The sequence below is a fragment of the Pan paniscus genome, chromosome 21 (genome assembly GCF_029289425.2).
Source record: "Pan paniscus chromosome 21, NHGRI_mPanPan1-v2.0_pri, whole genome shotgun sequence".
Classification (NCBI taxonomy): Eukaryota; Metazoa; Chordata; class Mammalia; order Primates; family Hominidae; genus Pan; species Pan paniscus.
Window position 1 is genome coordinate 5,789,937 of NC_073270.2, and position 252,787 is coordinate 6,042,723.

Here is a 252,787-nt window from a genome sequence, read left to right on the forward strand (position 1 = left end):
GTGAATATATTTTCAAATCACCACACCTTGAGACAAGAATTTGGGTGCACATGGTTCCCCCTGTAGGCAACTGCAGCTCAATCCTGTAGGTCCTCTGCGATACTGTGTGGAACATTCCTCTGAATCATCCTATTGGAGGGTAGAAGGCCGGGGCATTTTCCCACTAAGTCCCGCCTTGCATTGTTAAGATTAAGATCCTGCCTCCCTCACTTCCAGGATATACCTGCTGTCAGCTGAGGAAACTCCCATGATACCCAAACCTTAAGCAGAGGAAAAGCAAGATGTACAGATGCTTGAAGCAGGAAGCTGTCAGTGTTGGAAACTGTCCTCCTTTGCAGCTGCAGGGGAATGCAGGTGGGCCAGGGGTGTAGAGAACGGGGAGACAACATCATCTGCTGCGGCCTATAAGGCAGCCCATTAGCCAGCCCTTGCTAGAGGCTCCATTTTCATTACTTACTTCTCTCTGTTCACATTGTATGCACCAACAAGGCTGAAGTGCTTGTTGCTCCCTGCACCCGCTCTGCTGTTTTATGCTTCCTTGACTTTGCTCAGTCAGCTGTCAGACCCCAGCATGAACAAAAAATTAGAAGAGCTCCTAGAAAGAGTTGAGAATAGCACCAAAAAAAAATTTCTGGAACTAAAAAATTTAGTTTTATCATGAATATTTACATACACACAGTAAAACATATAATAGATCTCCATATGCCATCAGCCGGATTTAACAGCCATAAAGATTTTGCCACACATGTTTCATCAACTTCTTGTCTTCTCTCAGTACTTTTTCCCATTAACCTTTAAAACTGTGATAAAATGCACATAATTTTTCCATCTTAACCATTTTTAAGTTTATAGTTCAGTGGTATGAAATACATTCATAATATTGTCATCACTATCCATCTCTAGAACTCTTTCATATTGTAAAACTGAAACTCTGTCCCCATTAAACAATAACTCTTGGCGGGGCACGGTGGCTCACGCTTATAATCTCAGCACTTTGGGACGTTGAAGTGGGTGGATCACAAGGTCAGGAGTTCCAGACCAGCCTGGCCAACACAGTGAAACCCCGTCTCTACTAAAAATACAAAATTAGCTGGGCATGCTGGCGGGCACCCATAATCCCAGCTACTTGGGAGGCTGAGGCAGGAGAATCACTTGAACCTGGGAGGCAGAGGTTGCAGTGAGCCGAGATCGCACCACTGCACTCCAGCCTGGGAGACAGAGCTAGACTCTGTCTCGAAAAACAAAACAAAACAAAACAAAACAAACAAAAAACTCTCCATCTCCCCCCTGCTCCCATCCCCCAGCAACGGCCATTCTACTTTCTATGATTTTGACTACTCTAAGTACCTCATATAATTGGAATTATATAATATTTGTCTTTTTGCGACTGGCTTATTTCACTTAGCATAATGTCCTCAAGGTACAACACAGATAAATGTGTCAGAATTTCCTCTCTTTGTAAGGTTGAGTGGTGTTCCATTGTATATTTATACAACAATTTGCTTATCCATTCATCCATAGGTTGAATGGATTTGCTTATTCATTCAACCCATGAACACTTGGGTTGCTTCCATTTTTTTAACTTGTGAATAATGCTGTTGTAAACATCAGTGCGCAAATATCTTTGGGACCCTGCTTTCAGTTCTTTTGGGTATGTACCCAGAAATGGGATTGCTGAATCATATAGTAATTTTTTTTTGAGACAGCCTCGCTCTGTTGCCCAGGCTGGAGTGCAATGGCGTGATCTCAGCTCACTGCCACCTCCACCTCCCGGGTTCAAGCAATGCTCTTGCCTCAGCCTCCTGAGTAGTTGGGATTACAGGTGCATGCCACTCGCCCGGCTAATTTTTGTATTTTTAGTAGAGACAGGGTTTCACCATGTTGGCCAGGCTGGTCTCGAACTCCTGACCTTGTGATTCACCGGCCTCAGCCTCCCAAATCATATGGTAATTCTATTACTATTTTTTTTGAGGAACCACCATACTGTTTTTCATAGTGATATGCCATTTTACATTCTCACCAACCGAGCACAGGGATTCCAACGTCTCCGCATCCTCACCAACATTTATTATCAATATTTTCCATTTTTTTGATAGTAGCCATCCTAATGGGCATAAAATGATACCTCATTATTGTTTTGATTTGTAGTTCCCCAATGATTACTGAGGTTGGACATCTTTTCATTGCTTATTGGTCAATTGTATATTGTATTGTATTCTTTGAAGAAATGTCTATTCAAGTCCTTTGCTCATTTTTGAATTGCGTTGTTTGTTTTTGTTGTTGTTATTAGGGGTTTTCTAAATGTTCTGGATAGTAATCCCTTATCAGATATATGATTTGCAAATATTTTCTCCCATTCTGTGGGTTGGCTGTTTACTCTGATATTATCTTTTGATGCACAATTTAAAAAATGTGTATATAGTCCAATTTTGTCATGAAGATTTTGCCCTATGCTTTCTTTTACGAGTTTTATAGTTTCAGATCTTACATGTAGGTCTTTGGTCCCTAATGAGTTAATTTTTGTATATGGTGTTTGGTAAGGGTTCAACTTATTCTTTTGTATATGGATATCTAGTTTTTCGGCATCATTTGATGAAAAGACGGTCTTTTCTCCTAATAAATGGTCAAAATAAAAACCATTTAACTGGCCGGGCGTGGTGGTTCATGCCTGTAATCCCAGCACTTTGGGAGGCTGAGGCAGGTGGATCACCTTGAGGTCAGGAATTTGAGACCAATCTGGCCAACATGGTGAAACCCCATCTCTACTAAAAATACAAAAATTAGCTGGGCATGGTGGTGAGTGCCTGTAATCCCAGCTACTCGGGAGGCTGAGGCAGGAGAATAGCTTGAACCTGGGAGGCAGAAGTTGCAGTGAGCCAAGATCATGCCACTGCACTCCAGCCTGGTGACAGAGCAAAACTCCATCTCGGGGGGCGGGGGGGGGAAAAACAACCATTTGACCATATGTGTGAGGGTTTATTTCTGGGCTCTCTATTCTATAACACTGGTCTATCTATCTGTCTCTATGATAGCACCACACTGTTTTGATTACTGTAGCTTTGTTCAACTATGTATTTTAAAGCAAATTTCGGACACCATGTCATATCACCCCTACATATTTCAAAGCACATCTCTTAAAAATATGCATGTGCTCTCATCTAACCACAATTTGACACATGCTTTATCTCTCCACCTTTTTTTTTTACTTCGAGAAAGTATTTTAAATATAATTCTTTTTCTTTTTCTTTTTTTTTTTTTTTTGAGACGGAGTCAGCCTCTGTTCCCCAGGCTAGAGTGCAGCGGCACGATCTCGGCTCAAATGCAACCTCCGCCTCCCAGGTTCAAGCAATTATTCTGCTTCAGCCTCCCAAGTAGCTGGGATTACCATGCCTGGTTAATTTTTGTATTTTCAGTAGAGACGGGGTTTCGCCATGTTGACCAGGCTAGCCTTGAACTCCTGACCTCAAGTGATCTGCCTGCCTCGGCCTCTCAAAGTGCTAAGATTACAGGCATGAGCCACTGTGCCCAGCCTTTTAAAGAGAATTCTTTAAGCACAATTATCAAAATGTAATTTTTTATGGCACAGGATCCCTGCATACAAATGTAACTTTTAAATTAAAATATTTGGTTGATGAATTAAATGAAAGGATGGCCAACACAGGAAGCTAACAGACAGTGGAATAACAAGTACTGATTTTAAAAAATAAATAAATAATAAAACAGCAAACTAAGAATCTTTTCTACTAGACTAAGATATCACTGACATGTCAGAGTAAAAAAAGTTATGGACACGAGAAACATCAGAATGTACTGTACCTTAGAATGAAATCTCACAGAAAAGAACTCTGTCTAAAAACAAATGACTCAGGCTGGACACGGTGGCTCAGGCCTATAATCCCAGCACTTTGGGATGCAAAGGCGGGTGGATTGCCTAAGACCAGGACTTCAAGACCAGCCTGGGGAGCATGGCAAAACCTCATCTCTACACAACATATTAATACAAAAATTAGCTGGGTGTGGTAGTATATGCCTGTAGTCCCAGCCATTTGGGAGGCTAAGGTAGGAGGATCCCTTGAACCTAGGAGGTCAAGGCTGCAGTGAGCTGTGATCATGCCACTACACACCAGCCTGGGTGACAGAGCAAGGCCTGTCTCAAGAAAAGGAAGGAGGGAAGGAAGGAAGGAAGGAAGGAAGGAAGGAAGGAAGGAAGGAAGGAAGGAAGGAAGGAAGGAAGGAGAGGGGAGGGGAGGGGGGAGGGGAGGGGAGGGGAGGGGAGAGGGAAGGGAGGGGAGGGGGGAGGGGGAAAAACCAAATGACTCAAAACAGAGATATCAAGTTGAGACAGAGTAAAGAAAAGAGGAAACAGTGGTGAGCAATAGACCTTTCAAAACACATAGTGAAATCTAACAGGCTAATACACTGTATAAAATTGTGTAGTATAAGCACACAGTAAGAATTTATAGATAGAAGAAAGAATACAAGAGAAATTCAAATAATCAGCTGAAATGAAGAGTATTAACTTATCTCTGCAAAATTTAGGAGTTATGCCACACGTGATGGCTCGCGCCTGTAATCCTAGCACTTTGGGAGGTCGAGGCAGGCGGATTGCTTGAGCCCAGGAGTTTGAGACCAGCCTGGGCAATATGGTGAAACCCCATCTTTACAAAAGATACAAAAATTAGCCGGATGTGGTGGTGCATGCCTGCAGTCCCAGTAACAGGGAAGCTGAAGCGGGAGGATCACCCGAGCCTGGGAGGTTGAGGACTATTTGCCGAGATTCCAATATGGATTTGCCTTATTGTAACAGAGACAGATAGATCAGTGGAACAACCAATCATAAATATAAATTCCAGAAGCATAAAACACTTAAATGTAAAATATTAAATGATAAAAATCAAGAATGAACTATCGGACCACACATACAACCTAGGGATGGAGAAATTATCTAAACGAAAACAGGAAACCCACTTGCTCTGCAGATCCAGATAGTTAACTAAGCATTTATAAAAGCTTTTTATGTATTATGGATATTCAAATCTTTATCTGTATTGCAAATATTTTTTCCCAAATTTATTTGTGTGTTGACTTTTCTTTAATTATTTCTTGCCAAGAAATAGCAATAGGCAAATAAATTTGGGAAAGAAATATTTGCAATACAGATTAAGAGTTAAATACCCATAATACACAAAAAAATAACTCTCACAAAACAAAAGATAACCTAAAAGACAAATGGCAGATGATCTGTGCAGCAAACCACCATGGCACATGTTTACCTATGTAACAAATCTGCACATCATGCACATGTACCCCTGAACTTAAAATAAAAGTTGAAGAAAAAAAAGAAAAAGAAAAATGATAAAGAATATGAACAGAAAATCCATAGAAGGGCAAATCGAAAGGGCTGAGAAATAGAAAAGAACTACTTGAACACATTCGCGATCAAGGAAACACAACTTCAAGGAAATACCACTTAAGGTACCATGAAATGTATTTATTAGACTGACAAAATTTAAAACGTAACAGCATTATTGACAGAGATGAAGGAGTGCGGAATCGGGTAAGGTATTTTCATACTTTCCGGTGGAAATGTAAATTATTATAGTTTTTTGGAAGGCAATCTGGTAACGACATCCCTTAAAATTTAAAATACCCGGCCTGGCGTGGTGGCTCACCCCTATAATCCCAGCACTTTGGGAGGCCGAGGCGGGCAGATCACCTGAGGTCAGGAGTTCAAGACCAGCCTGGCCAACATGGTGAAACCCTGTCTCTATTAAATACACAAAAATTAGCTGGGCGCGGTGGTGTGTGCCTGTAATCCCAGCTACTCGGGAGGCTGAGGCGGGAGAATCGCTTGAGTCGGGGAGGCGGAGGTTGCAGTGAGCCAAGATTGCGCCATTGCACTCCAACCTGGGCGACAGAGCAAGATTCCGTCTCAAAAAAAAAAAAAAAGGAAAATGAAAAATACCCATACTATTTAGCCCAGCAATACTACTCCTGGGAATGTATTTTATCATTTGTTTAAACCTAGATAAAACAATGTTTGTTATAGCTGTATGTGATGGCTAAAAACTAGGAATATGAATATCTCTCAACTTTGAATAAGCTATGGTGAATCTATAGCAAGGAATACTGTGAAATCATCAGGAAAATTAATTAGAGTGGGACCAGCTAAATTGTAGGGATTTCCACAAGATATTGCTCAGTAAACAATGCAAGATGCAGAAAAGTGTGTATGAGAGCAATGACAAAACATGAAGGAATATATGTGTGGTGTATATGTGTGCGTACATGTAGAATAGCTAGCTAGCTAGATGTTGACATGGTTATGAGCACAGAGAAATGTGTGAATGATACCAAGCCCATTGCTCACATGGAGCAAGGCAGGAGGATGGGCAGAAGGAGAGGGGGATGGCAGAGGAGAAGCAAACAGAAGAGATGAAAAAAAACTGCACTAAAAAGGAGTCCATGTGCATAAAATCTTGGTTATGTTAAATTGTATCTCGATGCATAAAATATGAAATCTGTATCTTCCCATTGGCAGAAATGCCCCCACCATATTGTCAAGTGAAAAAAGCAAGTGGCAGTGTAGTATGCTTCTATTTATAAGTGATACGAATTGGAATTTTGAGGCTCACAGTGCCTCAAAGGGGTTGGAAGGTTGGAGCGGCAATGGAGGAAGAGACTTCTTGTCGTTCTGCTGGGGGATGTGTCTGGAGACAACACTGGTCCAGTTAAGGCAAGGGCTGCCTTGGTATGTGTGTAGGTTGGGGTAGGTGTGGGGGTGGTCATTGTAGACTTCGGGGTACAGCTCAAAGCAGATGCCTAAATCCCACTATCTGAGTCATTCCTTCAGTCTGAACCTGTGGTTCCAAGTCTGGTTTTATTTTTCCCAAGGATGGAAGGTTCTGGAAGACTTTGTCTACTAAATCATGTCATTTGTTAGGCAAAACCTCTCCCATCCTGGACAAAAGGTGGCAATACATATGAGGTGGCTTCAACACTCTCATATTTATACTGAGATATATTTGGCTGCAAATGTTATTTTAATGTCAAGCACAATCTGAGGAAGTACAAGTTTTCATATTAGTTTTAGAGAAGCACAGAGGGTTTCCTATTTCTTAACTTGTGATACAGATTGAGTATCCTTTATTTAAAATGCGTGGGACCAGAAGTGTTTTGGATTTTGGATTTTTTTTTCAGATTTTGGAATATTTGCATTGTACTTACTGGCTGAGCATCCCTAATCTGAAAATCTGAAATCCCAAATCTGATATGCTTGGTCTCAATGGTCTCTCGTGCTCATGCTTTGAGCATGTCATCAGTGCTCAAAATGTTTCAGACTTCGGAGCATTTCAGGTTTTGAATTTTTGGATTAGGGATACTCAACCTGTATCAGCAAATACAGGCATGTGTTGACTAACAACAGGGATACGTTTTGAGAAATGTGTTGTTAGACGATTTTGTTGAGTGAACATCATAGTGTTCTTACACAAACCTAGATAGTACAGCCTATTACACACCTAGGCTACAGACCTACACAGCATGTTACTGTAATGAATACTGCAGGCCAGGGGTCCCCAACCCCTGGGCCGCAGACTGGTACCAGCCCATGGCCTGTTAGGACTGGGCCACATAACAGGAGGTGAGTGGCAGGTGAGGGAGGGAGCATTACTGCCTGAGCTCCGCCCCCCTGTCAGATCAGCAGTACATTAGATTCTCATAGGAGCATGAACCCTATTGTGAACTGCGTGTGCGAGGGATCTAGGCTGTGGCTCCTTATGAAAATCTGACTAATGTCTGATGATCTGAGGTGGAGCAGTTTCACCCTGAAACCATCCATCCTCCCACCCCCCAAATCCATGGAAAAAATTGTCTTCCACGAAACCGGTCCCTGGTGCCAAAAAGGTTGGGTACCGCTGCTGTAGGCAATTGTAACACAACGGGAAGTATGTTTTTATTTATTTATTTTTTAGGACAGGGTCTTTCTTTGTCACCCAAGCTGGACTGTAGCGGCGGGATCTTGGCTCAATGCAGGCTCAACCTCCCAGACTCAGGTGATCCTCCCACCTCAGCCTCCCGAATAGCTGGGACCACAGGCATGCACCACCATGCCCAGCTAATTTTTCAATTTTCTGTAGAGATCAGTTGTTTTTTGCTTTTCCTGACTTATCACAGACTTTTGTAAAATATTTTTAAAAATAAACCATGGAATTAAAGATAATGTTGGGCATGGTTGCTCATGTCTGTAATCTCAGCACTTTGGGAGGCTGAAGTGGACAGATTGCTTGGGCTAAGGAGTTCAAGACCAGCCTGGGCAACATGGAGAAACCCTATCTCTACCCAAAAAAAAAAAAAAAAAAAAAGTAGCCAGGCATGGTGGCATGTGCCTGTAATCCCAGCTACCAGGGAGACTGAGGTGAGAGGATCACCAGAGCCCAGGTCAAGGCTGCAGTGAGCTGGGATTGCGCCACTGCACTCCAGCCTAGGCAATGGAATAAGAACCTATCTAGAAAAAAAAAAAAAAAGCCCAGGTATTTTAATATTACAGTCAGCACACATAAAATGACTGTCAAATTGCTTAGAAACTTTTATAAAGTTGCTAAGACTCAATTTCTGAACATATATTATGGCAGTCTTTAACAGTCCGAGACCACACTTTGGAACACCAGTGTTATCAAAAGGACATATCAGGATTTTGGTTTGACATTTAATCTGACAATCATTTAACGAATGAGTTTGGTTCATTTATTGTTATTGGTATATTTAGGCCTGTTTCTGGAACTCACATCTATATGTCCTCTTTCCAACACCACAGTGATACGGCCTCCAATTACATTGTAATATTATGGATATTTCTTTTTTCTTTCCTGTGGTCCTGGCTTATTTCCAGTGACCAGGCTTACCAAATATTTCTTGCTCACCTTCCCTTCAGTTATCTCCTACAGCACTTCCTAGGTTTGTTGAAGTATTTTACCCAAAAATATTAAAATGTGGGCATTCAAGTGGCTAGACATAAAATTCTAAGTTCAAAGTTCTTTTCCTTCAGTTCTTAAAAAATGCTGCTGAAAAATCCAAGGCTTATTGGATCAGAGCTCTTGAGGTTTTGATTCTGTTCATTCTCTCTGGAAGCTTTCAGAATGTTGTCTTTGTTCATCTTAAATTTTACTACCCAGTAATGAAAATGAAATGCACTACATTAAAGAGATGTATCAACATAAAAGTATCTCATAACACTGAATAAAGCATGACAACATATATCTCATTCCTTTTACATCATGTTCAAAACCATGCAAAACTTAATAGATTACTTCGGGGTGCTGTTATGTGGCAAAATTGTGAAGGCAAGGACAGGATAAATTCAAAATTTAGGGTAGCAGCTCTCTTGATGGGGATGAAGATGCAGTAGGAGAAGGGTCCAGAGGGGTGGGGTGTCTGAAGCACTGTTTGTTTGTTTGTTTGTTTGAGAAGGAGTCTCGCTCTGTCACCCAGGCTGGAGTGCAGTGGCGCGATCTCAGCTCACTGCAAGCTCCGCCTCCTGGGTTCACGCCATTCTCCTGCCTCAGCCTCCCGAGTAGCTGGGACTACAGGCGCCCACCACCACGCCCGGCTAATTTTTTGTATTTTTAGTAGAGACGGGGTTTCACCGTGTTAGCCAGGATGGTCCCGATCTCCTGACCTCGTGATCCACCCGCCTCGGCCTCCCAAAGTGCTAGGATTACAGGCATTGAGCCACCGCGCCTGGCCTGAAGCACTGTTAATATGCTGTGGTCGGAGCCGGGGGTGGAAACATGGGTACTCCTTATTTTTTAAATACCTTACAAAATCTTTTGCATGTACCTAACTTCAGGTAAAATAATCCCCCTTGTGATGAACTCGCCAGCAGCGGTTCATAGGTCAGGATATTGGGAATGGTGGCAGCTGGCTGCAGGTCTTGCAGGAGCGGCTGCAGTGGTCATAGCTCAATGGGCCAGAGAAGAACCACGGGTTGAGATGGGAATGGGGTAGTTCTAGGTTTGCCCTAAACCTGGGGTGTCCAATCTTTTGGCTTCCCTAGGCCACACTGGAATAACTGTCTTGGGCCTCACATGAAATACACTAACATCAGCTGATGAGCCAAAAAAAAAAAAAAAAAAAAAATCGGCCAGGCTTGTTAGCTTACGCCTGTAATCCCAGCACTTTGGGAGGCTGAGGCGGGTGAATCACCTGAGGTCAGGAGTTTGAGACCAGCCTGCCCAACACGGTGAAACTCCATCTCTACTAAATACAAAAAATTAGCCGGGCGTGGTGGCGCATGCCTGTAATCCCACCTACTTGGGAGGCTGAGGCAGGAGAATTGCTTGAACCTGGGAGGCGGAGATTGCAGTGAGACAAGATTGTGCAATTGCACTCCAGCCTGGGCAACAAGAGCAAAACTCCGTCTCAAGAAAAAAAAAAAATCACAAAAAATCTCAATGTTTTAAGAAAGTTTAAGAATTTGTGTTGGGCAGCTTTCAAAGCCATCCTGGGTCGCATGTGGCCTGTGGGCCGTGGGTTGGACAAGCTTGCTCTAAGTGAAAAAACACATCTAATCACCTCTGGACCCATCATTATACCCCACCAGGGAGCCACGCTGAGGACAGAATGGAGCTGCTCTCAGTCCCCCACAGCTCAGCATTTCCTGACCCAGTCTGAATACTCAGCCTGAAAGTGGGCATGGCTGGTGAGACCCTCTCTGGTCACCACTCCCGAAATGTCTTCCACCTCCAGATGTGTTACTATAATAACAGACTCAGAATTTCACCCCCTAAGTCCAACATGGGCACACTCTCTAACTTCTTGAGGCCTCTGAGACTTTACTTCCTCCTTCCACATCCTCGCAAGAGTCCTGCCCACATCTCTGGTTCTCTGGGAACGAGGACTGATTGTCCCTTTCCTGTAGCTTTCATTGATCAGTCTGCCAGGCACCTGACAATGATAACACTCATGAACTTGTTGAATTGAATTTCTTATCCGTTGATTTCCTCCCCTAGGTGACAACTTTTAATTAATTACCATCGGCTTTCTGTACCTGAGGCTTCTGTATCCTTGGATTCAACCGAGGATTGAAAATAAAAAACAATAAAAACAACACAATAAAAATGCAAATGTAGAAACAATACAGTATAACAAGTATTACATAGCCTTTATATTGTATTTGATATTATAAGTCCTCTAGAGATGATTTAAAGAATACAGGAAGATATGCATAGATTATATCCAAATCTATACACTACACCATATCCATGTACACATACACTACACCAAAATCCACTACGCCATGTTATGTTTTTGAGACAGTCTCACTCTGTCACCTCGCCTGGGGTCCAGTGGTGCGAACATGGCTCACTGCAGTCTTGAACTCCTGGGCTCAAGCAATCCTCCCACCTCAGCCTCCTAAGTAGCTGGGACCACAGGCGTTCACCACCATGTGTGCCTAATTTTTTTTAGTTAAGGGGCGGGGTGGTGGGGGAGGGGGGGTTTCACTATGTTGCCTAGGCTGGTCTCGAACTCCTGGCCTCAAGCGATTCTCCCGCCTTGGCCTCTCAAAGTGCTGAGATTACAGGGGTGAGCTGCTGTGCCTGACCCACTATGCCATTTTATATCAGGGACTTGAGTAGTCTCGGATTTTGGTATCCGAGGAGGTCTTGGAACCAATCCCCCACAGATTCTGAGGGACGACTCTTTTCTTAAAGAGTAGCCCAAGAAGGAGGCACGTGAAGAGCAAAACTGTGTCCAGGAGAGCTTTTATTTGTACGGAACAGTTTTAAAAATACAGAATAAAATAGCTTTATCTCTACTATTATTCACAACATCTGGTCCAAATATTACATATTTTTAAAATACTTAAACGTTTAATGAAGCCATGTTAGAAAAACAATATGAAAATTCTTTTTAAAAACTCCATAAAAGAATTACACATCTCAAAAAACAACCCCACCCCAAATACCCTCGGTAATCAAAATAAAAATAAAAAACAAACAAAACCCCAGAAAGGTATATATAGCCAAAGTCAGTCACAAAAACTCAAGGAAAATATAGGCATCCCCACTGTTTTAAGAACAGTCAGAAATGTATTAAGGTGTCAAATGAAGATTGTTACTAACGAACAAAAAAGGAGAGTCATTTGAACTGTCAGTAAGATGGCAACGTGGGGAAGGGTGTCCTAAGTGCCTGGAAACACGCACAGCAATGCTAAGGACATGGGAGGGTAGAGTGATGCTGAAACACAGTCAACACCAACCAGAAAGGACGGGAATGTCTGTGAGGCTGCTGAAAAGAGACCCCCAACGCTAATGTGCCTTATGGGTCCATGGGCAGACGCTGAACGCTGGCAAAACCGGGTGGCCCTTCTTGCACTACTCGGGTTCTGACTGCAGGAGGGGCAGAGGGTGGTCGATGTCCTAGTCCCTGTGTCTAAAAAGTCATGAGGGGACAGAGTACAACAGGCAGCACGTTAAGTCCCTGGGCTCTTTTCCAAAGCCAAGAGGAGGCTCCCTGGAGAAGCGAGCTTTGCGAATGCTCAGGCCCGGAGCCGCACACTAACGCGGCGTGCAGCAGGTGTGGCTGGGTGTGCACAGCTGGCGTCCAGCGACAGCCATGCCGGGCCTATGCCTATAGTGAGTGTACACCCCATGCACGGCCATCCCCCAGGATGCTGCTGCTTCTCTGGCCAGATGGGTTCTGGAATGAGACTTCTGCTACTGCTCCATATTCACCTTCAATCTGGCCTGGCCACTCCCATGGCATCCGTATTACTGAAGATGAGACTTGCCAACTTTAAGTTGCTAGTACCAATATTTCAGCAGGGATATGAATGAAAGAAATAACAACTTAGCTCATGGTCATAAAATATACGTATGGGTAAATAAAGTATACACACATACTAGAGATTCATCAATGGAGAAATTCTATCATCACATGACATTGTCATGAAAATTATATCATTCCCTCCCTGGAAAACTGTGACTATTATCCTGGGTAGAAATGTTATTTTGCTATATGGAAATACTGCAATATTCATGCATAAACCAAGTTGTCATCATGAAAGTCAGTATTCTACAGTATAAAGCAAAACCTGTGTGCGAATTTGTTACCATGAAAACGGGAAACCATCAGGACCCATGATGCTTCATTCTGGCTGGCATGGTTAAAGCCACTTCTCTTGCCTTGATCAATCCCAAGAAACTAAAAGTTAGCATTTGAAATCCTCAAGGATTCTGAAAGTAAATGTATCTGTGAATCTACATTTAACTTCCTAATGAGAATGAAAATTGCTTACAAAGACTAGAGTCACTTCCCATTATTCTGTGAAGCAGGGGTGGGGGGCCCCCACCCCCCACTGTGAATATGGCATCACCTCCTGTCCGTATTCACACTATCTACATTTCATGTTGGGATTGCCCACACAAATGCTTTCTTTCAGGGACCAGGCAGGTGACCTGGGAAGGTGGTGGGTAGGTGGTCTCTGTGGAAACTGGAGACTAACTGGCCTGCAAGGACATTCACATCCAAAATATTTTAGAACACTCTACAGGCAAAACAAAGTACGGGGTGGTGGTTCAAAGCCCCAGCAACGCAGGCCAATGATGTGAATGGGAAGTGTCATGACACAGACCGCGAGTGGCCACCGTGTCCCCCAATATCTCCCCTTCAGGTGTGTGCTTAAACCCAAGAAGCAGATGAATACATTCTTTTTCTTTCAATTACAAACTTTCATTCTGTAGCATATTTTCCAGTAGGAGAACCACTTCCTAAAAGGGTGTGTGTGTGTGTGTGTGTGTGTGTGTGTGTGTGTGTGTGTGTTACATGTTCAAGTTTATTAGTCATTAGGGGACTCCAATCACTCAAGGCTGTGCAGAAAGTACCAGATTCAGCAGGGGCATCTAGTCAGGCTGCCCTCTTTGCTCCCCACCTCCTATTCCCTCACCCCTCCTCGGACAGAATTATCGGGTTGGCCACAGTGGAACCAGAACAGGAAACTCTCATTCCAACAGCAGTTGAAAGGGTAGGGCTTCCTTCCCCGTGTGAAGGCCTACAGAGGGCACCCCACATGTTAGCGGAGTTGAATCCTCCTGATAAAACCCGGCCCAAGGAGGGGCTTCAGAAGGGAGTGGGTTTCTGGATGACTAGAGCAGACACCTTGAGTGTTATGCAGAGGAAGACGCCCAGTCAAGCTCAAGAGAAGGTGCCCCTGGATCACCAATGGCTTTCAGGCTTTTATTTGGATATTTGGTCTTTCTGCTCACCTGGAGAGCTAGAAGATTGCAAATCTCTGGGATGTTTAGCAGTTTTCCCCATTTTTCAGAGCAGAGAAACTGGAGATGTTGAGCAAAATCCAAACAGAAGGAACTGAGAGCAACTCATTGCAGGAGGGCTGCCAGCCTCAAGAGTGTCCCAAGGCAAGAGGGATGGAAACCGCGAGCCAGTGTGCTTGTAAAGTACGCATCAAAGACACATTCAAAAAAACATACAAAATTAGATGTAATTTAGCATCTAAGTTCTTTACTTAATCTGCAGTAACTTTTTGGCAAAACAATGCAGTGGCTCCGAGGTGTTCTTGCCAGAATAAACCTTGAAGCCCCAAACTTCCCAGAGTGAAGGGGGCTACGGTGACATGGCAATGCTGCAGAGACAGCGCCACAGCACTGGAGAGCTGGGCCAGCCTGGGGCCGAGGGGGACAGGAATGCACCGTGTGGACACTAGGCTGCCAAGAACCATGCCCGGCCGCTGGAGACAGGAGACAGGCACCCACGCAGCTGAGCAAAGCTCAACCAGGCCAACGGCCACCGAAGATGCGCCACCTCATGAAGCGAGGGCACTGCTTCCTATCTCAGGCCTTTCCCTTCACTGAAAAACTTCAAACCAAACCAAGAGGAGCCATTTCTCAGGAAGAATTTAGTGTTATTAATTAGAACTCTCTTAAGTGAGAGGGAGCCTGTTGGCTGCTTTTCTTATCACCTTTGGCAACCACCCTCACCTGTAAAATCAAGATCTAACGGACGTGCAACGTGGCAACCCACAGGAAGTCTCCTTAAGCCAAGACTGCCAGAAGCGACTTGCAACAGAAGCCCGGCAAGCGGGACCGGCCGGCGGACAGACCGTCCCACGTGGCGGCTCTGCGTGTTACCTGCCCCAGCTTCCCTTCTTCACAAGACAAATTCACGTGTAACTTGACCCACGGTTTCTGGGCTCTGGTCCAGTAGTCAGTTTTGATAAATAGATTAGGCATTACAGTATTTACACTTTCATGGTATCAAGCAATACAAAACACAACCACAACAATGGTTACTGGCCTTCAAAAGCCGTTACAACAAGCTTCCCTGATGGTGTCCACAGCTTTACAAATGCTGGTTCTTTTCTTGATAGGGGGAAGAGTGGGTGGGGGACAAGGAATAGGGATGCAAGGAAAGAGGGTCACATGGAAAACACTGATTTCCAAAATCTGCTATAGTCAATAACATTAAATAGGAATAAAACCTTGTAATTATAGACGCGCGCGACAATAACATCCACATGACGGCAGAGCCAAGACGCCCATCAGCTTGTGTGACTGGTGCCTTGGGTGGCACTCTATACTCATCACACCGGCCAACAGTGATAAATGCCAGAGAGGGTGTCTCGGCCACTAGTGAAATGAAAAGAGGCCAGTGTGCACGTGCTGGCCCGGTCAGGGCCAGGGTGGCCAAGAGAAGGCGCAGCCGAGAATCAGATATTGGCTTCAGGGTCCTTTCCTTTTTCCTCCAATGCCCCAAACAGATGTTCATTCGACATCTGTGCAGGCCTTACCCACGGCCAGATCTGGGCACAGGGGAGCCACGCCACTGTTTTCAGGTCAACAGGCTCCTCCTCCGGGAGATCAGCGACAACAGAATCATACTGGGCCAGTCAGTCATGATAGCACAAGGCATACTAGTGCCCCTTGGTCAGAGGAGGTCTCTGCGGGCACAGACGAGGGTCAAATGACAAGGAAACAGGTCCAGGGGCTTCGGAGAGAGAGAGAAAGCCCCTGGACCCTGGAGGTGGCTTATAGGAAAGCCAGCCCTGGGTGGTGGAAGGGAACTGAAGCAAGGAATCGCTGCAGATTTTAAATGTCCACTCCAAAGGGAGGACTGGAACTTCAAATTTAGTGACCATGGCCAGCAATGGACACTCTCAAAGGGCAAGGAGTTAAGGGCTTAAATAAGGAGATAGGCGGGACACCGCATCAGGCACCACCACCCTCACAGCAGAAAAGTGATTCGCAGTCTGTCTTAGCTCTGGGGCGCAGAATGTAAATGTAGATATACAAACATGTATTTTACTTCTTGTTACCCAGCAAGGAACTACAGATACATGCCTCACTGCGGCCAGGCCACAGGGCACAGCAAAGGCTATCCCGTGGCCTGGGAGTCTTCATCTGAACTCCGGCTGTTGTTGCTCTTCCTGAGGCCTTTCCATGTGTAGCCCACAAAGGTTGGGCTGATGGGTAAGTAGCTGAAGCATCTGTATTTTTTTATAATGTTCATGCCAAATGGCAAATTGTACGACTCCATGCCGTCGAGTGATTTGTTCCCTTTGCCCACACCCTTCTTCCATTTCCGGATTCCTCTTTCCTCTGGAGTACCTGTCACACATCCCAAGATAGAGCAAAGGAATGCTTCGTTTAGCAGCTCTACTGAAAATGAAACTGTCGTCAAACACACACACACACACACACACACACACACACACACGGTCCCACAGATCAAACCTGCCTAGATAACAGCAAAGAATACTTGAGGAGGTGAAGGTGCTCAGCTATCCAGTGCCCAAACCAGAAGTCTAAGAAGCACTAACCCCTCCATGTCCAGACCTCCCTATCCTTCTATGTGACCCATATTCTCAATTTTCACTGTTAGGGTCCAGCTCAGGCCATGTTATTGCTTTCCTGGTTCATTCTATCGGTCTCCCAACTGGTTACCTAGTCTTCTGGCTCATCACCTCCTGCCCCAAGTCTGCTCAAAAACTACCTCTCTAGGCCAGGTGTGGTGGCTCACACCTGTAATCCAAGCACTTTGGGAGGCCGAGGTGAGAGGATCACATGAAGTCAGGAGTTCGAGACCAGCCTAGCCAACATGGTGAAACCCCGTCCCTACTCAAAATACAAAAATTAGCTGGGCGTGGTGGTGCATGCCTGTAATCTTAACTACTCAGGAGGCTGAGACAGGAGAATTGCTTGAACCCGAGAGGCAGAGACTGCAGTGAGCTGAGATCATGCCATTGCACTCTAGCCTGGGCAACAGAGCAAGACTCTGTCTTAAAAACAAAACAAAACAAAACAAACAACAAAACACACAAAACAAACTGTAAAATGTAAATCTGAGTCAAAAAAAAAACCTCTTTAAAATGCAAATCTGAGTTTGCAGAACAGGGCTGAATCTTTACTGTATCACACAATGCCTTCATCAACCAGTCACTGCACATTCACCCCCCATCTAGACAGACCCACACTTCATGCTGCTTTGCTCCATTTTAGCGTGTCTGGTGCTATGGGGGACACACAGGTCATGTACCTGTTGTGCTTCTGCGGGGATGAACATCCACCGGTTGGACACTCCTGGCCACTCTGCACCCTGACAGATAGGTCAGGGAGAAAGCTCTGAGCACACAGGGCTCAGCAAGGAAGCTCATGACTTTTTTTTATATCTAAGCTCTGCTCTCTCGTCAGTATTTCAGAAATAAAGCTGACTTTAATTTCCATCAGCCTGACTGTTGCATCCCTCTCTCAATTCCCTCTGGCTTAGGAGAGAAAGAGAGTGGTCGTTATGGACTCTTAAATCCAGTGCCTTCCATCTATTCGTGTGTGTGATTCCTTCTGCCTTGGTTTCCCCAGCAATCTCTTGATTGAGGTTTTTTATTTTTTTTGGAGATGGGTTGTTTAAAGGGGAAAATCTAAACAAAACCTTCGAGCCTAAGAATAAGTATCACCCTTCCTTGAAGGCAGGGAAATCTGCCAGTATGTCCATGGCAGCACTTTACAGTGGTCCACAGCAGCCACCGCCAAGGCAGGACCCACATAACATCCTAGTCTGTCACCCCAAGCTCAGCACAGAATGTATCCATAAACAGGGATCATGGGTACTGGAGAGGCAGCTGCCTCCAGGCACCTCTTGTCAATGATCCTGGACCCCTGAGCTCAGCCTTTGCCCATGGTCTTCTACTGCCTTCTGGTCTTAGTTGGCTGGAGGCCCACCTTAGGAACAACTCATTTAAGGGACAGTCTCCCCAAGCAGAAGTGCCACGGGCTGTGCCCACCTCTCTCAGATCAGATGAAACCCACACTGCAGGGCCTTTGGCACAGGCTGTGCAGGGGGGCAGGAGCCTGGCCTGTGCCCATCCCACTGCCATCTCACCACATGCAGCGAACTCAGCTGCTGTCTCCCAGAAGTCCTTCAGCACGAGAAACAAAATTAATCAGTTTACGTAGCAAAAAACTGATTCATACATGGAGGCTGGGAGTGCCATCGCAACTGTTTTAGAAAACAGTTATAACCAGTGATGGCTTTGAACTCATTTACTCTTCCCGTTTTCCATTTCTATTTGGCAAAAAAGTAACACATATGTAAAAAAAAAAAAAAAAAAAAAAAAAAAGGTGTGTTTGATATATACCACGTACCTGGGATGGTGTTATCCAGGATAAAAGCCACACAGCCCCCTACAAACATAGCAGTTGTGAGAAGGACGTTCAACACTTGATCGATTCCTGTTATCCCTAGAAAGAGAACACAGCCATAAAGGATCAGTGTCACAGCAGCGGTGAGCCTGCCCTTGACTTGGGAAGGGGCAATGGTGTGGGCAGAACTCCGCCAATCAAAGCAGGAAAGGAAAGTGTACATTTCTTAGTTGTGCACATGTAGATGAATTTTTGCCAGTAATGTTTTAAACTACGATGAATACTTTCAACAATAATCCAAAGGTATCTCCATAAGGAGAATTCCCAACAGTGGTGCATAGAAGGTGAATGTAAGAGTGGTGTTCACCCTACAACGAACTGTGAAGCCGCAGGGGTGTAGTCGGTGGATAAAAAAAATTCTAAATAAAAAAAATGGTAGTCATAAGGCGGAGAAAAAATTACAAAGTGAATAATAAGATGACAAAAATAGTTCTGGCACCTGCAGTCATACAAGACTTTTCAGTATCCTGGGTTATCAATTAGTGCTTAGCTGCTTTTAATCAGGGGCAACTGGATTTATAAAGATGTCCTCCCATGAATATGACATATTAAATGTAAAAAACAGCAAGAATCTCATTTATCCACACACTTTCCATCCTGAAGATAGAACAATCCTCAACAGAAAATCATAGGCACTGGTGAGGATGTGGAGAAACAGAAACCCTCGTACATGGCTAATGGGATAGTAAAATGGTGCAGCCGCCATGAAAAAGTTTGGCAGTTCCTCAAAAGGTTAAAAATAGAATTACCACATGACCCAATTATTCCACTCTTAGGTATATACCCAGGCGAAATGAAAACAAGTACTCAAATATGGCCCACATTGATTATTCATGAATTACGTGTTTGTGAAATTGCCCATACACTAAAATGTATTTGTAAACCCAAAATGAATACCCTTGGTGCCTTCATGGGTATACAGAGCAGTGAAAAATCTGAGCCACGCCACATACATTCCTGACTGATGTCAAATAAGCTGACGCTCTGCCTTGTTCTGGCCTCATCCTGTAAACAAGAGTCCTTTTTGCGGACTATGTAGTGCCATGTCTGTCATACCGTGTGCTTTCCGTTGGTGATCTCACTGTTTAAAATGTCCAAGTGGTGTGAAGTGCTCCCTGACGTTCCTACACATAAGGCGGCTATGGTGTGTGTTAAAGAAGATCCATCCAGGCATGAGCTGTGGCAGTGCTGACTGTGTTTCCCCAGCAATGGTTCAGTATTTGCTAATACTGCTTGTGGCAACTCAACGAAACATAACTTCATGAATAATGAGAACTGATTGTACTTGCACATCAATATTCACAATAGCCAAAGGGCGGAAACAACACAAATGTCCATCAATGGATGAATCGATAAACAATTTATGGTATATACACACAATGGAACATTATCTAGTCATAAAAAAGGAATGAGGCCGGGCACAGTGGCTCACGCCTGTAATCCCAACACTTTGGGAGGCCAATGCAGGTGGATCACTTGAGGTCAGGAGTTCAAGACTAGCCTGGCCAACATGGTGAAACCCCGTCTCTACTAAAAATACAAAAATTGACCGGGTGTGGTGGTGGGTGCCTATTATCCCAGCTACTTGGGAGGCTGAGGCATGAGAATCGCTTGAACCCAGGAGGCGGAGGTTGCAGTGAGCTGAGATCATGCCCAGGCCTGCACTCCAGCCTGAGCGACAAAGCAAGACTCCATCTCAAAAAAAGGAATGAAGTACTGCTACATGCTACAACATGGATGAATCTGGAAAACATGCTAAGTGAAGGAAGCCAGATACGAAAAGCCACATATTATGACTCTATTTATACCTAGAATAGACCGTGAATCCATAGAAACAGAAAGCACACCGGTGGCTGCCAGCGGGTGGGAGCAGGCGGTGATAGGGTTCTACTGCTTAATGAGTTTGGGGTTTTATTTTGGGGTAATGAAATGTTTTGGAAACTGGACAGAGGTGATGGCTGCACAACTCTGTACTAGATGCCATTGAACTGCTTAAAGTAGTTAATTTTGTTATGTGAATTTCACCCACAAAAAATATATGTATAAACAAACACTCCTCAATTCTGCACTGGCTAAGATATTACCAGTAGCAATGGCTGTGTCTTGAGATGGTTCTTCCTTTCTACATTCCTCAGGACATTGCAGTGTTAAAACAAAAGGAGGAGTTAAAAAGGTTAATCTTGAATGCACAAGCCACGTGATTTTGCTCTGAGGAGTTAATAGGATAGACATCAAATAGTAGAATAACGTGTTCAAAGTCTATGAAGTTGAGTTTCAAAAAAAACATTATCTTAATGGAGCATTAGTCTATTAAGATAGACTAATGAAATCAAAAGGATTTAGAGAGAGGCATTCTCCCAAAAGAGAGGGTCCCAGTGAAAAAGAGACCTTAGCATCCATGACTGTTATGCGTACCCGCCAGCAGGAAGCCCACAGCGCTTCCAGGTAAGTACTGAAAAGTGAGATTCAAGAGAGATCCACAGACGCATCTGCACCACAGCTCCTGGAGGCCCAAAGTCCTCTCCAATGGGCAAAGAGCTGCATGTGGACTGGCGGCTGTGGTTCCAGCTCCCACTCCAAGATGTAAAGCCCATTTCCTCACCTGTGACCAGAGGGTTCTGTCTGAGGTAACTTGGAAGGACGAGCCCAAAGAAGATCGAAAATCCAAGCACAAAGAGGTTCCGGGAAGAATTTAAATCAATGAACTGCAGGTTAGAGAGGCCGACAGCTGTGATCATTCCTGGAGAAAAACAAACCAGACCACAAGCTCCAGCACCACTACAGCGGGGACAGCTCAAGGCAGGTGAGGGCAGGCTCCCTGGCACCCCTTCTCTGTCCAACAGAAACCAATGAGACCAGTGCAGGGACAGGAAGGGGTACGTGTGGGGTCAGACTGTAGCCACCCTGGGCTCTGAGCCAAATGACCCTCGGCCTACGCGCTATTTGGGCTCATACGGGAGCATAAACACCATGTGGCATTTTGTTTGTCAAATAGAAAACTAAGGACATTGGTTCTCTCTCTACACAAACATTTCGATTAAACAGGGAGACCTCCCTAAATATCTGGTGCACGTCTCTGGTTATTACAGCTAAATGGTGCAGAGATCAAACCCAGAGTCCCACTGTCAAAATGGTCAGTTTTAAGTAGCCCATTCAGAGGGATGGTATTTGAGTTAAATTGGTCAGAAATACTAAAGAGATTAAATTTAATCTAAATGTTCGTAGCACAATTACATCTTATTGTTGGTTCCATATTTAATATAAATTCAACTCAGAGAGTGATAAAAGTTTTCATTTTTTGAAAGCATATCCTTTGTATTTTAAAATAGAAATTTATCGTTACCTTCTTACTGAAGGGAGTCAGCAAAAACACCATGATCCCTATTAAAAATTTGGAAAAGTAAAGGAAAAAGCCAGAGAGGGGAGTCTTACCAAAGAGTGTGCAGAACAGGGCTCCCAGCACAGGATCCGGAAGGGACGCAAAGAGGGCGCTGAACTTCCCGATCATGCCCAGAGCAAGCATGAGGGCTGCTCCACACTGTATCACGCGGCGGCTGCCGACCTGCAGAACACACAGGAGACTGGGAAACAGGGACTCATCTCCATGCAAAATCACCATAAGTTACTAAAGAACACACAGCAGAGATACCCATGGCCTGGCTCGCTACCTTCACCTCCTCCTCAGCCCACTCTTCTCACCTCCACTGTGGGGACCCTGAGGGCCGCCCTCTGTATCTCCAAGCCTTGGTGACACTCCCTGCACTCAGGCCTCAGGGCTCTACTGCCCTGGCACAGTCATGGGTTGGGATGGCCGTCTGTGTCTCAAATGCAAAGGCCACACTTTGCCCCTGCCTATCCCCTGGGTTCCCGGCACCACATGTCACCAAGGCAATTTTCCCCAAAGTGCTTCAGCCTCAATGCCAACTTCCCCACACCGGAAATCAGACCAAACCCCCAGACATGTCTGGAACCTCCTATCCTCATGGCACCCTTCCCGTGAGAGGTGGAAAAGAGAAGGGGCTACGGATGAGGACATCTGGAGCCTGACTGTGGGCTCTTCTCCTGGCCCACATCCGACTGTGTGGTCGGGCCGACCCGTAGCCTCTAGAGTCTCAGGATCTTCATCTCAGTCATGCACAAGCCTCGTGGTTTTGTTTTGAGGATTAAATGGGACCTGCATAAAACTGCCTGAATGGTAGCTGGCACGCACTGAGCCATCTGAGAGCCGCCCATATGGGCCTGCTGCCACTGGCCTTTCCTGCACCCATTCCATGGGGCCACGGAGTCACCTTTCTAACACATGAAACTGGGGAGGCTGGTCCCCTGCTTGCATCCTCTGGTACTCATGAAATAAAGCCCACTTCTCAGGCTCTTTCCAAGCACACCAGGCAGGCCTGGGCCTGTCTACCTGGACATCCTTCCCTGTGGTTCCCTCCTAGCCAGATCCTAGATGCATCCTTTTAAACATCACCCAAATGCTCCTCTGAAAAGCATCCCGACTCCAAGACTATTCCCCCATTATAGGCTCTCATAGCACCATGTAGGGCATATCTGCTACTCCTGATCTCGGCCTCCCAGCAGCTTCTGTCTAGCCTGCTGTCACCAGTCACGGGTTGGGATGGCCCTCTGTGTCTCAACGCAAAGGCCACACTTTGCCCCTGCCTATCCCCTGGGTTCCCAGCACCACACGTGGGAGGTGGCGCTGGCATCAGGCTCAGGAATCCTGCACTGTGGGCCCCTACTCTGTGCTGCCTCTTGTGGGAAAACACCCTAAGGATGTAAACTGGGTAAAGGAGGTTCCAGAGTGTTTGGGGGAGTATCCACAAGGATTTATGTATGACCCCAGTGAGGAGAGGAGGGTTGCTTCAATTTTAATTAAGTAAAATGAGACAAAACTTTAAATGCAATTCCTCACATACACCGGCCACATCTCAAGTGCCCACCAGGCACACGTGGCTGGTGCAGCTGTGTGTGACATGTTGACCACTGCACAGAACCCTCAAAGGACCAGGGTCAGCCGGTTAAGCTTCAGAGCCTGATCTGAGGCTGTGCACATGAGAGATGGCTGCCCAGCTGGACTCAGTCACTGTCTCACTGTCCCTAGCCTGCCCCTCCCCACACCACAGACGGCAGGGAAGCAATGGAAAAGATCACTCAAACTGACAAATCAAGCAAAAGCGACTCATGCTTGGCTGTTACTATGGAATAAGGAAGGCTTTCATTTACTAATGGCCCTATCTTCAGCAAACATTTTCGAGGAACTATGTAATTATTTGATCAAGCTTGTGACTTGTTAGACTGGGACAGGTGAATGCAAAGATGAATAAGTCACAAGCTTGATCAAATAATCTCACTGCTATGCTGTTCTACTGCTGGGGGAGCCCAGCAGCAGGGAAGAGAAAATCTGAAGAGTTGGGGAGGGTTGTTGGAGATGGTCCTGAGGGGTGAGTAAGAGTTCGCTAGTGGAAGGGCATCCAGGCAGAGGAAACAGCCTATGCAAAGACTCCTGGCAGGGTCGGGCAGGCCTGTTAGGTATGAGGGGCCAAACTGGCCCCAGGGATACCTGAAACTAAATCTGGTAGCAAAGTGACATCCAGAAGACTGATCTGCCTTTGATGCTATCAACAATATATGCAGCAACTAAGCCATTCTTCTGTTCAGTGAATATTGACCAAGTACCTATTATGTTTTATTCTAACTACCAGAGATAGAGCCCTAAAATCCCAGCCCTCCCGGTGCTTCCCCAGGACCTTTGCTTCCCCTCTCACAGGGTCCATTCCCTGGAATCTCCTTGGCACCTCCCTCCTGAACTGTGGCTCTGCCTCTAGGACCTTGGTTAAAATAGACCCTGGGTTTCTGGATTTACAAAGTCTTCAACGGTGGTGCAGAATGCAGCAAGGAGAAATGACCTTCCTCTGGGCACCAACAAAGAGATTTGACGGCCAGCGAGATAGTACTTGCTCTGTTCCTAGAAATAAACTAAGGGGTAAATAGCAATAATGATAATAACGATAATGATGGACCTTGCTGGTCCAGGTAGGGAGGCACTCAGGTGCCATCATTCCTTCATGCAATATAGATATTTATGAAGCACCTGCTCTGCCAGGCTACTGTTCTAGGCACTTGGGATACATCAGCTCATTAAAAAGTGTTGGCAAGGTAACTTGTCAGAGTAAGCTAGCACCATTCAAATTTTAATAAAAGGAATGATTTCCCAAACTACCTTGGTGGTCACGTTATATGATGATGTGTTTTAAAGGGGTGCAGAAGATGTTAAACCATCTTCCCCTAAGATTCCCTTCATCTACAACAATTTTACTCCTACAGTGGTCCCTAGGGAACCCTGAATTAGTTCCAGGAACGCCACTCTCCCCGCCTCAGATACCAACAACCACAGATGCTCAACTCCCTGATATAAAATGGTATAGTATTTGCATGTAGGCTACACACATCCTCCAATATACTTTATTTTATTTATATATTATTTAAAAAAATTTTTTTTTGGAGTCAGAGTCTCGCTCTGTCACCCAGGCTGGAGTGCAGTGGCATGATCTCAGCTCACTGCAACCTCTGCCTCCTGGGTTCAAGTGACTCTCCTGCCTCAGCTTCCCAAGTGGCTGGGACTATGGGCACCAGCCACCAAGCCTGGCTAATTTTTGTGTTTTTAGTGGAGACAGGGGTTCAACATGTTGGCCAGGCTGGTCTTGAACTCCTGACCTCAGGTGATCTGCCCACCTCGGCCTCCCAAACTGCTGGGATTACAGGTGTGAGCCACCGTACCCAACCAATATCCTCCCATATACTTTAAATCATCTCGACATTACTTACAATCCTTAATACAACGTAATTGCTCTGTAAATCGTTGTCAGACTGCATTGTTCAGAGAATAATGACAACAAAAAGTTTGTACATGCTCACCCAGAACAGTACAGAAACAAACAATATTAGTTCAGAAACAATATTTTTGAATTGAAGTTGGTAGAACCCACAGATACAGAGGGCCGGCTATCTTATTTGGGATTTGGGATTAGTTATATGCCTGCAAGCTCATGGCAGCAAACTGGCTGAAGAGTGGCATGGCTTAGGCCCCATTCTGTGCCCACGAGATCCTTCCCTCATCTCCCTGTGCTCAGCACTGGCTTCTCACCATGGGTAGCAAAAGGACCCCCAGGATGGCACTGGAGGAAGTGCCCCTCAGACAACCTTCCTTCACATCCCCCATACACGGAGCAACAGGCAGATGGGGCCATTGGCACACCTCAGGCTGAGCTCTGGCAGGGCCCTGCCAACCTGGGGAAACCAACAAACAAACCAGGCATGTGTGTGCCTGCCTGGCAGCTCCCTCTCACCTGGATTTGCAATCAAGGTTAATCAAACTTAGTATCTGGTTTCTCTTTATCTGATTATAGAATCTTACATGGCAAGGGAGAGCTCTTGAAATCCACTCCTCCCTCCCAATTTGACAGAGGTCAACCAGTTCTAGAAGGTTCCTGGGCTCACCCCAAGTCCTCAGTGAGGGAGACCTGTGAGACGTAGGCCATCAAGGATGGTGAACCAATTTTCATGGTCTTAGTTTCACAACATACCATGGCCAATGGTGGGTCATCTCTTAATTTAAAACTAGTGACACCTCCCAGTTGGGATCCCATTTCTACCTTTTGCCCAGCCCCCCATGGTCTATTCTCATCACTGCAGTCAAAGCGATCCCTAAAAAAAAAAAAAAAAATCTGACCAAGCTGCTCCCTGCAGCACTCCCTTCCACTCAGGCAGTCTGTGGCTGCCTACCTACCTGCCTGCCTGTGTAACCTGGTCCCCAATTACCCGGCAGACCCCACCTGCTCTGACTCCCTGACCCGCACTGGCCTCCTTGCTGACCTTCCACTTCCAGGATAGGGCTCGGCCCTGGCCACACCCTGGCCTGGAACGCTCTCCCCCAGGTTATTTGCAGGCTCCCTCCCTCCACCCTTCAGGTCTGTGTTCAGCTCACCTGATCACACTCTCCCCAAGCTTCCTGTCCCATGTTTCCCCCAGTACTTGTCACTGGCTGACATAATGCATCATTTATAGACTTAGTATGCTGACTGTTGATGGCTAGAATGTAAACTCCACTTTTTAATTCACTGATGTATCCCAAGTGCCTTGAACAGTGGCCTGGCAGAGTCGGTGCTTTATAAATATCTATACTGCATGATGGAATGACAGCACTGAGTGCCTCCCTACCCGGACCAGCAAGAGAAGAGAGACTTCCAAACAGGCATTATAAACACTTGAAAAAAAAAAAAAAAAAGGAGAGAAGTAATTTTTTAGAATCAGAGGCCCGCCCATTTGGAACTCGCAGTGGCCAGACCGATCAATGAAATGGACCAATGCTTAGAAACCCAATCATTTAATTAGAAAAATCTGTGTACCTTTGTAATTCCCAAAACTCCAATGTTGGGACTGGATGAAGTAGAGCCATTCCCAGTACCAAATATGCCATCAAGAACACAGGAGAGGCCTTCCACGAAAATTCCCCTAAGATGTAAAGGAATGGAGGAAAGAAAATCATTCAATGGGATAATGCATTCACTCTGAAATAGCCTCTACACATCTACAGTCCAAAAATGTGGTCCAGAGCCTGCAGCTTCTACATCTCCTGAGAGGGCGATTAAAAATACAATCTCAGACCCCACCCCAGACCTGCTGAAGCAGAAAAGAATCTGCATTTTTTTTTTTTTAAGAGAGTGTCTCACTCCATCATCTAGGCTGGAATGCAGTGACGTGATCTTGGCTCACTGCAACCTCCGCCTCCTGCGTTCAAGAGATTCTCTTGCCTCCCGAGTAGCTGGGATTACAGGTTCGCACCACCATGCCTGGCTAGTTTTTGTATTTTTAGTAGAGACGGGGTTTCACCATGTGGCCAGGCTGGTGTGGAACTCCTGACCTCAGGGTGATCCGCCTGCCTCAGCCTCCCAAAATGTTGGGATTACAGGCGTGAGCCACTGTGCCTGGCCAGAATCTGCATTTTAACAGAACCCCCAAAGCTCATTCCATTTTGAGAAGCACATCTCTAAATCACACGTTAGATTTGAGTGTTTTTAAATCACCGCAAATGAAAGCAAAGGATTTTAGCCAGAAAATAAAGCCATTTGTTGGGGTATAAGACAAACATGGGCCGTCTGTGGAAATAAAACATTGATGTGATCCTTTACTCTTAAAATCCAGTTTCTTCAGGAAGGAAATGTTTTATAATTTCATAAGTACTGACACTTTTAAACATACTGATATACAGGTATTTAATCATATGCAGCAGCTCCATTAGAGAAAGATGGGGACATCAGGTACCAGAGCCAAGGCCCAGTCCATTAATCTCATCACACACAGTTCCTTCTGGGGTTACAGAGCTGGCTGGAGAACAGGAGGGGATCTGGGCTGTTTTCTTTTCTCTGCAGACTCCTCGGGCAATTATCTGACAACTTCTAAAAGCTAATCATAAACCCCATAGTTCATAAGCCCTAGATCCCACAGATTTCATTCATTTCTGCTATTCCTGTCCCTATTTATATAAACTGTAACTGTGCATAGATTACACAGTGCTTACCCTTGGGGACAATTGGAACGTATCTAATTGACAGACCTGGGGCATACTGCCTGCTGCTAAGGTTTCCACTACAGGGGAGAGAAAACGGTATCCTTGTGCTTTCTGTCTGTCCGACTGTGGCAGCCAAGATTGGGTGGGGAAACAGGGAAAAAAACAGGTAATTTTTGCAATGTAGAAATAGCACTGTATAGCCAAGTATGGTGGTGCACACCTGCAGTCTCAGCTACTCAAGGTGCTGAGGTGGGAGGATTGCTTGAGCCCAGGAGTTCAAGGGTGTGGTGCATTATGATTGTGCCTCTGAATAGCCACTGCACTGTAGCCTGGGCAACACGGTGAGACCCTGGGTCTTTTTTAATTTAAAAAAAACAACAAAAAAAAAAAACCTGTAAGCAGTGAAGAGCTTGTTTTGCTGGGAAGAAAAATTTCAGTTTGTGTAAAAAAAAAAAAAAAAAAAGAACAGTTGGAAAAGCAAGATAACAGAAAATCAAAGTAGCGCTCTCTCTCTCTCTCTATATATATATATATAGACAGAGCTACTTTGATTTTATCTATCTAATCTCCAAATGACACACACACACACACACACACACACACACCCCAAAAAAAGCAAAGAACAAGTGCAGTGCTTGGCATGTGGTTTTTGAATTTAAGGCTTACAGTGGTTTCGCAGAGAGTGTGTTATTTGATGTCACTGCAATTAAGGAAGGGTAGGAAGGGTAGGAATTCTGTTCCACGTCATGGACGAGGAAAATGGAAGTAAAAAAAGGCAGTGGCGTATCAGACAGTCGAAAGTAAACAAAGGCGGTGATGCATCAAACAGTCACTAGAGTCCTGCTGCTTGGCTGGGCTCCTGCTGAAACTCTTGGTTTTGTCTTCAAGGTAATGTAAACCTAAGAACAAAGTAACAAGGTGCTGGGACCAATCAGGAACTTGTCTTCTCAGGAACATACCTGTTTATTGCGTGGATGGGGGGTGGTGGGGCACAGGACAGCCGTGCACAAGCGTAGTAGTCACCAATAGACTCGATGATGCTGGCGACCACGGCGCTGAGCATGCCGATGACACCGGCCGCAGACACGGTGGGCAGTCCCCACTGAACTGTGGGAGGAAAACAACCATGAATGCTCCTAGAGAGGCAGGCGAAAGTGACCAGGACCAGTTACCCAAAGTCATTCTGAACGCTGCAAGACTCTACAAGATCCATTCGGATTCTGAAGCTCATGGAAACTGTTCATTTTAAAATCTTAAGCACCAGATGCCTGGGACAGTTGCTAAGTCAGATGAAGGCGGCCATAATGAGGACTGATGTGCACTGTGTCTTTAATTAAAAGAAAACATCGTAGCCGGGTGCGGGGGCTCACGCCTGTAATCCCAGCACTTTGGGAGGCCGAGGCAGGCAGATCACGAGGTCAGGAGTTCAAGACCAGCCTGGCCAACAAGGTGAAACCCCATCTCTACTAAAAATACAAAAATTAGCCAGGCGTGGGGGCATGTGCTTGTAATTCCAACTACTCGGGAGGCTGAGGCAGGAGAATCACTTGAACCTAGGAGGCGGAGGTTGCAGTGAGCCAAGACTGCGCCACTGCACTCCAGCCTGGGTGACAGAGCGAGACTCCATCTCAAAAAAAAAAAAAAGAAGAAAAAGAAGAAGAAGACATTGTTGGGGTGGAAGAGGCTGTAACTTCTCTTTCCTGCTTCCAAGCCACACTCAGTACCACTAAATAACAACTGAAAGTGGCCTGCCACGTTGGGAAATTTGTATGAGGGATTTATAGCCCTGCTGTACAGAGCAGGGTACAAAGCAGCAGTGGCCTTCCCCAGGGGAGGAAGTGAGAAAGGCACTGCCAGTGAAAAGGCAGTGAGAAATCACCAGCTAAACTTAAATCCCAACAGTAAAGCATCCATAAGGTATGGACAGTCCTTCTCTACTATAATACCAGAACCTTATTTTTATATCATAAACCATGTTATGGGAAATTAAATAGTTTCATTTCAGAAAGCAAAGTGAGGCCCCACTGAAACTTCATTTTAAGTCCCGCATTTACTTAATCCCTCATTAGATACTTTTTTCTTTACAAGTATATTTATTTGGACTTGAAAGCCATAGGTCTTATTTAATAAAAATAGCATGGGTCTCTTTCAGTGTGAGAATGAATAGACTCCTTTGATAAAGGAGTAGCCCTTCTTCCGTTGAAGCATTAGTTATAATACACTCACTGAGCAGAAAGCACAGTGGAAAAAGAATGATGGCTAAAACATGGTCTCTCATGCAGGAGCCAACAACGTAGCTGGGGGCACAGGACACTCCAAAAGATCCGGGGAGAGGGAAATGGCTCAACTTCAAATGGAGGCAAGCTGAGCTGGGTCACAAGAAGCACCAGTGAGGCGGTCAGGAAAAGGCGAAGTCAGGCCCTGGCCAGGGAAGGATCTGAGGAGGAGGCGGGAATGGAGGTGCCCCTCCAGGGATCGGGAGGGTCTGGAGGGTGGGGTTTGAGGGTGTTCTGGTGAACGCAGAGCTCTCATGCAGGGCACGGGGCAGGAGGCAAGTTCTGGAAGTGTTCCAAAAGCCATCTAAGCCACCTAGAGGGGTTTGGCCTGTGTTGTAGGTAGCCTAGAGCAACCACTGGATTGGGAAGAGAAAGGATACAAAGCCAGACGTGCAGAATAAGCTTGGAGTGCAGTTAAGGGCAGAATTGCTCCTGCCTCGGGCTTGTTCATTCTGTGGGAGCAGCCAGGGGATGCAGAGGCAGCCCTTGGTCAGGGGTGCAAGGTACGCAGGTTGATGGACGGGGCTCGACACACCCTATGCCACCAGCAAGAGGCCTGCTCAACGTATCAGCTCCAGGTTAATTTGGAATGGATTTTCCTCATTCAGAGGCCTTCCTCACCAAGGAACATTTTGCTTTTTCTAAATTATCTTTTATACTGTTATCTTGTTATTGTTGTAGCATTCTGGTTTCAAGAATTCTGGTTGTAGCATTCAAGTTTAGTGTCTCGATTTTGAAGGGGGATTCTTATTTTGATCCTTTTTCCTTCAGATATATATCTATATATCTATATCTATATTTTTTTTTTCTTAAAGACCTTGTTGGCTTCCAGCCTTCTCTCTTGACTCTGTTATTTCATATCTCCTTTTACCAAGAAACTTTCATTTAGTTTGTTACTTGACAGCAGGGTTTTTCAACCTCAGCACTGTTGACATTTTGCACCAGAAATCTGTATTATATTAACAATCAGTCCAGACCATGGCTAGTGTACTAAAGACTGAAAAGCACTGCTCAGGTATTCAAAAGCCCCTCTCTGGCTTGAGACAAAGCACTGGAGAGTACTACATATGTATACAGTAGTACGACTATATCCCTGGAGGTGGCTTTCTAGCTAGTGGAGCTCTGGTACCTCACCAGCCCTCGGCAGGCCAGGAGCCCTACGTGCTCGCTCACGGCCAGCACAACCTCAGGCGCTCTGCCTACTAAGTTTCGCCTTCTCGTGTGTGGCCCCATGGGTCCTAGTGAACTCCCTCTGGCCCCAGCACCTGTACAGCTGCCTCTCCTGGACAGCCCAGCTTGTGCCCCTACTGGCGCCCACCTTGGGAGTTGCCTGCACAAGCAGAAGACCACCCTGTATACGCTGTGGGGGCTTGTACCTACCTGCCACCCCCGCCTCGCCCTCACCCTGACTGCCTCACCAACTAATTGTAATTTCATTTTATCTCAGACTACAGGTATGTTTATGAACCATGCACATTCTTTCTTAGAAAAAGAATAGGTCTGTATAAATGCACACTTAGACCATACAATCTGATGAGAAAGTTATTTTAGAAAGATGAAACTTTTTTTTTTGAGACAGTCTTGCTCTGTCTCCCAGACTGAAGTGCAGTGGCGCAATCTCGACTCACTGCAACCTCCGCCTCCCAGATTCAAGCGATTCTCCTGCCTCAGCCTCCCGAGTAGCTGGAATTACAGGCACCCGCCATCATGCCTGGCTAATTTTTGTATTTTTGTAGAGATGGGGTTTCACCATGTTGGCCAGGCTGGTCTTGAACTCCTGACCTCGGGTGATCCTCCTGCCTCGGCCTCCCCAAAGTGCTGGGGTTACAGGCATGTCCCACCGCACCCGGCCTGAAAGACGAAACTTTTTAAAGCTTTCCTAAGTGTACTGAGAACAAAAAGAACAGCCAACACTCATCATTCAACATGCTCAGAGCAGTCATCTTTAACCCAATCTTAAAATTCTTGGCTTCTCTCTTTTTCTCCTTGTCATTATAAAAAATGAAAATAAGATGGTTACACAGGGAAAGAAGTGGGCTGAACCTGACTAAGCTCAGGCTCCAATTCTAATAAAAACCCAGACGCCGGGACTAGAGTCTTCACAATGGAACCAAGTGTGTAACAACCACTGGGATCGCCTAGACGGGGCTAGCTGTGAGTCCAGGTGACACCCCAGCTAGGGAATGTATTCACACCCCCAACAGTTACACAACACTCAAATTAAGATGCAGCTTTTGGCCATTAGTGACTATCAACTTACCTCTACAGCTGTGGCCAAATTTAAAAGATTATGGCTGCCCATTAAGAGATTATATAAATTCCATCATGCTTGAGCAGGTTGCTTGCTAATCCCCAGGCAAGTGTTCCCACTCACATCTTTCCACTTTGGCAGCTCTGGGACCAAGCAGCTCTATACTTGCCTATCTAAGCAGCTGCCCTCAAATCCTGGCCACCGGAGCTTAAACCTGGCAAGAGACCCCTTGTCCAGGATTTCATCCTAGCAGATCCAAAAGAGACAGTAGCTAATCTGAGAAGGGAGCCGGTCAGTCTCTGTGTGTTGGTTTCTGCCCTCTGGGGACAGGGCCTCCCTTACTTGCTGTCTAATCCTCTCCTGACCAGAATGGCAAGACCTTCAGGAGACAGTCTGGGACAAAGAAGGCTGTTCTGCCAAATTCCAACCCCTCTCAGTTGGGCCCTCTTGGGCTCTTGACCCCTCTAGCCATCAGAATACTTACATGGGTATGGAACCTTAAACCACGGGGCTACCAGAAGCACGCCTTGCCTGGCATCTGTGCGAGCATAGAAGCCATACTTTGTGCTGTCGGGAGGGAAGACGTCTGTCACCGTGAAGATGAAGCAGAGCAGCCAGGATACCAGGATGGCCAGGATGATCTGGAGTGGTCAAGGGGAAGCTCTGTCAGGCCAGCAGGGCTCACAGGTGTTGGCAAAAAACACGTCTTCCCGCGGTCTGAACATTACACCCCAGAGCCCAGCACAGTCAGTACTTTGCAGACGTATTCTTCCTTGAATGGAATCTCACTGAGAGAGCAGTTTCATTCAGGTGAATTTATCTTACCCATTCCAAAGTCTGGCTGGTAAAACAAGAATGGACATCGTGCCTGCAGAGGCCACGTGGAGTCAAATCTTACTCAGTCCCAAGGACAGTGTCCCCTTTCTTCGGCACTGCTAAAAGGATGTGCTCCCATTTCAGAATCAGAATGTTTAAGTCTATGATGATCTGAGTGGTCATTAGTACCCTGGTCTCACTGCACAGATATGATCCCCCAAGGGGGGCCTGCTTAAAACCCTCCCTTCACTTAATCATCTTACATATTAACCAAGGGCAAAAATGTCAGCAGGGGAAGAAGTCAGCTACTCACAGGGAACATTTTGAACAGCTGTAACTTGTACGCAGTCCATCCTTTCTTGGATTTATAAATCGGGAGAGGAAATTTAACATTTCTGGCATATTGAGAAAACAGTAATACTAGGAATATTGTCCTGAGGAGAGAAAGAAAACAAACTAGGTCAAAAGCTGTTATGTCTCTGTTATAAAATAACACTCGAAGCTTCTATGGCAAAATTGACATAGTGTTCATTTACCTAGAAAGCTGCTAGTCCTCTGAACTACCATTTGAGAAATAGTACATCTATTGGAATGTACATCTTTTGGAAATACTACTTTGGGGGAAGATGTTACAACTAATTTGCCTAGCATTTCTTGATACTGAAATGAAATTCTGATGTAAATGCCTTAGGACAGCTTTTCCTAAATAGAATAAGAAAACCCAAAGAATGTACACATTGATGGGAAATGCTTACACTATGTAAGGGGAAAGGATGCCAGATACAACATAAACTGTAAGATTATAACTATGAATTAACTACAAAGCAAACCAAGAAACTACTGCATGTACACACAAACAGGTAAGAAGGACATGATCCAAAATTCTCCCAGGGATTCGCTTTGAGTAGTTACATGATTTGCAACTGGTTTTTCTACTTTTCTGTATTTTCCAATTTACTTACAGCACGCATAAATTACTTTTAAAAGAGCAAAAAGTAAGCTTCACTGCTCAAGAAAAGTAGATACAGTAGAATTCAGTATTAATAACATTCCTGGGAGGCTTCTGTGTGCCGGACATTACACTCATGTCTTCCTGTGCAGCATCTCAACCTTACGGGGTGGCTTCTAAGATGGTCCCCTTTTCACAGAGACAAAGCCAGAGGTCCAAGATCACACGGCTAGGGTTGCAGCATTGGGGGCCAGGAATCTAGCTCTATGGCTTGAACTGAACTCTTTCCTTTTGCCACCCTGGTCACAGGGCAAGGAGGCTGGGCTGCGGAAGTCCCTCTCCTTGAGCCTCACGGTCCTGACTGAACTGCACTAAGTGCTATGGGAGGCAGCCACAGGTGCTGACCCCTCCACGGCAGGACCATGGCACTTCCTGACACACCAGTCCATGACATCGGTCTGGTGTCCCACGGGGCTGGCAGGTGTGGGGCCACTTCCCATCCCCCGGGTGGATTTACTCATCACCGAAACAAAACTCGTGCCCAACAATGCGTCTAAGCCTCCACGCGGTCTCGCTCTTTCACTTACAACCTGAGGTAGAGCTGGCAGGAAGAGTAGGTTCTCAGTCAAAGCTAAGCTTAATTGTTCCTGGGCACAGTTCCAATTGCTGAGATGGAATCATTAGCCCCATCGACAGCCGGTCAAGTGTGACTCCACTGTCACATTCCTAATGAGGTGTGGATGGCAGCCCGGCTGGAGAACATGCGTGTGTTGCTCCACGGGTCTCCCTGCCTACTCAGGCGCTTCGGTGAACTGGTGATCCATCAGGGGTCTCTGCCAGTACCAGTTCAAGGTCGAAAACACACACAGTGCCCACCTTATTTCAATTCCTCTGGGATAGTGAAGTTTAACAAAAAACAATATGGTAACAAGGGATACTAAAACTGGAATATTTTAAACTTAGACCTACATACAATTTTCATGTCTGGAAAAGATAAATGCTACTTATTTGTTTCAGAGTGAATATTAGGAGATCCAAAGACGCCCCAGGTCTGCTAGTTTTGTCATCATTATTTCAGGCAACACACCTGCACATTTAAGAGGGGACTGAGACCACACAGAATTTGAGGAGGGACACCCAGATCTTAGGCCCAAATCTGGCAACTCAAATTTAGAAAGCAGATTAGGTAGCAGATGAACATGACTGTTTCTTTCTGCTCTAAAACCTCTCTACTTCGAGTTTATATTTATTCTCAAATACACCTGGGGGCAGGCACCCTGTGACAGAGAGGCAGCGGCTTAGAGGTGCAGACCTGCCCATGTCCACACATCTTAACTGAGCAAAGGGATGAAGCGTTCTAGCCCCAGCTCTCAGGATGGGCTGCTGTCTACTCCACTGGGTGCTTCCCACCTCACGTTTACCTTTGCTAACTTTTACTTTAAAATGTTATGCAAGTAATACATACTAAATTGTACAAAAAATTTAAAAGACAGATAAGCAGAAAGAAAAAGATAAAACCCTGAAGATCATCCATAATCCCCCTTGAGTGATAAAACCATGTAATATCGTGGTCTATCTGTTCTGAACGGTTTTCACTCCCTGGATATTTGCTGGGTGCTGGAGGAAGACAGATTGTCATCTTCCTTGTCCCCAGACATGAACAGGTTATTATCTAAGCCAAACTGGAATCATGCTTTACGCAGCTTCCTGACCTGCCTCAGTATCTATTTGCTTTTCCGCCTCATCAGACAGAGATTTGCAGCAGCACCTTAGTGACTGCTTAGCATTCTGTTTTATGGACATACCAGGGGAGGGGGGAGGGATAGCATTAGGAGATATACCTAATGTAAATGACGAGTTAATGGGTGCAGCACACCAACATGGCACATGTATACATATGTAACAAACCTGCATGTTGTGCACATGTACCCTAGAACTTAAAGTATAATAAAATATAAATAAATAATAAATAAATAAAAATTCCCATACTGTATGACATCGGAAGCAACACAAACAGCTTTAATTGAAAAACTGTATCATCATTGCTTCTAATACTCAGTCTTTTCACATTGAGGTATATATTTCAGCATTTTTTTTGGTAGCAGCAAAAATTTAAGCTACATGCATGAGCATCAGCTGAGAAATGGCTGAATACATTATAGACTACATTACTAAACACTGTGCAGCTTTAGACAGAAAGAGATCATCTAAACATGCTATCTCAGAGAAGTAAACCCAACAAATTATTGGGGTAAAAATGAATAAAATTATGTATATATGCTAGTTTGTACTTATTTGCATAAAAATATAAAAATATGGAAGGATAAAAACAAAATTTTTTACTAGTTAACAATCATGATATTTTTTTGAGAGATGGAGTAGGAAGGGACTATTATTTTGCTTTAGATTTCTGAGCTTAATTACTGTTAAATTTCAAATACCTAGAATTTAACTGAATTGGAGGGAGCTGAAAAACAGTGGGATATAGATAAAAGTATACTGTTTTGGAGTGCCTGGTATTGACACATGGGGGTTCATTAAACTATTCTCTTCACTTCTGAATAGGTTTGAAATTTCCCATAAGAAAAGTCAATTAAAAAATAAGTTTTAAAATGTAGGTCCTACCAAGGACGTATGCACTGTGCCAGAAAGAGCAGTCACTGACCGGCCGCACTAACCTTCCCTGAGACTCTGTCTCTAAACTCCATCTCCATCAGAGTGACTTAGTTTGTACAACCTCATTCACTCTCAATTCCAACAGAATCATGTAGATAATACACATTTTAATAAATTGGGAGTATAAACCTTTTTCACACTTTAATGAGCTAGGTGTAGGTCCTTTTTTGCTAAATGGCTACTCCTATCACACCCTTCATCTATTACTCCACTGGGATTCTCTCACTTTTAAATTAACCAGTAGAACTCTTTATGAGTAGGGATGTTAGCCTTTCTTGTGACATTTTTATGAGTATTTTCCCAGCTTTTTTTTTGAGACAGAGTCTCATTCTGTCGCCCAGACTGGAGTGCAGTGGTACAATCTCAGCTCATTGCAACCTCCACCTCCTGGGTTCAAGTGATTCATGTGCCTCAGCTTCCTGAGTAGCTGAGATTACAGGTGCCCACCACTACACCCGGCTAATTTTGTATTTTTAATAGAGATGGAGTTTCACCATGTTGGTCAAGCTGGTTGAGAACTCCTGAGCTCAAGTGATCTGCCCACCTTGGCCTCCTAAAGTGCTGACATTACAGGTGTGAGCTGCCACGACAGATTTGTTTTTAATTCAGTGGTTTTTGACGTTTTAAATGTGTCAATAGTAAAATCTATGTTTCTCTTTCTCTTTTCAATATCTGCTTTAAGAAAGATCTCCCCTCCCTTAGGATTAAAAACTTATTTAGGTTTTCTTCTAGCACTTTTATGGTTATTTTGTACATTTAAGTCTTTAATTCAACTGAAATACAATTTGATATAAATTAGGAGTCTAACTTTTTCCCAAAAATAATTAGTTTTTCCTACATAATTTGTCCATTCCCCACTGGTTTCAAACATGACTGCCATCTATACTAAATATTTGTTTTCCTTTGATTCTGTTTCTGTTCTTCTTACTCTGCTCTGCCAATGTCTACCCCTGTCCCAGGACCACAATATTATTTATGAAGCTGTGGAATGTATTTAATTCCTCTACAGGCAAGTCACCATCCCTTCTCCTCTCTGATCTTTTTGGTATGGGTCCACATTATTTTACTTTCTTGTTTTGTAAATTGACTAGCACATCTAGAATAACTTTAAATGATACCCGTGATAATAAACAAGCTTATTTAAGTTCCTGACTTCAAAAGGCAGGACTGATTTGAGTCTTTCATCATTCAAGTAGGAGGCATTTTTATCTTACGCATAAAGATCCTTCTATACAGCCAGGCACAGTGGCTCACGCCTGTAATCCCAGCACTTTGGGAGGCTGAGGTGGGTGGATCACCTGAGGTCAGGAGTTTGAGACCAGTCTGGCCAACATGGTGAAACCCTGTTTCTACTAAAAATACAAAAAAATTAGTCGGGAGTGGTGGCGGATGCCTGTAATCCCAGCGACTTGGGAGGCTGAGGCAGGAGCATTGCTGGAACCCGGGAGGTGGAGGTTGCAGTAAGCGAGATTGCCCCACTGCACTCCAGCCTGGGCAACCAGAGTGAAACTCTGTCTCAAAAAAAAAAAAAAAAAAAAAAAAAAAAATCCTCCTATTCTCACATTGCTAAGTTTGCAACAAGGATGTAGGTTGAATTTTAAAAATAAAATTAAGGGGAGGGGACTATTACCATAGTTTTATCAATAAGACCTTATTAATAAAATCTACCCTGTAGTCCCAGGTACTCTTGGGAGGCTGACGAATGAGAATCGCCTGAACTCAGGAATCAGAGGCCACAGTGAGCTGAGATTGTGCCACTGCACTCCAGCCTGGGTGATGGAGCGGGATCCTGTCTCAAAATTTAACAAATAAAATAAAACCTACCATGGAGCCATGATCGATTTCAACACATTTTCTAATATTTGATCATCTGTGAATTCTTGAAATGACACATTATGCCTTGTTCTTTCATTGTGTTATCTGTAGCAGCATCTTCCCAAACAACGTTCTAAGGAATAGTCTGTCAAGATATGCTTATAGATGTGTGACATTTAAAAAACAAATTAAGGGTGGACAGGGCTGGATACTAAGGCCCTTTTCTGAAGGTGAATAGAGTCTTTTGCACATTTGCATTTTGAAAGATTGGAAGGAGTCTTACAGTAGAGAATGATGCTGAACTTTAGCATGCTACCTGAAGACATTTGAACTCAGGGCTCGTTGCTTAGAATGTGCCGCAATACATCCATCAGCTCAGGATTTGTTTGTTTTTTAACACAACCCCAGGAAAGAAAACAATGGTCCATGGTTCTCCTTTTGTATTAGTTCAGTCAGAATTTGCCACTAAGATTGGCTGGGGAGTTTCCCTCCTTTCACAGAGCTCTGGAACAGTTTAAACAGTGCATATAGTCTCTGTTCCTTGAAGACTGAATGCACTCATTGTCTAACCATCTGGGCCCAGGGCTTCTTTTAGGAATCAGAGTCCTTCAGCAACTATCTCGGCTGCTCTTGTGGTCATGGGTTTACCGGGCTTCCTGAGCCTTCCTTTATTAGTTCACAACCTGCTCACTGAGCACCAGCTCAGCCATGGGAGGGGCAGGTGCTGGGGGTGCTGAGGTGACCCACCCAGAGCGTAGGCCCTGCTCTCACAGAGCTGACAGCCCAAGGATACAGAAGAGCTCTTGGAAACTGAAAAAACACCAGAGCATAAATGACAATCTTGGCAGAAGGAATAAGAGATAAAGCAAAGGAGAATTCTCACGAATAGAGAAAAAAGACAAAGAGATAGAAAACAGGAGAGGAAAGAGGAAGAGTCCAGGAGGCTTCAGGAAGAGGTTCCAGAAAGAGACAAGTAAGGGTGGAGCAGAGGAAGGCATCTAGATAATTCAAGATCATGTCCCACCTCTGCATGCCTGGGTGCTCAGAGCAAAGAGGCTCCAGGTATCCAGGCCAAGAGACGCAAGCAGACCCACCGAGGGCAGCACGTGAGGCTCCAGACATTGGAACGGTAAGAAAACCCCAAAGCTTCCAGAATTCTAGCTTGTGTCTAACTGACGTTTCAAAAGGAGGGGAGAGACGAGGACCCCTGGGAGACATGAGGGAGAAGCTGGGGACAGTGAGGAATCAATGGCCAAAGGGCGAGCGAGGCTCGCAGAGGGTGGCGGCAGTGAAGGCCTGCAAAAGAGAACGGGTTCAGAATTTGTTCTGGAGGAGGAAGGGCAGGATGGGCTGTGTGGGGGATGAGGGGAAAGGAAGACTGAAGAACAGATAGACATTTCTGGCTGAAGCAACTAGGGGCACGGTTGTGCCATTTACCGAAAGGAGGAAAGCAGAAGAAACTGGTTTCAGGGGCAGGAAAGGAATCAAAAGTCTGGGGCTTTTTTCATTTACAGATGGAGATGTCTTGTGTAACAGTAAGTGGAGGGGCAAAATAGGGGCTGGATCTGTAAGTTTGGAGTTTACAGGTCTGAACTACAGGTTTCCATGGAACTATCCACCATCAAAGAAATGCGATTTCCTTGGGGGAAGTGCATGGAGAGAAGGGGGCCAGGATCAAGTGTGGAGGCACTCCCATACTTAGAGATAAGAGTGAGGAGGAGTCAATTTTGGTTACTTAAGTTTTCTGAAAACCACTATTTTCTTACTTTTTGTTTTAATTTGGGGGGAGGTAACAGTTTTGCTCCCTCTGACGGGATCTGTGGCAGATCTGTGTGCACAGGCTTCCTCTTATCCTGCTTAGCTTCGCCAGAAGTTTGTCTACATTGGGTTTTGTTTCCCCCTCAAGAGATCAGCTTTTAGATTTACCACTTCTATTTGTGTCACATTTTCTGTATCTTTATTAATTCGTTCCCCCTGCTTTTACTAGGTTCATTTTTTTGTCCTGTTTTCTTAGTTACTGAAATTCTTCATGTGCTCTATCTGCTTTAAAGGTTGTGAATTTTCTTGAGAACACCTCTGGCTACTAAGTGTGACTGGTGCTGTTCTTGCCATCATTTCCTAAACTATCAGTAATTAATTGCAAAGTTTCAATTTCCTCTCTGAGAGTGATTTTTAACACTTTTTTTTTTAAGCTTGTAAGTGCTTTGTGGGTTTTGTTCATCCTTTTGTTACTGGTTTCAAATTTTACTGTACTATACCTACAATTTATCCATTTTGGCATTAATTACATTTCGCTGAAAGCCTATTCTCACATGCCATCTTCCCATCTCTGCTGGTGTGACGAATGTTTTGACCAACCTTTGGTGAAATGAGAATAGTAAGAACAATTTTGGGCTGGGCACGGTGGCTCATGCCTGTAATCCCAGCATTTCGGGAGGCCAAGGTGGGCAGATCACCTGAAGTCAGGAGTTTGAGACCAGCCTGGCCAACATGGTGAAACCGTCTCTACTAAAAATACAAAAACTAGCCGGGTGTGGTGGTGGGTGCTTGTAATCCCAGCTACTTGGGAGGCTGAGGCAGGAGAATTGCTTAAACTCAGGAGGTGGAGGTTGCAGTGAGCCAAGATCGCACCACTGCACTCCAGCCTGGGCAACAGAGCGAGACTCCATCGCAAAAAAAGAACAATTTTGGGAAAGCATGATGATGGGTATTCATGCTCATGTGTGAGATGTGTCTCCTTCAAACCTTGTTTAAAGAAAAAAAAAACTTGATATTTTCACACACCTTAATTTAATTTGTAAAGTGTAGATAACAATTCTGCTATGGTTCCCTTTTATTTGTACGTCATGTTCTAATACACAGAACAGGATTGAGTATGATGGGTTCGGGCCCATGTCCACCACCTGGGTTTCGAAACCCACGGTGGCCACTTAATTCACTGTATGACTCTGGGCAAATCACATTACGTCGTGGTGCTCAGTGTCCCCTGCTGTTAAATGGGATAACACTAGCATGTACCTTATCTGATACTATATACAAGTGTTATATAAAGGACTGATGCATAGTAAAAGATCAATAAATACCACCTGTTATTAAATAACTGCAGACTATTTCACAAAACAAAGCAAATGAAAAATTCTCTTATGTGATGACTTATTTTGTTTTAGGAGTTGTACTGGCTGGTTAAATTCCAGAGTAATGGAACCATATACCTACACATAATCAACTCTTAAACATGCTCTGCAGACACATAGAGAATGTGGGCTCTGTGTTACAAAGAGTTCTGTGACTCTAATCATCAGTAGTATTATCAAACTCCCCTGTGACTTCATTAACACAAAATGTTAACTTTACTTAAAGGGCAAGGGACATCTTTAATGGATGTGACATTCTGTACAAAAGGACAGGCACTGACTAGCAGGACCCTGGCAGAAACCATGTCCCTCCCCCAACCACCCACCCGTCAGGAGTGCAGAGCTCAGTGTGGCCTGGGGAGAAGAGTCACATCATCAATGCCAACAGACCTTTCCCGCGACTTCTCTGGAAATACTCCAGATTCCTGCCACTCTGGAATATTTTTGAGTCTCATGATATAAAAATTTGGCTTCTCAGTATGTCAACTCATGAACATGAGACTTGGCAAGACCTCAAAAGTCAAAAACAAATGGCGCCACTACCTTACCCCATTACCAAAGCTTAAAAACTTACAATCCACCCTCTTCATATCGCTGCTAAGTCTGTCTTTGTAATACGTCAACTATATGTCACTTCCCAAACTCTGGGTCAAAAACCCTTCAACTATTCCCCAGCTCGAAGCAAATAAAGTTGAAACTGTCAGACCATTCTTATTATTGAAAAACATTATCTCCTGAAGTCTGTGTGAATGTTCCTAAAGGCTGCCCCGCAGTGGTGGGATGAGGGGAGATGTTTCCACTTACAGCATGGCAATGCCCCAGTGCTTCCCGGCTCTCTCCCCCGCTGCCTGGAAACCAGAGAGGCCAATTAGGGCCACCGTGGGTGTAATGGTCAAGGGCCCGATGTACTTCAGTAGAGCCCCAGGCAGGCCGAGGAGGCCGATGACTACTTCTATCAGTGAGGACATGATGATGGCCCCCTGGATCTGCAACAAGAGATGGCACAGACATGAGAGTGAGCTGCTTGTACATTGCACACTCAGAATGTCACCTACAACCACAACTGATAATTCTGCAAGGCAATAAGTTATTACATCATCTAACTTGGGAGAGATAGCTAGAAAATTCCCCAGGACCCGACAAGAAACTTCAGGGGGCACTAACTGGGGCCTGCATTCGTGATGCAGGTGTATTACAGAAATGGGTCCTGGACACACGGCCCACATGCCTTTTCCACTGCTAAACGATGCAGGCAACAATTTATAATTCCCTTTTAAGAAACACAACATTTAAAGACCAGCCTTAGAGGAACACTGCAGCATAAAGACTCTCAGCTTCAAAGAGTGAGCCCCCCAGGACATCGACAAGACAATGTTGTTGACAGAAATTCTAAAGGGATGTTTTTAGTGTGCAGAATGGCCACATCTGTGCTCATTCTGAACTGATGGTGAATTATCTCACAGGTTTTGGAAAATATTAATACACTGTCAGCCGTACTTCATGTCTGCTTCTGTTCAATTGCACTTTGGCAGACAAATATCTTTAGTTCTTTCAATGAACACAGGCAAACACTGAGGCCAGAGCGAACAATTCTGCTATCTGTCGATGATGAGCCTCTGTAGCTCCATCCAGTGAGCCATGAACCTCAGCTAGTTGTGCTGGCGGGTGTGAGTGGACAGGTCTGTGGGTGTGCAGGAGGGAGGAAACCATTCCTTAAGGTTGCCCAGAGCATTTCCATATGCTTTATTTTAGAGTATTGCTTAACTACATTTACTTAAACAAGAGAAATAAATGTATCAGTAATTGAAAAAGAAAAGAAGGGCTCAGTAAAAGTAACTGCTATTTCTTGGGTCAACCAACATTGAAGTGGAGAAGAAACATGAAGAAGCCAAAAGCAGACAACGCTTGTCTTTTACCTCTCGGATCCGGGGATACCAGATGTGTTCTGTGTGCAACAGCTCTGCTGTTCCATTGGCAACTGAAACATCTTGAAAACAAAAACAAAGTTTTTCTTGGAGTGACACTGATGTCTCACATGACATATTCATTTTACCTTTTAAGAAGAATTTTCTCCCTGTTTTTATGACATCTGTATCAATCCCCATATCCCTAAAATTCAACCTCCAACAGTATAGCTTATCTCACTGAAAGGTGGATCCTCAAATGCTAATTTAACCAAATGAATTCATCGACTGAGAGCTCCCCAAATGGTCAAAAGCTAACTGAAGTGGTGATACACGTTACTAGCACCAGCCTCACACAAAAAAACCAACCTTTGCACACAGCTCATTGAAATGCCCGACAGCAAGGTTGCTGGACTGAGGTTTGAAAAACTTAGATAAAACAGAGGGCCTCTTCCAGTTCCCAGATCAAATCAGTGGTCACAAAGTAACTCCTAGGAGCAAGGAAGGAAATGAAGGCTGGAAAACTTTGCTCCTAGAAGGTCAAAATGTAATTGTATTTTTGAGAGTACAGGTCTGACTCTAATTTTCTCAAATTCCCTATCTTTTCCTGACCTTATCGGGTTCCTTAAGGATCTTTGCAATCACTAAGGAAGGGGAATGAAAGTCATTTGCAGCAAACCACAGTAGCCAGATCCTTAAAAAGCAAAGATGTTTCAGAGAAGGGATGCTGACGCAGCAAAGAGAGTGATTACTGGTGGGTCATAAAATCCACTGAAAGAGAGAGGCAGAAAAATAGCACAAATATTTTTCTATTCCGTTCCCATATTTGTCAATTTCATTAACATAGAGAAATGAGGTCAATTCTGATCCTTTCTTGCTCTAGGGTTAGGGATGAACAAGTGGACAGAAAGAGAGAGACAGACACGATCCACAGATGGAGCATTCTAAGCTGTTTGTGGGTTTGTGTGCTTTGTCCCTAATTCTTGAAAGGATTTAGCGCTGCTGAGGGCAGCACGTCCAGGCCTCCCTTTACACTTGCATTAAAGGACCCCAATGACATATGTGGAAATAACTGCAATTACCTGTGGTGTTACATTTCCATTTATCTAAAGACAGGATGGCTCGAGCAGGGGCCAAAAATGCAAAAGCACTGGCCTGAAACAGGGGTAACCTAAAAGAAACGAGACCAAAACCATGATCACGGCATCAGGAACTACCGAGGTAGTTCACTATTTGACAGCTTAACAGTCTTTTCCATAGACATACAGCACATGAGTAAATGCAGGCACACCTAGAAGAAAAAGCCCCAGTTTGCAAAGGTTTCCTGTGCCATGCAGCCACAGCCAGTGGCTTCTTCATCCTCCCCATTGCCACTCTCCTCCCACCCAGGCAGCTCCAGGGTGGGCCCCGTGGTCAGTGCCAACACCCCAACACCGGCCCCTGCCATCACCACCTTTCCTCTTGCAGGCGGGAGACTGCGGGCATTTGAGGTTCCCTCTTTCCTGCTGAGCTTATAAACTCCTTTTTAAACATCAGTGTATTTCTGCTTTTTTACCTCCCTCCTCCTCCCTTTAAAATTCTTATTGGTTATCATAGGAATAAATTTCCCTCCGTTGTTTCATTTTGTAAATCAAAAACTGCCCTAATCACCGATTACAGATAAATCATAATAGTGATCTAGATCTACAGAGCTGTAAGTTACAACGTGACAGCAGATAAAATAAATATTCTGCTTAATCAGGTATTCTAATATATTTTAAAGGGCCCAGAAAACTTGCAGAATCTCCATTAAATTTGCTGCCCAGATCCTCAAACTAAATGCAGAGATCCTCAAATGACATGATTTGATTATATTTTGGATACTTCATATTGACTGCATGAACACTTTAGCTATTCAAAAAGACTACCATTTTTTAATGGAAATGTACAGCATTTCAGCTAAGTCACATTAAAGTGGCTTTATGGGTTAGCATGAGAACTTAATCACTATTTTTAATATAATTTTGAGGGTAAAATATTAAACTGACTCCTCCTGTTTGCAGGGCTGGGAACTCTCACACATCCAAATCCTGAAATGCCCCAGAGAGCCTAGTCAGTGGCCTGGCCAGCGAGACAGGGACCCAGCATCCTTCCCTTTGAGCTGTCTGGCAGCAAGTCCTACCCACAGTGAAACAGGAACTGGACTGAGAAATCAAACTGGCTCTAGCTAAAGGACAAGCAGTCTCGTTGCAAGTCCAGAGCCCAGCACACACCATTCTGAGCCAGCGAGGTCAAGACTTCCTTGTTACAGATGCTCTCCTGGCTGTTTAATCATGCAATGACATCAATCCAGAGTAGGAAGGGTGCTGGCTTTAAGGCACAGACGCAGGCTACACCATACAAACCAGATGCATTGCTGTTGGCCACTCCCACAGGCATGCCCTTCAACAAACATCCAGTTATAATTACCTGCCAGAGGGGCCCAGAGGATAGCGGAAGTGAAGGACACCTGAAGTGGGAATGTACGTCAAAGGGAAAACACTGTTTGACTTCTAGGTATTCCATAAGCACAAATTTTCAGGACTGTACTGAAAGGACAGCGTGTAATTAGGGACGGATGCTGTATGGAATGGTCCAAATGCCATCTGGTTTACCATGGTTTCAGACTTCAACCAGTGCATCCTAGGGCAGTGGAATACAAATGGTGAATTGCGTTTAGAGATTTTATCCTTAGGAATGTGGCCATCACACATCACACTGTGTTGGTGATCCACTGGAAATGGCAAAAGGAAAGACTGGATCTGGCTTCCACTCTTCAGTCAGACCTCAGCCTGAACCTGACCTTGGCATCCGACCTGGGCACCTTTCAGGGTGAGCATTTGGTGGCTTAACTAGGACTAAAGGTCCCGAGAGCGCTGCTGTAAAGATACTCGCTCATTTGCAAGCTGCTGGGACCCTGAGTTCTCCTGAAATAGATGACCATAGAAAAAGTCTCCCGAGATGATCTGGAAAGGGCTGCTCATGCCAGCATTACGTGTTCACATCTAGCCAGGCAACACCGCCTGACACAAGCTGTTAAGACACCAGCACTAAGTGTGGGCTCTGTCACTGGCTTGACTGAAACGTTCTTAGGGAAAGTTGCAACAAGAGCATACGAACACGTTAAACAAACGAGAGCTTCCCTAGATCACAATTAACAAAGCCAATTTTCCAAGAAAACGGCTGAAGGTGATGAGAGTGGCTTTTTTAGGTGCTTGCCCAGTGTGAAGACGGTCAATTCTCAGCTCTTCTCTCTGCACCCAAGGCACGGCCCCTGTCGTACTCATGTGACCAGGTAAACCTCAGGCACCCAGGTGGGTCTCCCTAGGCCGAGAAGACTGCCTGCTCTTTTATTTTGTACTAAAGACTGGAAAGGAAATACATTAAACTGTGCTTTTCTTTACACCAGGGGCGGCCAAACCAGCCAGTGGGCCAAACCTGGGGTGCTACCTGTTCTGTAAGTAAAGTTGTACTGGAACAAAGGACAGCCATTTATTCACTCACGGTCTAAGGCTGCTTTCACGCTATCACGGTGGAGCTCAGCAGCATTAACAGAGACACGCAAAGCCTAGGCTATTTACTGTTGGCCTTTTACAAAAGAAGCTTTTCTGACCTGTCTACAGGGAAAATATATCTTAAATATGTGAAGAGGCCGTGCGTTTCTGCAGCTAGAAATTCTCACAGTTAATAGCGGTCACTAGACATCAGTTTAAAAAACAAAATCCTGAGCAGACCAGCAACTTTGACATGACGAGATCCCATGTCGGGCTCCAGCCTCAGGACAGCAGGAGAACCTAAGCAAACTCCCACAGTCCTTACTTTATTCAAAACCCTGCCAGAGGCCCCCCATGTCCAGCTTGGTGCTCAGGTAACCCGAACCCCACTCCCAGCCTGGTATCTCTCACCAGCTCCTTCATACGAGTTCACCTTTCATTTGTCATTTAAGGCACAGAGAAAATATCACCTCCTCCAGCAAATATTCCAGGATCTCCTTTGAATCTGTAATGTGTTCCCCTACAACTTAGGACTTTTTGTCAAGATTTCTGCAAGTCACCTCCCAAGTTACCAGGAAGCTGCTTCAGGATTCTCTGGGAGTGCTGGTTAAACGTGGAGATTTCTGCATCTCGTCCTGGTTAGCCAGATTCAGGGGTGGGTGGCACCAAATCTGCATTTTCAACAATGCCTTCTAGAGGTGGCTGAGACTGACAACCCCTGTGCCAGGTTAAGGGATTTATCATTTTGTCACCTGATAAATGATTCTTGGATATCTGCTTGACACCAGCACAATTATAAGCAGATACAACGATGGAAAACACTTCCTGAGCCCTTCTGTTTCTGCTGCGTGAAGAAGACGCTAATCATGGTCACATATAAGGGGCCATGATGTGACAGTGTGAAATGCTGTGGGACTCTGCAGGTGCAGTCGCTTGAGCGAGTCTTAAAGAACGAGAAGTGCTTCGCCACGTGTGTGGGGGTTATGGGTATTCCGGGCAGAGAGAGGGGAGGTGCAAAACAAGAGCCACAGGACGGACCCAGGAACCCTCAGAGGACTGCAGATTCTCCACTTGGGCGAAAGCACAGGAAGCTCATATGATGAAGGTCAGTGGGGACCAGATGACAAATGCCCCGCGTTCTTCCCGCAGCAAGAGGGAAATGAGTGAAGGACCTGCTCTGAAAGGACCACCGTAGGAGGACTGGGAGAGGTGACCTTAACCCTGAAGCTATTCTCAGTCTTGAAGGAACCAAGCCACAGAGGACATCCCAATAGGCTGTGGCATGGCTCTGTGTGTCATCTTTGCTTTCTAATTCCCTTTGGCATCCGCTCACATGACGAGCCAGCCTGAATCAGATCTCCGCCTGTGTCCAGCCTCTGTCTGCTCCCTTCCTCGGGCTGCTGCTGTCTGTGCTGGTGCACTCCCCACAAGCTGTCCTCCCCATCTCAACCCTGAGGCGGGCATCCCCCGATACTAGGAAGTGGACTGGCTTCACCCACCATCTTGACCCACCATGTATCCTCAGCACCAATGAATACTTAATGAAACGAAGGAGCTATTTATATTCTCAGAAAGGACTTCTATTAAACTAAAAATAAGAGGTGAAGTCTTTCTGGCAAGTTGGTTTTGACGGCACATTTGGAAGAGAGTGGTGATTAGATTAAAAGCACTCAGAGTTGGGGGTGAAATGTGCATGCGTTTTCATGATTCAACCAGATAAGCCTCCAGATGCCGGGCGGCTTGCAGTCCTCCTCTGGTGCCATCAGAGAAACTTTAAAAGCCAATGGTTCCTATAGGAAACACCATGAAGATACAAAATGTATCTGCCCAGAACTAAACTGTTAATGAAAATGAATAAAACAAAAACAAAATTCATCAACACAGAGCATATATACTCTGTGCCTGGCTTCCTTAATCTACCAAGACAACAACCAAAGTTGGTACAAAACCCTGCATTGTCAAATGAACACTCAAGAGTCTAAACTGCAGGAAAAATTTTTGAAAAATAATCCTTAAGAGATGTAACAGGTTTGGCTTTGAGGAGCCATAGGTTCTTTATTGAATCTACCACTAGGAGTGTGTGTACCAAGTACTTTTAAAGAAAAGCAAGGCCAGGCGTGGTGGCTCATGCCTGTAATCCCAGTACTTCGGGAGGCCAAGGCAGGAGGATAACCTGAGGTCATGAGTTCGAGACCAGCCTGGCCAACATGGAGAAACCCCATCTCTACTAAAAACACAACAACTAGCCAGGCATGGTGGCAGGTACCTATATCCCAGCTACTTGGGAGGCTGAGGCAGAGGAATCTCTTGAACCCGAAAGGTGGAGGTTGCAGTGAGCCTAGATCACACCACTGCACTCCAGTCTGGGCAACAGAGCGAGACTCCATCTCAAAAAAAAAAAGAAAGACATAATGTGTCAAAGAAAACTTTTTCTTAATTGATGACATGTTCTATCATTTACTGTATCTATCCATCCATCCATCCATCCATCCATCGACCTGCTGAACTGTTGGAAAGCAGCCTGCACTGTTCTATCTATTCGTGGTGATGGTGATGTGATTGTACACATGGGTATAAGCTCATCTAACTATACAGCTTAAGGGTGAATTCTGCTGCATAGCTATTGCCCCTCAACAGAGCTGACATTTTAAAAACCTATGTCTATCGATCTAACAAGTGTTTTCAGGGAGTGGGGACTTAGGAGGGTGGGGGTAGCAGAGGCAGGGAGATGACAACACATTCCTTAAAACACCAGAGTCATGCCAAATATTGAAAAAACTCCCCAAACTTAAAACAGGAAAAGAGCTTCCATCCTTCTTTGGTGATAGGTACTGTTCACTCCTGTGTAGAGCTGCTTTTGCCAGGGCAGTCACCTGCCTAAAAAGGAAGAATGGGGGTTAGGGGAGGGGAGGTGGGGGAAGCAGAAGGCCATGAGGAGGAGGACGAGCAATTCAGAGCCCGGGGAAATGTTTGGGGCAAGAAGGACCTGACAGTTGAAGAAGAAAGGTTGTAGAAAACCAAATTCATTAAACTTTCATGTAACAAGAGGACTCAATCAGACTCCTAGGCCCTTGAAACATCACAAATACCAGCTAACAGAGGAAGGGTGGAGTAACTGAAGGGAGACCACCCAGAAAAGCTAGAGTTGCAGGAACAAAAGCGAGTAGACCTGCCTTAGAGAACAAGCTTGGCTGAGGCAAGAGGGTCTCCGGCCTCAGGAGGGGCTGGATCAAATGCCCTTACAGCTTTCTGATGGCCTCTGCCATAGATTCCAGGGTCAGTGGGGCCCACCCTGGCTGGGGACACTGGCAGTGTGGCCAACCCCAAGCCCTGCTGCACTCATCAGGTCCGCGTTGCTACACAAGGCTGTCCAGCCCTTGCTCGCTGTGCACCCGCTGCACTACCTGCCTCCTTCCCTCCCAGTGGGGAAAACTAAGATAAACAGAGTCAGCCACTGAGTGTGGACAGGTACCAGGCATCAGCTCACCTGATGCTCGCTAACCATCTTTCTTTTGAGACAGGGTATCGCTCTGTCACTCAGGCTGGAGTGGAGTGACGCAAATCACGGCTCACTGTAGCCTCGACCTCCTGGGCTTAAGCAATTCTCCCACCTCAGCCTCCCGAGTAGCTGGGACCACAGGTGTGCACCACCACACCTGGCTAATTTTTTTTAATGTTTTTGTAGAGACAAGGTCTCCTTATGTTGCCCAGGCTGGTCTTGAACTTCGGGGCTCAAGTGATCCTCCCACTTTGGCCTCCCAAAGTGCTGGGAATGCAGGCATGAGCCATGGTGTCCTGCTCACTAACAATCTTATGGTTAGTTTACCACTGAGGAAACAGGGGTTGGAGAGAGCTTGTCCAAAGTCACGTGACTATTGAATGATGGAAAGGGAGCCCAGCCGCCTCTGCATCCAAGGACTCAGTGCAGCTGGCAGTGGGGACAAGGCAGAGACCCTCAGCCAAGGTCATCACCTCCACGTTCTCACTGGTCTACCTTATCTCGGCTCACTGCAACCTCTGCCTCTCGGGTTCAAGGGATTGTCCTTGCCTCAGCCTCCCGAGTACCTGGGATATAGGCACCCACCACCATGCCCAGCTAATTTCTGTACTTTTAGTAGAGATGAGGTTTCACCATGTTGGCCAAGCTGATCTCCAACTCCTGACCTCAGGTGATCCGCCCGCCTCAGCCTCCCAAAGTGCTGGGATTACAGGCATGAGCCACCGTGCCCAGCCTGGTCTCCCATATTAATGTATGATTTTAAATTCCTTTTTAGTTAAGTGGATGGTAACACATTTTTTTATTTGGGCACAAAACCCTGTAATCTGCCATTATGTGCCTGCTTGACATGACAGAATACAAAGGATTTGACATCACCTACACAGTAATTTTGGCAACAATGTTTACCCTAAATCAACCATGCCTCCAGCCCCATCTTCTGGTTGACAACAAATCAGAGGGATTGTGGGACAAATCAAACAATATGACAGGGACACAATCAAGACAAAATCAGACACGAGACACCAGGTCTGGAATCTTTTTAAAAAGATGATGACGTGGGGAGGAAAAAGGTGGAGACAGCAAAGAGACACAACAAACAAATGCACCACACGAAGGAGACTGGTTTAGAGAGGGAATAATGGGGAAAGGCGAAGGAGAGTGGTTTAGAGAGGGAATAATGGGGAAAGGCGAAGGAGACTGGTTTAGAGAGGGAATAATGGGGAAAGGCGAAGGAGAGTGGTTTAGAGAGGGAATAATGGGGAAAGACGAAGGAGACTGGTTTAGAGAGGGAATAATGGGGAAAGGCGAAGGAGAGTGGTTTAGAGAGGGAATAATGGGGAAAGACGAAGGAGACTGGTTTAGAGAGGGAATAATGGGGAAAGACGAAGGAGACTGGTTTAGAGAGGGAGTAATGGGGAAAGACGAAGGAGACTGGTTTAGAGAGGGAATAATGGGGAAAGGTATTTTAGGAACAACTAGGAAGTTAAATACGAACTGCATAGGAGATGATGAAACAGAATGATTGTTAATGTTCTTAGGTGTGACAAATGGTCTCCTGTGACACACAAGAGACACCGTCATTGCTAGGAGAGTGTGTAGGGGTGAGCCATCATGCTATCTGCAACTTTACATTTTTTTTTTTTTAGACAGGATCTCGCTCTGTTTCCCAGGCTGGAATGCAGTGGCGTGATCATGGCTCAGTGAAGCCTCATCTCCTGGGCTCAAGCGACCCTCCCACCTCAGCCTCTCGAGTAGCTGGGACCACAGGTGCACGCCACCACACCCAGCTAATTATTTTTATTATTTGTAGAGACAAGGTCTCACTATGTTGTCCAGGCTGGTCTCAAACTCCTGGGCTTAAGCAATCCTCCCGCCTCAGCCTCCCAAAGTGCTGGGATTACAGCCCTGAACCGCCTTGCCCAGCCTGCAACTTCACTTTCAAGTGGCTCAAAAATCAAAAAAATTACACTTGTACCCCAACATACATATACAGAAAGAGAAGTGGGGTCTCTCCCTTGCCCCAATCTGATCACCGCATCCCTCCATGCTTCTAAGTTTTATAAACAATCATGAGTTCGAAGTCCCCAGATTGAAGACCTTCAAGTCTCCTGGAGCCACCCCTTGTACTCAGTGAGCACATATCATGGACAAGGTTCCATTACGGGCCCCAGGAACCTGACAGGATAGAAGACAGACGAACTCTCTCTCCTTAGGGCAGACATTCTGGTTAGAGGCCAGGTTCCTAAACCAGCTACAATGACTCTCTTGGCCAAACCCTACCTTTTCTTAGCACATGAACGTGCTGTGTGCCTACAGCAGGCCTGAGAACGGCCAGGAGGGGCTCCTCTCAGAGGGGGCATCCTACCTTTCATTTTGCTGCAGAGGTCAGAGTGATGCTTCTAAGAGGGGCCTGGAGTGAAAGGCTGAGGGTGGCCCCACAGACGCCGTAAGACTCTCCTCCCACCAGCCTGCGGGAAAGTCAGTGTGGTGGCGGCGGGGCAGGGTCTTGGAGGGCCCTAGAGACACCAAGGGTCAGGGGTGGGAACGCTGAGAAGCTCAGAGGTGCCACAAAAGAATGACGGCTGCAGGCTGGCTAGGGGACTCTCAAAACCCCGACCTGATTTCTCTGGATTTTAAAGGCTTTCTACTAATTCCTGGAACAAGGGTTAGCTGGAATTGACATCACAGACCAACCAGAATGAGAACTGTTGAAACCTCGCTCAGGGGAAAACTCGGTAATGAAGACCTCCTTGACACAAAGCTCGGGGGATCAAGGTCAAAGGAGAGGAGGGAGGAGGAAAAGGTAGGGAGGAAGAGGGAGAGGGAGAGGGAATGCCATGAGGAAGGGCCGTGAGGAAGCTGCCTTTCCCTAAGCAAAGGCTTGGAAAGCACCAAAGCCTCCTAAAGTCCTCGACAACTGGGGCTAAGGCCCACAACCTCCAATGCAAAAAGACAACGGCCCCTGGAAGAAAAGGAAAACTTTCATGCCAGGGGAGAGACGTGCAGTGAAGGAAGAAGGGTCTGCAGCCTGCACAACTCAGACATGCTTCACGTGGTCTCAGCCAGTCAGCCTTGGGAAATGTACCCCCATGCTGTGGCATCTACAATCGGCCTCCTGTTCTTACTCTGCTCAAACTGCTTCCCAAGCCAGCAGGGAGGGGAACCATGCTGCCTGCTGACCTGGGTAGTTCTATTTAGGTCTTGTGACACAACAGTGGGCAAGGTGATGCCCTCTGTGACCAAAAGTATTTACCCCAAGTTCCCCCAGGCCCTCCCTTTCGTCTGCAAAGACACACATCTGTTTCACTGTGTCTTCTGCAAAGACACACATCTGTTTCACTGTGTCTTCTGCAAAGACACACATCTGTTTCACTGTGTCTTCTGCAAAGACACACATCTGTTTCACCTTCATGGGTTTCCCATCAACTCTGATCATTTTTATAGAATGAAACAGGTTTCCAGGATAGCATTCCACTCAGATCAAGAGCCCATGTGAAATGAGGGGGACGACTTGACCACAGCACCTTGTTCCTTCCTGTAATCTAGACACTTCTGCACAATAGAGGGCCCACCCCTCAAGGGCACAGGCCATGGTTTGTCCTCAGGCTCCCTTCACCCACAACATCCAGCGTGACAGAAATACTGGGTACTCAGCAAGAGGCAGTCAAATGCACAATGCAGGATACAGAACCGAAACACAACAGGGGAACCACTTCGGAGCTGGAGAAGTCTGACACTGTGTCTTAGAAATCACGAAAGCTGGACACGAAAAACTTTTCCTTCTGCTGCCCTAAGCCTAAGGAAATGAGTGGTGAGCTTCTCCAAAACCAAAAACACAACCCAAAAAAGCCCACAGAGGCCATCTGCCATCCTTCCGGCAGTGCTGCTGGGAGTCAGGCCCACACGCCCGGCTGCATCTGCTTTTCCTCTCCACCTTGCTCCCTGCTCGCAGTCTCTCTACCCCAACTGCTCTAGCTATTTATTCCATCCTTTTTTGAGCAGAAAATAAACACAGAAGTCTAAAAGAAATGATAATTCACAGCCTATGATGGATCTAGCTAAGCAACTAGCAGAACTAAAAGTCTAAAATATGAGTTCACATTTTCATATGCAAAAACTCCCAAAAAGTATTTTAGGAAACATAATAATCTACAAAAACACAATAGATTCATTAAAATAAGGCAAAATATATCATTCCCAGGACACCTGAGGGAGAAGCCTTCTTTCATTTTCACAAAGGAAACGGGGCTGGAGGGGTCACTTGTCCAAGGTCATAATGCCACATGCTGTAAACATATCTCTATCCTCAGAAATGTAGGTTTGATACCCAAGGGGTTAGAATTCCATAAAAGTATCCCAAAATCTGACTTTCACTTGCAATGGCCATGCGTCCAGCTCTGGCAGTATTGATCTTGGTGAGCACCCCTAGAACAGATGCTGTCCTGAGTGAGATCTGGGTGTCCAAGTACCAGAGGGGGCCTCACCCTACCGAGGTCTGGCTGCCAACCTTGCTCTGCTGGATGGGAACAGCGCATATGCTCACGGAGGAGTTGGCCATTTAGGGATTTCTGCTCTTCCCTCACTAACCCCACAGGAAACCTGAGGCAAGGCTGTGAGAGGTGGTGCGGCTGACAAGGTAGCCTGGCCTCGTCTGGCCTAGCGCAAAGATGGGAACAGGAAGGGTGGAGGAGTCTGCATCCCAACAGGAAGGGATGGAGGGTGGAGAGACGTGGGGGGGATGAGAGAAGAGGAGACACACGAACATGGGGGGCAGCCAACGTGCCCCCCATGGTGACTGGCCAGTCGAGGGGGGAACCAGAGGCCTCTCTCATTGCCTCAGTGCCCCTTCGCTGCCTCAGACACGCAGCCCCCTGCACAGCAGGCCCCCAAGTGTGCTAAGGACCCACACGTAAGAAGGTCTGCAGACAGGGTCTGAGGCCGTGCGGAGCAGGAGCCCCCACCGGAGCCCCTGCTCACTGCCCACCTGCTGGTCGGAGAGGAAGCAAGGGGTGCAGGCAACACACAGCACTGCGGGCTCAGATTCACAGCAAGAGCCCCCCTCAGCCTGGGAGGCCCAGACTGCCCACAAGGTGCAGGCAGGGGCGCTCCCCTCCCCCATCCCAAAGGCTCTCTCTAAGCCGCTCCGCTGGAAAGATTCTTTAATCAGGACACATGAAGCACATTCCATTCCGTGCTGCTTCTCTTTCCAGCTAAGGATTCAAAGCAGGAAGGGACCCCCAGGACGAGAAAGAGTGAGACTGGGGAATGAGTTCAGTCCCAGCACAGTCACCTTCCTATCCCACACCCCTGAGGCTTGCCTAGGCCCCCATCACCTTTCTCATGGATGTCACTGATCCCCTGGGATGATCCTCACCCCCTATACTAAGTAACCAAGTAACGTCCTTCCAGGCGCAGCCCCAGGGGGCGCGTCCCCTGCTAACAAAGCCATTGAATGCTCCCTGTGCCTGTTGATAAGTCCCAAGCTCTGGCCTCTGTGTGCTTGGGCAGGGGGATCATGCCAGGCTGTGACTTCCTGCCTTTGCTCCTGCCCCTGCTGGGATGGAAGCTGCTCCCTCAGCCCTCCTGGGCAGAGCCCTTGGAGCCTGCAGGGCCTGTCTCAAACACCACCTCCTCCAGGGCTCCCACCAAGTCCCCTGGAGGATGCACTGTGTCTCCCTGATGGCGCTGCCCTTCGTGCTGCGAGCCATGTGCTTCGATGTCACCATTGCTCCCCACAATGGCCAGGCCCCGCACCTGCTACATAGACCAGTCACTGAATATCTGCAGGGCTGAGCCAGTACTCTTTCTCTTTGCCCAGGTTAAGAGAACGGGCACCACCCACACCCCGACAACCATAGAAAACCCCTATCACAAGCCCACCAAAGTCCCCAGCGCACCTGCACCTGCCCAGCAGCGCACAGTTGCTGACGTGATTAGAGTCAGCACCACCTGATTTATGACTAAGCAAATGGCCACACTGTGGGGAGGATGGAAGCAGGGGTGGGGCTGCCATTCCTTGCACAGCCGAAGGTCATGGGGGACTCACTCTGACTCCTCACAAACACAGCAAGAAAGGCTGCTTTCACCCAGCCTTGTGGGCATGGGGCGCACAGACACGCACCCTCCTCCAGGCCACAGCTCTGCATTTTGGGTCCCTGAGCCATCCCAGTAGGGTGTCAAATCCCTCTCCTGTTCTTACTCTGCTCAAACTGCTTCCCAGGCCAGCAGGGAGGTGAACCACGCTGACCCGGGTAGTTCTGTTTAGGTCTTGTGCCCCAACAGTGGGCAAGATGATGCCCTCTGTGACCAAAAGTATTTACCCCAAGTTCCCCCAGGCCCTCCCTTCTGTGTCCCATTAGCAACTATGCCCATCAGGCTCAGCTGCTGGCCAGGCCTGGCCTCCTTGGCATGAGCTGGGGCAGAGCTGCACACGGTACACACTTCACTGCAATAAACACAGCTTTCATTCCCTATTCAGGTCAACCAATAATGCTCAGCTAGAGACACTGACCAAATTCACAGAGGGATTATGCCTACAAATCCACGGATAAGTCAGCTGTTTAGAAAAAGAACGTCTCCCCAGAGAACCAGTGCTCCATGGGCAAGGTAAGGATCCCGAGTGAGCCAAAAAAAGCTCCGCCGTGCACTCTGGACTTGAAGCACAGAGCCCTGAACACTGTACCCAAAGAATGAAAGAGGGTGCTAGTCAGGTTGAGCCCTTCTTGGAAGGCCCAGACCACATCTCCTTCCCCTAGTCGGTCAGTGATGTCCCTGCCCTGCCCCCGGGGGGTTGAGGAGCCCCTCCTCCCTTCAGCCCAGCTTGGTGGTTGTGGGCAGACTAGCAAGGGCTGGGATCTGGGAACCAGAAGAGCTTGCCAGCCCCAAAGCCTTTAGTTCACATAGCTTCTTTCCATCAGCAGACCTGCGGCCTGCCCTCCCAGGGTGTGGCCTACCCTGGCAACCAGAACACCTGCACGTGGCCCACCGCCCTCCAAGGCTCCCCTGTCCCTGTGCCGCGTTAGGGCAACCCTGAGGTCCCGAAGGATTCTGACTCATCAGAATGCAGTCCCTGACTTCAGCTCACACCCACCTCCCACTGCAGGGAGGGCCAGGCCTTACTCAGCCTGTCTCTGACAGAGCAAGAGACAGCTGGCCGTGAACTTAGGACAGTCCTGCCAGGGCAGGCTCCACTTCCTGAGCAGTGCCCTGGGGTAAAGCAAGAGGCTGCACTGAGAAGAGGGGAGAAGAGCAGGAAAGGAGAGGAAAAGGCAAGCTTGCAGGAGGAGGTAGGAAGGTAGATAAGGATGTTTCTCTTCCTTCCTGTGCCAGCTCCACATCCATTTAAGCTGGTGGCTGGAAATGCAAAAGTGAACAAGCCAAAGCCCTGGCATCAAGGAGGAAGCACCGTGGGAAAAAGACATAGAAACAAAAAGGAGAAACTGGAATAAGGGCCACACTGGAAGGATGAAAACAAGGTGGGAATTCAGAGGACAATGAAGGGCTCCACAGAGTCGGGAGGGCAGGACAAGCTGGGCCTGGAGGATGAGCTGGTGTGTGCCAGGCGGGTTGGGGGAAGACACACAAGAAGGTAGACAGCGGGCCCTCGGGAGTGAGGCCAGGGAAGGCAGGAGACAGGGCTCAGAGGCATGGCTGGAAATGGAGGTGGGGCAGAGAGCAAGGGCAAGCCTAAATGCTGGGTGCAGCCTGGTGTGTAAAAAGGGAGGAGAGCTGCAGTGTGGCTCACCCTGAGGAGGGTGTGGAAGTAGAAAGATGGCACTGGGTGTGGGGCACAAAGTGAGTCCAAGAGCGGTGCCCTGGAGGCAGGGAAGCCAACGGGGAGCCTGGTGGGACACTCTGGTCTGAACGTAAGGAATAGGGGCACAGAGGGGTGCTGGGGAGCGAGCATGACTTGCCAAGAGGGCAGGGGAAGGAGAGTGAGGCTGAGTTTCCAGCTTGGACAACTGGGTAGGGGAAGGTGGCGGTGGTGCCATTCACCAAGAGAGGAAATGACTGGGAGGAACACTGAGGGGTGGGGACCAACGGCCACTAGGACATTCCCCTGCCTCCATTCTGTCCTTGCAAACAGCCCTAGGCAAACGGCGCAGCTCAACGCCTTCTGGGGGCTTTGGCATCCCCCATTAGTACCCCAATCTCACCTGCATCCAAACGTTGTCTGTAGCAAAGTAGTGATTCCCACACAGAAGAAAATGGTCCCAATGAGCTGGCTGGTGGCCCACTGGTCGTACCCCACACACATGGCATCGGCCAACAGGAAGGGCACTGCGATCGTGCCGCTGAAGCATGTCAGGTAGTGCTGTGGGCAGGAAAAGGGTCAGAGGAGAAACAGTAAACCCTTCCTCATTTATTCTTGATTTCATCCTAATTCTTCTCTCTTATTGTCGTTAAAAAATAGCCCACATAAAGAATCTCCTTGGTTTTTCGACCAAGCCATATTTTTTTCCTTCTTTTTCAGTATTTCTCCTTTGTTGTTAAGACAGTTTCACTCCCATTGCCCTGGACGGAGTGCAATGGTGCCATCTTGGCTCACTGTGACCTCCACCTCCCAGGCTCAAGCAATTCTCCTGCTTCAACCTCCCAAATAGCTGGGATTACAGGGGCGCACCACCACGCCCAGCTTATTTTTGTATTTTTTGTAGCGATGGGTTTTCACCGTGTTGGCCAAGCTGGTGTCAAACACCTGGGCTCAAGCGATCCGCCTGCCTCTCCCTCTCCAAAGTGCTGGGATTACAGGCGTGAGCCACCGCGCCCAGCTGCATTTCTCCTTTTCATTACATTTTATTGTCTTACTACTCACTGTCATTATTACTTATTACTTGGATGAATCCATGCCTCACAAAGGAAACAGTCAATATCAGCACTGGTGATATTTTACTTATGTAATTCTTATTAGAAATATTTGGGTTTCTTCCCCAAAATGCTTTTCTGGCATAAATTGCTAAAACCATAAGGCCTTTCTCCTCTAATCTGTTACCATGATTTGTGATGTGCTGAACTATTCTTGCATGCTTGAAACAAACCCTAGTTAGTCACACTGTATTTTTCTTCCGGGATTTGATTTGCTAATATTTTATGTAGAATTTTGCATCTACATTTCTAGGTTAATTAGTCTATTTCTTTAAAAAAGTTCTTTCATGTCTGGGGATTAAAGTTACATAAGCTTCATAAGTTACATACGCATGGAGTGTTTTCTGTCTTTTTCTGTGAGCTGGCATTGTTTTCGAAAACAAAGAATTCATCTGTTCCAGTCAGGGCAGGGTTAAGGGCATACGGTAGCCATGGGAATCTTCCAGAAAGAACCCCATCCCACTTTCCTTTGGGAGTCCCCCCAACCCCCCGCCACACCTGTAGCCCTGGTAGGATAGTCCCAGCACTCACGACTCACTTCCCTCCTTTCCCCTGTTGACCAGTTCTTATTTCTGTTCTGCAAACTTCCTACTTTTCTTCCAGCAGCTTCCCATTCCTGCCCACGTTAGCCAAACATGCCACATGCAGCCCATGAAGCCCGACTGTAAAGGAGTTTCCTGGGGTGAAATATTCCTGTTCAGGATGTCTCAGGGCTGCTCACAACTTTATGTACTCTGAATCGTCAGGAAGGGCATGATGCAGGCAGGGTTTCCCACTCCTATCTGACCAGGGAAGACTGCTAGGAACATTTATAAGATAAACATTCCAAAAAGTGTGCTTCCTGAATCTGGTTCAGAATGCTCAGCCCCAGGTAGACTAGTTGCCAAGGCCACTCAGCTCCTTTTGCTCTGACTCCTCCCCTACTCAACAGACACCTGCCAGTCGGGGTTACCATGGGCTTTGATACCTGAAACGGGGTGAGGGAAGGGCGGGGCAACTGGAAACTCAACCAAAGTACCCAGCTGTTGGCAGCCCCACCCCAGGGTGAATCAACCTCTCTGGACAATGAGATGGATTTTCTCGGCACCTGAGATACCTTAGGTTGAACTGACCACACGAACTTGAGAAGGGAAAAATGCTAAGTCCGACCTCAGAACAGAGTCCAAGTTAAAACCAAAGCATATTCAGTCCAGCGGTGTGCATCTAAGAAAAGACCCTCCCCACATTGTCCCCTTTCTCCAAAACGTCCCGCGTTCATCCTATGAAAGGGAAAAGGGTGCTGAAGACAGAGGAGGGAAGTATCAAAGACGCCGGAGGCCTCCATCAGCTATGTCACCACCCACCTTGTCCCTGAGCCCGGCTGCCCTCCCCTCCCACTGGAAGCTGCAGCAGACAAAGCTGCTGCTACCGTGGCAATTTTCCCTTCCTTTAAAAAATAAGACTGAAAACCTACCATTTAGGTCCTGGACAACATGGCACTTTTCAGGGTAGCTCCTGTTTCATGGCAGAGGTTACCATGATTTTGGGTGGGTTAACTAGGCCAGGCCAGGAATGGGAGATGAAAATTAATTTCTCTTTTCTCTATTCTTCAACTTTTCTCCTTTCTCTATTCTTCCTTCTTTCTATAACTCTATCTCCTTTCCCTTCCTTTATGTCACTGCTCTTGCTTGTCCCCTGAATATCTTCTTTCTTTTCCCTGGTAATCCATTCTACCTGTTCTTTTCTTCCTCCTGCTGTGATGTCAACAATTCCCATTCATCATTTTTTTTTTGAGACAGGGTCTCACTATGTCAACCAGGCTGAAGTGGAGTGGTGTGATCACAGCTCACTGCAACCTCAACCTCAAGCGATCCTCCTGCCTCAGCCTCTTGAGCAGCTGGGACTGTGGGCACACACCACCACACGTGGCTAATTTTTGTATTTTTTGTAGAGATGGACTTTTGCCATGTTACCCAGGCTGGTCTTGAGCTCCCAGGCTCAAGTGATCTGCCCACCTCAGCCTCCAAAACTGCTAGGATTACAGGCATCAGCCACCATGCTCAGCCCTTACTCATCACTCTTAAAAGAGGAATTTATAAAAGTCTTCAATAAACAAAAACCAAAGTTGAATTTTTAAACAATTCCAGATGGTAGACAATGCAAACACCTGCTGGTAGTTACACATCCTACAGGAACCATCTTACCTGTAGCCCCAGGAATATACACAGGTACCAGGGAGGAACATCTTCTATGGTATAAATCATGTCTGATCGCTGGGGGTCCAGACTGCCAGTGCTATCCAGGGTCTCAGCGAGAGAGCTCTGTGAGCCAGAAGGAGAAAAGAAGGTACTCATTAAACATGAAGACCAGTGTTAGCTCGGCCATGTACAGGCCACTATTACAGAAAAACAACTTTATCAAGTGGCTGCCATTTTCCTGCAGTTTTGAGCCTTGGCTATCTTTGAAGCCAAGTATACTCTTTGGCTCAAGTACAGTCGCCCACCGGGATGGTCAATCCTCAGAATTTGGGGGGTCAGCGTCCTTTGGCAACATCTCATCCCTGAGAACACCAAACTTGCTCAGAGCTTCTCCCCAGGCCTGGGGATCCTCCTGCGTGGACAGAGTGTTCCCAGGTTGAGACAACAAAATGATACCTTGGCACGAGCAGTCCTTGCGTGAGACCCCAGATGAAAAAAATCTTAGAAAATTTTAACCACTTTCAAAGAGACAGCACACTGATCTGCCCCTCCCAGCCCACTTCATCCCTGCAAGTAAAAAGGATCTTTGTACTTTAAAATTCTACACCCTCCTATCCAAACACTATTGCTCAGATAACGTTAGGTGAAAAGAGGAAAATTCTAAAGTATATAAACACGGTGATTTGAATTCTGTTTAAAAAACAAAACATTAAAAATGTATTGATAGTTTAGGTGACAGGTTTTTTCTTCTTTTTCCCCTAACACTAGTAAAAAAAATATTTTAAAACATTAAGTGTGGCATGGTTTTTAAGCAAAAATCATCATAAAGACCAGTCACTTTAGGTTAGAGTCCAGCCTCTTCCAATCACCCCCAGCATCAGTTCTGAACTCATGCAGTATCTGAGCCAAACAGAAAACTCAAGGTAGCCCCGAGTTCCCCAGGAGAACCTCAAAACTGCTCTGGTTTCAAACACCACACAAATAATCTTTTCTTGGAATCTCTACAATCATTTCTTGGAATCCAAGATATGTATCTCATTTTAAGAAATGTTTTATAACCTAGCAAACAAAGTGTTTAACAGGAAACAAAATGAAGAGATATCCACATGGAAAAATGCTGATTCCATGTGTTCCACATGGAGGCAACAGGGGTTTGGGGTTTGGGGCCCAATACCCTTAAACAAAAGAAGGGACACAGTTCACCCTCACCTTCCACAGCCGGAAGGTAAATGTCTGATGGAAGCTGACATCTCATCTAATCCAAATGTAACTGAATATGACCTTTTGGGTAAAACTTTCTCTTCCGTCCTAACAAGGGATACTGGCAAATTTACATTGTGTTGAATTTGTTACAATGGATTATGGATGTCTTTAAAAACTTGTTGGAAGAAATGGTAGAAAAAGTACGTATGTGTCTGAGGGGTGTAGCATGTAGTGATGTACAATAAAGATTAACTCAGCAGGTCTGGGTTGTCCAAACCCTGCACATTTCAAAGAAAGGGTTGACTCTTGCCTGGTACGTGGGGGATAACCTGGGCTCTTGGGGTTTCTGCCTCTTAAACATGTCTTTTTAGGCCCAGTGCAGTGGCTCACACCTGTGGTCCCAGCACCATGGGATGCTAAGGTGTGAGGATCACTTGAGGCCAGGGTTCAAGACCAGCCTGGGCAACATAGTGAGGCCTCTTCTCTAGTTTATACATTTTTTTTTTACCTGAAACTTGGCCACACAGTGTCAGCTTGACCTCTGGAGGGGCTGGTGAGTAATTAAAGTTAGCCACATAGGCAGTCAGCCATACCTATATGACAGATCCCCAGTTAAAAACCCTGGACACCAAGGCTTGGATGAGCTTCCCTGGTTGAATGGGTGTTATCACATATCACTGCTGGGAAAACTGAACACTGCCTGCATGACTCCACTGGGAGAGGATGGCTGCAAGCCTGTGCCTGGTGTCTCCTAGACCCTGCCTATGTGCCTTTTTCCATTGTTGATTTTAATCTGTGTCCTTTCTCTGAAAAAAAAAAAAAAAAACCCCTTAACTGTGAGTAAAACAGCTCTGCTGAATTCTCTGAGTCTTTCTCATAAATCACAGAACCTGATTTGGGAACTTCTGAACTGAGGTCACCATTTTGCTAACATGATGGAATTACAGACCTGGGGCTCACTACACAAAGGTCAGCTCAACAGCACCGCGTTAGCTACAGCCACACAGGTGGTGCGGCTGCTCACAAAGTAACATGACAAAGTATTTCATAACAAAGAGAAATGTCTGAAGACAGAATACATAACCCTATCATACACTAGTACAACCTGTTATACAATAATGTAAGCAACATTTTTCTAACAATTCCAAAACCACTAGTGTTAATTATAAGGCAGATGAAAAGACTTTTTGGCTAGGTGCAGTGGCTCACATCTGTAATTCCAGCACCTGCCAAGGCAGGTAGATCACCTGAGGTCAGGAGTTCAAGATTAGCCTAGCCAACATGGTGAAACCCTGTCTCTACTAAAAATACAAAAATTAGCTGGGCGTGGTGGCGTGCACCTGTAATCCCAGCTATTCCGGAGGCTGAGGCAGGAGAATTGCTTGAACCTAGGAGACAGAGGTTGCAGTGAGCCAAGATCACGCCACTGCACTCTGGCCTGGGCAACAGAGAGAGATTCTGTCAAAAAAAAAAAAAAAAAAAAGCAAGACTTTTCGCATCCAGGCAGAGGTTAAGATGTACACACAGGCACATGTATGCACATGCACACACACAAACTTTTCTTAGTAATGAGGGTAGCCCTACAACTCAGCAACAAAACTAGTGTAAAGGTCCACAACTGGTACTAAAATGATACAGGAGGGGGCTGTGTGGTCAAGCGGATTAGACAACACTGTGAGGCAGACGCTGTGTGGCCCCTCCTGATGACAGAAGGACCAGTCTGGCCATTGTGCACTCTATGCCCTGTGGCGCCACACCCAGTGATCACTGTAAACTATGAGCTATTTTAAATACCGCAAAAACAAAAACCTCTAACAAGGTTTCTGTAAAAGATGACTACATAAATAATTACGTCACTTTACAAAGACTTTCCATCTTATTCTGTGGTCCAAAATAATCTAAAGAACAAAAAAATTGCCTGTGCTCCGAAGACTAGAGTGAACTCAGAACGCTGTTCTCTGCCTGGAGCCTTCTTAACATTTTTAATAACCTTTGCTATCTCCTCTGCGGTTATTTATCTAGTCTAGCACCTTTGGGGTCGATTGTAGTCTCTTTCTCTAGGAAATCATTTCCTCTGCAGCAGAGTCAGCACATATTTTTTATAAAGGGCCATACAGTAAATATTTCAAGCTTTGGGAGCCGCATGGTTCTGTCACTGTAGCATGGATGCAGCCTTAGGCAATAGGTAAACGAAGAAATGTGGCTGTGTTCCAGCAAAACTCTACTGAGAAGAACAGATATTAAACCAAATTTGGCTTGCCAACCCCTGCTGTAGCGTTTTAAACTGATTATCATAAAGTAGCATGTATTATTCTCTTGTACATTTCTCCTTTTTACTACACTAATGTATATGTGTGCTTTCTATTTTTTTTCTCTTGATCAGGGCCACAAAAGATCAATTTTGGCCAGGCATGGTGGCTCATGTCTATAATTCCAGCACTTTGGGAGACTAAGGTCGGCAGACTGCCTGAGCTCAGGAGTTCGAGACCAGTCTGGGCAACAGACAGAGACCCTGTCTCCAAAAGCAAACAAACAAAAATTAGCTGGGTGTGGTGGCACATGCCAGTGATCACCCGCTCAGGAGTCTGAGGTAGGAACATCACCTGAGCCTGAGAGGTTGAGGCTGCAGTGAGCTGTGATCATGCCACTGCACTCCAGCCTAGGCAACAGAGATCTTGTCTCAAAAAAAACAAAACAGTCTCGTAGCTCACGTCTGTAATCCCAGCACTTTGGGAGGCCGAGGCAGGCCAATCACTTGAGGTCAGCCTGGCCAACATGGTGAAACCCTGAAACCCTGTCTCTACTGAAAATACAAAAATTGGCTGGGCGTGGTGGTGCACACCTGTAGTTCCAGCTACTTGGGAGGCTGAGGCAGGAGAATCGCTTCAACCCAGGAGGCGGAGGCTGCAGTGAGCCGAGATCGCGCCACTGCACTCCAGCCTGGGTGACAGAGTGACACTCTGTCTCAAAACCAAAAAACAAAAAACAAAACCAAAAAACAAAAAACCCAAAAAGATCAATTTCATTATTCTTTTCAACAAGCCAGCTTTTGAGTTCTAGTTAAGCATGGTAGATTGACCACATGTGTCTTTTCTTCTAAGTCCTAAAAACAGGAGGAATAAATATGATACTCATCTACAAGGACAAAGCAAAGAGGAGATCAAGAAAAAGAGATTAATTTTTTTTTAATATGGAAATTGTTTGGATGATTTGTGACCAATTTGGGAGAGGGAAGGAATGCACAAGCTGGGTGCTCATAGAAGGATGCTGTGAAGAGGTGGGCTGGCTGACCAGCAGGACCCCAGAAAGTGCTATGCTTGGAAGCACTAGACAGAGTAGCAATGGGGAGAGGACAGGTCTTAACTCCGCAAACTGGTCAGACAGTGTGTTAACTACTGCTATCCTCCTCCTTCAAGAAACAAATATGTATGGTTTGAAGAATATAAACTGGAAAGCCCTCAGGCTGAGGAATACCACACAGCGATCAAGGAAAACAGCAGCAGCAGGATACTCATCTGCTTCCAGAATGCCAGAAACCAGGTCACAGAAGCCAGACTTATACCCACAGGAGACCACACGATTCCTTTCTAGAGAAAGCTGATCAGCCCCAAAGACAAGATAGTGACATCTATAGATCCCACAGAGACAACATGGCTTTCCACCTGGTCACTCAAGGGCAGGCCCACGATTAGATAAACTTCATCACACACGAAGACCTCACAATCCTATCTTTTATTGCCTCCTATCCTGGAACAGTGAAGAAAGACTAAAAAAATGAAGGCAAAGAAACAGAAAATATAATCAATGTAGTATTTTTTAAAAAGCTTAAAAAAAAACTATCTTCAGAAAAATAAAGTTACTTCAATTGTGGGAGACAAAGAATGCTTTTTAAAGACTTTAACCAGTAAACAAAATCAAAAAACAATAAAAGAGGTCTCAGAAATTAAGCACAGGATAGTTTTTAAAAACTCAACAGAAGGGCTGGAAGTCAAAGGTAGCTCTCAAAAATAAGAAAAAGACAAATATAGGTAAGAGTAAGTGTTAAATGTCAGAACAAGGAAAAAAGAATATAGAAATTAACCAAAGAAATAAGAAAAATTTAAGAAATAAAGGACATGTTAACAAATTAGAAGGATACTACAGTATTCAATGGATTAATGAAAAAATGCATTTTGAAAACACAACAAAACAATCATTCTTACTAAGGAAGGCCTTAAAATTCAAACAGACATTTAAGGGAAACTGGAAATAAACATGAGTTTACATAATTTGGCCAGATGGAAAGGAAAAAAAATACAAAAAACTATGAAAGTGTGAGGAGCACAAGGAAGAACAGATAAGCTGCGAAACAGAGTAAGGGTCAGAGACTAGAATGAAAAAGCTCCGTGCTAAGAGGAAAAAAAAGATTAAAGAGAACTGATAGCTGGAGGAGGCAGGCAAAGAACAAACAAAACATGCATAATTGCAGCTCCCAAATCAGAAACCAAAAGAATAGACTGGAATTAATATTTAAAGACACAATTCCTGAGATAATAGCAGCCTCAAAGCTAAATATTGAAAATGCCAGGAAAAACTGGCCCAGAAAAGGAAATACATACGGCTCTTGAGCACGTGTAGAGATGCAGCCTCACTAATGAAAAATCAGGATAAAACTACAGTGACCAACCTAAGCTGAGAGAGATTCTACAAAGTAAACTGGCTTGTACCATGTTACATTAACAATGAAAAATTGTTCCGGATTAAAGGAGACTAAAGATATACCTAAAAAGTGAATGCCTCAACAGCCCCTGATTTGATTCCTGGACCAAAACTTTTAAAATTAATTAATTTATTTATTTATTTTACAATAATGAACATTATTTGGACAACTGAGGAAATGTGAATAAAGCTTGTAGATATTAACTATTTTAAAATTGGGATTAAGTAATAAAATCAATTAGGTATTGTATGACTAATCATTTAATTCATCAGTGTTAAGAATTGTACTGTAGGGACCGGGTGTGGTGGCTCATGCCTGTAATCCCAGCACTTTGGGAGGCCGAAGCAGGTAGATTCCTTGAAGCCAGAGTTCCAGGCCAGCCTGGTCTACATGGCAAAACCCCGTCTCTACTAAAAATAGAAAAATTAGCCAGGTGTGGTGGTGCACGCCTGTGATCCCAGCTACTTGGGAGGCTCAGGCTGAGGTATGAGAATTGCTTGAAACTGGGGGGGCGGAGGTTGCAGTGAGCTGAGATTGTGCCACTGCATTCCAGCCTGAATGACAGAGCAAGACTGTCTCAAAAAACATTGTACTGAAGTTATAAAACAAAGAGAATGTCTTTGTTTTAAGGAAATATACATGCAGTATTTTCCCTAAATAAAGAGGCATTATGTCTGTGAGATTCGAACAGCTCAAAAATAATAATATGCCTACAAGAATGATTAAGAAAGTACAGTAAAATGTTAACATCTGGGGCATCTGTTTGTGTGTACCTATGTGGAAAGTGGTATGGAATATACATACAGGTTGAAAATGCTTGGAACCCGAATGTTTTGGATTTCAGATTTTTTTGGGATTTTGAAATATTTACTGGTTGTGCATCACAATCCCAAAACTCATATCCAAAATGCTCCAATGAGCAAGCATTTCCTTTGAGCATCGTGTCGGTGTTCAAAAAATTTCAGATATTGGAACACTGCAGATTTCAGATCTCAGCTTTAGGACAGTTACTCTACATCAGGTTGCCAGCCGCTGGTTACATAGAATATATAAAGAATGTAGGGGGCACATTTTCAACTTTCTCCATTTTTTGGACGGTTTACTATTAGACAATCATGTTAAAATGAATGTCATTTTTTTTTGGAACGACTAGTCCTTTAACAAAAGATAGCTTAAAGAGAATCCACAGGGATCAAGTCAGAAAAGGTCTCTTTTGTTTTGAGACAGTCTCACTTTGTCACCCAGGTTGGAGTGCAGTAGTGCCATCTTGGCTCACTACAACCTCTGCCTCCAGGATTCAAGCAATTCTCTTGCCTCAGCCTCCCAAGTAGCTGGGATTACAGGCGAATGTCATGAAGCCCGGCTAATTTTTTTTGTATTTTTAGTAGAGACGGGGTTTCACCATGTTGCCCAGGCTAGTCTCAAACTCCTGAGCTCAGGCAATCCACCCACCTTGGCCTCCCAAAGTGCTGGCATTACAGGCATGAGCCACCCACCTGGCCCAAGTCAGAAAAGGTCTCTAACAAAAAAAAGTAGATCTCAAAGTTATAGAAGACAAGTTTATTTTATCTTGTATTTAATATGATAATTGCAACTAGGCATTTGAAACAACGGGCAGCAAAAGGCCCAGTGGCACACAGGGCAGCACATCCAGTGCAGGCTCTTTAATAACCAGCTTACATGCCACTCTGCTCACACTGGGACAATCCGGCTTCCTGAGAGCCTTCCACTACTTTTGGCCGGGTATGGTGGCTCACGCCTGTAATCTGAGCACTTTGGGAGGCCAAGGCGGATAAATCACCTGAGGTCAGGAGTTTGAGACCAGCCTGACCAACATGGTAAATCCCCAACTTTACTAAAAATACAAAAAAAATCAGCCTGGTATGATGGCGTGCGCCTCTGGTCCCAGCTACTCAGGAGGCCGAGGTAGGAGAATCGCTTGAACCAGGGAGGCAGAGATTGTAGCGAGCAGAGACTGGGCCACTCCACTTCAGCCTGGGTGACAGAGTGAGACTCTGTCTCAAGAAAAAAAAAAACAAAAAAAAAAACAGCCCGCTGAGGGTCTGGCTTAATGACTAGCATTTTATTTATTTACTTTTTTTGAGACAGAGTCTCACTCTGTCATACAGGCTGGAGGGCAGTGGTGCCATCTCAGCTCACTGCAACCTCTGCCTCCTGGGTTCAGGTGATTCTCCTGCCTCAGCCTCCCAAGTAGCTGCAACCCAACCACAGGCGTGTGACACCCCTCCTGGCTAATTTTTGTGTCTTTAGTAGAGATGGGGTTTCGCCATGTTGGCCAGGCTGGTCTTGAACTCCTGACCTCAAGTGATCCACCCATCTCGGCCTCCCAAAGTGCTGTGATTGCAGGCATGAGCCACCACGCCCAGCCCAACTAGCACTATTTAATATGTAGCAGCTCTTCTCACTGCCCTCCTCATTTCATAAAGTAAGAAAAATGGCCAGGAAAATATTAAGATACTCCATTTCATTGGTATTCAAGGAAATACAAATGTATCAATGTTTAGACAATGAAAAAATGTTCACCCAAACAGGAAAATAAACATCTAGCATAAATGTGCTAGAGACATTTTTCCTACAACTGGATCCCTCCCATCAGTAAAAGGTAAAGCTAAGCCCCAAAGTGTTAATGCTCATCACTATTTATTTCTAAAGACGATCTCCAGACAGAGAAGGAGGAAGTCTGAAAACATGACAGCCTGGAATCATGGCATAGAGGATTATATGTGGCCCCACCAAGTCTGTGAAGAAGCCCTTTGTTACAAGATGGACCGTGTGAAAGCTGCGGCCCGGCGGTGTGGGATGTGCCTCAGCTGCAGACCGCAGGCACCAATCCACATGCCAAACACCACTGCACTAACCTTTGGGGAGCAGCTTGGAACCCCGCACTTCTGGAATTTCAATATCTCTGCCTGAAACTACTTTAATTAACCTCCATAAAATTTATAATAGCTCCAAGCAGCAGGAAAATAATAACAATATTGGTTGAGAGGCAAAAATGAAATTTCCATATCCCAGACTGGAATTTTGTTTAAAAGGGCATAAAATTTGGTTATTTCAGAATTTCAATACAATTTATTTGTTCTTAATCACTTTAGTGATTACACTGTGAACTCACCATGCTAATACCCAACTCAGGTACTATATTTGTAGGTGTCAACTTCTGGGTGGTCTGTTATTAGAATACATAGTATACACTGTCTACAGTATAATACAGTGGTTCCAGAATAGAATTTCTCATTACATAAATTGTTTAGTTTCTTATTATGTCAGCTGAAAATTAGTAAATTTTCATAGTATAAATAAAACCTGTGTTTAAGATCTATCAAGTAAAACTCAAATGAAAGCCTCAGAGCTGCGATACAATTTGGAAATATCAGATTATCTAACTTCTCATATGTTAGACATCGTGGCAGATACAAAGAAAAAAAGAAATCGGGATATCTGGACCTACTTTATTTTATTTTTATTTATGAATTTATTTATTTATTTTTTTTAGAGACAGGGTCTTACTCTGTCTTCCCAGTTGGAGTACAGAGGCATGATCTTAGCTCACTGTAGCCTCAAACTCTTAGGCTCAAGCAATTCTCCTGCCCCTGAGTAGCTGCTACTATAGGCACACATCACCACACCTGGATAATTATTTCTTTTTTTTTTTTTTTTGTAGAGACAGGATCTTGCTACGTTGCCCAGGCTGGTCTCAAACTCCTGGCCTCAAGCAATCTTCCCGCCTCAGCCTCCCAAAGTATTGAGATTATAGGTGTGAGCCACTGCGCCCAGATTGGAGCCACTTTGGGCAACTTTATCCTGACCTCTATGGTCACAAAGTCTGACCATTCAAGGAGATGGAACGAGGCACAGAGCAAAACAAAAATAAACAAAAAAACCCACAAACACGATTCTCCCCACCTTAGTGTGCCATTTCCATTGGCACACTAAGGTGCCAAAGGTGCTACGGTCAAAACTCAAAGGCATTTTCATAGGCTGCATAAACCACTTGCTGATTTCCCTTATTCTCTTATTTACTGCACATGTATATGTAACAGGCACGATGCTAATAACTTCACATATCATTTCATTCAATCCACAAAACAACCAGATGTTGACATTTTTATTCCCATTTTAGAGACAGGGAACTGAGGCCCAGAGAACTTCTATAATTTCCTCAGTCTGACTCATATCTGCACCCAGACCTGATGCCAGACCTCAAGCTCTTAACCACTTCCCTCTGCCATCTTGGCTGAGGCCTTTTTAAATACCTAGATCCTCCTCTGTGGTTCTCACCTTAAATGCCATTAAAACAATTAAAAAAAAAAAAAAAAACTAGTAACTTCTATTCCCTATGGCTCCTCCTACTTCCCTTATGAAGAGAACACACCCCCTTGGGAGTCAGAGACCAAGCCCCAGACGAAGGACATGCAAGTGTCTGAAAGGGATCTGGATCCAGATCCGGGGCAGCACTTGTGGGAGGGGATGGCGGTGGGAGTGGGGACACGGGGTGACGGAAGGGGTACCTTTTCTGCAATGCCGTTTTCCGTAGTGTAGATCGCCATGAGCTCAGTGTCCTCATTGTCCTGCTCACCGCTGGAGGTGGCGCCTCCATTTATCACCACCTGCAGAGACAATCCACTTAGAGGCTGTTTCAGCGTGAACCACATTTTCCTCCCGCCGAAAGCCGTTTGTAATTCTCCTGGTGAGTGCATGACCAGGCATGGTTTTGATGGAGAAACATACTCCATGTACCGTATGGGGAGGCTGCCTTAGCAGAAGGCTCAGCCGGGGAGAAAAGAAATCAAATCCCAGGGCAACCTCAGCAGGGGCACCCCCACATCCTCCAGGGGAAGGGAAGTTTGGCTCAGAGGCCCATGCTGTTTGTGGACGAGGCCCAGGCTGAACAGGTGAGAGTACCCTGAGCTGCCTCGGTTAAGATCCCTGCCCACATAACCACCTGAGGCCGACTTCCTGCACCTAGAAGGGGAAATGTTCTAGCTGGAGGAACTCAAGCTTTGCTGTTCACCTAAGTAAACCAGCCCACTGGAGAACACTCCTCGGTAAGGGGCCACACCATCGTCCCGGGTTCTGCCAGCCAGTAGCAAGAGCCATAAAATATTTTTACTTTTTAGCCAAATGGTTCCATTTCTAGGAATCGATACTGGAGAACAATAATGAGAACAAAAGCTTTAACCCAAAGAAAGTAATCACTGTTTATAATAACAAATAACTAGTTTTTGTTTTTTTAGGTTTTTTTGTTGTTGTTGTTGTTGTTGTTTCGTTTTGTTTTTGAGACGATGTCACGCTCTGTCGCCCAGGCTGGAATGCAATGGCGTGATCTCGGCTCACTGCAACCTCCGCCTCCCAGGTTCAAGCGATTCTCCTGCCTCAGCCTCCCGAGTAGCTGGAATTACAGGTGCCCACCACAACACCTGGCTAATTTTTATATTATTAGTAGAGACGGGGTTTCACCATGTTGGTCAGGCTGGTCTCGAACTCCTAACCTCAGGTGATCCACTCACCTCAGCCTCCCAAAGTGCTGGGATTATAGGCATAAGCCACCACACATGGCTCAAATAACTAGTTATAGGCCACTGACACCCAGAATACTACAAGGGAAAAGATTTTTACACAGAGTAATATCAAGGAAAATGCACATGTAATAAATATTAAGGTAACTGTATATATGGTAAACAGTGCAACTACATTTAAAAACTACAGATTTAAAAAGTATATTAAAAGTTCAAATTCTGGCACTGTGAAATACACTAAAAGCAAGCAGAAGACAAGTGATGGCCTAGGAGAAAATACAGTGCAGCAGATATAAAAAGGGTCAGTATCAATATGCGTAAAGAACACCTCAAACCAATAATAAAACCAAACGATCCAATTCATCCCTGAGAGGCCTAAGGAAAAAGGATGGAAAGGAAATGGGCAAGGGCTAGGAATATATCATTCATAGAAGAAAAACATATATACAATAAAACACATGAAAAGCTGTTCCATATCATTTTAAATTATGGAAATAATTATTAAAATTTTATTTTAAAAAAAACAAATTTAGAGGGAAACATAAAAAACTGAACCAGGTATTGACCAAGGTATGGGGGAGAGTTACTCTCCTGTGTTCTTGGAGAGAACATGCTCTTGGTGGAATGGCCTTCGTGGAGGGAAATTTGGCAATGGGATTTAAAACAGGTATTTCTGTGGATCCAGCAATTATACTCATAGAAGCTTATCCTCTAGAAATATCCATGCAGGTAACATATATATTCAAGGTTGATCACTGCTGTAATTTATGAAATACTGAATACTTGGGGACAACATAAATGTTCATCAAAAAGACAGTTACATTATTATACACTCATTTAGAGGAGATAATCAGCCATTAAAAATAATAAAGCACTGGACACGGTGGCTCAGGCCTGTAATCCTGGCACTTTGGAAGGCTGAGGCAGGCAGATCACCTGAGGTCGGGAGTTCGAGAGCAGCTGGCCAACACAGTGAAACCCCGTCTCTACTAAAAATACAAAAATAAGCCAGGCATGGCGTTGCACATCTGTAGTCCCAGCTACTCAGGAGGCTGAGGCAGGAGAACTGCTGGAACATTGAAAGGTGGGGGTTGCACTCCAGCCTGGGTGACAGAGCAAGACATCGACTCTAAATAAATTAATAAATAAATAAATAAATAGCTGATGTACTAATTAAAAAAAAAAAGAACTCCAAGAAATACTGTTTTTAAAAAGTTATAAAACAATAAGCCTAGAATTATCCCAACTGAGCTAAAAAAGAAAATTGTAATGACCCTACCACTTGTCTAAAAAGGACAGAAAAGCATACAGGAAAATCACAACCAGTAGGAAGGGTGCTGCCTTAGGGACAAGAACGGCAATAGCAGACACCTTTCATCTTTTTACTCACAACCCTTTGTAAGTGTTTGGATCTTTTATGATCAGGATGTATTTGTGTTATTTGTATACTGCTTTTTTAAAAATGGATAATTAAAAAAAAAAAGACATACTCCAAAATGCTAACAGTGGTTGTCCTTAATTGGTAGGGCCATTTTTGCCAACTTTTTCCCCTTTTTATATTTTGGTCATTTCCTAAAATGAGTAAGTACCATTTATTTTGATAATAGGGAAGAAATTTAAGACTAAAATCCTAGCAGTACAGCTTGGATTGAGGAGGTCCAGAGAGATTCCCAATTCATGTGTTTTTGTAGTCAAGGAAATCAGGGCAGTGAAAAATTAGGTTTCTCATTCAAGGTCATACAGATTATAACCTAGGTCTGAAGTGGGTTTTTAAGTATGCCAGAGAGGCCAGGCGCAGTGGCTCATGCCTATAATCCCAGCACTTTGGGAGGCCGTGGCAGGCAGATCACCCGAGATCACGAGTTCGAGACCAGCCTGGCCAACATGGCAAAACCCCGTCTCTACTAAAAATACAAAAATCAGCTGGGCGTGGTGATGGGCGCCTCTAATCCCAGCTACTTGAGAGGATGAGGCAGGAGAATCGCTTGAATCCAGGAGATGGAGGTTGCAGTGAGCCGAGATTGTGCCACTGTACTCCACCCTGGTCAACAGAGCGAGACTCCATCTCAACAAATAAAAAATAAAATAAAATAAAAATAAAAACTATGCCAGAGATCTCAATTAATTAGTACATACTCCTACAGAGCAGAATTCTCTTACATTGCTTCAAATAAAGACCTGCTTTTAAAATTATTTCTCAAACATGTTATAGTTTTTTACACAAGCCAACTGAGTTTGTGGAGCTGGTTTACCTATAAAAACTGGCTGCTGGGAGGATACACATTCCTGGCCAAGTTCAGGTCCACGAGATGAAACTCTTAACTTACAGAGAGAACTGTGCTCCAAGTCATATCGCAGCAGTGCTCAACCCACTGAGAAGCCAAGAGCAACAAGCTCTCAGGATGAACTCTCCTAAAACACGGATCAGTTACTAAATCATCAGAAAAACCTAGATATGATTGAAAGTCTGACTCTAGCCAAACTAACCTTCACCTGCATTTATCTCGGGTTGCTGCAGGGAACAGCAACTTTACCAGTAAGGGGTTTCCTTTGCAGGAGATGAAAATGTTTTGGACCCAAATGGACGAGGCTGTATAACACTGTGAGTGTATTAAAATATCACTGAATTGTTCACTTTAATTTCATGTTATGCAAACTTCACCTCGATACATTAAAAAGAAATCATCTGTATACATGGCACTAAGAAGATAGATTTTGAAATGAGTTAGCAATTCCTACTGCTCCCCTGACACATTCCACTCACTACTTATACATACACAAATAAGTATAATGATCCCCAACTTAAATGGTTAAACTTAGGATTTTTTGACTTTACAGTGGTACAAAAGTGATATGTATTCCGTAGAAACTGTCAAGTACCCATACAACCCCTCTGCTCTTCACTTCAGTATTCAAGAAACTGCAAGAGATATTCAACACTTCACCATAAAATAGGCTTTGTGTTAGATGCTTTTGCCTAACTACAGGCTAATGTAAGGGTTCTGAGCACATGTGAGGTAGGCAGGGTTAAGCTACGAATTGCCAGTAGGTTAGGTGTATTAAATGCATTTTAGGGGTGTAACTCTGTCATAAGTCAAGGAACATCTGTATTATAAAATGCAGACACTCCTAAGCCTAGAAAAAAAGCTCACATATTCATTCATTCAACAAATTGTGGTTGTATCCCAGGCAATGAGAATGCAGTCCTGCCTCCCTGCAGGAGCTCAGTCCAGACTGAGTGCCCTGCCAAGGAATTCCACTGTTACACAGGAGGCAGTCAGTAGCCACAAAGAAATGCCAAGAACAGGAGTGCCACAATCAGATGCTAGCACTGGACAGCCATTCTGGGTGCAGCAGGAGAGTGGATGGGTGGGGTAAAGGAATGACCCTTTGGCACACGAGGAGACAGGAGCTGGGCCAAGGTGTTAACAGTGGTCTGGGAAAGACAGTCAGCTTCAGGAGAGAGCAATGATGTGGACTTAATGCCCCCTGAAGATTGTCTGGATGGGAGCTCTGTGGTGAGTACAGCGGGGAGATGCCATCACAGCACAGCAGGGGGCACGGGAGTAAAGTGTCCAGGCTGGGTTTCTCAGCTGGGAAGCTGGGTGGATGGAGGTGCCAGTCCCAAAGAGACTGGCAGGAGGTAGGGGTGGAATGTTTGTAAGCCAATTCAAAATGTGTTTCACCCACAGAAATCATCCAAAAAAGGAAGGTTTACTTTGCCAGGCTAGTCCAGGAAGTTTATTTAACTGTAAATACTACTGACCTAGAAAACCTATGATTTGCACAGGTCCAGCTGTCTGTCCCTGGGGACCTCAGAGCCCAGCTTCCCCCTGCTACCCTCCTGTTGCCCAGCTGAGATGTAGCTCTCCTCTCCATGCTACCCCCATCCTCTAAGGAAGCCTGTAGTAAGACGGGGACACCAGCTGGAAATGCTCTTGTCTGACTGGCTCGTCTCTGATCTATTTACGTGCAGGGGGCTGCCTAAATAGTTCTTGCCTAAATGGTTCTTACAGATGAAGAGTTCTACTGGAAGTACTAGTCTACCTTACCAACATTTTTTCCTTTGGCTTATTAAAATAGATACTCTAATGGTCTATTTTTAATGCAAAATGTAATTTTAAAAATCAAATGGTAAAAATCAGTTCTTGAGGACTGAATTTTTTATGGGAAAAGGATTAAAATGCTGATGATAGTATCAAAGCTTCATATTTTGGAACTTTTAAATATTATTTTAACTGGGAAATAAAACATGTCTTGGGAAGCTTTCTAAACTTAATAAAGTCTGGTTTTCTTTTGGGTAACTAATAGATAACAGAAGAATCTTGGCATCGTTCACCTCAGGAAATTGATCAAGTTTTTATAAAAATACCAGCAGATTAGTATACCCCTTTTGGGGACAAGATGTCCTTTCTTCTCCAAAACTATCTTAAACTAAACTCGTGGCCTTCAGTTTTGTCTCCTAAACTAACATTGTACAATCAATCAGCTATGAAAGGAGGTTTTCTCTGCCTAACCAGACGATTTCGTCTCCAATACGCAATTGCATTTGCATTGTATTTATTGAGCAACGGACACATTTCCACACTCAAAGTCAAGTCTTACACTTGTCTTTTTGCTTGTGTTTTATTTTTACTAAGCTAAGACAATGGTATTAAAGTATTTATTTCTAAACACCTCTCCTGAGATGGTCAGAGGTGTAGGAAGCAGGAGTGACAGAAGTCATTGCCTAGAGGTGTCAGTATCACAGCAGTGCCAGGCGAAACTGACAGCTGTGTGTGCCCACATTTCTCAAGCAGAAGTGACAGTGCATGTGCTGCTTAGTGACACCTGTCAAGCGGAGGGCACTGGCACCTGCGAAACCCGACACCTCCAATGAGAGTGTTCAGAACTCAATTTCCCACTTACTATAACGTGTCTGGCCGCTAAGAGAACCACTTTATACTAAACCAATCACTTTCAGAATAGTAATAAAGTTCCCCAAATTTCTGCTTTCTATTCTTTTAACAGAAAGGTAACACACACAGTTATTAATCCCCCTCCTCCATGTGTGCACACGCCGTTATTTCCTCTTGTATCCAAATCTACTCCACAATTAAAATGTGTTTTGAATACAGAAGATAATAGATTCGTGTTTCCCAGCCTTTACTCCAAGCTCCTTTACTATGAACATGAAAACTTTCCACCTACTTTCAATATTATTAGAAATTTCAAAATTAACCACTATGAAAAATAAATTCAAGTGAGTACAGTACAACATATTCTAAACACCCAAAGCTTGTCAATCTAGATTACATCATCTCAAAAAGATGCAGCAGCGGATAGATCTAACATGACACTAGCGACCTTGAATCTGGCTGATGCAGCAAAGCCTCTAATTTTGCTTTCACTGCCTCTTCCAACAGGACGGCTCCTGTAACTCCCCAGTGCAGGTGATGCTGCTGGATGGCTCAGCCTCCACCACTCGCCTGGCCCAGCCTGGTCTTCTTAGGGCTGCCTTCTCCAGAAGGCTAAGGCTGTGGCAGCCAGAAGCACCCCGGGGATTCCAGCTGCATCTCACCTGTCCCCCAGCAGGGCGACAAGAGGAGCCAGAAGGAGCCTTACCTCTCCCCGTGCCGGCCCACAGCAGAGCTCGGGCGGGTGATGTGTCTGCCAAGGCCCACACTGAAACACTCTGCAGTGTGTGCTCCTCCCACACCCCAGGCAGGTGGTGCTGGTGACTGCTACTGTCTGCCTGGCACATATTCATGCCTGGCACTAGGTTGGGCACTTCAAACATCTTCCCTGCTAGGTGAGGTTTCTAAGAGATGTCCCTGGGGATCCTGTCCCCAGATGGATTCAAGAACAGATCCTGAGGCCAGGCAGCACATTACAGCACTCCACCCGAAACGGACCGTCCTCTCCCATTCTTTCCAGGTGCTAACACATTACAGATAACAAACCCATGTCTCTAAAATGTAAATATGGAAGGGACACAAACCCAACAAGAAAAGGGCTAACATCCCAACAGGAAAATAACTAAGGAAATAAACATGCTTCCTGAACAGTAAAAAGATGCTCAACCTTACTCATAAGAAGATATACATTAAAACTATGATGAGAGGCCAGGTGTGGTGGCTCACGCCTGTAATCCCAGCACTCTGGGAGGCCAAGATGGGTGGATCACTTGAGGTCAGGAGTTCGAGACCAGCCTGGCCGACATGGTGAAACCCCATCTCCACTAAAAATACAAAAGTTAGCTGGGCATGGAGGCTCGCGCCTGTAATCCTAGCTACTTGGGAGACTGAGGCAGGAGAATTGCTTGAACCTGGGAGGCAGAGGTTGCAATGAGCTGAGAACATGACACTGCACTCCAGCCTGGGCAACAGAACGAGACTCCACCAAACTATGAGAAACCTCTTTCTACCTACTAATCGGGACAAGAGCCCAGTCTGACCATATATTCTGCTGCCAAGCATGCAAGAAAACAGGCATTTACACATTGCTGACGAAATTCCTCAACAGAGGGCAATTTGGTGAGTAGCCCCCTCAGCTTACCAAGGCACATCCCCTCTGACTCAAAAATCTCACTCTTGGAAATCTATCCTTCAATTACACCTGAGTGAAACAACTTATGTGCCAGGTTATTCAGAGTAGTGCTATTTGTAATAGCAAAACATTAGAAACAGTCTAGATGTCTATCTGCAGTAATTAAATACATTATGGTGTATCTATACCATGGATCACTTTGCAGTTATAAAAAACAATGAAGATAATCCTTATACACTGACACAGGTATACAGAACATCATCTGTATATCAGAAAGTGAAAAGAGCAAGAATGGAGCTACAGACACAGATCTGTAGATACAGACACTTCCTCCTACAACAAAAGCTGCTCCCCCTAAACAGAGACAGAGTAAACATCCCCCTATCCTAGGGCTATCAGTAATGACAGGCACAGATCTGGCTGGTGGTGCGGCTGGTTCTCCCTCTATTCCCTCAAAGTGCTATCAGATCCAGGGATCTTCTCTGTAATTGTTCTGTATGATGCAGTATCTTTGATCACCAGTATTACTCCGCAGGAATAAAGGGGCTAGGGAGAAGAATAGGCACAATGAAAGAATATAAATGGCCAAGGAATGCTGGCAGAAGTGTTTGGCTTCACTGAAACTCAAAATTAAAGCAATCAGATACAATAAGGTCAATATAAACTAGGCTGTTATTTATTATAGCAAAGCATTAGAAACAATCCAAAGTCCTAATGCAAGTGGAAAAGTTAGATCCATGATTTGCTATATGTCACAATTACAAGTTCTGTTTCTAATAACATTGAGATGCCACGATATGATACAAAGTTAAAGTCTTTATAAAGCAGATTGTGTGTTGATGAGAATTTTATAAAAGAACACTCAAATACTTGTTTTAAATCTCTGGAAAGAAATACATCAAGGCTGGGCACAGTGGCTCATGCCTGTAATCTCAGCACTTTGGGAGACCAATCACTTGAGCTCAGAAATTCGAGAGCAGCCTAGGCAACATGGCAAAACCCCATTCCTACTAAAAACAACAATAACAACTAGCTGGGCATGGTGGTGCATGCCTGTAGTCCCAGCTACCCAAGAGGCTGAAGTGGGAGGATCACTTGAGCCCAGGAGGTCAAGGCTGCAGGAAGCTATGATCATGTCACTGCACTCCAGCCTGGGTGACAGAGTGAGACCCTGTCTCAAACAACAATCACAACCAAAAAAAAAAAAAAAAGAAATACACCCAAAATATCAGTAAAATATTTTCTGTTACTACCAAAATAACAGAAAGTGGTGTTTTTCTGGCTAGTGAGATTTTAAATTATTTGTTTTCCTCATTTTACCATTCTGCATTTTCTGCAGTGAACTTATTTCTCTTGTAAATGAAGAAAGTTACACAAATAATGAAAAAGGGACAGAAAATACACATATGAGAACTACAAAAAAGAGGCAGAAGAACATATCAGCATTCTTGCTTCTTCCATTTCACCCCAACGATGTAGTTTGTACCGTAAAACCTAGGGAGAACTATGGATGCTTAAAAACATCCATTTTAAGGGCAATTTAAGAGGGTGGGGAATGTGACAACTGAGTGATTACTGCCTCGAAACCTCCAATATCATATCTTCCTCCTCAAGTACTTTATCAAATCCTAGCAGGAATGAACTTTTTCTCCAATAGAATTATGGGCTTAGATTATGTTAAAGAAATCAATCTGAAATATTTTATCTCTAATCATTAAAGCTAAGAAGCCTGCCTACCTAGCTTAGGCAAATAAAAGTTAGTGGGGGTGGGGATTAGGAATTTAGAAGTGGGGATTCACCTAGAAGAAAGGAAATCTGAAGTAGTCCTGGAAGTGCAAAAGGCACAGGCAGGAATAGCAATCAGGGGTCAGAAGAGACCAAGGCTGTGGGGCAGGGAGATCACACGGAGGTTGTCACGATGATCCCAGGAAGAACTGATGCTGACCCACAGAAAGCGGAGACAGCAGGATGAAGGCAGGGGGATCACATGGGGTAGGAAAGGAAGGAAGCTTGTCAACTACTTCTGATGCATTCCTGTCACAGCATTTAGCAAGAGCAGAACAAACAAGAGGTCCTCTAAGGCCTTTTCCATGACCAAGATTCCATAAACCTGACCTCACAGAAATTAAGAGGTGAGAGGCCGGGCACAGTGGCTCACGCCTTTATCCCAGCACTTTGGGAGGCCGAGGCAGGAGGATCACTTGAGGTCAGAAGTTTGAGACCATCCTGGCCAACATGGTAAAATCCAGTCTCTACCAAAAAATACGAAAATTAGCTGGGCATGGTCGTGCATGCCTGTAGTCCCAGCTAGCTACTTGGGAGGCTGAGGCACAAGAACTGCTTGAACCTGGGAGGCAGAGGCTGCAGTGAGCCAAGATCACGCCACTGCACTCCAGCCTGGGTGACAGCAAGACCGTGTCTTTAAAAAAAAAAAAAAAAAAAAAAGCACACACACACACACACACACACACACACACACACACACACACACACGTAAGAGATGGCCAGAATGCTGATCAACTTCGTAAGCCTGCTATAGTAAGAGACTGTAGCAAGAACCTCTTACTATTTTCATTCGTAACAAATTGTGTGTCTCCCAACTATTAGATGTGTACTTTGTATTACTAACATCTCTCATTTCATTTAAAACTACCAAAACTCTGTTCAAATTAAAAGTATATTGCAATATGATAAACTATCTGAAACCTCAAAACCAGAGGAAAAAAAATTAATTTTTAAGTTAAAAATCTAGGACTGGGTGTGGTGGCTTATGCCTGTAATCCCAGCACTTTGGGAGGCCAAGGTGGGAAGACTGCTTGAGCCCAGGAGTTCGAGACCAGCCTGGGCAATGTAGCGAGACCCCATCTTGAAGGGAGGGAGGCAGGGAGGGAGGGAGGGAGGGAGGGAGGATGGATAAGGAAAAGAACATCTTACCATGCACAAAAATCTTCACTTGCATCCCATCGTTTTGATGTTTTCATTTCAAAGCATATATTGGCATATTCCTTTTCTAACACTTTTTCCCCCCAACTTACAAATTTTAAAACAGAAAAGGGTGCTCATCTTGGTTGTTCCACTTCAAGCTGTTAAGGGCATCCCCTGCCTAAATCATGGCCATTATGCAGTATATTAAAACTCTCATCTTACAGAAATAGGAGAATTAAACCAATTCCCTGGGCCGACTCCAGAAAACAGTCTCTCTTCATCCTCAGGCCCTTCTTGGAATCATAGTCAATCCCAAAATCTATTATTCTTACAGAAAGAACATTTTCCCAGACAACTATTATTACCATCCAACTGAGACTTTTCGTTTTAAGATCTAAGTACTCTAAACTCTCTATTTAGGGATGTACAAAAAGGAACTTCACAGCACCTGGTACGAAAGTCACAAGAACAAGGACATGTTCTGGGCTTCTTTGCTTGGTTTTTAGAATGAAGGTAGTTGCACCGAAAAGCCTTTTTGCCTTCTTTTCACTGCTGAAAAGGGGCATGTTCAAATCTGTCATCATATAGTCAGGGGTTTAGAGGAACTGAAGCAGCCATTAAATGGTTTCTTCACTGTACCTCCCTACATCTTTCTGCCAAGGCCACTTGTCTTAAAGAAGGGATGGGAAGGAAGAAGAGGGGAGGGAAGGGAAACAGAAAAGGAAAGAAAGGAGCACAGGTCCCTGATGCTGGTGGCTGCCCTCCTCCCCTCCGCTCTGGGGCATCCTCACATCCCTGCATCCTTGCACAGCACAGCTCTGAGCCGCATCGCCACTCTGTCCTGCTCACCTCCTGCCTGCTAGGCACACCCATCAGGACACAGCCCCACAGGCCCCAGGTCTCCTCCTGAAGCTCCTTCCAGGAGTCTCTTCCAGGACAGCAACTTGCCCCTTCTTTTCAAAGCTCTCGGCCACACCTCCAGCCAACCCTTCCTCCACTGTGGCTCCTCCCCGTCCTCCCTCTGGAGTCAGAGTTTCTCCTGACATACTTTTCAACGCCTGGAATGGGTGTCTCTTTCTGAAGGGACTTGCCCCCACCCTCATCCAGTCCAAAAGCACAGAAACCAGGTCTGCTCCAGAGCCTGGTGGCTTCTCCCACCTCCACATGGCAAGCACCCAGGATGCAGCTGCTGTCAGCACACCTGTCCTAGGGCCACCAGCTCCTGCCTGGCCTCCTGCTTTTCCTTTCAGCCTACTCCCCACTAGGCAGAGCATGTCACATCTCTGCTCAAAGGCCTCCAAAGGTTTTTTTCAGGCCGACATCCTGGCGAGGCCCACAAGGCCTATGGAATCTCTGGTCAATGCCCGCCCTGGTGGAGCAACACCAGGCACCCCCCTGCTGTGGGGCCTTTGCCCTTGAGACCCACACGCAGGCTTCCCACGACTCCTCCGGGACTTTACTCAAAGGCCGCCTTCTTGGTGCAGCCTTTCCTGGCCGCCTGGATTTTCAGCATCCATACCTCTACCTTAGTTTTCTCCCTAGTGTTTGTCAATATCTAACATCTACACATTTGACTTATTTCTATTGTGGACTGCCTGTCTCCCACACCAGAATGAAAGCCCTGTGGCCAGGCGAAGTGGCTCCCACCTGTAATCCCAGCACTTTGGGAGGCTGAGGCAGAAGGATTGCTTGAGCTCAGGAGTTTGAGATCAGTGACATAGTTAAGACCTTGTCTCTACAAAAAAAAAAATTAAAAATCAGCTGAGCACAGTGGCATGTGCCATATTTCAGCTACTCAGGAGGCTGAGGTGGGAGGATGGCTTAAACCCAGGAGGTTGAGGCTGCAGTGAGTCGTGATGATGCCACTGCACTTCAGCCTGAATGATAGAGCAAGACTCTGTCAAAAAAAAAAAAAAAAAAAAAAGGATGGAAACTCATGGATTTTTGTCTGTCTGTTCATTGCTGTTCTCTAGAGCCCAGACCTGTGAGTGGCACACAGTTCCTATTTTTAAAAGGACAAATTAATGAATGGCTTGCAGGTCCTGTATGATCACTGTCTGACCTCACATTCTATTTCTCACTATTCCCCTCCCTGATTTATTTTTCTTCACAGAATTAGTGACCAGCTGCCACAAGATTGACGTATTTGCTCGTTTCTTTACTGTTTTTCTCCTCCCACCATCACTAGGAGGCCAATTCCAGGACAGAGCCTCACGCAAAGCAGGTGCCCAATAACCATCTGCTGAATGGAAGAATTCCTTTCCTCCGCACTTGCCAGGTCAGGTCACTATCGGCTCACACCTGGGCTGCGTAAGCACCCTAACTTGCCTTCCTATCTCCAGACCCTTCCTGCCCCGGCACCCACCGCAGGAATTTCCTACCCCAAAACGAGCAAATTTACTATGACCTCTCCTCAGCATCCCTGCTGCTCATCTCCACCTCCACTGTACTCTGCACTAAACTTGCACCCCAAGCAGGACACTGCCATGCACACCCTCAGCTGAGAGGCCTTCGGTCTCCCTCCTCTTGACCTACTATACCTAGACATGTTTTAGGAGTTCCATGTTATCTCCCCTGGGAACCTTCATCTGACCGGCAAGGCCTACCCTACAACACGACTGGGCAAGGGTCTCACGTGGACACTATCACAGCACCCGTGCGGAATTGAAACCCTAACACTGATGGTATGCTGGCTGTCTTGCCATATGTCCCCCACTGGGCTGTAAGCAGCTGGTTACCAGGTATGTGCACCAGACACATTTAATCAATGGAGGAACGTGAGGCTGTGGGCTCTTCCCATTACATGTTCTGAAGAACACACACCAAGGTAAGATGAGAAGTGGTCGGTTCTTATGAACACCCAGGAGTATTTCTCCCATTCTCTGGTAAGACTGAACCTCATAAAGTTACTCCTCGGTCCATGCCGCTAATATCTCCAGACAGAATAATCTACTCTTGATACCCAAATATTCTCACAAAGGCTGTTAAAAGAAATAAAAGCTTAAGGAAGCTTAAACGCTTTCCCTGACTCTGAATGATGACGCACTGAAACAACAGACTGTGTGTGTCACAGCCGTGCCTGTGCCAACAGGAAGTTTGGGCTGTTAACTGGGCTTCCAGGTTTAGGTGGTCCAAGAACTGCTGAGCAAACACACAGCCTTTTTCTGGCCGTGCTTCCTGTCTGTACTTTGGGATCAATGTCCCTAGGGTACGATCGTTCATCAGAATTTTTTTTTTTTTTTTTTTTTTCCTGATTCCTGTTTCTTGCCATGGGCATTCACCCCTATTTACGCATTTCCTAGCTGGCTTTAAAACATAAGAATTTGCCTAACTAGAGTCCTGTGGGATAAGAAGAAGATCTTTTGCTATGTTCCCCCTATTTGATATCAACTCTGACCACATGATCTAATTTCCATGAGTCCTGGGGCCTGGCACGTCTCTTGTTCTTACTTTGACCTAGTGGACATTCTACTTCTAAGTATGGATTTGTTCTTTTTCTTTGTAAAATGTTTGTGTGGGTGTTTTGTTTTATTTTGTTTAAAGATCTGGGAAGCACTCATCCAACACAGGATGCCTAAGAGAATCTCTAAAGATAAGATCCTTATCAGCCACACACCCCACCTCCCTTTCCAGGAGACACCCCACAAGCCTGGTTCTCAGGAACGGCCAGATTTGGTTACTGGTGCCCAACCACGCTGCACTCCAGCACACCTTTCTCTAGATGCCTTAACAGCTGACAGCCTAAAGCCCAGCTTTGGATTCTGAGGCAAATGAGAAAATAAGAGCCAACATTTCAGCCTCGCAAGGCCCTAACCAGCAAGCAGAGATGGGCTAGCCACTAGCCACGTGTGGCTATGGAGTACTTGACGAGTGCAACCAACGAAGTGAATTTCAGGTTTTATTGAATAGTATTTAATTTAAATGTAAACGTCACATGTGACTAGCAGCCATGATGCTGGACAGTACAGATCCAGACAAAAAGATAAAACCCAGAGCTGCCATGCTGGCTATTCTTCAATATTTACATTTGCAAAGGCCAGAATGAAACAAGGCACTAGCATGCAGCAATGTCCTGGCATGATCCTCCCAGTCACTCACGTGTGGGTATATCCAACGGTGAGACCCTCAACCCTATCTTCCTCTGCCAGCTCTGCCTCGCAGCAGCACCCTCTCACACGGGTCAGTCACCACCCACATGAGCCATCACAGTGAGTCTTTACGGCTCTCCTGATCTCTGTGTGTGTCAAGTCCCACACCCCCGCTGCCTGAAGGCTCTAGGAGCACCGCAGTTCAAATCTACAACTTCTCAAATAAAACCCATCATCTTCCATCTTCCCCACCCTCCAAACTTGTGGTTTTCCCTAGACTTCATATTTTCTCCAAAGCCAACATATACCCAATCAGGTTCTTCTGTATAAAATCTTGATGAGAATCCGAAACATCTCCTTCTTTGGCCCTCAAAACCTCCTATCATCTCTTCTATCAGCCTCACCTCTGTTCTTACTATTCCCATGCCTTTGGTATCTCCCAGACCCATCAATTCTTCCTGTGCTACCCCACTGCCCCTGCCTCCAACCAGCTGCCCCCACACTAATCCCATCCATCAGGCAATGGGAAGCGACCCACTGTAACTTAGTCCCCTCACTTTTTCCCTGTCAATGGGCAAATCATTCAAAATGGTCTTCTACTTTAAAAGCTGACTTAGGGTAGCAATTTCACTAGTGATTAAATACGGGCAGTACTGTGTTCCTGTTCTTATTTTATATATATTTTGGAAACAGGGTCTTGCTCTGTCACCAAGGATGGCATGCAATGACACAACTGCTAACTCACTGCAGCCTCGAACCTCTGGGCTCAAAGAATCCTCCCATCTCAGTCTCCCAAGTAGGTAGGACTACAGGCATGCACCACCACGTCCAGCTAATTTTTAAATTTTTGGTATGAATGAGGGTCTCGCTATGTTGCCATGGCTGGTCTTGAACTCCTGGCTGCAAGTGATCCTCCCACCTTGGCCTCCCAGAGTGCTGAGATTACAGGCCTGAGCATCCGCACCCAGCCTATAACATGTTTTCTAACAAAACTATCCACAACCCAAAACTCCATCCCACAAACTATTCCTTTGTAAACATTCTTTGATGAGGTTTTGTTTTCGTGTTTTCCTTCTTTTATGTAATCTACTTTATCTTGAGCTTTGGGAGTTCAGACTAAGGTTCATCTTGGCATCCCTGACACCAAATCATCCTGGGAGCTCATGTTTGGACTCTCTGCCATCTCTATCCTTGGCATTTCTCTCCTCCCAGCAGCTCCATCCCATGATTCCAGCTCTATTCCTACTCTTTGTAGTTCAATTTAGCATAATTTTAAAAACTATTTTCTTCCCCTTTTAAGGCTTCCTTTTATAGCCCTAGACTGGGATAAAAATTCCATAACATCCTTAATTAAATGGCTCTATTGTTAAATCAACTTTATAATTAACATCATATTTACACCCAACTATGGCTTACGTCCACATTCCCAGCTCCCATGCTCTCACAGGGACTCCTACTTAGGTTGGATCTGGAAATTAATGCTGTGAGCAGTATTCCTTCCCAACCCTGCCCTAAAAAATGTAACAGGGATAGAGGGAAAAACCTCAAAATAGGCAAGCTTAAAAAGACAAACATTTCCATACGCAAGAAACATGTATGGGCTGGGCACGGTGGCTCACGCCTGTAATCCCAACACTTTGGGAGGCTGAGACAGGTGGGTCACTTGATCTCAGGAGTTCCAGACTAGCCTGGCAACATGCAGAAATGCCATCTCTAAATTTAAAAAATATATATATACACAAAAATGTAGCCAGGCCCAGTAGCACGTACCTGCAGTCCTAACTACTCAGGAGGCTGAGGTGGGAGGATCACCTGAGCCAAGGAGGTCGAGACTGCAGTGAGCTGTGATTGCTCCACTGCACTCCAGCCTGGGCAACAGAATGAGACCCTGTGTAAAAAAAAAAAGAAAAGAAAAAGAAAAAAAAAAAACACTTATGGAAAAAAATGGGGCTGACACTGGGACCTGCTGGGCTGAGCCTGGAAGCCCTAAGCCAGGCAGCCTCGGCTCCAGCAGGGGAACAAGGTGGGGGCTGAACCAGGCCAGGCAGGCTTCCCCACTCTTCCATGCCATGGTTGGCAACCCTGGGGAAGACAACGAGGGCTCCACCCTAGGGTCTGCCTCTGGACTGGATCCATAATGAGAAGACACAAACCCCACAGAAGCACAGAGAAAGAGATGAAATTCCTGGAAGATTCCAGATGGAAAGAGAACTAGGGAGGGACTTCATATAGTATATCAGGGTTCCCAATGATTTAAATGAAGTCACATTTAAAAGAAACACATATATATAAGAAATTAAGGACCAAAAATAGGCAGAAGTTAACCAAATAAAAATTTTAGAAGAAGTATAATTATTGCAATAAAAATTCAACACAAATACATGACTGTATACAAAAAATAAGTAAACCGGAAAATACTGAAGGACTCATCCAGAAGGCAGTGCTGGAAGAGGATACCCAAATCATTAGAGAAAGCAGCTAAAGAGAAATGAGGACAGGCTGGAAGGCTGGGCCGTATCATTCACAGAAGTCTGTGTAATAGTGGAGGGCAAGCTACAATTATTTCCAGATGTACAAAGACTAAGATGGTGACCATCCACAGACCATCAGTGTATCTTAAATGAAAAGCAAACTAAGAGGGAAGAAGAAGAACGCAAGAAACAACAAGGAATGAGGAAGCTGACAACATACAATGATGAATTCAACTGCTAATGATAAAATACTACAAGTTTAACCTAGAATAAATAAATCTTAAATTCTGGACCATAATGACAAGGCAGGTGGTTGAGACATGTTCAAGTTCTTGTCCCGAAAGTGAAGGGAAGTGAGAGTGAATCATCTCCTGGGCTGTAAGATAAAATAAAGCCACCAAAGAGACGAGGCAACCCCCATGCATGAAACCTTCCCATTCACTCTTCAAGTTCATCTAATTCAATCTTGAACAACTGGACTGATGCCTCTTCCCCTAGAAAATCTGTGTCAACCTTAAGCTTTCAACAGTGAAGAAAATCCAGTTTCAAAATTTTTCATTATAGGAAAAAAGAAAATGGTAATGCCAGTTGTAAAATTAGTTAAACAGCAATCTGAGAATTAATACAATTTAAAAAAATAAACGAATAAAGTGTGAACGAAAGCAGTCAATCAATGTACTTAAAAAATGCCATGTTCAGCTGGGCACAGTGGCTCACACCTGTAATCCCAGCATTTTGGGAGGCCAAGGCAGGTGGATCACCTGAGGTCAGGAGTTCGAGACCAGCCTGGCCAATATGGCAAAACCCCATCTCTACTAAAAATACAAAAATTAGCTGGGCATGGTGGCACATGCCTGTAGTCCCAGCTACTTGGGAGGCTGAGGCGGGAGAATCGCTTGAACTTGGGAGGCAGAGGTTGCAGTGAGCCAAGATGGTGCCACTGCACTCCAGCATGGGTGACAGAGCAAGATGGTCTCAAAAAAAAGATGCCATGTTCAAGTCAGGGTTGGTGGCATGCATCCATAATACCAGCTACTCAAGAGTCTAAGTCAGTTGGCTTAAGCCCTGGAATTCAAAGCTCCATTATGATTGTACGACTGCCCTCCAGCATAGGCAAGAGTGAGACTCAGTCTCTTTTTTTTTTTTTTTTAAGAAAAGTTATTTTCTTAAAATAACTTTTATTTTTTTCTTAAAATATATTTTTCTTAAAATAACTGTTATTTTTTTAAGAAAAAAAAAAAAAAAAGAATCCTCCAAGGCCGGAGGATTGCTTGAGCTCAAGCTCTCAAGTTCAAAACCAGCCTGGGCAACACAGGGAGACCCTGTCTCTACAAAAGTAATAAAAAATATTAGCTGAGCATGGTGGCAGGCATCTGTGGTCCCAGCTACTTGGGAGGCTGTGGTGGGAGGACTGCCTGAGCCCAGGAGGTCAAGGCTACAGTGAGTCTTAATTGTGCCACTGCATTCCAACTCGGGTGACACAGTGAGACCCAGTCTTAAAAAATAATACTGACACCTCTGTAGATCCATCTACCCTCAAATGTCTTACTGTTGAGTCCCTTTATCATCAGGCCATGGGGCATGCCAATAGTTTCAGATGCAACATTGATAATAATAACTACTCTTGAAGCCAGGTGTGGTGGCTCATGCTTATAATCCCAGTGCTTTAGGAGGCTGAGGCGAGAGCATCACTTGAGCCCCGGAGTTCAAGACCAGACTACGCAACACAGTGAGACCCCATCTCTACAAAAAGTAGAAAAAATTAGCCAGCTGTGGTAGACTACAGGCTGCACACACCTATAGTCCTAGCTACTCGGGAGACTGAGATGGGAAGATAGTTCAAGCCTGGGAAGTCAAGGCTGCAGTGAGCTTTAAGGGTGCCACTGCACTCCAGCCTGGGCAACAGAGCGAGGCCTTGTCTCAAAAAAAAGAAAAAAGGAAAGAAAAAAATCCTGGAATACTATTCTTGCCATTAACCACATCTCCAGTATTAAGAGGAAAACATCTTGAGGCAAGACCTCTCTAAAGAGCCTTTTTCTGTTTTTAAACCAACACATTATAGGTAACTTTATACAAATCAAGTCATCGTCCTACATCTGGGAAAAAAATGTTCTTACTGAATATAAATGAATGTGTGTAATCAGCCTTATCTGACTGCTATCACTTATTTGGATAAAACTACCTCTACGCTGGACACTGCTGCCATAATACATATGGACAGTGGGGTTCCAAGCAGTAAGTCATTCATCCTCCCAGCTTGCAATATGAGTGTGATGTTGGGTTGCACATTATTTCCTAAGAGTACATTTTTGAAGATAAAATTAAGTCTTCAACATCCTCCAGGACACAGTAAGCACTGGGCTAGATTTAAAATGTTAACAGCAATGCATACTTCCTTCCTGGAGTTAATCCCAGCAGATGACTCCAGGCTGAGAGCACAGCTAAAACCCAAGAGTTAGCCCAAAGACTATCTCACATATAAAGTATTTGGTTTGCAAATGCCTTAACCTTCACTGAAAACATGAGCATTAAAGCCAATCCTATGTTGATTCCATACGGAAACTACTTTCAAGAGATTTAAGAAAGGAAGATGGGGAATATGATTACCGGAAGAGTGAAGAAAGCTGGGTGCTTTGCCTCGTCTTCGTATTTGCCTTCTGTTGAACTTCCAGCCTCCATCGATTTGGATGTGGTATTCTTACCAATACCCATCATTAAGAGAAACGAGTAGTTTACACAGCCGTTGGAGAGCAGCTGGAAGTGAAGGCTTATTCAAGCTAGGAGCCCAGGATCAGCCGGCTCTTCTAGTGCCTGGAGCCCCCGATTCTCAAGCAGAGATGAGGCCTGCAAACGGCATCTCTTAGCACCTAGAAAAGAAGAGCACAGCCAAATCACCCCAAAGCATGAAAACAACACAGGCCATGCAGTCACTGAGTTTCTTGCACAGTAAAAAAGTCACACTACACATTATACCCAAGCATCCAAAAAATACTTTACCTAATTACAGTTTTCAGGCACCCAACCCCTTCTTTATTTATAGTCACCTACTGATTCTGAATTGCCCACTAGAGAGGGGGACCACTAAACCAAACTATCAAAAATATCACAATACTAGGGAGAAAAAAAATAGCTAAGGTACTTCTTTGATATGCATATGGTTTATATCTCATAACCCAGCACTACCTAATAGAACTTTCTGCAATGAGGGAGATGTTATATATCTGTCCTATCCAACAGAGTCATGTGGCTACTGAGAACCTGAAATGTGCTTAGTGCAAATGAGTAACTGAATTTTAATTGTATCTAATTTAAATAGAAATTTAAGATACTTGTAGCTTGTGGCTACTATACTGGGCAATGCAGATACAGCCAATTAATCATGATTAGATGGGCATTAAAATAATTCTAAATTCCCTACATGTGCCCAATTAAAAGCAGGGGAAGATACTCAAAAGCAGTAAAAAGAGGAGGTTGCCAGGCGCAGTGGCTCATACCTATACTCCCAGCACTTTGGGAAGCTAAGATTTTGGGAGATAGGTGGATCACTTGAGGTCAGGAGTTTGAGACCAGCCTGGCCAACATAGTGAAACCCCGTCTCTACTAAAAAAAAATAATAATAATACAAAAATCAGCCAGGAGTGGTGATGCACGCCTGTAGTCCCAGCTACTCGGGAGGCTGAGGCAGGAGAATCACTTGAACCTGGAAGGCGGAGGTTGCAGTGAGCCAAGATCGCATCACTGCACTCTAGCCCGGATGATAGAGTAAGTGAAATTCAGTCTCAAAAGCAAAAAAAAATGAGAGGGCACAGAGGATCCCTCCAAGGAATGGCATACATACAATGAAATATGCCTAGCTATGCCTGAATTTTTATAAAGAAAAAGATAATGCAAACAGGTAAGGGTGGGAAGGGCAGAGCGCATCCCCTGGTACTCCAATTAGGGTGACATCAGATCTTACCACCAATTATCTTCCCACTAGGAATAAAGAATCCAACCAAGCTGCCCTGCAAATGTGAGGACAGGCCTGCAATAAGTTTGGAAATACAAGTACAGAACTTGCTGTTTGAGGAACTCTTCATGGGACACTTCATTCAATAAACACTTTGGATGAGCCAGGGGAAAAACAAAATGTAAAGAAATAAAAAAGAGAAAGAATTACACAAATTTTAGAGTTCAGAAATCAGAAGGCCAAAAACGAAAACAAAGAAACTGCTGCCAGAACATGAAGTTCCATGAGTGGAATATGGAGAGCTAGGTACACACATCAAATTCTTCCGGGGTGGTCGTTCTTGTTTGCATATTCATGCACATTTGCGTTTTCATTCACGTGCTATCCACGTTCGTTTAAAGCAGTGGTTCTCAATCCAGAGTAATTTTGCCCTGCAGGGGACATCTGGCAATGTCTGGAGATGTCTTTGGCCATCACAACTCGGGGAAAGCTATTAACATCTAGTACATAGAGGCCAGGTGTGCTGCTGAACATCCTTCAAAGCACAGGACAGATCCCACACCAAGATTTCAGGAGGGCTGAGATTGAGAAATCTTCATTTAAAGACACTTCCCTCCTCCCAAGGATGGCATCCCAGATGTGCCATGTTAATCCTAAGGACAAGATCAGGTCCTCCAAGGGATACACTCGGAACATGCATATAGCAGAGACAGCAAAGCCCACACAGAAGCACGTCTATGGGACTTACTCCAGCTTGGTCATTATAAAAAGAATTTTCTGGCCAGGTGTGGTAGCTCACGCCTGTAATCCCAGCAGTTTGAGAGGCTGAGGTGGGTGGATCACCTGAGGTCGGGAGTTCAAGACCAGCCTGGCCAGCACGGTGAAACCCCGTCTCTACTAAAAAATACAAAAATTAGCCAGGCGTGGTGGCAGGCGCCTGTAATCCCAGCTACTCGGGAAGCTGAGGCAGGAGGATCACTCGAACCTGGGAGCCGGACGTTGCAGTGAGCCAAGATTGCGCCATTGTACTCCAGCCTGGGCAAAAGAGTGAGACTCTGTCTAAAAAAAAAAAAAAATCTTGAAACTTCTTGTCAGAAAAAAACCAAGGCAGGGCGCGGTGGCTCATGCCTGTAATCCCAGCACTTTGGGAGGCGGAGGTGGGCAGATCACAAGGTCAGGAGATCGAGACCATCCTGGCTCACAGTGAAACCCTGTCTCTACTAAATATACAAAAAATTAGCTGGGCGTGGTGGCAGGCACCTGTAGTCCCAGCTATTTGGGAGGCTGAGGCAGGAGAATGGCGTGAACCCAGGAGGCGGAGTTTGCAGTGAGCCGAGATCGCGCCACTGCACTCCAGCCTGGGCGACAGAGCGAGACTCCTCCGTCTCAAAAAAAAAAAAAAAAAAGAAACCATACCAACACAAGCAGCTTACTGACAAAGGAAAGATAATATTAACATCAGACTTCTTATCATTAACAGTAAAAACTGGAGGAAAAAGTGATGTTTACAGCATCCAGAGAGAAATGAATGCAGAGCCTAAAATGCCACATCCAGACCACCTCAGGGGTCCCACCACCCTGCCACAGCCCCCGCCACTTACAGGTCCTAATTCATTCATCACAACTCTGCTGTTTAATAAGGATATGAAACTCTACCGCAGGGATCACTACAACACTGCAAAGTCTGATAGCCCTTAATATATAAAATCTGTGCAGGCCGGGCGCAGTGGCTCACGCCTGTAATCCCAGCATTTTGGGAGGCCAAGGCAGGCGGATCACGAGGTCAGGAGATCGAGACCATCCTGGCTAACATGGTGAAATCCCATCTCTACTAAAAATACAAAAAAATTAGCCGGGCATGGTGGCGGGCACCTGTAGTCCCAGCTACTGGGGAGGCTGAGGCAGAAGAATGGCGTGAACCTGGGAGGTGGAGCTTGCAGTGAGCCGAGATCATACCACTGCACTCCAGCCTAGGCGACAGAGCGAGACTCCATCTCAAAAAAAAATTAAAATTAAAGTTAAAAAAAAATATATATATATATGTATAAAAAATCTGTGCAAGTGGGTAATTTTTCAGATATGTTGCCATGCATTGATTCATGAGTTTTTCATGTCTGCTGGCAACCACAGAGCCTCTTTTGTGGTTTATCCCCTTATGTCCTTTGCCTATTTTCTATAATGTTTACAGAGCTTCATTTTAAGGATATTAATCCTTTAAATCTTTGTTGTATTTGATGCAAACATTTTATCCCCGCTTTTTGTTTATGAATTTGGGGGATGACCTTTTGAGCTGCCAGAGTTGTCATCATGTTTGTGTAGCCAAATCCATCAGCCTTCTACATTGTGAGTTAGCCACTGCCACCCATCATCTTCCCAAAATCTGCAAAAAACCCAGAGTGAAAATAAACATACCTAAAAATAAAATCTGCCTGAAGGAGCCACAGTGGACCTCTGCCTTGAGACCACCAGAAGTTTATTTTTTCAGAAAATAAAACGGGCAAAGAGGATAGTGAAATACCGGTAGATTTTTACATGGCCACATGCCATATAGTCACATTCCAAGGGACCAATAAGCTCTTTGTCCCACATCTAGCATGTCAGCAGAGCTTTCAAATCACCCTTATCTATATCAACTTTAGGGAAAATGATGGGACTTTTTTTCTTAAAGAGAGGGGGTCTCATTATGTTGCCCAGGCTGGTCTCAAAATCCTGGCCTCAAGCGATCATCCTGCCTCAGCCTCCCACGTAGCTGGGACTACAGGTGCAAGCCACCATGCCTGGCTAAGGAAACTGATGGGACTTTTTAAAGCAGAATAAATTTACTCTCCTAGGTTAAGTTCACCTTGGTGTTCCAGACATGAACATCCACTGCAGCAGCAAACCCCTCCCCACCGTCCCCAGCGCTAGGAACAGAGACAGTTCCATCCCAACAAGAATATCTTCCAGCAAGTAACTCTGTGCTCCATTTCTCCACCACGCATTGAATTGAACCTCATAAGCTACAGTGGGGGAACCACTAATGCACTTCACCCACCTCTTCCAGAGTAGTGCCTGGAGTATCCTGAAGCCTTAGACCTGAAAGAGCACAGGAGAGGACGAGACACATACAGCGCAGAGCAGTGATGCTCTGAGAAAGGCGTCAGGGAAGACGACTGCAGGGCTCAGGAAGAGGGGAGCACCTTTCGTCAGGGACAGTACATAGAGGAAGAACGAAGAAGGGGTGAGCAAAGAAATGTGTCCTTGGACACGCCATAAAAAGCCCAAAAGGACAGAGCATTCCACACCCCGGTGCACAAGGATGATGCAGACACTCTCAAGGTCAGAAAGTATGCGACAACCCGAGATCAGAGGGTTTATCCACACAGGATGAGCGTGGTGTGTATAAATGCCAAGGTCCAGCGGCAAAATGCAACAGATAAAAGGGGAGAGGTGAGGGAAGAGTGGAGTTTAACTTCTGTATTAAAACAAGAAGCAAAATCTCCCCGGGAATTTGACACCGGGGAAAGTGTGTGTGCCAACCCGTGGTCCCTCATTGCCCCTTTTCCTACCCTTTGCAAAAGAGAGAAAGAGAATGAGCAAATCCACTCGCTGTCTTGGCCTTAATACACGACAGTGGGGAAGGAGGAGCAGAGGGATGGAAGATCATGATGGCGACAATGGCAGTAATAACTGCAATTTTCCAGTTGCTAAGTGTCGGTGTGTGCCAGGCACTTCTCTGACCTCTTATTAAATAAATGACAGTTATTTCTGGCCAGTAAGCATAATATTACTTGGTTTGCACACAAACTCTACAAAAGTAGAAACTGAGCTTCAGAGAAGTAAAATAACTTGCCAAAGGATACACAGCTATAGGCAGTAGAACAGGATTCAAACTTGAATCAGTAATCTGAACCTGCCATTACACTGTTTATACAAGACATAAAACTGCCCTTTAAATGCTCAGCTTACAGCTGTTTTCCCTGGACAAACACAGCCCAGGCCAGCTGGCCTATACACACTGCCTCTGTGAGACTTGCTGGTGATTTTGCCCTCCTTGTGATTTTTGAGGGGGCACTGAGGGGCAGGAATCACCTTCAAGCTCCTTTTCCAGGGCTGATACCCACCCTCCTTGGACTAGGAACTCTCTAACATATGCACTTCTATTCACCTGCATGGCTGCGCCCTAGCACACATCACCATGGTCTCTCATCAACATCACAACAGCCACTTAACTTGTGTTCTCATTCCATCTTTTTTTTTTTTTTTTTGAGATAGGATCTCACTCTGTTGCCCAAGCTGGAGTGCAGTGGCGCGATCACAGTTCACTGCAGCCTTGACTTCCCAGGCTCAGGTGATCCTCCCACCTCAGCCTCCTGAGTAGCTAGGACTACAGGCATGTGCCACACCTGGCTAGTTTTTGTAGAGATGAGGTTTCACAATGTTGCCCAGGGTGGTCTTGAGCTCCTGAGCTCAAGCAATCTCCTGCCTCAGCCTCCCAAAGTGCAGGGATTACAGGCATGAGCCACTGCACCTGGCCCTCATTCCATCTTTTTTTTTTTTTTTTTTTTTTTTTGAGACAGAGTTTCACTCTTGTTCCCCAGGCTGGAGTGCAATGGTGCGATCTCGGCTCACCACAACCTCCACCTCCCAGGTTCAAGCAATTCTCCTGCCTCAGCGTCTCGAGTAGCTGGGATTACAGGCATGCGCCACCATGCCCAGCTAATTTTGTATTTTTAGTAGATGTTGGCCAGTCAGGCTGGTCTCGAACTCCCGACTTCAGGTGATCCGCCCACCTTGGCCTCCCAATGCTGGGATTACAGGCGTGAGCCACGGTGCCGGGCCCCTCATTCCATCTCGATGGCTCTAAACACTTGTCCAAATGGTAAGTAGCATGATGCTTCAACAGAAAATTACCATGCTCTTTGATGGCTTCCTAATTTAGAGTGACACCCAAATTCCTTCACAAGAGGTGACTATGGGGCCTATCCAGGCCCCCTTTCCCAGTCCCTCATGGCCCCTACTGTGGTTACTCACAGGCCTCTCCTATCTCTCAGGACCCTGCTCATGCCATCCCTCCAAAATAAGCCCCCTTCATCTCACCCCTTCTCACTGGGGTGACTCCCATCAATACTTCCTCTGATCACCACCTCATCATGATGTCAGAGGACCATGTGGAGGGCTGAGTGTGATGGCTCACATCTGTAATCCCAACACTTTGGGAGACCCAGGCAGAAGGACTGCTTGAGGCCAGGACTTTGAGAACAACCTGGGCAAGATAGCAAGACCCCATCTGTACAAAAAAAATTAAGGTAAAATTTTAAAAGATGACTGTAACAAAGCAAGATCATGTCTATCTGTCTGCCTAGCCAGAGAGCTGTGGGAAACAGAAAGAAACAGTATCACAGCCTCACCATCTTACCTCCACCCCTGGTGCTGAACTTGGCACATATATTAAAGGTTCTCCAACGTTTGTGGACTGATAAATGATTTTTTTTAAGGCATGTGGTATAATGTTAAGAGTGGTTTTGTTTAATAATCTTACTACATAAAACCTATCTGTGACACAACAGATGTCAGGAACAAGTTGGGGGTGTCAACGTCACCACCATCGATGGACACCGACCAAGAAAGATGAGGGAAGTATTAGAAAAGTCCAAATTATAACTACATCAAAAGATATGAAAAATCTCAGAGAACCTACAATTACATAGCGAGTTACAAAACACATGAGCAAGCCTCTTTCGATGTGATTGAATCAAACATTTCCCAAATGCCAGCGACAAGCATCTGTATCAGCAGCTAGCTAGCCACCATCTGGCCTGTTTCTGTTAAGGTCCCTGCTAAAAATGGTTTTTACATGTTTAAAGGATTGTGAACAACAGCAAAGAAGAACATGTGACTGAGATCACCTGGCCCCTAAAACCAAAGACATTTATAGAAAGGTTTGCCCATGCCTGACAATAATAGGATAAAGGAATCCTGCTCACCATGGCAAGAATAACGTTAAATACTTAAGAATAAATTAAATAAAAATATGTGTGACCTTTATGAAGAAAACGATAAAATATTACTGAGGGACATAAAAAGGATTTGAAAAACCAAAGAAACAGAGGATACTCTTCGATAGGAAAGGTACTGTAAGAATATTCATTTTCCAATTAACACAATCTACACAGATTTAATAAAAATCCATTAATACCCCCCCACAACAGGTCAGAGGAGCTTGCTAAAAAATCCTCTAGAAGAATAAGCAAGGGCCAGGCATGGTGGCTCATGCCTCTAATCCCAACAGTTTTGGGAGGTGGAAGCAGGGGATCACCTGAGCTCTGGAGTTTGAGACCAGCCTGGGTAACATGGCAAAACCCTATCTCTACCAAAAATACAAAAAATTAGCTGGGTGTGGGGGCATGCACCTGCGGTCTCAGCAACTCGGGAGGCTGAGGTGGATCACTTGAGCCTGGGAGGTAGAGTTTGCAGTGAGCCAAGATCATGCCGCTTCACTACAGCCTGGGTGGCAGAGTGAGACCCCATCTCAAAATAACAACAATAATAATAAGCAAGGATAGCCACAAATATTTGAAAAATAGGAGGAGTGTGGCCGGTGAGATAAGAACCCTAATGTAAAGTTGTAATAAACAGAAGTTCAACAAGTATGAAAACAAAGTAACTATTAGTCATTAAAAAAAAAACCCAAAAACTGATGAACATATGATATGGCAGCACTTCAAATCATAAAACCAACTATACATGTCAAGACAATTGGTTACCACCAAGTAATAAAATCCAGAAAAAGTAAGACCTAACGTCTACATTTTAACATTGTTAAGAAAGCACAGAAATATTTATTGACATGGAAAGATGTTTACCCTGTTATATATGTGTTATTTTTTAACTTGCCTTTTTACATAACACAGGGTGAACATCTTTCCATAAAGTGAAACAAGCCAGTCACAGAAGGACAAATACTGCATGATTCCACTTACGTGAGGCGTCTAAAATAGTCAAATGCAGAAGCAGAGTAGGATGGTGGATGCCAGGGACTTGGGGGGGCGGTCAATGGAGAACTGACTTCAACAGGTTAAAAGTTTTAGGTTGCCAGGTACGGTGGCTCACGCCTGTAATCCCAGCACTTCGGGAGGCCAAGGCAGGAGGACTGCCTGAGGTCGGGAGTTCAAGACCAGCCTGGCCAACATGGTGAAAACCCGTCTCTACCAAAAATACAAAAGTTAGCTCAGCGTGGTGGTGCACACCTATAAGCCCAACTACTTAGGAGGCTGAGGCACAAGAATCACTTGAACCCAGCAGGCGGAGGTTGCAGTAAGCCGAGATTGCACCACTACACTCCAGACTGGGTGACAGAGCAAGACTCTGTCTCAAAAAAAAAAAAGTTTCAGTTACACAACATGAGCAAATTCTAGAGATCTGCTGGACCACACTGTGCCTATAATTAACAATACTTCAGTCAGGCATGGTGGCTCATGCACGCCTATAATCTTAGTACTCTGGGAGGCTAAGAGTGGGACGATTGCTTGAGGCCAAGAGTTCAAGATCAGCCTGGGCAACATAGTAAGATTCCATCTCTACAAAAAATGAAATTTTTTAAAATTAGCCAGAAAACAAAACAATACCATATTGTACACTCAAAAAGTTGTCGGCTGGGCCTGTAATCCTAGCACTTTGGGAGGCCAAGGTGGGCAGATTACCTGAGGTCAGGAGTTCGAAACCAGCCTGGCCAACATGGTGAAACCCATCTCTACTAAAAATATAAAAAATAGCCAGGCGTGGTGGAGCATGCCTGTAATCCCAGCTACTTGGGAGGCTGAGATAGGAGACACACTTGAACCCAGGAGGCAGAGGTTGCAGTAAGCCAAGATCGCACCACGGCACTCCAGTCTGGGTGACAGGGTGAGACTCTGTCTCGAGGAAAAAAAAAAAAAGTTGTTAATAAGGTAGATCTCATGTTAAATGTTCTTATCATAATAAAAATAAAAAAATAAAAAGAATGGTAGAAGATACTAGTTTTGAGTGAAAAAAGTTATTTCATAAGTGAAAAGAATTAAAAGCAATATATATAATGAAAAAGATAGCATGTACAGCATTAACCCACTGTGTATGTGTAAAGTATGTGGCCATGTATACACACACCAAAATGTTAACCAAAATGTTGAGTGATAGAAACACAAATGACTTATTTTCCTGTTTTTACTCCTCCATATTTTCTAAACTAACTTAACTACAAAAGAAGGGCCCAATTTCACCCCTAAGAGCTTCATGGCGTCCACATTAGCACCAGTTCTTCCTTACTCCTCAGACTCAAGTCCAGGGGAAAGCTGGTTCCCCTTACAGCATCTACCCCCTTTACAATGTAATGCAAGCAAATCAATTCAGTCCTTTCTGCTGTGAGCTCAGGATACAGCAGTGCGGAATAATGTCCTCATGTTTAAAGTTCTAAAATAACTTTGGGTTTCAGAAGAGAGTGGAGAAAAGCCAAGGTGCTACAAATTATACTTGGTATCTAGATTTCTTAAAGCTCCCTGCAGCCAAAGTTAAAAATCACTACCTTAGAGGAAGCAGGAAATCGCTACAGTCTCAAAAAAAAAAAAAAAAAAAAAAAGTCACCTGGAAATAAATGTAAACCTGACAGAGAAAAAAAATCAGCCATCTGGAAAATTCTGTTATGAGGAAGTAGAAAAGTAAAATAAAATATTTAGACGTGTAACAAATCTTCCAGTTCCCTAAGGACTGAATCACTAGCTCTCCAGCCACCAACAATCACGCACAAATGCAGAAGCTTTTAATCAGTACTTGTTTCATCAGCTATTCAGCCTGTAATGATTTCTTTTGAACTTCATTTTATCTGACCATCTCTCCCTGTCCAGGAAACAGAGTCACCCCTCTCACTGTGGCTTAGCAGGGCCACCTGAAGGAGAAATGTGATGGCACTGTCCAGAAGTTTTCAGAGCTGAGCTATTCGTGGAGTTAAATACCAAAACCTTCTGTGTTTCTCGAAAGAACCGCCAAATCCTAAGAAAAACCTGTCCTTTCATGATCAGCACCTAGCAGAGTGAGCAGGTAACACAGAAACCCTCCAATGGCTAATGAATTAATCACTAATAGTCTGCCCAAAGAGTAGAATCCCCCTATGTAAAATTCATCTTTAAGGCTGGGCACAGTGACTCATGCCTATAATCCCAACGCTTTGGGAGGCCTAGTTGGGAAGATTGCTTGAGGCCAAGAGTTCGAGATCAGCCTGAGCAACATAGCGAGACTCTGACTCTACAAAAAATAAAACATAAAATTCAACTTTATATTCCCAGCTCCTAGTACACAATAGACAGATGCTGTTTACAAGGAAGTACACGGGGCGGGGGTGGGGGGGTGTGGAGAAGATAGATGTTCCATAAATGCTAATGAAATTTACATTTACTCCAAGTAGACGGCACTGAATAAATACTATATCAGAAATATAAATCCATGGCAAATCCATCATTTGCTCTAGACAAAAACCCACACTTCTCCCAAAGGATACGAGAGAGAGGAATAGCCAGAATAAGAATCAGTGGCTCATGTGCTTAAGACTCACGTGGGAAGCTTATTTAAAATATACACTTCTGGGCCAGGCACGGTGGATCACACCTGCAATCCTAGCACTTTGGGAGGCTGAGGCAGGCGGATCGCTTGAGCCCAGGAGTTCAAGACCAGCCTGGGCAACGTGACGAAACCCCATTTCTACCAAAAAAAAAAAAGAAAAATTAGCCAGGCATGGTGGTATCCGCCTGTAGTCCCAGCTATTTAGGAGACTGAGGTGGGAGGATGGCTTGAGTCCAGAAGGTAAAGGTTGCAGTGAGCTGAGACTGCACGACTACAATCCAGCCCAGGCAACAGAGTCAGACTCTGTCTCAAAAAAAAAAAAAAAAAGACAGATTTCTTTCACACAAATACATGTAAGACAAAAATTCGACACTGTTTTATTTATAACAGCCCCAAACTAGAAACATCCAAAGAGCCATCAAGAGGTGGACGGGTAAGCAAATCATGGTGGGTCCATCAAAAGGCATACTAGTTAGCAACAAACCAGAGAGCGTCTGCTGACGTGCCTGACAGCACAAGGGAGCTGCACGGACATTTCGTTAAAGCAGCCAGACACGAGACATGCAGTCTGATTCTCAAAAGACAAACCATTCTACGGGAAGCGGAGAGTGGTTACCTAGGGCAGGAATGGAGGAAAGGGCTCCCCAGGGAAAGGACGGAACCTTTGGAATGATAGAAATCTACTGTTTTGACTGTGATTCTGGTGGCTCCATTTGGATGTGTATCCACTTGCTCTATGTAAACACTATCGCAGTAAAATTGACTTTAGAAGACTAAAAGAATTCAAAAACCCTGTAATCCCACCAATTTTAAAAATGTCCCCTCCTCATATTCTAATCCTATAGACCTACCTTGGGGGCTTGGGAACCTGTATTTTTGTTTGTTTGTTTGTTGAGATGGAGTCTTGCTCGGTTGCCCAGGCTGGAGTGCAGTGGTGCAGTCTCAGCTCACTGCATCCTCCACCTCCCGGGTTCAAAGGACTCTCTGCCTCAGCCTCCCAAGCAGCTGGGATTACAGGTGTGCCCCACCACACCCGGCTAATTTTTGTATTTTTAGTAGAGACAGGGTTTCACCATCTTGGCCAGGCTGGTCTTGAACTCCTGACCTCATGATCCACCTGCCTTGGCCTCCCAAAGTGCTGGGATTACAGGCATGAGCCACCGCACCCGGCCAGGAACCTGTATTTTTAACAAATGCACAAATATTCTCATGCTAGAGGTCCTCAGATCACCCACACCTTGGGATAGGCAATCTTGGCTGGGAAAAAGCTATTGTCTGCACTTCTTTAAACCAATCCAGACAGGGGAAGAATATGACTAAGAAGGAGTGCCCTCTGGGATAAGGACACTCAAAACCTCAGCCTGCCAAGTGCTACTTTGGTTCTCACTAAGACACAAGAGCTTTCAGGGCCAGCTAGGTTCAATGATGAAGCACATTTCAAAAGCCAATCCATGGCTCTTTGCTTTAATCCCATAAGGGGATTATCATCAAACTGTGGCTGCTCCGTTAAGTTCTGTTAAATGCTAACATTTGACCTAAATGCTTTTCATTCAAGTCAAAAAAGATTGTTGGAACATATGCCCTCAACTTGTAGGTGTGGTGAGGGCTAGTTTTGAATGAAACGCTCTGAATTCTCAAAAAAAAAAAAAATCTTCAACTTGTATATGATCAACTTCCTTTGAATGAAATGACTTAACTGGTTACCTAATACAGAGTCCGACTTCAGGGAGTTTGCAATTCTGATGCTGATCCTAGCTATAATTATTCCATTTAAAGCTCCAAGCAGCAATGAATGAACTTGTAAGCAGTGGTGATTATTTGATCTTGTGATGACAAGTATGCTCACAGCATGTGACTGAATTTAAAAAAAAAAAAAAATCATCCTGCAGTCTTCTCCAAAACACTGCAGGAACTCTTGATCTTGTTTGTTTGTTTGTTTGTTTGTCTTTTTTGAGACACAGTCTGGCTCTGGCACCCAGGTTGGAGTGCAGTCAAGCAATCGCAGCTCACTGCAACCTCCCACCTCAGCCTCCTGAGTAGCTGTGACCACAGGCATGAGCCACTATGCCCAGCAAATGTTTGTATTTTTTGTAGAGACAGGGTCTACTTGTTGCCCAGGCTGGTCTCGAACTCCTGAGCTCAAGCAATCCTCCCGCCTCAGCCTCTCAAAGTGCTGGGATCACAGGCATGAGCCACCATGCCTAGCCAGCGCTCATTTTTCAAACCGCAAGTCAGTACCTACTAGTGGGTCATGAAATTAAATTAGTGGATCTTGACCAGAATTTTTAAAACAATGGCATTTGACAGAACAAAAAACTTCAGAGCATATCTCAAAAGACAGGGGTAACCGAGAGTGTCAAGGTAAAACGCTTCATGCTGTGGGTCAGGGGAAAAGAGTCTGCAAGTCACTGATGGAAAAGCTCTGCACACTGACATGAAAGGCATGTTCCAAGTGCCCGACTTAAGTCAGATTATTTACTGACCTTAAACTAACATGCCCATAGAAATACTGTGCCAAAGTGAGAAAGCGGTATAAGATGATGGCACTGATGACAAAATATCATCATATTCCCCTGCCACAATGATGGAGGGGGTACCCAGAATTGCAGCACCAGGGTGGCCTTATAATTCATTACAATAATCTACCAGAGCCCTAAACCAAACTACCTCCAATGACTGCAATGGAAGGAATCTCCTTTGCACCCTAATGTGCCATCTCAGCCTTCTGTCACTGTCTCAGTTTGTGGACTTAATTCTTTTAAGAGTTGGAAATGTTTTAAAGGAAGCCAGATAAAACCTGGATTTCTGAGAGGGAACATAGGTACCACTGCCGAGTTCCATCTCGGAAACCAGTTTCCATCTGTAGCGAGCCCCAGGAGTAATGATCCCTTAGAGGCCACTCCCAGGGCCCCAAGAGGGGTCCTGACAGTAGCAACCCTGCTCTGACGGTAGAAAAAAAGGGGTCCCTGGGCAAACACTGTACTAGTTAGAAATAATCTAAAAATGGGTTCTCAGGTCCTCACCAGTGGGCCAGAGAGGATGCAATGCCACTGGATAAACGTGGGAAATTTTCCTGAAACATCCATGGGGTGAGTTGGGTGGGGAGGATCATTCCTAACTGACAGCAAATAGTTTATGGCACATAAAGTAAAATGCACAACTGACAGAATGAAACAAGATGTTGAAGAACAGGCTCTGCCTACAGAAGATCCCTTCAGTCCAGCCCAAAGACTTAGTCCCAGAAGCTCTGGTACAGACAAGCTCTAGTCCCAAATGCAACACTAAATCCTAAAAAAGCTCCTGAGTCCAGCCTGAGACACGTCATTTTGCTGACATCGAATTATGCATGAGCCATGAAAGGTGATGGTCATGGTATCTAGGTGACAAGACGATAACTCATTTGCCTGCTTGTTCAGAAGAGCGATGGAGTCTGAGAAAGTAAAATGTCAGAGTGGTGTATGCTTTGTTTGTTTGGGGGTTTAAGATACAAAGTTATCCGCAATCTTTCTTTTTCTAACCTAATGCTATAGCAAACAGACGCTACAGCGCCTACTGTGCCTGGTATCTTTCAGCAGAAGTTTTCTTTCCAAAACTTTATTTAAATAAAATTATAACAAGACCATCTTAAGCCTCGTCATCCTGGCCATTTCTCCTCAGTGCCAGGTGCTGCCCACACTGCCCACGCTGACCTCCAGAGTTCCCAGGTCTGGGCTCAAGAGACCTCCTCCTCCAGGGAGCACTCCTGGGTCAGCTGTCCGTCTTCTGTGTTTCCATGGTTCCCAGCTTCCTGTCCGCTCCCTACCAGAATGAGATGGCAGCAGGGACACAGTGTCCAATGCATAAAAGGCATTCAAATACTTCGGGAATCCCTGACTCGTTCAGGGAAATCTTGTGGCTGGGACGTGAAAGGGGAAAGGGAGGGGCAGTATAGCAAAAAGTGCAGCCTGCATGACAAAATTAAAATCTGAATGTACATTTTAGCAAACTAAAGCAGAACAAAGATGAGTTTTATTGCATTTATTTCTACTATGTGATTTAACACATCACTTTTTGCACACATGGTGCTTTTTATTTAAACACTATTTAAAATGTATTAATCATCAGTCATCACAGGAGCCACTGAAAAGCTAATTTTATATGGAATTTTAACAACAAGATAAAAACATGTGCATAATGAACTATCAAGTCCCAGGCACAAACATGGTTTCACTTAGCCCTTACAAAAATTCTGGGAGGGGTTGTTATTCTCTCCATTTCACAGATGAGAAACTGGAGCACAGAGAGGTTGATTTATCTCTGCAAAAAAGCTCAGGGCCAATGCTGTGGGTCCAACAATCATTCTGGAAGACAAACATTGCTCGTGTTACCTTCCAAGCTAAGAGAACAAGACTCTGAAGAAAAGGCCAAAAGACCAGAATAGGCCTGAGAAGGTCATATCTAAAAGTCATTCTGAAGGAAGCTGAGGAAAATGTGTGAGTTACTTTCAGGGAATAGAAAGAATGCTTTCTTCTCTTCCAGGTCTCCAGATGCCTTTTGTCATTTGATGCTCCCCCTGGCTCACCCAATACAAAAATCTTGGGGGCCTGGATAACTTCCAGGAGATGGCTGTGCCCTGCTGATTCAGTCCCACTGTGTCTGGGATGCCTGCTCCATCCTCTTTCCAGCACAGTCCCTGAAGAGGAAGCCTCAGTAGGACACTTGGTCACCTCCAGCTACTGTTGCCAGAGCTGCCCCTGCTGGGAGAAGGCAGGCTCAGGTGCTGGGAGAAGCATCTCAAGTAACTCAACGGACTCACCAGCCCTCTCTGTGATCTGCTCTTCAGACCATGTCATTCTCCAAGGACCAAAGCCAAATTTCCTTCTTTCACCTGCAGAGAAAGATCCAGCTCCACTTTGCCTCTATTTCCTAACTACCCAATTACGCCTGCTTGGTTTTGCTGGACTTTGGCCCATTTATTCAGTCCTCTCAACACCAACCACTTTCCCGGTCTCATCTGGAAGACATTCCATTTGCAAATCTCTTTTGCAGTATTGTTTCTCCCCACCACACCATACCCCCTGCTCCCCACTAGTCCAGTATACCAAGCGTTCCTCTTCCCTGCAGACTCTCCCAAGATAAGGAAAAGGGAGCTCTGAGGGATTCACCTGCTCTAATAGATTACCTAAGGGCCGAAGAGTGGGTTTGCCTAAACTGCACTGCAATTATCTGGGGCTGGGACACTAATTCTTCCCCAGGTTAACACCACATACATGGTGATCAAAATTATTGCAAAGCTTTTCCCTGATCTTCAATAAATGGGAGGCTTTAAATATTCCATGCCTGTATGTTATACATTCTTTTTCCTGCAAAGGTGTTCTTCCTAAGCAATTCATTAAAAATTATATTCATTAAATACAGAGACTGCAATCACTTAGAATTGTATGCTACAGATGTCTTGCTTTTTTCTGGTATCTGAACCTGACATTTTTTAATAACCCAAAGACCTTAAAAGAATTAAAAATATGTCTGCACTCAGCTATAAGACACTCTAGCTCTCCATGAAGTTTGTTTCACTTATATTCCTTTTTGGTTGTTTACTTACTTTTCATCAAACTTCTGAAACTCTGCATAGAAGGAAAACATAGGCTGGGCACGGTGGCTCACACATGTAACCCCTGCACTTTGGGAGGCCAAGGCGGATGGATTACCTGAGGTCAGGAGTTTGAGACCAGCCTTCTCAACATGGTGAAACCCCATCTCTACTAAAAATAGAAAAAAATTAGCCAGGCGTGGTGGCAGGCACCTGTAATCCCAGCTGTTTGGGAGTCTGAGGCGGGAGAGTTGCTTGAACCTGGGAGGCGGAGATTGCAGTGAGCCAAGATCGCACCATTGCACTCCAGCCTGGGTGACAGAGCGAGACTCCATCTCAAAAAAAAAAAAAAAAAAAGGAAAACGTAAAAGAACACACAGCAGAGCTTTGGCAATCCTGGCACTAGATTGGACTCTGAAAATAAATAATTTACTTACATCGTTTTTACTTTATTTACTCTGGAAAGTAAATAAGCATCTGAAAAACACAGAAATTTTACTCGCTACAGATGAAGTTTTTATTGCTATTCTCTCTCACATACCTAAGTAAGGGCGGTGCCTTCTAAGAATTGCATAAATGTTAATGTTCAGTTTTTGATATTTAAATTATGTCTGACAGCACTAAGAAACCCTTTGGAGATTTTCTAGTAATGCAGCTGTGCAAAACTGAGAACTTCTCACCCACCTACACAGGCACAGTTAGTCACACACACACAGGCGCGCACACACATAGAAACAGACATATATGTAGAAAATCAGAAACATCACCAGAGATACAAACACTCAGATACTCACATGGAAACAGATACACGCAGACCCAAATGTACACAGACACAAACAGATAGTAATCAATCTGTATATCCTCACAAAAACTCATTCCCCAAAGCAGAACCGCCAAATGGCCTTACCTTCAAAGTGAAACTCCACCCTTCCACAGAAATGTCCTCTAATCAGTGCGTCACCCACCACTTCTGGGCCGGTGTCTGTGCAACCCTGCGATTGTCCTGGTACTCAGCATGAGACGCTCTCAGGTGCTGAAGGAATTTCAGCTTTTATAACCCACACAGGCTGGCCAAAATTGTATAACCGCACCACCTCATTAGAAATGCTATTTGTGTTACACAACAGCCACCACCCGGTTACAAACAGTTACTGCATGCCTCTATTATGGTTTCCTTAACATCAATCTGTAGCAGGTTTCTCCATGGCAGGCTGGATAGTCTATTGTAGAAACCAAGCAGCTGCTGAGAATACGTCTCAAACCTGCACTAAGAAGGAAAATTAAAACCTATCTTTGTAAACCCTTCAGTTCAGATGAATAAGTCCACCCATGCTGCTTCCAGCTCAGTGAAAAGGGAGATTAATTTTACTACCTGGTAAGTTTCCATTTCCCCAATCAGGGCCCAAAGACAATTGTTTTCAAAGCTCAAAAAATTTCAGATCTCAAGGTAGGAGTTCATCATTAAAAGGTAGGCAAAGCCAACAAATAACTGTCACATTGGAGAGCTGACTGCTGGGGTCCAGTTCAACATGGCATCCAGCAGGCAGGTCCCCACTGATTCCTACCGAACAGTGGAAGTACCCATGAAGACACAAAAGCGGTGCATGCACACTGACAGTCTGACATCAGGACTAGGAAAGAAGTCACACCTGTGGCCAGACTTTGCCCTTCCCAGTCCTGACTCCAAGCCAGGGCCTACCAGGAACCTGGGCAGTGGGCACCCTCTGCCCTGTGGAATATGCAAATACCTGCCTCCATCTCCCTAACACCAGACTGCCCTTCCTAAGTCCAGAAAGGGAACTCGAGGCTCAGATGACAAACAGCCAGGCAGAAGAGGCATCGACCATCAGCAAGGGACATCTTAGAAGATGGGAGTCCCTGAGATAAAGACAGAAAAAGAACCAGGACAATTCCTGGAGAAAAGCAGCTGTAAGTATTCCTCATTCACAGAAACTTTGAGGAGCTCAGCAGTGGGATAAGAGGATGACACCACCTGACCAGAAGTGACGCCTTAGTAGAAACTGGGGAGAAGGTTGGGAGCCAGGTGCTTCAACTGCTCAGGGCAGGAGACCCACCACCACAAGCGCCCAGAACACAGGTCCGCACATGACACATCCAACCCATCAGGTCAACACGCCTAGGGGAGCCAAGAACTGTATTCAGGACATGCTGTGAAGACTCTAACATCAGAGAAGATTTGTTGCAGGAGCCAAAAGAAAATTTAAAACAAAAACAAAAACCCACAGTTGGAATAAAGGAGGAAAAACATTCTTTAAGTTGGTATTTTTTTAAAAAAGGAAACAAGATTGACAATTATATGGAGAAAATGGATCAAAAACAAGAAGCTGAGGTGGGGAAGAACAGTAGGGAAATGAAGAGCCAGCACTAACTCAGAAGTAAGCGACAGAAATGGCATCACAAAAGACTGAAACGGAGGTGGGTGACAGACCTGAGAAACTCTGAGAGACAAGGAAAAGTACAGAAAGGCTAAGGCTATTCCGAGACAGAGCTGGGCAGGAAAAAGCAAAGAACAAGGCCAAGCTGTGACTCATCAGTGCCTCTCAAGCAGACTTAGAAACAAAAGGGGCAATGAAGTCAGCTATGCTGTACGATTCCATTTACACAAAACATCCAGAGTAGGCAAATCCAGAGACAGAAAGTTCATCAATGGTTGCCTGGGGCTGGGGTGGGAATGGGAGTGACTATTCATGGGTTTTAGGATTCTCTGCAGGATGAAAAAAAGTGCTAAAATTGTATTGTGGTGATGGCTGTACAGCTTTGTGAATAACAGTATACTAAAAACCACTGAATTGTATATTTTAAGATGATGACTATCATGGTGTGTAATACACCTCAATAAAACTTTTTTAAAAAGAACAAATGAGGTCGGGTGTGGTGGCTCACACCTGTAATCCTAACACTTTGGGAGGCTGAGGCGGACGATCACCTAAGGTCAGGAGTTTGAGACCAGCCTGGCCAACACAGTGAAATCCCATCTCTACTAAACATACAAAAATTAGCTGGGTGTGATGGCACGTGCCTGTAATCCCAGCTACTTGTGAGGCTGAGGGCAGGAGAATCGCTTGAACCTGGGAGGCAGAGGTTGCAGTGAGCAAAGATTGCACCACCACACTCCAGCCTGGGCGACACAGCAAGACTCTGATTCAAAAAAAAAAAAAAAAGAACAAATGGAGCAGACTTAAATAACCTAATATAAAAGATGTAGACTAAAAAACTATTCTGAGATTAAGAAAAATCTGAGTAAAGGGACTAAAAGGGCATTCTAGGTTCATGCAAAATCATATACTTGGACACATCCTAGCAAAATAATTTAACCACAGGATGAAAGAATCGTAGACACATCCAGGGAGGAGAAAATGTTTGGTTTGCTTAAATGTTAGCTTGAATTAAGCTTAGCACCTGGGTTGTCCACAGCAGTATTAAATGTCAGAAGACAATAACACAAACACAAACTGAGGGAAAGGTCTTAACAAGGAATTTTATACCCAGATAAGGTGCCCTTCATGTGTGAAAGCCAAACAAGACAGTTTTAGATGTGCATGAGCTCAAAAGAAAAGGAGGGAAAGAAAGCCTGAAGCTATATTCTAACCAGGTTGGAATATAGAAGTGAAATTCACAGAGGCCACTAACTAGTATACAAGACTGCTAAGCATGGATGCTAAAACCATCAAGATAGGGACAAAGCTAAATAATGAGTGTAAACCTGGTTATAAAACGTAATGCATAAGCCACATTGCTCTCTAAACATATGCTATATAAGAAATGTAATTAAATAGGCCAGGCGCAGTGGCTCACACCTGTAATCGCAGCACTTTGGGAGGCCAAGGCAGGTGGATCACGAGGTCAGGAGTTCAAGACCAGCCTGATCAACATGGTGAAACTCCATCTCTACTAAAAATACAAAAATTAGCCAGGCGTGGTGGCACGTACCTGTAATCCCAGCTACTCAGGAGGCTGAGGCAGGAGAATCGCTTGAACCCGGGAGGCGAAAGTTGCAGGGAGCCGAAATTGCGCCACTGCACTCCAACCTGGGTGACAGAACGAGACTCAAAAAAAAAGGCCTGGCGCGGTGACTCATGCCTGTAATCCCAGCACTTTGGGAGGCCGAGGCAGGCGGATCACAAGGTCAAGAAATCCAGACCACCCTGTCCAACATGGTGAAACCCCGTCTCTACTAAAAACACAAAAATTAGCTGGGCGTGGTGACGCGTGCCTGTATTCCCAGCTACTCAGGAGGCTGAGGCAGTAGAATCACTTGAACCCGGGAGGTGGAGGCTGCAGTGAGCCGAGATAGCGCCACTGCATTCCAGCCTGGCAACACAGCAAGACTCCATCACAAAAATAATAATAATAAAATTAAATTAAATAAAGCAGACAGAAAAGATTACATTAATAAAGACTGAAAACAGAGAGTAAGAAGATGCTAAAGCCCTTCTCCCAAACAGAAAGAATCATAGGCCTTAACTATGACAATTAGAGAAATGAGTTTTTTTTTATGTTTTTCACTTAAAACCACTATTAGAATTTGAAACAGAATACAGACTAAAACACAGCTAGACCTGTGAGTTAAACCCATTTAATTAAAAATACTCAGATTGCATCAAAAAATAAATGCCAGCCAGATGCAGTGGCTCACGCCTGTAATCCTAGCACTTTGGGAGGCTGAGGTGGACAGATTACTTGGGGTCAGGAGTTCAAGACCAGCTTAGCCAACATGATGAAACCCCATCTCTACTAAAAATACAAAAATTAGCTGAGTATGGTGGCGCACACCTGTAGTCTTAGCTACTCGGGAGGCTGAGACAGGAGAATCACTTAAACGCAGGAGGCGGAGGTTGCAGTCAGCTGAGATTATGCCACTGCACTCCAGCCTCAGCGACAGACAGAGACTGTCTCAAAAATAAATAAATAAAAATAAAATAAATGCCAACCCCCAAGATAGACCTTAAAGTGAAAAAAAGTAACACTAATGCTGCCTTATTATTTTTTAAATGTCAGACACAGTGGAATTCATGCCAAAAAGTATTAAGCAGGAAAAAGGATGTCATTTTACATTGCTAAAGGATAAAATTCACAAGAAGAATATGATGTCAGTCTTTACATTCTGAACATTCTTTCACTGAAATAAAGCCCATAATGGCTAGAAATAGAGAAGAAATGACCAACACTTCATAAACATATCCTCTCTCCAAGAAGATAGGGGTAGGGAGGATAAACAAGCATAGGCCCCATGTCCATATTAATTTTATTTTGTATTGATCACAGAATCTGACCAATAAAATGAATAAGGCTAATATAATAGATATCAAACTTTGCACCCCATAGAAAATAGCTTCATTTTCAACGGCTAAAGAGCATTTATGAAAAGTCACCATCTATCATGCCACAAGGAAAATTTCAAACCCCATGAAAAAAGGAACATTTCAGCTGGGTGCAGTGGCTCATGCCTGTAATCCCAGCACTTTAGGAGGCCGAGGCAGGTGGATCACCTGAGGTAAGGAGTTTGAGACCAGCCTGGCCAACATGGTGAAATCCCGTCTCTACTAAAAATACAAACAATTAGCCACGCGTGGTGGCGGGCGCCTGTAGTCCCAGCTACTCAGTAAGCTGAGGCAGGAGAATTGCTTGAACCTAGGAGGTGGAGGTTGCAGTTGAGCCGAGATTGTGCCATTGCACTCCAGCCTGGGTGACAGAGCAAGACTCCATCTCAAAAAAAAAAAAAAAAAAGAAAGAAAGAAAGAAACCAAAAAGGCATAAAACTCAGTGTCAATTTTTGAATAAAACTCTTAGCACCTTACACATGTAAGAAAAAAGTCCTCGAAAAGAACCCTGATCTCATACCAAAGGCAATGAGATACATAACCTGAATGACACCCAGAGGGGTGCCCTTTAAAGACAGAAACAGGAGTCTGGTGGGTGCCATTATAGAAGACTGTTCCAGAAGTTCTAGCCAGGACAATAAGAAAAAGATTTTGTTTGGGCACAGTGGCTCAGGTCTGTAATCTCATTGTTTTGGGAGGCCAGAAGGATCACTTCAGGCCAGTTCAAGACCAGCCAGGGCAACGTAACAAGACCTACTCTCTATTAAAAAAAAAAATTTTTTTTTTAATTAGCTGGACATGGTGGTGCATGCCTGTGGTCCCAGCTACTGGGAAGGCTGAGGTAGGAGGACTGGCTCGACTCCAGGAGTTTGAGGCTGCAGTGAACAATGACTACATCTCTGCAATCCAGCCTGGGCAACAGAATTAAGACCCTATCTCTAAAAAGAAGGAAAAAAAATGTGAAAGCTCAAATAATGGAAAAGGGAAAGCAAAATAATTATTTATAGGTAATGCATCTGTCTACCCAGAAAATGAGTTAAAACACACACACACAAATACACACACACACACCCTAGAATAAGATACTTCAGAAAGATAGTAAGTTATAAAATGAATATACAAAAAATTCCCATACATGAGCACTAACTCGTGATTCCCTTCTCTTTAAAGTACTGTATAGGTTGGGTGCGATGGCTCATGCCTGTAATCCTAGCACTTTGGGAGGTCAAGGTAGGAGTAACACTTGACCTCAGGGGCTCGAGACCAGCCTGGGAAACATAGTGAAGCCCTGTCTCTACAAAAAATACAAAAAAATTAGCTGGGTATGGGGGCATGTGCCTTTAGTCCCAGCTACTTGAAGGGTTGAGGTGGGAGGATCGCTTGAGTGTGGAGGTCGAGGCTGTAGGGAACAGAGACGGGGCCGCTGTACTCCAGCCTGGGTAACAATGTGAGATTCTGTCTCAAAAATAATTTTTTTTTAAAAAAAAGTACTGTATATATACATGTGTGATTGAGCTTTAAAAAAAAAATGGCTACGCACCAAGCAGCTTATGGTGGTAATCTCTATAATATAGGGGTTACGGGTGTTTCTTTTTGTGTTTATCTGCATTCTTAAAATTTTAGTTATATCCCTCTCCTTATATTAGGAGGAAAAATTATCAATAGCTCAATTCTTAGTATGTATGTATGGTTAGTAAACTCAGGGCAGAAAATAGGGCAAAACAACTAAAATGCTAAATATGGACAAATACAAGAAAAAAACTTTTAATTCTTCAGAAATAATTTTGCATTTGAAAATATCTAATCTGATTAACATAATCTCTGATTTGTTTTCCTTTCATGAATAAAATCTAAAATGTGTTTTTCTTTTAATTCCACATTTGGAATCATCATTTCTGTCTTTCCAGATAAATGTTAGATATTGACATTTCTGTGCCCCTGCTGTTGTAAAACTGAGTAAAACAACAAAAGAGATTCAAGATTATCAGCTAGACAAAACCTACTTTGACTCTGTAATAAGACAAGGGGGCAGATGCTAGAAATGCTAAAAGCAAATGCATTAACAGCACCCTCTAGTGTTATGAAATCTAATGGCACTTGGTAGAAGAAACCTAAATGTAAGATTTTTAAAAACTTCTTCTGGAAAATTTCAAACATACAGAAAAGTAGACAAAATGAAAACACATTTTCATTTCATATTCAATTTGCTTCCAATTACTGACTGTTCTTACTCTTGTAGCAACTTTTATATTTCATTAAGAGGTGTCAGAGGCAACCAGGTATCTCTGTGGGCCCTTCTCTGCCATTCGATTAGTAATTCAACTAATAAAATCCTTGGTTTTAAGTTGGGCACACAACCAACGAAATTAACTGAGGCTACATTTCCCAGGCTCCCTTGCAGCTAGATGCAGCCAGCCTTAGCCAACAGATATGGGTGAAAGTAAGCATGCCCTCCCCTCTCCCTTCCCTCTTCTTCTTCTTTTTTTTTTTTTTTTCTGAGACAGAGTTTCGCTCTTGTTGCCCAGGCTAGAGTGCAATGGCGCGATCTCGGCTCACTGCAACCTCTGCTTTCTGGGCTCAAGCGATTCTCCTGCCTCCGCCTCCCAAGTAGCTGGGATTACAGGCATGTGCCACCATGCCCGGCTAATTTTATATTTTTAGTAGAGACGGGGTTTCTCCATGTTAATCAGGCTGGTCTCGAACTCCTGACCTCAGGTGATCCACCCACCTTGGCCTCCCAAAGTGCTGGGATTACAGGCGTGAGTTACTGCGCCCGGCCTCCTTCCCTCTTCTTACTGGCTGCAGGAACCACCTTGGACTATGAAAAGAATCAATACTCTAAGAAGCCAAGCATAGTGGCTTATGCCTATAATCCCAGTGCTTTGGGGGGCTTGAGTCAGGAGGGTCACTTGAGGATAGGAGTTTGAGACCATCCTGGACAACATAGCAAGACTCCCATCTGTACAAAAAAATTTTTTTTCTAATTACCTGGGCATAGTGAGGTGTGCCTGTTATCCCAGCTACTCAGTAGGCTGAGGCAGGAGGATGGCTTGAACCTAGGAGTTCAACGTTCAGTCAACTATGATCATGACACTGCACTCAAGCCTGGATGACAGAGCGACACTATCTCTAAAAATTAATTTTAAAAATAAGAATCAATACTCTAGAAATTTTAAAGAGGGGGATAAATTATGTGAGGAAAAAACTTTGATGGTCTTATCCCAGCATGTCAGAGCAGCTAAAACTATAACCTCAAAAAAAAAAAAGAAAAGAAAAGAACCCAACAGGCCGAGCGCAGTGGCTCACACCTGTAATCCCAGCACTTTGGGAGGCCAAGGCGGGCAGATCACCTGAGGTCAGGAGTTCAAGACCAGCCTGGCCAACATGGTGAAACCCCATCTCTACTAAAAATACAAAAATTAGCCAGGCATGACGGTGGGCGCCTGTAATCCCAGCTACTCAGGAGGCTGAGGCAGGAGAATCCCCTGAAACCGGAATGCAGAAGTTGCAGTGAGCCAAGATCGTCCCATTGCACTCCAGCCTGGACAACAGAGTGAGACTCTGTCTCAAAAAAAAAAAAAAAAAAGAATAAAGAAACCTGACATTCAGGTTGGGCACAGTGGCTCATGCCTGTAATCCCAGTACTTGGGGAGGCTGAGGTGGGCAGATCACTTGAAGCCAGAAGTGCGAGACCAGCATGGGCAACACAGTGAAACCACCTCTCCACTAAAAATACAAACATTAGCTGAGCGTGGTGATGTATACCTGTAATCTCAGCTACTCGAGAGGCTGAGGCACGATAATCACTTGAACCCAGGAGGCAGAGGTTGCAGTGAGCCAAGATCGCGCCACTGCACTCCAGTCTGGGCGACAGAGCGAGACTCTGTCTCAAAAAAAAAAAAAAAGAATAAAGAAACCTGACATTCAGGCCGGGCGCGGTGGCTCACACCTGTAATCCCAGCACTTTGGGAGGCCATGGCGGATGGATCACTTGAGGTCAGGAGTTCAAGACCAGCCTCCAGCAAGGTGAAACCCCGTCTCTACTAAAAAATACAAAAATTAGCTGGGCATGGTGGCACATGCCTGTAATCTCAGCCACTCGGTAGGCTGAGGCAGGAGAATCACTCGAACCCGGGAGGCAGAGGTTGCAGTGAGCCAATATCAGGCCATTGCACTCCAGCCTGGGCAACAGAGTGAGACTCCATCTCAAAAAAAAAAAAAAAGAAACCTGGCAATCGAGAAAAAAAAAATTGTATAATATGTCCATTCTAAGAATAAAGAATACTGACATTTTAAAAAGAAAATAGAAAATCTGCAAAGAGCACTAGTAAGACATCACATTTGGAACAACCCTAGTTTCCAAATTTTTCAAAGGAAATACAAGATCAGTACATATTCTTAACCTGGGGGTATGGTGGGGGAATAGAGGGTTGAAGTTATTTTTCTTCAGAGGAACCAAATAGCAGGTTCATGGTAAAAGCTAAGCATCTGGGTGAAATGAATAAATTCATTGTTCACATTGACTACCGAAAACTTATTGGCTGGGCACGGTGGCTCACGCCTGTAATCCCAGCACTTTGGGAGGCCGAGGCGGGCAGATCATGAGGTCAGGAGATCGAGACCATGGTGAAACCCCGTCTCTACTAAAAATACAAAAAATTAGCTGGCATGGTGGCGGGCACCTGTAGTTCCAGCTACTCGGGAGGCTGAGGCAGGAGAATGGCGTGAACCCAGGAGGCAGAGCTTGCAGTGAGCAGAGATCGCGCCACTGCACTCCAGCCTGGGCAACAGAGCGAGACTCCGTCTCAAAAAAAAAAAAAAACTTATTAAATTGGCTTCTTTGGCAGACACTTAAAGCCTGGCCACTCAACCATAATCTAAAGCCATGATTCAGAATGTGTGCTGACAAGCACATACCACAATTCCAGCAATGAAGTAAAAACACTTCATCCAACTCTCAAAGCAAATCCACTGTGAAGACTGTCTGCACCCTTCCAGCTCAAGACTCACATGACAGTGTGTCCTAGTTAGCAGGCTGCAGTAGAAGGGTTAGTGGTAAAGCATCACTGCACTGGCATCCGTGCCCCTCACTGGAGACCATGCATGGTGCAGTATGTGCAGGAAAGTCATTAACCAGTGAGCCGAAAATGCCTCTGTAAAATAAGATTGCTGCCCTACTCCTGTAGTTTCTGCACTTCTCTTTTTAGTAGTGGAATGAGTATTCTCAGATTAAATCTTATTTAAAGCCTAGAGGGGAGGGGGAGAAATCACACCAGTAGGTGGATGGCATCATTAAAATGGAGGTTTAACATTCTTCACTATAAAGTTTTAACATACATTTTCCAGAAATAAAATAGTCCAACTAGTAAATGAAAAATTCCATGTATTTCTTAGCAACAAAATACATTTATCTAATTTTCTAGCAGTAGCTGCAAATGTTTATTTACCTTTTTTTTTTTTGAGACCGGGTTATGAGACTGGCTAATTTTTGTATTTTTGGTAGAGATGAGGTTTCACCATGATGCCAAGGTTGGTCTCAAACTCCTGGGCTCAAGCAATCGACCTGCCTCGGCCTCCCAAATTGCTGGGATTATAGGTGTGAGCCACCGCGCCTGGCTGAGTAGCTGCAAATGTTACGCTGTACTATACCATCTCTTTACTATTTGGTTACCCTAACACAATGCTCTGATTTTGAATTAAAGAGAAAGAAAAAAAGATCATCCAAGAGCAAGAAGGGCAAAAATCAATTACTTTAAATAACTTTAAAATATAATTTGATTTTTAAATTTCATTCTTTGGATTAAAACGCTGTATGAAAGGGCCAGGTGTGGTGGCTCATGCCTGTAATCCTGGCACTTTGGGAGGCCAAGGTGGGCAGATCACCTGAGGTCAGGAGTTCAAGACCAGCCTGACCAACACAGAGAAACCCGTCTCTACTAAAAATACAAAAAAATATATATATATATATTAGCCAGGCATGGTAGCACATGCCTGTAATCCCAGCTACTCAGGAGGCTGAGGCAGGAGAATCACTTGAACCCAGCAGGCAGAGGTTGCAGTGAGCCAAGATTGTGCCATTGCACTCTTGCCTGGGCAACAAGAGCAAAACTCCGTCTCAAAAAAAAAAAAAAAAAATGGTGTATGACATACCTATTAAAATGGCTAGAACAAAAACAGACAATACCAAGTGCTGACAAGTTACTGGAACTCTCATACTCTTGGGTGGGTATGCAAAATGGTACAACTACTTTGGAAAAACCATTTGGTCATTTCTTATCAAGTTAAACATATGTTTCCGTAAGACCCAGCAACACTACTCCTGGGCATCTATGGCTGAATGAAACCTTACGTTCACACAAGAACATGTACATAAATGTTAATAATAGCTTTATTTTTTATTTTTATTTATTTATTTTGAGACAAGGTCTCACTCTGCTACCCAGGCTGGAGTGCCGTAGTACAATCACGGCTCACTGCAGCCTCAACCTCCTGGGCTCAAGTGATCCTCCCACCTCAGCCTCCCAAGTAGATGGGACTATAGGTGTGCGCTACCACACCTGGCTAATTTTTCTAATTTTTGTAGCGATGAGGTTTTGTCATGTTGCCCAGGCTCTTGCCCGGGCTCAAGCGAACCTCCCGCCTTGACCTCCGGATCACTGGGATTACAGGCGTGAGTCACCATATCAGCTATTTTTATTTTTAGACACAGGGTCTCTCTCTGTCACGTAGGCAGGATTACAGTGGCAGGCTCATAGCTCATTGCAGCATCAAACTCCTGAGCTCAAGCAATCCTCCCACCTCAGCCTCATAAGTAGAGAGAACTACAGATGTGTACTGCCATACTCAGCTAATTTATTTTTTATTGTCATTGTTTTTGTAGAGATGAGGTCTCGCTATGTTGCCCAGGCTGGTCTCAAACACCTGAGCTCAAGCGATTCTCCCACCTCAGCCTCCCAAAGTGCTGGGATTACAATTGTGAGCTATCATACCTGGCCTCTAGCGGCTTTATTTGTAATAGCCAAAACCTGGAAACAACATTCACCTTTAACTAGTAAACATCAACTAGTGAATATCCACAAACCACATAGCCTATCTCTATTAAAACACAATTATCATTTCACATTCATCAGATAAGGCTAGAATAAGAGTTTAGTAATATGAAGTCTTGGCAAGACTGTGAATAAACAGGAATTCCTCTATCTTGTTGACAGAGAAGAAAATTGGTTCAAATACTTGGGAGAACCACTGCTAATATTTAGTTGGTTGAAACTGTGTATGCACTATGATCCAGCAAGGCCAGTTAGCATACTCCACCCTAGAGAAACCCACCCAGATGAAGACAGTCATTCTGTTCATTATGCTATGTCAAGAGGAGAATATCTAAGTTAGGCTACGCTTAATCAATGAAATAAAATACTGTAGTTAAAATAAACAAACTCTAGCTACTTGGACCAACATTTGGGAACATTTTCCAGAGTGATTAAGTAGGTTGTAGCGCACACGCACACACACACACACAAGATCTACTATTTGAGGTTTTAAATCACGCAATCATTATTATATGTTGATTTGTGAATATATAAGCATGTAACACAAAAGTAAAGACATGGACTGTAAAGGTACCTCTGGGAAGAAGAGAAAGAGGGAATGAGGCTAGCAGAGAGGACAAACCAGGTATCTGAAATGTTTCAATTTCCTTAAAAAGCAAAAACAAAATACCTGAAGCAAAAATGACATGTTTAGATTTATTAGGTCTGGGTATCTAGCAGGTAAGTTTTCATTCTTTTGTTTTCTTTATATTTGAAATGTCACAATTAAAAGCAAATGTTTAACCAAAGACTATCTTTAAAAGGATATACAGTCTGAACACACAAAAACTGGTAAACGTGGCTGCCTCCAGAGATGGAAACTGGGACAAGGACCAGACAGGAAGGAGGCTTATTCTCCCTGCCTGGCCTGTCCTCATGCACATTCTGATTACACATCCTTTTTTTTTTCTTTTTTTTTTTTTGAGACGGAGTCTCGCTCTGTCGCCCAGGCTGGAGTGCGGCGGCACGATCTTGGCTCACTGCAACCTCCACCTCCCAGGTTCAAGCAATTCTCCCTATAGGCACGTGTCACCATGCCCAGCTAATTTTTTGTATTTTTAGTAGAGACAGGGTTTCACCTTGTTAGCCAGGATGGTCTCGATCTCCTGACCTCATGATCCACCCACCTTGGCCTCCCAAAGTGCTGGGATTACAGGCGTGAGCCACCACACCTGGCCTATCTATTTTTTTAATTACAAATAAATTTTACGCCCTCTTTATCTCCAATCCCCCAGAGTGGGGCCTATCTAAAGCAAGCTTGTCCAGCTCTCGGCCCAGGACAGCTGTGAATGCAGCCCAACACAAATTCGTAACTTTCTTAAAACATTTGAGATTTTTTGCGATTTTTTAAAGCTCATCAGCTATCATTAGTGATAGAGTATTTTATGTGTGGCCCAGGGAAGCCAAAAGATTGGACACCCTTGATCTAAAGTGTTTTTATTTCAGATAAGGACAGGCCACTGAACACATGACTGAGATTCCAGCCCTGACTGTGCCATTAATGAGTTCTATCATCTTGGGAGGAGATTTAATTTTGGGGATGATTTAACCCCCTCCAAGTATCACGTCACTTCTAAAATATTGTCTTTTATGAAAACACAAACATATCCCCCTCAGCCAGAGAATCTCTAACTATGCCACAGGGAGCGAAAAGCAGTTCTCATGTAACCCTGATAGGAAAACTTTTAGAATTTGTTCGGACAGTTCCACACAGACCATCTGCAGTGATTGCCTCATAGCCTCTGTGGGTAGAGATGTACACAGACAGTTGCCCTTATGCAAGGCAGCATGAGGTGAGAGGAGGGCAGGAAGTTGGGGGAGTGCTTATCTGATCACTTGTTTTCTTAATGAACTAAGAAGCAGAGGTCATGGCTGAGAGTAAAAAGGCTGGGAATGGGATTGGACAGAAGTGACTATGGAAGAAGAAAAACGATGAGAAAAATGATATTATTTAAAAAAAAAAAAATCAAAGTCCAGCTGAGCCCAGAACTCATAATGTGAAATAGAGAAAGTCACCTTGTTATCTGGTTTCTCTCCAGCAGAGTTCAACCACCCCCGCCCCAAAAAAACAGAATAGTTAACACCAGGGCACTGAGGGAGCTTGACAAGTTCTGGAGGCAGCTCAGAGAGGGAGGAGACCATGTTAGTAAGATGGCAGCCACGTGATTTCCTGTGGCGCCCATAGCAGGTAAAAAGGACTGGGGAGGCAAGAGGAAGCCAGAGAGCACCACAGAGCTGGAGCACCAGGACCGATGAAGGGGAGGAATGAGAGCTAGGGAGGACAGGGTGTGTAGACACACTCCCAGCTCAGGATCCCAAAGTGCTGTCTGGGAGACGACTGGGCCTTGGAGAGCTGATATAAACTGGAAGTAAAACTACCTGCAAAAGGTAAAAGGTCAGTGAGGTCCCATGGCCGGATGAGCCAATGACTGAGAGATGATGCTAGAAGACACAGTGGAAAGAAATGTGGCAGGCCAGGAGCCAACATTCAAGGGGCATAAAGAAAGGTCAAGAAGTTGCTAGATGGCCTGGCGCAGTGGTTCACACCTGTAATCCCAGCACTTTGGGAGGTCGAGACAAGTGGATCACCTGAGGTCAGGAGTTCGAGATCAGCCTGGCCAACATGGTAAAACCCCATCTCTACTAAAAATACAAAATTAGCCGGGTGTGGTGGCATGCACCTGTAATCCCAGCTACTCAGGGGGCTGAGGCAGGAGAATCGCTTAGAACCAGGGAGGCGGAGGTTGCAAGTGAGCCAAGATAATGCCACTGCACTCCAGCCTAGGTGACAGAGCAAGACTCTATCTCAAAAAAAGTTGCCAGATGATGGCAAAGAGGAAAAAGGCTTCAAAACTAACAGCAGTAGTTGAATTAAGGCTGGAGGACACAGCCTGCTATTCCCTCTACCTGGAAATACTGCAACACCTGGAGAATGTAAATATCAATTCCTCAGCAAATCCTTTCCACATCTCCCAAAATCCAAACCACTCACTTCACTCTTTGCTATTCTCCCAAAGCAAGGAGCACAATTCATGCCAAATGTCCTTCGTTATCCAAAGTTATGCTTTTCTCAAGTTCATGAAGCCAACCAGGGATCCACGTTTTCTGGGTCTATCCAGTTCCTAAATTGTGATCAGCAGAAAATAAGTGAAGGGTATATACCTAAAGATGTATCCAGCAAGCCACCAAGTCAGGAAAGCAGGTGCTCTGGCATGCTGGCTTCGGGATCCCTTAGTCACAGCCACACGCACTGAAAAGTAGTCTGCATGGCTATAAGAATCCCTAAGGCTGCCATAACCCCTTTACTATGATTCTCTGTGTTGCCAATAGGAATATGACCATATATAAGCTTCTTATTTAAAAAAAAATGTAAAAAATCTGACCAGGCATGGTGGCTCACGCCTATAATTCCAGCAGTTTGGGAGGCCAAGGTGGGTGGATCACTTGAGGCCAGGAGTTCAAGACCAGCCTGCCCAACATGGTGAAAACTCGTCTCTACTAAAAATATAAAAATTAGCCAGGCATGATGGCACACACCTGTAGTCCCAGCTACTCCTGAGGCTGAGGCACCAGAATCACTTGAACCCAGAAGGCGGAGGTTGCAGTGGGCCGAGATCGTGCCACTGCACTCCAGCCTGGGTGACATAGTGAGACTCTGTCTCAAAAAAAGCAAAAAATCAAAAAGGCAGAAATAAAATAAAATGTACCATTTACAATTTACACAACAAATTGTAATTGTAAATTTAGTAAATAATTTTTAACATCCCGTTAACATGCAAGCACTTTGGATATACTGCTAGTGGAGTAATAATTGCCATTAACTTATTTATTTATTTATTTATTTTTTGAGATAGGGTCTCACTCTGTCGCCGAAGCTGGAGTGCAGTGGCACAATCATGACTCACTGCAGCCTTGACCTCCCTGGGCTCAGGTGATCCTCCCACCTCAGCCTCCCAAGTAGCTGGGATTGCAGGCACATACTAATTTTTCTATTTTTGGTAGAGATGAGGTCTCACCATGTTGCCCTGGCTGGTCTTGGAACTCCTGGGCTCAAGCAATCCGCCCACATCAGCCTCCCGAAGTGCTGGGATTATAGGCGTGAACCACTGCACCCAGACATAACATTTTTAGATGGTAATTTAACATCACCAATCAAAGGCTCTAAAAATACACATAGCCTTTGACCTAACAATTTTACTCTTAAGGAATTTATCCTAGCAAAATAATTAAAACAGGCTTAAATTTTTCATTTTGTGAGTGTTCATTAAAATAATGCTTAAGAGTAATCCAAAACCGGAGGGGAAAATATTAATGCCTAAAATAGAGGACTGGTTGGTACAATTGTGGGCACATTCTTATATGAGCATATTGCAGAGATTAAAACATGGGTGACTGACGTGGCCACGTAAGGAGTGCATTATTAAGCTGAGAAAAAGACAGGCTTACAAAACAAACCTGATAATCCCATTTCAGTGTGTGCACACATGCAGAAAATGAAGGGACACGAAAAAATTAGCCAGGTGTGGTAGCACACTCCTGCAGTCCCAGCTACGTAGGAGGCTGAGGCAGGAGGATCCCCTGCACCCAGGAGGTAGAGTTGTAGTGAGATCACACCACTGCATCCCAGCCTGGGTGATGAGAGCAAGACTCTGTCTCAAAAAAAAAAAAAGAAGAAAAGAAAAAAAGAAAGGAAGAGAAGAGTAGAAGAGAAGGGAAAAGAAGAAAAAAAAAAGGAAAATGGAGGAAAACACCAAAATAGTACATGATTATCTCCAGATGATGGGATTATATGTGTTTTTTTCCCCCTTATTTTTCTACAGTGTACATATGTCACTTTCATAATTCTTAAAAGCTTGAGCCATTATCTAAGGACAACACTGAAATAAATATACAGGTAAGACAAACTAGAAGAGAAATTCTGGCAGTCAACACCAGTGCTGAGAAAAAACACCCTATTGATAGAGTCAGTGTGCTCCCGGAGAGAGCGCTGGGAGGGCTAGAGTTTCCTGGTAACTAGGAGCCTAAATTTATCATTCCTAAGGGCTTGCTGATGGCACCTGAGTAACTTAGAAAACCAAAGGTGTGGTCAAAAGGTAAGCGCTCTTCATATTCGGTAAACTTACGGTGTTCAGGGATTCCTGATTTTCCTTAAATCCTTTTTATTCTTGGATCTCAACTCTTCCAAGGGCTATTTTTATCTAATATTAGTTACTATACTTCTTCACATTTCCTAGATCTTCTTTATTTCAAAAAGAAATGAGACTCATTCATTGCAACCAAACTTTAACTTGTCAAAATTATAAACTGGCTGGGCCCAGTGGCTCACATTTGTAATCCCAGTACTTTGGGAGGCCAAGGCAGGCGTATCACTTGAGCCCAGAAGTTCGAGACCAGCCTGGGTAACACAGCAAAACCCCGTCTCTACAAAAAATTAGCCAGGTGTGGTGGTGCATGCTTGTAGTCCCAGCTACCAGGCAAGCTGAAGAGGAAGCATCACCCTCAGCCGGGCGCGGTGGCTCAAGCCTGTAATCCCAGCACTTTGGGAGGCCAAGGGAGGCAGATCACTTGAGGTCAGGAGTTGGAGACCAGCGTAGCCAACATGGAGAAACACCGTCTCTACTAAGAATACAAAAATTAGCTGGGCGTGGTGGCATGCGCCTGTAATTCCAGCTACTCAGGAGGCTGGGGCAGGAGAATTGCTTGAACCTGGGAGGCAGAGGTTAAAGTGACCCAAGATTGTGCCACTGCACTTCACCCTGGGTGACTCAGTGAGACTCCATCTCAAAAAAAAAAAAAAAAAAGGAAGATCAGGAGATCAAGGCTGCAGTGAGCTATAATCATACCACCATACTCCAGCTTGGATAACAGAGGGAGACCCTGTCCCCTCCAAAAAAATAAAATTATAAGCTATAGAACGTATTTGTGATTCTTGGGTAAAAAAGAAAAATATACATATAGACTGGGGTAGGGGGCAGCAGGGGAGATCAACTTACTTGTTGAACTGGTTCATGTGCATTTTCCAGGCAACAGAAAATCTAAATTTGAAAGGAAAAAGGTGAGGAAGGGGAAGCTTTAGTAGCATCATTCAAGTGTGAGTATGTATTACTACATAGTCCCTGAAATAAAAGGGGCTTACATTATGAAATACTGACAAATCCAAGAGCTTGGAAGTTGAAAACATATTGCTCAGTGGTAAATAAAGCTATGTGGGGTTTAAACTGTGCTATCCAATGCGGGAGCCACCAGCCCCAGATGGCTACTGAGCACCTTAAACGTGTTGGTCCAACTGGTATGTGCTATGAATGTAACATATACAATAGACTTCAAAGGGTTGCTATGAAAATAAAAAAGAATGTAAATATCTCATTAATAACTTTATATTGATTGTGTTGAAATACTATTTTTAATATATCAGCTTATAAAATATATTACTAAAATTAATTGTTCTTGTTTTCCTTTAATGTAGCTACCTCAAAATTACATATGTGACTTCCATTATAATGGTATTAGGCACTGCTAGTCTAAAATACGTGGATACCAGGGAAAGAGAAAATGCTATTTCAGTGCACACAACCAGGGTAATCATGATAAGATCACATCCTACGAATGTGTAAACTTCTGATAGTTTGATTTTACACACACACACACACACACAGGCATGGCCATCTTTATCCAAACATCAAAGACAACCCTATTATTAATATCCTACACAGTCAGCTGGGCAGATTACATGATGGGGAGCAGGTGCCATAACCTAATTTTCCACACACAGAACTGAGAGGAGGGAAGGAAGCAGATATAAAAGAGACCAAAGCAGAAGTCCAGAAGCAGAATCCAGTGCTAACAAGAAGCACAAGATGAAAGGTCAGAAGGGCTGGAGGCAGGGGCTCTTTGAGGGAAGCCCAGAACCAGTACAAGAAATCTAAATAAAACAGAGGGCCCATCCAAAGGTAAACACTACTCAAATCCAGAAAGGCTTTATTGCTATTGATCTGCAAGTTCCAGTTTATGGCAAACCTAAAACAAAATAATATGTGTATTTAAAAAGGATTATCATTAGAAGTCATGGGACAAATTTATTGATGAGTTTTTTTTTTAACACCATACAGAAAAATCAGCAAACAACTTAGACAATTTATAAACAGCTGGTCTTAATCCAACACTAACATGTTGATTTTTCAAAATAACCAGTTGAAAAGGCCAGACTTGTTCTAATTTGCTTGGAATCTCTTTCATAGTAACTGTTACACAACTGTTCCATCTTCCTTCCTTACCTTCTTATGTAAGCTCTGTAATCACCATCAGTGTTTACATAGGTTTGTGAAACCACCCAATTTCTCCAGTAAATATTTAATTCTCTTTGTTACTGATCAAACCATAAGCAACACAACATTTTTATACAACATGTTTGGTAATGAGAAAATGAGACATTGACGTCAACAGCACAAAGTCTATAAACCAAAAACACCAGGATTTCCCGATACAAGGCCTCTTGGAAATCAGGCACCAATAAAATAGAAAATTCTCTTCACTGCTCCAAGTGTTTGATCCAGTTTATATCTGAGTTCCGCAGCATCTGTGGTGGTTCTAGCAAATGCTAAAATACGCTTCAACCAGAACCAGGCACCCAGTCTGCAGGCTTCAGGCACCAAGCAGAATGGGTGTTCTCAGCTATGAAAGCCAGGCACTCAACAATCACCTGTATGTTATTAATGACAAAAACGAAAGGTACGAGCAAGCCTCCTCTTTTCTCAGTTTAGGAAGAGCGTAATATTTTAGGATCTGTACTGATCATCTTAAGGCAAATGGAATGACACCAACCATCCAACTAGATCCCTGACTGCCCTTGGTGGGCTGGAGCAAGGAGATGGAGATACATTATGCTGAGGCTCTTTCCCATCTGATTGTACAGTCCGGACACCTAGCAAATCAGAGAAAACACATACAACCATAGAGCTGGGCAGGAGAGCTCAAGGACACTGGAACTCCAGGCTGGAAGTTGTCAGAAATGACTTTTAGGAAGTGAGATTAGGGTTAGCCTTGAAAGATGGCGGGAATCCCAAGAGAGATGCCACTACGGAGGTCCAGAGGTAGGTGGCATATGATGCGTCTTTTGGGTGCTGAACACAACAGCCTAACCCCAGCACCTGGAGGTCAGAGGACAGGGAAGCAAAGGAAGAAAACCCTTTGTGGAGTCAAAGTAGCCTTGAAAAGCAAACTCAACACAGAACGGCTTCATGCAACATGAGTTTCTGGGCAGGCGAGGAGAGCAGTCGTCCACCACAGGATAATCTCAAAATAGGGATCAAGAAGCTACTGTGTTAATCCAAGGAAAAGGACCTTGGCAACTGCAATGGTGAAAATGCCAATGAGAAAAATGGATGAACTAAGGGAGTGATTTCAAAGAAAGACCTGGTATTAAAGGTGACCTCTAAGAAAAGAGCCAGGTGTCCTCTTCCTTCAGAACTAAGAAAACAGGCTTGACAAGGTAAATCATTAAAAAGGTCAGGATGTGTATTTTTCTTTTTTTTTTTGAGACGACGTCTGTCTCTGTCACCCAGGCTGGAGCACGATGGCTTGATCTTGGCTCACTGCAACCTCAGCCTCCTGAGGTCATGCAATTCTCCTGCCTCAGCCTCCAGAGTAGCTAGCAATACAGGGGTGCGCCACCATGCCTGGCTAATTTTTGTATTTTTAGTAGAGACAGGGTTTCACCAGCCATGTTGGCCAGGCTGGTCTCGAACTCCTGACCTCATGATCCACCCACCTTGGCCTCCCAAAGTGCTGGGATTACAGGTGTGAGCCACTGTGCCTGGCCTTGTTTTGTTTTTAGTAGTAAGTAGAGACTTCTTTATTAGAAGTGTTTTTTGGTTTTTTTGTTGTTGTCATCGTTTTGTTTTGAGACAGAGTTTCCCTCTTGTTACCCAGGCTGGAGTACAATGGCACAATCTCGGCTCACTGCAACCTCCTGCCTCCCAGGTTCAAGCGATTATCCTACCTCAGCCTCCCGAATAGCTGGGATTACAGGTATGTGCCACCATGCCTGGCTAATTTTTTGTACTTTTAACAGAGACAGGGTTTCTCTATGTTGTACAGGCTGGTCTTGAACTCCAGACCTCAGGTGATCCGCCCACCTCAGCTTCCCAAAGTGCTGGGATTCCAGGCATGAGCCACTACGTCCAGCCTTTATTAGAAGTCTTAAAATTTTTTTAAAAGGAGTGATCCCCTCTAAGTATTTGTAAAAGCTCTTATAAGTGTACACAGAAAGTAAATTTTACTGCACATAAAATTTTTTTAAAACAACACTGACATAACATTTTACATCCACCATACTGAATAAATTTAGTTTTAACAAGTCAATGTATCTGACAGCATCCTTTTTTTTTTTTTTTTTTTTCCTTGAGGCAGGGTCTCACTCTGCCGCCCAGGCTAGAGTGCGCTGGCACAATCAGAGCTCACTAAATCCTTGAACTCCTGGGCTCAAGTGATCCTCCTGTTTCAGTCTCCAGAGTAGCTGGGACTATAGGTGTGCACTACCACATCCAGAAGCAGAGTATCTGAGAGAATGTATCGGCAGATGTGAAACACTTGCGGCTTTTCTGAAGGATAGTTTACCTATACATGTATCAAATTTTAAAAGGTCATGCACTGCGCCCATCACTACTACTGCTAAGATGTTTTCCCCAAGAAGAAATTTGATTGCAGTATTGCTTATAATAGCAAAAAATTAAAAATAATCAAAATGTTCATCAAGCTTTGGGGATAAGGGAAACAGCAGAAGGAGGAAAAAAAGAATGCTCCTGAGTAATGTACATGTGGTTAGTCTCATTAATTAAACTGCAGAGAATGCTTGAAAAGGGGTGAGGCAACAATTCTTAAATCTCTTTCCACTCCAGGGTCCTCACGTGTAAACCTCACGGAGGGCTAAGAGCAGGAGGTACTCAACAAATTTTTGCTGATAATAAAGTCAAAAGCATGAAAGAAAACTGAAAATATTTACCTCCTACTTTGTAATTAATATAAGTGGCAAGACTATGCCTGTTTATTTTCTAGTTTAATCTACTTACGTGGAATTTGGCCTAAAGAAGTCTATTACCTTATCATTAGCATTAACCTAACAATTCATTATTCCAAAGGTTGTGCGTTTAGACCGTTCTCTACACGTAAAAAACGTACAAAGGTGAGGTCAAGTACAAAAGGGTTCTAATGCTACAGAGCTGCCAGCCCAATTCTACCATGAAGCATAACTAGCCAGGCATGGTGGCTGAAGCCTATAATCCCAGCACTTTGGGAGGCAGAGGCAGGAGGATCGCTTGAGCCCAGGAGTTGGAAACCAGCCTAGATAACATAGTGAGACCCCATCTCTACAAAAAAAAAATTTAAAAATTAGCCAGGCACCGTGGCTCACGTCTGTAGTCCCAGCTACTTGGGAAGCTGAGGTAGAAGGATCACATAAGCCCAGTAGGCCAAGGCTGCCACGAGCCGTGATGGTGCCACTGCACTCCACCCTGGGTGATAGAGCAAGAACCTGTTTCAGAAAAAGTAAGAAAAGAAAAAGGAAACACAACTGGAGATTGTGTTTTACACGCACCTAAGTGATGTGGCGTAGACCTGTCCATATGCTTTCCATTACAATTCGCTGAGTTACATTTGCTTATGCACCAAGGTCCAAGTTCAAAGCCGTATGAGAAGTCCCCGTTAGTGGAGTCAAGACCTAGCTGGAGAAAAGCAAATGGTAAATTAAAAGTAATAACAAACCTAGCAGGAGGCAGTCTGCATGAATGGAGTCTATTTTTCACCCAGCCATGCCCAATCCTAGAATTTGCTCTATTACTACTTGATTTTTATGGACTGCCTCCAAGGCCCCAGGCTGTCTCTAGGCAGGGTCACAAACTGCACCCTCAATTCTTTAAAAATCCACTCTCCATTTCTACAAAGTATTTTGAAAGATAGTATTTTAGAACACCTATAAAAAAACTTTTCAGCCAGGCACAGTGGCTCACACCTGTAACCCCAGCACTTTGGTAGGGCAAGGCAGGCAGGTCACTTAAGCCCAGGAGTTCGAGACCAGCCTGAGCAATAGGGTGGTCTCTACAAAACACACACACACACACACAAATTAGCCAAATGTGGTGGTGCACACCTGTGATCCCAGCTACTCAGGAGACTGAGAGGTGGAGAATCACCTGAGCCCAGGAGGTTGAGGTTGCAGTGAGCTGTGCAACCGCACTCCAGCTTGGGTGACAGAGTGAGACTCTGTCTCAAAAATAAATAAATAAATAAAAAGCAATTTTGGGCCAGGCACGGTGGTTCACACCTGTAGGGAGGCTGGGATGGGAGGATCACTTGAGGCCAGGAGTTCAAGACCAGCCAGGGCAACATAGTGAAACCTTGTCTCTACAAAAAAAAAAAAAAATTATCTCGTCATGGTGGCACACACCTGTAGTCACAGCTACTCAGGAGGCTGAGGCAGGAGGATTCCTTGAGCCCAGGAGGTCAAGGCTGCAGTGAGCCGTGACTGTGCCACTGCAGTCCTACTTGGGCAACAGAGCAACACGCCATCTCAAAACAAAAGCAAAAAAAGTGATTTGCACTCAGTTGGGATTTCTCCATTGATAACTTTTAAACTCCATATTCCCTAGCACAGGGTCTTTGATTTAAAATAAATAAATAAATAAGTCACTTTCTTTTAAAGCCTCTTAAAAATGTATTAGCACATGGGGAGGGTGCTTCTCAAAAAGCCGGTCACATTCTGTTTCTCAAACTGGGATATGAGCAGGTACACAGATGTTTCTTTTACTATTTATTAAACGGCTATGTTTTATCCACTCTTGTACCTATGCATATGTTCCACAATAAAGGGAACCCAGAGCCTGACTCAGTGGCTGTCTTGGGAACAGCCATCACAGCCCCAGCCATGAGCCTGGCCCTCCCTTGTGAAGAAAAACGTGCAAGGCAACGAACAGTTTAGCCAGATTTTCACTGGAAAATCCTTATGTTGAGACATCAACTTTTACCATTTGTTCTTGGGCAAGTTAGCATCAACAATCGCCAATGGCCCCAAGTTAAATAGCACACAAATGCCATCAGACTGGTACCAGTCCAGCCTTCAATGAACCATTAATGAGTCTTTTTTTTTTTTAATTTTGGAAACTAAACACTGGTCTTTTGCTGTTTGGGAAAAAATACTCACTTTAAATTATTAGAATGTGAATGAAGAAATTGATGTCTTTCCCTTTCTAAAACATTTTGCATGCAAGGAAAAAAAGAGTAATTTATTTCTCAAAATAAAATCTCTATACATAAATCTATCTTAAGCTATGTGGGGGTTTTTGGGGGGGTTTTTGGGTTTTTTTTTTATTGTTGTTGTTGTTTTAAATGAGACAGAGTCTCGCTCTATCAGCCAGGCTGGAGTGCAGTGGCGCAATCTTGGCTCACTACAACCTCCACTCCCGGGTTCAAGCGATTCTCTTGCCTCAGCCTCCTGAGCAGCTGGGATTACAGGTGCCCGCCACCACGCCTGGCTAATTTTTTGTATTTTTAGTAGAGACACGGTTTCACTATGCTGGCCAGGCTGGTCTTGAACTCGACCTTAGGTGATCCACCCGCCTCGGCTCCCAAAGTGCTGGGATTACAGGCACGAGCCACTATGCCAAGCCTTAAGCTATGTTTATCAGAAATTTGCAATGTCAGAAGGGAGGCACAAAGGTGACATCCATCAACGTCTAGTCAAGAGGAATAATGAAAAGAACATGAGAAAAGAAAACAAGAGAGACACTTTAAAAGAATGGCTTACTTTCAGTTAAATTGTAATAACAAATACAGTTCCTTGAAAAATACAGGTTGTACAATATGTGTGGTTATGATTTCACTTTTATTAAAAGGATAATTACATAGTATGCATTTGTGTACACAGAACAGGGCTGGCAAGGATACAGATCAAACTGCTTTGAAGTGGTGGGGGGACATAAGAAAAGATCGTGTGACTTTCTCAATTTACTAAACACAAGTCTGACAAGCTAGAATTATTTTTCAACATGTGTATGCTTCTTTTGCAAATCCTTTAAAAAACTATTAATTAAAAACGGCTCCATGAGGGCAAAGTGCAAATGAACAGAATGTCATTTTTAGCTACAAATCATTGGAAAATTCTGAATGGGGAAGCGAAAGTACTACGACTCCTTAAAGACATGTTTTTGGAGAGTATTTTTCTAAGCTGAGTGGCAAGATGGCTGGAAGGACTTGACTTAACTACTGCACAGAACAAGTACTGAGACCAAACCACAGAACTGGGTCAGAGGTTTTAATACTGGGAACACGTAAATACATTTTTGAGAAAGGAATCTCTGAGGAAGGAGTTAAGAAGGAATCACGATACAAACAAAAACAAGACTGAGCTATCAGTAAGCAACCTTGAACTTCTGGCAGAGCGCTCCGCTGAATGCCCCTCCCATTCGTGGGTTCCACCGCACTCTGGAAACATGAAAACTGTCCTTTGCACGCAAGGCTACGGGGCTGAGATCAAAGCCTGGGCGCTGTGGCAGGTCAGAGGAAACATCACTTGGGACACACTGATGGCCACATGACTTTCCCCCATCAAGGCCCGCTGAACTCTCAAGAATCTGTTCACAGTGCTTCTGTTGCTTCTTAATTAGGATGTGCAAAATTACATACTACATGCTGTGGTTTCCAGACACTGACTTCATACAGAAAACATTCAACAAAAAACTGGGGAGAAATACTACAGAATTGCCATCTGTGTATCTTACTATGTTATTTAACATCTACCACTGACTCACCGTCATTTCCTTAAAAAGGGATGTTAACTCTTCAAAAGCAGGAAGGAGAGAATGCCAGGGCCAGTATCATAACAGGCCAGAACCTTTGAACAGCCAAATCATTCTATCAATTCAGTAGATGCCAAAAAGGCTGACACAACACTTCCTCCTGATTTAAAAAGCAAAAACCAGCCAGGCGCGGTGGTTTATGCCTGTAATCCCAGCACTTTGGGAGGCTGAGGTGGGTGGATCACCTGAGGTCAGGAGTTGGTCAGCCTGACCAATATGGAGAAACCCCATCTCTACTAAAAAAACAAAATTAGCCAGGCGTGGTGGCACATGCCTGTAATTCCAGCTACTCGGGAAGGCTGAGGCAGGAGAATCGCTTGAACCCAGGAGGCGGAGGTTGCGGTGAGCCGAGATCACGCATTGCACTCCAGCCTGGGCAAGAAGAGCGAAACTCTGTCTCAAAAAATAAAAAAATAAAAATAAATAATAATAATAAAAAAAAGCAAAAACCAAATATCTTCAATGCAAATTAAAAGATACTTCCTGAATATGACAAATATCTTCTGAAAACAAGGGCAGACTCAAAACACTACATATTCTTCATGCTTTTGCATTTTGTTTTTTAAGTTTATTTTTAACCTTATACTACCCTTATATCCTTTATCCTTATACTATCATTCCCAATGTTTGTATTTTTTTCAAGGTCTTACAAAAGAAGCACATGTATGCACTTGAAAATCTTGATGAAATGGGCAATTTTGGGGGGGAAACTATTTTTTCAGTGTTTTTGGTTTTGTTTTTGAGACGGAGTCTCGCTCTGTCACCTAGGCTGGAGTGCAGTAGCGTGATCTCAGCTCACTGCAACCTCCGCCTCCAGGGCTCAAGCGATTCTCCTGCCTCAGCCTCCCGAGTAGCTGGGATTACAGGGCCCACCAACACACCTGGCTAATTTTTGTATTTTTAGTAGAGATGGGGTTTCATCATGTTGACCAGGCTGGTCTTGAACTCCTGACCTCAAGTGATCCACCCGCCTTGGTCTCCCAAAATGCTGGATTACAGGTGTGAGCCACCATGCCTGGCCAAAAACTATTTTTTGAAAACCTGAACAAGTAACAATAAATGGAGAAAATTACAAAAGCAAATTACTCTTTTCCAAAAGGTGCTAGGCCCAGACAAATTCTTAGTTATTTCCCAGCCTTCCTCGTAAGAAATGGGAAATGAAAAAGCTTCCCAATTCCTTCTGGGAAAGCAGACAAACTGACAAAGCACAACGGAAGAAAACTATGTATTTCTTCATCGGTGCAGTGGTGAGTAAGAAAAAAAGAAAAAGAAAGAATATGACGTTAACCTCACTTGCCATTCCTAGATTGTTTTTTATTACTTATTTATTTTTTGAGACAGAGTTTCACTCTGTTGCCCAGGCTGGAATGCAGTGGTGCCATCTTGGCTCACTGCAAACTCCACATCCCGGGTTCAAGCCATTCTCCTGCCTCAGCCTCCCAAGTAGCTGGGATTACGTGCACGCACCACCACGCCTGGCTAATGTTTGTATTTTTAGTAAAGACAGGGTTTCACCATGCTGGCCAGGCTGGTCTCAAACTCCTGACCTCAAGTGATCCACCTGCCTCGGCCTCCCAGAGTGCTGGGATTACAGGCGTGAGCCACCGTGCCCCGCCTGTTTTTTTTTTTTTTTTAATTTTTGCAAATATGACATGTAAAGAATGACATCTGGTTTTGATCTTGATTTCTTTGATCCATGTGTCTACAGTTCTTTTATGAACTGTAAGTGCCTTTTACCCATTTTTTTCAGTACGTGTTTGGGTTTTTCTGATTCATTTGCAAGAGTTTCTTTCTTTTTTTTTTTTTTTTTTTGAGACAGAGTCTCGCTCTGTCGCCCAGGCTGGAGTGCAGTGGCGCGATCTCGGCTCACTGCAAGCTCTTCCTCCCGGGTTCACACCTTTCTCCTGCCTCAGCCTCCCAAGTAGCTGGGATTACAGGCGCCTGTCACCAGGCCCTGCTAATTTTTTATATTTTTAGTAGAGACAGGATTTCACCGTATTAGCCAGGATGGTCTTGATCTCCTGACCTTGTGATCCACCTGCCTCGCCCTCCCAAAGTGCTGGAATTACAGGTGTGAGCCACGACGCCCGGCCAAGAGTTTCTTTTTCTTTTCCTACTTTTACTTTGCTTTTTCTTTTTGCAAGAGTTTCTTATAGGTTAAGGATATTAACCCTTTGTCTACTGAAAGCATTTTCCCCAGAAAAAGCAAATGACTGCTTTTTCCATTTTGTTTATACCACTTGAAATAGAGCACATTTTTTAAGTCTCTCTTAAGTCATACTAGTATCTTTTTGCAATTTCTTCTATTACTTTTGTGCTAGAAAGTCCCTCCCCGGCCGGGCACGGTGGCTCACGCCTGTAATCCCAGCACTTTGGAAGGCCAACATGGGCGGATCACCTGAGGTCAGGAGTTCGAGACCAGCCTGGCCAACACGGTGAAACCCCATCACTACCAAAAATACAAAAATTAGCTGGGCGTGGTGGCAGGCGCCTGTAATCCCAGCTACTCGGGAGGCTGAGGCAAGAGAATTGCTTGAACCCAGAGGCAGAGGTTGCAGTGTGCCGAGATCATGGCATTGCACTCCAGCCTGGGGGACAAGAGCAAGACTTCATCTCAAAAAAAAAGAGAGTCGGCCGGGCACAGTGACTCATGCCTGTAATCCCAGCACTTTGGGAGGCTGAGGCAGCAGATCATGAGGTCAAGAGATCGAGACTATCCTGGCCAACATGGTGAAACCCTGTCTCTACTAAAAATACAAAAATTAGCCAGGTGTGGTGGTACACGCCCGCCTGTAGTCCCAGCTACTCAGGAGGCTGAGGCAGGAGAATCACTTGAATCAAGGGGGCGGAGGTTGCAGTGAGCCAAGATCACACCACTGCACTTCAGCCTGGGTGGCTGAGCGAAGCTCCATCTCAAAAAAAAATAACAAAAATGCATATCCAATAAAATCATTGTTCTAGAAAAGTAATTAGATGAATGTAATTGTACACACTTCAGTTGTAGGACAAGTAGAATCCACTATGTAAAGACTGCATGAATAAATTATGATAGCAAAACACTGTATGATAAAATACTACAGGGCCACTCTGCAGTACACTATCATGACACAGGGAAATAGTTATGATCTATTACAAAGTGGGGTGAAAAAAGGCAGAACATCTCTCTCTTTATGAACATGACTTCTTCAGCAAGATAGGCATTCTAGGACACTTACTACAATATTAACTGGATCTTCCCAGGGTTTCAGATGCAGGTGGTGTCCTATTTCTTTTTGCTTTTCTACTTCAACCATTATTAATGAACATGTATTATGTTTTTTTTTTTGTTTTTTTTTTTAATAAAGACAAGCTCTCAAGCTGGGCACCGTGGCTCATGCCTGTACTCCCAGCACTTTGGGAGGCTGAGGTGGGCAGATCACGACGTCAGGAGTTCGAGACCAGCCTGGCCAACATGGTGAAACACTCCCATCCCCGACTCTACTAAAAAACTACAAAAATTAGCTGGGCATGGTGGCATGCACCTGTACTCCCAGCTACTGGGGAGGCTGAGGCAGGAGAATCACCTGAAATGGGGAGGCAGAGGCTGCAGTGAGCTGAGACTGCACCACTGCACTCCAGCCTGGGTGACAGAGCGAGACTCTGTCCCAAAAAAAAAAAAAAAAAAAGAAAAGAAAAGAGACGAGATCTCATTATGCTGCTCAGGCTGGTCTCGAACTCCTGAGCTCAAGTGATCCTCCTGCCTCAGCTTCCCTAAGTGCTAGGATTACAGGTGTGAGCTACCACACCTGGCCTATTTGTGATTTTTTAAAAGCTCAAAATTCATAAATATATATGCAAGACAAGTCACTAAAAACAGTTTTGCTCAAGGCCTAAGTTGTACTTATCATCAAAAAATGAAAGATACTGGTAGTGGCTCACACTGTATAATCTCACTTGAGCCAAGAAGTTCAAGACCAGCCTGGGCAACATAACAAGGGTCTCTACAAAAACAAACAAAAAAATTAAAGACACCTTTCCTAATTTACTCCCATATTATAAACGGGATAATAAACTTCTGATTCAAGAAAAATAGGGGCTTTGTCCATCCTCCTAATTACATGAAGATCTAAGGAGTAATGCCCTGATTTACATTCCTGGCAAAATGACAAACTTAAAAAAACACTCCCATGGCAACTATCGGTGCTAATAAGTCAAGCTCAGTTAACACAAATGGTTCCATTTTTCCCTTCATAAACTGTGCCTTTGCGTGTGAACAAGCACTGTTGACCTTCAACTAAGCTGAAAATCCTATTTTATGTCTGTTAACCCCAAAACTTTCTAAACCTCTCCAAAATGTCTAGGAGTGATCACGATTAGATAATAACCAGATTAAAGTAACTAGAGGTCAGAATTGTGAACTCAAAACGAGGACGACCTAGAAATGGCTAAGCCTGGGCAGGCTGCTTCTCCCCAGCACCCTGCCGAAAGACAGTGCTTAATGAAGGGGGTGGAAAGAATGAATATAAGGGGCTTAGAAATCCTGCAACCTGGCCCCCCATTGGCAATGGAAGACACAGAGGGGAAACAGAGTCTTACCCCCAGTTGGAGGCAGCCCCAGAACCAGAACCCATACTGGTCTCATTTCTCCTAGAGACAGTTAAAGGGATAATGCCAGGATATGCACACAGGGCACATGTAGTACCTATTCTGAGCTGTGCTGAGCCAGATGCCGTGAAGCTACACACATTAAGCTCCCCTCCACAACCTCAAGGAGCCAACAAGACCAGCAAGCCCCTAAAGCCTAGCTAGGACAAGTGTTTCCAGAGAGCTGGCATACAAACGGATGCCGATTTTTAAACAAGAAGCCTATAGGGTAAAATCAGAAAGAGTTATTTAAGGCTATGATGCAAAAGTCTCCAATGTAATACTACTAGAGCAAAACTAAGAAATTAATGCAAAGGACCAGGCGCAGTGGCTCACGTCTGTAAGGCTCACATCTGTAATCCCAGTACTTTGGGAGGCTGAGGCGGGCAGATCACAAGGTCAGGAGTTCGAGACCAGCCTGGCCAACGTGGCAAAACCCCATCTCTACTAAAAATACAAAAATTAGCCAAGCGTGGTGGCGTGTGCCTGTAATCCCGGCTACTCAGAAGGCTGAGGCAGGAGAATCGCTTGAACCCGGGAGGCGGAGGTTACAGTGAACCGAGATCACACCACTGCACTCCAGCCTGGGCAACAGGGCGAGACCCCATCTCAAAAAAAAAGAAAAAGAAAAAAGAAATTAACACAAAAGAGCACCATCAACCCAACAGACATTATGTGTACCCAAAGGGTCTAAACACCAAAAGCGCCCAAACTTAAGGTTCACATTTACTGGGACAGTGGGGCCAGCATGGTGGCACACACCTATAATCCCAACACTTTGGGAAGCCCAGGCAGGAGGATGACTTGAGGCCAAGAGTTCAAGACCAGCCTGGACAACATAGAAAGACCCTGTCTCTACAAAAAAATATTTCTAAATATATGAAAAAAATATTAAAATATAGAGACAATAATATTGGAAAATCTTCTATTCCAAATTTTACTTTTCTTTTTAATTCAAAGGTGGCAGCTGATTGTTCCAAGCATTATTTTAGCAGACAAGCAAATAAGAAATCTACAAAATACTTTAAACAAAATCATGTTCTGACAGATTTTTATTCATCTTTAAGAAAAATGTTTCCTATGAAACTTTAAAGTTTGAAAAATGAGACTTCTAATTTGAAAATTAAACCAAGAAAAACGATCTGCAAATAACACTTAGTTCTCCAATACATCATAAAATTACCAGGCAAATGGGGAAAATATGTATAACATTTATTAAAGTGTTCACGTCCTTGATATAAAAATACTGTTATAAATCACCAGGAAAAAGAGACAGATACAAGACTGGAAAAACTGGCAAAAAAACACAATAAGCCAAACAAAATATAAATGGCCAAAAGAATCATTAAAAAGTACTCAAACTCACTAGGTATCAAAGAAAAGCAAAATAAACATGGTGATTCCATTCTTCACTCAAATTGGCATAAAAAAGAAAAAATGTTTTATTATGGCAATACTTCCGAGTGTGTTAACCTGAATGCAGGAGGTCTCTGGCATGTATGTTATGTACGTGTTAAAGTCTTAGAAATGCAAATGATATGCCTTCCAACAATTTAGTCTAAAGAAATAATCAGGAAAATGCACTCAGATTTAGGTACAATGCTGTTCACCACTGTATTATGTCCACCACAGCAGAAAATGGCTCATAAGCTAAATACCTAATAGAAGGATTTGTCAAATAAAACATGATGTATTCAGCACAAATGAGCTGCAAATAAAGGACTATTTAGTCACATATCTAAGATACATTGCTAAGTAAAAAACAGGCTTAAATACCCTCCGTATAATCTCTACTTTGAAAAAAATAGTTATATATATTGTATATATGCACATTTTACTTTCTTTTTCTTTTCTTTTTTTTTTTTTTGAGGCGGGGTCTCATTCTGTGGCCCAGGCTAGAGTGCAGTGGCACAATCTTGGCTTACTGCAACCTCTGCCTCTCAGTTCAAGTGATTCTCCTGTCTCAGCTTCCCTAATAGCTGGGATTACAGGTGGCTGCCACCACACCCGGCTAATTTTTTGTTTTTAGTAGAGATGGGGTTTCACCATGTTGGCCAGGCTGGTCTCGAACTCCCAACCTCAAGTGATCCACCCACCTCGGCCTCCCAAAGGGCTGGGTGATTACAGGTGTGAGCCACCGCGCCCAGCCACAGTTTACTTTCAAATATAACCAGATAAAAGAATATTCAATGAGTAAAATAAGCTACTTTATGTATAAGCATTCCACCACAATCCTAATATTCCTTAATCTCTCTAAGACAGGACACCAGTCCAGATATTTTTCCACTAATTCTGACCTTAGTTCTGACCAATAGCTTCATATACATCAACAGTATATTTAGATTTAGTGGTCTCTATATGATAGTTCCTAAAATAGCTGTGAATTTCCTACATATTCTTCTCAATCCATTTCCTACTGCAAAAAGGCAGACACAAAAATTTCTGAGAAATGACAGATGATCTCCAAACACCCTGCTCTATCTTTGCTCTCTGCATAGACCAGGGACAACCCTACATACCCAAGGGCAAGTCAATAGCATAATCATTCAATTTCTCAGGAGAACTGCATCACAGGTCATATTACGTTAAGAGAAAGTGCACAAACAGACCTAATACATTTGTCATCAAAGTGACACATAAGGACCTGTAAGTTAGCAATACGCACATTTCCATCCCATTCAGTCAACTATGAAAAGGCTTTAAAAGCAGTATAAATATCTGAATTTTAGTTTATTTATAGCAATGGTGCTCAGCTCTGGCTGTACCCTGGAATCACCTGGAAGTGCTCAGGCTGAATTTCTCATCAACTGCATCCTGGTCTCATGGATGTGTCCAGCATCCGTAGTTTTTTAAAGTTTCCCAGGTGATTGCAATTTGCTGTCGAGGCTGAGGACCACTGACATGAAGCATATTTTTCAAACAACAGATAATGAATGGTCCATGGGAGTGAGTACTCAAATCAGTGGTTGGGGTTGGCAATTCCCTCCCTCCCTCCCTTTCTTTCTTTCTTCCTTCCTTCCTTTCTTTATCTTTCAGATGGAATCTCGCTCTGTTGCCCAGGCTGGAATGCAGTGGCAAGATCTTGGCTCACCACAACCTCCACCCACCAGGTTCAAGCGATTCTCCTGCCTCAGCCTCCTGAGTAGCTGGGACCAGAGGTGCATGCCACCATGCCCAGCTAATTTTTTGCATTTTTAGTGGAGACAGGGCTTCACCGTGATAGTCAGGATGGTCTCAATTTCCTGACCTCACGATCTGCCCACCTCGGCCTCCCAAAGTGCTGGGATTACAGGCATGAGCCACCGTGCCTGGCCTCTTTCTTTTTTGAGATGGAGTCTTGCTCTGTCACCCAGGCTGGAGTGCAGTGGCATGATCTTGGCTCAATGCAACCTCCACCTCCTGGGTTCAAGCCATTCTCCTGTCTCAGACTCCCCAGTAGCTGGGATTACAGGCGTGTATCACCACGCCCAGCTAATTTTTGTATTTTTAGTAGAGACAGGGTTTCACCATGTTGGCCAGGCTGGTCTCCAACTCCTGACCTCGTGATCCGCCCACCTCGGCCTCCCAAAGCACTGGGATTACAGGCGTGAGCCACCGTGCCCGGCCGATGGCAATTTCTTAATTTGAAAAAATGGAATGAAGTAGACTAGACTAGGCTGGAAGAAATTATCATAATGTACTGCTCCTTATGCAGATAAACATTGTCTCAAGAAATTTTTCAGTTAAAAATATGTAATTCTTGGCAATACTACCCAAACTGATCTTCAGATTCAATGCACTCACTCTCAAAATCCCATCTGCCTTTTTGGCAAAAATTGACAAGCCGATCCTGAAATTCTTATGGAAATACACAGGACCCAGAATAGTCAAAACAATCTTGAAAAACAACAAAATTGGAGGACTCCCACTACCCCATTTCAAAAGTAATATGAAGCTATACTAATTAAGACAGTGTGGTATAAGTACATACAAAGATACTAGGATAAGGGTAGCCATATAGATTAACAGAATACAATTGAGAATCCAGAAATAAACCTAAACATGTGATTTTCAAAAAAGGGCATCAGGACAATGTAATGGGGGGTAGAGTCATCCTTTAAACAAATGGTGATGAGACAACCGAAAGTCCAAATGTGTGGCCAGGCACGGTGGCTCACACCTGTAATCCCAGCACTTTGGGAGGCCGAGGCAGGCAGATCACCTGAGGTCGGGAATTCGAGACCAAACTCATCAACATGGAGAAACCCTGTCTCTACTAAAAATATGAAATTAGCCGGGCATGGTAGCACACGCCTGTAATCCCAGCTACTCAGGAGGCTGAGGCAGGAGAATCGCTTGAACCCAGGAGGCAGAGGTTGTAATGAGTCAAAATTGCGCCATTGCACTCCAGCCTGGGCAACAAGAGTGAAACTCCATCTCAAAAAAAAGAAAAACTCCACATGTAAAACAATGAAGGTGGACCCCTACCTCAAACATTAAAATGGATCAGAGACCCAACTTTAAGAGCTAAAACTATAAAATTCTTAGAAGAAAACTGAGAGGGGGTAAATCTTTATGACCTTGGGTTAGGCAGTGGTTTCTAAGATATGACACCAAAATCACAAGCAAGAAAAGAAAAACAGACACATAGAGACTTTAACAAAAATTAAAACTTTCTTAACTGCAAAAGACACAAGCAGGCTGGGCGCAGTGGCTCACGCCTGTAATCCCAGCACTTTGGGAGGCCAAGGCGGGCAGATCACAAGGTGAGGAGATCGAGACCATCCTGGCTAACACGGTGAAACCTTGTCTCTACTAAAAATACAAAAATTTAGCCGGGCGTTGTGGCAGGTGCCTGTAGTCCCAGCTACTTGGGAGGCTGAGGCAGGAGAATGGTGTGAACCCAGGCAGCGGAGTTTGCAGTGAGCCGAGACCGCACCACTGCACTCCAGCCTGGGTGACAGAGCAAGACTCCGTCTTTAAAAAAAAAAAAAAAAAAGACACAAGCAAGGCCAGGTTCGGTGGCTCACACCTGTAATCTCAGCACTTTGGGAGGCCAAGGTGGGCAGATCACCTGAGGTCAGGAGTTCGAGACCAGCCTGACCAACATGGAGAAACCCCATCTCTACTAAAAATACAAAATTAGCCAGGCGTGGTGGTGCATGCCTGTGATCCCTGCTATTCGGGAGGCTGAGGCAGGAGAATCACTTGAACCCGGGAGGCGGAGGTTGCAGTGAGACAAGATTGCGCCGTTGCACTCCAGCCTGGGCAACAAGAGTAAAACTGTGTCTAAAAGAAAAAAAAAAGACACAGCAAGAAAGTGAAAAAGAATCTTACAGAAAGAGGAAAAAATATTTGCAAATTACATACCAGATAAAGGACTCGTGCAGAATATATTAAGGACTCTTACAACTCAACAATATAAAGACAAGTAACCTAATTAAATGGGCAAAGAAAGCTGGATGACCCAGCACATGCCTCTAGTCCAGCTACTCAGGAGCCTGAGGCAGGAGGATCTCTTGGAATCTGAGGCTGCAGTGAGCTATGATCACTCTTATTAACAAGCCACTGCACTCCAGACTGGGCAACATAGCAAGACCCAGTCTCAGCCGGGTGCGGTGGCTCACGCCTGTAATCCCAGCACTTTGGGAGGCCGAGGTGGGTGGATCACAAGGTCAGGAGATCGAGACCATCCTGGCTAACACGGTGAAACCCCATCTCTACTAAAAATACAAAAAATTAGCCGGGCATGGTGGTGGGCGCCTGTAGTCCCAGCTACTTGGAGGCTGACGCAGGAGAATGGCATGAACCTGGCAGGCGGAGCTTGCAGTGAGCCGAGATTGCACCACTGCACTCCAGCCTGGGCAACAGAGCAAGACTCTGTCTCAAAAAAAAAAAAAAAAAAAAAGACCCGGTCTCAAATATAAACAAAAAAATGAGCCAAGAATTTGAATAGACATCACTGCAAAGATAGCATACAAATGGCCAACAAGCACATGAAAAGGAGTTCAACATCATCAGTCACTAGGGAATTGCAAACCAAAACCACTGCACACCCATTAGGATGGCTATAATCAAAAAAAGCAGCAATAGTAGTTGTCAGCAAGGACACAGAGAAATTGGAACCCTCATATAATTCTGGAGAACCTACTTTGTAAAATGGTTTGGCAGCTCCTCAAAATGTTAAACATAGAATCGGCCGGGCGTGGTGGCTCACGCCTGTAATCCCAACACTTTGGGAGGCCAATGCGGGCGGATCATGAGGTCAAGAGATCGAGACCATCCTGGCCAACACGGTGAAACCCTGTCCCTACTAAAAATACAAAAATTAGCTGGGCGTGGTGGCACGTGCCTGTAGTTCCGGCTACTTGGGAGGCTGAGGCAGGAGAATCACTTGATCCCGGGATGTGGAGGTTACAGTGAGCTGAGATGGCGCCACTGCACTCCAGCCTGGTGACAGAGCAAGACTCTGTCTCAAAAAAAAAAAAAAAAAAAAAGTTAAACATGGAATTACCATATGATCCAGTAATTCCACTTCTATGTATCTACCAACAAAAGTAAAAAGATGATCACACAAAAACTTGTATTCAAATGTTCATAACAGCATTATTTATAACAGGCAAATGTGAAAATAACCCAAATGTCCATCAACTAATTAATGGATAAACAAAATGTGGTATATCCATACAATGGATTATTCAGCAATAAAGTGGAAGTACTGACACATGCTGTAACATGCATAAACCTTGAAAACATTATGCTAAGTGAAAAAGCCTATCACAAAAAACCACATTTTTTTTTTTGAGACAGGGTCTCGCTCTATTGCCCAGGCTGGAGTGCAGTAGCATGATCTCGGCTCACTGCAACCTCCACCACTCGGGTTCAAGCAATACCCCCACCTCAGCCTGCCTAGTAGCTGGGACTACAGGTGCGCGCCACCATGCCCAGCTAATTTTTGTATTCTTAGTAGATGCAGGGTTTCACCATGTTGGTCAGGCTGGTCTTGAACTCCTGAGCTCAGGTGATCCGCCCACCTTGGCTTCCCAAAGTGCTGGGATTACAGGCATGAGCCACTGTGCCCGGCCAAAACCACATATTGCATGATACCATTTATATGTCCAGAAGACTACATCTATAGAAACAGACTGTGGATTAGTGTTGCCAGGGGCTGGGTGAAAAGGGGAGAAGGGAGAGTAACCACTAATGACAGCCAGATGGTAGTGGTTATGAAACTCAGTGAACATGCTACCAACTACTGAAGCATATCCTTTAAATAACTGAATTTTATGTAAATTATCTCAATGAAGCTTCCTTATGTGTTATTCTGGATGTAGGGAATCCCTCTCCTGCCATGCCCACAGAATCTTGTCTGGTTTCTTTTCCATAGGATAGTATGAATAATTAACCTTTCTAAATCAAAGGCCTTACTTAAAGATCTATATCAATTTAGGGCATCATAACCAAAATTTTTATCATGAAATCAGCATAGAAAATTTCAGAGTACACGGCCTAAAAGGTTATCTGGCTGGATGCAGTGGCTCATGCCTATAATCCCAGCAGAGGCAGGGGCAGGAGGATGGTTTGAACCCAGGAGTTCCAGACTAGCCTGGGCAACACAGAGAGACCCCTTTCGCCACAAAAAGAAAAAACAAAGGTTATGTGGTGTGGTATGAAACCTTTTTATTTTTTTGCCCAAGCTGGAGTGCACTGGCACGATCTCGGCTCACTACAACCTCCACCTCCTGGATTCAAGCAATTCTCCTGCCTCAGCCTCCTGAGTAGCTGGGATTACAGCTGCCTGCCACCACGTCTGACTAATTTTTGTATTTTTAGTAGAGATAGGGTTTCACCATGTTGGCTAAACTGTTCTCGAACTCCTGGCCTCAAGTGATCAATCCACCTCAGCCTCCCAAAGTGCTGGGATTACAGGCATGAGTCACCGAGCCTGGCCTTGAAACTTTTGTCTGAGATACATACATATACATACACACACACACACACACACACACACACAGAGAGAGAGAGAGAGAGAGATGAATATAAATAGAGAGAAGTGGGTCAGTCAAAACAAAAAGTCTGGAAAATATATTTTAGCAGTTGACCGTATTCAAGAAATAAAACAGTAAGTGTGAGATCTCAGAGTCAAAAAGGGAAATCAAAAAAAAGCTGAAGTCACTTTAAAGCATCATTGTAAGCAATGGAACTAAACACCAGAAAAAGTAAATGTGACCCTGGTATCTACTTTGGTAAGTCAAGTAATAAGCTTCCCTCCTCCATCCACCTCCCAGGGTTCAGAGGAGCTTCCTACTCCCACTAAATTCAGGCCCCTTCTGGTGAAGTCTACTGTAGATCACATGGGGAGCTCCGCAGGGAAGGGTGTACCATCACTGGAAATGGGGACTGCAGGGCTGCAGGTGGGCAGCGTGGACATGCAGGCCCCAAACTCACACTAGGGGTCCAGAAGCAAGTGCAAAAAGAACTCAAACAGAAGCCGAGGGTCAACTGGAGGAAAGAAAGGAGAAGGAACAAAATCGATATTGCTAACTTATTCAGTTTATCTTTGAGTGGATGAAAGAATAAAGGAAGAGGAACAAGAACCCATCAAACTTCTCTGAGGGAGACAACATTTTCAAACACTGCAGGTCAGGATCTCTGACACAGAAGATGCGAGCAGCTGCACAATCCAACAGCCTGGGCTAAAACAGAAGCCCTGGGGACAAACCTGAAGAACGATCACTCGTGAAACTCCTCGCAGCGAGAAATCTGAGGTCATCTTCAAATCAGCAGGGAAACAAAAATTTAGAGAATTATCACTATCAGGGAGAGACTACCAAGAATATCTGTGAGGACTGCAGGGTCAATGTCAAGATGCTGGGCTTTGTTCGCTAAAAAAAAAACACTACGTGGCCGGGCGCGGTGGCTCACGCCTATAATCTCAGCACTTTGGGAGGCCGAGGTGGGCAGATCACGACGTCAGGAGATTGAGACCATCCTGGCTAACACGGTGAAACCCCGTCTCTACTAAAAATACAAAAAATTAGCCGGGCATGGTGGTGGGCGCCTGTAGTCCCAGCTACTCGGGAGGCTGAGGCAGGAGAATGGCGTGAACTCTGGAGGCGGAGCTTGCAGTGAGCCGAGATCGCGCCACTGCACTCCAGCCTGGGCGACAGAGCGGGACTCCGTCTCAAAAAAAAAAAACTACGTATGAGACTGTAATCTGTAATTAGGACACTTCTTGAATACCACTAAAGACTATTTGCAATATTGCATTTGAGTAAAAATTGAAAATAAGACCTATGACAGTTAAACCTATTCTGCAAGTACTCCACAATGCATTAAAAAAAAAAAAAAAGTTGGCCATGCGTGCTGGTTCACGCCTGTAATCTCAGCACTTTGGGAGGCCAAGGCAGACGGATCACTCAAGGTCAGGAGTTCAAAACAAGCCTGGCCAACATGGCGAAACCCTGTCTCTACTAAAAATACAAAAAAAATTAGCCGGGCCTGGTGGTGGGCGCCTGTAATCCCAGCTACTCAGGAGGCTGAGGCAGGAGAATTGCTTGAACCAGGGAGGCGGAGGTTGCAGTGAGCCAAGATCACACCATTGTACTCCAGCTTGGGCAACAAGAGCAAAACTCCATCTCAAAAACAAAAAGTAGCTGACCATGTGTGGTGGCTCACGCCTGTAATCCCAGCACTTTGGGAAACCGAGGGGGGCCAATCACCTGAGGTCAGGAGTTCGAGATCAGCCTGGCCAACACGGTGAAACCCTGTCTCTATTAAAAATACAAAAATTGGCTGGACGCAGTGGCTCACACCTGTAATCCCAGCACTTTGGGGGGTTGAGGCAGGTGGATCATGAGGTCAAGAGTTAGAGACCAGCCTGGCCAACATAGTGAAACCCTGTCTCTACTAGAAATACAAAAATTTGCCGGGCATGGTGGCACACACCTGTAGTCCCGGCTACTCGGGAGGCTGAGGCAGGAGAATCGCTTGAACCCAGGAGATGGAGGTTGTGGTGAGCTGAGATCGCACCCCTGCACTCCAGCCTAGCGATAGAGAGAGACTTCGTCTCAAAAAAAAAAAAAAAAGAAAAGAAAAGAAAAAATTAGCCAGGTGTTCAGGCACCTGGAATCCCAGCTACTAGGGAGGCCGAGACAGGAGAAGCACTTGAACCTGGAGGTGGAAGTTGCAGTAAGCCAAGATTGCGCCATTGCACTCCAGCTGAGCAGCAAGAGTGAGACTCTGTCAAGGAAAGGGAAAGGGAAAGGGAAAAGGAAAAGAAATCGCTAACTAGGCCGGGCGCAGTGGCTCACATTTGTAATCCCAGCATTTTGGGAGGCTGAGGCGGGTGGATCACAAGGTCAGGAGGGAGTTCGAGACCAGCCTGACCAATGTGGTGAAACCCCATCTCTACTAAAAATACAAAAATTAGCCGGGCATGGTGGCGGGTGCCTGTAGTCCCAGCTACTCAGGAGGCTGAGGCAGGAGAATCACTTGAACCTGGGAGGCAGAGCTTGCAATGAGCCGAGATCGCCACTGCACTCCAGCCTGGGTGACAGAGCGAGACCCCGTCTCAAAAAAAAAAAAAAAAGAAAAAGAAATAGCTAACTATAGGAAGGAGGAAAAAAAAAAGACAAAATGATCATTTGCAGCTACAAGTTAAGTATTCCTTGTATAAAATGCTTGGGACCAGAAGTGTTTCAAATTTTGTATCTTTTCTGATTTTGGAATATTTGCATATATATATAGTGAGATATCTTGAGAATGGGACCGAAGTCTGAACACAAAACTCATTTATGTTTCATATACGCCTTAGACACATAGCCTGAAGGTAATTCTACTCAATATTTTAAATAATTTTGTGTATAATGGCCAGGCGCAACAGCTCACACCTGTAATCCTGGCACTTTGGAAGGCCAAAGCAGGAAGATCGCTTGAGCCTAGGAGATTAAGGCTGCAGTGAACCATGATCTTGCCACTGTACTTCAGCCTGAGTGACAGAGCAGGATCCCTTAAAAAAAAAAAAAAAAAAAAGTTTGCATATGAAATAAAGTTTTGACTGCAACCCATGACATGAGGTCAGGTGCGGAATTTTCCACTCGTGGCATCCTGTCAGTGCTCAAAAGTTTCCAATTTTAGATTTGGGGATTAGAAATGCTCAATGTGTATTATGATTACCTATCTAAGAAACTCAAGAGAATCTACTGAAAAATAAGAACAACAGAGTTTGGTTAAGTAGCATAGCAGACACGGTGCTATTACATTTTCCTCACGGACACGCCAAAGGACTCCACTTCCCAGCCCCCTTGCACCTAAAATACAGCCAACAGACCGCAGAAGAAATACTACTACTTCCAAGCTTGGCCCATGAAAAAAACTTCCATGCACAAAATTACACGGCAAACTTAAGGTCACATCTTCTTGTCAGCTGTGACAAAAATGGAAGAAGCCCAGATCCCCAAGTCACCACTTAGAAAAGAACCATCTAAAAAAGTGTGAGCAAGAAATAAATGTTTTCTTTGTCAGGCCACAGATTTTAACTAGCATTACCTACCCTGACTAATACAGGTTATAAAACATACAGACTGGCCAGATGCAGTGGCTCATCCCTGTAATCCCAGCACTTCAGGAGACCAAGGCAGAGGATTACTTGAGGCTGGGAGCTGGAGGCCAGCCTGGGCAACACAGCAAGATTCCATCTCTATCTTATTTTTTATTTTATTTTATTTTTTGAGACAGAGTCTCACTCAGTGGCCTGGGCTGAAATGCAGTGGCGCAATCTCGACTCACTGCAACCTCCGTTTCCTGGGTTCAATTGATTCCCATGCTACTCAGCCTCCTGAGTAGCAGGGACTACAGGCATGCACCACCACAACCAGCTAATTTTTTTTTTTTTTAATAGAGTGGGGGTTTCACCATGTTGGCCAGGCTGGTCTTGAACTCCTGGCCTCAGGTGATCCACCCACCTCGGCCTCCCAAAGTGCTGGGATTACAGGCGTGAGCCACTGCCCCGGCCTCCATCTCTTATCTTATTATAAAAACAAGGCCGGGCACAGTGGCTCACGCCTGTAATTCCCAGCACTGTTGGAGGCCAAGGCAGGTGGATCACTAGAGGTCAAGAGTTCAAGACCAGCCTGACCAACATGGTGAAACCCTGTCTTTACTAAAAACACAAAAGTGGTCAGGCGTGGTGGAACAGGCCTGTAATTCTACTTCGGAGGCTGAGGCAAGAGAATCACCTGGGAGAAGGAGGTTGCAGTGAGCTGAGATCGCACCACTGACGCCAGCCTGGGCAACAAGAGCAAAACTCCGTCTCAAAAAAAAAAAAAAAAAAAAACCCACAGCATACAAACTGCAAGCAGTATACTTGCTTTATACCTGCTCTATACCAGTTAGTAATAGCGGGTGGGAAGGTGTGAGGGGAGATAATCGCATTCTAAATACCAAATATTTTCTTTGTTTTGGAGCAGGGTGTCTCCCTCTATCGCCCAGGCTGGAGTGCGGTGGCACCATCACAACTCACTGCAGCCTTGAACTCCTGGGCTTGAGTTCTCTTCCCACAATCAGCCTCCCTAGTCAGCGGGACCACAGGTATGCACACCACCACGCCAGGCCACTTTAAAAATTTTTGCAGACGTGGGGTCTCACTATGTTTCCCAAACTGGTCTTAACCTCCTGACCTCAAGCAATCTTCCCATGTCGGCTTCCCAAAGTACTGGGATTACAGGCATAAATCACATGTCCAGTCCAGCAAATACTTTAAAATAAAGAATAAGTAATCAGCCAGGCATGGTGGCTCATGCCTGTAATCCCAGCACTTTGGGAGGCCGAGGCAGGTGGATCACAAGGTCAGCAGTTCAAGACCAGACTGACCAATATGGTGAAACCCCATCTCTACTAAAAATACAAAAATTAGCTGGGTGTGGTGGTGCACACCTGTAATCCCAGCTACTCAGGAGGCTGAGGCAGGAGAATCGCTTGAACCTGGGAGGCAGAGGTTGCAGTGAGCCGAGATCGCGCCATTGCACTCAAGCCTGGGGGACAGAGTGAGACTCCATCTCGAGATGGAGGGAGTATTTTGAAACCCTAAATTGAAAAACACTGGAGTAAAAACTGAGCATAGGCACTACCAGATAATAAAGCCTACTATAAAGTGATTTTAATGACTAAAATAGTAAGGTCATGGCAAAAGAACAGATAAACTGACTAAAGCAACAGATCCAAGGATTCAGCATATGATTAAGGTGTTATTTTTTAAGTTAATAAGGATGAATTAATAGTACCCAAAAAATATAAACTAGAGGGGACAAATAATCCTTACTTCATACCATACTCCAAAACAAATATCAGACTAATCATAGCCAATTTTTTTTTTAAAGAACTAAGAGAAAACATGAGTGAATACCTATAAAATTTTGGGATAACAAAGCCACGGGAAATAAAAAAAGATTCACAAATTTTTTTGTTTTTTTTGTTTTTTTTTTTGGAGATGGAGTTTCGCTCTTGTTGCCCAGGTTGGAGTGTAATGAGGCGATCTTGGCTCACTGCAGCCTCCACCTCCGGGGTTGAGTGATTCTCCTCCCTCAGCCTCCCGAGTAGCTGGGATTACAGGCATACACTACCATGCCTGGCTAATTTTGTATTTTTAGTAGAGACGGGGTTTCTCCGTGTTGGTCAGGCTGGTCTGGAACTCCTGACCTCAAGTGATCTGCCCACCTCGGCCTACCAAAGTGCTGAGATTACAGGCATGAGCCACCGTGCTTGGCCGACAGACTTGAATTTAAGTCAAGGCATAGAAAAAAATATTTGCAAAGTAGGACAAAAAAATGCAAATCTTAACACAGGTTGAGTATTCCTAATTCAAAAATCCAAAATTTGAAAGGATCCAAAATTTGAAAGGCTCCAAAATTCAGTACTTTCTGAGTGCCAACAAGACACTCAAAAGAAAATGCTCGGCCGGGCGCAGTGGCTCATGCCTGTAATCCCAGCACTTTGGGAGGCCGAGGCAGGTGGATCACGAGGTCAGGAGATCGAGACCATCCTGGCCAACACAGTGAAACCCCGTCTCTACTAAAAACACACACACAAAAAATTAGCCAGGCGTGGTAGCGGGCGCCTGCAGTCCCAGCTCCTAGGGAGGCTGAGGCAAGAGAATGGCATGAACCTGGGAGGTGGAGCTTGCAGTGAGCTGAGATCGCGCCACTGCACCCCAGCCTGGGCGACAAAGCGAGACTCCGTCTCAAAAAAAAAAAGGAAACGCTCACTGAAGCATTCTGAATTTCAGATTAAAAAATTAGGAATGCTCAACTGGTAAGTATAGTGCAAATATGCCAAAATCCAAAAAAAAAAAGAAAAAAAGAAACCCAAAATCCAAAACACTTTCTAGTCATAAGCACTTCGGAGAAGGTATATTCAACCTGTACGTGTTTCTCAAGCAGGTCAAGATCAAAAACAATGTATCTAGTAGCATCAACTTTACTCAAAGAATATGGAAGAAAAATGTTTTATATTAAAACAAGCACTGATGTTTCTGAAACAGAATGAGAAATTCACATTAATTTTAGATAAAACAGAAGAGACTTAAAAGAAGTGTCATGCTTGTTATATTCCAAACACTTTTAAATATGCATACATTCCCCCATATCATGCATCTGTGGAAAAATTTGTGAAGCAATGTCTATAAATATAAATATCAAAAAAGCTCTTGATAAGAAATATATGAACTTGGGCTGGGAACAGTGGCTCACGGCTGTAATCCCAGAACTTTAGGAGGCTTGAGCTCAAGAGTTCGAGACCATCCTGGCCAACACAGGAGACCCCCATCTCTAAAAACATAGTGAAATCCTGTCTCTACAAAAAATACAACAATTAGTTGTGTGTAGTGGTGCACGCCTGTAGTCCCAGCTACTCAAGAGGCTGAAGTGGGAGGATCTCTTGAGCCCGGGAGGCAGAAGCTGCAAGTGAGCAGAGATCTCACCACTGCACTCCAGCCTGGGTGACAGACCCTGTCTCAAAAAATATAGATACATGAATTCAATAGAAAATTCTCAGCACTGACCACATATACCTTACTGTGAAGCAGGATCACCAAACTTTTTCTATAAAGGGCCAGAGTTACATGGTCTCTTGAGTGAGCTTGGCTGTGTTGCAATTAAACCTTATTTACAAAACCAGATGCTGGTGATGCCTCCACCAGCAACATCCCTGTCACCTGAGAACTTGTGAGAAATGCACATTTTCGGGGTCCACCCTAGATCTTCAGAATGAGATCCATGTTTGACAAGGAAGGTGTTGTAGTTAGCCCCCAGCTAGGTGATTTGCCTTTGGAGACAGGAAATGATTTTAGCCAGCCCTGGAGAGGAGTCAATAAAGCCAAACCAAATTTGAGGCTGAAATCCCATCTAAAGTAGAATGTATAAGAAATTGTGTTGGCCAGGTGGGGTGGCTCAAACCTGTAATCTCAGCACTTTGGGAGGCTGATGCAGGTGGATCACGAGGTCAGGAGTTCGAGACCAGCCTGAACAATACGGTGAAACCCCGTCTCTACTAAAAATATGAAAATTAGCCAGGCGTAGCTACTCAGGAGGCTGAGGCAGAAGAATCGCTTGAACCCATGAGGCGGAGGTTTCAGTGAGCCGATATCGCGCCACTGCACTCCAGCCTGGGCGACAGAGCAAGATTCCATCCCAAAAAAAAATATGAAAATACAAAAATTAGCCAGGCGCAGTTGCAGTGACCGTAATCCCAACTACTCAGGAGGCTGAGGCAGGAGAATCGCTTGAACCTAGGAGGTGGAGGTTGCAGTGAGCCAAGATCGCACCATTGCACTCTAGCCTGGGCGACAAGAGCAAAACTCTGTCTCAAAAAAAAAAAAAAAAAGAAAAGAAAAAAGAAAGAAAGAAAGCAATTGTGTTTCCTTCATGAAGACTGAGGACACAGCAGTGCTTTCGGTCTGAAGCAGGGTGGAGAAGACCCTCAGAGTCACAAAGCCAAGAACTCTGAGATGAAATGATGGTCCAAAACGAAAAAGCTTATTCCAATTTAATTAAATGGAGCTGGGGGTATGTATATATTCACTTGAACAAAGGAAAGCCAGTGGGGGAAAAAAATGTGTGAGCGTTGAGGTGGTGGGTAGAAGATTCCTACAGGAACAAACAAGGGAATTGACAGAAAGAATCCAAGCTAGGGTGCATAAAGGCAAACACTGTAGCCAGGAATGAACCACAGGCAAACAAGGCAGGAGCAAGAGGAGACGGTCCTGCTCCCATTCAGCCTCAGCCTCCTCCCAGTGCACCCTTTACTCCACCCCAAAATTTTCTAAAATGTACATCTGAACAAGTCACTCCCCTTCTGGGAATCTCCCCGTGCCTTTCCAGACAAAGATTCAAGCCCCATAATACAGTATCAAAGGACCTCTCCACCTGACCCCCATCACATCCTCAGCATCCTTCCAACTGTCCTAACTCAGTTACCCTCTCCCAGTCACATGCCTCTCCCGCTCCACCCTTTGCTCACACTGATCCCTCGATCTGGAATGTCATTCCCAACTTCTGTAGCCTAACCCTACTTTCTATCCCAAGTCCCCAAAAGTCATCCTGGAACACAGCATGATTAGAGTCTAACTTCGAGCTTGGCAACTGACCGGCCTAGGGTCAAATCCTGACTCTACTTGGCAGCGCTAAGACCCTAGGCAAGGAGCTGCCCTCCTGCCACACCTCAGCATCCTCAGCTGTAGGATGAAAAGCGTTAATACCCAGCCCACAGGGCTGCAGAGACTGATCAACGTGAAAGAACACAGGAGTGCTGGGCAGAGCTCCCTGGCACTCAACTGACACTGGCTTCTCTGCCCTCTTCTATACTAACGAGAACTTAGAAACCCTGAGTTTCAGATGAGAGCTGGGAATAGTGTTCTAGAGTGGTTTAATGGAACAGAATTCAAGACTCAGGAATTAACTTACAGAAGTTACCCAAGACTTCATCAATAAATGAAGGACCAGAAGCCACCTTGCCTGCCAGTTGCTAGGACTAGCAATAATAACCTCAAGTGCCCAATACATAATCAATACCTATGGGCACCATCACTGTTTCCTTGGCCCTATCACATGGGGCTCTCTTGTCTTTCTAGGGTCCCTTCTATTGCTTGGAGAGGGTCCAACAGAGAAGTGCACCTTATCAAACTGCACTTCCATTCAACTTAGAAGATAGAGGGGTTCATCTCTGTAAGAGTTACACACATAGATGGATGACCTCCACCAGGTGCTCAATGAGATGATGCCTTTGGGAAGGAAGCCTGAGCCATCAGCTGCTTTGAGCAAAACTCACAAGTGGGCAAAACTCATGAGTGGGCCAGGCACGGTGGCTCATTCCTGTAATCCCAGCACTTTGGGAGGCCAAGGTGGGTGGATCACGAGGTCAGGAGTTCGAGACCAGCCTGGCCAACATGGTGAAACACCATCTCTACTAAAAATACAAAAATTAGCCAGGTACAGTGGTATGCACCCATAACCCCAGCTACTTGGGAGGCTGAGGCAGGAGAATCCCTTGAACCCGGGAGGTGGAAGTTGCAATGAGCCGAGGTCACACCACTGCACTCCAGCCTAGGTGACAGAGCAAGATTCCATCTCAAAAAAAAAAAAAAAAAAAAAAAACAACTCATGAGTGAAGATTTTCCTGATCACTGACCAGAGAAAACCATTCTCCTTTAAGGATGGAATTTCCATAGAGGGCCTTACAGACACCTAGATCTGAGGTCACGGACTTGGCTGAGGTCACCTGAGGTCAAAGTCAAAAATTGGGACAAAGGACAATGAGAAGCTCCCAAGATTTATATTTCCATTGAGGATGACCTTCCCCAAAAATCTCCACCCTTGCTTTTCTGCTGCATTTGGGTATGCTGGGTTGGCATCACAACTTAACATGGCCTAAACCAGCTCCTCCAGCATCTCAGTTAATGGCCTCTTTCTTTCTAGGTGCTAAGACCAGAACCTCGGAGTCTCCTCAGTTTTCTTTCTGGTTCATCAGCAAATCTCAACCTCACCTTGAAATCCCACTAGTCTCCCCTCAGCCCTGCAGTCTGGCTGGTCTCCTTGCTGTCCTGCCTTCAATCTATCTCACACAGCAACGCCTAGAGTGTGCTTGCTAAAAGCTAGATCAGTCCACCTCCCTTCTTTACTCCAAAACCCTCCAATGGCTTCTACCACCCTCAAGGTAAAATCTACCAGCCTTACAGTGGTCCGCATGGCCTTACGTGATCTGACCCCCACGGTTTCTCTGACCTCAAGACCAAATTCTCCCCTCCTCCTGCCTTAGGGCCTTTGCATCTGCTGTTTCCTCCCCTCAGAATGATCCTTCTCCCAGATCTCCACATGCCTCACTCCCTACACATCTTTAGTTAAAAATGACTCAAGCCCTCTGCTGTGAACTCAACTGTATCCCCCACCACCACCGAAAGAATTCATTATATTGAAGCCCTACCCCCACAATGTGGCTATATTTAGAGACAGAGCCTTTAGGAGGTAACCAAGTATAAATGAGTTCTTAAGGATGGGGCCCTGATCCAATAGGAAAACTTTATTTTTTTAAACAAAGTAGCTTTGTCACCCAGGCTGGTGTGCAGTGGCACAATCATGGCTCACTGCAGCCTCAACCTCTCGGGCTCAAGCAATCCTCCCACCTCAGCCTCCTGAGTAGCTGGGACTACAGGCACTACTACCACGTCCAGCGAATTTTTTATTTTATTTTATTTTATTTTGTAGAGACAGAGTCTTACTATGTTGCCTAGACTGGTCTCAAGTGATCCTCCTGCCTCAGCCTCCCGAAGTGCTGGGATTACAGGTGTGACCAACAGTGCTTGAACAGAAAGAGATAAATGGCACCAAGAAAAGGCCATGTGAGGACTCATCAAGAGGATGGCCACCTACAAGCCAGGAAGAAAGCCCTCACCAGAAACTAAAGAGGTCAGAACCTTGACCTTGGACTTCCCAGACTCCAGAATTATACGAAACAAATTTCCGTTGTTTAAGCCACCCACACTGTGCTATTCTTGTTATGGCAGCGTTAGCAGACTAATATACCTCCCTCCCTGTCTACCCTTCCAAAAATACCAACTCCCATCCCCACACTTAATCCCCCGAGCCTTGTCAGATTCCTCTTCACAGAAGCAGCTCTCATTGTCCACCTCCCTACAGTGTGGGCTCCATGTGGGCTGGGAATCTCCCTGCAGCATCCCAAGCACCAAGAATATTACCCAGCACAGATCAGGCACTCAAACAACGTAATAAATGTATGAAAGGCCTATGAAAGGTGCAAGCTGAAAGCAGACCTCAATTACCGGAGAGCCAAGAACCTAGAACCTGTGACAAAATAACAGGTTCAAAATAGCAAAGCCACAGAGAAAATGAGAAGAACGGCATAGCGCACAAAGGGCTCGTTTCAACCTAGAGGCTGCAACGCACAGCTTAACCTGGAGGAGGATGGTTCCCTACCGAAAGAATAAAAGCAAGCCCAGAGAACAACTGGAGGAATAGCAGGGCATGAAAATGAATTAATGAGGTTACTGGGCACTGGGAACCAACAGACTGGTGTGTGAGAGTTTTATGGGCAAGGCCAGGAAACGGGTCAGGAAGGACTGTAAGATGTTTAAATTTAAAAAGCCTAAGAGGATTAAATATAAATACGTTTTTAAAAAGCTTCAATTTACATGTACAAAGCACCGTATAATTTCAAATCATTACTGTTGACCTTTTTTTTTTTTTTTTTAGGAGACAGTCTCACTCTGTCACCCAGGCTGGAGTGCAGTGGCACGATCTCGACTCACTGCAAACTCCACCTCCCAGGTTCAAGCCATTCTCCTGCCTCAGCCTCCTGCGTAGCCGGAAGTACAGGCATGCGCCACCATGCCCGGCTAACTTTTGTATTTTTAGTAGAGACGAGGTTTCACCATGGTGGCCAGGCTGGTCTCGAACTCCTGAGCTCAAGCGACCTGCCCGCCTCAGCCTCCCAAAGTGCTGGGATTACAGGCGTGAGCCACCATGCGCAGCCCCGGCCTACTGCTTTTAATTACCTTAACCAAAATGGGAAAATTCCTCAAGCTACCAGTGGCACCAGAAAATAGGTCGTCAAATAGATTCCTGGTTTGTCTTTAGAGACACTGAAGAGGCCAACAATAGCCAATTCGGGATTTCAAACACCCCACAAACTAGACCTTAGGCTCTGTGAGGGCAAAAGACACAGTTTATTCAACAACGATCTGTTCAACAGAACCTGGTCACCAAGTGGATGGATGGATGGGCAGACACAGATGGACAGACTACTCAGTGGGTGGCTACATGTGCTTGCCTGCCCCGGGACACATGACTCACTTCTGCAATGCTACATAGACTAGAGTTTGCTCCATCAATGAGATAGATAGTATGGCATGAAACCTAGCAAAACCATCTGCATTTTTCTAGCCAGGTACTGTTTTTTTTTAAGCTGGCTGCCACACTCAGCTATTTTTTTTTTTTTTTTTATAGAAACAGGAGTCTTGCTGTGTTGCCTAGGCTGGTCTTGAACTCTTGGCCTCAAACAATCCTCCCACCTCAGCCTCCCAAAGTGCTGGGATTACAGGTGTGAACCACAACACCCGGCCCAGGTACTTCAATAGGCATTTTTTAAACATGTCAACAGATGTTTAAACTTAATTGACTTAATTGACCGTGCCACAGTCAGAGAATACAACTGCCAGACAACCATCTAAAATACTGTCAACATAAAAAGTTCCTGAAATACCTATTGTCTTAAAAAATCACCCTCCACTCTAAGCAAAGAAACCAAAAGAGAAATGCCTTGGTATTAAAAGAAAGAAGCTGGTTGCCATTTCGGCAAAGGAAATAGCCTAGAAAGCAGATACCTCATGCTCAGGATGTCACATGGAACAGGCTGGACACACCTGCTGCCTCCCTTTAACTAGCAGGTGTGCCATGAGAGCTTACACTGGGCACACCCACTGGTGCCCAAAAGCTATTAAATTGGGGATGAATGAAAAGAGAACCGTAGTAATACGTTCATAAGTGACCCTGATAGAACTAACCATAACCCAGCACAGAATTCTGATTTTTTGAGCTGAAAAGGGCCCTTTATAAATCTCACCAGGTTCAAACACCTTCAGGGGAGGCAGGCAACGTCAGCTGCAACGGTGAAAAAGGCAGGTGTAGACAACCAGAAACGGTGAGGCCCAAACCCAACAGCATTCAAATACAAAAACATAAAATAAAAATGCTCCAGCCACCCCAATTCCAGCCTTTTGCTTCAGAGAGGACGAAGCCGGCTGAGGGAGGTCACATGGCCAATTAGTGACAGCTCAAACCAGACTGCCTCCGGACCCCCGGTCCCATGTCCTCGCACATCCCGGGGCCTTCTCTGCGCGCAGATGACCCAATTGTCAGCAGGGACTGCATCTTCCCCCGCCCGTCTCCCAGCACTGCAAGAATAGAAGTAGCACCTACTACAAACGCTGCAGACCCAGAAAGCCCTTATGGGTGACTTTCTTCCACCTGCAGTTGCCCTCATTTACCCTTTGCCCTGACAATCGATAATTTCCCATCAGTCACGCTTAAACCCCCAGCCTGCAGGCCGACAACCTATCAGCCACCTATCCGAGGGGGGGCATCTAGGACCAAACGAAGGAGAAAATCCTGCGCCTTAAAGTAGTCACACTCGAAATGTCATTTTTTTCCCCCGAAAGGTGGCAAGGAGGGGGACTCGCGACCCCCGGGGAACAGGCCAGAAAGGCCCCGGGGTCGGAGGAGCTGCTTCTAAAATTACTTCGCGCAGTCTTTGTAGAAGGGAAGAAAGCAAGAATGTAAAAGGCACCCTCTTGCCGCCCCTCCTGATGCCCCTGAATTCCAGGGGGCGAGACGATGCCCGTGCGCACCACCTGGGGAGGGGCGAGGGAAGCGACCCCAGGACGCGCGGGCGCAGAGCCCGGGAGGAGGCGGCGGCAGCCAGTGGGGTTCTGGGGGAGCCCCATTTGCCTCCCCGCTGCGCGGCCTGAGGGCCCGAGCGCGCTGTGGCTCCCGTGGCGGGCAGGGGTGGGTACCCCGGGGGCCCGGCCCGGCCGGCAGAGCGGCAGGAGCTGAGGGCCGCCGGGCATCTTGGGCCCCGGGGCCAGGGTGGCCGGCGGGCGCGGGGTCCCGGGTGATGGGTCGGGGTGGGGGCGCGCAGGCCGCGCCGCGGGGCCGGTGGGTGACAGCGCGCGGGGGCCGTGCCAGGCCGGCCTCGTGGGCGCGGCGGGCACCTCGCGGCCCCGCCGGCAGGTGCGGCCCGCAGGCCGGGCAGGGGGCGCGGCGGCCCGGCTCTCACCTGGCTACAGCTCGCGTGGTTCCCGTCCTGCCGCCGCGCCTCGGCGCCGCAGTGCCCGCGGCCGCCGCCGCCTCCGGTCCCCGCGACAGCCGCCTGCAAAATGGCGCCGCGGAGGGGCGGGCCGGGGGCGGGGTGCAGCGGAGCCGCCCGCCCCCGCGCCGGTCTGGGGCCCACCTCCCTCCCCGCCCCCGACCCCTGCCCTCGGGCCTCCCCCCGGGGAGGGGCTGCTCCCTGGCACCCGGCAGCGCTCCCCGGAACATCCCGGGCCTCGCACCCAGCGGTCCCCTTCCCGTTCCTTTCATTTCCCTCCCCTGCGCAGAAAGATCGCCCCCCTTCGCGACCCTTCCCACCAGTCACACCTGTTCCTGGGGACCCACCTGGCAAGCAGAGCGCTGGTCCCTGAGTGTCCTGGTCCAGGTCCCCCCTTTTTACCCCGCCTGCCACCGAGCCCTGTCATTGCTCGAGCGTGATAATCAAGCAGTTTGTGGTGCATTGGGCTCAGTGGGTTGGATGTTTTAAAACAATTTCACCGCTTCTCCACTTAGGTAGCCAGGTTTTTTAACTTAACTGGAGAAGAAGTCCTTCTTACCTCATGCAGAGATCGTAATACAGACCAAGGCTTTTCAGACGTGAATTCCCTGGGGGTCGTGTTAGGCTAGGGGCGGGTTCACATTCAGTGGCTCTGGGGTGCAGCCCGAAAGTCTGCACTTCTAAATTGTCCCCAGGTGATGCCCCCGGGTGAGGTTCTTGGACCGCTAAGCAGAAAGGCCAAGTGTAAATCCCTGGCCCTCGGTCTTAGAGCTGGGCAGCCTCACTTTGAGGACTTCATTAAGATGCAGATGGCTGGGCCCCACCCCCAGAGTTGCTAAGGCTGGAGGTCTGGCGTGAGGCTCCAGAATCTGCATTTCTGGCAAGTTCCCAGGTGATGCTGATGCTACTGGTCTGGGGACCACACGTATTGAGCCACTGCTGAAATCTGAATACATTTTTTTAAATGTTCTAATAATTAGTACTTTCTTAACACCTTCCATCTTGAAACCATTGTCATGGTTGCTTTACTAACTGAATGATAATGTACTAGTTCCCGGGCAACTCTTGAGAAACAGAATTGTAGACGGTGTCTGTCTGACCTCACATGGAGAGAAATTGATTTTATAATCAGAATTATTTATGTGTTTTACACAGTTTTGGAAAGTGACATCACACATATTAATGCAGTTGGGGGAGCAGCAACTAAAGGAATTTTATGAAATAGGCAAGTGTGGTCTGTGTCTTGACAATAATGTGTCTTCCCATTTATTTATCTAATAACTGCATTTTTATTTGCTTATATTTAATTTTTTAGAGACAAGGTCTCACTCTGTCACCCAGGCTGGAGTGCAACGGCACAATTAAGGCTGCAGCATCAACCTTCCAGGCTCAAGGGATCCCCCAACCTTGGCCTCCTAAGTAGCTGGGATGACAGGACCACACCACCAGGTCCAGCTAAGCTTGGTTTTATGCGTCACGGGCGCGCATCCTTAACCTTGACAAAATGAACCTTCTAAATTGACTGAGACCTGTCTCAGATATTTGAAGTTCACAATTCCTACTGGGATTCAGTAAGTAGGGAAAAGAAAGTGTTGGATTGCAAAATTCAATATACACTGGAATGTCGAATGTTTTGATCCCCGTTGAAGATGGAGAAAATAAAAAACAAAGATGCGGCCGGGCGCGGTGGCTCAAGCCTGTAATCCGAGCACTTTGGGAGGCCGAGGCGGGCGGATCACGAGGTCAGGAGATCGAGACCATCCTGGCAAACACAGTGAAACCCCGTCTCTACTAAAAATACAAAAAAATTAGCCGGGCGTGGTGGCGGGCGCCTGTAGTCCCAGCTACTCGGGAGGCTGAGGCAGGAGAATGGCGTGAACCCGGGAGGTGGAGCTTGCAGTGAGCCGAGATCGCGCCACCGCACTCCAGCCTGGGCGACAGAGCAAGACTCCGTCTCAAAAACAAAACAAAACAAAACAAAAACAACAACAAAAATGCTGTGACCAGCACCCAGAGAAAAACTCACGCATTGCCCCGTAACCATCATTCTACACCAGTGAGAGCATAGAGCGTATTCCAGCCAACCTTTTTTTTTTTTTTTTAATGCGATGTGTTTGCTTAGCAAGGAATGTGGAGTCTTCTGATTAGAAGGGAAGGGAAGTTCCAGGGTCAAGACCCCCTGAGCTTTTAAGTCTATCCCCTCCCCATCGTTATTCCATGAACTGTGGAATCTTCAGTGTCTCCCTCTCCCTCTCTAGGCATTTACCATTTTTGTCTATCCTGAAAAACCTTCCATAGTCCCAGTCTCCCCAGCCGTCCTGCCTGCCTTCCTCCGCCCAACCTCCCCCGCCATCACCCCTCAGGCACTGTCCCTCCCTGTTTTATCAGATGTCATCTGTGACCTTCTAATTGCCAAAACCAATTACAGGTTTACAGTCCTTTTCTTCTTTGATGGCTCTGTAACAGTCCATTGACTTCTCACTCGAAATTCTATTCTTGTGATAATACCACTGTTTCTCGCTAACTATCCATACACCCCCCTTCCCTCTCAGTGATGTGAGTTTCTCAGACTCCAGTCTAGAAATGTTAGTTTCCCCTCGTATCTCCTTTCTCCCCTGCCTTCTCCTTCTCTAACCCCCTCTGAAGGTCAGCCATCTCCTCTTGGTTCCCAAACCTCTCTCCCTAGACAAGACAGACATCTTTCTGAACTTGTAGACACATTTCCAATTGTCCCTTGAACAACCTGCCCTGAATATTCTCCAGGAATTGCAAATAATCTCCACTATTGATGCATTATTTTCTCCCATAAACTGGTTTCTTATCTGAGTTCTCTCATTTTGCTACCAGAAACTTCGAACTGGTCTTTGAGTCCTTGCCCCATAGCCTACATGTCCACTCTGTCACCTGTGGTCAAGCCGGGAAGTATTTCTGAAATTCTCTTCTCATCCAACACAGATACTGACCCTCACTGGCTCTTTCTTGGACTGTTAACCATCGAAAAAGTTTCTCTCTGGCCGGTTGGACTCAAGACTAATCTCCTGAAACTATCCTTGTTATCATCCCAGAGCACAGAACTGATAATCTCACACCTTTTCTGAAAATCCTTCAGGGCCTCCCAGTCAAAAGGATAATTGGAGACCAGGCACAGTAGTTCACACCTGTAATCCCAGCATTTTGGGAGACCAAGTCAGGAGGATCGCCTTTGCCAGGAGTTTGAGACCACACTAGGCAACATGGGGAGACCCCATCTCTGAATAAATAAATAAATTAATTAATTAATTAAAAGTTTAGGCCGGGCGCAGTGGCTCACGCCTGTAATCCCAGCACTTTGGGAGGCCGAGGCAGGTGGATCACCTGAGGTCAGGAGTTCGAGAGCAGCCTGACCAACATGGAGAAACCCTGTCTCTACTAAAAATACAAAATTAGCCGAGCATGGTGGCGCATGCCTGTAATCCCAGCTACTCAGGAGGCTGAGGCAGGAGAAGCGCTTGAACCCAGGAGGTGGAGGTTGCGGTGAGCCGAGATTGTGCCATTGCACTCCAGCCTGGGCAACAAGAATGAACTCCGTCTCAAAAATAAATAAATAAATAAGTAAATAAATAAATAAAAATTTAATAGCTAAATAAAGAAAGAATAAACCTTTCCCAGTGTAGCATTCAAGGCCCTTAATCTCTAGTCTCGGCTTCTTTTTCTTATTTTTTTTTTTTGGAGATTTTACTGCTGACAAACTGGCTTTGGTATCAGCAGATAGCTCTGACTTCTGTCTTTCAACGTCTTACAAGGATTAAATGTATATAAAGTGCTTATTCAGTGCATGAATATGTAGGTGTTCGATATCATTATTTTTATATAATTATTTTTACCATTATCATCAATTAAAAAAATACATCAAATTTTTCCTCTTCAGTTGCTTTTCCTTTTATTTTCCATTCATCTTCCTTTCTATTACAGCTCATACAAACAAGGTTTTTTTTTCCTCCTCCCTTAACTTCTCTAAACTAAATCAGCAGAATATATCAAGAACGTTTCATGACCTGGTTAATTTGATTGAAATTTCAGTCATTTCCAGGCTGTGTTATTTTTGAGAGGTAATTGTAGCTTGGGGCTATTCCATCTTCATACAGTACTTTTCAGTGTTATTTTCAACATCTCTCTGGAGTCTAGACCTGGGGCAAACGTTTTCTGGGAAGAGCTAGATAATAAATGTTTTAGGTTTTGTGGGCCAAGAGGTAAAACTGATGACATTATATAGGTACAGTACTTATATAATGATAGGGGCCAGGCGCGGTGGCTCACGCTTGTAATCCCAGCACTTTGGGAGGCCGAGATGGGTGGATCACTTGAGGTCAGGAGTTCGAGACCAGCCTGACCAACATGGTGAACCCCGTCTCTACTAAAAATACAAAATTAGCTGGGCATGGTGGCGCATGCCTGTAGTCCCAGCTACTTGGGAGGCTGAGGCAGGAGAATCACTTGAACCTGGGAGGTGGAGATTGCAGTGAGCTGAGATCGCGCCATTGCACTCCAGCCTGGGCAACAAGAGCGAAACTCCGTCTCAAAAAAAAAAGGTGACAGTACTTATATAATGATAGAAAACAAATTTCCACAGATTTCTTATTGATGAAACTCAAAATATAATGATGATTGAGCATAATATATTTTTTTGTTTGTTTTGTTTTGTTTTTTGAGATGGAGTCTCACTCTGTCGCCCAGGCTGGAGTGCAGTGGTGGGATGTTGGCTCACTGCAATCTCCTCCCTCTGAGTTCAAGCGGTTCTCCTGCCTCAGCCTCCCGAGTAGCTGGGATTACAGGCGCCTGCCACAGCACCCGGCTAATTTTTTGTATTTTTAGTAGAGACGGGGTTTCACCATCTTGGCCAGGCTGGCATTGAACTCCTGACCTTGTGATCCATCTGCCTCGGCCTCCCAAAGTGCTAGGAATTACAGGCGTGAGCCACCGTGCCCAGTCATATTGAGCATAATATTTTTATAATACAGGTCTACTAATGAAAATAATAGAATTTGGGGGGTGGGGAAAATAAGATTTTGCTTACTTGGGGTTCAAAGTTAGTCTTTCCTATCATCAAATTGATGGCAAACGTTCATCTGTAAAAGCCATTTTATTTATTTATTTATTTATTTATTTATTTATTTATTTATTTATTTTGAGACGGAGTCTTGCTCTGTTGGCCAGGCTGGAGTGCAGTGGTACAATCTTGGCTCAAGCAATTCTCCTGCCTCAGCCTCCCAAATAGCTGGGATTAGAGGTGTTTGCCACCACCCCCCACTAATTTTTGTATTTTTAATAGAGACAGGGTTTCACCATGTTGGTCAGGCTGGTCTCAAACTCCTGGCCTCAAGTGAACCACCTGCCTTGGCCTCCCAAAGTGCTGGGATTATAGGAGTGAGCCACCACTCCTGGCCTGCACCATCTCTTGATGTCAGCAGAATTCACACTTTGTACATCTGTCTCATACTAAGACATAACAGATCTAGGGCTGCATGGCAGGACCAAGACCTGCCTGAAATGACGTGTGTGTGTGTGTGTGCGTGCGTGTGTGTTCAATGATGTGCATTGAAGCATTGTTTCAAGTAGCAAAACAAAAACAAAAAACCTGAAAACAACCTAAACATCCATCGATCAGGGAATGGCTGAATGATCTATGAGATAGGCACCGTATAGCATGTATACCATGTAGGCTTCTCCCCACTCCACCGCCAGGCTTGCTTTTATTTTTTTTGAAATATAATTCATGTACCCATAATACTCCCATTTTAAGGTATACATTTTAGAATATATCATTTAAAGTAAACAATTGTGGCCATGCCTGGTGGCTCACACCTATAATCCTAGCACTCTGGGAGGCCGACACAGGTGGACCACTTGAGGTCAGGAGTTGGAGACCAGCTTGGTGAACATAGTGAAACCCTGTCTCTACTAAAACTACAAAAATTAGCCAGGCATGGTGACATACACGTGTAGTCCCGGCTACTTGGGAGGCTGAGGCAGGAAAATCACTTGAACCTAGGAGGCAGAGGTTGCAGTGAGCTGAAATCGCACCACTGCGCACCAACCTGGGCAATAGAGCAAGACTCAGTGTCAAAAACAAACAAACAAAAAAAGTAAACAATTGTAAAGTATACAATTTGGTGGTTTTCAGTATGTTCACAAAGCTGTACAAGTACCACTAATTTTAGAACATTTTTATCACTCCTAAAAGAAACTCCATATCTATTAGCAGTCATTTCCTATTTCTCCTCTTCCCCCAGCCCCTGGCAACCACTAATCTTCACTCTCTTTCTATGGATTTGACTATTCTGAACATTTAGTATAAATGGAATTATATGAATTATATACTAATATGTGGTCTTTTGTGACTGGCTTCTTTCACCTACCATGTTTTCAAGGTTCAGCTACATTGTAGTATGCTTCAATATTTCATTCCTTTTTTCATTGTGATAAAATATATGTATAATAAAATTAACTTTTTTTTTTTTTTGAGACAGAGTTTTGCTCTTGTTGCCCAGGCTAGAGTGCAATGGCATGATCTTGGCTAACTACAACCTCTGCCTCCTGGGTTCAGGCGATTCTCCTGCCTCAGCCTCCCGAGTAGCTGGGATTACAGGCATGTGCCACCACACCCGGCTAATTTTTGTATTTTTAGTAGAGACGGGGTTTCACCACGTGGGTCAGGCTGCTCTCGAACTCCTGACCTCAGGTGATCCACCTGCCTTGGCCTCCCAAAGTGCTGGGATTACAGGTGTGAGCCACCACACCCAGCCAAAATTTACCTTTTTAACCACTTTTAAGTGTACCACTCAGTGGCATTAAGTGCCACTCCAGCCTGGGCAACAGAGTGAGACCTTGTCTGCCCCACAACCCCCTACCCCTTGAAAAAAGAGAGCGTTTAAATGCACACACCCTGAACTCAGAATGTTAGTTCTGGAATCTGTCCAACACAAAAGCACACTGGTGGGCACGGATCTATGCCCAAGGGGCTCAAAGAAGCATGGTTTGCTTCTGCCTCCTCCACCCCAGTTCACTCTGCAGCTCTGGCAGATCTGAAGCCCAGCCAATGGAAGTAACCTCTTACCCTCGAATGACCCCAAATTCCTTACCTAACCATTCTCCCCTACTCCCAGCAAATAACCTTGCTTCCTGATTTTTGGCAACTGGTCATGAGAAGGGCATTTCCTCATCCCCCACCTCCCCTTATCCACGACCCCACTTTCCCATGAGGGACCTCTCTTCCCTGCCTCGAGTACTGAAGACCCCTCCTTTGGGTGTCCTCCATATTTCAATGCTGACCTCCCTTTCTTTATTTTTTCTTAAGATGGGTATGTTGCCCAGGCTGGTCTCGAACTCCTGGGCTCAAGTGACCCTCCCGCCTCAGCCTCCCAAAGTGCTGGGATTGCAGACATGAGTCACCACGCTCGGCCCTACCACCCTTGTCTTTGGAAAGTTTACATCCTCCCAGTTCCCGCAATCATCTCCCCTTCTCAGCTCAGCTTCTCAAAAAAGCCACGTACAGTATTTATTTCCTCCTCCTCACTTCCTTCCTCCCTTTACCCCCAGGCAATCTGGGCTGCATTCTTGTATTCCTCTGAAACGGCCCAGGTAAATTAGCCATGCCCTCAAAATTGCACAATCCAGGGAATCTTTTGCATATGCATCTTACTGAATTTTCTGGAGGCATTTGGCACAGCTGTATTCTCTCAGGATAATCTCTCTTCTTTTGACTTCATGACTGCATTTCCTAGTGGTTCTTCTACTTCTCTGACTGTATTTTTTTCTTTCTTAGATTCTTCTTCCTCCTGCTCCCTTCAAAAAAGGTGTTGGGGACAAGGAGAGTGTGGCTATGTCCATTTCTGTTTTCCCTGCAAAAGCTCCTCAAGGCCATCACATTTCTACTGCCTGGATCTCCTTAATGTCCTCTGGATCATTCTTGCTCAGAAAGTCCCACCTTGGCCTCTCCTGGAACCACCCCGAGTCCCTAGGCTGGTGCAAGTATACTCCCTCCATGCATCACAGCATTTAGAATGAAACGTATGGAAATAAGTTGTTTTTCTGTTTCTCTCCCTCACTAATTGTCAGTGCATCCAGGGCAGAGGTCTTGGTTTATTTAATTCTGTATGCCAGTTCCTCACGTGGTACCTACCACACAGTAAGTTCTCAGTTCGGTCAGTACTGAAGTACTCAGTTAGTACTCAATGACTTCACTTGTTCCATCAAACCAACAGGGGCTGCCCGCTGATGACAGGTGAAATGCGAAGGGAAAGAACTCAGGATTAACCCCCAGGGTTCTGGAGAATTGGAAACTGAATTAGTCAAGGTTCTCCAGAGAAACAGAACCAACCGGATATATAGAGGGATGTATAAAAGGATATGGGCCGGGCGCGGTGGCTCACACCTGTAATCCCAGCACTTTGGGAGGCCGAGGCGGGCGGATCACGAGGTCAGGAGATCGAGACCGTCCTGGCTAACGTGGTGAAACCTCGTCTCTACTAAAATTACAAAAAATTAGCCGGGCGTGGTGGCGGGCGCCTGTAGTCCCAGCTACTCGGGAGGCTGAGGCAGGAGAATGGACTGAACCTGGGAGGCGGAGCTTGCAGTGAGCCGAGATCGCGCCACTGCACTCCAGCCTGGGCGACAGAGCGAGACTCCGTCTCAAAAAAAAGAGGATATGAAAGAGGGGATTTATTGCAGGAATTAGCTCACGTGACTCTAAAGGCCAAGAAGTCCCACCGTATGCCGTCTGCAAGCTGGGGAACGTGGAAAGCTGGTGGTGTCCTTCACCCTGAGGCTGAAGACCTGAGTTCCTGGAGCTGTGATGTCCAAGGGCAGGAGAAGATGAATGGCCCTGCTCCAGAAGAGGGTGCAAATGTGCCTTCGCCCTGCCTTTTTGTTCTGTCTGGACCCACAGTGGATTGGATGATGCCTGCTCACGTGGGTGAAAGCGGAACTTTTCTGTCTACTGATTTAAATGCTTATCTCTTCTGCAAACACCGTCCCAGTCAGACCCAGAAATAATGTTTTACCAGCTATCTGGGCATCTCTTAGCCCGGACAGGTTGATACATATAATTAACCATCAGATAAGCCACGTGGAAAACATAGGTTACAGGCAAAACACAGAAGGCTCCAATGCCAGGGTATAGAAATGAGACTTTTGGGTTGGGCACTGTGGCACAGACATGTAATCCAGCACTTTGGAAGGCTGAGGTGGGTGGATGGCTTGAGCCCAGGAGTCTAAGCCCAGCCTGGGCAACATGGTGAAACTCCGTGTCTATATAAAATACAAAATTAGCCGGCCGCGGTGGCTTACGCCTATAATCCCAGCACTTAGGGAGGCCAAGGCATGCAGATCACCTGAGGTCAGGAGTTCAAGGCCAGCCTGGCCAAGATGGTGAAACCCCATCTCTACTAAAAATACAAAATTAGCCATGCGTGGCGGCATGTGCCTCCCAACTACTCGGGAGGCTGAAGCAGGAGAATCACTTGAACCCAGGAGGCGGAGGTCTCAGTGAGCTGAGATCGCACCATTGCACTCCAGCCTGGGCAACAAGAGCAAAACTCCATCTCAAAAAGAAAAAAAAAAAAAAAATTAGCTAGTCATCGTGGTGCACGCCTGTAGTTCCACCTACTGGGGAGGCTGAGGTGGGAGGATCATTTGAACTCGGGAGGTGGAGGTTGCAGTAAGCCGAGATGGCGTCAGCCTAGCAGGCTGGGAGACAGAACAAGACCTTGTCAAGAAAGAAAGAAAGGAAGGAAGGAAGGAAGGAAGGAAGGAAGGAAGGAAGGAAGGTTGGTTTTTTCAATAAGGGAGTTTAACCTAGACCCTCATGGACACACTTAGTCTTTGAGGGGGAAATAAGGAAAAAGGACAAAAATCTGTCAGTAGTTATATAAAGTAGAAAAGAGGGTGAATGGGAGGGACAGGTAAAATGAAAAGAAAAAGAAAAGAGGTTCAAACAGGAAGTGGATGACAGCAAATTTGTTTTGTTTTGTTTTGTTTTTAAAGAAAAGAGGCAAACAAAACTGTTGGAATTTGGGATACTGTCACCCTCTGGGGGCACAGTGACTAAGCAAAGGCACAGGGGTCTTCTGAAGAGCTGGCCATGTGTGATGTCTTGCTATGGGTGCTAGGCACACAGGCATATTCACTTTGTGAGATTCCATTAACCTGCACACTTAAGTGTGTTTCTCTGTATGTATACTACAAAAAGTTGTTTTTTGTTTTTTTTTTTTTTGAGATGGAGTTTCCCTCTTGTTGCCCAGGCTGGAGTGCAAAGGCACAGTCTTGGGTCACTGCAACCTCCACCTCCCAGGTTCTAGCGTTTCTCCTGCCTCAGCCTCCCGAGTAGCTGGGATTACAGGCACCCACCACCACGCCTGGCTAATTTTTGTATTTTTAGTAGAGACGGGGTTTCTCCGTGTTGGCCAGGCTGGTCTCAAACCCCTGACCTCAGGTGATCCCCACCTCCCCCCGCCCCGTCTCAGCCTCCCAAAGTGCTGGGATTATAGGTGTGAGCTACCGCGGCTGGGCTTGTTCCCTGTTTCAAACAGCTTGGTCTCTGTCTGACGTGGGGCCTGGGGCACAAGAAAAGGCTCGGGGTCTTGAATGGGTCCCAGGTGTTGTCTCCAGGAATGTGTGCCTTAGAAAAGAGGGATGTGTCTGTACTGCAGGATGTGAAGGTTTAAGTTTGAATATTTCTTTGATCCTAGATAATAAATGAGTTATACACTTCATGCAGCCTTGGCGAGAAAAGGCACAGGGTCCCTGGCCTGCCCCTGCCTTGCTCAGTGACCTTGGGGAAATCATATAACCAAACTACACTTAGGGTTCCTAGTATGTAAACTTAAAACAATTTCGTCTGCCCTATCCACTGCCTAGGTTGGTATGAGGATTAAATGAGGTAATTGATGTGAACGTGCTTCCTGCAGATGTTTTTTTATAGCCCTTTACAAATACCATATAAGAAGCCTAATCTAGCTGTAGAATTGAGCCCACAATTGGTTTTTGAGCCATAATATCAAACACTCAGTCTTTCCCTAGGTGATATTTTTTCCATTCTCTGTTTTTGATAAGGTCTCTAGTTTGTAAGGTCACTTGGAATTCGAGTCCTTTGTGCCCAGATTGTTGGCTGCACCACTAACTCACCTCCTATAAGTTAGTACAGACACTCTTCGTTGGTCATGTGCTACCTGGCAGGCACTGAGCTAGACACCACTGACAAAATGATGGATAAGAAACTTACTGGGCAGGACACAGTGGCTCATGCCTGTAATCCCAGCACTTTGGAAGGCTGAGGTGGGTGGTTCACCTGAGGTCGGGAGTTTGAGACCAGCCTGATCAACATGGAGAAACCCCGTCTCTACTAAAAATACAAAATTAGCCAGGCGTGTTGGTGCATGCCTGTAATCCCAGCTACTCGAGAGGCTGAGGCAGGAGAATCTCTTGAACTCCAGAGATGGAGGTTGCAGTGATCCAAGGTCACACCATTGTACTGCAGCCTGGGCAACAAGAACAAAAATCTGTCACAAAAAAAAAAAAAACAAACAAATGAACAAAAAGAAACTTACTGGCCAGGCGCAGTAATACCTGTAATACCAGCACTTTGGGAGGCTGAGGCAGGCGGATCACTTGAGGTCATGAGTTCGAGACCAGTCTGGCCAAAATGGTAAAACCTCGTCTCTACTGAAAATACAAAAATTAGCCAGGCACGGTGGCATGCGCCTGTAGTCCCACCTACTTGAGAGACTGAGGCAGGAGAATTGCTTGAACCTGGGAGGTGGAGGTTGCACTGAGCCAAGATCATGCCACTGCACTCCAGCCTGGGCAACAGAGCAAGAATCCATCTAAAAAAAAAAAAAAAAAGCCAAACTTACTAGGTCTGCCCCCAGTGAACCTGCATGCTGGTAGGTATGGGAAGACAGAAGAAGGGCCGGGTGCAGTGTCTCAAAAAAGTTATTTGAGACAATGCCATCAGCAATGCCATCGGCATTGGACGATGGGAGAATAGATCATCTCACTTGCCCATTCTTCAAATGGCCCCACCGAAAGCATAGGTTTTAAACTGGCCATTAAACCTGCTCGTGATTTTATCAACCTCAGCCACATTTATCCGGATGGAGGTGTAGTCTTTGATGCTGATGATGCAGTTGCTGGTGGAGCATTTCATACACATCCACAAACTCACTAGCATTATTCTGCACGTTGAGGCCACACCTGTTGCCACCACACCTCATATGAGCAGAGAAAGCACATATTTATTTTTTGTTTATTTCTTGGCTGCCATCTCATGTCTTAGAACACAAGTCCACCGAGTACCAGGAGCCCCGCCAGGTGTTGGTTATGCAGTGAGTTATCTTCTGTCTTCCCATACCTACCAGCATCCGGGCTCTTATATGCTTCCTCTCGGCCTCCCAAAATGTTGGGATTACAGGCATGAGCCACTGTGCCTGGCCTCAAATAACTGTTGACTGGAGAGCATATTGAATGTGGAATACTTGTCATAAATAAATAGTGAAAACCTAAAAACAATAATTATTATTACTACATTAGTGATAAATTTAAAAAGAACAAGAGGAACAGGCTTTGATCAAACTTGGCAGGCAACTTAGGTACGATGATAAAGGATGAAGAAGGTGACATTATTGCTGAGACTCAGCCAAGCCAATTATGCAAAGACCTGGGAGAAGAACATTTCAGGAAGTACAATAGCAAGAGCAAAGGTCCTGAGGCAGGAAAGAACTTGCCATGTTTGAGGAATTGAAAAGCAGTCAGTGTGACTGGAACATGGAAAGTAGGAGGGAGAATGGGATGAGATGAGATTACAGAAGAGGTAATGAAGGGGCCAGGAAAAGCAAGCCTCCTAAATATGATGGGGAGTCAGTAAAGGGTTTGAGCAGGGGTTTATGTTTTGTTGTTGCTGTTACAGGGTCTCACTCTGTCGCCCAGGCTGCAGTGCAGTGGTGTGATCACGGCTTGCCGCAGCCTCGAACTCCTGGGCTCAAGCGATTCTCCCACCTCGGCCTCCCTAGTAGTTGGGACTGCAGGTCCGTGCCACCACACCTGGCTTAATTTTTAATTTTTGTCCAGATGAAGTGTCCTGGATTCTGCTGAGAGCAAAATACAGAACAACAGCAACAACAAAATAGAAACAAAGAGGCCAAGCACGGTGGCTCACACCTGTAATCTCAGGACTTTGGGAGGCTGAGGCAGGCGGATCACAAGGTCAAGAGATGGAGACCATCCTGGCCAACATCGTGAAACCCCGTCTCCACTAAAAATACAAAAATTAGCTGGGTGTAGTGGCGTGCCCCTGCAGTCCCAGCTACTTGGGAGGCTGAGGCAGGAGAATCACTTGAACCCGGGAGGCAGAGGTTGCAGTGAGCCGAGATCACGCCACTGCACTCCAGTCTGGTGAGAGAGTGAGACTCTGTCTCAAAAAACAAAAAAAACAAAAAAAACAAACAAAAAAAAAACAAAGAAAAAGAGCAAGATAAAACAAAACAAAAAATTAAAAACTTTTTTTTTTTTTTTTTTTTTTTTTAGATAAAAGGACATGGCATCTCCCTGTGTTGCCCAGGCTAGTCTCAAACTCCAGGACTCAAGTGATTCACCTGCCTCGGCCTCCCAAAGTGCTGTGCTGAGATTATAGGTGTGAGCCACCCACCATGCCTGACCTATTTAGGTTTTGAGAAGATCTCTTTGGCTGGGGAGGGAGAATAGATTGAAGGGGCCAAGTGTAAAGCAAATAGAACAGGAATTACAGGAGTTCAGGTGGAAGACAGTGGTTTGGCCTGGGGTAAGAGCAGTGGAGGTGGAAATAAGGAACAAATTCAAGATATACTTTTATTTTTTTAATTTTTTTTTTTTTGAGACGGAGTCTCCCTCTGCCACCCAGGCTGGAGTGCAGTGGTGCGATCTGGGCTCACTGCAAGCTCTGCCTCCCGGGTTCAGGCCATTCTCCTGCCTCAGCCTCCCGAGTCGCTGGGACTACAGGTGCCCGCCACCACACCCGGCTAATTTTTTGTATTTTTAGTAGAGACAGGGTTTCGCCGTGTTAGTCAGGATGGTCTCGATATCCTGACTTCGTGATCCGCCCACCTCGGCCTCCCAAAGTGCTGGGATTACAGGCGTGAGCCACCACGCCCGGCCGTTTTTTATTTTTATTTTTATTTTTTATTTTTTTTGAGACGGAGTCTCACTCTGTAGCCCAGGCTGGAGTGCAGTGGTGTGGTCTCGGCTCACTGCAACCTCCGCCTCCCGGATTCAAGTGATTCTCCTGCCTCAGCCTCCCAAGTAGCTGGGACTATAGGCGCGTGCCACTACACCCGGCTAATTTTTTATTTTTAGTAGAGATGGGGTTTCACCATGTTGGCCAGGCCGGTCTTAAACTCCTGACCTCAGGTGATCCACCGGCCTCAGCCTCCCAAAGTGCTGGGATTACAGGCGTGAGCCCCCACACCCAGCCTCAAGATATATTTTAAAGACAGGCTGGACATGGTGACTCATGCCTGTAATCCCAGCACTTTGGGAGGCCAAGGTGGGCAGATCACTTGAGGTCAGAAGTTCGAGACCAGCCTGGCCAACATGGTGAAACCCTGTCTCTACTAAAAATACAAAAATTAGCCAGGCATGGTGGCACATGCTTATAGTCCCAGCTATTCGGGAGGCTGAGGCGGGTGAATCACTTGAATCCAGGAGGCAGATGTTGCAGTGAGCCGAGATCACAACACTGCACTCCAGCCTGAGTGACAGACCGAGACCCTGTCTCAAAAAAAAAAAATAAAAATAAAAAAAGACAATACTGACAGTGCTTGCTAATAGGCTATACATGGAAGATGAAAAAAAAGAGGAATCAGGATAGCTTCGTGGTTTGGAGTTGGGCAGCCAGGTGGACGAGGGGCCATTTTACAGACCAGAGGCATGAAGGGAGATGCAGTTGTGATGGGGGACAGCCTAGGAGACTTCCATCTGTGACAATTCCAGAGGAATCATTGGGTAGGAAGTTGAATATCTGCATCCAGATTCATTCACACAGGCACAGGGAGGAGACTGGGCTAGGGTTATGGTTATGTACGTGGGAGTCATCGACAGTATGTAATATTTAAAGCCAAGAGATTCAAAAGGATCATCTAGGGAGAGCGTGCGGATGGAGAGCGCTGAAAGCGCAGGAAGGAGCCGCTGGGAACTCCTTCAGCAAAGGAGACTGGGAGTAAGCGGAGAGAGGATAGTGCATGGAGAGCACACCGGATGCTGGAGGACATCGTCTTCCTCATTGACGGGGACCTTCGCCAATAACACATGCCACAGAAATTAGTACTCACCCAGATAAAGGGAGTAAAGAGGAAAATGACGGTGCAAAACTGCGTTCATGGCCGGGTGAGGCAGCTCACGCCCGCCGTCTCAGCACTTTGGGAGGCTGAGGCAGAAGGGTCGCTTGAGTCCAGGACCTTGAGATTAGTTTGGGCAACATAGGAAGACCCTGTCTCCTTCTCTTTTTTTTTTTTTTTAATTTTTTGTTTTGTTTTGTTTTATCTTGCTCTTTTTATTTTTTAAATTTTTGTTCTGTGTTTTGCTCTCTCAGCAGAACCAGGGAGAGCCCATCTTAACAAAAATTTAAAAATTAGGCCGGGCGCAGTGGCTCATGCCTGTAATCTCAGCACTTTGGGAGGCCGAAGCGGGTGGATCACTTGAGGTCAGGAGTTCAAGACCAGGCTGGTCAACATGGTGAGACACCGTCTCTACTAAAAATACAAAAATCAGCCAGGTGTGGTGGCACACGCCTTTAATCCCAGCTACTCGGGAGGCTGAGGCAGGAGAATCTCTTGAACCTGGAAGGCAGAGGTTGCAGTGAGCGAAGATCATACCACTGCAATCCAGCCTGGAAAACAAAGTGAGACTCTGTCCCAAAAAAAAAAAAAAAAAAAAAAAAAAGCCGGGCGCAGTGGCTCACACCTGTAATCCCAGCACTTTGGGAGGCTGAGGCAAGTGGATCACCTGAGGTCGGAAGTTCGAAACCAGCCTGACCAGCAGGGCGAAACCCTGTCTCTACTAAAAATACAAAATTAGCTGGGCATGGTGGTACATGCCTGTAATCCTAGATACTCGGAGGCTGAGGCAGGAGAATCACTTGAACCTGGGAGGCAGTTTGCAGTGAGCCGAGATTGCGCCATTGCACTCCAGCCTGGGTAACAAGAGCGAAACTCCATCTCAAAAAAACTAATAATAGAATAAAATTCCCTAGAAGCAGATCTGAGATAAAGGTTTGTTTGTGAGTAATTTATAAAGGAAAGGCTCCCAAGAGAAACTGGTAAGGGAGTGTCTTTCTTGCTGCCTTGGATGGTCTTGAACTCCTGGACTCAAGAGATCCTCCTGCCTCCCAGAGTGCTAGAATTACAGGCGCGCGCTGCCATGCCTGTCCTGGTAAGGGAATTTCTCACCATTAGGGAAAGTAGAATAGGAAAGGAGAAGGAGCTAAAAGGAGGGTGATGGCCCGGGTGCGGTGGCTCACATCTGTGATCCCAACACATTGAGAGACCAAGGCAAGTGGATCACTTGAGCCCAGGAGTTCAAGGCTGCAGTGAGCCATGACTGCACCACTGCGCTCCAGTCCGAGTGACAGAGAGACCTTGTCTTAAAAAAGAAAAAAAGAGAGATGGGTGATTTTAGGTAAGGTCTCAGCCTTAGCCTGATCTGCATGGCGTTCTGGAGAATAAATTGTATCTCCAAGTTTGTTCCTACTCAAGGCAAGGGAGCTGGGCCTCATATCACAGCACTTGTCAGTCAAGACAAGTAACACAGTAAGACAGTAAGCTCCTAGCCTCTTTGTGTTTTTAGGCAGAGCAGTTCCAGTAGCCTGAGGACAATTCTTCAAAGAGAATATAGATGTAAGCCTTTGGAAGCAAAAGCCCAGAGAATCCAGGGCGGTGACCCACAGAAGTGGTCATGGGACCTTTCAGCATGTGGAGGGTGCACCTGGAGTGTCCACTAACACTCCATGTAGGCATTTAAAATGTTTCTTAGGGGTCAGGCTCGGTGGCTCATGCCTGAAATCCCAGTACTTTGGGAGGCCGAGGCTGATGGATCACCTGAGGTCAGCCGTTCAAGACCAGCCTGGCCAACATGGCAAAACTCTGTCTCTACTAAAAAAAAAAAAATACAAAAAAATTAGCCAGGCATGCTGGTGGACATCTATAATCCCAGCTACTCAGAAGGCTGAGGCAGGAGAATCACTTGAACCCAAGAGGTGGAGGTTGCAGTGAGCCAAGATCACGCCATGGAGGGTGGAGACGTGTGGGAAGAGACAGATGGAAAGAAGACTACTGAAAAGGTTAAAAAAAAAAGTATGGGTGGGAAGTGAGGAATTAATTCTGTGGCAGTGGGGACAGACAGGAGAGCCAGACTGGAAAAAAACCCAGCTATACCAGCTTGGAAAAGTTACTTAGCCTCTCTGGGCATCAAATTATTCACCTGTGAAATGGGTCAATTACAATAATAGTGAAAAAATAATAATAGTAAGGCCGAGTGCAGTGGCCCATGCCTGTAATCTCAGCACTTTAAGGCCAAGGTGGGTGGATCACCTGAGGTCAGGAGTTCGAGACCAGCCTGGCCAACGTGGCAAAACCCCGTCTCTACTAAAAATACAAAAATTAGCTGGGTGTGGTGGCATGCACCTGTAGTCCCAGCTACTTGAAAGGCTGAGGCCGGAGAATCGCTTGAATGGGGGAGGTTCCACTGAGCTGAGATCGCGCCACTGTACTCCAGCCTGGGCAAGAGAGTGAGACTCAGTCTCAAAAAATACAAAATATTTTTAAAAAATGATAATGGTAGTGACATTTATTGAGCACTTTACTGTGATCCAGCTACAGACTGTTCCAAAGACTTTGCAACTGTTATTTTTGCTTAATCCTCACAACAACCTATGAGGTAGGCACATTTATTAACCCCATGTGACCAAGGGAGACTGAGGCTCAGGGAGGTTAATAATTTGCCTAGGCGCAGTGGCTCATGCCTGTAATCCCAGCGCTTTGGGAGACCCAGGCAGGCAGATCACTTGAGCCCAGGAGTTCAAGACCAAGCTGGGCAACATAGCGAGACCCTGTCGCTACAAAAATTACAAAACAAATTAGCCGGGCATGGTGGTGAATGTTTGTAGTCTTCGCTACTTGGGGGGATGAGGATTGCTTGAGCCCGGGAGGTCGAGGCTGCAGTGAGCCATGTTCAAGCCACTGCACTCCAGCCTGGATGACAGAGTGAGACCCTGTTTCAAAATAAAGAAATAAATAAACAACTTGTTTGAGTTCCCACAGGTAGTCCTTTCCTCAAAAGACTGTGGGAATCACTAAATGGCAGCCATAAATAATAATTATTGGCTGGGTGCAGTGGCTCACACCTATAATCCTTGCACTTTGGGAGGCCAAGGCAGGAGGATCCCTTGAGCGCCAGAGTTTGAGACCACCATAGGAATTATAGTCCTAAGACCCCCATCTCTATTGATCTGGAGCTATTTTCACTAAGCTTTGAAATTTCCCATCAACCTCAATCTCCATCAACACACACTAATCCTGCTGACTTTGTTCTCATTCGCGCCGCCCTTGTACTCCCCTCCCCTCCACACTCCCCTTCCCTCCACGAATCCCTGACTTCTGCCACTCCTCAGCCCCCTCTAAGCTCTTTCTCAAAACTACCCTCTAAGGCCAGCACCGTGGCTCACCCCTGTAATCCCAGCACTTTGGGAGGCCGAGGCAGGCGGATCACTTGAGATCAGGAGTTCAAGACCAGCCTGGCCAATATGGTGAAACTCTGTTTCTACTAAAAATACAAAAATTAGCAGGGCATGGTGGTGCATGCCTGTAGTCCCAGCTACTTGGGAGACTGTGGAAGGAGAATCGCTTGAGCCTGGGAGGCAGAGGTTTCAGTGAGCCAAGATTGCGCCACTGCACTCCAGCCTGGGCGACAGAGCAAGACTCCGTCTCAGGAAAAAAAAAAAAAAGAAAGAAAGAAAAAAAAACACCCTCTACTCCTTTGATTCAACAATATCAATAATTTCCCCAGTTTATTAACAGATACTATTTACTGATGCCATCAATGTTGGCAGAGCGCTTACTTCCAGTTGGGGACTGTGCTAAGCCCGGTGGTACCTAAAGTCCTTGCTCTTTAGGGGGTTGCAATTAAAATAGAGTCAGGGACAAGTCAACAAATACAAAAGAGAGATCATTGCAAATTGTGACTTAGGAATCAAATGGAGCAGGATGGAGTGAATACAGGTGGGTGCCATGTTTGGTGAAGCATCAGGGAAGGCCTCTCTAAGGAGGCACCTTGGCCCTGGGACCAAGAAGAGGCAGGTGTGCAAAGACCTTGAAACGGAGCAGAGGGAAGCATGAGTCAGAAAGCCCTAAGGAGGAAACGCAAGGTTCCCAGCCCGGTGCCATGTGCTTTACACAAAACTTTTCCTTTTCCTGCTAGTAAATCCCGTCCTTTCCGGGAGTTAATACTCCCTTTCAATCTTGGCTCCTCTCTTCTTCCTGCAGGTGGGGCACCACAGTAGCTGCCCAGAGCCTGGGAGGGTCAGCCATAACCCAGCTCCGAAGGTACAATAACCACCCTTTTTTGAGTGTTACTATACTCAAACATAGAGCATGAGTGTTACTACACTCAAACATAGAGCATGAAGGCCTTAGGCCAACAAGAAGTTGTGGCCAGTGGGTCAAAGCCCAAGAACAGTCTTCAATACTATCAATATTTAATTTTTTTGTTGAAGCTGAATTTATGCATCTGGATGAATTTCTATCCCTGTATACACCCATGATACCACCACCGTGTTCAACATATAGCGTTTCCATCACTCGAGAAATTTTCCTCATGCCTCTTCCCAGTTAGTACCCTCCTGAGAGGTGGTCATTTTTTTTTTTTTTACACTTTTCTCCATAGTTTTGTGTTTGTTTGTTTGTTTGTTTGTTTGTTTTGAGACAGAGTATCACTCCGTCACCCGTGGGCAGATCACGAGGTCAGGAGTTCAAGACCAGCCTGGCTAACATGGTGAAACCCCGTCTCTACTAAAAATACAAAAATTAACCGGGGCTGGGCGTGGTGGCTCACGCCTGTAATCCCAGCACTTTGGGAGGCCAAGGTGGGTGGATCACGAGGTCAGGAGATGGAGACCATCCTGGCCAACATGGTGAAACCCCATCTCTACTAAAAAAATACAAAAATTAGCTGGGCGTGGTGGTGCATGCACCTTTAGTCCCAGCTACTCGGGAGGGTGAGGCAGGAGAATCGCTTGAACCCAGGAGGCAGAGGTTGCAGTGACCCAAGATCATGCCATTGCATTCCAGCCTGGGCAACAGAGCCAGATTCTGTCTCAAAAAATAAAATTAAATTTAAAAAAGAACAAAGACATTCTCCTATGCAACGGCAGTGTCACACACAGGAAATTGATCATTGTTAAATTAGCACTGGTCTCTAATATTCAGTCTACATGCAAATTTCTCCAATTGTCCCAATAATGTCCTTTGTAGATTTTTTTCTTTTCTTTTCTTTTCTTTTTTTTTTTTGAGACAGACTCTTGCTCTGTCGCCCAGGCTGGAGTGCAGTGGCGCAATTTGGGCTCACTGCAAGCTCCGCCTCCCGGGTTCATGCCATTCTCCTGCCTCACCCTCCCAAGTAGCTGGGACTACAGGTGTCCGCCACCATGCCCGGCTAATTTTTTGTATTTTTAGTAGAGACAGGGTTTCACCGTGTTAGCCAGGATGGTCTCGATCTCCTGACCTTGTGATCTGCCCACCCCGGCCTCCCAAAGTGCTGGGATTACAGGTGTGAGCCACCGTGCCCGCCCGATTTGTTTTCTTTTTGGTCCTGAGTCCAATCAAAGATCGCTTGTTACATTTAGTTGCTATGTCTCTTTAATATCTTTTAATCTGGGCAGTTTCCTTACCTCTCTTTTTTTTTTTTTTTTTTTTGAGACAGGATCTTGCTCTGTTGCCCTGGTTGGAGTTCAGTGGTGCAATTTTGGCTCACTGCAACCTCTGCCTCCCAGGCTCAAGTGATTCTCCTACCTCAGCCTCCCAAGTAGCTGGGATTACAGGTGCGTGCCACCATGCCCAGCTAATTTTTGTATTTTTACTAGAGATGGGGTTTTGCCATGTTGGCCAGTCTGGTCTTACTGACTTCAGGTGATCCGCCCACCTCAACCTACCAAAGTGTTAGGATTACAGGCGTGAGCCACTGCGCCCGGCCTTTATCTTTATTTATTTATTTTTAGAGATGGGATCTGACTCACCCAGGCTGGCCTTGAACTCCTGGGCTCAAGCAATCCTCCTGCCTAGGCCTCCCAAAGTGCTGGATTACAGGAATGAGCCACCACACCCTGCTTTGTCTCATTATTGATGATGCAAGGCAATTACTTTTTTTATTTTGATAAGATATATCATTTTAACCTTTTTTTTTTTTTTTTGAGACTGAGTTTCACTCTTGTTGCCCAGGCTAGAGGGCAGTGGTGCGATCTCGGCTCACTGCAACCTCTACCTCCCAGGTTTAAGCAATTCTCCTGCCTCAGTCTCCCGAGTAGCTGGGATTACAGGCACCCATCACCACGCCCAGCTAATTTTTTGTATTTTAAGTAGAAACCAGGTTTCTCCATGTTGTACGGGCTGGTCTCGAACTCCTGGCCTCAGGTGATCCACCTGCCTCGGCCTCCCAAAGTGCTGGGACTACAGGCATGAGCCACCGTGCCCGGCCCATTTTAACCATTTTTAAATGTACAGTTCTGTGGTGTTAAGAACATTCACATTGTGATGCAACAATCACCACCATCCATCTCCAGAACACGTTCATCTTCCCCAGCTGAAATTCTACCCATGACACATTAACTCCCCATGTTCTCTCCCCACCAGTCCCTGGCAACCCCCTTCTACTGTCTCTATGAATTTGATGACTCTAGGCACCTCATACAAGTGGAATCATATAATATTTGTCTTTTTGTAAATGGATGATTTCACTTAGCACAATGTCCTCAAGCTTCATCTGTATTGGAGCACGTTCCTTGCCTTTTAAGGCTGAATAATATTCCACTGTATGCATATATCATATTTCATCAGTGTGTCCATCGATGGACACTTGGCTTGCTGTCACCCCTTGGCTATGCTGCTGTGAATGTGGGTGTACGCATATCTCTGAAAGACCTTGTTTTCACTTTTTTGGGGCATGTACCCAGAAGTGGAATTGCTGACTCATATAGCAGTTCTATATTTAGATTTTTGAGGAATTGCCGTACCATTTTCTGCAGCAGCTGCACCATTTTATGTTCCCATCAGCAATGCACAAGGGGTTCAATTTCTCCCCATTCTTGCCAACACTTATTTTTCTATTTTCTATAATAGCTAGCCTAGTGTGTGTGAAGTAGCATCTCATTGTGGTTTTGATTTGAATTTCCCTAATGATTAGTAACGATGACCATCTCCTTATGTGCTTGTTGTCCATTTCTGTATCTTCTTCTTCTTTTTTTTTTTTTTTAATTTTGAGACAGGGTCTCACTTTGTCGCCCAGGCTAGAGTGCAGTGGTTTGATCTAGGCTCATTGCAACCTCTGCCTCCAGGGTTCAAGAGATTCTCCCACCTCAGCCTCCCTGGTAGCTGGGACTATAGGCATGCGCCACCATGCCCAGCTAATTTTTGTATTTTTAGTAGAGACAGGGTTTCACCATGTTGGGCAGGCTGGTTTCGAACTCCTGACCTCAAGTGATCTGCCCACCTTGGCCTCCCAGAGTGCTGGGATTATAGGCATGAGCCACCGTGCCCAGCCATTTTTCTATCTTCTTTAAAGAAACACTGGCCAGGCACGGTGGCTCACACATGTAATCCCAGCACTTTGGGAGGCTGAGGCAGGCAGATTGCTTGAGCCCAGGAGGTTCGAGACTAGCCTGGGTAACGTGGTGAAACTTCTTCTCTATACAAAATACAAAAACTAGCTGGGTGTAGTGTGTGCCTGTAGTCCCAGCTACTAGGGAAGCTGAGATGGGAGGACTGGTTGAGTCCGGGAGATGGAGGCTGCAGCAAGCTGTGATTGCGCCACTGTACTCCAGCCTGGGTGACAGAGTGAGACCTTGTCTCAAAATAAATAAATAAATAAATAAATAAAAATAAAGAAACATCTGTTCAAGGCTTTGCTTTTTTTTTTTTTTTTTTTTGAGACTGGCCTGGCCTTGTTGTGTTGCCCAGGCTGGCCTCAAACTCCTGGGCTCAAGCAATCCTCAGCTTCCCAAGTAGGTGGGACTACAGGCGCATACCACCATGCCTGGCTTCTTTTCTTTGTCTACTTTTGAATTGGATTGTTTGCTTGGTTGTTGAATTGTAGGATTTCTTTATATATACTGGATATTAATATTTTATCAAATACATGTTTTGCAACTATTTTCTTCCATTCTGTGAGTTGTCTTTTCACTGTCTTGTCTCTTGTTGTGTGGTTTTAAAAATTTTTTTAGGCCGGACACGGTGGTTCACACCTGTAATCCCAGAATTTTGGGAGGCCGAAGCGTGCAAATCACAAGGTCAGGAGTTCGAAACCAGCCTGGACAACATGGTGAAACCCCATCTACTAAAAATACAAAAAATTAGCTGGGTGTAGTGGCGGGCACCTGTAATCCCAGCTACTTGGGAGACTGAGGCAGGAGAATTGCTTGAACCCAGGAGGCGGAGCTTGCAGTGAGCCGAGATCACACTGCTGCACTCCAGCTCGGGCGACAGAGTGAGACTCCGTCTCAAAAAAAAAAAATGTTTTTTAGAGACGGAGTCTCTGTCGCCCAGGCTGGAGTGCAGTGGTGTGTGATCATGGCTCACTGCAGCCTGGTTGACCTCCCGGGCTCAAGCGATCTTCCTGCCTTACCCTCTGGAGTAGCTGGCACTACAGCCATGCGCTACCATGCCTGGCTAATATATATATATATACACACACACACATATATATATGTACATATATATGTATATATATGTGTATATATGTATATATGTGTATATATGTATATATATGTGTATATATATATGTATATGTATATAATATTTTTTAGTTTTTGTAGAGATGAGGGTTTGACTAGGCTCATCTGGAACCCCTGGGCTCAAGTGATCCTCCCACCTCGGCCTCCCAAAGTGCTGGGATTGCAAGTGTGAGCCACCGTGACCAGCCTCACTCTCTCTCTTTTTTTTTTTTCTGAGACACAGCCTCAAGAAGTCCTGCGAACATGTGCCTTCCGGCCCCACTCTCTTGATAGTGTTTTTTGATGTACAAAACTTTTTAATTTTGATGGAGTCCAGTTTATCTATTTTTCTTTCGTTACCTATACTTTTAGAGTCCTATCTATGAAATTATTGCCAAATCTAACGTCATAAAGATTTTTTTCTAAGTGTTTCATAGTTTTAACTGTTACGTTTAGGTCTTTGATCCATTTTGGGTAATATTTTTGTATATGGTGTTAGGTAAGGATGCAACTTCCTTCTTTTGCATGTGGATATCCAGTTTTCCCAGAACTATTTGTTGAAGAAACTGTCTTTTCTACATTAAAAGGTAGTGGCTCCTTTGTTGAAAATCAATTGATCATAAATACAAGGGTTTATTTTGGGGCTCTCTATTGTCTTCTGTTGGTCTCTATGTCTGTCCTTATGCCAGTATCACACTGCTTTCATTACTGTGGCTTTGTAGTAAGTTGTGAAATCAGGAGGTATGGGTCCTTCAACTTTGCTCTTCTTTTTCAATGTTGTTTTGACTATTTGAGGAATGCAGGTACTTTTTAAATAGGACTCCTAGAGGTACCAAGGAAAGGATGATCTATAACAGTTGCCGCTTACATACTTTAGGAAGAATGTTGCGGCTGTATTTGGCCCATCTCATGGGTCTGGTGACCCTACTGTCTTGTCTGTACTAAGAAGTATTAATAGAATGCATGGTCTGATAAAGGTAAAAGCATTACATTACATAGTTATATGCTATACATATTTAACTATTAAAACATACAAAATAGGCCAGGTGCGGTGGTTCATGCCTGTAATCCTAGCATCTTGGGAGGCTAAGGTGGGTGGATCACTTGAGGTCAGGAGTTCGAGACCAGCCTGGCCAACATGGCAAAACCCCGTCTCTACTAAAAATACAAAAATTGTCCAGGCGTGCTGGCGCTTGCCTGTAATCCCAGCTACTGGGGAGGTTGAGGCAGGAGAATTGCTTGAACACGGGAGGCGGAGGTTGCAGTGAGCCGAGATTACACCACTGCACTCTGGCCTGGGCAACAGAGCAAGACTCTGTCTTGGAAGAAAAAAAAGAGAGAGAGAAGAAGAAAAAACCCTACAAAATAGCATGGAATCAGAGATCTGAGATATCTGGTCTCTGTACACACACATAACTTCAGTTTATCTGAACACTTCTGCTTGTTTCTGTTCTCTGCTCTCCTGACCCACCTCCTACCTTCATTTTCCTGCATTCAGGTGCTACATGCAAGTCATTTTTATCTATTTTTTCCCCTGCAGACCATTTTTAAAACTCTGTGCTGTAATTGTACTGATTAAAATCAAGGGGGCCAGGTGTGATGGCTCACGCCTATAATCCTAACACTTTGGGAGGCCACGGTGGGCGGATCACCTGAGGTCAGGAGTTCGAGACCAGCCAGACCAGCATGGAGAAACCCCGTCTCTACTAAAAATACAAAATTAGCTCGGCGTGGTGGCAGGCGCCTGTAATCCCAGCTACTCTGGAGGCTGAGGCAGGAGAATCACTTGAACCCGGGAGGTGGAGGTTGCAGTGAGCTGAGATTGCGCCATTGCACTCCAGCCTGGGCGTCAAGAGTGAAACTCCGTCTCAAAAGCAAACAAACAAACAAACGAAAAACACAAGGAATACATTCACCTGGTTCCAAATTCAAAGGTAAAAAGGCCCAGGATGAAAGTTTCCGTAGCATCCCTGCCTCCTTCCTGCCAATTTCCCCTCTCTGGCAACAACCATTCTTACTGCTTTCTTGTATTTTCTTCTAAATACATATATTTATACATGTACATTCTTGAGCTGGATGCAGTTCAGTAATGAATTCTAGCAACTCAGAAGGCTGAGGAGGGAGGACGACTTGAGCCCAGGGGTTCAAGGCTGCAGTGCAGGAGTTCACACCACTGCATTCCAGCCTAAGTGACAGAGCGAGACCCCAGCTCTAAAAACAAAACAAAACAAAAATATTCTGTTGCATAGCCAAGTAAAAAGAACTTCCTGACACAGCAATAGGGCAGCGCATGCTGTGGCTGCTCTCCCGGCACCTTTGCAGTGTGCTCCTACAGATTTTCTCCTGCCGGCAGGTATGCACCTGCCCCGCCCCGGAGGGATTGATGGGAACTAGGAAGACCCTCAGCAGCCTTGTGGCAGGCAGTGCGTGGGGGTGGGGGTTGAGATTACTCCCATTCTGGAGTGCCTGCATCCAAGCTCTCAGGAGGTGGCATCTTAACACCCTGCTCCCCTGCCCACCCCTCTGGCGAAATAACTCTGGGAAGCCAATTCTATGCTGGTGCCCCACGCATCTCCACCAGATTCAGCTTCAGTTGCTTTCAGTAGTTATTTATTGGATCACCCACCTGTTATTGGCCGCCTTCCCTTCCCTGTCTCACTTCCCCACTCCTTTCCTGCTGTTTAGCCAGCTCACTTCCCAAATTAAGTACTTGCTCTCGAATCTTTGTCTGAGTTTGCTTTGAGAGAAACCCAAAGGAAGGCCCATGTATGCACTGTTCTATACCTTGCTTGGTTCACTTAACATGACCTGGAGATACTCCCCTATCCCTACACCAAGACTTCCTCATTCTGTTTTTCTTTTTTTTCTTTTGAGACAGGGTCTCACTTTATCACTCAGGCTGGAGTGCAGTTGCACAATCAGGGCTCACGGCAGCCTCAACCTCCCAGGTTCAAGCGATCCTCCTTCCTCAGCCTCCTGAGTAGCTGGGACCATAGGCACGTGCCAGCATGCCCAACTAATTTCTACATTTTTTGTAGAGATGGAGTTTCACCAAGTTGCCCAGGCTGGACTCAAACTCCTGAGCTCAAGTGATCCACCTGCCTTGGCCTCCAAAGTGCTAGGATTACAGACATAAGCCTCATTCTTTTTAAGGGCAGCACAGTATCCCTTTCTGTGGACGTGCGTAAGAACTGGGCTCCGGAGCCAGATGGCCTGCAAGTCATTCTTCATACCTAACACAGGGCCAGCCATCCTTCCGCAGAGGGCGGCCTGCTTTCCCTCCACCTTTTTTACTTTCATCATTGCCCCGGGCACCTCTTCCTGAAATCTGGGAGGCTTGCCTAACTCGTTCCCATACTCTTGCACATAGTATGTAAATTACCACATCTACAGACTGGCACTCCCAGTTGCGTCTGTCTTACCTAGAGTTTATTTGTCCTTTGCTCTTTTTTCCCTTCCCTCCCTCCTTCCTTCCTATTATCTGCCCACTACCCTGATCCTGGGTTAGAAGAACAAAAGTTTGAGAATTCTCTTTTCAGTTTTTTAATTTCTCAAAGTTAAACATAATTTTAAACATTGGCTGTTAGGATTAAAAAGTTAGGAGATTTCACATTGGAATCTGGATTTTATGCGTCTCTTGAAAAATCAATGCTGTTTCATGATAGTCTCAATAAAAAAAAGAAAAAAAATTAGGCTGGGTGCGCTGGCTCATGCCTGTAATCCCTGCACTTTGGGAGGCCAAGGCGGGCAGGTCACACCTGAGGTCGGATCACCTGAGGTCAGGAGTTCGAGACCAGCCTGACCAACATGGTGAAACCCCAATTGTACTAAAAATACAAAAAATTAGCCGGGCGTGGTGTCGCGTGCCTGTAATCCCAGCTGTTCAGGAGGCTGAGCCAGGAGAATCGCTTGAACCTGGGAGACAGAGGTTTCAGTGAGCTGAGGTCTCACCACTGCACTTCAGCCTGGGCAACAGGAGTGAAACTCCATCTCAGAAAAAGAAAAAAATCGTAAGTCCCAGCAATGCCTCTGTTCTGGCGTGACCACCATCACAATCTCCTGGGCCAGAGCTAAGGATCCCCTGTCCCCTTGGGGTGGGGGCATCTCTCAACCATTCACCACTCCCCACAAAGAGGCCTCCTCGCTTATTTATGGCACCTCCCTAGCCCAGTAGGTGACTGGATGTGAAACGCCTGGTTCAGGTCCTTATTAATGCAAACTTGAAGTATTTATTTAATTATTTTTTTGAGACAGAGTCTTGCTCTGTCGCCCAGGCTGGAGTGCAGTGGTATGATCTTGGCTCACTACAGCCTCTGCATGCCGGGTTCAAGCAATTCTCCTGCCTCAGCCTCCCGAGTAGCTGGGATTACAGGCGCCTGCCAACAAACCCGGCTAATTTTTTTTTTTGAGACAGAGACTCACTCTGTCATCCAGGCTGGAGTGCAGTGGCACGATCTTGGCTCACTGCAACCTCCACCTCCTGGGTTCAAATGATTCTTGTGCCTCAGCCTCCCGAGTAGCTGGGACTACAGGCGCTCACCACCACGCCCAGCTGATTTTGTTTTGTATTTTTAGTAGAGATGGGAGTTCACCATGTTGGCCAGGCTGGTCTTGAATTCCTGACCTCAAGTGATCCGCCTGCCTCGGCCTCCCAAAGTGGTGGGATTACAGGCGTGAGCCACTGTGCCTGGCCTAATTTTTGTATTTTTAATAGTGATAGGGTTTCTCCATGTTGGCCAGGATGGTCTTAAACTCCTGACCTCAGGTGATCCTCCCACCTTGACCTCCCAAAGTGCTGGGATTACAGGTGTGAGCCACCAAGCCCGGCCAAGCTTGAAGTATTTCTATTACCTAAAGTGAAAATGCAGATCCTAATTTCGGCACTTTGGGAGGCTGAGGCAGGAGGATCACTTGAGCCCGGAAGTTCAAGACTACAGTGAGCTATGGTGGCACCACTGCACTCCAGGCTGGGCCACAGAGCAAGACCCTATCTATTTTTTTTTTTTTTTTTGAGATGGAATTTCGCTCTTGTTGCCCAGGCTGGAGTGCAATGGCACGATCTTGGCTCACTGCAACCTCCACCTCCCAGGTTCAAGCGATTCTCCTGCCTCAGCCTCCCAAATAGCTGGGATTACAGGCACGTACCACCACACCTGGCTGACCCTATCTCTTAAAAACAACAACAACAGCAACATCATCAACAACAATACCCAGATTCCGATTCAGTAGATCTCGGTGGGGCATGAGATTCCGCATTTCTCACAAGTTTCCAGGTGATGCTGGTGTTGCTGGTCTACAGACCACACCTTGAGGAGCAGGGACAAGCCAGTCTCCTTCCTCCCCCATCGATTTTGCACATCACCGGGGATTTATTTTTCTAGTACATTATGTTTCTAGAATTCCAGTGGTTGTTGAATATCCATGGCAGTTACTGTTTACTGTTTTTTTTTTTTTTTTTAAAGCACAGGATCTTTCGGCTTCCCAAACAGTGTTACTGCTCAGATCCCTGTGCACAGTGTACAAGTCAGATCTAATAGGTGCTAACTGAAGTCAAAGAGAAGGCCCTGGAAAATATCACTCTGAAATCCACCTCCCCACTCCCTGATCCCCAGGTCCCTGTGTCCAAACCACAGGAATTTGAAACTGTGGAACTCAGCTAAAAATCAGAGATCTTATTCTGGTATTCCAGGGACTTAGGAGTTAAGTAACTTGCCCAAGATTACACAGCTGCAAAACCCCGGATCTCCCAAACCCTTTGCATTTTTGTCCTAAGGCCACAGTCACAGCATTTCCTACCAAAGCCCAGCCCAGATCCACCCACTTTCTGATTTTTCTTGCCTTATTCACACCTGAGAATAAACACCTCTCTGCCAGTTAAAACTGTATTTTCAAACAGGGTTAGGCTCTGTGGCTCACACCTGCAACCCCAGCACTTTTGGAGGCTGAAAGAGTTCAAGACCGGCTTGGGCAACAAATCAAGACCCCTGTCTCTTAAAAAATAAAAAAATTGGGCCGAGCGCAGTCGTTCACGCCTGTAATCCCAACACGTTGGGAGGCCGAGGCGCGTGGATCACCTGAGATCAGGAGTTTGAGACCAGCCTGGTCAACGTGGAGACACCCCATCTCCACTAAAAATACAAAAATTAGCCAGGCATGGTGGCACATACCTGTAATCCCAGCTACTCGGGAGGCTGAGGCAGGAGAATCACTTGAGCCTGGAAGGTGGAGGCTACAATGAGCTGAGATCACACCACTGCACTCCAGCCTGGGTGATAGAGTGAGACTTTGTCTCAAAAAAGAAAAAGAAAAAGAAAAATAATTAGCTGAATACGGTGGTGTGTGCCTGTAGTCCCAGCTATTCAGGAGGCTGAGGCAGGAGGCTGTAGTAAGCTATGATCATGCCACTGCACTCCTGCCTGGGTGACAGAGAAAGACTCTGTCTCAAAATAAATAAACAAAAAACAAACAAAACAGGGTTTATAAGTAGTAAGAAAAGGCAATTGGTGTCTTTTCTCCCTCTTCTGTCCTCCAGTTCTCTCCAAAATGGTGCATTTATCTTAGACAAGGTGACAGGTGGGGGGCAGGGAACGGAGGGGTGGCACAAAATGGTGCATTTGGTAAAACACTGAAGACAAGCTTACTCCAGGATAAAACTGGCAAAAGGTTGAAGACCAGGTTACTCCAAGATAAAGTTCTACCTCCTTCACCGCCTGGTCTCCAGGTCTGCATCTCGTGGTCACAGTCTCTGCCAGGTAAGCTTTTACCTTATCTCTCTGCCTGTTCCAGGAAAGCCTCCTTCCTGCCAAGTTGGTGTTCACCTTCACCCGAATTCACCCTTGTTTTCCTGCCTACCATGGGGCCATGGAGGCCCTTGTTCACTCCATCTCCTATATACTGAGAATGCCCTTGTTTAATGAGGCTTTTTTTTTTTTTTTGAGACAGGGTCTCACTCTGTTGCCCAGGCTGGAGTGCAGTGGCACTATCTTGGCTTACTGCAAACTCTGCCTCCCAGGCTCAAGTGATTCTCCTGCCTCAGCCTCCTGAGTAGCTGGGATTACAGGTGTGTGCCACCACACCCGGCTAATTTTTGTATTTTTGGTGGAGATGGGGTTTTACCATGTTGGCCAGGCTGGTCTGGAACTCCTGACCTCAGGTGGTCCACCTGCCTCAGCCTCCCAAAGTGCTGGGATTGCAGGTGTGAGCCGCCTTGCCCAGCTAGTTTAAAATTTTTATTTTATTTAGAGATAGGATCTTACTCTGTTGCCCAGGCTGGAGTGCAGTGGCATAATCGTAGCTCACTGTAACCTTGAACTCCTGGGTTCAAGCAATCCTCCCATCTCAGCCTCCCCAGCAGGCAGGACTATGGCATGTGCCACCATACCTGGCTAATTTTTGTATTTTTGCAGAATCAGGGGTCTCACTATATGTCCAGGCTAGTCTTGAACTCCTGGCCTCAAGTGATTCTCCTGCCTTAGCCTGTCAGGGATCTGGGATTACAGGCATGAGCCATGCCCGGCCATATTTAATGGGTTTTGTTCTGTTTTTTTAAGATGGGATCTTGCTCTGTTATCCAGACTGGAGCACAGTGGTGAGATCATGGCTCACTGCAGCCTTGACCTCCTGGGCTCAAGCAGTCCTCCTGCCTCAGCCTCCCAAGTAGCTAGGACCACAGGCATGCACCATCACTTCCAGATTTTTTTTTACTTTTCTAAGAGATGGTGGGGGCAGGGAGTGGGGAGGTCTCTCCATGTTGCCCAGACTGGTCTCAAACTTCTGGCCTTAAGTGATCCTCCTGCCTCAGCCTCCCAAAGTGTTGGAATTACAGTCCGAGCTACTGTACCCAGCCAAGATATTTAAAGTGACAAAGAGATTTTTTTGTTGTTGTTGTTTTTGTTTTTTGTTTTTTTTATTGAGACAGAGTCTCACTCTGTTGCCAGGCTGGAGTGCAGTGGTGTGATCTCAGCTCACTCACTGCAACCTCCGATTTCTGGGTTCAAGCGATTCTCCTGCCTCAGCCTCCCGAGTAGCTGGGATTACAGGCACACGCCACCACACCCGGATAATTTTTGTATTTTTATTAGAGACAGGGTTTCACCATGTTGGCCAGGATGGTCTTGATCTGACCTCATGATCCACCTGCCTCAGCCTCCCAAGGTGCTGGGATTACAGGCGTGAGTCACCGCGCCCGACAATAGTCTTTAATGGATGTAAGTGGGGGTATTTGGGAAATTAACAGCTCTTTTCCCATGTCTTTTTGAGGTTGTGGCTCATCAGAGACCAAAAAAAGCATCTGTTTTTAGGTTGTTTTTTTTTTTTGCCACCTGTCCTTGTTGGTCCAATCCCTACAAGAGAAGGGAAATGAGGAACTCTTCTTAAGCTTTGGACTCTGTATGGTAGACTTTACATGTGAAAAATTAGATAAAGTGAACAATTACATGGAAAAATATCATTACCAAAATTGTTCAAGAAGAAATATAGTAGGCCGGCTGTGGTGGCTCACACCTGTAATCTCAGCACTGGCAGGCTGAGGTGGGTGGATCACCTGAGGTCGGGAGTTCGAGAACAGCCTGGCCAACATGGTCAAACCCGTCTCTACTAAAAATACAAAAATTAGCTGGACATGGTGGCAGGCGCCTATAATCCCAGCTACTCAGGAGGCTGAGGCACGAGAATCGCTTGAACCCGGGAGACAGAGGAATAGAATAGACTTACATATGAGTAAAATTGAATCTGAATAAAAAATTCTAGTGAGAAAGAAAATTATAACCACAAAACACTTCACCAAGCCCGGATGTCCTCACAGGCAACTTTTATAACTTTAAGGAACAGAAAAACCTCCATCTTACCCAAACTAAGAAACAAAATTCAACAACCCATGTGAATCTAGTCACTAGCTACTGTAAGGGAAATCTCACACCTAGCCAAAAACATTTTAAAAAAAAAGTAAGAAAAGGAAACCAATAGTTCAGTTTCACCTACATAGATGCAAAAATTATGAATAAAACATTAGCTAGCCAAATACAACTATGTGTAAAACAAACATTACCAATCAGTATTTATCCCAGGAAGGCAAGGACGTTATTTTACCATTAGAAAGTAGCAACATAGTGTAATCCCAGCTATTCGGGAGGCTAAGGCAGAGAATTGCTTAAACTCTGGAGGAGGAGGTTGCAGCAGTGAGCTGAGATTGCACCACTGCACCCCAGCCTGGACAACAGAGTGAGAGTACGTCTCAAAAAATAAAATAAAATAAATAAAGTAAGTAGCAATATAGCTGGGCTTGGTGCTTTGGGCCTGTAATCCCAGCTACTCCGGAGGCTGAGGCAGGAGAATCTCTTGAACCCAGGAGGCGGAGGTTGCAGTGAGCCAAGATCACCTCACTGAGCTGTCTAGCCTGGGTGACAGAGTGAGGTTCCGTCTCAAAAAAAAGAAAAAAAAAAAAAAATAGAAGCCGGGCAGGGTGGCTCATACCTGTAATCCCAGCACTTTGGGAGGCTGAGGTGGGCAGATCACCTGAGGTCACAGGTTTGAGACCAGCCTGACCAACATGTGAAACCTGATCTCTACTAAAAATACAAAATTAGCTGGGCGTGGTGGCACATGCCTGTAATCTCAGCTATTTGGGAGGCTGAGGAAGGAGAATTGCTTCAACCTGGGAGGTGGAGGTTGCGGTGAGCTGAGATCGCGCCATCGCACTGCAGCCTGGGCAACAAGAGGGAAACTCCGTCTCAAAAAAAAAAAAAAAAAAAAAAAAAAAAAAAAAAAGCAAAATAAACGCACTGCAGCCCGGGCAACAAGAGGGAAACTCCGTCTCAAAAAAAAAAGAAAAAAAAAATAAATAAAATGTAAATCCTTTTGTACATTTTCATGGAAAACCATAAATAATATGAGAAGAAAAGCTACAAATTAAGAGATATTTGTAATGTATATAACTGAGAAAGAATTGATATCCAAAACTTTTCTTTTTTTATTATTATTATTATTTTTCAAAATATTTTTAAAACCTACAAATAGGCCTAGCGTGGTGGCTCACACCTGTAATCCCAGCACTTTGGGAGGCGGAGGCAGGCAGATCACTTGAGGTCAGGAATTCCAGACCAGCCTGGCCAATATGGTGAGACACCATCTCTACTAAAAATACAAAAATTAGCAGGGCGTGGTGATGGGCACCTGTAGTCCCAGCTACTTGGGAAGCTGAGGCAGGAGAATCGCTTGAACCCAGGAGGCAGAGGTTGCAGTGAGCTGAGATCATGCCACTGCACTCCAGCCTGGGCAACAGAGAGAGACTCCGTCTTAAAAAAAAAAACAAAAAAACCCCAGAAACCCCCCATAAAAAAAACAAAAACAAAAACACTACAAATAATGAGAAAAGCACAAACCATCCAAAAGGAAAATGAACAAAGGAATGATTTCTATGACCAATAAACATATGAAACGTATAAACAGACAAAAAGAAACTCGACCTCTGCAGTAATTAGGGAAATGTATATTAAAACACACCAAGATACCATCTTACATTCTTCAGATCGGCAAATATTAGCAAGCCTGCCTATTTAATCAAAAATGCATTAGGCAGCCGGGCACGGTGGCTCATGCCCATAATCCCAGCACTTTGGGAGACCAAGGTGGGAGGGGGGACTATGTGAGCTCAGAAGTTTGAGATCAGCCTGGACAACATATTAAAACCTTGTCTCTACTAGAAATAATTTTTTTTTTTTTTTGAGACGGAGCCTCTCTGTCTCCCAGGCTGGGGTGCAGTGGCATGATCTCAGCTCACTACAACCTTAGCCTCCTGGGTTCAAGCGATTCTCCTGCCTCAGCCTCCCAGGTAGCTGAGATTACAGGCGTGCGCTGCCATGCCTGGCCAATTTTTTTGTATTTTAATAGAGAGGGTTTCACTGTGTTGCCCAGGCTGGTCTCTAACTCCTGAGCTCAGGCACGCCACATGCCTCGGCCTCCCAAAGTGCTGGGATTATAGGCATAAGCCACCGCACCGGGCAGAAATAAAAATTTTTAAAAATTAGCCGGGTGTGATGGTGGGCACCTACAGTCCCAGGTATTCAGGAGGCTGAGGCAGGAGGATTGCTTGAGCCTGGGAGATCAAGGCTGTACTCAGCCGAGATCACACCCCTGCACTCCAGCCTGGGCAACAAAGTGAGACCCTGTCTCCAAAAAAAAAAAAAAAAAAAAAAGAAAGAAAGAAAAGAAATGCATTAGGCTACAAGCAGTAGAAGATCTAACTAAATGACTCAGACAAATAGGAAGTTCTTTTTCTCACATAACAAGTCTGTGGCCAGGTGCCGTAGTGCGAGCTTGTGGTCCCAGCTACTGAGGAGGTGTGTGGGAGAATCACCTAAGCTTGGGAAGGTTTTAGCTGCAGTGAGCTGTGATCGTGCCACTGCACTCCAGCCTGGGCAACAGAGTGAGACCCTATCTCAAACACACAAACAAACAAGAAGTCTGGAGGTAAGTGACGTGAGCATCGGTTCAATTGCTCAGCCACACGTTGTTGAGGTAGCTGATGTGCTCCCTGACATCTCACCCATTTTAAAGCCATAATCAGAGAAGAGCAAGACTAAGGCATCAGCATGCTTTGTCAGAAAAGCAAAAGCTTTAAATGGCTTCCAGCCAACTCTTGCTATACAAAATACTTCAAACATCCAGAAAAGATCCGAAAATGATATAACTCCCACATGTGTACCTATGATCGATTCTGAACAAACACTGATGTTTTGCCAATTGTGCTTCTATTTTTTTTCCTTAATAAAACACGAGAGACACAGTGTCCAGGATTGCATTATGTGGCCACCCCAGATGAAGGGGAGATGAGAATGTGAGTGTTCTGTTTTCTAATATGTATAATACAGGTAGGCTGGGCAGAAAGAGTTAGACAGGTATTGGGTTAGCCAGCCTACAGTGTCTAACACACCCACAAAATCAAGCATTGGAGAGCATTTCGATATGGAAGAGTGCTGAGAAGGTGTGGTAGCTCATGCCTATAATCCTAGTACTTTGGGAGGCTGAGGCAGGAGGATCACTTAAGTCCAGGAGTTTGAGAGCAGCCTGGGCAACAAAGTGAGACCTTGTCTCTACAAAAAATAAACAAAATTAGCTGGTGGTGGCACCTGCCTGTGGTCCCAGCTACTCAGGGGGCTGAGGTGGGAGGATGGCTTGAGCCTGGGAGATTGAAGCTTCAGTTAGCCATGATCATGCCACTGCGCTCCAGCCTGGGTGACAGAGAGAGATCCTGCCTCAAAAAAAAAAAAAAAAAAAGAGGGGCCAGGTGTGGTGGCTCAGGCCTGTAATCTTAGCACTCTTTGGGAGGCTGAGACTGGAGGATCCTTTGAGCCTAGGGGTTTGAGACCAGCCTGGGCAACATAGGGAGAACTTGTCTCTATTTAAAAAAAAAAAATGCTCATACGTGGTTGGCAGGAGTGTAAATAGCCTCAACCACTTTGGAAAGCAATTTGCCAATACTAGTTAATATAACGATCTAGATAGTGGGCAACCCGGATTAGCCTTTTCCAGATATTTGCAGCTGGGAAGCTCTCATACATGTTCACAAAGATACCTGCAAATGTTCATTTCAGCTTTTTTTTTTCAATAGCAAAAAACTGGAAATAGCCTATTTGTCCCTCAATAAGAGAACTAATAAATACATCTCACAATATACAATCAAAGGAATACCATGCAGCTATTAAAATGAGTGAACTTATCAACATGCATAAACCTTTAAGACATAATGCTGAGTTAAAGAGGCAAGTTGCAGAAAGGTACGTAAGGTACGGGACTATTTATGTAAGATCAAATGCACACAGAGTGACGCTGTCTTTACTGATTCTTGCATTTGTAATAAAGGTGCAAACTGGGGAAGAAACACACTAACATCATAGCAGCAGCAATCTCCAGGGAAGGAAAGAGACCTGTGAGGAAAGGTGACGATGAGAGGAAGAAACTATACCTCTAATGTTGTATTAAGGAAAGAAAGGCTAGGCCCAGTGGCTCCCGCCTGTAATCCCGGCACTTTGGGAGGCCAAGGTGGGTGGATCACTTGAGGCCAGGAGTTCATGACCAGCCTGGCCAACATGGTGAAACCCCATCTGTACTAAAAATACAAACAATTTGCCGGGCATGATGGACATACCTGTGGTCCCAGCTACTCGGGAGGCTGAGGCATGAGAATCTCTTGAACCTGGGAGGCGGAGGTTGCAGTGAGCTGAGATTGCACCACTGCCCTCCAGCCTGGGTGACAGAGTGAGACTCTGCCTCAAAAGGAAGGAGAGAAGAAAATAGATCTGAAGCAAGTTTATCAAAATGCTAACTTTTGCTGTATCTGTGTTGTAGGTTCCTAAGCATTTGCCATAATGTTCTCATTATTTCTTTGGCTATTTATAATACTTCATAAATTAAAAATAAAGGAAGGAGATGTGGTATTTTTCCTAAAGCAGCACTTCTCAAACTTTCATGTACAATGAATCCCCTGGGGATCTTGTTAAACTGCAGTTGCTGAGTCAGTGGCCTGGGATGGGGCCGGAGAATCTACACGCCTCACAAGCTCCTGTGTTGGGATGCAGCTGGTTCCAGGGCCCCACTTAAAGAAGCAGCCTTCCAGAGAACTCTGCCCCAGGGCTCCTGAGATGGAAGTGAAGGCCCCAGCCCAGAGGACCCTGCGTGAAGGTTCAGTGTTGGAGCCTGCAGATGCTGACAGTGCCTGCAGCTTTCCTGCCTATTTTAGGACTTGCTAGAAGCTTGGCGTGTCCTAAAAACCCTTTTTCAAGAGTCTCTCCCCAGCTGCTGCTAGCGGGATTTTTTTTTTAACTCTCTATCCTATTTAACCTCCTCACTGATGACCTTTTAATGCGTAACTTTTTTTTTTTTTTTTTTTGAGACGGAGTCTCGCTCTCCCAGGCTGGAGTGCAGTGGTGTGATCTCGGCTCACTGCAACCTGTGCCTCCCAGGTTCAAGCGATCTCCTGCCTCAGCCTCCCCAGTACCTAGGATTACAGGTGCGCGCCTCCAGCATAGCTAATGTTTGTATTTTTAGTAGAAACGGGGTTTCACCATGTTGGCCAGGCTGGTTATGCATAACTTTTTATCCAGATGTTTGATCTCAGTTTTAATCTTTTCAACATTTGTAAACCCTTGGTTCATTGTGCTTCTCCCTTTATTACTCTTTTTTTTTTTTTTTTGAGACGGAGTTTCGCTCTTGTTGCCCAGGCTGGAGTGCAGTGGTGCACTCTCGGTTCACTGCAACCTCCACCTCATAGGTTCAAGCGATTCTCCTGCCTCAGCCTCCTGAGTAGCTGGGATTACAGGTGCCCACCACCATGCCCAGCTAATTTTTTTTTTTTGAGAGTCTCACAGTGTCGCCCAGGCTGGAGTGCAATGGCACTATCTCGACTCACTGCAACCTCCTCCTGTGTTCACGTGATTCTCCTGCCTCAGCCTCCTGAGTAGCTGGGATTACAGGCACACGCCACCATGCCCGGCTAATTTTTCTTTTTTTGTGTGTGTATTTTTAGTAGAGATGGGGTTTCACTATGTTGGCCAGACTGGTCTTGAACTCCTGACCTCGTGATCTGCCCGCCTCGGACTCCCAAAGTGCTGGGATTACAGGTGTGAGCCACCGTGCCCGGCCTAATTTTGTATTTTTAGTAGAGATGGGGTTTCTCCATGTTGGTCAGGCTGGTCTTGAACTCCCGATCTCAGGTGATCCGCTCGTCTTGGCCTCCCAAAGTGTTGGGATTACAGGCATGAGCCACCACACCCAGCCTGACTGCTCATTTTTAAACTCTTGATCTGACATTGGGGGACTTTAAGCTATAATCTTGTTCTGTTTTTTTTCTTTTTCTCTTGCCTTCTATGCTTTCCATTTTATTTCTTTATTTATTTATTGAGACAGGGTCTCACTCTGGAGTGCTAGAGTATGGTGGCATGATCAGGGCTCACTGCAGCCTTGACCTCCAGGGCTCAGGGGATCCTCCCACCTCACCCTCCCAAGTAGCTGGTACTACAGGCACATACCACCATGCCCAGCTAGTTTTCTAATTTTCTGTAGAGATGAGGTCTCACTGCATTGCCCAGGCTGGTCTCGAACTCCTGAGCTCAAGTGATCCTCCTGCCTTGGCCTCCCAAAGTGCTGGGATTACAGGCATGAGCCACAGCACCCAGCTTCCCTTTTTCTCTCAGGACTTATTTTCACATTGGCTGGGGTGTGGGTGGGCCACCGCCATTTTATATTCCCGGCTTCCTTCTGGCTCCCCAGGAATCCTCAGCTGGGGTGAGGATGACACTGAACGAATCTCACATTCCCCAGGAGACTGGGAAAAACAACTGCTTCAGTTCTCTGTCGGATCACAGGCTCTAGCTTGCATATTCGATTTGCTGGGGCAGTGTTGATGTCTCCTACCCTGCAGGCCCATGTAAGAAGATGCATGTCATGAATTCCATGTACTCTTTGGATTGGGAGGCAACAAACACTGATGAGAATCAGGAGGGGCTGAAGAGGAGCCAGGGGATCTAGGGTCACCCAGACATCTCTGGGAGGCAGTTCACTCAGGGTACGGTGGTCATATCTGGGCTGCTCCATGGAGGCATTGGCATCAGGAGCTTAAAACAGACTCCTGTGTTCCCTTTTGTGCTCATCAGCAATGTCCTTGGTGCCTGGACCGGTTTCGTAGAGAAGGAGATGTTCCTGCTTTTATTTCTATTTTTTTTTAAACAAGTTTTCGCTCTGTTGTCCAGGCTGGAATGCCGTGACAAAGCCACGGCTCACTGCACCCTTGACCTCCTGGGCTCAAGCGATCCTCCCACCTCAGCCTCCTGAGTAGCTAGGACTACAGGCGCACTCTGCCACACCTGGCTAATTAAAAACAGTTATTTTGTAGAGATAGAGTCTTGCTATGTTGCCCAGGCTGGTCTTGAACTCCTGGGCTCAAGTGATATTCCTGCCTCGGTCTCTCACAGTGCTGGGGTTACAGGCATGAGCCACCATGGCCAGCTGCTCCTGCCCTTTAGGTTTTGGCTCATCTCTCTTCCCCAGGGGAAACTGGGGCAGGATCATGGCAGGTCCTGGCATGCAACCCTTGCTGGCACAGCACTGTGGTAAGGGGCATGGGCTCTGAAGTTCAAGTGGAGAGAATACCCCTTATGAACTGGGTGTCCTTGGCCAGCACTTAACCTCTTTGTGCCTCAATGGCCCTCTACGAAGGATAACAGTAGACCTGTCTCGTAAGGTTATTGTGAAGTAAAACTTGTAGAATGGAGCTTGGCACAGAGTAAGCTTCAATCAACGTCAGCTCTTCATTACCCAACCTTGGCGCTACATGACGAACACCTGTGGATGGTTAAAAACTGCACTGCAGGTTACTTCCCTCAGAGCCTCTGGGGTGGGACCCAGGCTTCCGTACTTTTTTTAAAGCCCCTTAGGTAATTTCATTGTGTGCACAGGGCTGAAAACTGCCTGAGGCTGCAGTCTCTCAAGTGCTAGTTCACACAGATATTTATTTATTTATTTTTTGAGACAGAGTTTTGCTCTTGTCATCCAGGCTGAAGTGCAATGGCGCAATTTCAGCTCACTGCAGTCTCCGCCTCCCAGGTTCAAGAGATTCTTCTTCCACAGCCTGCCGAATAGCTGGGATTACAGGCACGCGCCACCACGCCGGGCTAACTTTGTATTTTTAGTAGAGACGGGGTTTCACCATGTTTCACCATGTTGTCCAGGTTGCTCTCAAAATCCTGACCTCAGGTGATCCACCTACTTTGGCCTCCCAAAGTGCTGGGATTACAGGCATGAGCCACCATGCCCGGCCACACACAGATAAATTTAAACGTTCCCTACAGGTCTTTGTTGGGTCCTTTTGGAAGCAACTCCTGCCCCCGTGCCCCACAAAGGAGCATTTTCTTGTATGTGTCAGAATCATTTCTCTTTTCCCCTACCCCACTGCAAACCCCACCCAAGTTCAGAAGAAAAATACCTTCAAGAACTCTGACCAGATAGAGGAAAAGTGCATTGACTCAATCTACCTCCTTCTTCACTCCCTTCTTGGAGGAGGCCCCTTCCCAAAAGACCTTCCTGGAAAAATCTTCCTTTGGTGTCTCCAAGGAACTATGCTCTCCAGGGCACGCAACAACAGAGTAAGAATTCATCTACCACTAAAGACTGAATATAGTATGCAGTATAAAACTATTTAAAAGGGCCAGGCGCAGTGGCTCATGCCTGTAATCCCAGCACTTTGGGAGGCCGAGGCGGGTGGATCACGAGGTTAGGGGTTCAAGACAAGCCTGGCCAAGATGGCAAAACCCCATCTCTACTAAAAATACAAAAATTAGCCAGGCATGGTGGCAGACACCTGTAATCCCAGCTACTCAGGAGGCTGAGACAGAGAATTGCTTGAACCCGGGAGACAGAGGTTACAACGAGCCGAGATCACACCACTGTATTCCAGCTTGGGCGACAGAGCAAGACTTCATCTCAAAAAAACAAAAAAACAAAAAAACTTATTTAAAAGAAGGCGCCAGGCCAGGGTTGGTGGCTCACGCCTGTAAATCCCAGCACTTTGGGAGGCCAAGGTGGGGCAGATCACCTGAGGTCAGGAGTTCGAGACGAGCCTGGCCAACATGGTGAAACCCTGTCTCTACTAAAAATATAAAAATTAGCCAGATGTGGTGGTGTGTGCCTGTAATCCCAGCTACTCAGGAGGCTGAGGCAGGAGAATCACTTGAACCTGGGAGGCGGAGGTTGCAGTGAGCTGAGATCACGCCACTGCACTCCAGCCTGGGTGACACAGCAAGACTCCGTCTCATAAATAAATAAATAAATAAATAAGGCACCATAACAAAATACAGTTTATCCTAAACATGGTTTAATAGTTGGGAAGCTGGTCATATTATGTCTTTTTCCTAAATACATGCAGAGGTAAGAGACCTAAACCTGGGAGTGTGTTTGGAGGAATGAATGCTTTAAAATCAATCCTAGAATCAGTAAGTGTAACGCACAACAGTAACTGAATGACAAACAAAAACCACATGATCATCTTAATCAATGCAGAAAAAGCTTTTGAAAAAGTTCAACACACTTTCATGATTAAAAAAAAAATGCAGCAAACTAGAGATAGAAGAAAACTACCACGATATGATAGCCATATATGAAAACCCCATAGTTAAATCATACTCAATGATGCAAGACAAACTTTTTCCTCGAAGATCAGAAACAAGACAAGAATGCCCACTTTCACCACTTCTATACCACGTAGTCTTGGAATTTCTAGATAGAGCAGTTAGGCAAAAAGGAAGAAAAGGAAAGAAAAGAAAAAAGAAAAGGAAAAGGAGGGAATAGAAAGAAAAGAAGAAAGAAAGAAAATGCGTCCAAATTGGAAAGGAAGAAGGAAAATTATTATTCATAGATTATATGATCTTATACATAGAAAACCCTAAAGATTCCACAAAAAACCCTTTGGAACTACTAAACAAATTTGGCAAAGCAGCAGGACACAAAAGCAATACATGAAAATCAGTTGTGTTACTATATACTAACAAAGAACAATCTGAAAATGAAATGAAGAAAATAATTCTATTTATAATAGCATAAAAAGAATAAAATACAGCTGGGTGCGGTGTCTCACGCCTGTAATCCCAGCACTTTGGGAGGCTGAGGCAGGCAGATCACATGAGGTTGGGAGTTCGAGACCAGCCTGACCAACATGGAGAAACCCCTTCTCTACTAAAAATACAGAATTAGCCGGGCATGGTGGTACATGCCTGTAATCCCAGGTACTCGGGAGGCTGAAGCAGGAGAATTGCTTGAACCCCGTAGGTGGAGGCTGTGGTAAGCTGAGATCGTGCCATTGCACTCCAGCCTGGGCAACAAGAGCGAAACTCCATCTCAAAAAAAAAAAAAAAAAGGAATAAAATATTCATTGAAAGACTTGTGCAATGAAAACCACAAAACATTGCTGAAAGCAATTTTAAAAGACATAAATAAATGGAAAGATACCCTATGTTTATGGATTGAAAGACTTCATATTGTTAAGATGTCAAAACTATCCAAAGTGATCTATAGATTTCACGTAGTCTTTATCAAAAATCCCAGTGACATTCTTTGCAAAAATAGAAAAATCCACCCTGAAAGTCATGTGGAGTATTCTTTCAAGAATTTTTTTATGTTGGCATTGAGTATTGAAATCAGCTCTACAATAATTGTGACTTTTGACCTTTTGACTTTGATTGTGTGCTCCAACCCACTCTATACCTTGACTTCCCCATTTCTCAGATTCATATTTTGCTTCCTCTTTCAGCCAGTTGGTATATATCTTTTTTTTTTTTCTTTTTTTGAGACAGAATCTTGCTCTGTCGCCCAGGCTGGAGTGCAGTGGTGCCATCTCGGCTGACTGCAACCTCCGCCTCCCAGGTTCAAGCAATCAAGCAATTCTCCTGCTTCAGCCTCTCAAGTAGCTGGGACTACAGGCATGTGCCTCCAAGCCCGGATAATTTTTTTTTTTTTTTTTGAGACAGAGTCACCCAGGCTGGGGTGCAATGGCACAATCTCAGGTCACTGCAACCTCTGCCTCCCGGGTTCAAGCGATTCTCCTGCCTCAGCCTCCCGAGTAGCTGGGACTGCAGGCGCCTGCCTCCATACCTGGCTAATTTTTGTATTTTTAGTAGAGACGGGGTTTCATCATGTTGGCCAGGCTGATTTCAAATTCCTGACCTCAAGTGATCTGCCTGCCTCGTCCTCCCAAAGTGTTGGGATTACAGGCGTGAGCCTGTAAAGCACTTTTTGCAGGCAGATGTTAAACAAATAACTATATGTATATAACTACAATATACAACTATAGTAATATAATTTTTAAAAAATTTTTGAGTCATGGCTCACTGCTGCCTCAACCTCCTGGGGTCAAGAGTTCCTCCCACCTCTCAGCCTTCCAATAGTATATATATATTTGCTGGGTGTGGTAGCTCATCCGTATAATTTCAGTACTTTGGGAGGCCGAGGCAGGAAGACTGCTTATCCTAGCTACTTGGGAGGCTGAGGCAGCGCAAGGATCCCTTAAGCTCAGGAGTTCAAGGTTGCGGTGAGCTGGAATCACACCACTGCACAGCGGACTGGGTGACAGAGCAAGACCCTGTCTCCAAAACACACACACACACACACAACTATTTTAAGCCATTGCACATCAGCCTGGGCAACATAGTGAGATCCTGTCTCTAAAAAATAAAAAATAAAAAGATAAAAAAAATAGTATTTCAAGTTTAATTTTTGAATGGGTAATACAAATAAAAAACAAAAATAAAAATAAATTAAAAATAAAAATATACAGTATTTTGAGTTTAATCTTTGAATGGGTAATACTTTTGTTTTTTTGAGAAAGAGTCTTGCTCTGTCGCCCAGGCTGGCGTGCAGTGGTGCAATCTCCGCTCCTGCAACCTCTGCCTCCTGGGTTCAAGTAATTCTCATGCCTCAGTCTCCTGAGTAGCTGGGACTGCAGGCGCACACCACCATGCGCAGCTAATTTTTTATAATTTTTGTAGAGACAAGGTTTTGCCACATTGGTCAGGCTGGTCTCCTGAGCTCAGGCAATCCACCCGGCTTGGCCTCCCAAAGTGTTGGGATTACAGGCGGAGCCACTGCACCCGGACCAAATGGGTAATACTTTTACATGGTTCAAAAGCCACATCAAAATATATGAAGAATTAGCCTTCTTCCCAGCCTTGTCTCCCATCTTTCCAACAACCATTAACCACAATTCTTAGTTTCTTATGTTTCACTTCCTTTCTTTATGAATAAACAAGCTAGTATTAATACAGATTCTTGCTTTCCCCCGATTTTAACTCTTACAGTAGCATGATGTACAGACTGTTCTGCATGCTTCTTCTCATGTAACAGTATGTATCTTGGGAATCTTTCCATATTTTTACCTTAAAAATTTCCATGTTTAAAAAAAAGGTGCATAATTTTTGTTTGTTTGTTTGTTTTTTTGAGACAGAGTCACTCTGTCTCCCAGCTGGAGTGCAGTGGTGCGATCTCAGCTGACTGCAACCTCCACCTCCTGGGTTCAAGCAATTCTCCTGCCTCAGCCTCCTGAGTAGCTGGGATTATAGGCGCACACCACTACACCTGGCTAATTTTTGTATTTTTAGTAAAGACGGGGTTTCACCATATTGCCGGGGCTGGTCTCAAACTCCTGACCTCAAGTGATCCACCTGCCTCAGCCTTGCATAGTATTTTACTGCAAGCTAGATATGATAGACTTTTTTTTTTTTTAGCCCTTGAATATCTGAGAATGTTCTTTTGCCCTTACACATGAAATATAAACTGGGTATAAAATCCTTGAGTCGCAATATTTTACCCCATAAAACTCTTGTAGAGGTTGGTATTAAGGCCAGCTTACATATATTTCTTTCTTGTTTTTCCCATCATTTCTACATGGATCCTATCTTTTTTCCTCTCACAGTTTAGATACTTTGCTGAATGGTCTTTATGTTTGTTTGCTTGTTTGTTTGAGACGGAGTCTTGCTCTGTCACCCAAGCTGGGATGTAGTGATGCCATCTCAGCAAACTCCGCCTCCCAGGTTCAAGCAATTCTACTGCCTCAGCCTCCCGAGTAGCTGAGATCAGAGGCAAGTGCACCCACACCCAGCTAATTTTTGTATTTTTAGTAGAGATGGGGTTTCACCATGTTGGCCAGGCTGGTCTCAGACTCCTGACTTCAAGTGATCCACCCGCCTCAGTGAATCATGTTTAAATGTAGATCTTCTCACTAATTTCATTCAGCAGACAGTAAACTCTTTGATCTGCATATTTCTTTATCTCAGGATAATTTTATTCTCTCATAGTTTCAATTATTAGGCCTAATGCTTTTTGTTCTGATTTCGCCTGAGAAACATTGATTATATGAATGCTAGCATATCAGTTAGGGATTTCAGGGAACATGAATTTTCTGAAATTCATGTTTTAGAAAACTCAGACACCAGTGACTTAAAATAGGTGTTTATTTTGCTCACATAATGAAATGTCAAGGGATAGGCAGTTGCGGGTCGTGGTTCAGTGGAATAAGGATGTTGGAGCCCAAACCCCCCAGTGCCCTCGGCTTTTTCATCATCGTCAAAATTTGGCCTCTCTAACACCAGCCTCACCTCTAACAAAACCAAAATAATGTCAAGAAAAGAAAAGGGAGAAAGGATATTTCCACTGTGTCTCTGACCCAGCTTTGTGTTCTCTGCCTGCTGTGATCCTCTTCGTCTATTACTCTGTTCTTTTTTGTCGCATTCCAGGCAAACTTTTTTACAGGTCACCCTCCAAAATGGATTTTAATGCTATTCTTGAATTTTAGTTTTCCTGCAATCCTTTTTGATACCATCCAACTGTCCTCTAACTTATCCTGCTGTCCTTTCATCTCAGTCATCTCTCCATGTGTGACGTTTGTTTTGCTTTTCAAAGGACTCAGAGTTTTTCCTTGTCTACCAAGTGTGTTGTGATACTTTTTGGAAGGCCTGCTCAATCCGTTATCCTTACCCCTTCTCTAAGAATAAGCTCCCTGGGCTTGGGAAAGATTTTATTTTAGTTTTATTTTTATTTATTTATTTTTTATTTTTTTTGAGACAGAGTCTCACTCTGTCGCCCAAGCTGGAGTGCAATGGCATGATCTTGGCTCACTCCTGAGCTGGGATTACAGGTGCCCACCACCACGCCCAGCTAATTTTTGTATTTTTGTATTATTTTTATTTATTTGTTTTATAATTTTGTTTTTTTTTTTTTTTGAGATGGAGTCTTGCTCTGTTGCCCAGGCTGGAGTGCAGTGGCACAATCTCAGCTCACTGCCGAGCCGGGATTACAGGCGCCCACCACCACGCCCAGCTAATTTTCATATTCTCATTTTTTATTATTTATATTTATTTATTTTTATTTATTTATTTATTTATTTATTTATTTATTTATTTATCTGTGACAGAGTCTCACTCTGTTGCCCAGGCTGGAGTGCAGTGGTGCAATCTCGGTTCACTGCAACCTCCACCTCCCAGGTTCAAGCGATTCTCCTGCCTCAGCCTCCCAAGTAGCTGGGACTACAGGTGCCCGCCACCACGCCCAGCTAATTTTTGTATTTTTAGTAGAGACAGGGTTTCACCATATTGGCCAGGCTGTTGTCGAATTCCTGACCTTGTGATCTGCTTGCCTTGGCCTCCCAAAGTGCTGGGGTTACAGATATGAGCCACCCCACCGGGCTTATTTATTTAATTTATTTTATTTTTTTCTGAGACGGAGTCTTGCTCTATTGCCCAGACTGGAGTCCAGTGGCATGATCTTGGCTCACTGCAACCTCTGCCTCCTGGGTTCAAGCAATTCTCCTGCCTCAGCTTCCTAAGTAGCTGGGATTACAGGTGCACACCAACACACCTGGCTAATTTTTGTATTTTTAGTAGAGATGGGGTTTCACCATGTTGGCCAGCCTGGTCTTGAACTCCTCAAGTGATCCACCCACCTCGGCCTCCCAAAGTGCTGAGATTACAGGCATGAGCCATTGCGCCTGGCCACTTTCACTGATTTTTGCTGAACTCTGGTATCTAACATGAATGTTGGTTGATATTTTCTTTTTTTTTTTTTTTTTTTGAGACGGAGTCTCGCTCTGTCGCCCAGGCTGGAGTGCAGTGGCACGATCTCGGCTCACTGCAAGCTCCACCTCCCGGGTTCACGCCATTCTCCTGCCTCAGCCTCCCGAGTAGCTGGGACTACAGGCGCCCGACACCACGCCCGGCTAATTTTTTGTATTTTTAGTAGAGGTGGGGTTTCACTGTGTTAGCCAGGATGGTCTCGATCTCCTGACCTCATGATCCGCCCGCCTCTGCCTCCCAAAGTGCTGGGATTACAGGCATGAGCCACCGCGCCCGGCTGGTTGATATTTTCATGTATGTTATCAAAGAAGACAAAGTAAAACAAGAACTATATATTTCAGAACTTCACTTGTTAATCAGAGGTAGGAGAACTTCTTTGCTGAAAAAAAAAGATTATGAACACTGGAAGAACATTTCCTCAAATGTTTGTTCATGCTATTCCAATGCAAAGGCTACAGCTACAGATATGACATACTTTTATCAACATTTTCACTAGTATTTTTTTTTTTGAGACAGGGTTTCCAGTTGCACAGACTGGAGTGCAGCAGTGCGATCTCGACTAATCCCAGATGTTTGCGAGGCTGAGGCAGGAGAATTGCTTGAACCTGGGAGGCAGAGAGTGCAGTGAGCCGAGATTACTCTACTGCACTCCAGCCTGGTTGACAAGAGTGAAACTCCGTCTCAAAAAAAAAAAAAAAATCAATGAAAACATTCCGTTAGAATCAACTTGCTATATGGAATTAGAAATAAATGTATGTTTTAGGCTGGGCAAGGTGGCTCATGCCTGTAATCCACGCCTATGGGTAGATCACTTGAGCCCAGGAGTTCCAGATCAGTGAAACCACATATCTACAAAAAAAAAAAAAAAGAAAAAAAAAATTAGCCGGGTGTGGTGGTGCGTGCCTGTAGTCCCAGCTACTAGAAGGCTGAGGTGGGAGAATCGCTTGAGCCCAGGAGGTCAAGACTGCAGGCCGGGCGCGGTGGCTCACACCTGTAATCCCAGCACTTTGGGAGGCCAAGGCAGGCGGATCACCTGAAGTCAGGAGTTTGAGACCAGCCTGACCAACATGGAGAAACCCCATCTCTACTAAAAACACAAAATTAGCCTGGCATGGTGCTGCATGCCTGTAATCCCAGCTACTCAGGAGGCTGAGGCAGGAGAATTGCTTGAACCTGGGAGGCGGAGGTTGTGGTGAGCCGCGATCACGCCATTGCTCTTCAGCTTGGGCAACAAGAGTAAAACTCCGTCTCAAAAAAAAAGACTGCAGTGAACCGAAACTGTACCACTGCATTTCAGCCTAGGCAACAGAGTGAGACATTACATCAAAGAAAAAGAAAGGGAAAAGGAAAAAAAGAGAAATACATATATTTTATCATCTGTAAATTGTATACCATATATCCCTTATATCAGAAAAATTTATCATAAACGTGTATATTAATATATATGCATTTTTTTTCTGGAAAGTTGGCTGTAAAAACATCTGTTAAACACCACTGGATGGCTACCTCACATTCCCAAATAACATGCCTCTCATTTCCACCCAGATTAACGCATTGCCTTTATTTGTGTGTGTGTGTGTGTGTGTGTGTGTGTGTGTTTTATTTTGTTTTGTTTTGAGACAGAGCCTCCTTCTGTCGCCCAGACTGAAATGCAGTGGTGCAATCTCAGTTCACTGCTGTCTTGGCCTCCTGGGCTCAAGTGATCCTCACACCTCAGCTTCCTGAGTAGCTGGGATTTTGAGATGGAGTCTCCTCAGTCCCCCAGGCCAGAGTGCAGTGACATGATCTTGGCTCACTGCAACCTCTGCCTCCTGGGTTCAAGTGATTCTCCTGCCTCAGCCTCCCAAGTAGCTGAGATTACAGGTGGCCACCACCATGCCCAGCTAATTTTTATATTTTTAGTAGAGACGGGGTTTCACCATGTTGGCCAGGCTGGTCTCGAACTCCTGACCTCAACGGACATCTGTCAGTCTCCAAAAAAAAGTATATATATATATTTCAGGATCTGATCCCCCTTATTATCTGCATCTTATCACTGCTATCCCCCTACTCAAGACACCCTCTTCTCTCCTCTGGATTATTGCAGTCATCGCCTGGTGGGCTCTGCTCTGATACCCTTGCCTTCTTACCCAACAGCCTAAGTGGTCCTTTAAAAAAGTCAGATGACAGCCAGGCATGGTGGCTCGCACCTGTAATTCCAGTGCTTTTGGACGTTGAGGCAGAAAGATTGCTTGAGCCAGGAGTTCAAGGCTGCAATGAGCTGTGATCATGCCACTGCACTCCAGCCTGGGCAACAGAGCAAGACCCTGTCTCTGCTACTGTTGTGGGAAGTCAGGGACCCTGAACAGAGGGACCTGCTGAAGCTGTGACAGAAGAACATAAATTGTGAAGATTTCATGGACATTTGTTAGTTCTCCAAATTAATACTTTTATAATTTCTTAGGCCTGTCTTTACTGCAATCTCTGAACATAAATTGTGAAGATTTCATGGACATTTATCACTTCCCCAATCAATACTCTTGAAATTTCCTATGCTTGTCTTTACTTTAATCTCCTAATCCCGTCATCTTCGTAAACTGAAGATGTATGTTGCCTCAGGACCCTGTGATGATTGCATTAACTGCACAAATTATTCGTGAAGCATGTGTGTTTAAACAATATGAAATTTGGGCACCTTGAAAAGAGAACAGGATAACAGCGATGTTCAGGGAACAAGGGAGATAACCATTAGGTCTGACTGCCTGGGAGCCGGGCAGGACAGAGCCATATTTCTCTTATTTACTATAAAAAAAGTCAGTTAAGACATTACAAAGTCCTTCTTCTGTCCAGAACCCTCTGTTATGGGCTGAATTGTGTCCCCCTCCAATTCAGTTCATATGTTGAAGTTCTAAGCCCCAGTACCTCAAAATGTAACTGTATTTGGGGATAGAGTCTTCAAAGAGGCAATTACGTTAAAACGAGGTCATTAGGGTGGGGTCTAATGTGTATGACTTATGCGTTAGAAGAGGAAAATTGAGGCCAGGCGCAGCGGCTTATGCCTGTAATCCCAGCACTTTGGGAGGCCAAGGTGGGCAGATCGCTAGAGCCCAGCAGTTCGAGACCAGCTTGGGCAACACAGCAGAACCCCGATTCCATAAAAAAAAATATAAACATTAGCCGGGCGTGGTGGTGCGCACCTGTAGTCCCACCAGCTATTTGGGAAGCTGAGGTGGGGGAATCACTTGAGTCCTGGAGATCAAGGCTGCAGTGACAAAAAAGAAGAAGCCAGATGCAGTGGCTCATGCCTCTAATCTCAGCACTTTGGGAGGCTGAGGCAGGTGGATCACTTCAGGTCAGGAGTTTGAGACCCGCCTGGCCAACATGGTGAAACCCCGTGTCTACTAAAAATACAAAAATTAGCTGGGCTTGGTGGTAGGTGCCTGTAATCCCAGCTACTCGAGAGGCTGAGGCAGGAGAATTACTTGAACCCGGGAGGTGGAGGTTGTTGTAAGCCGAGATCATGCCACTGCACTCCAGCCAAAGTGAGACTCCACCTCAAAAAAAAAAAAAAAAAAAGAAGAGGAAAATTGGACATCACACATAAAGGGAAGACCATGTGAAGTTATAGAAGAAGACTGCCATCTCAACAAGCCAAGGAAAGAGGCCTGAGGAGAAACCAACCCTGCTGACACCTTGGTCTTGGACTTCAAGCCTCCACAATGGTGACAAAATTAGTTTCTGTTGTTTAAGCCACCCAGTCTGGGGTACTTTGTTATGACAGCCCTAGCAATCTAATACATTCACCAGTGGCTCCCAATTTCACCCAGATAAAAAGCCAAAGTTCTTACTCAAACTTACCAACCCTAAACTTAGCAAACTTGGTGTCCACTGCTTGGAAACTTGTTCAGCCAACTGGAAGGCTGGAGAATTCCCACTGTTAGGTGGAAACTGGATCAACAGAGTTAGTGTTGCAACAAGAAAAATCCAACATTGGAAAGAAAACTAACCTTAATGATTTAATAACTAAAGATCTCATCTCAGAAAGTTTAGCCAACTCTGTCTCCTTCCCTTTGTGATGCTCTGCCCCTCCATGGAGATCATGGGAACAATTCTTAAGCTCTTTGTAGACTGGGCAAGGACACATAAATCCCCTAAGTCAGAACTGGGTATCAATGGTGGGTTAAGGGCTGAAATATAGAAACGTGTGCAATTATTTGATGGTTTATGGCTCATTTCAACCAAAAGACCATTCCTAGCCCATTTGCACTGTTTTCATTGAGATGTCAAAAGTGCTGAAAGGAGGCTGGGAAAACTGGTTGGCTCCTGTCTGGGGCAGGCAGCTGATAGAGGAAATTAGCTGGTTCCTATAATTGGCACTGTAGCTCCCAATGAAGAGAGGGCAGACAGATTTAAATGAGCTGTTTTTGGGAGGAGGTGGGGAAGGAAAGGAGAGATGATTTGGGTGGAGAGCATACATGAAGATGTAGGGGAGGCTGGACACAGTGGCTCACAACTGTAATGCCAGCACTTTGGGAGGCCAAGGCAGGCAGATCACCTGAGGTCAGGAGTTTGAGACCAGCCTGGCCAACATGGTGAAACCTCGTGTCTACTAAAAATACAAAAAAATCGGACCAGCCTGGCCAACATGGTGAAACCCTGTCTCTGCTAAAAATTAGCTGGGTATGGTGGTTCACACCTATAATTTCAGCTACTCGGGAAGCTGAGGCAGGATAATCAGTTGGATCTGGGAGGTGGAAGTTGTGGTGAGCCAAGATCACACCACTGCACTCCAGCCTGGACGATAGAGTGAGACTCCGTCTCAAAAAAAAAAAAGATGTAGTGGATGTTGTTGGTGCCATCCAGATCCTGTTCATCTGCTGTCTCAGTCAGCTCAAGCTACCAAAAAGCACCACTAGCTTTGGCTTAAACAACAGAAATGTGTTTTCTCATAGCTCTGGTGGCTAGAAGTCCAAGATCAAGGCACGTGCAGGATGGATTTCTTCTGAGTCTCTCTCTTTGGCTTGCAGATGGCCATAGTCTCTCTGTGTCCTCAAATGGTCTTTCTTCTGTGCATATGTATTCCTGGTGTCTCTCTGTGTGTCCTAATTCCCCTTCTTATAAGGATATCAGTCAGACTGGATTAGGGGCCAACCTAACAGCCTCATTTTAAGTTAATTACCTCTTTAAAGGCGCTGTCGGCCGGGCGTGGTGGCTCATGCCTGTAATCCTAGCACTTTGGGAGGCCGAGGTGGGTGTATCACGAGGTCAGGAGATCGAGACCATCCTGGCTAACATGATGAAACCCCGTCTCTACTAAAAATACAAAAAATTAGCTGGGCGTGATGGCGAGCATCTGTAGCCCCAGCTACTCCGGAGGCTGAGGCAGGAGAATGGTCTGAACCCGGGAAGTGGAGCTTGTGGTGAGCCGACATCACGCCACTGCACTCCAGCCTGGGCGACAGAGCGAGACTCCGTCTCAAAAAAAAAACAAAACAAACAACAACAAAAAAAAGGCTCTGTCTCCAAATAGAGTCACATTCTGAGGTACTGGAGGTTAGGGTTTCCACATATGACATTTTGGAGGACACAATTAAGCTCATACAGCTGCCTGGTGCATCTTTCCCCCAGCTGCAGGGAGTGATGGTTGATAATGACTCACAACTGCCCCATTTTCTAGAGAGTTATTTTTGGCCAACTGGGGTCGCCTTGTCTGGGAGGTTACTCACCCCCAGCAGCCTGCAAACAGTGCTGTGTGACTCTGTTGTATAAAGGCTGGTCCTCTTGCCCCAGGGTGAGACCAACACTGTGGTGCTATTCATACTTCTGAGCTCTCTGTGGGATCATGCTAAGGCTAGATTCTAGATGAAAACCACATCTTTGCTCAGCTTCTTCCTCTGTCACATGTGGCTTCCCTCACTTCCTTCTCATGGGAGCACTCCCCGAAGACATCACGTGCAGCTGAATCCCCGCCTCAGGCTCTGCTTTTAGGGACCCTGACTTACAACATTATTATCTTTTTTTTTGACACAGGGTCTTGCTGTGTCACCCAGGCTAGACTGCAGTGGCATTATCAATGAAAAAAATGGAGGAAATGTTTATCAAATTGTAAATGACTCTAAGCTTGAAGGAACAATCAGTATGTGAGATAATAATGGCTAGGCACGGTGGCTCACACCTGTAATCCTAGCACTTTGAGAGGCCAAGGCAGGAGGATTGTTTAAGACCAGCCTGGGCAACATAGTGAGACACTGTCTCTAAAAAAAAAAAAAAGAGAGAGAGATGATAACACTAAGTAGGGTTTAGGGCAATCTCTGTGATCCAGAATGATGGACTGAACAAGTAAAATCAAATTTAACAGGGATATGTGAAAAAGCCTATATTCAGATTCACTTAATTATTTTATTTTATTTTATTTTTTTGAAATGGAGTCTTGCTCTTATTGCCCAGGCTGGAGTGCAACGGTGTGATCTTGGCTCACTGCAACCTCTGCCTCCCAGGTTCCAGCAGTTCTCCTGCCTCAGCCTCCCAAGTAGCTGGGATTACAGGCGTGCATCACCATGCCCAGCTACTTTTTGGATTTTTAGTAGAGACAGGGTTTCACCAGGCTGGCCAGCCTAGTCTTGAACTCCTGAGTGATCTGCCCGCCTCAGCCTCCCAAAGTGCTGGGATTACAGGCATGAGCCACCGCACCCGGCCTTTTATTTAAATCTTTTAAGTCAACCTGCCTGACTCTTCTATTAGAAAGCATGCATGGCCCATCCCTTGAGAAATGCCCCCACTTTCCCCCTCCCCCCTCCTTTTTATTTTTTGAGACAGAGTCTCACTTTGTCACCCAGGCTGGAGCACAGTGGCCTGATCTCGGCTCACTGCAACCTCCGCCTCCTGGGTTTAAGCAATTCTCCTGCCTCAGCCTCCTGAGTAGCTGGGACTACAGGCACCTACCACCACATTCAACTAATTTTTGTATTTTTAGTAGACAGGGTTTCGCTATGTTGGCCAGGCTGGTCTCAAACTCCTGATCTCAAGTGATCTGTCCCCCTTGGCCTCCCAAAGTGCTGGGATTATAGGTATGAGCCACTGTACCTGGCGTCCCCTGTTATTTCTGATCCCTCCTTTGGATAGGTACACCCTCCTCCAGGTCCTACATCCTCTCTCCAGGGCCAGACTAGGAGGGTCTTCAGGAAGATGAGGAAGGAGACGCAGAGGACCTAGGAAAGAAAAATCCCTTCATGACTGAGTAGGCCCCACCAGCCTACTTTGTCCCTCTCCTATTTACTGCCCTCTTTCTCCTCACAGGGAGCCGGACCATTCCTCACCCAAGAGTCTACCTGCGGGGAAGTACGCAAGACAGTCCTCTTTTGCAGAGAACTGCCAGTTTGGGTTTTCCTTTAAACTTTAAAGGAATTTGACTTTCACCCTTCCGGCACCTACAGACCCACCATGGTCACTCATGGTCAACTATCTTTTCTTAGAGAGAACATGTTTAAAACTAGGTATGTGGGTATATTCATCAAAGAGAAAATTAGCTGGGCATGGTGTCGCACACCTGTAGTCCCAGCTACTCAGGAGGCTGAGGCTGAGGTGGGATGACAAGGTTGAGCCCAGGAGTTTGAGACCAGCCTGGGCAACATAGTGAGACCCAGTCTTTATGAAAATGAAATAAAATAAATTAGCTGGGCATGATGGTACATGCCTGTAGTGGTAGCTACTCTGGAAGCTGAGGCGGAAAGGATTGCTTGAGCCCAGGAGTTCTGGGTGACAGAGCAGGACCTTATCTTTAAAAATAATAGTAATAAGAATACAATTTACAAGAAGGAGAAAATAAACCTGGAGCTGAAGCCCTCATGAAACAGTGCACTTGAAAAAACAAAGGCTCTATTTCAGTAAGTATAGGTTAGGTAATGCTACAAAAACAAACAAATCCAAAATCGAAGTGGCTCAAAACTACATGTTTTATTTTCGTTTTCTTTCTTTTATTTTCTATTTATTTTTTTTTTTGAGACAGGTTTTGTTCTGTTGCCCAGACTGGAGTGCAGTGGTGTGATCATGGCTCACTACAGCTTCCACCTCCCAGCCTCTGTCATTCAGATACCCCAACCCCAGTTCTCCTTTATGGAAGTAATCAGCCTTACCAATTTCCTGTGTCTCCTTCCAAAAAAAATTCTCAACAACAAATACACATTTATATACATGAGTCTGTTGTATATAGCATATGTTGTATATAGTACCTAGAAAAATGCAAAAAAAAAACTTGTATGTAAGGTTTAAAAAATAACTCATTAATACCCAGTTGAAGGAATAGAAGTGAGAAGATCCCTCCCCAAAGCCCCTGTCTGTGCCTCCCTGAACATAGCCAGCTTATTCCTAAACATGCTCATGATTCTGACTTTAGTGATAGCCATAGCCTTGCCTTTATTTTATCCTTGCCTTTATTTTATTTTTGTTTTTGAGAGAGTGTCTCAGTGTTGCCCAGGCTGGAGTGCAGTGGCTTGATCATGGCTCACTGCAGCCTCAACCCCCACTCAGTGATCCTCCCACTCAGCCTCCAGAGTAGCTGGGACCATAGCACCACTTCCAGCTAATTTTTTTTTTTTTTTTTGAGACAGAGTCTCGCTCTGTCGCCCAGGCTGGATGGAGTACAGTGGCGCAACCTCGGCTCGCTGCAACCTCCGCCTCCTAGTTTCAAGCAGTTCTCCTGCGTCAGCCTCCTGAGTAGCTGTGATTACAGGCAACCACTACCATGCCTGGCTAATTTTTGTATTTTTAGTAAAGATGGGGTTTCACCATGTTGGCCAGACTGGTCTCAAACTCCTGACCTGAGGTAATCCACCCGCCTTGGCCTCCCAAAGTGCTGGGATTACAGGCATGAGCTACTGCTCCCAGCCAGCTAATGTTTTTAATCTTCTGTAGTGATGACTTCTTGCTATATTGTTCAGGCTAGTCTTGAACTTCTGGCCTCAAACAATCCTCCCGCCTTGGCCTCCCAAAATGCTGGGATTACAGGCATGAAACACTGCACCCAGCCCTGTTACCTTACCTTTTAAAAAAGAATAGTTTTAGCACCTGTGTACACATCCCCAAATAATATAGGTTTTTCTATTTTTGAAATGTATGGACTGGAATCATATGTTGTACAGTGTATTGTCTTTTTTTTTTTTTTTTTTTTGAGATGGAGTCTTGCTCTGTCACCCAGGCTGGAGTGCAGTGGCACAATTTCAGCTCACTGCAACCTCCACCTCCCAGGTTCAAGCAATTCTTCTGCCTCAGCCTCCTGAGTAGCTGGGATTACGGGAATACACCACGACGCCCAGCTAGTTTTTGTATTTTCAGTAGAGGCAGGATTTCACCCGGTTAGCCAGGCTGGTCTCGAACTCCTGAGCTCAAGTGATCTGCCTGCCTCAACCTCCCAAAGTGCTGGGATCACAGGTGTGAGCCACTGTGCCTGGCCCACTGTATTGTCTTTTGTGTCTTGTCTTTCTCAGTTAACATTTTGTTTCTCAGATTCATCCACATATAGTTAGAGTTTTGTCATTTCCATTATTGTGTAGTATTTCATTATGAATATACCGTAATTTATCAATTTTCCTTTTGGGGGACATTTGAGTTTTCAACTTGGGGCTATTACATGCAGTACTTCTATCCATGGGTCTTGGTGCACATGTGCATGAGAAGGATTCTTGGGTTATAGAGTGTGTCTTCAGTTTTACTGATAATATCAGATAGTTTTCCAAAGCCATATTAGTTTATGTTCTCACCAGTAGTATAAAAATGTTCGCATTCTCTCTACCTTTGTCAAATCTTGGCATTGTCAGAGTATATGATTATTGATTATTGTAAACACATGGGAGTGTAGTATACAGTTTATTCTCCAAACTTGCCTTTTAAAAAACACAATACAGCCTGGAATTTATGCTATCAAAAATATGAAGACATTCATTTGTATGCTTGTATAACATATTATGATATCAATACCTTACTTTTTCCCTCCTCTTTCTTGAATAATGCATCATTTTCAACATAGACTTGTAGGGCAAAGATGGCACATTATTCACAGCTCATTTCTCTGCCTGTGGCAGACATTACTAATTGATCACAACACTCTTTCCCACTGAGTGCAGATGTAGCCTCAGATCCCTTTCAATGCAGTGCTCTAGTACCTTGCTACTCAAAATGTAGTTTCAGAACTGGCAGCATCAGCATTACCTGGGAGTCTGTGAGAAATGCAGAATCTCAGACCCACCCCAAACTCCCTGAGTCACATCCTGCATTCTCAGGTGATTCACCACAAGGAAGGCTGGGAAGTGCTAGCCTAGGCTGCCCTTATCAATCAATCAAAGCCATTCTATGGGATGAATGTGTGTGTCCTCCCTATTTCAGAGGCACACTACATGGCTCTGTCCTTGCTCCTGTCCTTTTCCAAGCGCTTATCTATGCATTGTATGAGAACATAGGTCATAGGCTGATCTGATTTGCTGACAGTAAGAATCTCAGGGGAAAGCTGAAACACTGGATTGGGGAATCATGATACAAACCTACTGAGAGGATGGAGCAAAGGACCAATTTCAACAATTGGCTAAATAAAGTTCAACCAAAAAAAAGACTTCACAGGAGTATACTTGAAAATAGGGCATTAGGGGGTTCACAGCATCTGTTCCGGAACAGGTACCTGGTGTTCTTAAGAGGGTTCTATTACAGATTAGTTTGGGAAGCACCACTGTGCTTTTTCCTCCTCTTAGAAAGTCCATTTATAGGCCAGGCGTGGTGGCTCATGCCTGTAATCCCAGCACTTTGAGAGGCCGAGGCGGGCAGATCACCTGAGGTCAGGAGTTCAAGAACAGCCTGGCCAACATGGTGAAACCCCATCTCTATAAAAATACAAAAAAATTAGCCAGGCATGATGGCGGGTGCCTGTAATCCCAGCTACTCAGGAGGCTGTGGTGAGAGAATCGCTTGAGCCTAGGAGGCAGAGGTTACAGTGAGCCGAGATCGCACCATTGCACCCCAGCCTAGGCAACAAAAGTGAAACTCCGTCTCAAAAAAAAGAAAAAAGAAAGCCATTTATGTGGCTGGGTGTGGAGGCTCACACCTGTAATCCCAGCACACTGGGAGGCAGAGGTGGGAGAATCACTTGAGCCCAGGAGTTCAAGACCAGCCTGGACAACACAGTGAGACTCTGTCTCAATTAAAAAAAAAAAAAAAAGTCAATTTATGCACTAGAAAATACAGAGACCTGGATGCCCATGGTAAAGAAGTAAATTTCTCTTTGTTTAAATCAGTAGTCCTAGGTCGAGCACAGTGGCTCACACCTGTAATCCCAGCACTTTGAAAGGCCAAGGCAGGCCGATTGCTTGAGTTCAGGAGTTCAAGACCAGACTAGGCAACATGGTGAAACCCTGTCTCTACTAAAAACAAAAATACAAAAAATTAGCTGTGTGTGGTGGTGCATGCTTGTAGTCCCAGCTACTCAGGAGGCTGAGGTGAGAGGATCACTTGAGCCCGGGAGTTCAAGGCTGCAGTGAGCCCTGATCGTGCCACTGCATTCCAGCCTGGGAAACAGAGTGAGACCCTGTCATAAATAATAAATAAATAAATAAATAATCAGCAGTCCCTAAACAGAACTGTATATTACCTATTGATATCTACAGAGCTGGTATTCTATGGAATACAATGTGGGAAACACTGGCTTGGGGCTTTGGTTTATAGACTGAGCTATGAAAAAGACAATACTAGCTTTGAAGCACATAAAGAGAAGTATAGTCTCCAGGGACAGAGAGAGGAGATGCTCTGCTCCCTGCATTCTGAGCACTATATTGCCTTCATAAGTTACGAGGGAGGGACATTGAGAGACTCCAGTGTCTTCAGAGATGGACCCCAGGACAGTGAAGCCTCACCACGGCTGTCCTACTGTGAATGTGTAACTTAGAGCAGTTTTTCCTATCCTGTCTCAACACAGTAATTGGGGAGGAGGAAGGGAGGCTGGTGGACCTGAGTGCTTAAGAAGTCCCCAGAGGACCAAAAGTCTCCAGGGGAGGACTGCATAATCCTCCTCCATCCCCCTCAACAGGAATCACTAAGTAGCTGCTATGAATTTTTTTTTTTTTTTGAGATGGAGTCTCGCTCTGTCACCCAGGCTGGAGTGCAATGGCGTGATCTCATCTCACTGCAACTTCTGCCTCCCAGTTTCAAGCAATTCTCCTGCCTCAGCCTACTGAGTAGCTGGGATTACAGGCGTGCACCACCGCACCTGGCTAACTTTTGTATTTTTTGGTGGAGATGGGGTTTCACCATATTGGCTGGGCTGGTCTCGAACTTCTGACCTCAAGTGGTCTGCCCACCTCGGCCTCCCAGAGTGCTGGGATTACAGGTGTGAGCCACCATGGCCGGCCTGCTATGAAATATTTAATGGCACATCCTGTGGAAAAGGAACTAAGCTTTCTTTGAGGGGGATCGGAGAACAGACCTGAGACAGGTGGATTAAAGTTACAGAAAAGTGAAAAGTCATACAAGCTGCATATACATACAGATGTACATATACATGTGTATTCTCTGACCATGATGAAATAGAATTTATAACAAAAATCCAAAAAATTATCCCAAAATTTGTTAACTTGGAAATTTTTATAAAATTTCTAAATGATTCTTGGTTCCAAGGGGAAATAAAAACACAAATTACAACCTAGAAATAAAACATAATTAGAGAGCTACATGTCAAAATCTGGAAAATGTGGCCAAAGTGGTACTTAGGAAAATGCATACCCACAGGCTCACAGATAACGAAACAAGAAAGACTGGCTGGGAGTGGTGGTGCACATCTGTAATCCCAGCACTTTGAGAGGCTGAAAGCAGGTGGATCACCTGAGGTCAGGAGTTCGAGACCAGCCTGGCCAATATGGTGAAACCCTGTCTCTACTAAAAATACAAAAATTAGACAGGTGTGGTTGTGCACACCTGTAGTCCCAGCTACTTGGGAGGCTGAGGCAGGAGAATCACTTGAACCCAGGAGGCAGAGGTTGCAGTGTGCTGAGATTGCACCACTACACTCCAGCCTGGGCAACAGAACAAGACTCCATCTCAAAAACAACAAAAACAAAAACATTATCAGGCCGGGTGCAGTGGCTCACGCCTGTAATCCCAGCACTTTGGGAGGCCGAGGCAGGTGGATCACCTGAGTTCGAGAGTTCGAGACCAGCCTGACCAACATGGAGAAACCCCATCTCTATTAAAAACACAAAATTAGCTGGGTATGGTGGGGCATGGGTGTAATCCCAGCTACTTGGGAGGCTAAGGAAGGAGAATCGCTTGAACCCAGGAGGTGGAGGTTGCGGTGAGCCAAGATCACGCCATTGCACTCCAGCCTGGGCAACAAGAGCGAAACTCCATCTCAAAATAAAAAAAGACTGACATTAAGTAAATTAAATTTTCTACCTAGGAGGCTGACAAGTGAATAGCAAAATAAGTCCAAAGGAAGTATAAGCAAAAATTACTAAAGATGAAAACAAAAATAAATCAAATGAAAACAAAACTCAATAATAAATTTTATCAAACCAAATGCTAATTCAATGAAGGAAAAATAATAAAACGGACATTTTTGAAAAAGGTGATCAAAGAAAAAAAAGAGTTGAAAACAAAGATAGCATTTGTAGTAAGAAAGAAAACCAAAGTACAGATACTTGTACAGATTAAAAAAATACCAGGGGCTAGGCGTGGTGGCTCATGCCTGTAATCCCAGCACTTTGGGAGACCGAGGTGGGAAGATCACTTGAGCTTAGAAGTTTGAGACCAGCCTGGGCCAACAAAGTGAGATCTCATCTCTATTAAAAAAACAAAAACCAAAAAGATATCTTTTTTTTTCATGAATGAAATGCAAATATCCAATAAGCACATGAAAAGATGAAAAATATAGGAAGGCAGGTTTAGTCTCATTATAAAGACTAACTTCCTCAGCCAGGTGTGGTGGCTCTCACCTGTGATCCCAGCACTTTGGGAGGCCGAGGTGGGAAAGATCACCTGAGCTCGAGTTTGAGAACAGCCTAGGCAACATGGCAAGACCCCATGTTGCCTAGGCAACATCTCTCAAAAAAAAAGATTAACTTCCCAATGCATTGAAATAACCCATGAGTATGATGAACTCTGTCACAAGGAAGGGACACCAGAGGCTCAGATGTTGGCTGAGAGGTGACCAATTGTCAGGAGCAGGGGCACTGGTGATCTTAGGGGATGGGAACAGAGAAATCTCTGTTTCTGTGATTTCCATGATCCATTTCCCTGAGCTGCTTGTTTTCACCAATGGTCCTTGTTGTTATGGGCAGCAAAGTCCCTCTAATGATCTCTTTGAGGCTAGCCAGCAGGGGAGAAGCGGCTGTGAGTGGGGCCTATTTTCCTGGCTTGCAGGAAGCCAGGGGGCCAGAGCAGAGGCCCCCTACTGCCCTTCACTCCTCACTACCACCAGCTTCCCAGGTGTCCTGGACACATGTGGGATGCCTCTGAGATAACTGGGTTAAGGCCAGGGCCTGTCTAATGCCTGGGCTCTGGAGCAGGACCCGGGTTCTGTGGGAGCTCATATGAAGGACAGGAAGTGACCAGTCCACAGACTGGACCAAAGGTCTGTGACTCATTGGTTGTATGTAGTAGGGATCACGCCCCTGCCATGCCAAACACCAAAACTGTAGGTCAGATTGGAGTTGTACTGGAGTAATACCATGACGAGGAGTGGGCTGCACTGGAGACCCCCGTCCCTGGAATGACCGGGGAAGCAGGGGCTGATGTGAGGAAGGGTGGAGACAGGCTGCGGTGATGGGGAAGGAGGCCACAAGTTCCCGGTTTTGGCATGCTGCTCAGGCCTTCGCCTCCCCATGCTGGCTGTATTCTACCCGCACACCCATATTGGCCCAGACTGGGAAACCTCACAGCTTTGCTAAGTCATGGTCAGGTTAGTCAAGGCCAGTAAACCACGTGGGTGATGCATCATTGCCACCCTGGCACGCCTCCTTCCAGACCAGGCTGGGACTGGCTCTCCACGTCCCAGGGCCTGGCCTTGGGCTTCTCTGCCAGCTGGTCAGGGTGAGTCACTCTTCTTTGGAGGATGCTGCCTTCCTCTTATGTTAGACATGAAGGGCTTTTTTGTCCTCCTAGAGTTCTGGAGCATCCCAGAAAAGGCAAAACTAGGGAGCAGAGGAAAGAGAACATTTTTTAAAAAACAAAAATGTTACCTGGGCGCGGTGGCTCACGCCTGTAATCCCAGCACTTTGGGAGGCTGAGGTGTGAGGATCATCTGAAGTCAGGAGTTTGAGACCAGCCTGGCCAACATGGTGAAACCCCGTTTCTACTAAAAGTACAAAAAAATTAGCTGGGTGTGGTGGCGTATGCCTGTAGTCCCAGCTACTTGGGAGGCTGAAGCAGGAGAATAGCTTGAACCCGGGGGGCAGAGGTTGCAGTGAGATTGTGCCACTGCACTCCAGCCTGGGCGACAGAGCGAGAGAGACTCTGTCTCAAAAAAAAAAAAAAAAAAAAAAAATCAAAACCCCAAACATACCCAAGGATCCTCCTTCTGGTTATTCACATCTGTGATTAACGAGGTCACACCTTGACCGTCCCTTGGGTCAGACAGAACTTCGCTGACCCGGGTTAACGCTCATCATCCCTCACAGGCAGGAGGGTGTTCATCCCCTCACTCACCTGTTTCCAGTCTCTGGCCCCCACCCCTGGGGTCCTCAGCTGCCAATCCATATACATCCAAGCCCCTGTTTAAGCTTTTAATTGCTCCCAGTGACTTCAAAATGAAGCAATATTCCACCGTCTTAGCTTGGGTTTACGTAAAAGTAGATTTCAGGTATGGATAGTTTCTTTGGAAAGGACTCCAAGTAGTGGAGAAGTGAGAAACGGCGCAGGGCGGAAAGCCAAGGAAAGGTGCATTGAAGTGCAGATGATCACTGCGGGCACCAGGCTCGCTCCTGCAGGGATCCTCTGCAGAGCTGGGTAAAAGATGCTTCAGAATTATCCGGCGAGGGGGGAAAACAGGTGGGCAGTTACTCACGGATTCCTGGCACTCATTGGTTGAGGGTTGTCCTCAGGAAAATAAAGCCCCAGTATGTCCAGGCTACTCTACACGGGCTGAGCAAGTTTCAGTGGTGCTGGAGAAACCCGTGCGGTTTCTGCAGTGGGAACATGTCAGGTGTCCTGGAACTGCCCACCACGCTGCAGATGAATATGCCACAATGTCAACAGTGTTTAGGCTCATATATATATATATATTTATATATATACATATATATATATATATTTTTTTTTAAGACAGTCTTGCTCTGTCACCCAGGCTGGAGTGCAATGGCACCATCTTGGCTCACCACAACCTCCACCTCCTGGGTTCAAGCGATTCTCCTGCCTCAGCCTCCCGAGTAGCTGGGACTACAAGTGCGTGCCACCACACCCGGCTAATTTTTGTATTTTTAGTAGAGGCAGGGTTTCACTATGTTGGCCAGGCTGGTCTCGAACTCCTGACCTCATGATCCACCTACCTCAACCTCCCAAAGTTCTGGGATTAAGGCATGAGCCACCACACCCGGCCTCCCCACCCAGCCCCCCCCCCACTTTTTTTTTTTTTTAAGACAGAGTCTCACTCTGTTGCCCAGGCTGAAGTACAGTGGCACAGTCATGACTCACTACAACCTCCGCCTCCTGTGCTCAAGTGATCCTCCCACCTCAGCCTCCAGAGTAGCTGGGAGTACAGGCATGCACCACCAGACCTGGCTATTCTTTAAATTTTTTCGTAGAGACAAGAGATGGAGTCTCACCGTTATCCAGGCTGGTCTCAAATTCCTGGGCTCAAGCAATCTGCCCACCTTAAGTGTTGGGATTACAGGTGTGAATCACTGCGCCCAGCCTCAGGCTCCTCTTTCTTGCTTCAGCATCCATTATCGAGGTTGCTCTCTTCAAGTTTGCAAGGCACGCTGCAGTTCCACATCCAGGTCCCAGGCAGGTGGAAAGGTCAAAGAATGTCTTGCAGCTGATATTGCAGCTGTTCCCGTTTTAAGTCGTTTTCGCCAACAACTTCCACCTGTGTTCCATTGGCCAGCACCTAGCCACATGACCATACCTAGGTAGAAGGCATGCTGGGAAACGTAGTTTTTCTATTAATGGCTGTGCGTATTAGTCTGTTCTCACACTGCTATGAAGAAATGTCCGAGATTGGGTAATTTATAAGGAAAAGAAGTTTAATTGACTGACAGTTCTGCATTGCTAGGGAGGCCTCAGGAAACTTAACAATCATGGTGGAAGGCAAAGGAGAAGCAGGCACCTTCTTCACAGCGCACCAGAACAGAGTGAGTGCAAGCAGGGGAAGTGCCAGATGCTTACAAAACCATCAGATCTCATGAGAGTCACTCACTATCACAAGAACAGCTTGGGGGAAGCCACCCCATGATCCAATTACCTCCACCTAGTACCTCCTTTGATACACGGGAATTACAGGGATTACAATTCAAAGTGAGATTCGGGTGGGGACCCAGAGCCAAATCATATCACCATGTTAGGCCAAGATTATCCAGCGGTTTTATTACTCATCCAGCTAAGGTTCAGTGGTTCTATTACTAAAGAAAAAGGGGAGAATGGATGTAGTACTGGGCATCCAGCCATCTGTACCACCCTGCAGTCCCTTTGTGAGAATATGAGCATCCCAGTCTCTTCAGCATCACTCTCAGTACCAAGGATGGTATGAAGGGGACAGGAATCCTCCTACCCTCAGGAACAGAGGTGGGGCCATGGGGAGTGGTCTGTGCCATTCTCACCATTCACAAGAGGAGTTGCATAGGGGGTAGAGGGCAGCTGGAATTCCTTTGGCCTGCTCCTCTAGGCATATGGAACATTCCCTCCACATATCCTGCTCTTGGTAGGAGAAGCTCTCTGCTGCATTTTACAATCAGAGTCATTTTCATGCTAACGTACTTATTCCTAGGACATTTTCAGTTTAGCCCTTTTAAGATGCTTATCTCAAATTAGAGGCACCAACCTCAGTCAGGTGGTGACACCTGTGTTCCTCTTCCTTCTGGAAGCCTTGAGCTGAGTCCTCCTTCGGGACTCCTCCCACTGATGCCTCCCATCATGTACCCGCGGGATGCTGGTAGATGTTTGTGGTCAGCTTTCTTTTGTTCCTGTGAGGTGGATTCGAGACTCTGAGAAAGAAACACCGCTTCTCAATTCTACCACAAGTTCTGCCTCTTCAACCCTAAAAAAATCCTAATTGTCAAGAAATCACATCTTATGCATTTTGGTGCTCCACAACACTTCCTGAAGGCCTGTGTGAGGCAGGAGCTCAAGATCTACTTGTTCACTGCATGGTTGTTTGTGATCTGTCACTCAGTGAGTGACCAAGGTAAACTACCTCTGAAGAGAGCAGACACCGACATTTCCTTCCCTCCCCGTAGATGAATACTGCAATGCATTTCAAGGGGTAGAGTCTAAGTCCCTTTCCTTTCCTTTCCTCTCCCCTTTCCTTTCTTTCCACTCCCCTTCCCTTCCCTTCCCTTTCCTTTTCCTTTCCTTTTTCCTTTGTGAGACAGTCTCCCTCTGTTACCTAGGCTGGAGTGCAGTGGCACCATCTCAGCTCACTGCAACCTCCGCCTCCAGGGTTCAAGTGATTCTTGTGCCTCAGCCACCCAGGTGGCTGGGATTACATGCATGCACCACCACATCTGGCTAATGTTTGTATTTTTAGGAGAGACAGGGTTTCACCATGTTGGCCAGGCTGGTCTTGAACTCCTGGCCTCAAGTGATCTGCCTGCCTCGACCTCCCAAAGTGCTGGGATTACAGGTGTGAGCCACTGCACCCAGCAAATTCCCTTTTCTTTGAATTGGGGCTGACCTTAGTGACTTAAGAGTGGAAGGGACATCTTGTGTCTTCCAGGGCATGGCGTTAAGAAGCCTTACAGGTCTCATCTAGCTCTCTTGGAACTTGGCTCTCGAGATACTCCTTCTCAGACCCCAGCCCCCATGCTAAGTGGACTCCTGAGCCACCTGGAAAGGCCATGCATAAACTCTCCAGTTGACTGTCCCAGCTGAGTTCTCAGCAGACAATTAGCATCACCTACCAGCCACATAAATGAGCCATCTTGTATTTGCATCCAATTGAGTCTTGCGCTAACTGTAGCACTAACCAATATCTAACAACAATCACCTAGGAGATCCCACATGAAAACTGCCGAGCTGAGCCCAGTGAACTCGCAGAACCATAAGACACAAAAATCAATTGTCCAGTGATGAAGTGTTGGGGCCATTTGTAATGCAGAAATAGATAACCGGAAGAGTGACTAAGCCAGGAAGAGAACCTGGAAGAAGTTGTCTTGATCACCGAGGAGTCTTACTGGTGAGAAAGCACTGCCCAGCTGACCTACTCTGCCATATTCCTGATCCAGATGAGCAAAGAGCTGTGGCAGGTGACAGGTGGCCTCCTTTCACCACAATGGTTCCACTAATTCAAGTGTAAGTGAAAGCAGTATTTAATTATTGAGAGGGTGAAGACCTAACAAATATTTGCATAAAAGAATTTTTGTTTACCCTTTGCAAATAACCTGGCAGATTTTGCTTGTTGGTTGGTTCTTTATTTTGCTTTTGAGACAAGATCTCACTGTTGCTCAGGCTGGAGTACAGCGGTGCGATTAAGGCTCACTATAGCCTCGATCTGTTGCACTCAAGCGATCCTCTCACCTCAGCCTCCCGAATAGCACAGCACCACTCCTGATTAACTTTTTTTTTTTTGGTTGCTTTGAAACAAATGTGGCAGAATAAAAGAAATTGGCTTCCCAGAAGATGTATAGACTCTTCTGTTTATTTGTTCATTTTTCCTTATTTTCTAGGAGCGAACAATGCCCCATTTCCAGGTGAATGGCAATGGAGGAGTTGTCCGAGGGTACTCAATACTCAAGAGTCAGCTGATCATGTCCTTAGATGCACCAGAAATGATGGTAAAGCTTGGGAGTGCGGATACCTTTGATTCTAGTTATTAGCGAATGCCTCAGCTCAGCATCACTGGGCTATATGGGATCTAAAGCAGGGCAGAGCCAATCAAGAACACACAAAGACAGACAGATGCAGAACTGGGAATGGACGTGTAGGGACGGGAAGCTGGAGAAAGATGGGAGCATGAATATGCATGTAAGGGTACATAGATTTGGCCGGGCATGGTGGCTCACACCTGTAATCCCAGCACTTTGGGAGGCCGAGGCAGGCAGATCACCTCAGGTCAGGAATTCGAGACCAGTCTGACCGACACGGAGACACCCCGTCTCTACTAAAAATACAAAATTAGCCAGGCATGGTGGCGCATGCCTGTAATCCCAGCTACTTGGGAGGCTGAGGCAGGAGAATCGCTTGAACCCGGGAGGCGGAGGTTGCAGTGAGCCAAGATCGCGCCATTGCACTCCAGCCTGGGTAACAAGAGCGAAACTCTGTCTCAAAAAAAAAAAAAAAAACAAGGGTACATAGATTTATAGTTATAGTGATACGTATATAGCAAGGTGAATACAGACATTAATATGTGCATTTAGAGAAAGATATACAGGAAGTAGAAAAATGTCTTCTTTTATTTTTTGAGACAGTCTCACTCTGTCACCCAGGCTGGAGTGTAGTGGCATGATCTCAGCTCACTGCAACCTCTGCCTCCTGGGTTCACGTGATTCTCATGCCTCAGCCTCCAAGTAGCTGCGATTACAGGTGTGTGCCACCACGCTGCCACCACACCCGGCTAATTTTTGTATTTTTAGTAGAGATGGGGTTTCACCATGTTGGTCAAGCTGGTCTTGAATGCCTGGCCTCAAGTGATCCACCTGCCTCAGCCTCCCAAAGTGCTGAGATTACAGGTGTGAGCCACTGCGCCCAGCCTTTTTTGAGTTTTTGTTGAAGATAGGGTCTCACTCTGTTGCCCAGGCTGGAGTGCAGTGGCACCATCATGGCTCACTGCAACCTTGACCTCCTAAGTTCAGGTGATCCTCGCACCTCAGCCGGCTGAGTAGCCAGGACTATAGGCATGCACCACCATGCCTGGCTAATTTTTGTATTTTTTTGTAGAAATGGGGCCTCACTGTGTGGTCCAGGCTAGTGTTGAACTCCTGGCCTCAAGCGATCTTCCCACCTCAGCCTCCACAGTAGCTGGGATTACAAACAAGCATGAGCCTCCATACTCAGCCCCTTTTGAATCAAGTAGTTCTTGGCGAGTTTGCAGGACCATAGTTCCCTGTCCATGGTGATGGTTCCAGGGAAGGATAGCCACCCATGTTGGCCAAGAAGAACTCTCCCCGGCATTTTTCTACCTGGAGCTGGTAGGAAAGAGTGTTTTTTTCCTTTTTGGCCTTGAGACTATAAGAACATGAACTTGAAGTTTCCTGAAGATCTAGCTCCAGCCGGGCATGGTGGCTCACACCTGTAATCCCAGCACTTTGGGAGGCTGAGGTGGGGCGGATCACCTGAGGTCGGGAGTTCAAGACCAGCCTGACCAATATGGTGAAACCCTGTCTCTACTAAAAATACAAAAATTAGCCTTGCGTGGTGGCCGGCACATGTAGTCCCAGCTACACGGGAGGCTGAGGCAAGAGAATTGCTTGAACCTGGGAGGCGGAGGTTGCAGTGAGCCGAGATCACGCCACTGCACTCCAGCCTGGAAGACAGAGCGAGACTCCATCTCAAAAAAAAAACAAAAAAAAAGATCAGTTCCAACTTCTTTGTGGAGACTGATGACTTGAGAAACAGGAGCCAAACAGCACAGTAACTTAGTCTGGATTCCCCAGAAATAGACTCTGAAATGAGGATTCATGTACAAGAGATTATGAAGGAGGTGCTTCCAGGGGAAACAGTAAGGGAATGAAGGAGGCAGGTCGGGGAAAAGGAGAAAACCGAGCTAGGGTGGCATTTCATGTGAGGTTCCAGTCTCAGTCTTGTCCCTTGGGAAGCTGTGGGGTGTCAATTACGCCTCAGGGTTATCCTTCTTCAAGGCAAGAGATCTGGACTTTCTTCCTCCCACACTATCACCCTGGTAAATATAAAATCCCAGTGCTTACACAACAGCTCCAAAAACTCCAGAAAGACTCTCCTGAACGTCACAGGTGTGGGAAAGAACCAGGAAGGTTCTGAAGGTGGGGCACACAAAGACAATGAGAGAGAATGTGGACACAGGGAGCCCTAGTTGAAGCAGCCTGGAGGTTCTGCATTTTTCCTGCCCTGGGGCTTGGCTTTGGTGGCTCACACTGAGGGAACGTCACTGTGTATCCTGGCTTGGTGCCACTGGCTGGGACTCCAGGGTGTGGTCAGAGCTGTTGGAGGGCAGGACCGGAGCCAGGGCCTGGCTGAGGCCTGGCACCAGGGACTGTACTGGTGAGGCTGCCTGGGCCCTGGATGAAGAGCAGTGATGTGAGGTGCCAGCTCAGAGGCCAGAGATAGGAAAGCCCAAAGGCTAGCCTAAGGCTTGGGTAGTGGGAGTTGATGCAACAAAGTGGGGGAGACTGAACAACGGCTTCCTCTCTCTTCCTTTCACTCTTAGACCGTCCTCCTTGAAGGGAATCAGATTATGCCACCCCAAAATATGCCACATTGGCACAATAATTATTTTGAGCTGAAGCCAATTAAGAAATAGTAGACACCGGAAGAACTCTCTGCCTGTGTTACTGTGTTTGCAGGAATACCTGAAGCTGGGAATTTATAAAGAATAGAGGTGTATTTGGCTCACAGTTCTGCAAGCTGTACAGGAAGCATGGCACCAGCCAGGGCTCAGCTTCTGGTGAGGACTCAGGGAGCTGCCACTCATGGTGGAAGGTGAAGCAGGAGCAGGCATGTCACATGGTGGGAACAAGCAAGGCGGGGGAGGGGCCACACTTTTGCACCACCAGATCTTGCCTGAACTCAGAGCAAGAGCTCACTCATTACCATGAGATGGCACCAAGCCATTCATGGGGGATCTGCCCCCATGACCCGAACACCTCCCACCAGGCCCCTCCTCCAACACTGGGGATCACACTTCAACATGAGATTTGAAGGGAGCACACATCCAAACCATATCACTGCCCCTCCCATTTCTGCCTAAAAGCAGAACATAAATTTTCATTTGTAAGGGTGTCTTTCTCTCCCTACCAGGAAGAGTAGAATAACTCTTAATCACCATTATCACTGGAGATGGTACCAAGATGAATGTGCGTAAACGAACCTTACTAGATACCCCTTATCTAACCTCTCTATAGTTTCCCCCTTATATTTACTTTCCCACAGTTTACAACCCCTAGAAGCCCAAACCCATTTTTCTTTGTCTAGTTACCTCTCCACAATTTGTCGCCCTTTGTTAAAATGATATAAACTCTCAGGCCTAACCACTGCTTTAGGTTTCACTTCTTTTCTGTGAAGTCCCTGTGTAAACACAAAATAAACTTTCCTCCTGTCAATCTGTCTTTCGACAGTTTAACTCTCAGGCCCAGCTATAGAATATAAGAGTAGAGGAGACCGGGCATGGTGGTACATGCTTGTAATCCCTGCACTTTGGGAGGCCAAGGCAGCCGAATCACTTGAGCTAAGGAGTTTGAGACCAGCCTGGGCAACATAGTGAGATCCTGTCTCTATAGAAAAATAAAAATAATGAAAACATTTTATTGCCTTTTTAAAAAAATTTTATTTTTATTACTTTTTAAAATAAAGACAGGCCTTGCTATGCTGCCCAGGTTTGTTTTGAACTCCTGGCCTCAAGCGATTCTTCCGCCTTGGCCTCCCAAAGTGCTGGGATTATAGGCATAAACCACCACGCCTAGCCATAAATTTAAAGTTATATGTTTTTTACCACAATAAAAAAGGCATACAGAATGTAGGTATATACATTTATCTAAGTGCATCAACCTGTATAGTTAAAGTGGTACTTTTTTTTTTTTTTTTTTTTGAGACAAAATTTCACTCTTGTTGCCCAGGCTGGAGTGCAATGGCACGATCTCGGCTCACTGCAACCTCTACCTCCCGGGTTCAAGTGATTCTCCTGCCTCAGCCTCCTGAGTAGCTGGGATTATAGGCATACGCCACCAGGCCTGGCTAATTTTGTATTTTTAGTAGAGATGGCATTTCTCTATGTTGATCAGGCTGGTCTCGAACTCCTGACCTTAGGTGATCCACCCGTCTCGGCCTCCCAAAGTGCTGGGATTACAGGCGTAAGCCACCGCGCCCGGCCTAAAATGGTACATTTTATGGAACACAGATAGTACTCCAGTAAAGCTGATTTAAAAGAATAAAATAAAACTAAAAAGAGGCCAGGCGCGGTGGCTCATGCCTATAATCCCAGCACTTTGGGAGGCTGAGGGTGGATGGATCACCTGAAGTCAGGAGTTCGAGACCAGCCTGGCCAACATGGTTAAACCCCATCTCTACTAAAAATACAAAAATTAGCCAGGCTTGGTGGCACACGCCTATAATCCCAGCTACTCGGGAGGATGAGGCAGGAGAATCTCTCGAACCCATGAGGCAGAAGTTGCAGTGAGCTGAGATCGCACCACTTCACTCCAGCCTGGGCGAAAGAGAGAAACTTCGCCTCAAAAATAATAATCATAATAAATAAATAAAAATAATCTTTTTCCTATAGGGGCCCAATCTCATGACATCCTATGAAATCATGTTTTGCAATTGCTGTCAAGGTTTCTAACAATGAGACCAGGTTTAGTGGCTTACACTTGGAGGCCGAGGCAGGCAGATCACTTGAGTCCAGGAGTTTGAGACCAGCCTGGGCCACATAGCAAAACACTGTCTCTACAAAAATATATATACAAAAATTAGCTGGGCGTGGTGGTGCGCACCTGTGGTACTAGCTACTTGTGGGGCTGAGGTGGGAGGGTCGCTTGAGCTTGGGAGGCGGAGGTTGCAGTGAATTGAGATAGTGTCACTGCACTCCAACCTGGGCAACAGAGCAAGACCCTGTCTAAAAAAAAAAAAAAAATTGCAGCAATAGCTCAAGCACCCAAGTCCTTCACTGGACAGGAAGTGTCCTAAGGGTACTTTCTATGGTCTGGTTGTTATTGTGCCCCAGAGGATGACGTGATGCAGTGACTTGAGAGGCAACCATTAAATATTGTTGGCCGGGCATGGTAGCTCACGCCTGTAATCCAGCACTTTGGGAGGCCAAGGCGGGTGGATCATCTGAGGTCAGGAGTTCGAGACCATCCTGGCCAACATGGCGAAACCCCGTCTCTACTAAAAATACAAAAAATTACCCAGTCATGGTGGCGGGCGCCTGTAATCCCAGCTACTCGGGAGGCTGAGGCAGGAGAATCACTTGCACCCATGAGGTGGAGGTTGCAGTGAGCTGAGATTGTGCCACTGCACTCCAGCCTAGGCAACAGAGCAAGACCCTGTCTCAAAAACAAAACAAAACAAAACAAAAACCAAACATTTACTGAGTCCCAGCTATCTGACAGGCTATCCTAAATGTTGAGGTTACACAGTGACCAAAACAGACAAAAATCTGGTCCTTGGCCTGGTGTGGTGGCTGACGCCTGTAATCCCAACATTTTGGGAGGTGGGTGGATCACCTGAGGTCAGGAGTTCGAGACCAGCCTGGTCAACATGGCAAAATCCCGTCTCTACTAAAAATACAAAAATTAACTGGGCATGGTGGTGCACACCTGTAATCCCAGCACTTTGGGGGGCTGAGGTGGGTGGATCACTTGAGGTCAGGAGTTCAAGACCAGCTTGACCAATATGGTGAAACTCCATCTCTACTGAAAATACAAAAATTAGCAGGGTGTGGTGGCAGGCGCCTGTAGTCCCAGCTACTTGGGTAGTTGAGGCAGGAGAATCACTTGAACCTGGGAGGCGGAGGTTGCAGTGAGCTGAGATTGCAACAGTGCACTCCAACCTGGGCAAGAGAGCAAGACTCAACTAAAAAAAAAAAAAATCTGTGCCCTTGTGGATTCCATCTTACTAGGGGAAATACTTGTAAGTAAGATAAATTTGTGAAATATATACTATGATGGTAGTGAGTATTAAGGAGAAAAATGAATCAGGATCAGAGATAAGTAGCATGGGGCCTGGGGGCTTAGCTTCACATAGGTGATATTTGTATCAAGACTTCACGAATGACACACAGACATCAACCTCACTGCCCCGTGGAAGTATAATCTGAGGCAGAGCAGTAGAAACTGGCTCAGGAGAAAAGGCAGGATGCAGACATGTCAATTAGACACAGCCAAAGATGCTTCATGATTTCCTGGGTGTGTGACCTGCGTAGACGCCCAGGGACCCATGCTTAGAGGGACTCTGTGCTTGATTTAATGCTCTGCTGTCACCCTCTTGAAGTTTTTAATCAGTTTTTAAACAAGGGACTGCGCATTTTCATTTTGCACTGGGCCCCACAAGTTACAAGTTATGTAGCTGGTCCTTCACTCTGTTGAATAAACAATGGCTTCTCCCTATCACCCTCTTTGGAAGCACAGATACTCCCAGCAAATGCTAATCATTCATGTTTCTCATTTCCTGGGGTGACTTGTTTTTCCTCTAACAGGTGTGAAGTATGAGATAGAGACTGTATCATCCAGGGTAGGCTGGGGTATGCTGCATGACAGAAACCCCCAAATCTAGTGGCTTAACACAACAAAGGTGTACTTCACTCTCGCACCTTGTGTTCATTATGGGTCAACGCGGGGCTCTGTTGTGCATCACGATCACTCTAGGACCGTGGCAGAGGGAAAGTGAAACAAGGGAAATTACGCACTGGCGGTTAGAGCTGCTACTCAGAAATGACACATATTGCTTGAACTCACATTTCCTCGCCAAGGCAAGTCATGTGGCGACGCCCTCCTTTAAGAGATGAGGAAGTTCAATCCAAACATGAGCCCACAGAACTGGGCCACTTGTCTTTTTGTGTGTTTTTTTGAGACACAAGACTCTTGCTCTGTTGCCCAGGCTGGACTGCAGTGGTGTGATCATGGTTCCCTGCAGCCTCAACCTCCTGGCCTCGAGCAATCCTCCTGCCTCAGCCTTCCAAGTAGCTGGGACTACAGGCATGCACCAATGGGCCCAGCCTACATTTGTTAATTAGTTATTCCAACACTGTTTATTAAACAAGCTATCCTTTCTCTGGTGATTTTAATTGCCCATTTATCATATACAAAATTTTGCTGATATTTGTGACTCTTTTTGCATAGTGTTTCTGTTCCATTGATTTTTCTTTCAATGCCTATGCAGAATCACCCTGTTTTAATTTCTGTAGGTTTATAATGCCATTTTATTTTACTGTTTTAGAGACATGGTCTTGCCATGTTGCCCAGGCTGGCCTTGATCTCCTGGGTTCAAGGAATCCTCCTGCCTCAGCCTTCTGAGTAGCGGGACTACAGGCGCAAGACACCATGCCTGATTTGTAATGTCATTTAATATCAAAGAGGTTAAGTATTCTCAAGTTTCCCCTTTGACTTTTTCTTGGCTATTATATTAATCTTTTATTTCTAGATAGATTTCAGAACCACTTTGTTGAATTCCCCCACTCCTTCTATGTGATTTTGATTAGAATGGAATTGCATTTGTAGATGAATTTGCATTTCTTTATAATACTGAGACTTTAGGTTTTTGTTTTGTTTTTAGAGACAGCTTGCTCTGTCACCGAGGCTGGAGTGCAATGGCACAATCATAGATCACTACAGCCTCCAACTCCTGAGCTCAAGTCATCTTCCCACCTCAGCTGGGACTACAGGTGCATGCCACTGCACCCAGCTTTTACTAGTGTAATGAAATAATCTTTCCATCTCCTGGGAGAATGGTCACTCACGACTGAAATTCACTGAAATTTTTAAAAAAGAAGAAAAAAAAATTGGAAAGCCTTATTTTCTCTCTCTCCTTTCTTTTTTGAGACAGGGTCTTGCTCTGTTGCCCAGGCTGGAGTGCAGCGGTGCGATCCTGGCTCACTGCAACCTCTGCCTCCCAGGCTGAGGTGATCCTCCTGCCTCAGCTTCCCGAGTAGCTGGGACTACAGGTATGCACCCCCATACCTGGCTAACTTTTGTATTTTTAGTTTAAAAAACTGCATAGTTTTTGTTTGTTTGTTTGAAAAAAATCATTACATCTTACTGAGATACTTAAGAAGATTATTTTATAAAACTAGTAAAAGCTGGGTTACTATATTCAGTAACTTTCTATTAATTTGATGTTCAAGTATTTTGTTTTATAGTTATTGTGAATGAGACAATGTTCCTAAATGTTATTCTAGTAGAGTAGAAGTTCTCTCAATTTTGATATTATTTGTAATCATCTATCCTGCTGCTAAACTCTCTTATTAGTGCAAACAGCTTTTTGAAAAAATCTCTGTGTCCTTAATGTAGAGGCCGGAAAATAAAGAAGAAAAATCCTCTTGGTTTTTGTAAGTTGCAATTAATGTGTTCACAAATTATGATTCGTCGCTCATCTTTGTTTCTTTCCTTTTTCTTTTTGTACCAGTTTCATACTTCTCATTTCTACAGCAAGACTGAAAGTTGCTGTGTTAACTGATACATTTTAATTTCTACTGTCTTCTGTGACCCCATGACTGCTTCTCTCCAGCCTGGCAGCAGCTAGCGTGTTCAGTGCCTACTGGCTTAGGGAAGGAATGACACAGCAGAATGTAGAAAAAGGAAGTCAAGTTCTTGACATTTTTAGTTTCTAAAGTCTTTCTGTCTTTTTTTTTTTTTGAAATGGAGTCTCAGTCTATTGCCCAAGCTGGAGTGCAGTGGCGCAATCTCGGCTCACCACAACCTCTGCCTCCCGGATTCAAGTGATTCTCCCGCCTCAGCCTCCTTAATAGTTGGGTCTACAGGCATGCGCCACCACGCTGGGCTAATTTTCACCATGTTGCCCAGGCTGGTCTCGAACTCCTGGCCTCAGGTGATCCACTCACCTTGGCCTCCCAAAGCTGGGATTATAGGCATGAGCCACTGCACCCAGCCATCCTTCTCAGACTTGAAATAGCAGATGAGGCGAGTGACACTCTCTACCAGGTTACACACTGTGGCCCCTGGACCCCTGCTGATCCATGAACTGTCTGTTACTGTCCATGATGAGTTAAGTACAGATATTGAGAACAAACATTTAGCAGCTGTTACAGCAATATGATGTTGTCACAATATCCAAGTGCATGATTGGCAGACTCATTTCATTCAACAGTGTACAGGCCAAAAAGATTAATTCATGACAATTGGAAATAAAACAAAACTGGTCTTCCATCATAGATTGTTTGATAAGTGCTTCTTTAACTAGAAGTCTCTAGATGCAGAGAAAGAGGAGAATTAGAGAGAAGCATGTGGGTTTGAATCTGAGATGTGTCCCTGCATCTTATCCCCTCCCCTAGAAGCCCAAAAAATTGCTGTAAGTGGGCGGTGGGGGATGGAAGGGGCGAGCTGCCAGCAGGAGAACAAGAGATATCCTTGACAAGCCAGAAAGCTGGAATCTGAAGGGACCCATGTCCTTTTTCTAAGTAGAGTCTGGGAAGTGGCAAGACAGTGAAAAGGCTATGGGCACAGCAGGGGAGCTGGGTCTGGCAGCCCACATGGTTCTCACGCACCCCGGCGGAGCAGCAGAACAATTTGATGTGTGTCCAGAAGGAGCCCAGAGGCAGCAAAGAACCTTGAACATTCCCACAAAGTAGGCACACACGCCACCTAAAGCTCCCACATGCCCAAATGGGGTGCAGAAGGAGCTAAAAGACACAGATCAGAAGAATGTTCATAGCTGAGAACAGGGAACAAAACCACAGCTACCTGTATCACCAGTACCCAAGGTCTAGACAAAACAAAATACATCTTAGCCAGTGTGGACACTCAAGAGTGAGATGATCCTCCTTTCTGGAGGCCTTCACACTAAATGACAGCCCTCCCTTCTTGCTGTCAGAAAGGGGAACACTCTCATTATGACGAGGAGTAAATTTCCATCACCTGGGAGAATGGTCACTTATGTTTGAAATTCACTGATTTTTTTTTTTTTTTTTTTTTTTAGACAGAGTCTTGCTGTGTCACCCAGGCTGGAGTGCAGTGGTGCAATCTCGGCTCACTACAACCTCTGCCTCTCGGGTTCAAGCAATTCTCCTGCCTTAGCCTCCCGGGTAGCTGGGATTACAGGCACCCACCACCACGCCCGGCTAATTTTTATGTCTTTTTTTTTTTCTTTTTTAGCAGAGATGCGGTTTCACCATGTTGGCCAGGCTGGTCTCAAATAGCTGACCTCAGGTGATCCACCTGCCTCGGCCTCCCAAAGTGCTGGGAGCCGCCACGCCCAGCCATTCACTGAAATTTTTAAAAAGAAGAAAATGGGAAAGCCTTGTTTCTCTCTCTCTTTCTCTCTCTCTCTCTCTCTCTTTTTCGAGACAAGGTCTTGCTCTGTTGCCCAGGCTGGAGTGCAGAGGCATAATCCCGGCTCACTGCAACCTCTGCCTCCCAGGCTCAGGTGATCCTCCTGCCTCAGCCTCCCAAGTAGCTGGAACTGCAGGTGCATGCCACCATGCCTGGCTAATTTTTGTATTTTTAGTTTTTTAAAAAATAACTACATAGTTTTTGTTTGTTTTGAGACAGAGTCTTGCTCTATTGCCCAGGCTGGAATGCAGTGGCGTGATCTAGGCTCACTGCAACCTCAACCTCCTGGGCTCAAGCAATCCTCCCTACCTCAGCCTCCTGAGTAGCTGGGATTACAGGTGCCCACCACCACACCTGGCTAATTTTTGTACCATTAGTAGAGACAGGGTTTCACCATGTTGGCCAGGATGGTCTCGAACTCCTGACTCTCAAGTGATCCGCTCACCTTGGCCTCCCAAAGTGCTGGGATTACAGACTTGAGCCACCATGCCCAGCCTTAAGGAAACCCTTATTTCTTGCAAGGCTATCTGTATACTGACATTCATACCTCCTTTGGCTTTGTTCAATCAAAATGATAGATGTTAGTGGGCATTTTTACCTTGTTTCTGATTTTAATGGGAAGGTATTTGGTATTTCATTATTAGTTATGGCATTTGTGATTAATTCTTCATATTGTTTTTTTTTTTTTCTTTTTGAGATGGAGTTTCACTCTTGTCGCCCAGGCTGTAGTGCAATGGCGCGATCTCGGCTCATTGCAACCTCCACCTCCCGGGTTCAAGCGATTCTCCTGCCTCAGCCTCAAGCGTAGCTGGGATTACAGGCGTGCACCACCACACCTGGCTAATTTTTGTATTTTTAGTAGAGATGGGGTTTCACCACGTTGGCCATGCTGGTCTCGAACTCCTGACCTCATATGATCCGCCTGCCTCAGCTTCCCAAAGTGCTGGGATTACAGGCGTGAGCCACCGCACCCGGCCTAATTCTTCATATACTTGATGATGTTAGGGCCCATCTTTTTGAAGTTGGTTAGGGAGTTTTTTTTTTTTTTTTTTTTTTTTTTTTTTAGGAGCGGAGGTTTAATAGAAGAAAGAGAAAGAAAAACAGTTCTCTCTATTGAGAGAGTGGGGACCTCTGAGAGGAAAGACCCAGCTAGGGAGTTTTAATATGCCTTTTTATTAAATCAGGAATAGTTGTCGAATTTTATCTGATGGTTTTTTGGCTTCTATCAAGAAGAGAGTCATATGATTTTTCTCCTTCAACCTATTAGGGCACTCAAGTACACACAGATTTCCTTAATATACCTTTGACTTTGCCCATTTGTTTTAACCCACAGCTTGGTTTTATCTTATTATAATTTATTTACAATCTTAAAATCAATATTTATAAATGAAGTTGGCATGTACATTTCTTAACACATTCGTTTGGATGGGCTTTGATATAAGCATTCTACTAGGCTTGTTAAATGGACAGTGTTGCTTCTAAACTTTTCTCTTGCTTTAGATTCTAGAATGCCAAATTACCTACAGTCTTTCTTCAATGTTTAGTAGAAAATTTCCATAATATTGTTCAACTAGGTCTGAAAATTTGGAGGCATAAGATCTTTTTCTCTCTCTTTTATTTTAGGTTCAGGGAATACATGTGCAAGTTTGTTACGTGGGTAAATTATGTATCGTGGGGGTTTGGTATACTATTTCGTCACCCAGGTAATGAGCATAGTACCCGAAAGGTAGCTTTTTGATCCTCACCCTCCTCCCACTCTCCACCATCAAGTAGGCCTCGGTGTCAACTGTTCCCTTCTTTGTACCCACGCGTGCTGAAGGTTTAGCTCCTGCTTGTAATAAGTGAGAATGTGTGGTATTTGGTTTTCTGTTCCTGCGTTAATTCATTTAGGATAATGGCCTTCAGGTCCATCTGTGTTATTGCAAAGAACACGATCTCATTCTTTTTATGGCTGCATAATATTCTATTTTAATTTTTTTTTTTTTTTTGAGACGGAGTCTTGCTGTGTCACCCAGGCTGGAGTGTAGTGGCACAATCTCGGCTCACTGCAACCTCCGCCTTTTGGGTTCAAGAGATTCTCCTGCCTCAGCCCCCTGAGTAACTGGGACTACAGGCGTGCGCCACCACGCCTGGCTAATTTTTGTATTTTTAGTAGAGACGGGGTTTCACCATATTGGTCAGGCTGGTCTTGAACTCCTGATCTCGTGATCCACCCACCTCAGCCTCCCAAAGTTCTGGGATTACAGGCATGAGCCACTGCGCCCGTCTTCTATTTTAATTTTTATTATTATTGTTTTTTGAGATGGAGTCTTGCTCTGTTGCCCAGGCTGGAGTGCAGTGGCACAATCTCTGCTCACTGCAACCTCTGCTTCCTGGGTTCAAGCGATTCTCTCCCTCAGCCTCCTGAGTAGCTGGAACTACAGGCATGTGCCACCACAGCCAGCTAATTTTTGTATTTTTAGTAGAGATGGGGTTTCACCATGTTGGCCAGGCCAGTCTCAAACTCCTGACCTCAGGTAATCTGCCTGCCTCGGCCTCCCAAAGTGTTGGGATTACAGGCGTGAGCCACTGCGTCTGGCCCCATAATATTCCACGTTGTATATGTACCACGTTTTCTTTATCCAGTCCACTGCTGATGCAACATAAGATCTCTGGGGACTCTTTTCCCATCCTCCAGAGTTAGTTGGTTTATTCCAATTTTCTATTTCTTCCTGAGTCAATTTTAGTAATTTATATTTTATTTTTAAAATAGTCCATTTCATTTATTTTTAAAAAGTCCATTTCATTTCCATTTTTTAACTGACACACAAGGTTGTACCTAATATCCTGTTACCTCAATGTTTAACCCTGAATCCAGAATTTCATCTGAAAGCTGTATTCTTGGACTCCAGATTGCCACCTACAACATCCTCTCTGATCTCACCGTAGGTACGAACCTTCTTTTTGTACAAGTTTCTCCTGTTGCAGGTAGCAACTCTCCTCCAATTCTCTTGTTCCATTTTTTTTTCATGCTCCTGAATCTTTTTTTCTTTTTCTTTTTTTCTTTTTTTTTGAGACAGAGTCTCACTCTGTCACCCAGGCTGGAGTGCAGTGGCACAATCTCAGCTCACTGCAACCTCTGCCTCCTGGATTCAAATAATTCTCATGCCTCAGCCTTCTGAGTAGCTGGAATTACAGGCATGCGCCACCATGCCCTGATAATTTTTGTATGTTTAGTAGAGACAGGGTTTCACCATGGTGGCCAGGCTGGTCTCAAACTTCTCACCTCAAGTGACCTGCTCGCCTCGGCCTCCCGAAGTGCTGAGATTACAGTGAGCCACTGCGCCTGGCTTCCTGAATCTTTTCATGAGCCAAGTTCCTCTTTACATCTTTACCCAAAGGGGCCTGTTTTTCTCTGGTGTCAGGAGTTGTGATATGGGTTTCCTGTTCTAATCTTGTAGTCCCAGACAAAAAAAAAGCCATACTTCATTTGGGCTTATTTACCAGATTTAGATGATGAGCTGAGAGTGAAGAGAAGGGCTGGACCCCCAGCTAGGGTAGGGGACGGGAGGCCAGGCTCTTTTCCATGACATAAAGGACTCTCCAATATCTCACCTGCCTGCATCCTCTCCCAAGGCCCCTCGTGTTACAACCTCTTAGCCATAAGAAAGCAGGTGGTTGTCAGGCCATACCTGCCGTGTCACCTCTCACAGGTGCTCCTCTCACAGGCTGCTCCATCAGTCCAGATGCCCACGTCATGCTTCTTGACTTGGGTAGTACATCCTTGAACTTCCACTTTTATAATTTAAGCTATACATTTAGGTTCATGTGCTTTTCCATGTATGTATTATATTTCACAATGAAAAGGGTTTTAATATGCAGCTGGGTGTGGTGGCTCGTGCCTGTAATCCCAGCACTTTGGGAGGCCAAGGTGGGAGGATCACTTGAGCTCAGGAGTTTGAGACCAGCCTGGGCAACATAGTGAGACCTCATTTCTATTAAGAAAAAAAAAAAAAGTATTGGCCAGCCACGGTGGCTCACGCCTGTAATCCCAGCACTTTGGGAGGCCGAGGTGGGCAGATCACAAGGTGAGGAGATCAAGACCATCCTGGCTAACACGGTGAAACCCCATCTCTACTAAAAATACAAAAAATTAGCCAGGCGTGGTGGCAGGCGCCTGTAGTCCCAGCTGCTTGGGAGGCTGAGGCTGGAGGATGGCGTGAACCCGGGAGGCGCAGCTTGCAGTAAGCCAAGATCACGCCACTGCACTCCAGCCTGGGCGACAGAGCCAGACTCTGTCTCAAAAAAAAAAAAAAAAAAGAAGAAAAAGAAAATAAAGTATCTGTATATATTTTTATATATGCTTTTTTTTCTGGAAGAATACAATGACAGATTGTTAATATGGAGTCTTTAATATTTTGCTTACTATAATTCCATATGTAAATAAACAATTATCTTTTTATCTCTTTTTTTTTGAGGTAGGGTCTTGCTCTGTTGCTCAGAGTGGAGTACAGTGGCACAATCACAGCTCACTGTAGCCTCAACCTTCTAGCCTCAAGCAATCCTCCCACCTCAGCCTCCCAAGTAGCTGGGACTACAGATGCACACTGCCACGCCTGGCTAATCTCTTATTTATTTGTTTAGTTATTTTTCTGACACAGAGTCCCACTCTGTCCCCCAGGCTGAGTGCAGTGGTGTGACCACGGCTCATTGGAGCCTCGACCTCCCAGGCTCAAGCAATCATCCGCCTCAGCCTTCCAAGTAGCTGGGACTTCAGGCATGCACCACCATGCTCAGCTAATTTTGGATTTTTTTGTAGAGATGAGGTCTTGCTATTTTGCCCAGGCTGGTCTCGAACTCACAGATGCAAGCAATCCTCCTGCCTCAGCCTCACAAAGTGCTGGGATTATAGGCATGAGCCGCCATGGCCGGCCAACAATTATTTTTCAAAGTCTGGAAGATGACATAGGAAAACCCAAGACTGACCCTAGAAGACAGAGACACCATCACAGCCTCAGCTGTGTCCAGATTTCAACATGTAGCTGTCTCCCTCCTAGACAGCAACCTTCCCTTCCAGCCTTCACTCCAAAGTATCAATTACTCACAGGGTTTTAAACTTTGGGACCTGATCATTGCTAGGTCTTTGCCAGGCTTTGTACACTCCAGGTGCTTTCCAGATTTAGATGATGAGCTGAGAGTGAAGAGAAGGGCTGGTTCCCCAGCTAAGGTAGGGGATGGGAGTAAGGAAGGAGTAAGAGGACATATTTTTTTTTTTTGAGACAGAGTCTCATTCTGTCTCACAGGCTGGAATGCAGTGGTACAATCTACAACCTCTACCTCCTCTCCCCTGGCTTGGGTAGAGCCTGGCTTCCTGACCCCTACCTTAGCTGGGGGTCCAGCCCTTCTCTTCACTCTCAGCTTATCACCTAAATCTGGTAAATAGGCCCAAAGAAAGTATGGCTTTTTTTTTTTTTTGTCTGGGACTAGAAGATTAGAATAGGAAATCCATATCACAACTCCTGACACCAGAGAAAAACAAGCTCCTTTGGGTAAAGATGAGAAGAGGCATTCGGTGGAGTAGCTGGGATTACAGGCGTGTACCACCACGCCTGGCTAATTTTTATATTTGTAGTAGAGATGGGGTTTCAACATGTTGGCCAGGTGAGTCTCAAACTCCTGGCCTCAAGTGATCTGCCCGCGGTGGCCTCCCAAAGTGCTGGGATTACGGGCATGAGCCACCACACCCAGCCAGGATATACCTAAAAAAAAAAAAAAAAGTTTCAAGGCCAAGCACAGTGGCTCACGCCTGTAATCCCAGCACTTTGGGAGGCCAAGGCGGGCGGATTGCCTGAGGTCAGGAGTTTGAAACCAGCCTGGCCAACATGGTGAAACCCCATCTCTACTAAAAATACAAAAACTAGCCTGGCGTGGTGGCGCATGCCTGTAATCCCAGCTACTCTGGAGGCTGACACGGGAGAATTGCTTGAACCCGGAAGGCAGAGCTTGCAGTGAGCCAAGGTCGTGCCACTGCACTCCAGCCTGGGCAACAGAAGGAGACTCTGTCTCAAAAAAAAAAAAAAAAAAAAAAAGGTTTCAAACAAATTAATTCAAACCAACCTCCCTTAAAAGGGAAAAAAAGCCAGCATTTTCCACGGGAGACAGAGATTTGAAAAATGAAGCTGTGTTCGTGTCTCCTAACTCAGCTAGGTCAGCAGAAGGGTGGGCAATAGGGAAGCAATCAGGTGTTTTTTTTAATCCTCCTGCCTCAGCCTCACAAAGTGCTAGGGTTATAGGCATGAGCCTACTGCACTCACCTGGCTAGAGTGCGGTAGCATGATCACAGCTGACTGCAGTCTCCACCTCCTGGGCTCAAGGATCCTCCCATCTTAGCTCCCTGAGTATCTGGGACCACTGGCACATGCCACCACACCTGGCTTAATTAAAATTTTCTTTTTTGTAGATGGGGTCTCACTATGTTGCCCAGGCTGGTTTCAAACTCCTGGGCTCAAGAGATCCTCCCACCTCAGCCTCCCAAAGTGCTGATATTACAGGCGTGAGCCACCATGCCCAACCCAGAACCAGGTTTAATAACTGTAGAGGAGGCAACGGTGATAGGCGGTCTAAGCTGCAGGTGGAATTATACTGTTAAATGACATCAAGTTCATCTGAGTGTGGGTGGGAACTTAGTATAATAGATTTTAAAGGGATCACTCTGACTGCTGTGCTGATAAGTGACTATTTTATGTTGATAATATACTGAGATAAAAATGTTATGGTCACGAAATAAAAATTGATTGCTGTAAAATGTGAAAAAGAGTCCTTGGACATTAAAACCATGATAGCAAGTAACAGAGCTGGGTGTGGTGGCTCACGCCTGTAATCCCAGCACTTTGCAGGGCTGAGGCAGGCAGATCACGAGGTCAGAAGATCAAGACCATCCTGGCTAACACGGTGAAACCCCATCTCTACTAAAAATACAAAAAAATTAGCCGGGCGTGGTGGCACGCACCTATAGTCCCAGCTATTAGGGAGACTGAGGCAGGAGAATTGCTTGAACCTGGGAGGCAGGGGTTGCAGTGAGCCGAGATCACCCCACTGCATTCCAGCTTGGGCAACAGAGCGAGAATCTGTTCCCCCCAAAAAAAAAAAAAAGAAAAGAAAAAAATAGTAACAGAAGAGTAGAAGGCTGGGTATAGTGGCTCATGCCTGTAATCCCAGCACTTTGGGAGGCCGTGGTGGGCAGATCACTTTGAGGCCAGTAGTTTGAGACCAGCCTGATCAACATGGCGAAACCCTGTCTCCACTAAAAATACAAAAATTATCTGGGTGTGGTGGCACAGGCTTGTAATCCCAGCTACTTGGGAGGCTTAGGCAGGAGAATTGCTTGAGCCTGTGAGGCAAAGGCTGCAATGAGCTGAGATCGCCCCACTGCACTCCAGCCTGGGCAACAGAGTGAGACTCTGTCTTAAAAAAGGAAAAACAAAAACAAAAAACAGTAGTGGAAAGTATAACAGAGGGCTGCACGGTGGCTCATGCCTGTAATCCAGCACTTTGGGAGGCCGAGACCTGAGGTCAGGAGTTCGAGACCAGCCTGGCCAACAGGGCAAAACCCCATCTCTAGTAAACAATACAAAAATTAGCCAGGCATGGTGGCATGTGCCTGTAATCCCAGCTACTTGGGAGGCTGAGGCAGGAGAATCGCTTGAACCTGGGGGGCGGAGGTTGCAGTGGGCTGAGATCGTGCCACTGCACTCCACCCTGGGTGGCAGAAGACTCCATCTCAAAAAAGAAAAGAAAAGATGACAGAGGAGTTGAAAGAAAAAAACTGAGGAAATCTTCCACAAAGGAGATCAAAAAGACAAAATATGGAAAAGAGACAAAAATATGAAAATAGAAAAGGACTGACATCTAATGAAAAAATTCCAGAAATAGGAAACCAAGGTATGAGTGAAATAAATTATCAGATAAATTAATTTCAGAAAATTCCCTAACACTAAAGGACATGAGTTTCCAGACTGAAAGGGCCAAGAGCACCTGGCACAATGGGTAATGGGTGCTGAATAGAAATAGGCCAACAGCAGGACATGCATTGTGAAATTTCAGAACACTGAAGACAATTCTACAAGCATTGAGAGAGAAAAATGACGACAAAGGAGGAACCAAGAATCAGAAGTCAGGCAGGAAGCCAGAAGGCACTACAGTCACTTCCTCCCCTCAGAGGGACAATGGGCAGGAAGAGGACAGGGCAGCAGCCTCCTTTATGGAGAGAGTTCTTTCAGATGAAACGGATGGGAGACTAGGGGATATATACAAATGGGGTCAGTTTGGGCTTAACTAGGGATAGATACATAGAAAATCATGCAAATAAACATGATTATTAACTCCAATGAGAAACTAAAAGTTGTGTCAGAAGGAAAAGAAGTCATACTAAGTGTTCTGGCTCAGCTATGAATAGCGTTTGTGTATCCTTAGCAATATCAATATTAATATTGATCCAACCAAAATGACGCAATTATATGGACAAATGGAGGGACTGAAAGCACGTGTCTGTGACGAAGGATGACCAAAGAGCAGCCCAATCTGCACCACTAGATATAGTCAATTGATAAGGCCTAATACTGAACAATTGTGAAATGGTAATAAAAATATTTCACATGGAGATGAAAGTTAATACTAAAATATTCATCTGGAAGAACTGAAGGTGGTTGTCTCTTGGAGAGAAAGGAAAGAGGGGTTGCCAAGAACTACTGATTTTCATGATAAGCCTTGTTGAGTTTTCTTTTAGGCAGGGTCTCGCTGTCACCCAGGCTGAAGTGCAGTGGCGAGATCATGGCTCACTGCCGCCTTGAACTCGTGAACTCAAGCGAATCTCCCACCTCAGCCTCCCAAGTAGCTGGGACTACAGGTATGGGTCACAGAGCCCAGCTAATTTTTTTATTCTTTGTAAGGATTTTTGTTGTTGTTGCTATTTTGTTACTGTTTTACTGTTTTTTTTTTGTTTTTTGTTTTTTTTTTTTTTTGAGATGGAGCTTCGCTCTTGTTGCCCAGGCTGGAGTGCAATGGGCTCACGGCAACCTCCGCCTCCCGGGTTCAAGTGATTCTCCTGCCTCAGCCTTCCAAGTAGCTGGGATTACAGGTATGCATCACTACACCTGGCTAATTTTTGTATTTTTAGTAGAGATGGGGTTTCACCACGTTGGTCAGACTGGTCTTGAACTCCTGACCTCAGGTGATCCACCCACCTCGGCCTCCCAAAGTGCTGGGATTACAGGTGTGAGACACCGCACCCAGCTGGTATTGCTATTTTTGTTGTTTTTTTCTCCCAAATATCTTTGATCTGCAGTTGGTAGAATCTACGGATGTGGAACCCAAGGATATGATGGGCTGACTGTACTCATTTATTAATATTACTTATTATATTTGTTCAGTTATTTCAAATATGGATCTATTTCTACATAAGTATATTGCAAACTTCTGGAGGATGGGCATGGTGGACGATTCCTTTTTGATACCTACCAAAGCTATGTCCGTAGTAGATGCCCCCAAAATAATTCATGGATAAACATAAAGGTCGAATTCAAGGTGACTTGATATGCAAAGTTAAGTCAAAGTCTGGAGATAAAAACCAAGGTTAGATTAAAGCTGACACTGTAAATAGTTAAGACATTTGGAGAACCTAAGTACATCCAGATAGAGCTGCATTCAAAGTTCTGTGGTCTACTTTTTTGGTTAATGTTTATTTGTTTTAATGAAGAGATACTTTTGTTCCCAAAGTACTCTCAAGTTTCAAGTTTTGGTGACCTGGGACTTGGTATATAAACGTGAGTTTACTCTGCCAACACCCTATGTGACTTTCTAGACTTTGTGCCTGCCTCCTTTGTTTTCCTAGATTGCAAAGTCGTAATCTCCACACACTGAGATACTGAACTTCTTTTATTGCTGGTCTGATACGATTGACAGAGAGAGATTAGTTTCTTGCCCCTTGCTGGAGGTGGGGAGATGAAAACACCAGGGAGAAAAATATAGTGGAAGATCATCTTGAGTCGATGTTCAGCATGAGGAGTCCTCGATCCTGGGCCAGCATCAGTCCACGGCACTTTTGGCCTCACTGTGGTTTCACTCCCCGTTAAATGGGGAAAATACTTGACATTTTCTGACATTCCGGGTTCTACATATGCATATCAGTAAATGTAATACACACGTTAAGAGAAAGGCAGGCCAGGCACGGTGGCTCACGCCTGTAATCCCTGCACTTTGGGAGGCCGACGCAGGCAGATCACCTGAGGTCGGGAGTTCATGACCAGCCTGACCAACATGGAGAAACTCTGTCTCTATTAAAAATACAAAATTAGCCCAGGTGGTGGCACATGCCTGTAATCCCAGCTACTTGGGAGGTTGAGGCAGGAGAATCGCTTGAACCCGGAGGCAGAGGTTGCAGTGAGTCGAGATCGCACCATTGTACTCCAGCCTGGGCAACAAAAGCAAAACTCCGTCTCAAAAAAAAAAAAAAAAAAAAAGAGAGAGAGAAAGAAAGGCAAAAATCGCATGATCATCTCACTAGATGCAGAAAAGCATTTGAGAAAATCTGACATCCTTTCATGGTAAAAACTCTCAACAAGTTAGGTATAGAAGGAATGTACTTTGATGTACCTTGGAATTTACCTTGTATGACAAATTCGCAGTGAACATACTGAAAGCTCTTCCACTAACATCAGGAACAAGACAAGGATCCCCACTCTCACCACTTATATTTGACATAGTAATGGAAATCCTAGCCAGAGCATTAAGTGAGAAAAACAAATGACAGGCCTCCAAATTGGAAATGAAGAAGTAAAACTGTCTCTATTTACAGATGGCTGATCTTATATATAGAAAACCCTAAAGACACCACCAAAAACCTGTTAGAACTAAATAAAGTTGTAGGATACAAACGTTAACATATAAAAATCAGTAGTGTTTCTATACATTAACAAAGAACTATTCAAAGAAAAAAAAGAATAAGAAAAACTCCATTTTATTTCCTATTTTATTTTATTTTAATTTTGTTGTTTTGTAGAGAGAGGGTCTATGTCGCCCAGGCTGGAGTGCAGTGGTGCAATTTTGGCTCACTGCAACCTCCACCTCCTGGGCTCAAGCTATCCTCCCATCTCAGCCTCCTGAGTAGCTGGGACTACAGGCACATGCCACCATACCTGGCTAATTTTTTTGTAGAGATGGGGTTTTGCCATGTTGCCCAGGCTGGTCTTGAACTCCTGGGCTCACGCAATCTGCCTGCCTCAGCCTCCCAATGTGCTGGGGTTAAAGGCATGAGCCACTGCGCCTGATTTATTTATTTATTTAGAGATGGAGTCTTGCTCTGTCGCCCAGGCTGGAGTGCAGTGGCACCATCTCGGCTCACTGCAACCTCCACCTCCCGGGTTCAAGCGATTCTCATGCCTCAGCCACCTGACTAGCTGGGATTACAGGAGTACACCACCATGCCTGGCTGATTTTTGTATTTTTAGTAGAGACACAGGGTTTGCCATGTTGGCCAGGCTGGTCTTCAACTCCTGGCTTCAAGCGATGTGACTGCCTTGGCCTCCCAAAGTGCTGGGATTACAGGTGTGTGACACTGCACCCAGCCTAAAAGGTCCCATTTATCAAAGCTATATAAAATGTAAAATACTTAGAAATAACTCTGATATCCCAAAACAGGGGAAACTTGGAGCTATCAACAAATCCGGTCAGTGAGCTTTTTTTTTCCCTTTTTCCTTTGTGAGATGGAGTCTCGCTCTGTCACCCAGGCTGGAGTGCAGTGGCACAATCTTGGCTTGGCTCACTGCAACCTCTGCCTCCTGGGTTCAAGCGATTCTCCTGCCTCAGCCTCCTGAGTAGCTGGGATTACAGGCACGTGCCACCATACCTGGCTAATTTTTGTATTTTTAGTTGAGACGGCGTTTCACCATGGTGCTCAGGCTGGTCTCGAACTTTTGACCTCATGATCCGCCTGCCTCGGCCTCCCAAAGTGCTGGGATTACAGGCGTGAGCCACCGCACCTGGCCTTTTTAAGTGACAAGGTCTCACTCTGTTGCCCAGGCTGGAGTCCAGTGGACCATCATAGGTCACTGTAGCTTCAAACCCTGGGCTCAACTGATCCCATCTCAGCTTCCTGAGTAGCTAGGATTACAGACACACACCACCACACCTGGCTAATTTAAAAAAAAAAATTTTTGGCCAGGCATGGTGGCTCACACCTGTAATCCCAGCACTTTGGGAGGCTGAGGCGGGAGGATCACGAGGTCAGCAGTTTGAGACCAGCCTGGACAACATGGTGAAACCCCATCTCTACTAAAAATACAAAAATTAGTCAGGCGTGGTGGCAAGTGCCTGTAATCCCAACTACTCAGAAGGCTGAGGTAGGAGAATAGCTTGAACATGGGAGGCAGAGGTTGCAGTGAGCTGAGATCCCGCCATGGCACTCCAGCCTGGTACAGCGCTAGACTCCATCTCAAAAAAAAAAAAAAAAAAAAAAAAAAATTTGTAGATCTGCTGCCCAGGCTGGTCTCGAACTCTTGGCCTCAAGGGATCCTCCCACCTTGGCCTCCTAAGTAGTTAGGACTACAGTTGCTCGCCACCATGCCCAATGCCATCAGTAAGCTAAGTCTTACACTTTTCTGATCACAGCTACAGGGACAGCTGGTCTTACTGCCCAGGTTCCTCATGGTCACCTCCTATTTCCCAATGCAAGTCATCTCCTCGCAACTACGGGCAAAGGGGCACTGCTTTTCTTCAACTCTACCAGGCCACAGACCCTCCCAGGATGTGCTGGTGATTTTGCTGCTGCCATTATTTCAGCTGTGGGGCAAAAGCAGCGCGGTGGATGGTGGTCTCAGGGCAAACTCTGTAGACATTAATTCTAGAGAAAACCCTCTCGAAGGATTAGCATCTTAGCCAAGAAACTTTAACCCTCAGGTTGGAGCATTTTCTAGTTGGCTCTTCTTGTGTTAGT

The 252,787-nt window shown here is 45.2% G+C and overlaps 1 protein-coding gene and 1 long non-coding RNA gene across 12 annotated transcripts; one reads left to right on the plus strand and one right to left on the minus strand.

Moving 5' to 3' along the window:
* Window positions 1–11,745: 11,745 nt before the first annotated feature.
* On the minus strand, window positions 11,746–227,630 carry SLC23A2 (solute carrier family 23 member 2). Of its 10 annotated transcripts, none has more exons than XM_055104516.2 (17): window positions 226,300–227,630; window positions 225,543–225,703; window positions 92,217–92,476; window positions 72,590–72,688; window positions 62,162–62,278; window positions 59,270–59,427; window positions 45,185–45,273; window positions 44,115–44,185; window positions 43,003–43,184; window positions 33,938–34,058; window positions 33,293–33,449; window positions 29,241–29,388; window positions 27,119–27,224; window positions 22,143–22,272; window positions 21,313–21,450; window positions 18,654–18,749; window positions 11,746–16,622 (listed from the first exon to the last, which is right to left on the minus strand). In XM_055104516.2, the coding sequence occupies exons 3-17, from the start codon at window positions 92,322–92,324 to the stop codon at window positions 16,390–16,392; spliced, it is 1,953 nt and encodes a 650-aa protein (XP_054960491.1). In that variant the 5' UTR covers window positions 92,325–92,476; window positions 225,543–225,703; window positions 226,300–227,630; the 3' UTR covers window positions 11,746–16,389. The 10 variants fall into 10 exon arrangements, with proteins under 10 accessions (XP_054960491.1, XP_057156773.1, XP_034803210.1 ...); XM_057300790.2 differs by lacking the exons at window positions 225,543–225,703; window positions 226,300–227,630 and adding exons at window positions 131,719–131,845; window positions 162,507–162,521; XM_034947319.3 differs by lacking the exons at window positions 225,543–225,703; window positions 226,300–227,630 and adding exons at window positions 131,719–131,845; window positions 162,295–162,401.
* On the plus strand, window positions 39,211–59,254 carry LOC117977222 (uncharacterized). Of its 2 annotated transcripts, none has more exons than XR_008622228.2 (3): window positions 39,211–40,193; window positions 57,592–57,719; window positions 58,443–59,254. It is a non-coding gene; the product is annotated as an uncharacterized LOC117977222 (long non-coding RNA). The 2 variants fall into 2 exon arrangements; XR_004668236.3 differs by having other exon boundaries at window positions 58,460–59,254.
* Window positions 227,631–252,787: the final 25,157 nt, after the last annotated feature.

Bases quoted from the DNA above. Each gene is read 5' to 3' on its own strand.
- SLC23A2 (XM_055104516.2), bottom strand. From the start codon at position 92,324: ATGATGGGTATTGGTAAGAATACCACATCCAAATCGATGGAGGCTGGA. The intron at 72,689-92,216 runs GTAATCATATTC...TTGTCTCTGCAG, and splicing joins CAGCTTTCTTCACTCTTCCG to GTGGTGATAAATGGAGGCGC. The intron at 27,225-29,240 runs GTATGTTCCTGA...TTTACATCTTAG, and splicing joins CCCATCCACGCAATAAACAG to GGGAATTTTCGTGGAAGGCC.